The 282,247-nt window shown below is 45.2% G+C and overlaps 1 protein-coding gene and 2 long non-coding RNA genes across 6 annotated transcripts; 2 read left to right on the top strand and 1 right to left on the bottom strand.

The window, feature by feature from the left end:
• The first annotated feature begins 55,618 nt into the window (after positions 1-55,618).
• OLFM2 (olfactomedin 2) lies at positions 55,619-275,155 on the top strand. Of its 4 annotated transcripts, none has more exons than XM_082208546.1 (6): positions 55,619-55,790; positions 197,451-197,600; positions 233,975-234,133; positions 258,381-258,600; positions 263,128-263,234; positions 274,133-275,155. In XM_082208546.1, the coding sequence occupies exons 1-6, from the start codon at positions 55,734-55,736 to the stop codon at positions 274,808-274,810; spliced, it is 1,371 nt and encodes a 456-aa protein (XP_082064672.1). In that variant the 5' UTR covers positions 55,619-55,733; the 3' UTR covers positions 274,811-275,155. The 4 variants fall into 4 exon arrangements, with proteins under 4 accessions (XP_082064672.1, XP_082064670.1, XP_082064671.1 ...); XM_082208544.1 differs by lacking the exon at positions 55,619-55,790 and adding an exon at positions 117,847-118,207; XM_082208545.1 differs by lacking the exon at positions 55,619-55,790 and adding an exon at positions 117,850-118,207 and having other exon boundaries at positions 233,978-234,133.
• Positions 110,039-112,308, top strand: LOC309524544. Its single transcript, XR_014215992.1, has 2 exons — positions 110,039-110,675; positions 112,193-112,308. It is a non-coding gene; the product is annotated as an uncharacterized lncRNA (long non-coding RNA).
• On the bottom strand, positions 171,429-172,164 carry LOC309524543. Its single transcript, XR_014215991.1, has 2 exons — positions 171,911-172,164; positions 171,429-171,593 (listed from the first exon to the last, which is right to left on the bottom strand). It is a non-coding gene; the product is annotated as an uncharacterized lncRNA (long non-coding RNA).
• Positions 275,156-282,247: the final 7,092 nt, after the last annotated feature.

Raw genomic sequence — 282,247 nt, 5'->3', positions numbered from 1 at the left:
AGTTTACTCACGTTCTGTTCACAACATGATCCCAGAAGGTAGACAGGCTTAAAAAGTTACATACACTTAGAATCTATCTTGTTGCAAGATAGACCTTATCTCCTCTCTTGGCTGAGAGCCAAGAGGGCATCTTTAGATGCTTCCTCATCGAAGGAAAATGGCAGAGAGAGAGAGATGGCTGCCTGCCCTGTGCTTTTGTTATTACCTGCACAGGTGAGGTCACACCCACCTCTGGTCACATGCGGAGGAAGTCCGTCCCCAGGAAGTTTACCTGCTTGCTGGACAGACATCCCTCCCCATGTTCTAACATGTACACTCTAGGAATGTTGTCATTGACTGCTCCTGTGTTTACATCCCACACTCACTAGCTCTTCAACTGACTTTATTTGTCCTCAGTGAAGTCGTCCCCTAACTAGATCTGATTATATGTGTCTGTTGCCACATGTTCCCATTCACATGATGGGACCAGGACTCATGCAAGAAGAATAAAGAAGCAGTAAAGAGAAAGCAGGGGATGAATGGTGCCAAGGCAGACCAGATAACAGAAGTGAGAGCAGCATTCAGAATCAGAAAAATGTGAATATGCTTTAAAAATTAAGAAGGTTGGGATGGGGAATATTTCTACCCTGCAGTGCTACTTTTGACCCAAATATCAAAATTCAGTGAATTCCTACATGAGCCGTCCCTTGGCTATAGGTACAACAGAGTAATTAAAGCAGCATTTCCCAAATTCCTGCTAGTTCAGAGACGCAATGGTTGGGGTTTTTTCCTGTATTGAAAGAGACATGCTTCACTCTTAAAGTTGGATTAAATTTTAGGGCATACAATGACAGCCTGTCCCCAGAGGATGCCCCCCACCCCCATGCTTCTGCAACAAGAGCTACTGTTTTGCAGCATTCTTTCTCTTGGGAGACACCTTGTGTGCCCAGGTGCCCCCATCCTACAGACCACCTTAAAACCAATGAATAATATAACATGACAACTAGTATTTGGGTCAAATAAGACAACATTATTGGCTACAGGCATTGGGTAGAACCAACCATTTCTGACCGGCCTGCTGGAAGGATATTTATTTGGGGTCAATCGGAAGTGAGGGAGTTCTTGAGCTACATCAAGGAGTGGCTCCCTCGCTGGATTGCTCCTGGGGTGTGCTGTCATCCTTGCCCCCACCTGGACATCTGGACAGAAGCATCACCCTTGATCCCTTTAATGGGATACCCCATTTTTCAGAGAAGCAGGCAGGAGACTACAACCTGCCCTCCATGCAAGACAATGGCTATCCAGTACCTAAATTGTCAGAGTTCTGATGATTGCTATGATGGCAAAAGCCACAGGGCTGAAGCCAATTTGCCAAGTGGGAAAATTCCAACTCAGTCCTGAATTTGGTGACTGACAGAGTCCATAGCCAGGTCTTATCATGGCAACACATACCAGCCAAGCAGGGAGGGAGGGAGAACTGACAAAGAAGTGGCTTCCTAGGCAAGCCTCAGGCCTCCTTACTTATATACTCAGAGACTGGATCCAGATGAAGCCAGCCACCCTCATTGGACTGAGTGAATGCCTTACATAGGAGTCAACTCCTAGGGGCCAAGGTACTTTCACCCCCCCAATAAAATTTTTGAGCCCCCCCCCAGTTGACAGGCATTACCATTCAAATGGTGTGTGTGCACTGTGTCTTGTGATTGATGATGCAGGGCAGGACTTACCTGGGCCGCCCCACCCCTATTTTATTCAAGTTTGAACCCCTGATGCCTTACAAAGGTGCAACCTTAGATGATACTTAAGCATATGTATAATGTGCCCCGAGGCTATGGTTAGCTCACACAGCCACAAAGAATGCATGTACTGTTTGAGTTAGCTAGCTGCATTTAAAGCACTCTTATACCACTTAACAGGACGTGGGGGGTGCTGTGGTCTAAACCACAGAGCCTTGTCGATCGGAAGGTCAGCAGTTTGAATCCCCGTGACGGGGTGAACTCCCGTTGCTCAGTCCCTGCTCCTGCCAACCTAGCAGTTCGAAAGCATGTCAAAGCACAAGTAGATAAATAAGTACCGCTCCGGCAGGAAGGTAAATGCCGTTTCCGTGCACTGCTCTGGTTCGCCAGAAGCGGCTTAGTCATGCTGGCCACATGACCCGGAAGCTCCCTCGGCCAGTAAATTGAAATGAGCAACACAACCCCAGAGTCAGTCACGACTGGTCCTAATGGTCAGGGGTCTCTTTACCCATACCACTTAACAGCTTCCCACAAAGAATCCTGGGAACTGTAGTTAGTTAAGGGTGCTGAGAATCGTTAGGAGACCCTCTCACAGAACTACAATTCCCAGCAACCATGACAAACTACAGTTCCCATGTTGGTTTGTTTTTTCAGAAGCCATGATTGCAAAAGTGGTGCAATAGTGCTTTAAATGTTAGGTTATAGATGTGCTGTTAGATGCTACCCATATGAACCCATTATTTGGCATTGGGAATTCTGTGCAATTACACAGAGACACCTCTAACTTCCACAAGTGATGCTGTGAACAACAGAAGCTGCCTTAAACCAGGTCAAGTCTTCTATCCCAGGCCTCATTCACACCATTCATTAAGAGCTCTTTGATACTACTTTACACAGCCGTGGCTTCCCCAAAGAATTCTGGGTTTACCATAAGATTTTAAGTTTTTCTTAATACAATAAAATAGGGGCTACAACAAATACAAATATAATAAGTAGAATACTGAGTCCTCTTTTAAAAGTAATTCTGGGAGCTGCAGTTTGTTATGGGTGCTGAGAGATGTTTGGAGGCCCCTATTCTGCTCACAGAGCTACAATTTCCAGAGCTCCTTGGAAGAGGGATTGATGGTTCAGCCACTCTGGGAACTGTAGCTGAGTGAGGGGAATAGGCATCTCCTAACAACTCTCAGCATCCTTAATAAACTACAGTTCCCAGAATTCTTTGAGGGAAGCCATGACTGTTTAAAGTGGTATCATAATGCTTTAAGTGTATGGGGTGAATGTGGCCCCAGTATTTCCTTCTGGAACTTCCAGGTGCTCTCCATGTGCAGAAAGGTCTTCTATCACATCACTTGCTACCAGAGCTTTATTCAGCTGGGATGTGTGTGTTTTTCTAAGCAGGCAGGCACTGAAACCAGGACCTCTTAAATGCCAAAGAGGTGCTCTACCACTATGCTACAGTTCTGGTGGGCCAGTGTGGTGTAGTGGTTAAGAGACTCGTAATCTGGTGAGTTCTTCAAGCCCCTTCGCCACGGCAAGGCAGTGATCCATGTATATTGTCTCCCTGCTTATTTAACTTATATGCAGAATTCATCATGCGAAAGGCTGGGCTGGATGAATCCCAAGCCGGAATTAAGATTGCCGGAAGAAATATCAACAACCTCAGATATGCAGATGACACAACCTTGATGGCAGAAAGTGAAGAGGAATTAAAGAACCTTTTAATGAGGGTGAAAGAGGAGAGCGCAAAATATGGTCTGAAGCTCAACATCAAAAAAACGAAGATCATGGCCACTGGGCCCATCACCTCCTGGCAAATAGATGGGGAAGAAATGGAGGCAGTGAGAGATTTTACTTTTTTGGGCTCCATGATCAGTGCAGATGGTGACAGCAGCCACGAAATTAAAAGACGCCTGCTCCTTGGGAGAAAGGCGATGGCAAACCTAGACAACATCTTAAAAAGCAGAGACATCACCTTGCCAACAAAGGTCCGTATAGTTAAAGCTGTGGTTTTCCCAGTAGTGATGTATGGAAGTGAGAGCTGGACCATAAAGAAGGCTGATCGCCGAAGAATTGATGCTTTTGAATTATGGTGCTGGAGGAGACTCTTGAGAGTCCCATGGACTGCAAGAAGATCAAACCTCTCCATTCTGAAGGAAATCAGCCCTGAGCGCTCACTGGAAGGACAGATCGTGAAGCTGAGGCTCCAATACTTTGGCCACCTCATGAGAAGAGAAGACTCCCTGGAAAAGACCCTGATGTTGGGAAAGATGGAGGGCACAAGGAGAAGGGGACAACAGAGAATGAGATGGTTGGATGGTGTTCTTGAAGCTACTAGCATGAGTTTGATCAAACTGCAGGAGGCAGTGGAGGACAGAAGTGCCTGGCGTGCTCTGGTCCATGGGGTCACGAAGAGTCGGACACGACTAAATGACTAAACAAACAATCTGGTGAACCGGGTTCGCGTCTCCGCTCTTCCACATGCAGCTGCTGGGTGACCTTGGGCTAGTCACACTTCTCTAAAGTTTCTCAGCCCCACTCACCTCACAGAGTGTTTGATGTGGGGGAGGAAGGGAAAGGAGAATGTTAGCCGCTTTGAGACTCCTTCAGGTAGTGATAAAGCGGGATATCAAATCCAAATTCTTCTTCTTCTTCTTCTCCCCACCCCCTCAGATGGGCTGATTCTGAACTCTGACATGACTTTGAAAGACTCTCTGGGCTAGCAAGCAGAGAAGCCACCCAGACACCTGTGTCCCATTCTCAGTCCTGACAGAGAATAGTTCCTGTATTATGGGGGAAGAAAAGATCAAGACTGACCTTCATAAATCTTTCAGCTGCACTGTTCAGGGTGATCCCCCCCCTCCCCACACCCAAAATAGAAGTTGCTTGCTCAACACATTTTCCCAAACCTGTGCAAGTTCACAGGCCAATCACCTTCCCCAAACATTTGCAGTGGAAAGTCTGGCAGGCGTTGAATATTCAAAAACATCCGCTAGCTGCAAGTGTGTGGGGGGTGGGAATGGCTATTAATGTGCAAACCAAAGCCAAGGGCCGAGTGAAATTTGTATTCCTGAGCAGGATGAAGGCAGCAGGTAATATTCTTGCATGCTGATGATTTCTGAGCCTTCTGTCCATGTGGGAACTTAGTACTGCATCACCAGCAGCACACCTGCATCACCTGCATCCCAGCATCCAACCACCAATAATAATAGCTTCTCAGGAGCTCTCTGTTAAGATTCAAGAAGGAGAAGCAGTTCACAAATGACAGGGCACACAAACCACAGGACTCCCATGCCTTCCAATGCGGCTTAAGTGGCAGAAGACCAGAAGGCCCCTGTGGTGTGTGCTCCCTGTCATTTGTGGACTGCTATTTGTTTCAACATGAGGGACGCGGGTGGCGCTGTGGGTAAAAGCCTCAGCGCCTAGGGCTTGCCGATCGAAAGGTCGGCGGTTCGAATCCCCGCGGCGGGGTGCGCTCCCGCTGCTCGGTCCCAGTGCCTGCCAACCTAGCAGTTCGAAAGCACCCCCGGGTGCAAGTAGATAAATAGGTACCGCTTACCAGCGGGAAGGTAAACGGCGTTCCGTGTGCTGCGCTGGCTCGCCAGATGCAGCTTTGTCACGCTGGCCACGTGACCCGGAAGTGTCTCCGGACAGCGCTGGCCCCCGGCCTATAGATGTGAGATGGGCGCACAAACCCCAGAGTCTGTCAAGACTGGCCCGCTCGGGCAGGGGTACCTTTACCTTTTACCTTTATTTGTTTCAACGGGGCCACTTTGCATAGAGCTTTGTTGGATATACCCTTCTGTCTCTCTGAATTAGACTAATCTTCACATGGGGAACACATGGGCTTCTCAGACTGCCCAAGGCTTGGGAAGCCTTGATTGTATGCAGTCAGTGCCCTCTGGAACTCTTTGCACAAAGGTTCTCATGAAACAATACATTTGTCGGCCTGCTTTGGTAGTTCTACACAAACCAAGCTGTGATAAAAAGAAAGTGACACCTGCTGAAACTACCGTCCCTTTCATTAAGTAGGGAAGAAGATTCCACCTAAACATTAGGAAGAACTTCCTGACAGTAAGAGCTGTTTGACAGTGGAATTTGCTGCCACGGAGTGTGCTGGAGTCTCCTTCTTTGCAGGTCTTTAAGCAGAGGCTTGACAACCATATGTCAGGAGTGCTCTGATGGTGTTTCCTGCTTGGCAGGGAGTTGGGCTCGATGGCCCTTGTGGTCTCTTCCAACTCTATGATTCTATGATTCTATGATTCTATGATTCTAAGTATTGCACTACATTTTCTTTCTCCTCCCCTGTAGTAATAAAATATTTCACTTAATAAATATTGCACTCTTTTTTTATGGATGCGACTTTCTGGATTATTTAGCAGCATGCTTAGAAGAGAACCTTTTGCCCGGATCAGCCCAGAGGAAGTCCAAATTCATTCTCCTTTCCCACCAACCCTGCAGCAGCTGATTGTTTCAGACTTCCAGAGTGGCTTGTTTTATGGTTCTGGAGCCCGGATTGCCTATCTTCTTGACATAATAAAGACAGGCCAGCAGTGGCCATAAACAGCAGTATTAGAGAGAGTCTTTTTTCAGCAAGTGAAGATGCTGTATAGGCCCCTGCAGGCGTGAAAGAAGGGGGGGGGCAGTGGGGGCCGGCTGCCCTGGGTGTCAGCACTGAGAGGGGTGACAAAATGCTGGGTGGCACTCACCACAGGGCCTGCAGAGCGCCTGAGCCATGCGTCTATCCTGGGAGTGACACGGTGGTTTGGGCGCCCGCAGGCTCCGCACTGCCCAAACAGTCCGCCCACTGCCTCTCCCCCAGCTGTAGGGCGACTGAATAGGAGGAGGCAGGCGCTTCGTGGAGCATCCTGCCCCGGCTCGCCCCACCCCACTCGCTTGCTCCGCTGCTGGGCCCCTGGACTGAATGCTTTTGCTCTTCTGCAGATGGACCCAGGAGAATACAAGCAATAAAAAGTAGACCAAACCAGATCTTATTGTGGCGATAAAGATATGCTTGAAAGTATATAAGGAATTGGGTGGGGTGTGGCGTACAAGAATGGGCTAAGGATGGGCTTGTGGGGTCTAGTCCCCAATTGTTTTTCTTTTTGAAGTAACTGAAATGCTTCTGGGTGGCTGATGAATGTGAGGAGAAACTAAATTTGTGGGTGATCTGGGTTACTGGGTAGAGTATTAATTTGGGGAAAATAAATTAATTTAAGATTACTTTTATCTAGAGTTGTATAGTGGGTAGTTGAATGGTCATCACTGAAAGAGACTTCAATTCATCTGAAACAGGATCTATTGGAAAATGAAGAGGAAGTGTTGGCAGAGGGTGACTTATGGTGCGATTCAAACTAATGGAAGCATTTATCTGGGCTGATCTGGGTGGGAAATTTGTTAGCTTGCCTTCTGGGACCTTTCAGTTCTACACTTGCATTGGTACTTATAAATTAGCCCGTGCAGATTTTGAAAAGTGCTCTATATAACTTCTGTTGAAGCAGTAAAAGAAGGAGGAGGTTTCTCTGGAGCGCTCTTCTCCTTCCCCTGCTGTGGCTATCAGGTGTCCAGGTGTTCTGCACCTATTCCTTTATGTACATAGTGGATCCCAAAAGCATTTTGTGAAAACTAAATGCCATTTACAGTGCATTATGGTTCCCTTCTCTCCCTCCCTCTCTCACACATGCACAATGCCTAGAATTTGCTCAGCTAAGACTACAAGACACTAACAGGTAGGCAGGTGTGCCTCATAACTAGCCTGCACCTAGGCTTGCAGGTGGTCATTTTCTGTCTGTGTGTTTTCTTACAAATCAAATGCCTAAAATTTGTTTCCCCCCGACCTTAGCCTAAATCTGAAAGACCAGATTTGTTCCCCAAATGGAATTTTGAAGCCTAGTGCAAAGGAGGAAATCTGATGATGATGACCAACAAGCCCTGACCCATGCCCACTGTTGGGGGCCTGATGAATATGCAGCAGGGTCTCTTCCTCTTCTAAGCCTCCTGTGGTCCAATGGCAGGAACAGGCACTAGCTTATTGTCTGGGGATATTAAAGCCTTGAACAAGGAAAGCAAAAAGACCAGACCTTCTTGAATATATCCATTGTTAAGACCCAGAGGCTCCTTTCAGATTAGAGACCCAAAACGCAAAGGGAAGATGAGCAAGTTTCCTGCTTGGCAGGTGTTTCCTGCTTGGCAGGGGGTTGGACTCGATGGCCCTTGTGGTCTATTCCAACTCTAGGATTCTATGATTCTAAGTTCCTAGCAGGAAGAAACATTAAACAATGTCGGTTCTTCACAAGGTAGATGTGGATTTCCTGTCGCTCAGAGTCTAATTTTAGATCGAGTACCCAAGTGGTGTTCTACTCCAACTGGGATGAAATCCACCTGGGGCTTAAATCAGAACTGTGCAGGTTATACTGTATTTTATTCAGTCAGAATGATCATCATAGTTCTTTTGGGTGTCTTTATCCCTGCTGGAGTCCTGGAGATTCAGCCCCACTGGTTATGGGCACAGGAAACGAATCTCTCTGTTCTTGGTCCCAGCCTATGCAGGAAGAACACAGAGAAATCATTGGGGCAATCACAATCTAAAAGGGAAAGGCCACGGTGTGATTCTTTGCAGAATTAAACAAAAAGGGAAGGAAACTGTGTGTGTGTGTGTGTTAAAGACATTCACACACATACCCATTCCACTGCCTCTCTGTACACCTGATGGCAGTGCTTCTGCTACTTAGCAAGGAATTGGAAATGGGCAAAGTGATTCTTTTGCATTGATGAAAAGGCAAGAAGCAGTGTGTGGGGAGGCTGCTTATTCTTCATACAGATCAATGGCTAGATTCTCAAGAAAGGGAAAATATCTCTCTCTCTCTCTCTCTCTCTCTCTCTCTCTCTCTCTCTCTGTGTGTGTGTGTGTGTGTGTGTGTGCCTCTGCCTTTTGCATCACTAGCTTCCTGTATGAAGGCAAAAGACACTTCTGTTGCTCTTCCCACTTTTGGCTGTGGCCCCAGCTGCCACTTGCTTGTTCCCAAACCCTGCAGAGTTTGCCCACAATAGAATGTGGACTTGGGCTGAAAAAGTTTCCCCAGCCCTATATTAAATAAAATAAATCTGGGAGCAAACCCTCCTCACTCAGAAACCAGGTGGAAACATTTGCTAATAAATTTAAAAATCACCCTCTGGAGGAGTAGCTGCCTTAGGCTGCAGGCCTAACCATGTCTACTCTGAAATTAGTCACTGAATTCAGTGGGGCTTACTCCCAGCTGAGTGGGGTTAGGAGTGCAGCCTTAGTCTGTCGCAGCAGAATGAACAGATTTATTATAGCATAAGCTTTTTGTGGACTGGAGCCCACTCAATCTGATGGATTCTAGTCCATGAAAGTTTATGCTATCATAAATCTGTTAGCCTTTAAGGTGCTGTTTTTCATCTCATCAAGGGGTATTTGGTTGCAGTGAATGCAAATCTGGAAGATTTTCAGGGAATTTTCTGGGGGGTTTGGGGTGGGGTCTGTTTCCCCTTAACAATCCAACTATTAGGAAGAACTTCCTGACAGTAAGAGCTGTTGGACAGTGGGATTTGCTGCCAAGGAGTGTGCTGGAGTCTCCTTCTTTGGAGGTCTTTAAGCAGAGGCTTGACAGCCATATGTCAGGAGTGCTCTGATGGTGTTTCCTGCTTGGCAGGGGGTTGGACTCGATGGCCCTTGTGGTCTCTTCCAACTCTATGATTCTATGATTCTATGATTCTATGATTCTATATATATGTAACCATGAATGTCCAAAATGGGTTAATGTTGACATTCATCCAGTCTGAGAAATTTGCTGTAATATGTAGCTCTTCCCTCTATCCTGTATGAACTTCTCTGGAAGCATCTGGAACAAGGGGGTGTTAGTCATGAGTTGTTCTTCCAGACCAGGGATGGGGCACCTGGGGTCCTCGAGATGTTGTTGAGCTCCATTTCCCACTAGCCTTTGGCAGCATAGACAGTGGTCAGGGATGATGAGAGCTGGAGCCCTTCTGCATCTGGAGACCACAAGGTTTGCCACCCCTCCCCTTGACTGCCAGGGAACAGGCTTGCTAGCAAATGGTTAATGTGAGCCAGACTCCGCAGCCACCTCTGGATTTGTGTAAAACAAAATATTAACGCTTCCACACTGATATCTCCTGCTAAAGGGGGATAATCTTACAGCTTCTGCTAAAATCTTTATGAGACTGCACTAATCCTATTCTGTGAGATACACTGAATTTAGTTATTCCCCATGTTTTTTCTCACCCAAGAGGCCTATGGCACACTCTTCTTTTGTGCAAAATGGAGATGAATGACCCTCTCTAGGTTTGGGACAGCCAATCTTCTTGTTGATGGGGCAAAAAAGGTCATTAATTGGCAGTTGGTTATTCCAAAGATATGGGGCGCAAGTTGCATTCCATCCTAGGGAGGCTGGAGCCTGTTGGCTAAAGAAGGGTCTTTGAGTGCAGTTTTGTGGCTTGAGATGGCGCAGAAGATGCTGCTCTTCTACGACTAGTGCAGTCTGTGTTCTTGCTCCTGTGCCCTCATGGCATGAGTGTTGGTGGGTACCAAAATGACTCAGAGTATATTGGTACAAACTTGCATATGAAGATGTATCCATACAGTGGTACTTCGGGTTAAGTACTTAATTCGTCCCGGAGGTCCGTACTTAACCTGAAACTATTCTTAACCTGAAGCACCACTTTAGCTAATGGGGCCTCCTGCTGCCACTGCGCTGCCGGAGCACTGTTTCTGTTCTCATCCTGAAGCAAAGTTCTTAACCTGAGGTAATATTTCTTGGTTTGCGGAGTCTGTAACCTGAAGCATAGGTAACCTGAAGCATATGTAACCCAAGGTACCACTGTATAGGCAGAAATGCAGATCTCTGAATAAATTAAAGTGTCGGGTGTCTGGGATCTTACTGGCACTGCCTTTGGCGATATGCTCTGCAAGCATTTTTTATGTGGTTTTTTTAAAGGTGGGGGTGGAGAAGGGAAGGATATCTGGAGCTCAGGCTCTTCCCATGGGCCATGGTGGTTTCTCCTACTCCACCCCACCCCACCCCAAACCATACATTGTTCTGTTTAATCATTGATTAATTTTACAAAGAAAAACAATCAACAAAAACAATCCAAATTTGATACATATTACCGGGGGGGGGGGGCAGATTCCATTATGACTTCCAATCACCCCAATGTGGTTCCTAAGTTACAGTTTCGACTGCTCACTTTCCATTCTCTCTCCTAAATTGTCTCAATTGTATTGGTTTTGTAAAATTTCCTACCGTCATGCAGGGGTCAATCCAAACCTGCCAAAGAATTTAAATGTTTACAATGTTCTTTTAGGTATACTCTGTAAGTATCCCATTCTCTATTAAATGTTTGTTCTGTAACATCTCTAAGTCTTCCTGCCATTCTTGCTAGCTCTGCGTATTCTAGCATTTTCGTCTGCCAGTCCAACTTAGTAGGAATGGATTCCCCTTTCCATTCTTTTGCTATTAAGATTATTGCTGCAGCTATTGCATACATACAAATTCTCCTTAGGCTTTTTGGAATGTCATTACTCATTATACCCAGCAGAAAGGCTTCAGGCTTTTTTTTTGGGGGGGGGGAGAAAATTTAAACATTTTCTTAAGCTCATTATATATTATATCCCAAAATTATCTTATTTTTTCACAAGTCCACCTACATGTGGATCATAGTGCCTTCCGCCTCTTGGCATCTCCAACAAATGCTTGGCCTAGTCTTATACATTTTGGCCAGTTTTGAAGGTATAAGGTACCAATGGTAAAGCATTTTCATGAAATTCTCTTTCAGATTGTAGTACACAGTGAATTTCAAGTCCTCCCTCCATAATCTTTTCCATGCTTCCAATTGGATATTGTAGCCAAAATCTTTGGCCCATTGGACCATTACCGATTTTACTTCTTCCCAGGCTAGGAGGAGTCTGTACATTTTAGAGAGTAACTTTTCTTTAGTTTGAATTAATTCTTTCCCGAATCTTGATAATTCTGTGGAGAAGCCCTTCTGTTTGTCTTTTTTAAATGTCTGAATTAGCCAGTCTGTTAAGTGGGTTTGAATTTCTTAAATTTTTTTAAAATTTTAGCCTATTTTCCTTCTACTCCAATAAAACTTTGTAAGTTGCCCAATTACCTCTCATGTTTTTCCCCCCTCTTGACTGAGAATGCTTCTATCGGGGATAGCCACCATGGTGTTTTAGGCTCTAACAAGCCCTTATATTTAGCCCACACCATGTATAGCGATTTCCTTACCACATGATTCAAAAAACCTTTGTGGACTTTAACCTGTTCATATGTTATACATTGTTCCAATACCTGTACTGTTACAGAAAAATCCTTGGGCTCACTTGGATTGCCAGACAAAGACACCAGCCAGGAACAGAGGAGCAAAGCAGCAGTCTGTAGGCCTGGTCTGTAGGACTGTTGCAACAGGACTTCCACCCACCACATGGAAGAAGCAGGAAGAAACCCTGCTCCCTCTTTTATAAGTATTCCCTTTCCCCCATAAACACCTCTGGTGAAGCATCATGCATACATCATAGATACATCATACATATGTCACGAACAGGGAGGGGTCTCTGGCAGAAACCGGTTCATCAGGTTTTGCCCCCAACCCTCCCTTGTCCCCCCCCCATACCCATTAAGTGATACAAAAGAATAGTTACAAGTTTCTGTTTCCTTGGTCAAGACAATCACACTCCTTTCTCCTGACTATTGTCTGTGGGATGACTGCCTGTCTGGCTGCCCGGATGCCAGTGATGATCCCTTGTGCAAGAGGCTGCTGAGTATGTGGACTCAGGCTTGAGGGATTATGGCTGCTCACATCCCAGACTCCCCCCTTGGTAGCCATTCGCTTCCTGAACAGAACAAAGTTGGAATGGCACAAATCTATATTGGAGTGTTTTTATATGACTTTCTAAAGTTTTCCCAGTGAGCCAGTACATAGATACATTTATCAGTGAATTGTTGGATTTGGTAATGTGCAGCAGAGGCCCTTTGAACAAACATAGGAAAAAACTGTGATGAAGTGTTTTGCGGGGACATTTGCAGGAGTGATTGTGTTGAGTTTGGTAGTCGGTGTGTGTGTATGATGTCTGCTGGAGGGGCAACCCCCCCCAACCTTTATATAAAGGTTGTAACAGTATACAGATTATTTATAGCTCTTGTGTTCTCTCTTCCAAAAGAAATTAAAAGGCTGCTCAGTATATTCCACTGTTTGGGAGAAGGCATAGAACAACGTTCTTTAGTTAAGTCACTTTTGCCTTCAGAACACAACAAGAATCAGCTTCAGAGTTTCATCTTCAGGCCCCAGAACTTCAGTTTCCCATAAAATATATTCTGGCTGGGCCTCTTCCTTCTTCTGCTCCCCTTAAAGCTAGCTACAGAAGAATATATTTGGTGAGCATGTACAGATTGTTTCCTTCCACCACTAGGAACAACAGAAAAGTAAATGTTATGTTTTTGAGCTATTTTTATGGAACCGACATGGGTTGCCATACGTCCAGATTTTCCCAGACATTTTTGCCGATTTCTGCCAAACACTGCTGCCACCTGCAGTACTCCAGATATGTATGAGAAATTATGGATGCATGCCAACTCTACATTAAATATCTTCAATGCAGAGGCTTCAGCTGGTTCAAAGCACTGTGGTTGGACTGCTGATGGCAGCAGACTATCACCAGCACATAACTCGGGTGCTCAAATGTTTGTGGCAGCTACCCCTGTGCAACTGGGTCATGTCAATATTCTTGTATTGATCAAGGACTGCCTAAGCCCCCATATCCCTGCCTGATCACTGAGGTCTTGGCAGGATTCACTATCAGTGGTCCCCCACGGCTCAGATGCGTGGCTCCTCCACCAGGGGCCATTTAGTATTAAGGGCCCAACTGTATGGAACTCCCTTCCAGCTGAGGTCAGACAGGCCTGCTATATACTGAGCTTCCGTTGTCCCCTGAAGACTTCTTATTATTATTCCAGCAGACATTTTAATTGAAGCTTTATTTTACAGTTTTAACTGATATTTATTTTGTGTATTGTATCCTTGTAAATTGTTTAAATAAAATAAAAATTAGGTTGTGGGAATGGGAGCAATTAAGCATTTGCCATGATTTTGCAAGCAGAGGGGAATGGAGGGGGCACTGCAGCTTGCAAATGAACAGGTCCATACCTATCAGAACATCTGCATCTGACTGATACTAAGTCAGCCCATTAGTCCATCTGACTGGCAGTGACTCTTCTAGGTTTGTCCTGGGGCCTTTGCCAGCTATACTGGGAGATGCCATGAATTGAACCAGGGACCTTTGCATGCAAATCTTGTGCTCCCTACTGCTAAGCTACAGTGCATTCCCTTAAAAAAACACAGAAAAAGTCACAAAGCTTGAAGACAGTTCCAAGCTGCCAGTCACAAGCTGCACGAGAATTGTTAGCCCTGAGGACACACATGGTGATCTCTCTTCAGGATGATTGCAATGGAGAGTGAAGCCCCCCAAATCTGATGCAGTGCTGCATGAAAATATGTCATTCTGGAATAGTCAAAATCCCATTTCTTTTCTTGCTTTTGCACTCTTATCATGGTTGTTTCTTCTTCGGACATCACAGTTTATTCCTTTGACACCCTGGCTAAACCTGCATTTCCGTCAATCCCAGACACAATGATTCAGACCTCTGCCCCAGACAGGAGATCTCCTGTGATTGCCATGACACTTGAGTAATGGGCAGACAGATTGGAAGTGGCAGCAGATATTTCAGCAGCGGGCCAGAGTCCATCAGGCTTCAGTCAGAGCCATGACAACCCATTAAAAGGAAACCTTCCCAACCTAGCAGCGCACAAGGAGGAGAAAAGCAGACCTTTCTCAAGGTCCTTTGACCCAGGGCCACCTTCTTATATTGCTTTACCTGCTTACAAGGTGTCCCCTTTCAAATCCCTGGCATAAAGAGTGGCACCTGCCGAAGTTCTCTCACTCTATAAAATGCTTGAAGGCACCAACCACTAAAGGCACCAGCAGCTCTACTGTTGCAGGGCTGGCTGTTCTTTTAAGTCGGGGGTGGGGAAACTGTGGCCCTCTAGATCAGGGTGGTCCAGCATGTGGCCTGAGGGCCACATATGTCCCTTGAGGCCTTTTTGGTGGCCCTCAGCAACATTTTACACCCTCGTACTGCCTTCCCAAAGGCAGGTAAGTGGGGCACTGGGCTTTTGGAAGAAAGCATGAGGGCTCTGACAGGGTCCTAGAGTCCTGACTCCTTCCCAAAGCCAGGTTAGGGCTTTCCCAGCTTTGGAAGGAGATCGGGAGGACTCTAGAACCCTGCAAGAGCCTCGTGTGTCTTTTCCAAAACCCAGTGCCTCACTTAGTTGGCTTTAGTTACAGATAGGTAGCCATGTTGGTCTGCCATAGTCAAAATAAAAAAATTCCTTCCAGTAGCACCTTAAAGACCAACTAAGTTAGTTCTTGGTATGAGCTTTCGTGTGCATGCACACTTCTTCAGATACACTGAAACAGAAGTTGCCAGATCCTTCTATATAGTGAGAAGGTGGGGAGGGGTATTACTCAGAAGGGTGGTGGGAATGGGAGATTGGCAGATAGCTGAGGTGAGCCTGTTGACGACTCTTAACGACTGCAATAGGTCTTACAGGAAAAGGCAAGGGGTGAGAAGGTGAAAAATGGCTAAGTCATGTATAATGAGATAAGAATCCAATGTCTTTCTTCAAACCAGGTCTCTCCATGGTTTTAAGTTTGGTAATGAGTTGCAATTCAGCAGCTTCTCTTTCCAGTCTATTTCTGAAATTCCTTTGTAGTAAAACAGCTACTTTGAGATCTTGTATAGAATGTCCTGGGAGATTGAAGTGTTCTCCTACTGGTTTCTCTGTTTTGTGATTCTTGATGTCAGATTTATGTCCGTTTATTCTTTGGCGTAAGGTTTGGCCTGTTTGTCCAATATAGAGAGCTGAAGGACACTGTTGGCATTTGATGGCATACACAATGTTAGATGATGAGCAATTAAATAGACCCGAGATGGTATGTGTGATGTTGTTTGGGCCAGTAATGGTGTTGTCCGGGTGTATGTGGCAGCAAAGTTGGCATCTGGGTTTATTGCAGGCTTTACCCTTCTGAGTTGGTCTTTAAGGTGCTACTGGAAGGATTTTTTTTATTTTAGTGTGCTTTGTGAGGGCTGGATGGGTGTCAATTTTTAGCCTCACTCCCTCCACCCACGTGACAAGGCAGTGTGCCACCTGCAGGTTCTGTGTTGAAGTACTCTTGCAGCCCACTTGGTATGAAAAGCTGGGCCACCCTGCTCTAGATCAGTGTTTTTCAACCACTGTTCCGCGGCACACTAGTGTGCCGCGAGACGTTGCCTGGTGGGAGGCGGGCGAGTCAGGCGGCGAGAGGCGGGGCGGCGGCGGCGAGGAGAGGCCGCCCAGCGTGGGGCTCTTGCCGTCTGCCTGCCTGGCTGCCTGCGAGCTCGGCGGGCAGCGCCTCCGTCCGCAGCGCCCGCCTCGCGGCTCTCATTCCCTGCCCCTGCCAAAGCTCACCCAGCCAAGCCGCGCTCTCCTTCCTGCCTCGCTTTGCTGCCTCCTCCCCCCCCCCACCCCCAAAGCTTGGAGGTTCCCCGGCAAGGGGGAGGGGGAAAATTGAAACTTACACTTTCGTGCGTCCCTCCCAGCGTGACGCTGCGCCCTGACGTCACGGGGCTGTAATAGTGGTGTGCCTCGAGATTTTTTTCATCAAACAAGTGTGCCTTTGCCCAAAAAAGGTTGGGAAACACTGCTCTAGATGTTGGACTTCATAGAATCATAGAATCATAGAATCATAGAGTTGGAAGAGACCACAAGGGCCATCGAGTCCAACCCCCTGCCAAGCAGGAAACACCATCAGAGCACTCCTGACATATGGTTGTCAAGCCTCTACTTAAAGACCTCCAAAGAAGGAGACTCCACCACACTCCTTGGCAGCAAATTCCACTGTCGAACAGCTCTTACTGTCAGGAAGTTCTTCCTAATGTTTAGGTGGAATCTTCTTTCTTGTAGTTTGGATCCATTGCTCCGTGTCCGCTTCTCCGGAGCAGCAGAAAACAACCTTTCTCCCTCCTCTATGTGACATCCTTTTATATATTTGAACATGGCTATCATATCACCCCTTAACTTCCTCTTCTCCAGGCTAAACATGCCCAGCTCCCTTAGGCATCGTTTCCAGGCCTTTGACCATTTTGGTTGCCCTCCTCTGGACACGTTCCAGTTTGTCAGTGTCCTTCTTGAATTGTGGTGCCCAGAACTGGACACAGTACTCCAGGTGAGGTCTGACCAGAGCAGAATACAGTGGCACTATTACTTCCCTTGATCTAGATGCTATACTCCTATTGATGCAGCCCAGAATTGCATTGGCTTTTTTAGCTGCCGCGTCACACTGTTGGCTCATGTCAAGTTTGTGGTCAACCAAGACTCCTAGATCCTTTTCACATGTACTGCTCTCAAGCCAGGTGTCACCCATCTTGTATTTGTGCCTCTCATTTTTTTTGCCCAAGTGCAATACTTTACATTTCTCCCTGTTAAAATTCATCTTGTTTATTTTTGCCCAGTTCTCTAATCTGTCAAGGTCGTTTTGAAGTGTGATCCTGTCCTCTGGGGTGTTAGCCACCCCTCCCAGTTTGGTGTCATCTGCAAATTTGATCAGGATGCCCTTGAGTCCATCATCCAAGTCGTTGATAAAGATGTTGAATAAGACCGGGCCCAAGACAGAACCCTGTGGCACCCCACTAGTCACTCTTCTCCAGGATGAAGAGGAACCATTGATGAGCACCCTTTGGGTTCGGTCAGTCAGCCAGTTACAAATCCACTGAGTGGTAGCATAGTCAAGACCGCATTTTACCAGCTTCTTTACAAGAATATCATGGGGCACCTTGTCAAATGCCTTGCTGAAATCAAGGTAGGCTACATCCACTGCGTTCCCTTCATCTACCAGGCTTGTAATTCTGTCAAAAAACGAGATCAGGTTAGTCTGACATGACTTATTTTTCAGAAATCCATGCTGCCTATTGGTGATCACAGCATTCCTTTCTAGGTGCTCACAGACTGTTTGCTTAATGATCTGCTCCAGAATCTTCCCTGCTATTGATGTCAGACTGACTGGGCGGTAATTATTTGGGTCCTCTCTTTTCCCCTTTTTGAAAATAGGGACAACATTTGCCCTCCTCCAGTCTGCCGGGACTTCGCCTGTTCTCCAGGAATTCTCAAAGATGACTGCCAGTGGTTCTGAGATCACATCTGCCAGTTCTTTTAATACTCTTGGATGCAGTTCATCTGGCCCTGGAGACTTGAATACATCTAAACTAGCCAAATATTCTTGTACTATCTCCTTAGTTATTCTGGGCTGTGTTTCCTTTGCTGAATCATTTGCTCCAAATTCTTCAGGTCGGGCATTGTTTTCTTTATCGGAGAAGACTGAGGCAAAGAAGGCATTGAGTAGTTCAGCCCTTTCTGTGTCCCCTGTTTGCATTTCACCATCTTCTCCTCTGAGTGACCCCATTGTTTCTTTGTTCTTCCTTTTGCTACGAACATACCCATAAAAGCCTTTTTTGTTGCTTTTAACCTCTCTAGCAAGCCTGAGTTCATTCTGTGCTTTAGCTTTTCTGACTTTGTGTCTACACGTGCTGGCTATTTGTTTGAATTCCTCTTTGGTGGTTTCCCCCCTTTTCCATTTTTTGTACACATCCTTTTTAAATCTTAATTCAGTTAAAAGTTCTTTAGATAGCCACCCTGGCTTCTTTAGGCACCTTCCATGTTTCCATCTCATTGGTATTGCCTGACGTTGTGCTTTTAGTATCTCCCTCTTAACAAACTCCCAGCCATCATGAACTCCCTTTCCTTTTAGTATTGTTGTCCATGGGATCTCACCCAGCACTTCCCTAAGTTTTATGAAGTCGGCTTTCTTAAAGTCAAGAAATTGAGTCCTAGTATGCTTGGCTGCTCCTTTCCGCTGTATAGTAAACTTCAGAAGAGCATGATCACTCGCGCCTAATGATCCTTCCACTTCTACCCCACTAACCAGGTCATCAACATTGGTTAGGACCAGATCTAAAATGGCTGTTCCTCTTGTTGCTTCTCCCACTTTCTGGACAATGAAGTTGTCTGCAAGGCCAGTGAGGAATCTGTTTGACCTTATGCTCTTGGCTGAGTTTGATGTCCAACAAATATCCGGGTAATTGAAGTCCCCCATTACTACTATCTCCCTTCCTTTTGCATGCTTGGCCATCTGTTCCAGGAAGGCATCATCTATAGCCTCCGTTTGGCTTGGGGATCTATAGTAAACTCCCACAATGAGGTCTCTGTTATTCTTCTCTCCCTTAATTTTGACCCAAATGCTCTCACTTTGGCTTTGAGGATCTAAATCTTGGATCTCTTCACAGGTATACACATCCCTGACATATAACGCCACTCCTCCTCCTTTCTTGTCTGGTCTGTTTCTCTGAAATAGATTGTATCCCCCCTTTATTACATTCCAATCGTGGGAATTATCCCACCAGGTTTCAGTGATGCCTATTATGTCATATTTAGTTTGCTGTACCAAGAGCTCAAGCTCATCTTGTTTATTTCCCATGCTTTGCGCATTAGTGTACAGACATTGAAGTCCATTAATCATTCCCCCGTGTCTCTTATTTAAGGATTTTTTCCTCCCACCACTAGGTCCGCGTGCTGTTTGCTCCATTTGGTCTATGACATTTGGATGATCATCTTCATTAATTGATAGACTCCTACCTTCAGGAGCACTGTCTCCCTCCCCCACATTAGTCAGTTTAAAGCCCTCCTGATGAGGTTTCTGAGATTTTTGGCAAAAACATTCCTCCCAACCGTTGTGAGGTGCAGCCCATCACTTGCCAGAAGTCCATCTTCAAGAAACTGCAGTCCGTGATCTAAGAATCCAAACCGTTCCTGTTTACACCATTTGCGAAGCCAGCTGTTCACTTCCACTATTTTCCCCTCTCTCCCTGGGCCACGTCGTTCAACTGGGAGGACAGATGAGATGACAATTTGTGCATTTAGTTGCTTCAATTTCCTGCCGAGAGCCTCGTAGTCTCTTTTGATCTTCTGGAGGCTATTGCTTGCAGTGTCATTGGTTCCCACATGAACCAAGAGGAAGGGGTATTTGTCAGTGGGTTTTATGATTCCTTGCAGTCGTTCAGTTACATCTTGGATCTTAGCCCTGGGGAGACAGCACACTTCCCGAGACATCTTGTCAGGCCCACAGATCACTGCTTCTGTTCCCCTCAGTAGGGAATCCCCTATCACCACTACACGCCTCCTCTTGGGTTTGGTCGGGGTTCTTCCGTGAGCTGTCCGTTCCAAGGTCGCCTGCACATTCCCTGAGGACTGACTTTGCTGCTCGTCTTCATATACCTGATCGACTGTAATGAGGGAGAGATCCTCAAATGGAGTCTGCTCTTCGTCTTCCATGCTAGGGGAGAGGACCTCAAAGCGATTGTGTATTTCTAAGCAATCAGAGTGAACCCTGGGCCTCCTACTTCTTTGAGTCACGTTTCTCCATATATCTGGCTCCTGTGTTGGTGAACTAGACTCCTTCTCAGGGGAGTCCCCTGTCTCCTCCTTGGTGGAGACGGTGTGCTCTGTTGCTTCCAAGAAGAGCTCCAGCTCTCTAATTCTTTGGAGCGTAGCTACACGTTCCTCCAGTTGCTGGACTTTGTCTTTTAAGAGGACAATCAACATGCAATTGCTGCAGGTAAAGCTGCCTGCAACCTTTGGCAAGATGGCAAACATTGCGCAGGAATCGCAGGCGACTGCAGCTGTTCCCTCCCCTTCCATCTTGAGATCGTGTCGTTGGGGTTGGCTACAGAGGTCCTCCATCATAAAAAGCTTGAAGACAGGACAAATAACTTCCCCCACACAAAAAAACACCTAGATTTCCCCCAACAAACGTTTGAGACTAGCTCCCCTAAATCTAAAAGATGGATCTAACTGCGCACGCCGCTAGGCGCGCGCCGCTGCCCTGCAAACTCTGATAAGCTCCTCCCACAGCTAATCCCCTGCCTCAACAGAAACCCTGCCCCCTCTGACCTTTACACAGGGAAAACAGCTAATCAGCCACAAAGAAACACACACACACAAGAAAACCCTTTTTGCTCCTTCTTCAACTGATGCCCTTCAAACTCTGATAAGCTCCTCCCACAGCTAATCCCCTGCCTCAACAGAAACCCTGCCCCCTCTGACCTTTACACAGGGAAAACAGCTAATCAGCCACAAAGAAACACACACACACAAGAAAACCCTTTTTGCTCCTTCTTCAACTGATGCCCTTCAAACTCTGATAAGCTCCTCCCACAGCTAATCCCCTGTCTCAACAGAAACCCTGCCCCCTCTGACCTTTACACAGGGAAAACAGCTAATCAGCCACAAAGAAACACACACACACAAGAAAACCCTTTTTGCTCCTTCTTCAACTGATGCCCTTCAAACTCTGATAAGCTCCTCCCACAGCTAATCCCCTGCCTCAACAGAAACCCTGCCCCCTCTGACCTTTACACAGGGAAAACAGCTAATCAGCCACAAAGAAACACACACACACACAAGAAAACCCTTTTTGCTCCTTCTTCAACTGATGCCCTGCAAACTTCAACTCCCATCAGCTCCAGCTGGAATGGTCAATAGTCAGGGAAGATGGGAGTTGCAGTGGTAGCATCTAGAGGGCCACAGGCTCCCTATCCCTGTTTTAAGGCAGTCCAATGACCTGGGATAAACTCCTGTGTTTGGGGGACTTGGATAGAAACAAGGGCCGGTTCATGCCTGCACGTTCATCATTCATTGACTTCAAGAAACCATGATGGCTTCCGTGCAGCGGAGAGTCATTTCAAATCCAATCACAACAGATAGAATTTATTTATTTATTATATAAGTATATTTATATGCCACCTTTCCAAATAAATATGCTCAAAGAGGCTCACCCAACAATACAAAAAAGCAAATCAATGCATCATTTCAAAACATAACATGATAACCCAACAAATGGTTCAGTTTGATTATGTAACCACTATAACATTTTAAAGTTATCATAAAACAACCATTCATGTGAAAAGGATCTAGGAGTCTTGGTTGACCACAAACTTGACATGAGCCAACAGTGTGACGAGGCAGCTAAAAAAGCCAATGTAATTCTGGACTGCATCAATAGGAGTATAGCATCTACATCAAGGGAAGTAATAGTGCCACTGTATTCTGCTCTGGTCAGACCTCACCTGGAGTACTGTGTCCAGTTCTGGGCACCACAGTTCAAGAAGGACAATGACAAACTAGAACGTGTCCAGAGGAGGGCAACCAAAATGGTCAAAGGCCTGGAAACGATGCCTAAGGGAGCTGGGCATGTTTAGCCTGGAGAAGAGGAAGTTAAGGGGTGATATGATAGCCATGTTCAAATATATAAAAGGATGTCACATAGAGGAGGGAGAAAGGTTGTTTTCTGCTGCTCCAGAGAAGCGGACACGGAGCAATGGATCCAAACTACAAGAAAGAAGATTCCACCTAAACATTAGGAAGAACTTCTTGACAGTAAGAGCTGTTTGACAGTGGAATTTGCTGCCAAGGAGTGTGGTGGAGTCTCCTACTTTGGAGGTCTTTAAGCAGAGGCTTGACAACCATATGTCAGGAGTGCTCTGATGGTGTTTCCTGCTTGGCAGGGGGTTGGACTCGATGGCCCTTGTGGTCTCTTCCAACTCTATGATTCTATGATTCTATGAAACACTCCAGTGCAATCGCTTGTCAACAATAACCAGACACCACGGCATGCTACAAAAATAATGAAGTGTATACAAATTTTCATGGAGGCTAAAAGTTTAATGCAAACATAAACCAGAGGCCTTTCTCTTGGGCATTGTCGGCCAATTGGTGTCAAAGAAGGATAGAACTTTCTTTATGTATGCTACAACAGCAGCAAGAATGTTGTTGTTGTTTAGTCGTTTAGTCGTGTCCGACTCTTCGTGACCCCATGGACCAGAGCACGCCAGGCACTTCTGTCCTCCACTGCCTCCCGCAGTTTGATCAAACTCATGCTAGTAGCTTCAAGAACACCATCCAACCATCTCATCCTCTGTTGTCCCCTTCTCCTTGTGCCCTCCATGTTTCCCAACATCAGGGTCTTTTCCAGGGAGTCTTCTCTTCTCATGAGGTGGCCAAAGTATTGGAGCCTCAGCTTCACGATCTGTCCTTCCAGTGAGCGCTCAGGGCTGATTTCCTTCAGAATGGAGAGGTTTGATCTTCTTGCAGTCCATGGGACTCTCAAGAGTCTCCTCCAGCACCATAATTCAAAAGCATCAATTCTTCGGCGATCAGCCTTCTTTATGGTCCAGCTCTCACTTCCATACATCACTACTGGGAAAACCATGGCTTTTACTATATGGACCTTTGTTGGCAAGGTGATGTCTCTGCTTTTTAAGATGTTGTCTAGGTTTGCCATCGCCTTTCTCCCAAGGAGCAGGCGTCTTTTAATTTCGTGACTGCTGTCACCATCTGCACTGATCATGGAGCCCAAGAAAGTAAAATCTCTCACTGCCTCCATTTCTTCCCCATCTATTTGCCAGGAGGTGATGGGCCCAGTGGCCATGATCTTCGTTTTTTTGATGTTGAGCTTCAGACCATATTTTGCGCTCTCCTCTTTCACCCTCATTAAAAGGTTCTTTAATTCCTCTTCACTTTCTGCCATCAAGGTTGTGTCATCTGCATATCTGAGGTTGTTGATATTTCTTCCGGCAATCTTAATTCCGGCTTGGGATTCATCCAGCCCAGCCTTTCGCATGATGAATTCTGCATATAAGTTAAATAAGCAGGGAGACAATATACAGCCTTGCCGTACTCCTTTCCCAATTTGGAACCAATCAGTTGTTCCATATCCAGTTCTAACTCTAGCTTCTTGTCCCACATAGAGATTTCGCAGGAGACAGATGAGGTGATCAGGCACTCCCATTTCTTTAAGAACTTGCCATAGTTTGCTGTGGTCAACACAGTCAAAAGCTTTTGCATAGTCAATGAAGCAGAAGTAGATGTCTTTCTGGAACTCTCTAGCTTTCTCCATAATCCAGCGCATGTTTGCAATTTGGTGTCTGGTTCCTCTGCCTCTTCTAAATCCAGCTTGCACTTCTGGGAGTTCTCGGTCCACATACTGCTTGAGCCTTCCTTGTAGAATTTTAAGCATAACCTTGCTAGCATGTGAAATGAGTGAAATTGTGCGGTAGTTGGAGCATTCTTTGGCACTGCCTTTCTTTGGGATTGGGATGTAGACTGATCTTCTCCCATCCTCTGGCCACTGCTGAGTTTTCCAAACTTGCTGGCATATTGAGTGTAGCACCTTAACAGCATCATCTTTTAAAATTTTAAACAGTTCAGCTGGAATACCATCACTTCCACTGGCCTTGTTATTTGCAGTGCTTTCTAAGGCCCATTTGACTTCACTCTCCAGGATGTCTGGCTCAAGGTCAGCAACCACACTACCTGGGGTATACGAGACATCCATATCTTTCTGGTATAATTCCTCTGTGTATTCTTGCCACCTCTTCTTGATGTCTTCTGCTTCAGTTAGATCTTTACCACTTTTGTCCTTTATTATGGTAATCTTTGTACGAAATGTTCCTTTCATATTTCCGATTTTCTTTAACAGATCTCTTGTTCTTCCCATTCTGTTGCTTTCCTCTATTTCTTTGCATTGCTCGTTTAAGAAGGCCTTCTTGTCTCTCCTTGCTATTCTTTGGAAATCTGCATTCAATTTCCTGTATCTTTCACTATCTCCCCCGCATTTTGCTTGCCTTCTCTCCCCGGCTATTTGTAAGGCCTCGTTGGACAGCCACTTTGCTTTCTTGCATTTCTTTTTCATTGGGATGGTTTTAGTTGCTGCCTCCTGTATAATGTTGCGAGCCTCCACCCATAGTTCTTCAGGCACTCTGTCCAGCAAATCTAAATCCTTAAACCTGTTCCTCACTTCCACTGTGTATTCATAAGGGATTTGGTTTAGATTGTATCTTACCTGTCCAGTGGTATTTCCTACTTTCTTCAATTTAAGCTTGAATTTTGCTATAAGGAGCTGATGATCTGAGCCAGTCAGCTCCAGGTCTTGTTTTTGCTGACTGTATAGAGCTTCTCCATCTTTGGCTGCAGAGAATATAATCAATCTGATTTCGATGTTGCCCATCTGGGGATGTCCATGTGTAGAGTCGTCTCTTGTGTTGTTGGAAAAGCGTGTTTGTGATGACCAGCTTGTTCTCTTGACAGAACTCTATTAGCCTTTGCCCTGCTTCATTTTGATCTCCAAGGCCAAACTTGCCAGTTGTTCCTTTTATCTCTTGATTCCCTACTTTAGCATTCCAATCCCCTATAATGAGCAGAACATCCTTCTTTGGTGTCACTTCTATAAGGTCTTGTAAGTCTTCATAGAATTGGTCAATTTCAGTTTCTTCAGCACCAGTAGTTGGTGCATAAACTTGGATTACTGTGATGTTAAAAGGTCTGCCTTGGATTCGTATCGAGATCATTCTATCATTTTTGAGACTGCATCCCAGTACAGCTTTCGCCACTCTTTTGTTGACTATGAGGGCCACTCCATTTCTCTTATGGGTTTTTTGCCCACAGTAGTAGATATGATAGTCATCCGAACTGAATTTGCCCATTCCCGTCCATTTTAGCTCACTGATGCCCAGGATGTCAATATTTATTCTTGCCATCTCATTTTTGACCACATCCAACTTACCCAGGTTCATGGTTCTTACATTCCAGGTTCCTATGCAATATTTTTCTTTACAGCATTGGACTTTCCTTTCGCTTCCATGCATATCCACAACTGAGCGTCCTTTCGGCTTTGGCCCAGCCGCTTCATCAGCTCTGGATCTACTTGTACTTGTCCTCCGCTCTTCCTCAGTAGCATGTTGGACACCTTCCGACCTGAGGGGCTCATCTTCCAGCGTCATAACTTTTATATGCCTGTTGTCTTTGTCCATGGAGTTTTCTTGACAGGGATACTGGAGTGGCTTGCCGGTTCCTACTCCAGGTGGATCACGTTTGGTCAAAACTCTCCACTATGACCTGTTCATCTTGGGTGCCCTGCTCGGCGTAGTTCATAGCTTCTCTGAGTTCTTCAAGCCCCTTCGCCACGACAAGGCAGTGATCCATGAAGGGGGCAGCAAGAATACTCATCGCAAAGTATTGGAAGACACAAGATTTACCCACCCTGGAAGAATGGCAGGTGAAAGTGATGGACTATATGACATTAGCCGAGATGACTGGCAGAATCCGCGATCAGGGAAAGGAGACGGCGGAAGAAGAATGGAAGAAATTTAAAATCTAGCTTAAGGACTATTATAAACTTGCTGAATGTTAGAATGTCGAGGTTTGAGTAAGAAAGGGTTACAGCGATATAAGACTAGATTGAAGGAAAGATTAAGAGGACAGAGGTCTGACAGATTTATTTAGAGTTGCTAAAAACTTTTGGACATTGGGATGCAGAAAGGGGAGGTATGGGGAAGTCTGAGATACACGGTCTATGAAAAAAAGGTTATGAAATTATACGTGTTTGTATGTCTTTTTATATATCTGTATTGTCTTAAATTTTTTTGTAAAACCAATAAAAAATTTATAAAAAAAAAGTTTAATGCAAACATAGTCTCTAGCAGCTTGATCATATATTGTTTAAAAAGGGCAAATAATTATATAAATACATAGCACTTAAAATATAGATAGAAGAAACATTTCTCAATTGCAGTCTGGAGATGTTGCATTTCCATTTAAAAGTAAAAAGGCTGCAGAAGATCCAGCAGCTGCATTCTATCTTCCTTTCATGCCTGATGGAACATGTAGGACTTCACTTCTGTTCCATTCTGAGCCAAAGGTTGGGTGGCCATCTGTCATGGATGCTTTAGTTGAGATTCCTGCATTGCAGGGGGTTGGAATAAATGACCGTTGGGGTCCCCCCAACTGCACAATTCTATTGTTCTATGTCATTCAGTTGGTGGCCTTGAGCCTCTGAAGGACTGGATCGAGAGCATTTGTGTGGAATATTAGGAGAAACTTCATCGTGGAATGTTCCGTTTGACAATGGAGCCACTTACCCAGAGTGTTGCTTCCATCTTCCTTTTAGTGCTTCAAGCCTCTGATAAATCCTTGACTCTTGCAGGGTCAGCTCTGCTATTAGGCAAAGTGGGTTGCAGCCACAGGTAGCTGACTGTCAGCTGTGTTCCTTCTTAGTATTGTGTCAGGGAGAGGTCTTTGTGGTGATTTTCTGTCTCAGATCAGATGGGCTGGCCTTGCTTACTTTGCCCCTTGGAGGTGGGGGTGTCATTTGCCTTTCACCTCAGGCAGCCAAGCGCCCTGGGTCAGCCCTGGAGTCTCATTTTGTCAAGATCTTGAAACAATATTTGATTGCTCGGGGTGTGTATATGTGAGAAGAGAGACTGACTAGAATCCTATTTATCTGACTCCCAGGGTATTTCAGTCAAGACACTGTACTAATTACCTTGGGCTATTCATGATCACAGCATTTCTCTAGAGAACTGTGAACTTCACCCACACCAGACTAATATTTATGACAGTGATGGTTAGCAGATACTCCATGGGCCAAGGAAAGCTTGTGTGTGCAGTTTTAGTATAAGGGAAAATACTCTCACAGCTTTGGAAAAAGGAGACACTCCATGCTTAATCCTATAGCTTTCTGTGATTTGTCCACAAGCCACACATTTAGAGCTCTTGGATATCTCTAGAAACGAACAGTCATGGCTTTCCCCTAATCATGGGTCATATAGTTTGTTAAGGGTTCTGAGAGTTGTTAGAAAACCCCTATTCCACTCAGAGAAATATTTGCACCACAATATTTCACTTGTGATTCCTTCCTCCAGGAGTAAATAAACCAGAATTTGAAGCATGCTCCTGGGTTGTGATCCCAGAGCAGCGGTAGTCAATGTGGTTCCCTCAAGAGGCTGTTGCACTCCAACTCTGATCTGCCCTGGCCAGCATGGAGGGCACCACATTGGCCAGCGCCATCCCGCAGGGGCATTATGGGGGCAGGTGTCAGCTCTAGGCTGAACTAGGATTGTCCAGATGATCCTTCTGAATCAGATCTTACAAATCAGCCCCTCTGGAATAAAGAGAAACCCTGGTCAGTGGGGATGGGAAGGGGATAAGGAAGGAAGGAAGGAAGGAAGGAAGGAAGGAAAGAAAGAAAGAAAGAAAGAAAGAAAGAAAGAAAGAAAGAAAGAAAGAAAGAAAGAGACAAACATCTAATTTGATCTAGGAGGGAGGGGGACAACATCTGCAGCTGTGAGGAAAATGGGTCAAGGAGAGCAGTTACATTTGTAAAAGCTGAAAGGGCTTTTTAAATAATTGGCTTGTTCAGAAGGTGAACTGTCACCGTGACTCTTAAATAAATGGTTAGGGTACAAAGTGGGAGAAATTGGAAAAGCAACAGTGAAAGGAACCACCTTCACTTCCTACTCAAAAAAATGGAAGGAGGGCCTGACAGCTGATAAACTGATATTCTTGTTTATACTCCTATGGATCTTTTGTTATTTTATCCTTATATGTTGTACCCCACCTTGCTATATTTTTTATGCAGGTGCTGATTATAGATTTGTAAATAAATAATACTTGGGAGAAATAATATTTGGCAGGAACTTCTTGGGCACCTGCCGTTTCAATTCTGAGTTTACCTGAGTAATTCCTTCTTAGTTTTCCCATCAGGCGCTTTCCACCACTGCTGTGCTTCTTTAAAACAGGGACAGGGAACCTTTGACCCTCCAGATGTTGCTGGACTTCAGCTCCCACCGCCCCTAACCTTTAGCTGTGCTGGTAGGGGTTTGTTGGGAATTTGGGAATTGGAGTCCAACAACACTGGGAAGACTCAAGGTTGCCATTGTTGCTTTGCATGGTTATTACCTGTGTGTACCTTCCATGTGCTTCAGAAGAAACTGAAGATGGAGATCTGAAGAAGAAAGTAAATAAGAGAGGAAAGCGGAGAAAAGAGAGGAAATGAGGGAAAATGAACTGATGGAAGAACCTAGAATCATAGAATCATAGAGTTGGAAGAGACCACAAGGGCCATCGAGTCCAACCCCCTGCCAAGCAGGAAACACCATCAGAGCACTCCTGACATATGGTTGTCAAGCCTCTGCTTAAAGACCTCCAAAGTAGCAGACTCCACCACACTCCTTGGCAGCAAATTCCACTGTCGAACAGCTCTTACTGTCAGGAAGTTCTTCCTAATGTTTAGGTGGAATTTTCTTTCTTGTAGTTTGGATCCATTGCTCCGTGTCCGCTTCTCCGGAGCAGCAGAAAACAACCTTTCTCCCTCCTCTATGTGACATCCTTTTATATATTTGAACATGGCTATCATATCACCCCTTAACCTCCTCTTCTCCAGGCTAAACATGCCCAGCTCCCTTAGCCGTTCCTCATAAGGCATCGTTTCCAGGCCTTTGACCATTTTGGTTGCCCTCCTCTGGACATGTTCCAGTTTGTCAGTGTCCTTCTTGAACTGTGGTGCCCAGAACTGGACACAGTACTCCAGGTGTGGTCTGACCAGAGCAGAATACAGTGGCACTATTACTTCCCTTGATCTAGATGCTATACTCCTATTGATGCAGCCCAGAATTGCATTGGCTTTTTTAGCTGCCGCGTCACACTGTTGGCTCATGTCAAGTTTGTGGTCAACCAAGACTCCTAGATCCTTTTCACATGTACTGCTCTCAAGCCAGGTGTCACCCATCTTGTATTTGTGCCTCTCATTTTTTTTGCCCAAGTGCAATACTTTACATTTCTCCCTGTTAAAATTCATCTTGTTTATTTTTGCCCAGTTCTCTAATCTGTCAAGGTCGTTTTGAAGTGTGATCCTGTCCTCTGGGGTGTTAGCCACCCCTCCCAGTTTGGTGTCATCTGCAAATTTGATCAGGATGCCCTTGAGTCCATCATCCAAGTCGTTGATAAAGATGTTGAATAAGACCGGGCCCAAGACAGAACCCTGTGGCACCCCACTAGTCACTCTTCTATGTGACAGAAACTGCTACTAACTAACAACAGCTGACTGTCAATATTTATTCATCCATTCAGCAAACTCACTGTTGCCAAGTATTCAAGAGAGCTTTGGGATGGGTTGTGTTTGATTTGTGATAATTGTTCATTAACTAGTTATGTTAATAATTCTAAAGTTAATGGGTTCAACAATTACTGCTGCATCCACTTGACTCCTGCATGCTTGCCAGCCTGCCCCTCCTCCTCCTGATCAGAGAACCTGCAGGCATTACAAAGGCATAGCAGCAAATGGGGGGTGGGGTGCAAGTAAATGCCAGAGCATCCCACTAGCGCAATGAGGTTTTCTGCCCTCTCCTCCCCCCATGTGCACCAGCCTGTGGAATCTTCTCTTGGGGGTTGGGAGGACCCCCAAAATAGCACAGGAGGGGAGGGGAGCAAGCAGAAATGTCTCTGTCACTGGAAGAATTGTCTTGTCACAACATTGAAATCTACCCCTAGTAGGGGTGCCAACTTGAATAATATATTGTGGGGGCCCAGGTGAGCCATGATGCAGTGCACACACATGATTTGAATGGGAATGCCCATAAACTTTGTGGGGGCCCAGCCCCCTGAAATATTTTATTGTGGGAGCCAAAGCCCCCACAGCCCCTAGGAGCTGGCTCCTATAAGCCCTAGTGTCATGTATAGTATGACCCAAAGAGAGATGATGGAATTCTATTTTATTTATGGAGTGATCACTGTGGGTTCTTTCTCTGTCTGAAGCCCCAGGATGGAGGTGGGGTGAGAAAGAAGGAACCTGGGGCAGCTATCTTTACCAGAGTCCCTTGGGAATAAGGAATTGTTGTTAAGTCCTTCTGAAAACTGTATCTCTGACGGGAATAGGAGGCTTCCTACCAGCACCCTTAACAAACTACAGCCCCAAGGTAGTTTGGGGGGAAACCATGACTGTTTAAAGAGGCATGATACTGCTTCTTTAAATGTAAAGTGCAGATGGGAGCCCAGATGCCTATGAGAAGCTCACAAGCAGGACCTGAGTGCACAGCACTTTGCCTTTGCTGCTTCCCAGCAACTGGCATTATTCTGTGGCATTCTGCCTCTGAGCAGGAAGCTGGCATATCACCAGTGTGGCTGCTGCTGCTGATGTACCTGGAAGTGGATTGAGGACAATTCTGCAAGTGTGCTAAGCACACCACCCATGGCAGTTTCTTCTCTGTGCACAGGCAAGACAGAATCCCATGGTGGCCCTATCCTGTGTCAAGTGTTCATATCCTGTTGCTTAAATAAATCAAACAAAAGTTTGACTGTGATGCTGATGTGGTTAAAATGTCCTTGATGTATTTGTATCACCTTATAAAAATGGCAGATGGTCCCTGTAAATAAATAAAGTGCTCTAGTAAAAAGCTTGAAGCATCTTCAGTGTTTTGCTTGCAGACTGCCCCCCCCAAGAAAATCATACAGATTTTTCATTTTTGCCATTCCACACATAGTATTCCTCCATGAAATAAAATGATTGTACTGGTAGCAGCCCAGAGTCCAAATGTTTTGTTACTTATGCAAATGTATGTGGACTATTCATTCCCCAACCCCTAACCTCCAGGGTTTCCCTTTGCACAAAACATTGGGGGGAACAGATGACATGCATCTCTTCCTCCCATCTCTGCAGGGCTTCCCTTCCCCCTGCCTTCAGGCATCAGCAATGTTATAAATTCACTCAGGAGCTTCCCAAAATGACACCACCTGAGTTCCTAACGTGCAGAGAATTTTTAAAACCTTCTATGCTTTGTCCTTCCTTAAGAAATGAAAAGAAACCGGGTTCCTCCATGCAGACATGGGGGGGGGCAGGTGGTTGGCAGGGGAGGGATGTATGCTCCAGTGAGCTTCATGGCTGAATGGGGATTTGAACCCAGGTCTCCCAAGGCCTAGTCCAACACTCTAACCACTACACCACACTGGTACTCCTGATCTGGATACACACTGTACTTTTAAAGCACATTTGAAACACATTCTTTCTGGACACTGTAGTTTATTCCTCACAGTTATGATTCCCAGCAACCCTTAACAAACTACCACAGCCAGACTTATTAGGCGGGGGGAGTGTGTTTCAAATGTGCTTCATTTTCTGCATGCACTCCTGAACCGATTGATGACCCCTGTGGGACTGTGGACAAGACCTGGAGAAATCTCCCCCACTCCTGCCCTACGCCATGCTAGCTGGTTCTAGTCTTGTATGGTGTGGCTGCCTTTGCTAGAAGGACTGGAAATGAAGGACGAAAAACATGGGTTAGGAACAATTGAAATGAAGAAAAAAGATCATGGCCACTGGTCCCATCACCCCCTGGCAATTAGAAGGGGAAGAAATGGAGGCAGTGAGAGATATTACTTTCTTGGGCTCCATGATCACTGCAGATGGTGATAGCCTGCTTCTTGGGAGAAAAGCAATGACAAACCTAGACAGCATCTTAAAAAGCAGAGACATCACCTTGCCAACAAAGGCCCGTATAGTTAAAGCCATGGTTTTCCCAGTAGTGACGTATGGAAGTGAGAGCTGGACCATAAAGAAGGCTGATCGCCGAAGAATGCGTGCTTTTGAATTGTGGTGCTGGAGGAGACTCTTGAGAGTCCTATGGACTGCAAGAAGATCAAACCTATCCATTCTTAAGGAAATCAGCCCTGAGTGCTCACTGGAAGGACAGATCGTGAAGCTGAGGCTCCAATACTTTGGCCACCTCATGAGAAGAGAAGACTCTCTGGAAAAAACCCTGATGTTGGGAAAGATGGAGGGCACAAGGAGAAGGGGATGACAGAGGACGAGATGGTTGGATGGTGTTCTCGAAGCTACCAGCATGAGTCTGACCAAACTGCGGGAGGCAGTGGAAGACAGGAGTGCCTGGCATGCTCTGGTCCAGGGGATCACGAAGAGTCGGACACGATTAAACGACTAAACAACAACAACAACAACTGCATGCATACTTGCCTGGAAACTGCTAGGTGGTTGGTGAAAAGGGGCTGGAAGGAGATGCAATTGGGCAGAAAGGGCAGGTCTCTGTAGCCTGTAGGAAGCATCATATGGACAGCTGAGAGGGGCGCCCTCTAATCCCAACTAATGGGACCAGATCCCCATTGTTCTCAATGCCTTGAAGTTCTACTTTCAGGGAACAGACTAACTTCTGTGAAATAAGCACATACACAGACCACCTTGCTCTGCATTATGTATTCCAGTCACAGAATATGGGTCACCTTGGTGTGGAACTTGTGTTTTATTTGGCACAGGGTGCACATACACTGCTCTGCCTGTAAATCTCAGTCATTGGGAAATGAATGAAAAACGAGGAATGAAAGACCTTTTCCCCACCACGACATCTTTACTGCTTCCATCCAGGGCAGAGCACCACTCTGGGACTGAGGAGCTATCCATGGTACTCGACCCAGCCACCTCTCCTCTGGGAAATCCATAAGTATTCCCCACCTCCTGCCTCAATTTCCCTTTCAAAGGCATGGGAGCAGCTGGGGAGGAATGGGGAGGGGGGAGCAGGGGAGCTGTTCTCTCCAGCTCAAATTATGATCCATACAAATCAACTTGTCAGTTCCCAGCAGCTGCTGCCTCCACCGGCAGAGACAGCTCCATCTTCAGTGCTGGAGAGACTCCCAAGGCCATTACTTCTACAGCAGCGAAGTTAGTAGGATGGAGATTAATCTCCAGGCTGTCACTTTCCCCTTACTGATTGATAAACTGGTCACTGGCTGCAGTGGCGTTTGGGTGAAAAGTGAAAGCCAGAGGAGCTCCTCCTTTACAGTTCTGAATAGCACATCTGGCTAATGGGGCCAGATGTGCTCAAAGAGGGAAAATGAAAAGCCTGGCAACTGTATCATATTTGTTTGCAGGTCTGTGATTTGCACTGCACAAGGAGGAAGCCTGGTGTCAGGTGCAGAACTGAATAGTCTGAGAAAAAGGGAAACCCAAACAGTCCTCAGTGCTACAAATACATGCTTAAAATTTAAGTTTGTTAAAGCCAATGAAGACTAAAACAGTATTTTCTTTGGGCAATGGATTCTGCTTAACTTCTTAAACCTCAACCAGCAAAAGCAATATTTACTGAAGTTCTAGAACTGGGAAGCCCCAGTTAGATGACTATATTAGAAAAATAACTTCCGCTTATAACCATGAGAACTAGAAACTTCCTCCTTCAAAGCAAACCACCCAGCTTTTCTGGGGAGTGAGGAAAGCGACAAACAGTCCAAACCCTATGATCTCAAAAATGCACATGAAGGAGGCAAAGTTTATGTACAATTTTGTTGGCTGAGATTTCAAGAGAGATATCTTCATCCCTGTACTGCTTATCTATTTGCACCCACAATCTGCAAAAATAAAGGCTTTTGGTGTTTGCTTGTTTTTAAACTGAAGGGATGCACTTGAGTTTATCTGTTTGTAGGACCAATTTCTGTTTTTTTAAGGATTCATCAGTGGGAAAGTACAGTATATGTAAACAGCACTAACTTCTTTCACAAGAAGCTGTGTTTGTCCTTGGAGGAAGCCAGCAAACACCTCTGGATTTCTATTGCAGCAGAATCAGGCAACTTGGTCTTAACTGCGGGGAGTGGGAGGAAAGGAAGGGAAGGGAAGGTGTAGCCAGTAAGGGAAGGGCACTAGAAAGTTACCCCCCCCTCCAGCAAACATAGCTGTTATTTCAGATTGTGGACCCCCTATGGATCAGGGGATCTTGGCAACAACTGCCCAACGTAGCCAAGCTGTAGCCCATATTTCTTTTTCACTGCTGTTTGTTTTTCCTCCTCCTCCCCATCAGCAAAACTGGACGTTGGAAAGGGCTAACATATCTCCTCTGAGAAGGGAAAGGAAAGCACTATAGGGAACCAGGGCTGCTGGGTTTGAGGAGGGGAATAAAGCCCAGTGGCTGGAACAAAGGAAGTCCCCAAAGTTTCTTGGATGGGAGCAATGTCTAGTAGATACACCACTGAGTCCTTCTCCATTTCTGGATGGGGAGTAAAATCTAAGTGGCTAAAGGCAGCAGAGAAGGGCAGGAGAAGCTGAAATGACTGGCAGAATCCGAGATCAGGGGAAAGAGACGGCGGAAGAAGATTGGAAGAAATTTAAGATCTATCTTAAGAGACATTGTAAAATTAATGAGTGTTAAACTGTTGCGGCTATAGAAGCAAGCGGATTACAGCTGTAAAGATTAGGTTAAAGGAAAAGAAAGGATTACAATTAGATTAAATTAAGGGTGAGGATTTGCGGAACTAAATATTTGAAATTGGAATGCAGAAAGGGGAGGCATGAGGAGGTCGGTGAAGTAAGTTTTAAGAGAATAAGGATTTGAAATTATATTTGTTTGTCTTTGTGTGTGTTTGTTTGTATTGTGTTTGATTTCATAATTTGTGAAAACTTAATAAATATCTTTTTTAAAAAAAGAGAGAAGGGCAGGAGAAGCCGGGCTTCCATTCCTTGGCTGTGATGGGTGATGCCTTGTGGTTCTCTTGCCATCTGGCATAACGAGGCTTTAATCTGTTATCCTTAGTGGGGTTTGGTTTCCAGGCCCAGCGCTGTCATGCGCTACTGCCTGGAGCCATTTTTAATCCTGTCCAAAGAAAGGCACATTCATTTCACAATTAATATGATGGAGAATTAATTAGGAGCAATTTGATTTTTTTGGCAAAAAGAAGCAGCAGTAGCAGCTTGGGCCAAGCAAATGCCTTAGCCGGTGCCCCAAAAGTCAGGCTATGCTTCTCGATCCAGTAAATCCCACTTCCTTACACATTGGTCCTGGTCCTGTGGCTGAGATCTGGCCTACACAAGCAGCAGAATAAGATGAACAAATCCTTAGGTGGTAGAATGGGCAGGAACACTTTGGATGGCCAATGTCAGGCTATGCCTTTAAGGCTTGCCATGTAAAATAGTAACTCCTCACAAGGGGGAGAGCATTCCCTCCAGAGCTGAGTGAGACCAGCCCCAAGTCCCTGGTGAAACTATGGCTGCACACATACCACAGATGCTTTATAAGATACAGAACTTGGCCTGATTTGCATTGAGTTAGCCAATCTGTCTCCATCTTCAAGGCAAGAGATTCATTTCTTCTTCCTTCAGTACACATTGGCCTTGGATAATTTGAAAGCCCCAGGAAGCTGCCAGGTTGTGACCTGTTGAAATGGCTTCACCACAGGAAGAATCTTCCTGGTTCACTCAGTCCCTGCCTTCTCTGGAGATGAAGATGAGTGATGGTGATTCAGGAAGGCTTGGGACAATCTCCCACCTTCTCAATGGTACTGTCTTGTTTCTTACGGAATTTGCTTTTGCAGAGCAGCTTAACAAGGCCATTCAGTTGTGCTCTTTGGGATTCAGGGGTGAGCACTGGCAGCCCTTGGCCTAATTTCAAAGTCCTCTGTGCATGATCTGATCTCTGGTAAGAATGAGTGATGATGTCTCTCCTGGCAGCTTCCTAGTGGGGAGGAAGATATTACATATATATTATGGGGCAGTCAGAGAGATGGAGGGTGGTAGAAAAAAGGTGACCCTGCCCACTTTGGGCTTTGGCTCCACCCACTGCCAGCTGTGGCCCTCACAGAGTACACCCCCACTAAGAAATGCAGCCCCTGATACAAAAAATGTTGACCACTCCTGATTTAGGTGGTAAGCAAAAGCCATTCCATTTCAGCTACCCATTGCTGCCTAGACCACTTGTGGTGCTTTGTTTTTAAGACTCTGAAATATTTCTGCAATGGATTTTTATTATGCTGCTGTTGCTGTTTAAATACCTTGCATGTTATTAATGTGTGTCTGAGTGAACTGATGTTTTGTAGGCATGTAGCCCTGGGACCTTTTAAAACCCACCTTGATGGGATGTAAATTTTGCAACAATAAACTTGTAATTGTTTAAAGTGAAAGGAGCAATCTCCAGGTTGCAACCTGGCAACCTTTAGCCCTAATACAGTTGCTGTACAGGATTCATGTTAAATGCACCACGATTTTAATAATGTACTTAAGGGAGAACTTGGGACCTCTTGTAAAACAATAAAATAAAATTCAATTTAGGGTGCATGCGAGGTGCTGAGTTCTGCCAGTCCTTGTTACACTGACACTTCTGCCACCTGTATTTTGTCCGCTGATGCTTCACAACGGATTGTACTCCTTTATAGTTTCACCTTTACTGCTCATGCAGGCAAACAGCAAGAAACGATAACCTCCCTCATCAATCTCACTTCCATCTCATCCCCAAGTCTAGCTTTTAATTTGAAGCTATTTCTTTAAGAGCTAATTGAGCTTTCAAAGCTACACACTCTGCTGGGATCTTTCTTTTCTTTTCTTTTTTTAAACAACTGCCACCATAAAAATGGCAGACCAGCATGTGGTGCTTAGTTTACAAAGAGGGAATTGTTTCAGTCTGTGCTTGTTGGCAAGCAACAGCTTCTTCTCCTGGAAGACTTGTTGGAACTGCAGATGTGTTGGGGGGGCTGCTTTGAATGATTTCAGAGTGCTGAGAATGAACTCTGTATTGCTTCATGCCACCCCCAATCTCTGCCAAGTGGTAGCAAGATTCCAGGGCCTTCCAGGGGCTCACCCAGGATTCCATTGGAGTCTGCAGTGTCTTAGAAGTATGGTGTATTCATGCATATTTACCCCTGGAAGCCTTCCATGGGAGGGGCTACAGAACATTGCACTCTCACAGCTGCAGCAAGCCTGGGTCCAAAGCAACAGCCAGTCATGACCCCCCCCCCAGTCTCTCAGTGCTGCCTCCTCCATCCAGCCCCACATGGAGTTCTTCCCCACTTCCTCCTTCTTGTTCCCAGAACACCTTGCCAAAAAAAGCGCCTCTGTGAAACAGCATCCACAACCTGGGAAAGCTTCAACTGGCCACCTAAACCAGGTGAGGGTAGCCCACTGCCAGATATCTCTGGGAGAAGAAAAGGCTAAGGAATAAATGCTACACAAATCTGGAGTGGAGTCCCTAAGGTGGTTGGATGGTGCCTTGCACATTTGAAAGAAATGTGTGTTTATTTTTATTTTTTTAGAAAAATTCTCCCCTGCCTCTAGGTCCCCTGAAGGGTCCCCACAGGGACTTCTGGATTCAAACCATTAAAAGAATAAAATAAAAACCTCAGATGCAATATATCAAATAAATCATTAACACAGCTGTACAAGAGGGGAACAACAAGAAGCAAAAACAAAAGCCAAGTTCATTTTAAAAACTTATTGCCACAACAGAAAAGTGAAATAGATTAAAAGGAATGGTAGGTGAAAAAAGGTCTCTCTCCCCTCCTCCACCTCCCAAAGTGCTCACTTAAAATGTAAAGGGACCCCTGACCATTAGGTCTAGTCATGGCCGACTCTGCGGTTGCGGCGCTCTTCTTGCTTTATTGGCCGAGGGAGCCGGCATACAGCTTCCGGGTCATGGGGCCAGCATGACTAAGCTGCTTCTGGCGAACCAGAGCAGCGCACGGAAACGCCGTTTACAGTACCTATTTATCTACTTGCACTTTGATGTGCTTTTGATGTGTTCACTAAGTGTTAAACTTTGGAAGCAGTGTTTGGATTTCAGAGTGACTTTTGATAAACACAACCTGCTGGGTTGGGTTTTTGTTGTTGTTGTTGCACTCTCTAATGCTTCTTCAACCTGCACACTCATAAACAATAAATAGATTTCTTTAAATAGATAAATAAAATGCCACAGACTTTTGGAGTTTTGTCTTCTAAAGGAAGCAAACTCTCCGAAGGCTACCTTGAGCATCTCTCCCACTGAGGGTGCAAAAAACAATGCGCAAGCCCAGATGTGGATGTGACCTAAAAGGCCTGGCCAGCCGCATTGCATTTCTGCATGATCTCCTACTAATAAAGGTGCAAGGCAGAGGTTTTCAACCTTTTTGATCCCACGGCTCCCTTGACCAACTACATGCTTTCTGTAGCACCCTGTGGCGCTCAGGAGCCCAGTTATGTCACCCCTTACTTGCAGAGCTGGCAGCCTCGAGTCTCCAAGTGTCCCTTTTTTCCAGGGATGTCCCTGATTTAGAGAAGCCATCCTGGTTTCTCATTTGATCCCAGAATGTCCTGCTTTTCTTAGGATGTTCCTATTTTCATTGGATAAATGTTGGAGGGTATGGAGTTATCCAACCCCCGAGCCATCTGAAGGCAATCCTGTATAGGGAAGTTTTTTAAAGTTTAATGGTTTTATTACATATATAATGTTGGAAGCTGCCCAGAGTGGCTGGGGCAGCCCAGTAAGATATGTGAAGTATAAATATTAAAATTATCATTATGGAATGGGACATCCCTATTTTCATTAGAGAAATGTTGGCGAGTATGAGCCTCTCACCCCTTTCCAAACAACCTCCCTTGTGGAGCGTTCCCTCCGCCACCTCTCCTCTCCCCTCTCCCCTCTCCCCTCTCCTTGGGAGACCTCCAGTCAGCCACTGCCACCGACTGTGGTCTCTGAGCCACCCCAAAGAGAGGGGCCTCCTCATGCTGCAAAACCCTGTTTCGCCCCTGCCCTCCCTCACACCATAGTCCTAATCCATTACACACACTCTCTCTCTCTCACGCACGTGTGCGCGCGCTCACAGAACCATTTACTAAAGAAATATATTGCACACCCAGGCTAACTAACACACCGGTGGAACTAGACTGTTGACTGGGAGCAGCTGCCGAGACCAGATAACACCAGTCTTGAAAGACCTACACTGGCTCCCAGTACGTTTCCGAGCACAATTCAAAGTGTTGGTGCTGACCTTGAAAGCCCTAAATAGCCTCGGCCCAGTATATCTCAAGGAGTGTCTCCACCCCCATTGTTCAGCCCAGACACTGATGTGCAGCTCCGAGGGCCTTCTGGCAGTTCCCTCACTGCGAGAAGCCAAGTTACAGGGAACCAGGCAGAGGGCCTTCTTGGTGGAACACCCTCCTATCAGATGTCAAGGAAATAATTATATAACATTTAGGAAACATCTGAAGGCAGCCCTGTATAGGGAAGCCTTTTAAGTTTCAATGTTTTTAAATTTGCTGGAAGCTGCCCAGAGTGGCTGGGGCAACCCAGTCAGATGGGTGGGGTGCAAATAATAAATTATCATTATTATAACTATTTGACAAACAGTTTCTAGCTCAGCATCCTGAACCATTTTTCCACACCCTCCTGCTACATAACAGATTCACCATCCCTATTATCTTTTTTATGTCTGTTTAAGAAATTTTTTTTTTCAAATCACCATTTTAGTGTATATTTTTTTAATCCCAGATGGTATCTATATTAGCTCTGAAATTGTTTTTTTATATATGCAATTGTTTTATGCATGTTTTATTGTCTTGTGAAATCGGTTTCAGATGCTTCATAGGAAAAGATTCATAAACCACCACAACAACTCCCTTTTTATGGAGATTGTGTCCTCCATTAAAGAGGGCACGTGTTGCGGTGAGACCTGGAAACCGATCCCCTGCGTTGTGGGTGGTTAAGATTGGTCAGCCACAACACCTGATTGGTAGGTCCCTCAATGCTGGGTTTAATCTGGCCAATGGGGCACAGTCCAAACGGATCAAGGACCTATATATGCCCGTGCACGTGACCCAGAGCTTCCTCTTTCGGCGTGTGTATTCAGAACACCCACCCACCTCTCCCTACTTTTAGCGCTTTTGCGCTTGACCTTGCTATGCCGTTGTGTCGTCTGTTGTTGGGACAGGGGTATGTGTGATGGCCTGGGAATCCAATTCAGAGGCTGAACCGGAGGAACCCCAGCCTGCACAGGAGTCCCCGCCTCCAGGGCCGGCTGAACTGGGGCAGGGCCTTGGATCTGAAGCACCTGCACCTGTGCCGGATCCTCAGGAGCAGGCACCAGGTGAATCCTCTCTGGCTCCGGAGGTGATTGAAGACACAGTGCCTACAGGTGCGCCTCTCCCAGCCCAGTCAGGGGAAGGTGAGTCTTCCCCTGGGTCCATTAACCCTCCAGCCTCTCCTGAGCTGCAGAGGCTCAGGGCAGAGAGGCAGAGGGAACTGGTTTCTCCCAGGAGGAGTGCTCGCCTTAAGGCCAGGAGAGGCGGGTCTCCTGGGCCTCAGAGAAGATAAAGGTGAGTCAGCCCGGTCCCAGGTTGCGGGAGCAACGTCGTTGAAGAGCTGTTTCAGCCAGCACCCTGTCCTGTTCCTCGAGAGTTCCTATCCTTGCCCTGCTCCTCGCCCTGGACCCCGCTTTGCCCGTGAAGGACTGTCTGCCGACCCTCGACTCAGGTCCTGGACCTCACCCTGGGACCAGCACAGTATGGCAGGAATTTCCCAGACTTGGCTGATTGGCTATTGCCATTTAGGTTTGCCTGCTGCGTAGCAAATCATCACAACTTGTAAGGTTGCGGATAGGCTCTGGTTCAGCTGATAGGGATAGGAGAACACTCTCGCCATCCCTATGTGAAAGGTATTCCGTTAAAGGAATCCAGGGACTCAAATGGTTTGGTCAACCCCTGAGAGGGGGTTGTGCCCATGCCAGAGTTCAGGGGGACATCTGGGTGGCAGATATAGTCCGTTCCCGACTTTTCGCTTATCCAGGTGTTCACCCTTGGCCGACCTATGCTGGAACCCTGGGTCAACGCTACCTGCATGGCAGAGAGCTAGTCGAACCAGAGCCTAGGCAACCACTCACTTTCTGTAATCAATAAAGTTGTGGCCTAAATACTGCCAAAAAACAAAACTAAAATTTGAGTCAAGTGTGAATTTATTTAGGGGGGAGTTTTCTGGGTCTGAACACGCAATTAACAATCTAGAGCAAGGGTAGTCAGTCTGGGGTCTTTGGACATTATTAGGCTACAACTCCCATCATCCCTGATTACTGGCTGGGGCCAATGTCCCAAAAACATCTGGGGGTGCCTCTGAGCGACTAGGAAGTATCCATGTGCAGGATCAACCATGAGGACTCTGAAGAGAAACCCAACGTGAGAAGGGAATATTAATTCCTGATTATAAGGAATGTAATAGCTGGATACCACAAATTGCTTTACTAAGGCAAAAATTGTGTATAGAGAGCATTCTTTTTTATATGAATCAACCTCTTGCTCACTGTTGTTATGTCTACATAAGAACAATGGAAAGAACACAGAACAGAAACTAAAAGCAACAACAACAAAGTCAAAAAATGGTTTACTGTTAACTTTAATGGAGATGTAACTTCACACAAGATCCAGTGTAAGAGCCATAATACTGGCACACAGAGGTAGCTCATTTTCTATGGCCAGCCTACGTTAGACAAATATAATTTGACCAAGCCAGCTCTAGCAATTTGAAATCAATATGTGAATTTTAGCAGCTCTAACTTTACCTCTCTCCCTCCCCTTTTCAACAACTTGGCAATACCTGGGCCAGTGTGAGGTGTTTAAAGGACGCCGTCCTTTCATGATCTGCAATGGATGCTGCCTGAGAGAGACGTGTCAGATGGTGCAATGGTTTGCATAAAGTGGGTAGGAAGATACTTTTCTCCCTCTCTCATAATATTAGATTTGTGGGGCATCCAATGAAACTGAATGTTGTAAGGTTCAGGACAGACTAAAGGAAATATTGGGAATATCTGAATGAAGTTAGAACAGTAAGGCAAGATTTTCCATGGAAAAATGAAATTCCTCGTGTATTTCAAGAAAAGAAAAAGAACATATTGCAATGTACACAAAAGGAGCCTGGTATCCAACTGACAGTGCAGTGCAGGAAGGACCTGTAGCTGCATCTGGGTGGCTCATTTTGTGGTAGCGGCAGAGACCAATTTTCCAGCTGGAGTTATGCTAATCATTTAAAATTATCTGCCTGGCCGGATGGCATCATAAATGCTTACTACGCTCATAAGAATAATGGCTAACAGCTGCAAGGGGACTCGGAGGACAAAGTAAAAGATATGAGCATGGGTTTATTTGGTGGCAGAGATTATGTCTTTCCTAAATATTGACAACAGGGAGTAGAATTTAACCCATCTCCCTCCTTCACTAATGCAAGCCTTGCTCCAATGTGTTTTTGGAGGTGGGGTGGGGGTGATTAAAGCTGGTTCACACATGCATGTACATCACTTGTACATTTCTCAGCCCAGTGACCACATACTTGATGGCTGTGGGCTGAATACCATTAATATTTAATTTATTATTTAGTTTATTATCAATGCACAGCCCTTAACGGAGTTCAGTAGGACAGATCTCTGCCTTGAGGGACAATTTAAAATTCAACACAGGGAAAGAATGTGTGAACTGATGCCATTAAAAATCATAGCTCCTTTGACAATACACAATTTCCATCTGTGATGGCCCATTTACTTAGACATGAGAGGCATTGCTTGCTCCTGCAGTCATCCAGTGATGGACATAAATGGATGAACTAGTTCCTAGTCCTTGGGTACTGGATTTCAGAACCTGCGTTGCCACATGCAGTGCAACTTGCTGGATTTTTAAGCCAGTGAAGTTTCTCATCCTCTATGTGTGAGCCCTTTAACCAAGTTCAGGGATGGGGAAACTGTGACCTTCCCAATGTTGGTGGACCAGCTCCCATCATCTCTGACCATTATTGTTTTGGCTGCAGCCGATGGGAGTTGTACTCCAACAGCATATGGAGGGTCAAGTATTGCCTCTCCCGGGTATAAGCTTCTGTGGGTATAGAGACCAATTCAACATATAAATGAAGTGTTCTTCTCAGTAGGCAACTATACTGCATAGGGCGGGATTGTCCTAACTGGTACCATCAGGGGAAGCCTTGCACAAGGTCTTCTGCTTGTGCAATGGGGCTTCCCCCTTTCCCCTGCAAGCCTCCCCAAAATTGGCTGGTGGGAGTCAAGAGAACCCCCAGAAGAGCACATGAGGGGAGGAGGGATCGCTCCATCTGGCAAGCTGAAAATTTTGCACTGATAGAATGTTCTACATAGTGCAATGTTGAATTCCTCTTGGATTCTTCTTGCATGCAGGCAGTAAAAGATGAGGGGTTCATATGAAAGTGGGAAAGCATTAAGTTTAGAATCCTAAGCACATTTACTAAGGGGTTGTTGTTGTCTTAAGAGACAATGGAGTGTGCTTCTGGGAGGTGAAGTCAAACCACTGTGTTAGCAGCACTGAAGGGACCTCCCTGGGACACAGACCTTGGCAGTGTGTATGGGGGGCCTAGGCTGTCCAGGTGTCAAGATCCCCACCCCCTGGCCTCACTGATGTGAGGAAAGCAGAACCATCTGTTTGTGCACCACCTTGGCTGCAGGACTTGCATTCCAAATTTGTGTAGACTTCACTCCTCAGCCTTTTCTTCTCCTGAAGATATTCCACAAGGTTTAGGATCAGAGTTTTCCTTCTCCTACAAGGACTACCTTCCCAGATTGGCAAGCCCCATCTGCTCCTCATGTCCCCCCTACAGCCGTCTTCTTGACTGTTGGACTCACTCTTGGTCTTGTCTGCTCAATCCGCCGGAGCCTGTGTTCACATGCAGGGAAAGTCCCTAACTCACTGAGAGTTTGAGACCCATCGGCTACCCAAACCTGATTTAGCCAGCCAGTCAAAGCCGTTCCTGGGGTGTGGGTGCTGTTGCATGCTGGTGAGAGCTGAGTGCAGGGTGGGAAACATTTAGGTTCATTAATTTAAATTAATCTACTCTGAGTAAAACATAGTTGAATACAACCCAGAGACCCCTTTAAAATAAAATTTCCAGTGCTGATGTGTGAGAGCTGAGTTCAAGGTGGACAAAGGTGGACATGCCATCCCAGAAGGAGCACAACATGTTCCCCACCCAAGTTACTATCCCTTCCCCAGCACGCCCCACACTAAGAATACATGAAGGGGTAAGCCACCCTAACTGAACTAGGGTGAGTTCTTATTTAATAGGAATTGGGGACGTGTGGCCCTTGGGATGTGTTGGGTTATAGTTCTCATCATCCCTCACCATGGGCTGTGCTGGCTGGGGCTGATGGACACTGGAGTCCATCAATATCTGGAGGGCCATAAGTTCCTCATCCCTCACCAAACCTGTTGACTAATGAGGACTTAAGTGAAGAGGAAGCTGATTATCACCAATGCTCTGCCTTGAAGACAGTGGGAAGATAATCTTCTGGGGCCTTGTGCTTCACTGAGGAACAGCTGTTCACACACCCACTTCTCTGAGGAGCACACCTTCAGCATAGCGGAGGTGGCTCACACAGTACATTTTAACAAGATAATTGCTGGGCTGTCTCCATCAAACTATTGTTCGGGGGAAAGACAAAATCATGTGATTTCCCTTCCCTCAGCAGAACAAAGAACACATTCTCCCCCCCCCTTTCCACCCCTCCTTTTATCTGGAATATGAAAGGTCCTGGTTTGACAAAAGCACAAGCTCAAACATCCTTTCCAGCAGAGACTAGATTCTCAAACGTTGAAAAGACAGTGGCCTTCTGTTGTTGCAGAGATAAAATCCTCCATAACATGCTGTCAGGGCTGGCCCAGTCAAAGGGCAGGGGAGGGCTGTGTCTCAGTGGCAAAGCATTTGCTTTTCACACAGAAGCATCCAGTTTCAAGCCTCACCACCTCCAGGTACAGCTGGGACAGACCCCTGCCTGAAACAGCTGCTTCCAGTCAGTGTGGACAGTATTGAGCTAGATGGGTCAATGGCAGCTTCTTATGTTCTTGGAGTGGGAGATGGGAGTGTGCTTCAATTCAGGATCATCTAAGGGAGCCAGCAAAGTTCTTCCAAGTCAGGCTCAGAAACAAACTTCAAAGTCTCTTAAAAATAAACCTCACAATTCAAATCCAAGCTGGAGAATTTCCAGCTACTCCTCCGCTTCCTATCAGTTGCCCCTAATCCCTAAAAAATTCTCCTTGCCAGTCCCTTACTTCATCTAACACCCTCCTACTCTTTCCTTAAGCAGTCTTTATCAACCTTGGGTCCCCAGATGTTTTTGGCCTACAACTCCCATTATCCCTAGCTAGCAAGGCCAGAGCTCAGGGATGATAGGAGTTGTAGTCCAACAACATCTGGAGACCGAAGGTTGAGAAGCACTGCAAGGCTTAAGGTCATGGGTAGGAAGGAAGTGTCTCCTAAAAGAGTCCTTCCAGACCAGAGGATTCTGCTTTACCAGATTCCAGGGGACTCTCTCCTGGGACATCCCTCCTTGCAATTCCACTCTTTCACCAGAGTCTGAAAACTCATTACCAGCCCTCTAGCCACCAGTTCAAGACCGCTCTGCAGGCTTGATCTCTCATTCAAGATATAATGTGAACTAAACAGATGTTTTAAATTATTTGACACAATAGCACTGTATTGAAAAGCATGCAAATGTCGGGACTTCCGGGTTAGCGCCATCGGCAATGGTGGAATTCCTCTGACCGAGAGGAACCCGCTCCCCAAAAATCGGGTCTTGCCGCCGCGGCGAAGGCGGAGAATCCTCAAAACTCCCAGGTGGAGGAAGCCTGGGAACGTGGGATTCGGCTGACACCAAGAGCGCCTCCCCTACTTGCAGGGAAACCCTTTTTCGGGGATCCGAAGCGAAGTGGGGTGAGTGGCGCAGTGTTTTGAATCGACCGCTACTTTTACGGAGTGAAGCCGCACAGCCGTTGCCGGAGAGCGCTGACTTTTTCCTGTGGACAATTGGACTCTAAACAAGTACCTGTGAGTAGAATGGAAAATTGGACTATGAAACATTTTAATTTGGCACCGAAGCGGGAAGGTTCTAAACAGGAAGTCCGCCTTCCGCTTTTGTAAATAGATTGAAGCAAAAATTTTGCAAGCTAAAGTCTGGAAAGTCGTATATAAAGAACTAAATTTCCTTCAGTTAAAACCACCAAAACCCCTCTTGGAAGCAGGAGAAGGGGGGGGGAATCTTAGTTTTTTTAAGCCTGCAGGAGAGAGAGTAAAGAAAGATAAATTTCCACCATCTCAAACCTGCTTTCAAAAGATGGATACAAATTGAAATTGTCTCCCCTAGAGGGAGCTTGTTAAACTGTTGCTGGAGTCGATCTGGGGAATTTCACAGCTGTGGAGATTAAGGATTGTGAGACCAGACATTTGACCTTGGATAAGAATGTGTTTAGAAGAGGTTTTGGTGCTTGCCCTTTGCAAGACAAGCGCTTTGTTGGAGCAGCTGCATGAGAAGATGGATTTGATGACTGTTGCAGTCAATAATTTTGGACAAACAGTGAATACTCACATAGAAACCATTCAGGAACCAACCCAGGAATCTGTTTTGACAGGGCAAGTGCAAGTGCAAGTAATAAAAATGGAGAGACCTGAGGCCCTACAGGAGCATAAGCTGCTGTTTTTGAAGACTGAACCTGGAGAAAGTCAGATTTGGAGAGAGGGAGCATTGTTTGGCTTGGAGATGGGAAGTTGGTTGGATCCCCCTAGGCAGGGACGTTTTGGCTTTTGGGATTTGGTTTTGGGCCGGGGGGGGGGTCTGGAGTTGTGGGGGCTCTTAACTTTGGAGGGACTTTGAAACATGCTTTTAAATACTTTCTGGATTACAGTGCTGACTGTGGAGAATGGGCTGACCTGTCGAGGGGGGATGGAGATATTGTTGGGTTGGAGTCTCCCCGAGACCTACTCCTCAATGAGAAAGGAAAGAAATTAAGAAAAAGATCAACAAAAGACAAAGTAAAGTGCAGGTATAAACAAGAAGAAGATCTACAGAAGGGACATGGAAAAGACTTAAGAGCCTCGGACACAAGATCACCAGGTTGATGGACTAGATGGAATGGATAGAAAGGACTAACATAACCCGAGACCAGGAAGAAGAGACGTTGGATGAAGATTAGAAGAAAGTTTTTTAAAAATTTATTTTGAGAATTAGTGTAAAATTAATGAGTGTTAGGGAAAATGTTGGAATGAAACTATTTGGCTTTAGTAGAAATGATATCACCTTGCCAACAAAGGTCCGTATGGTAAAAGCCATGGTTTTCCCAGTAGTGATGTATGGAAGTGAGAGCTGGACCATAAAGATGGCTGATCGCCGAAGAATTGATGCTTTTGAATTATGGTGCTGGAGGAGACTCTTGAGAGTCCCATGGACTGCAAGAAGATCAAACCTCTCCATTCTGAAGGAAATCAGCCCTGAGTGCTCACTGGAAGGACAGATCGTGAAGCTGAGGCTCCAATACTTTGGCCACCTCATGAGAAGAGAAGACTCCCTGGAAAAGACCCTGATGTTGGGAAAGATGGAGGGCACAAGGAGAAGGGGACGACAGAGAATGAGATGGTTGGATGGTGTTCTTGAAGCTACTAGCATGAGTTTGATCAAACTGCGGGAGGCAGTGGAGGACAGAAGTCCCTGGCGTGCTCTGGTCCATGGGGTCACGAAGAGTCGGACACGACTAAACGACTAAACAACAACAGAAATGATATAAGGAGTTATGTATAAATAAGTATTAAGTTTTAAGTTTTAAGTTTTAAGGCTTTTTATGGTAAGATAAGGTTAAAATAAATTAAGGTAAATTTAATGACAGAATATAGTGAAAGATGGAAAGGATTTGCTGAGTTAATTAATAGGTTAGACTGTTATACAACAAAAATTGAGAAAGATGGAAAGAATTTGCTGAAACAATTAATTAAACTAGAATACAAAAAGGGACGTGTGAGGAGGTCAATGAAACAAGTACAATTAATTAAACTAGAATACAAAAAGGGACGTGTGAGGAGGTCAATGAAACAAGTAAATGAAAGATAATGATATGGAATATTGGATGTGTGTTTTAATGTTATTGTTCTTTTTTGCTATATTGTTGTGTTTTTTGTTTTTTCTTTTTATATATTGTAATGTATGTCCTGTTAAATTTTTTGTTGTTTTCTTTTCTTCTTTTTTCTGTAATTTTTAAACTTCTAATAAATATCTTTTTTTAAAAAAAAGCATGCAAATGTCTAGAGATTAATGAAAAGTGTGCTACCCATGACTTACAATCACTGAGAGTAATAGGGCAAGACCATCAATTTGCATGCTTGGTAAGAATATAGCAAGAGTCCTGCTGGATCAAAGCAAAGGCCTACCTAGTCCAGATCCTGTTTCCCACACCAAATTGGACAACAGAAACTCACAAACAGGATTTGAGTGCACTAGCACGGTGTTGCTCATAATCCCCAGCAACTATTATTAAGAGGCATGCTAACCATGAGACTAGAGGCAATATAGTAATCCCGACTATTAGCCACTGATAGCCTAATCCTCCACAAATCTAAATTAGTGACCACCATCCCAACCTGTAGCAGCAAATTCTATTTAGTCTGACTAGAACGATGTACAGCATTAAGAAATCCTTGGTTGACTGATTATTTAACTTCTATACTGCTTAATATATAAAGTAGTGTACAGAAAACTGAAGCAGCAACAACTTAAACAAAACATTACAAAAATACAGTTACCTATATAAATGTTACATTAATGCAATATTACATTAATGCAATCAGAATCAATTCATTTCCCCTCCAACACACCCTCCCTTTCAGCCTCTGGGTTCTCACCCAGGATCCAAACAAATTCTCAGCTCACCCCCAAAAATCTCACAAGAAGAAGAGTTCCTGGAAACAGTAGACATCACCCTAGTCTCCCACTCTAGACTTGCTTTTTATGGATAAGCCCAAGGTGGGTAGTACTTCCTCAGCCCTTTCTCCACACCCAGTTCTGGGTACAGCAGGTTTGCTGAGTTTCTCAAGGGGCCCAGGGGATGGGAAAAGGACTCCCCCTTATGGTCACCTTCTGTTCTCTCCTCCCCCAGCTGCTGTCCTTGGTGCTGTCTGTGTCCTCAATCAGCCACCATTCAGCTTCATTGGATGACTCTGGATACTAATATTAAGACAAAGAGAGGTTTTTGTTTAACCTAACAACAACCCTGTATTATTTTACAAACCTCTATCATACCCCCCCCCATTTGCCTTCCCCTCTAAACAAAAAAGCCTCCAGTACTGGAAGCTTCCCTCACAGCTGACTTCTTGTGCCCCTTGATTGTTGTGGTTTCCCTTATCTTATCTGTACTTTCCTAAACTTTTTGAGGTGCAGTGGTCAGAAGCAAGCACAGTATGTATTACTAGTGTGATCACACTCCATGAATTTTCAAGAAAGAGTGAAGAAAGCCTGTTTATTTGAAACTGTGTTCTAATCAGTATTGTAATGTATTCTGTCATTTGTATTATAATGTACATTGCAATGTGTTTGTTGGGGGAAGTCTTTTGTCTGGCCAGGTGGAAGTTGATTTAACTGTCACTGGGTGACCTCAACTGACAGCTGGGGAGTGGAGACAGAGCTCTCAGTATTCAAAAGAAGGATGTCCTGGTTGGTGGCTGCAGGTTCCAAATTTTCCATTAGAGAGTGTGGTTGGCTGGGACTGAGCTAGAGGGATCAGAAGGAGTGAATATATGGCCAGGTGCTAGTCAGTCAGGGCCAGCCCAGGGTGGAGAAGAATCTGTGTTTGTTGGTACTTGGTGTTCATGGTGAACAGCTGGAAGAAGAAGAATACAGCAGATGAAGGAAGGACTGAGAGGAAGGTAGAGTAGCTTGGCATCTGAAATTTGTTGGTTGTCCAGATCACTTGCCTCAGGTTGAAGAGACAATGGGAGGACGTGTCTGGAGGATGTGATGGAGAAGAAGTGAGAGGCAGTTTGGAATCTTGGGCTCTGGTGTTTGGCGGGAGAATCAGAGGAAGATTCCAGGGCAGGGCAGCAAAAACAGACCTGCGCTTCAATACATCAGTAGTAGTTGAAACAGAAGCTCCAGCGAAAGCCCTCCATTATGGTGTTGGTTAGGGTTAACACTCTGGCAACAGAGTTTTAATAAAGTTCTTCACAACTGTCTTAGTTTAGTAAAATAAGCTGTATTTAAGTAAAATGTTCTCATAATGTATATTCATTAAAAGAGACAGTATTATAACCACATAAGCTTGTGTGCTATGTGACTTGCAATACATGAGCATCAATATATTTGTTAAATACAGTAACTATATTTGACTGGTTTGTACCACCAGTCACTATCCCACTATTACCAGGGTTATTGGTGAGTAGGGTGCAAAGAGTATAAGCAATACCAAAGTGTGGCAGTGGAATTGGTTTAGGATGTTGAGTTTTGTTAATAAAATAAGCAAGGAAATGCCCCCTTACCTTCACCACATGGCATTACAAAATTGGTAAGTAAAGGTGGTGGAGCTGTGGTCTAAACCACTGAGCTGCTTGGGCTTGCCAACTGGAAGGTCGGCGGTTCGAATCCGTGTGATGGGATGAGCTCCCATTGCTCTGTCCCAGCTCCTGCCAACCTAGCAGTTCGAAAGCATGCCAGTGCAAGTAGATAAATAGGCACTGCTGCAGCAGGAAGGTAAACGGCGTTTCCATGCAATCTGGTTTCTGTCACTGTGTTCCATTGTGCCAGAAGCGGTTTAGTCATGCCGTCCACATGACCAGGAAAGCTGTCTGTGGAGAAACGATGGCTCCCTCAGCCTGAAAAGCCAGAAGAGGACCACAACCCCATAGTCGCCTTTGACTGGACTTAACCATTCAGTGGTCCTTTACCTTTTTACCTTACAAAATTGGTAGTTTTGTTTTTGAACCTTTTCCTGGTGATTCCTAGCAAGGAATTCATTCTTTTCACAGCAGCTATCCATGATGTCTCAAAGATTTCTTTCCTGGTCATTGATTGCTAGCTCAGGCCTCATCAGTGTATATGTGAATTTCAGAGTTTTGGTCCCAACATGCAGTACTTTACAGTAAACACAACTGCAGAATCTTGTGGCACCTTAAAGACCAACCAAATTATCATGGGATAAACTTTCATGGACTAAAGCTCAATTTAATAGATGCATTATGTGAAATCTTAGTTGGCAGATATAAAAAGGAGAAAATTGTGAGGTGGGAGTTGAATGGCAATGAGATGCAAAAAATACCATTGGTGATAATTGGATCTTAAATATATGCTAAATTGGCACACCTTTAACTTTTTTGCAGTAGCAGATTACTTGCTGAGATGATGGCATCAACCCCTGTTGTGAGGCAGGGAGTCATTCACAAGGAACAGTCATAGACAGCATAGATATCAGAAACACCCACAGGAAGCTGGTCAGACATTTGGTTCATCTAGCTCAGTGTTGTCTGAACTGGTGGGCATTGGCTCTGCTGGGTCTCAGGCAGGGAGCAGTCCCAGCCTTTTCTACATGGAGAGATTGAACCTGGGATCTTCTGCATGCAAAGGAGATGCTTTGCCACACAGTTCTTTCCATCCTGGCGCTGATGAGCTAAATCAGCACATGTAGTGTGGGGAAAAATCATTTGTCTCGATTTAACCAATAAGTGATGGCACTGAACTTGATGACTTGTAATTCATCTGTTTCACACTGTTCTTCCTCTGAAGTTTCAGAATTGCCACCTTAAAGTTAGTTGCAGAGTGTCTTGGAAGGCTGACATGTTCTTGAAATGGTTTAAGGATATTGCCATTTATAGTGAGATTTCATTTCATGCATCTGACAAAGTGGGCTTGAGTCTCATGCTGTAACAAATGTACTTGTCTGATTATTTTTGCTGCATGAGGCTAACACAGATACCCTTGGGGGATACTTTATGCTAACTTACACTGAACTACATTTGTTATGGTTTTGTGTTTTTATATTGTGATCTTATCCTGTGAACTGCCTTGAGACCTGTGGGTATATGGTAGTATACAAATTTAATAAATAAAATAAAAATAATAAAATTTGGAACTTTATTGCCCATTTCCCCAGTCTGGAGAAATTCTTTTAGTGTCTTTCTTTCTTTCTTTCTTTCTTTCTTTCTTTCTTTCTTTCTTTCTTTCTTTCTTTCTTTCATCTTCCCCCTTTTTATGACCCTGTTTGTTATGATCAACAAATATGGTCACCTCACTATTCACAACTTCAATTCACTTATGAACAAGTTAAATTCTTGGGTCCCCTTCCAATACAGATCTTTAGGGCACTTCATCTCTTACACCCTCCTGTTATGCATTTTCTCTTGTGATACGAAATGTGTAGTACAAGCGCTACCAAAAGACAATAAGTAAAAACATGTGGGGAAGAATGTTGAGTTGCCAGGGTTCCAAAGGATGTTTAGACTAGCAAATGTGATGTAGCAACCAGGAACTGAAGTATGAAAATGGGACATCACACATGCATGTGCACACATGTTTTAAAACTGACCTCGTCTGCTAAGTAGAGAAGCTTTTGCTAATTATAAAACAGTTGGTTCCCTCGCTCTCTTTTCTGGCCACTGATCCAAACGTGCATGGGGGAGGGGGCGTATTGTGGCAAGCAGGAACATATCTGTCCTTTCAGAATACATTTTGCATATTTACAGATGTACTAATTTATGCAATAGGGAGTTAGTTAAGAGCTGGACTTTTAACTAATTGGGAAGCTGGAGCCATATTGGTTTGTTTGCTTCCACCAGCACAGACACATTTCCAGAAGCTAACAATAGCATTCAAACTGTGACTTCATTTCAGGGTGGAGTCATCAGGAGTGTGGCAGGTAATGCAAACAGAGGAAGCCCTCTCTCCTTTGATTTGATTATTTTTGATTATTTAATTTCTATGTTGCTTAATGTATGGCCACTGAAAATAGGAGTGCAGGACTCTCCTGCGTTTCTCTTCCCACTTGAATGCACTCTGAATTATCTCCCCAGCCTGACAACCCTCTCCCAGTATCCCTGTGGCTTCCCTTTTTATGTGGCTAACCATTCTGCAGCTTAGAGAGCAGAACAAGCCCATTCCCACTCACCTGCCTGCTCCAGCCACCACTTGGTTCCTCTCCTTTTGGATTCTCATTAGCAACCTGCCATTCTGAGGTTTAGCAGCAGGGAAGGGTGAGATTGTGAGGCTTTTCCCACTCTCCTGCCTAGATTGACTTGCCCCTAACCCCCCCCCATCACCAACCACCAGCCAACTCTGCTGTAGATGGAGAGAGAAAGAGAGTGAGATCAAATCCTCTTTCTTTGGTTTGCTGTGATTTGTATTTTATTTTTTAATTCTTTTTTAAAAGCATTTGTTAACCGCTTATTATCTAAACAAACTTTTAAGCAGTGCAACATAAAAATCGATGTCATTAAAACAAAAACACAGCTATAAAAGCAATAAAGCAGTAGGATAAAAAAAAATACAAAAACAGGATTTCAGGGAAAGCAATCCAGTAAAAACAGGCTCTGAGTTTATGGACCAGGGAATGCCTGGGCCTTTCATATTTCTTTTGTTAGGTCAGTGCTGACTGTTGACAAAAAAGTGAGCTATAAATAAAATTAACCCATAACCAATAAATAACAAGCCACTCAGCTTTGAAAATTCAGGGATTTGGATTCCTTCATACTATTAAAGCTGAGACCCTAGGTACACCTGCCCCCTCCCCAATCCTAAACCAGGGCTACAATCCAGGACAACCAGAAGAGATTACACTGGTTTACTCAGGAGATAGAATCATAGAATCATAGAGTTGGAAGAGACCACAAGGGCCATCGAGTCCAACCCCCTGCCAAGCAGGAAACACCATCAGAGCACTCCTGACATATGGTTGTCAAGCCTCTGCTTAAAGACCTCCAAAGTAGGAGACTCCACCACACTCCTTGGCAGCAAATCCCACTGTCAAACAGCTCTTACTGTCAGGAAGTTCTTCCTAATGTTTAGGTGGAATCTTCTTTCTTGTAGTTTGGATCCATTGCTCCGTGTCCTCTTCTCTGGAGCAGCAGAAAACAACCTTTCTCCCTCCTCTATGTGACATCCTTTTATATATTTGAACATGGCTATCATATCACCCCTTAACCTCCTCTTCTCCAGGCTAAACATGCCCAGCTCCCTTAGCCGTTCCTCATAAGGCATTGTTTCCAGGCCTTGGACCATTTTGGTTGCCCTCCTCTGGTTAATTAATAATGAAATCCTATACCTACTTCCTTGGGGGTACTTTCTGCTGGATTCAGTTTGGTTTACTTTTGAGTTGACAGGTATCGGCTTGTGCTGTAATTTTACTATTTCCTATAGTCCTCAGGAATTCTATCATGTAATCACTACCCTTGATATCATACATAAAAGAATTCAAAAAAACTAACCCAGAGCTAGGCATGAGATCCTTCAAATGTGCCCCAAATTGCCAGCACCAGTTAGAATTTCCACATCTCCCATACATTTTTGGAGAAACTGGTCAAGTGGGAGGAAAATAATCGCCCTGGTGACTCTCTTCCAGGAAGCACCCGGAATGTATATTTCAGTTGCCCGGAAGAGCGTGCTTCCTGCGCGGCGTGGCTGAAGCATGGCAGCAGGATAGAGTCTGCTCGCTGTTTTCCTCTATGTTCACCTGGCTTCGTGATGTAAGTCCAGGGTCCAATAAGGCTGGTTAAGCGAGACATGTATTAAAATAAAACAGACCATTTGCACTTCTGACCCACTCTACTGATCTAGTTAAAAAACAAAACAAAAGACAAGTGGCCATTACGTTAGATTCGCTCTCGAGTCAGAGATGTTTTAAAAGATGGAAAAGAGGGGTCCATTGGGGTAAGGGATCCGCCCTGGGAGTTGAATATCCCCCGCCAACACCCTTAAGCAGAGAATCCCGTCGTGATATCGAGCATAGTGTCTCCCTACCCTATTAGCCTGGGGAAGGGGCTCCCCCGCGCCCCCCTAAGCGCTCGGTATTGGCAGGCGGTCGGCTTGAGAGGACCAATGAGATATGGGCTCGGAGACCCCCCCTTTCTCCCCCTCTTCAAGGTGGGACCCCGCCGTCCTCGCCTCCTTCCCCTCGCCGGTTCGGAGAGGTGGCGCTGGGGCCGTGGGAGCGCACGGGGCGCGCTGCCTGGCTGGCCCAGCGCTAGGCGGAGCCTGCCTGGCTGCCTTTGGCCGGATCTCGCCCCCCCCCCCGTCCCCTGCAGCAACAGCAGCCGCCGCGGCGGGCGGCCACCGCCTTTCCCTCGCCTTCGCCCTGCCCGGGGGAGAAGAAGGGGGCGCCGTCGGTCCACCCATCTATCCACCCGCCCGGGGAGCGCTACCTTTTTGGCGGGGGATGCGGACGAGCCGCTGAGTGAGCGAGCCGGGCGGGGGGAGTCGGCTGGCTGGCACCCACCCGAGGCGAAGCTGGGCTGGGCTGGGCTGGGCGCCTGCACGATGCGCTTCCTCGCAGACCTGCTCTTGCTGTCGATCGCTGTCTCCAGGGCGGCTCAGGTAAATGTCCGTCGTGGCGCCCAAGGGTGCGCGTGTGGGTGCGCGCGCTCTGCTCTCGCGCCTCGGTGCAGGGCGCAAACGGAGCCTGCTGCTCTGGCCAAAAGGGGTTGGTGGAGGGAGGGACGCGAGTTGAGGCAGCAGAGTTGGCGCCTTCTCTCCCAGCGAGGGTCAGGGTGGTGATGCTGAAGTCACCCCCTGCTCCTTAGTCGGAAAGAGTGCCAAACACGGGTCAAGGGGCGGAGTCTTGCTCGTGTGTGTGTGTGTGTGTGTGTGTGTGTGTGATTTGACCGGATCTTCGCAGAAAAATATCCCACACCCAGTTAATTTATTCGCATTTTAAGCCCCGAGACTAGTGCGCAACGCTGTCCATTTTAGTTTTCCCCGCCGCCTCCGTTCCTGAGTCCACACCCACCTTTCCATCTCTCCATGCTATGAGACACTTTCCTGCTTCTGTCCTCTTGCCATCCATGCTGTGAGTTTGTCTATGTATATTCATTTTCTTTTCGATCTGGCTCTCAAAGTTCTGCTCTAGGGTCAGTGTGGTTTTATTCTAAAAGCGACCCTCTTATTTCTTGAAACACACCATTATATGCAAACCAGTCTATCGGATTTACTCCTCTTCTCCCCCCTCCCAACATCAATTTGTACTTAGGATAATAATTTGATGTTGATTTAGGTGGCCTTGAAGTCTTTACTGGTCTCCAACACATTAACGCCAACAGCATGGACAAGTTTCTTCCCAAGTCTTGCCCCAAAAGGGGGAGATACTCCTGAAAGTGGTTGGAATCAGGATGCTGAGAGTGAGTTATTTGGAAGGACACATGTTGAAGATTTCGCAGCTGTGGTTCCACACACTGATTCACAATGGCTGAGAAAGTTGATTTGTTTCTGTCAACGTTTGTGTAAGTTGGTTCTTTGAATGGGACAGTCCTGCTGTGATGAACATATGCGTGCTCCCAGGGGATGCCAGTCCATTAGGGTGGAGGAAGCACTGCCTATCTACTACTTACAACCAGGCAAGGCATGGCTAGTCTAATTATAACCTTCTTCCTCCTTAGAGAAAAGAAGAATCCGTTGGCTCTGGCTGAGCCCACTTTTGGCTTCTCTGCCTTCTGCCCCACCAGTCTCAAGGGGCACCAGCCACCATGAAGGATGCAGCTACATCAGTGAACCAGGGCATCCTGGCATTCTTTAGAAATGAATTGTGATGGGTTCCTCAATTTGAGAATCAGGAATTGCCTGCAACATTAGGCTGCTGAAGGGAAGGAGGCAGAGGGAGAAACCAGAAATTGATTTTTTATGGGAAAAGGCCAGTGGTGTGCAGTCAGTGGACTAGGCTAGTCCCATAAATGTTCCCAGTAAATTAAACGCTTCTGCCTGGCTTAGGGAGGGAGGCTCAATACTCTGATGGGGCCAAAGAGCACACCCACCATCTTCCCAAAGCCTGCCCAGCTTTAGTGCCTCCTTCCCAAAGCCTGGGAAGCTTCTGTCCAGCTTAGGGAGGGAGGCACAATTCTCACACATGTGATGTCAGGACGCTGCAATGTGACATCAGGACAATGTGATGTCTCGCATGTGATGTCAGACCCGCCACCCTCGCAAGCTGGCGCTTCTGGCCCTAACTAATTTCCCCTGTGGGAAATTTCACTGCACGCCACTGGAAAAGACTATGAGCCCTGTTATGACACTGAAAATCCATTCCTGCTCTGAGCATGTGTTCAGAGGTGGTGATGTGATCCTAAAGTCTATGGGTGGAAGGGCTAAATGTGGTATGTGTGCACAGAACAAGGTCCGTTCATGCAGTGGGGCTCCTTGCCCCTGCATGTACACTAAACCTGTGCTACAGCTTCCTGCAACCCTCCAGAGCAGATGTAAGATGCGTGGGAGGCACACTGGGGGAGGTGGAAAGTCCTGTTGCAAGAGTGAACCTTGTTCTATGTATGTCATTGGATAGTTGAATTCCACCCTATATGTAGATCTGATCCTTCCTGATCAGTAGTCCTGTTGATGGGGTTCTAGTAAAAAAAACACACCAAGAAAGTCAATCCTGCATGCCTGAAGTCTGCCCACCCTTCTTCAAGGCCATGCTTTCAGTTCATGTGGCCAACAGGGAGGGCCCAAAAAGCCTGTCCAGTGACACCAATGAACTGGATGTACTTCAAAACATACTGCCCCCTTTTGCAATGTGTCAGTGTTCTCAAGGGTTTTTAGTCAGGTGTGCTTGAGTTTCCTTGGCAAATATGGTGATCCAGGAAGGTAGAAAGATTGAGCAAAACAAGCACTGCTCCAGGAAAAATGTTATCATATTGCTCATGCTCCCACAACAGGGTCCCACACAAAGTGATAAAAGGCTGGCATTCACACTCATTTTAAGCGTGACTGATCTAAAGTAGATGTTGACAGGTATGTCGAACCAGTCACTTGTGATCTACAGGACGATCACGGGGTGCTCCTGGTTGATTGCTGTGTCCTGACCAATCACCTGTGTCCTGACTGATCACCCCCCCCAAAAAAAGCAAAAGAAAAATCCTCCCCCCCAAGCTCACCATGCAGCCCTAGATATAAGAAGGCTGTTTGTGGGTCTTCCATTAGCTCTACACATGCTCAGAAGCATGCCAAGACTTCTTCATAGCCCAAAGTGGAGCAGAGCTATTAGAAATTGATTTTGAGGCAGCCTTGACTAACCCTGGCTCAAATGGGGAAAAAGATTAAACAAACCTAGAGCGTTGTTGAGTATGGCTATGAATACATGATCAGCATGAGATCTACAAGATGCTTTAAGCGTGACTAGACAAAGACTTGGAAAAGGGTTCATCAGGGAATCTATTTTCTCTTGCTTCATTCACTAAAACCAGTCCATCTCTAGCTCCAAATCTGAAAGGTGGGATCAAATAGCTGGTCAACTACTTTTATGAGTCCTGGTTTGCCCTTCTGTGTCCTTTACTTCAGGGATAGAGAACCTGGGGCCCTCCAAATGTTGTTGGACTACAAATCACATCATCCTTGACCACTTGCCATGTTGGCTGGAGATGATGGGAGTCGGGATCCAGGAACATCCAGAGGACCACAGGTTCTTCATCCCTGCATTATTTCTTTGCAGTCTCTTGGTGTTAAATAGGGACCTGGTTAGCACTGACTTTATAAGCAGAGACCATATATTACTTAGTAAGACCATATGTACATAGTGATACAAATAGAAGACTGCTATCAAAATACTCATAAAAGAAATGTAAACAGAAGCCATATGTTCCACTGAGCAGATGCCAAAGAGCTGAGCACATTGGCTCTACCCATTGACTCACTTCCATATGAAATGAGATGTAGTCAAATGGCTCTTTAACCCCTTCTCACCCACCATTGAAACTGTACCTCTAAGCATCCTAGCAACCTATATCAATTTCTCTGTTTCTTGTTCATGGGAGTGAGCAGCTGTGGTACAAAAGGAAATGACTTTGGCAGAGCCCTTTCTGCTGTTAACCCTGGGTGAGAGGAGGTGAAGGAGTCCATTGTCTTTGTGCCAACTTAAGCCATGGAACCTTTGGCCCCTTAGATGCCAGTGGGCTGTGGCTCCTATCAGTCCCAGCCAACATGACCAATGGTCAGGAATGGTGGCAGTTGTCCAGCAGCCTGTGGAGGACCACAGCTTCCTCATCCCTGATAAGGGAAAGTGGCATCCTTGATAAGAGAAAGAGCGTAATTGTCCTATCCACCTTCTTCAGGGAGGAGGGCTGTGTTGGCAGACTTTTTTAAAACACACACACACACACACAGAGAGAGAGAGAGAGAGAGAGAGAGAGAGAGAGAGAGAGAGAAAGTAATGAGTTCTAGAAACTTGCTCTTAAAATAAACTTGTTCTTATAGCAGGAATGTGTTGTATGGGTGGATGAGTGAGTGAGAGAGAAGTGAACCGTATTATAGCAGACATGAAGATCAAGAGAACACTGCCATTTAAAACGCCAACAGGAATGCAGGTTGAATATTGGGTTTTTCTCACTTTTGAATTCTGATCTCAAAATTCTGGTGGCCATTGCAAAATCTACAAACTTAAGTGGTTATGCTTATGAGCAATGAAACCTTGCAAAATTTCAATGTTTTCATTTCCTAAAGCAAACACACCATTGAGTTATTTTTAACCCTTTGGTTTCATTCTTATGCTAATTGCTGAAAGAAAGCCAATGCATCACAATTTTAGAATCTGTGGTGTATTGTGACTTTGTGAGCCAAATTCCATGCAGAAAAGTTTTAGGGGCTCAATTATGCCATGAACAGTATTGGGGCGTAGCTAGCTGTTCCAGCACCCAGAGGGACAGGAGTGGGCAAGCCACCCACAGAGTCCACCAGGTGGGCGTAAGCCTCATGTTGCCGTTTCGGGCAGCGTGGGGCCCCGAGCCACCTTGTCACTCCCAGGAGAGACACGTGGCTCAGGAGTGCTACAGGTTAGGCCCCATGGTATTTGATGCCCCCATAGTGTGCCATTTTGTCACTCCTTCAGGGATTACACCCAGGGCGGACCGCACCCCCTCCCTATGCCCCTGGACAGTATTGAAAGTACAGTGGTGCCTCACAAGACGAAAAGAATCCGTTCTGTGATTCTCTTCGTCTAGCGGTTTTTTCGTCTTGCAAAGCAAGCCCATTGGCGGATTAGCGCTATTAGCAGCTTTTAGCGGCTTATCTGCTGATCGGATCAGCTGATAAGCGGCTTAGCGGCTTAGAAAAAAGGGGGGGAGGAAAAAAACCAGCAGGAGCTCGCAAGACATTGTCGTCTTGCGAAGCAAGCCCATAGGAAATTCGTTTTGCGAAGCACCTCCAAAACGGAAAACTCTTTCGTCTAGCGAGTTTTCCGTCTTGCGAGTCATTCGTCTTGCGGGGCAGCACTGTATGGCAAACTAAATTCATTTTAAAATTGACAGGATTTGAATAGGTGGGTGGATTTGTGTGTGTGTGTATCTTGTTTTGAAATTGAAAATAGAATTGAAACTAAAATTCTACCCATGTGTGCTACATGTACAAAGTAGCAAAGTCAAATTTGTGGGCAACATCCCTGTTCCCTGCCCACTGATAAACAGATTCCTAGTTGCAATGTACTCCAGTGTATTAACAAATTTGTCATCTCTTGCTTTTCTCCCAACATTACAAAATTAGGCAAAAACTACAGTGTTTAAACCTCCATACCAGTGCCCCCCTAAAAAAACAGCAGTAGCTGAATTAAGCCATGATTAAAATGTGGTCATAGACTATCACCTGGCCCCTCTTCACTCTGTAATGAATTTCTGATGTAAACTGCAGGCATGGTAAGGGATTTAACAGAACAGCAAATATCAAGAGCGAATACAATTAAAAGCTTGATAGTTTGTGCAGCATGTATATTAGGGGTTGCCAACCTTTTTAGTCTTGTGGTCACATTTGGATTTTTGAACAAGTGCCATGGGACCCTCAGGTCACTTCTCTGCCCGCCACCCACCACTAAGAGAACGAGAGGGGAAATGCACACATGCACACATTCATTTCCCAAGGCATCTGGTTGAAAGAGGAGGTGGGAAGGAGCACCACTCTTTCAACTGCCTCCTTTGGCTATACACACTTTTCAAGGGAGAGTAACTCAACCACTTGCACCACCTCAAGATCAAGGGGGCAGGAAGCTTGAATGGGGAGGGGTGAACTCAGAGGCACCGGGGAAATTCTAAAGGGCACCATTGCACCTATGGGTGCCATATTGGTGACCCTGATGCAATACCACTTAAATAATAGAATCATAGAATTGTAGAGCTGGAAGGGATCCACAACGTGGGTCTCCATGGAGGGCAAAACTGCCGGCTGAGGAGCTGACAAGCAGCAGCACTGGGATCTCTGAGGTAGCTTCAGGCCAGCCATCATTTTAGTTCACTGTAATGTCCCTGAGGAATAATTGCTCCAGGACATCACGGGAAATTAAAATGCTGGTCTCCAATGAGCAATACTCTGCTGGGTGTATTGTGGGTAATTTAAAATGGGCTCACAGGCCCAGGTGCCGGGGCTGAGCAGTATGCTGGGGCCCCAGCAGTTGCCAGTGTGAGTAGTCCTGGTGCAGCGGGAGGGTGGGAATCAACTGGCCACTGCTGGGAATGCTTCCAGGAAAGGGAGGAAGGTGCAAAAGAAAGCGGTGACTGGCTGCATATGCCAGTTACTATCTGTGGACCTCTGAGGGAGTCCATTCGTATCCAGGCCCTGGGCTCTTAAGATTTGACTGAAAACCATTGGGGGGAGCCTTGTATTTTAATCCTACACAGGTATAAGTGGGATGCAGTTAGTCAGTGGCTAGTATTTTTATGAAACACTTCATGTGCTTAGAGGCACTCTTACGCCTTTTGGTTTTGAATCCTAGCCTGCTAAGCCTCACACCCTCCAACCAGCCCAGCGTGCTTTGGTTTCTCAGAAGAATGAACCCTACTCTATTCAGTGCAGCTGCAAACAGCAGGTGTCAGATAGATTTTGCCCAAGGTAAAAGAGCCTGCAGTGTTTAGAAAGGTCAGACATATGCATGTGTTCCTAACTTTTACTTAAAGAGGTTTTGTTTTTAATAATGGAGGCCAGTTGTGTTGATGGTGTGAAGTGGAGGGAGTTAAGCCCCATCTCTTTTCTGTCTGATTGGCTGTATTTTGGATGGTGGAGAAAATGTGGGGGTCTTCTGTAGACTTAGCACTGGGATTGGGATTGGTGGTAGGATTGTTGGTGTGTTATTTATATTTAGATTTATAGCTTGCCAAATGAGGTTCTGTAGTGCCCACAGCTGGGGTAAAATGCATATTATCTTATTTCATTGTCAAGTTGCATGGTGTTGAGGCCTCTGAAGAATCAAGGTCCAGCTGTCAGGGCAAAAGAGGCAGGCTGCTACACTGCAAAATATTGTCAGGCAGGAGTGAGTAAGCAACCAGTGGTCCTTTTAGATGTTGTCAGATGACAAGCACCATCACCTCTGGCTATTGGCCATGTTGGCTGAGGCTGATGAGAGTTGGAGTCCAACAACATCCACAGCTCTCCCAGCTCTGTGGATGGGTTACTAAGAGGTCCAGTGTTAAACGACAGTGTGGAAGGAAAGAAGAAGAAGTGAAGTAAAGCAATACATGACAAAATGAGGATACGTGACCAGGTATAGGAAGACAACTGGAGAGCTAACCTTAGTGGTGGGGATCTGAAGGCAGAAACAGAAGATGGAGTGTGTTTTGTTCATAGTCACCAGAGTCTTGGCTGAAGAGAACCTCGCCTTGTTTCCAAGGCTTCTGGTTTGAGCTCAGTGAAATTTAATTCTTGAGCTTGGTTCACACTGGCATGAACATCTCTTGATTTCCTTACACTTGACTGTTGGCTGCTGACATGAACTAAGGAGGGTTGTGCTTGTGTGGCATGAAAGATGGGTTCATCCAGGTTTTAGAGAAAGATAGAAACACCCTCACCTCCCGTGCTGATTTTGCCTTTTCCCCTGAAAGCCTGGTACAAAATGAAAGATGAGCCCAGAAGTGAGCTGAGAGAGTGGGAGCAAAGTTTCATATGTATATGTTCTTATCTAGGAAGAGCAAACAGCCCTTTGCGGTGATTTCTGCCCCCCAAGGAGAAACGTTCACTCCTCACAGAGCTACAGTTCCTAGAGTAGTTTACCAGTCAATCCTGCTTCCCAGGAAACTCTTGAAATTGTAGCTATGTGAGGGGAACAGGGGTCTCTGTGAAGACACTCCAGTCCTGAGCAGGAGCAGCCTGCAGTGAGATGGGAATTTGCACCCACACCGAGCCTTGCTTCTGGGGTTGGCTGGCAGCAGTGGCTTCTGGCAAGATCTTGGGGAGCACTCACAAGGTCTTGAGCAAGCTCTGAGCTAGCTCGCAAGAGCTCCGCAAGATCTCACCCAAAGCTGTGAGGTCCCAGCGGCAGGAGCAGCATGCTGCAAAATACACATGTGTGTTAATCTCATGTGAAAACTACAGAGGCTTCCCCCCTATAATAAACTTCTTTCCTAATCAAAACATTTCCATTAGGATAATAATAATAATAATAATAATAATAATAATAATAATAATAATAATAATAAAATTATACCCCGCCCATCTGGCTGGGTTTCCCCAGCCACTCTGGGTGGCTTCCAACAAAATATTAAAATACAGTAGTTTGTTAAACATTAAAAGCTTCCCTAAAGAAGCTTTAAAGAAGCTTTTAATTCTTAACAGAAAATCTGATGTCTGATGTACTTGTTGGTAATATAGAAGCACAATCCTAATGTGACTAAATACATTCATGTGACCTGTCTCTAATGACCTTAGAAAAGTGATTCATTGTAGGGTCTGTACCTTTCGTAATTCGTAAGGTTGTTTTTTTAAAGTGGCTGCTTTTTTGCTGTGCTTGGTTGAGTTCTCCCTTTCTGCACAAGGGATTAGGAAGCAAAGGTCACTTCTGATCACTGAGAATGGTGGTACAAAGTCAACTAACTGAACCCAAAGTCTGCCTCAAGGAAACACAACTTTTGCATTCAGATTTCTAACCTATCATGTTACAAAGACTGAGGATGAGAAAAAACAGAGAGAAAATTAGCATTTTCAAAATGAACATTAAAATCCTGCTTTTGCATTTTGTTTTATTCCGACAGCCAAAATCCAGCCAAAATAATAAATAGGTATTGTAAGTGAATGGGTCTGGGATAACATGGCTCAATTCACACTGTATATAGTTCACTGAAAGCAACATTGCTTTGGTCCCTGTGTTTCAGCTCTAATTAGCACATCAAATACTTTTGAGACAATAGTGGGTTAAATAGCAAAACGCTATAGAGACTGATAGAGTGACTCACAATGCCAGAGTCTCTATTCAATCCATTCAATCCATTGTGTTTTCTTCTTCTTTTTGAGAGAAATCATTAGAGTTCTGAATTGTATTTCCCAAGCCTGGTTTTTGTTTTTTGGAAAGGCATTGTACAGGTTTCCTCTGATTAAAATAATGGCCAGGAGATGAGGTTTGGAGTGGGGCTTTGGGAGAAGATTTCATCTTTTTGTATGTTGCAGGGTGGGGTGAAGTTGTTTGGCTATTCTTAAATCGTTCCCATGAATTCACGTAAAGAAGCTGTTTGGGCACAGGCGAAGCGTCAGGATCTTCCAGGTGTACCACCTATGCTGCTTTCAATGTATATCCTTCAGTGTGTAAATAAAAAGGAAGAGACTGTATCAGATGTGTGCATGCTGATGCATGCATTACATAGGTACAATCACCAAATGTGTGTGATTGGCCGCAGCTCAGTATTGAGCATGCATCTGGTAGTAAAAACCAGGCTCATCTCTGATGTGTGAAATAGCCACAAGCATTTGTAGTAGAGATGGAGAGCTCTCTCAAAAGCACCACCGATTAAATCAGAAAGATAATCCCCACCCCCTGCTGTTCAGAAGACTGGGAAAAACACACTTCAGCTCTCAGTCTCCATTGAATGGGGACAGATTTAAGAGGCTACAGTAGCAAAACACATGGGGAGGGTGGAAATCTCATCATATCCATCCCTTAGTTTTGGGTTCCCTCTTGCTGCTGCAGCCTCTTACTTTCTCCTCTATATGTAATGCAGTCAAGTGATCTCTTACTAAGTTCACCTTGTAGGTGATGAGCTCCCCACCCCCAGAACACCCCACTTTCTCCCATGCAAGCAAGAGGAAAACTGTGGCCCTCCAGTTGTTGCTGAACTAAAGCTATTATCACCCCTGACCATTGCCTATATGGGGTCCTATATGCTCATGGGGTCCGGAGTCCAACAACTTCTGGATGGTCTCAATTCCTTTCAGCATCCTGTTCTCACAGTGACAGTGGCCAACCAGATGTTCATGTGAAGCTCTCAAGCAGGACTTGAGCACAACAGCACTCTCCCCACCTGTGATTCCCAGCAACTGGGATTCCAAGGCATAGCACCTCTGACAGTGAAGGTAGTAGACAGCCATTGTGGCTAGCAGCCATGGATACCCTTATCCTCCATGAATTTGTCTAATCCCCTTTTAAACCTTTCACAGTTGGAGGCCAACACTACATTCCATAGGAGTTTTAACTGTGCAAACATAAATTTGTGGATTCAAAAGAAGTTTCTGAAGAAACTGAAATTGACCAACTCTATGAAGACTTACAAGACCTTATCGAAGTGACACCAAAGAAGGATGTTCTGCTCATTATAGGGGATTGGAAAGCTAAAGTAGGGAATCAAGAGATAAAAGGAACAACTGGCAAGTTTGGCCTTGGAGATCAAAATGAAGCAGGGCAAAGGCTAATAGAGTTCTGTCAAGAGAACAAGCTGGTCATCACAAACACGCTTTTCCAACAACACAAGAGACGACTCTACACATGGACATCACCAGATGGGCAACATCGAAATCAGATTGATTATATTCTCTGCAGCCAAAGATGGAGAAGCTCTATACAGTCAGCAAAAACAAGACCTGGAGCTGACTGTGGCTCAGATCATCAGCTTCTTATAGCAAAATTCAAGCTTAAACTGAAGAAAGTAGGAAAAAACAATGGGCCGGTAAGATACAATCTAAACCAAATCCCTTATGAATACACAGTGGAAGTGAGGAACAGGTTTAAGGATTTAGATTTGCTGGACAGAGTGCCTGAAGAACTATGGGTGGAGGCTCGCAACATTATACAGGAGGCAGCAACTAAAACCATCCCAATGAAAAAGAAATGCAAGAAAGCAAAGTGGCTGTCCAACGAGGCCTTACAAATAGCTGGGGAGAGAAGGCAAGCAAAATGCGAGGGAGATAGTGAAAGATACAGGAAATTGAATGCAGATTTCCAAAGAATAGCAAGGAGAGACAAGAAGGCCTTCTTAAACGAGCAATGCAAAGAAATAGAGGAAAACAACAGAATGGGAAGAACCAGAGATCTGTTCAAGAAAATCGGAAATATGAAAGGAACATTTCGTACAAGTTACAGATAAGTAGCCGTGTTGGTCTGCCATAGTCAAAATAAAAAAATTCCTTCCAGTAGCACCTTAAAGACCAACTAAGTTAGTTCTTGGTATGAGCTTTCGTGTGCATGCACACTTCTTCAGATACACACTGAAGAATATCTGAAGAAGTGTGCATGCACACGAAAGCTCATACCAAGAACTAACTTAGTTGGTCTTTAAGGTGCTACTGGAAGGAATTTTTTTATTTCGTACAAGGATTACCATAATAAAGGACAAAAGTGGTAAGGACCTAACAGAAGCAGAAGACATCAAGAAGAGGTGGCAAGAATACACAGAGGACCTATACCAGAAAGATATGGATGTCTCGTACACCCCAGGTAGTGTGGTTGCTGACCTTGAGCCAGACATCCTGGAGAGTGAAGTCAAATGAGCCTTAGAAAGCACTGCAAATAACAAGGCCAGTGGAAGTGATGGTATTCCAGCTGAACTATTTAAAATTTTAAAAGATGATGCTGTCAAGGTGCTACACTCAATATGCCAGCAAGTTTGGAAAACTCAGCAGTGGCCAGAGGATTGGAGAAGATCAGTCTACATCCCAATCCCAAAGAAAGGCAGTGCCAAAGAATGCTCCAACTACCGCACAATTGCACTCATTTCGCACGCTAGCAAGGTTATGCTTAAAATTCTACAATTAAGGCTCAAGCAGTATGTGGACCGAGAACTCCCAGAAGTGCAAGGTGGATTTAGAAGAGGCAGAGGAACCAGAGACCAAATTGCAAACATGCGCTGGATTATGGAGAAAGCTAGAGAGTTCCAGAAAGGCATCTGCTTCTGCTTCATTGACTATGCAAAAGCCTTTGACTGTGTCGACCACAGCAAACTATGGCAAGTTCTTAAAGAAATGAGAGTGCCTGATGACCTCATCTGTCTCCTGAGAAATCTCTATGTGGGACAAGAAGCTACAGTTAGAACTGGATATGGAACAACTGATTGGTTCAAAATTGGGAAAGGAGTACGGCAAGGCTGTATATTGTCTCCCTGCTTATTTAACTTATATGCAGAATTCATCATGCGAAAGGCTGGGCTGGATGAATCCCAAGCCGGAATTAAGATTGCCGGAAGAAATATCAACAACCTTGATGGCAGAAAGTGAGGAGGAATTAAAGAACCTCAAAAAAACGAAGATCATGGCCACTGGGCCCATCACCTCCTGGCAAATAGAAGGGGAAGAAATGGAGGCAGTGAGAGATTTTACTTTTTTGGGCTCCATGATCACTGCAGATGGTGACAGCAGTCACGAAATTAAAAGGCGCCTGCTTCTTGGGAGAAAGTTGATGGCAAACCTAGACAACATCTTAAAAAGCAGAGACATCACCTTGTCAACAAAGGTCCGTATAGTAAAAGCCATGGTTTTCCCAGTAGTGATGTATGGAAGTGAGAGCTGGACCATAAAGAAGACTGATCGCCGAAGAATGCGTGCTTTTGAATTATGGTGCTGGAGGAGACTCTTGAGAGTCCCATGGACTGCAAGAAGATCAAACCTATCCATTCTTAAGGAAATCAGCCCTGAGTGCTCACTAGAAGGACAGATCGTGAAGTTGAGGCTCCAATATTTTGGCCACCTCATGAGAAGAGAAGACTCCCTGGAAAAGACCCTGATGTTGGGAAAGATGGAGGGCACAAGGAGAAGGGGACAACAGAGGATGAGATGCTTGGATGGTGTTCTTGAAGCTACCAGCATGAGTTTGATCAAACTGCGGGAGGCAGTGGAGGACAGAAGTGCCTGGCGTGCTCTGGTCCATGGGGGTCACGAAGAGTCGGACACGACTAAATGACTAAACAACAAATGTGGATTCCTGTTGAGCATTCTTTCAGTGGTGAGCCTCCTGTTTTGTTGTTGTGTAATGGAACCTTGCCACTTAAAATTGGCCATCTCTGAGTAAGAGCAGACGCCAATGATCAATTGAGCAAAGATTTAGTTGATGGATTGGGATCAGTTAATAATCGTTAAGCCCATAAAAATATGTAGGTTTGCTGCATGTGCTACAGGCTGTGGGTATATCCATGTTGGTTTGTTATCTTCTGTGATGCATCCCTTACTTAACCTGGCTGTCCAGCAAGGAAAAGACTTTGAAGTCCCCCCGCCCCCTTCCATAACTTGGTTTTAACTGTGCTTCTGTTCTTGGAAGCCAACTGAAGGTGGGTGGTACACTTAGTTTCTTTTATTCAGTTTGCCTGGCGTTTTTTTATTAGACAGCTTGGCTTCTTGAATATTCACTGGGGGCTGCAAGTCCTTTCTTCACATTGGCTTTGCCTACTGAATATTCAGGAGGCTGCCAAGAGCTTTGCTGCTCTTGCTGTGGCTGTTTGGAAGCAGTCCATGAGATTTTGGCAAAGGGTTCTTCCTCCTGCCCTTGGACAAGAGAGGCTACTGAAGGAGAGGTTTTTGCTTCTGCCTTGGGCTTCCATTTGCTCAGCAGTTTGAATGATGAAATTTAGGAAAGGAGAAATGCTTGGGGCAAGAGAGGGTTTTGTTCCCTTATTCCAGCCTTCACTAGCCTAGTGACTTCCAGATGTTTTGGACTACAGATCCCATGAGCAATAGCCAGCTCAGCTGAATGTAGCTGGGACTAAGGGGAGAACATATGGAGAGCACCATCTTGCTAAAGGATGCATTATTCTCTGGGGTGGCCTGCATATTCCACAGGTAGGTCATGCACTAGGTTCACACCAACTTCATCACACCACAAGTGCACACAGCACATGGTGAAACTCTGAAATTGGCTCCCACTAGAAGTAGTGGCTTTAGAAGATGATTAGACAAATTACTGTAATGGAGGAAAAGAAGGCTGTCAATGGCTGCCAGTCACAATGGCTGTGTTCTACCTCTGTTGCCAGGAGGCAGCCTGCCTCTGAATCCCAGTTGCTGGTCAGGCTGGATTATTATAATTATTTATTTGGTTTTCCTTCTGGCCTTTTTAAGCTTACTGAAGTTACACAAGGAAAACAAAATGACAAAGATACAAGGGACAGAAAGAACAGACTCACATACACATAACAGACAACACGCATAACAGACACCATGTAACATGTAAACATAGATATTTCCATCCCGAATTGGTTATCATAAGGAGTTGGCTCGCTTCTTGTTTGTTTCATTAAGTGAAGTTAGTAGGAGATCCTATATGAAGTGGTTTTAGGAGCATCCTTGCCTCTTCAAACACCACCAGTTAATCAAACTGGCAGGGCTCACAACGCTTAGTTGCCTGGGTACACTTTTATATATGCGTTGTTTTTTAATTTCTTTTTAAAAAGAGAACTAAAGGGAAAGGACCCCTGGCTCCCTGCCTTCAAAGAATCTACCCTGAGTGCAGCTGAGGGGACACATGCTCCTCCCTTGCTTTTCAGGGCCCGCTTTGGGCAGCTGCCCAGGATAAGGAAAACATAAAGGAAAACCAAATTACAAGGATTCTGAAAACTGAACACAAGTCCCAACCACTCATCTGACACTTTTTCATGGACTGACCTCTCACAGGGTTGGCCCTGAGTCCTGAGCTATCTAGTTTCCTCCCCAGACCTTCAGCCCTCACCCTTATTCCATATTCCATGGGTGCTTCCTTTCCACTCTGCCGTGTCCCCCCAGCTCCTGCTAGGCTATCCCTCCTGGCAACCTCCTACCTAGCATTACAAACTTGAGAAAAGGGACCCTACTGGACACCCATGAAGCGTGGTGCCAGCTCAGGCGCTCCCTGGATAGAAATCTCACATCAGAACACCCCTCTTGCTTTCAGAAGCGAGTTCACGCACGACACGCGTGTTACGACTCGACTGGTGTGGCTGGGGTGAGGACAGAAAGAAGAGACCTTCCAGCCCCTTGCTTTCAAAGAGACGGCACCGCGTGCGTAGAGGTGGGTTTTGAAGCCGGTCCTCTGTGTCTTAATGCAGGCTCTCTTTGGGGTGGTTGGCTGGAGATTAAGAGAAGGTATAGAGCTCAGAACTCCCTTGTTGAGTTGAGTGGTGGTCCACAGGCTCTCTCACCGAGAGAATGTCAAGAAAGAACAATAGGCAAGAGGGCAGAGAATTCGGTTGCCAGGAAATTTCCACCCCACTCCCACCAGTGCACTGGATTTTAACCTATACACACGTGCCTTCCTAGCGATCCCAGGATCAATGAAACAAGCCGGCTGGATCTTGCATTTGCTCCCTGGCTGGGTCCTTTGAGGCCAGCTAGTTACCACCTATGCAGTATGGCCTCAGATCAGGACACTTTCTCTGGGCTAAATTTGCCTGGTGCGCACTGGAAAATCCAAAATTTCCTGCCAAACTACAGAGGAGAACCACTAGCCCCACATGGGGCACCATCCGTTAAGGAAAATTCCGGGTTAAGAGACTACTCAACAGCCCAGCTTGTCGGAGTACAAGTCCCCCACGGGTCCATGCAGTCAGTAAAAGAAGGAAATTTCAGCCAAGCAATTTGGAGCAAAACAGCAGTCAGTAGACTTAGATCCTTTATTCAACAGCAGCGAGTGAACCCAGAACATGGGGCGACGTTGACTTTTAAAACATTCCCACCATATCCCAGAATACAGTTCACACAGCATCATCAATATATCATTGCTACATCACTAACATGTCACAAAAGGGGACAGTTACACAAGATTAGCATAGACAGATATGTCAGGGCAACACCCAAGTACAGTGGTACCTCGGGTTACAGATGCTTCAGGTTACAGACTCTGCTAACCCAGAAATAATACCTCAGGGTAAGAACTTTGCTTCAGGATGAGAACAGAAATCGCGCGGCGGGGCGGCAGCGGAAGGCCCCATTAGCTAAAGTGGTACCTCAGGTTAAGAACAGTTTCAGGTTAAGAACGGACCTTCAGAACGAATTAAGTTCTTAACCCAAGGTACCACTGTATAAGATTAGCATAGGCAAACATGTCTTTAGTACCCACCACCCAAAAGTACAATAGAACTTCCTTTGCATGTCTGGAGCCTGAGACAAGTCTGATGATGAGTTTTGGCTTCCCTTGGAGAACAATGAGCCCAACAATTGTCACATCTGGGCATTTCCTGGGTTAGGAAGTGTGCATACATGTCTTCAAGCTTGGGGAGGTGGCAGGGGAAAGAATACTTTTTACAAGGGCAAAAATGGAATGGAGGAATTTGGCAAAGGGGTTGATTTTATATGATTCATAAAGCTAGGTATCTTCCCTGAGCTGTCAAGTCAAAAGGATACATTCAGGCATAATATTTGTAGCATTGTAGCCAGTCGCAATGGCTGTGCTCCACCTCTGCTTCCAGGAGGCAGCCTGCCTCTGAATCCCAGTGGCTGGTCCTTCCGAGTGGGGAGAGTGCTGTTGTACTCATGTCCTGCATGTGGGCATCAAGGTGCTGGGCTAAATGGGCCATTGGCCTGAACCTATTAAGCTGATCTAGGCAGAATCACCTCCTCTCCAAAGTGCAATCTTACCTTGACATTGCCGTCATTAAACATGGCCAATCAATATTTTGTGAGAAAATACATTCAACAATATGTGTTAAAATATTAAATTTGGGCTAGTACAGATAATATTATGTGATATCTAGAGGATGAGCAAGATGGTATTGCAAAGGTCCATTGAACCTTATTCTGGGTTTTTCTTATGGCTAAACTGTGAATTGGAGGGTGCTTGTCTCTCATAAGCATGAGTGGGTGTGATGGATTGGAAGATAGCATCCTAACATCATTTAAAGTTGTGTAAGCACCAAGAATGCTTTCTGAGCAATCTGATTTGGAAAACTGAATATCCTTGGGGTAAGAAGTACTCACGAGGATGCAGGTGGTGACCTTTTCCCCTATGGTTTTACTGATGTTCTGGGATATGGGGAGGGAGAAGTGAAAGGAGATCCTTTCATTTGTGGGAATTAGCTGGTGTCCCCCTGTTTGCCCACTAACTAGGTATTCCTAGAGGCCTACATCCTCCCAATAATTCTTCCTTCCTTTGTGGTATGCATATACCGTAACTAACTTTTGACCTTCCTATTTTGCTTCTTCTGTTAGTTCCAGATCAATGTCCTATGCTTCTTTTCATCTCCCCAACACATCTCCCCTGGTTTCCATTTCCTTAGTGGCCCAGTCATCCCTGGAAAACCTGCTTCCAGGTTTCTTCCACTGAAACTAGAGGGATCCACAATGAACATTCTCTCTCAGCTGTTGTAGGTCTTGCAATGTCAACCGGGCGCCAGTGGCTCTTGAAGGGTGTGTATATGCTTTGGGACTGGGCATGTCAGAGGCATAGGAGCACTTCCACAGCTCTTTCTATGCATCATGACAGCCCAAGACAAGCCAACTCAAGTTGCTGCCCCACCACCGTCTTTCTCATGAAAAGACCTTGATCATTTTCCTGTAAACTTGCAAAAACAGACTTGCTATGAAAAAGGATTTCCTTTGTGCATACCCATCTTCTACAATCTGCAGGTGACTGCAGGCAGGGTATTACTGGAATGGTTGTCAGATTGTCATCTCACTACTAGCAAACTTTGCCAGTAAGTTTGATTCACAGTCTCTTTGGGTGGATGATGATTTGAAAGGATATAAATGTGCTGCGTTGGTGCTTCTTGTGACCACTGCACATCATACAAATGGCCAGTCCATTTTCTGGAGATTAGGATGGAACCCTTCCCTTCCCTACAGGTATGAAGGTGGTCTGTTGCCCAGAGACCAGGAGCAGGTACAATATCACCATATATTTGAAGAACCAAGCACACATTTATTGAGGAAGGCCTTTGTTAGGAACATAGGAATCTGCCTTGTTCTGAATCAGACCCATTGGTTTTTCTGGCTCAGCATCATCCACATCAAGGTTGGGGGGCCGTTGGCATGCAGCCCTAATCAGGCTCATCACAAGGCCATCTCCCACAAATCATGCCACCTGCCCCACACTTGATTTCAGGTGTGGGGCAGAGACAGATGCAGCTTGAAAGGAACGATTGGGAGTTTAGAGGCAGCTCCCATTTTTTAAATTTGCAAGTGGGATTCCCTGGCAGCGCATATTGGCCAGAGCCAGTTCTCTACCTCTGGTGTGCATTGACTGGCAGAGGCTATCCAGGATTTCAGATACTGGAGATGCCAGGGATTGAACCTGGGACCTTCCGCTTGCAGTGCAGGTGCTCTCCCACTGAGCTATATATGGGCCTTCAAGTGTGCATGCACACACACACACACACACACACACACCTGTTGGGAAGGAGCTGGTTTTTGTGGGTCAAGCTGACAGTCTTCTTGAAAACATTGGAAAACTGGACGAGAACACAGATTAGGCATAGTTAACCTAGTCTAGTCCTGCAAAAACTTTTACTTTCTGTTCCATAAGGAGACAATTTCTTCAGCACTACGAGTAATTTTGTTTCTGACCGCCTCTCCTCCCTTCCCAGTCTTGTCCTGTGACAGACAGCAGTGTCTCTTCCTTAAAATGAGAACTTCCTTAAAATGCAACAACTGTGGTATTTACCGTATTTTTCGCTCTACAACACGCACCTGACCATAACACGCACGTAGTTTTTAGAGGAGGAAAATCCGCAGGCATGCCACCCGTAGGCATTCCCTCCATAACACGCACAGACATTTCCCCTTACTTTTTAGGAGGGAAAAAGTGAGTGATATGGTGCAAAAAGTACGGTAACTCCTTGGAAACTCTCTAAGATGTATAGAAGTGTCCCAAGTAATTACTGGAGGTGTAAAGAAAAGCCAGGCACTCTATTCCACATGTGGTGGCAGTGTAAAGAAATCAAGCTGTTCTGGGAAGATATCTATATAGAACTGGGGAAAAATGCTAAAAATATCCTTTGATAAAAAAAACCCAGAAGCTTTCCTTTTGGGAATTACAGATCTGGAAGTTCCCAAAATGGTAAGAGAGATCTTTCTATATGCTATGGTTGCAGCAAGAGTTCTCACTGCGGCAAATTGGAAGAGTGATAAAGTTCCCTCAAGATTAGAATGGATTCAAAAATTGGCTGAATATGCGGAACTAGATAATTGTCTTATTAAAAAATAAACCAAAACAGGTATTTATCTCAAAATGGGAAAAAATAGCAATTGTCGCTTAAAGTCTGTCGCAGCTTTTGAATAATTTCAGTAGCAGTTTCAAGTATGAAGTATACCGTATTTTTCACTCTATACGACGCACCAGACCACAACACGCATCTAGTTTTTGGAGGAGGAAAACAAGAAAAAAAATATTATGAATCTCAGGAGGCAGAACAGCAAGAGGGATCGCTGTGCAGTGAAAGCAGCAATCCCTCTTGCTGTTCTGGCTTTTGGGATAGCTGCGCAGCCTGCATTCGCTCCATAAGATGCACACACATTTCCCCTTACTTTTTAGGAGAGAAAAAGTGAGTCTTCTAGAGCAAAAAATATGATAACTTAAAATAGATTAATGATGGTTGAACTCTAACAAAACATGTTATGTTATGGCAGTGAACAAATGATGAGAAATTGAAGTACAGTGGTACCTCGGGTTACATACGCTTCAAGTTACAGACTCCACTATCCCAGAAATAGTACCTCGGGTTAAGAACTTTGCTTCAGGGTGAGAACAGAAATCGTGCAGTGGTGGCATGGTGGCAGTGGGAGGCCCCATTAGCTAAAGTGGTACCTCAGGTTAAGAACAGTTTCAGGTTAAGAATGGACCTCCGGAACGAATTAAGTTCTTGATATGAAGTACCACTGTAATGAGTGGACAGGAAGTCGGGTCTATAGAAAAAGACCATTTTTATTTAAAGATTTTGAGATTATGATTTGATGTATCAATTTTCTTTTGTTTATCCATGTTGATGGATATTTGTTTTTTTCTTTTTGGTGTATGTTAAAGTGGGGAAAAATTATACAAAAAAAAAAAGATAGACAGACAGCAGTGTCAGGAGGCCTTCATTGTGAATAAGCAAGCTTTCAGCCACCTTGGCATGGCACATTTTAATTCAAAGATCATTATTATTATTTTCTGAAGCAGAAGGCACCAAGCTGCCTCTTTTGCCTCCAGCAAAGTGAAGGATAATTCCCCCAGGCAGCACCTAGAAGATTTAAAAATTATTATAACCCACCCAGAAGGTTTATAATCCAGTGGCCTGAGTGGCTAGAACCGAAGACCACACTGAAAAGGAGAAAGTTTCTGTGGTGCGCATGTATAACCCGGTGATTCCCACATGGTGTGTTTTGAAGCATGACTGAGATGTGCTTTGAAAAATCAATAAGTGTCAGCCTTCACATGCCTGGCTCAGATATCAGGCCCACTCAGTTCAGGAGCACATACTCCCAGGTAAGCAAGTGTGCATGCAATTGTAACTTCAGCTGTTGTCACTGAGATATCTGATCCACTTTGCCCTTCTGAGCAGTGGGGCTTTGGGCAAGAATGATCTCCCTTTTGTTAATCTATGAGCAAAGAAATGAGAGACAGAAGCTGCAGTTGCAGAACACCAATCCACAGCACTAGAATTTCTCTGGGGGAAATTGAGCATGCCTGAGACAAGTCTTCTAGCATACCCACAATGCTTTGCAGGGAGAGCAGACCCCTGGCTTGTGTGCTTGCCTGACTTTCTTTCCAGCTGGTTAGCATTTTAATGGTAGCACAGAAAACTGTTGAGTTGGGGGCAGAGGAGTACAAAAATCTAGGGCACATTCTGTCAGATGAACAGCCTTGGAGATGATTTGGAGAAGGGGTAACACCAGTCCTAATACACGGGATGAACTTAGAATCATAGAATCATAGAGTTGGAATAGACCACAAGGGCCATCGAGTCCAACCCCCTTCCAAGCAGTTAACACCATCAGAGCACTCCTGACATATGGCTGTCAAGCCTCTGCTTAAAGACCTCCAAAGTAGGAGACTCCACCACACGCCTTGGCAGCAAATTCCACTGTCGAACAGCTCTTACTGTCAGGAAGTTCTTCCTAATGTTTAGGTGGAATCTTCTTTCTTGTAGTTTGGATCCATTGCTCCGTGTCCGCTTCTCTGGAGCAGCAGAAAACAACCTTTCTCCCTCCTCTATGTGACATCCTTTTATATATTTGAACATGGCTATCATATCACCCCTTAACCTCCTCTTCTCCAGACTAAACATGCCCAGCTCCCTTAGCCGTTCCTCATAAGGCATCGTTTCCAGGCCTTTGACCATTTTGGTTGCCCTCCTCTGGACATGTTCCAGTTTGTCAGTGTCCTTCTTGAACTGTGGTGCCCAGAACTGGACACAGTACTCCAGGTGAGGTCTGACCAGAGCAGAATACAGTGGCACTATTACTTCCCTTGATCTAGATGCTATACTCCTATTGATGCAGCCCAGAATTGCATTGGCTTTTTAGCTGCCGCATCACACTGTTGGCTCATGTCAAGTTTGTGGTCAACCAAGACTCCTAGATCCTTTTCACATGTACTGCTCTCAAGTCAGGTGTCACCCATCTTGTATTTGTGCCTCTCATTTTTTTTTTTTTTTGCCCAAGTGCAATACTTTACATTTCTCCCTGTTAAAGTTCATCTTGTTTGTTTTCGCCCAGTTCTCTAATCTGTCAAGGTCGTTTTGAAGTGTGATCCTGTCCTCTGGGGTGTTAGCCACCCCTCCCAGTTTGGTGTCATCTGCAAATTTGATCAGGATGCCCTTGAGTCCATCATCCAAGTCGTTGATAAAGATGTTGAATAAGACCGGGCCCAAGATAGAACCCTGTGGCACCCCACTAGTCACTCTTCTCCAGGATGAAGAGGAACCATTGATGAGCACCCTTTGGGTTCGGTCAGCCAGCCAGTTACAAATCCACTGAGTGGTAGCATAGTCAAGACCGCATTTTACCAGCTTCTTTACAAGAATATCATGGGGCACCTTGTCAAATGCCTTGCTGAAATCAGGGTAGGCTACATCCACTGCATTCCCTTCATCTACCAGGCTTGTAATTCTGTCAAAAAAACGAGATCAGGTTAGTCTGACATGACTTATTTTTCAGAAATCCATGCTGACTGTTGGTGATCACAGCATTCCTTTCTAGGTGCTCACAGACTGTTTGCTTAATGATCTGCTCCAGAATCTTCCCTGGTATTGATGTCAGACTGACTGGGCGGTAATTATTTGGGTCCTCTCTATTCCCCTTTTTGAAAATAGGGACAACATTTGCCCTCCTCCAGTCTGCCGGGACTTCGCCTGTTCTCCAGGAATTCTCAAAGATGACTGCCAGTGGTTCTGAGATCACATCTGCCAGTTCTTTTAATACTCTTGGATGCAGTTCATCTGGCCCTGGAGACTTGAATACATCTAAACTAGCCAAGTATTCTTGTACTATCTCCTTAGTTATTCTGGGCTGTGTTTCCTTTGCTGAATCATTTGCTCCAAATTCTTCAGGTCGGGCATTGTTTTCTTTATCAGAGAAGACTGAGGCAAAGAAGGCATTGAGTTCAGCCCTTTCTGTGTCCCCTGCTTGCATTTCACCATCTTCTCCTCTGAGTGACCCCACTGTTTCTTTGTTCTTCCTTTTGCTACGAACATACCCATAAAAGCCTTTTTTGTTGCTTTTAACCTCTCTAGCAAGCCTGAGTTCATTCTGTGCTTTAGCTTTTCTGACTTTGTGTCTACACGTGCTGGCTATTTGTTTGAATTCCTCTTTGGTGGTTTCCCCCCTTTTCCATTTTTTGTACACATCCTTTTTTAATCTTAACTCAGTTAAAAGTTCTTTAGATAGCCACCCTGGCTTCTTTAGGCACCTTCCATGTTTCCGTCTCATTGGTATTGCCTGAAGTTGTGCTTTTACTATCTCCCTCCCAGCCATCATGAACTCCCTTTCCTTTTAGTATTACTGTCCATGGGATCTCACCCAGCACTTCCCTAAGTTTTATGAAGTCAGCTTTCTTAAAGTCAAGAAATTGAGTCCTAGTATGCTTGGCTGCTCCTTTCCGCTGTATAGTAAACTTCAGAAGAGCATGATCACTCGCGCCTAATGATCCTTCCACTTCTACCCCACTAACCAGGTCATCAACATTGGTTAGGACCAGATCTAAAATGGCTGTTCCTCTTGTTGCTTCTCCCACTTTCTGGAAAATGAAGTTGTCTGCAAGGCCAGTGAAGAATCTGTTTGACCTTATGCTCTTGGCTGAGTTTGACATCCAACAAATATCCGGGTAATTGAAGTCCCCCATTACTACTATCTCCCTTCCTTTTGCATGCTTGGCCATCTGTTCCAGGAAGGCATCATCTATGTCCTCCGTTTGGCTTGGGGATCTATAATAAACTCCCACAATGAGGTCTCTGTTATTCTTCTCTCCCTTAATTTTGACCCAAATGCTCTCACTTTGGCTTTGAGGTTCTAAATCTTGGATCTCATGGACTTCCGGGTTGACGCCTCCGGCAATGACGGAGCTCCTCCGATCGGGAGGAACTTGCTCCATGAAAAGCAGGGTCTGACCGCCACGGCGAAGGCGGAGACCCATAGAAATCACAGGCGGGAGAAGCCTGTGAACCTGGGATTCAGCTGGCACCCTTTGCACCTCCCCTACTCGCGGGGAAACCCTGTTTTGGGGTTCCGGAGCGACGTGGGGTGAGTGGCGCGGTGCTTTGAATCAACCGCTTTTTTCACGGAGTGAAGTCACATTGCTGTTGCCGGAGAGCGCTGACTTTTTCCTGTGGACAATTGGATTTTAAACGACTACCCGTGAGTAGAACGGAGAATTGGATCTTGAAACACTTTAATTTGGTGCCGAAGTGGGAAGGCTCTAAACAGGAAGTCCGCCTCCCGTTTTTGTAAATAGATTGAAGCAAAGACGTTACAAGCTAAAGTCTTTGAAAGTTTTTGATAAAGGATTAAATTCCCACCGGACAAAAATATATAACCCCTCTTAGAAGCAGGAGAAGAGGGGGGAAGTTTTGGATCTAGTGTGCCTGCAGAAGAGAGTGAAAATCAAATTGCCACTGCTCTGAACCTGGAAAAGGGCTGTCAGATGATGTTCGGGGAATGTTTATTGACAGAACAGATTTGACAGTTAGCTAAAATAAGAAAGGCATTGTTTCCATTGTCCTCTTCTGCATTTAAAAATGGAGGAAAAGGTAACCGAAAATTGAAACTATTGTTACTTGCTTGAGTCGTGTTTGAAAGAATTGATACAAACGGAGACTGTTTCCCTCTAGAGGGAGCATGTGAAACTGTTACAGGAGTGCAACAGGGAGATCTGCAGCTGCAAGATAAGATTCTGAAAATTAGAGTCTGACCTTGGACCACTCAAAATGTTGATAGGAGAAGCCATTGTGAATGTATTATACAAGATAAACTACTCGCTGGAACAGCTCCATAAAAAGACAGATGATCTCTAAAATTGACAACTTGGAACAGAACGTGATAAATTTGAATCAAAAAGTGAATGTCAATACAGAAACAACTCAGGATTTGGTACAGGAACATATCTTGGTTGGACAAATGGTGGAGGAAAAGGAATCATAGAATCATAGAATCATAGAATCATAGAGTTGGAAGAGACCACAAGGGCCATCGAGTCCAACCCCCTGCCAAGCAGGAAACACCATCAGAGCACTCCTGACATATGGTTGTCAAGCCTCTGCTTAAAGACCTCCAAAGTAGGAGACTCCACCACACTCCTTGGCAGCAAATTCCACTGTCGAACAGCTCTTACTGTCAGGAAGTTCTTCCTAATGTTTAGGTGGAATCTTCTTTCTTGTAGTTTGGATCCATTGCTCCGTGTCCGCTTCTCTGGAGCAGTAGAAAACAACCTTTCTCCCTCCTCTATGTGACATCCTTTTATATATTTGAACATGGCTATCATATCACCCCTTAACCTCCTCTTCTCCAGGCTAAACATGCCCAGCTCCCTTAGCCGTTCCTCATAAGGCATCGTTTCCAGGCCTTTGACCATTTTGGTTGCCCTCTTCTGGACACGTTCCAGTTTGTCAGTGTCCTTCTTGAATTGTGGTGCCCAGAACTGGACACAGTACTCCAGGTGTGGTCTGACCAGAGCAGAATACAGTGGCACTATTACTTCCCTTGATCTAGATGCTATACTCCTATTGATGCAGCCCAGAATTGCATTGGCTTTTTTAGCTGCCGCGTCACACTGTTGGCTCATGTCAAGTTTGTGGTCAACCAAGACTCCTAGATCCTTTTCACATGTACTGCTCTCAAGCCAGGTGTCCCCCATCTTGTATTTGTGCCTCTCATTTTTTTTGCCCAAGTGCAATACTTTACATTTCTCCCTGTTAAAATTCATCTTGTTTGTTTTTGCCCAGTTCTCTAATCTGTCAAGGTCGTTTTGAAGTGTGATCCTGTCCTCTGGGGTGTTAGCCACCCCTCCCAGTTTGGTGTCATCTGCAAATTTGATCAGGATGCCCTTGAGTCCATCATCCAAGTCGTTGATAAAGATGTTGAATAAGACCGGGCCCAAGACAGAACCCTGTGGCACCCCACTAGTCACTCTTCTCCAGGATGAAGAGGAACCATTGATGAGCACCCTTTGGGTTCGGTCAGTCAGCCAGTTACAAATCCACTGAGTGGTAGCATAGTCAAGACCGCATTTTACCAGCTTCTTTACAAGAATATCATGGGGCACCTTGTCAAATGCTTTGCTGAAATCAAGGTAGGCTACATCCACTGCGTTCCCTTCATCTACCAGGCTTGTAATTCTGTCAAAAAACGAGATCAGGAGAAAGCTGATGATGTGAAAATGGTGGAGAAAAATGAGAAAGCTGATGATGTGAAACCAAAAGTAGTACAAGCGGGATCCTTAATTTCTCAGAAGCAAATTGAGGATTATAAATTGAGGTCTTTCATGACTGAATCTAGCAAAAGTCAAATTTTGAGGCTAGGATCCCGGCTTGGATTGAAGAAGGAAAGTTGGAAAGAACCTTCTATCCAGGGATTGACTGACTTATAGAATCATAGAATCATAGAGTTGGAAGAGACCACAAGGGCCATTGAGTCCAACCCCCTGCCAAGCAGGAAACACCATTAGAGCACTCCTGACATATGGTTGTCAAGCCTCTGCTTATAGAATCATAGAACATGGACATGGACCTGGGCTTGGAGGAGTTTGAAGTTTTGGGGGTCGCTAGAATTGGAGGAATCCTGAAATACATTCTGAAACACTCTATGGGCTTTATTTTTAACCTTGGAAATTTGGCTGAACTGTCCAGAAGGAACAAAAGTATTGCTATGCTGGAGTTTTCCCGAGATTTGCTCCTGAGCATTAAAGAATATGAAGAAGACCTGCAGAAGGGACTTGGAAGAGATTTAAGAGCCTCAGATATAAGGACACCAGGTTGATGGATTATATGGAACTGACGGAAAGGACTGGCAGAATCCAAAGCCAGGGAGAGGAGATAGTGGAAGATTATTGGAAAATTTAAAGTGTTTATTTAGAAATTTTGTTAAAGTAATGACTGTCAGAAAAATGGTGGAATAATATTTTATAGATTTAGCAGGAATGCTATAAGAAGTTGGGTGTATATAAGTAATCTACCTTTAATGGGAAATAAGGTTAAATAATATGTTATTCATAATATGACAGAAAATAGAGAAAGATGGAAAGTCTTGCTTTGTTTATGTGTTTAGTTCAATGGGTTTAGGGTGGGTTTGTATTGTTTATATACTGTATTGTTTGTCTCTTTCTTTTTTCTTTTTTGTTTTTTTCTCTCTTTCTTCTACTTTTTTTGTAACTTTTAAAAGCAATAAATATTATTTTTAAAAATAAATAAATCTTGGATCTCTTCACAGGTATACACATCCCTGACATATAACGCCACTCCTCCTCCTTTCTTGTCTGGTCTGTTTCTCTGAAATAGATTGTATCCCCCCATTATTACATTCCAATCGTGGGACTTATCCCACCAGGTTTCAGTGATGCCTATTATGTCATATTTAGTTTGCTGTACCAAGAGCTCAAGCTCATCTTGTTTATTTCCCATGCTTTGCGCATTAGTGTACAGACATTGAAGTCCATTAATCATTCCCCCGTGTCTCTTATTTAAGGATTTTTTCCTCCCACCACTAGGTCTGCGTGCTGTTTGCTCCATTTGGTCTATGACATTTGGATGATCATCTTCATCAATTGATAGACTCCTACCTTCAGGAGCACTGTCTCCCTCCCCCACATTAGTCAGTTTAAAGCCCTCCTGATGAGGCTTCTGAGATTTTTGGCAAAAACATTCCTCCCAACCGTTGTGAGGTGCAGCCCATCGCTTGCCAGAAGTCCATCTTCAAGAAACTGCAGTCCGTGATCTAAGAATCCAAACCGTTCCTGTTTACACCATTTGCGAAGCCAGCTGTTCACTTCCACTATTTTTTCCTCTCTCCCTGGGCCACGTCGTTCAACTAGGAGGACAGATGAGATGACAATTTGTGCATTTAATTGCTTCAATTTCCTGCCCAGACCCTCGTAATCTCTTTTGATCTTCTGGAGGCTATTGCTTGCAGTGTCATTGGTTCCCACATGAACCAAGAGGAAGGGGTATTTGTTTGTGGGTTTTGTGATTCCTTGCAGTCGTTCAGTTACATCTTGGATCTTAGCCCCGGGGAGACAGCACACCTCCCGAGACATCTTGTCAGGCCCACAGATCACTGCTTCTGTTCCCCTCAGTAGGGAATCCCCTATCACCACTACACGCCTCCTCTTAGGTTTGGTCGGGGTTCTTCCGTGAGCTGTCCGTTCCAAGGTCGCCTGCACATTCCCTGAGGACTGACTTTGCTGATCGTCATATACCTGATCGACTGTAATGAGGGAGAGATCCTCAAATGGAGTCTGTTCTTTGTCTTCCATGCTAGGGGAGAGGACTTCAAAGCGATTGTGTATTTCTAAACAATCAGAGTGAACCCTGGGCCTCCTACTTCTTTGAGTCACGTTTCTCCATATATCTGGCACCTGTGTTGGTGAACTACCCTCCTTCTCAGGGGTGTCCCCTGTCTCCTCCTTGGTGGAGACTGTTGAATAGTGGGTCAACATGGCAGACTACACAGCAATTTCTCCAAAGCAGCTCTTTATTTTGTAAGCTGGAACAGAAACTGAACAGCAAACAGCTCAGCCGGCCTGCTTTTATAGGCAGCCGGCTGTCAACATTGTAGCAACAACAACCCAGGGTTTCCCGCCTAAAATAACTGACGTGGACCTGAGTGAAAACTATCTACAGTATCCCCCTGCTGGCCCAGGGTGAGAACTTCAGTACATAACAGAGACGGTGTTCTCTGTTGCTTCCAAGAAGAGCTCCAGCTCTCTAATTCTTTGGAGCGTAGCTACACGTTCCTCCAGTTGCTGGACTTTGTCTTCTAAGAGGGCAATCAACATACAATTGCTGCAGGTAAAGCTGTCTGCTACCTTTGGCAAGATGGCAAACATTGCGCAGGAACCACAGGCAACTGCAGCTGTTCCCTCACCCTCCATCTTTAAAACGTGTCGTTGGGGGTGGCTACAGTGGTCCTCCATCTTAAAAAGCATGAAGACAGGACAAATAACCCCTCCAAAAAAGCCTAGGTCTCCCCCAACAAACATTTGAGACTAGCTCCCCTAAATCTAAAAGATGGATCAAACTGTGCATGCCGCTGCCCTGCAAGCTCTGATAAGCTCCTCCCACAGCTAATCACCTGACTCAACAGAAACCCTGCCCCCTCTGACCTTTGCACAGGGAGAACAGCTAATCAGCCACAAGAAACACACACACAAGAAAACTCTTTTGCTCCTCCTTCAGCTGCTGCCCTGCAAACTTGTTCTGTTGGGTTTTATATTAGCTTGAACAATTTGCCCACAGGGCTTAGCAAGTACATGTGGAAGAAAGTTAGCTCTGGAGCCTCACAGTTTCATGTAGGGCAGCCATTTCCAACCTGATGCCCATACCCTCCAACATTCTGCATGAAAACAGGGGCATTTTGTTGTCTTATAGGAATTCTGGACTACATTGCCCATCAGCCTCAGCCAGCTGGGGCTGGCAGGCACTGATGGGTGTTGTAGTCCAAAAAATCTGACGAGCATCTGGTTGGTGAAGGCTGATGCAGGTCTTTTGGCTAGAGCTCATATGGACAGATGTTTACATTTTACACAGACAGATGTTTGATGGAAAGGAATCTTTACCCTCATTTTGCAGCTTAGCATTTCAGGAAAAGGAAAGGAAAAAAGCTTCACTGCTTTAGAGCTGAGGTATTCAATTATTGTAATGCCCCTTTTTATAGCTTCCATTTTTAACAGCCTATTGTTTTAAGATTCACCACTGAAAATTAAAGTACACTGTGTCACATTCGCTCCACCTTCTCCACATTGCACTATGCAATTAGTAGCTGTATGTTCCCTTTCCTGGGGAGGAAAAGTTATATGGGTGGGCTAGAATTTTCCATGAGGATTTGATTGTTTTCTGGAACTCAACCTGCCTAAAGGCAAGAAAGCATTTGGGGGTACATTGAATGTTCCCTTTCATTTGACCAGCTCTATTGCTTGGGGGGAGGGGGGTTGAACTGGAATCAATGGGGAAATCTCACCTGTGGCTTTGTTTTGTTGCAAGGAGGGATCTGGATACCCATCTGTGATTTCACTGCAGATCTGTAGCTGATGTGCCATGGTCCTGAACTCTGGAAATACTGGGCTTGGGTGGTAGATTTGTGGAATCAATTGCTTGTGGAATCAGCTGCAGTGCCCTCAGTTTGGGGTTGAAATGATCTGGACTTTCTTGGAGGCATCTAGGCCAGGGGTGGGGAGCTGGCACCCTTCAGAGTTGGACTACAACTCTCATTATATCTGACCATCAGCCATGCTGCCTGGGACTGATGGAAGTTGGAGTTCCAACATCACCTTGGGAGACCACTTCCTCCCCTTCCCTCCTCTAGGCCCTGGTAAACTCTGATTATGTTATCAGGGATCTTCTGGAGCCTAGAGGGACCTGATTTTGCAGCACCTATTTCAGTTCAACAGAGTAGGGCTGTCTATATGTTCTCCTGTACACGCGCTGATGTTTGTGTGAATGATGTACGTACATGCATGCGAGTTGGGATGCTACCCCTGCACTGCCTTCCCAGCTGCAATAGTGTTGCTACTCACTAGAACTGGGCAGGGCAGGGTAGTGGGGCAAGGGTAGGGCAAAGCACCGGTGTGACAGCCATGCCGGATGTGGGTCTGCCTGTGCCTGCTGCCACCACCAACCTTTTGCCACCACTGCCCCACCTCGCTGCAGTCCCAACAAGCATTGTTGCCACTGGGAAGGCTGTGCAGAGGCAATGTCCCCCCTTATAGGTCACCGCTGTGTACATGTGGCCGAATTTAAAACTCAGCCTGTGTACTACATTCCTCAAAAATATGGTGAACACATTGGGCGTATGCATGAGCCGCACCTGCTTTGAATAGAGCTGGGTGAGAGTGCATGCAGCATTCATTGAATTCTCATTTTGAGTGTCAGCTGACCGGCTCCTGTTCCCCACATTGCCTAACTGGACTTAGCGTTACATAGTTTATTCTGCATTTTCAACTGCTTTGTATAATTTATTTTCCTAGGCATAGAGAAGGGTGAGAAGCTCTGTTCCTTGACCTCTTGGCTCAAACTTCTTCTTGGTGAGATTTAATGAGGCTTTGCAAACAATGCATCTTCCAAATCCCAGGGGCTAGGAGCTCTTTTTTGTTTTTGTTATTTTTTAAAAACATAGCTGCATTTGGAATCCATGTCCAGTGCCATATTCTCTTCATGCTCTGCTTGATATATCTCTTTCTCCTCTCTCTTGCTGGCAAGCGCCTGCCTTGTTCCTTTTTAATGGAATGGGACCTCCACCCGTCCACCTCATACCCAGCTGGTGGCAGGGAAATTGTATAGTAGCCCTCCCAGGAGACCTGGCTGTGTGAGTCCCAGTTAGACTGCTGCTCCAGCTACCCTTTGGAGAACCCTTCTTCTTTCTCCCGCTATTGCAGAGAGTTGTTTCCAAATAGGTTTCTCTGATTCTAAATGCTGCCAAAACGTGCCTGAATTAATGAGCAATTTACATGCAGATTCCCTGTAATTATGTTAAAAGGCTGGCCAATAATAAAAAAAGAGGAGACCAGAGGCTCAGGCTGAGATTAGCAACTCAGCCAGTGTCTCTCCAGGGGGTGTGTGGAATGAGAATGGAGAGTTTGGGTTTCTAGTGGCTGTCTTGCAACATCATAGCATGCTACTAGAGAGGAGTGATATTGATCTCTCTCTGCATGCATGAAAATATGATTTGGGTGTGTGTGTGTGAAACATTAGCCCTGTTCAGGTATTCACCTCCACGCATCCCCAAAAGGCATGGAGGGAGAAGCTGGCCCTCACGCCCATGCCCCCCTCCCTGCTGACTGCAGTCTTGACCCTTTGCACATTGAGCAGAATTTCTGAGGGCTGAATGTGCTTAGAATGCCGGGTGTGATCAAGACCCTGTAGGATCAGCGTTTGGCCACATGAAGATTCCCGCTGCAGATCTCCCCTGCCCCCTCAACACAGGAAAGTCTGGAGTGAAGCTACTTTCCTCTCATGTTCTGAGAACACATGGAGGTGAACACCTCAACAGGACTAGTATCTTGTTATGCATCCTAGATCCTGGTTCAACATTTCATTCTACCTGCCTGCTGCTATTCAGTTCAGTAACAGAACCTACTCTCATTGTTATGAAGAGAGAACTGGAAATTTGGGGGATGTACCTGCAAAATGTCCAGGCCCCTCAGTATTAATTTTCAAAACATTTTCACCTTAGCTTTCATGGAAACAGACAGTTATTGTTGCAGACATCCACCATTCACCTGGCATTGCAACAGGTGCACTCATGGGCATTATTTTCTGCTCATGTAGACACACAAGACAGATGAGCATCCTTAGGGACATGAACACTCTCCTGGCAAACAGTGTTTGGTACAGGAAGCCAGTCATTCAAGGGACCCTGGCTACAGACTGGATGACTGGATTTCTTTTGCATGACAGTGTTAATGAAAATGTTTCCTCTCTGGGAAATGCACAGGATTACATTTTTGTAAGGTACTTTTAAAAAACCAATTTAGCCTATTTTGCTAAAGCCTGTCCATTAAATGGAGCCATTTCAGCTATGACATCCTTAGCATCCTTAGTGATAAATGAACATGGTAAGATGACATCAAATCTTAAGCAACATTCAGAGATTGGCAAACATTAGGGGCCCTTGGTCACCTTTGGAATTTTGAGATACTGTCAGGGGGCACTACCACCCTGGCCACTGCCAGGGGGTTGAGTAAAAGTCTGATTCAGTACAATGAACATTGATCCTCTTGAATTTGCATGATTTTGCATGGAGACTCCAAAAAGCCAACAACAAATTAAGGTGTACATTCCTTCCATAGTTCACACCCACACACCAGATATGGTGCTTGCCAGCAGCTCAGAAACATTGATTCAAGATACGCCAGTAAAATTAGATAAAATGTATAGGAAAAAAGAAAGAAAGTGTTGGAAATGCAAAAAGGCAGATGGGGACTATTTCCATATGTGGTGGACCTGTGATAAGGTAAAAAAAATTTGGGAATCAATTTATAATGAACTCAAAAAAATATTTAGATATACTTTCCCCAAAAGACCGGAAGTGTGTCTATTAGGCTTAATGGGAACAGAAATTAAAATAGAAGATCAAAATTTGTTCATGCTGCCGCGAGGACCCTTCTGGCCCAAAGATGGAAAGTACAAGATATACCAACTATTCAGGAGTGGCAGGTGAAGTTGACAGAATATGCAGAACTTGCCAAACTGTCAGGGAGGATCTGGGACCAGGGAGATCAAAGATACCAAAATAACTGGAGTAAATTTATTGAATATTTAAAGAAGAATTGTAAAGAGGTCAAGACACTAGCAGGATTGACATAATACCTCCAATGTATAATAGTACTAATATGAGAATGATGTGTGTGATGGAAAGAGGATAAATATACCAGTTGTGGGGAGGGAGGGGGGTCGTGACTCGGCAGAGTCAAAGGGAATGTATGGTGCTATTACAGTTTGTTGGAAAAGAATATGTAAGGAAAACAATAAAAATTCACTTGGGGGGAAAAAAACAGAAACATTGATTCAAGATACGGATCCTCATGGTTTTTACATAGGGTAACAAAAACAACACTGACCCATCACCAAGAAGCAGAAGACATGGCAAGCCAGGCAGAAGCTTCAGGGCTGCCTCTGAGGTGCTCTAGTAGCTGCACATAAGGCTACTTGGGAGGAGGGGGAAGCATGTGGGAGTGCCAGGAAGAAGCCAGGAAGGTGTGTGGCTTCCAGCTCTCATATAAGCTCCTTGTCTGAGCTGCTTCATTGCTGATGTAACCACTCCCTTATACACACCACATTTCAGTGCTCCTGAACAAGGAATCACTTCACTTTCTCCCCTGATCCTCTTCCCATCTACCCTCTTGGTCATTCTGCTTTCTCTTCAGCTGTTTGGGTGCTAATCTGAGGTTTGAAATGCACATAGAGCTGAAACAGGAAGTGGGAAAGAGCACCACTTTTCCAACTTCCTCCTTTAGCTCTATGAACTTTTCAAGGTGGTAAAAGGGTAAACTCATGTAGGAGCCCTGATGCTTAAAAAACAAAACAAAACAAAAAACAGCTTCAGAAGCAGAGAATTTAGAGTGGAGAAGCAGCAGGGGAGGAAGTGCTTGACCCTTTTTCACCCTCAATTTTTTTTATCCAAAATGATCCTCAACCACTTTCTATGAATCTCCAGGGGCTGCTGTGGGAGGATGATTTGGACAAGGCAAGCTGCTGAAGGGTTAAGCACCCCTAATCTCCACTGCATTTCTGCAACATTCTTTGTGCCATGGCTGCTTTCGTGAAAGAGAAATATAGAACCCTAAACTGAGCGCTCTTACACGTTTTGCACGTGTAATGTACCGATGTTCTTGAAGGCTCACATATCTGAGCTCTGAGAGATGAGTCTCAGGAGCTTGGGATACTCACCTCAGAGACTCCGCAGATTCTTCTCTGACTCTAATTTCAATCAGAGCAATGATTCTCTGCTACTTTCTTAACTGTTGGGCTCAATAGGTAGGGCAGCTTTGGAAGGGGACCCTGAGTTCAAAACATTGGTGAAATAGTGGGCTATAGGGTCTATCAGAACCTGCATTGAGTGTTTCTTCTTCCTGGAGTCAAAATAGATCAAACCTATCCATTCTGAAGGAAATCAGCCCTGAGTGCTCACTGGAAGGACAGATCCTGAAGCTGAGACTCCAATACTTTGGCCACCTCATGAGAAGACTCGACTCCCTGGAAAAGACCCTGATGTTGGGAAAGATGGAGGGCACAAGGAGAAGGGGATGACAGAGGACGAGATGGTGGGACAGTGTTCTCGAAGCTACCAGCATGAGTTTGACCAAACCGCGGGAGGCAGTGGAAGACAGGAGTTCCTGGCATGCTCTGGTCCAGGGGGACACAAAGAGTCGGACACAACTAAACAACAACAACAAAAAACCAAAACCCTTAATTGTACCTTTTTCATCACCTGTCTTATGCTGTCATGGACAATCTCTATATATCTTGCCTAAGCTTTCTCCTTCTCCAAGAGATACAAACTAATCTGGGATTCATTATAAATTAGGTTTTATTTCACCCCAGTCAAACACCCAGCTTGGCACCCTCACGGACATATTTGCATACATACTCACACAGAGGCACCCCTCACCCAGGGCAAAAAAACCCAGCTGGTTGTCCCCCCCCTCCTCTCCGTAGCTATGGCTGTTTGACAACATCACTGAGGACAGCATTTGCTTTCTGGACTAGTCATTGAGTGTGCCCAAACATTTGATTGCTTTCAATGGGTCAATGCGTTCTCCTGGATACATTCCCAAAGCACACTCCCCCTTTAGGCTCAGTTTGACATCTGTTACAGCCATATTTATTTCAAATGTAAAATGAGATGTTGATTGAGTGTGTTAATATCCTTAAAGTGTTTTTTGTGTTCAATATGCTCCTTTGTCTCTCCTGAGCTTACTGTCTGTTAGTTTGAGTGCATGGCTCTGTTTTCCCTAGGATTCCAAAACACATAAAATAAGTTATCTGTTTCATTTCTATTTCATTTCTAACTTGCATACCACCCTCTCTATATGACTATGCAGAGTTTACAAGCTGAAAAAACAACAAAATATACAACAAAGTTCACACACCTTATAACAACCTGATCCAATATAAAAAGTCATAATAAAAACATAACTTTAACATAGACAACTTTTATCAAATAATGTTGAATAATCCATTAGAACATAATGGTACACAATAAAATTAAATAGCAGCAAATAACAATTAAACAGAAATTCACTCTTAATTGCAATAAATCAATAAAAATAACAATGTCACAATGCATAAAATACTACAATACATACTTTGTTGTTGTTTAGTCATTTAGTCATGTCCGACTCTTCGTGACCCCCTGGACCAAAGCACGCCAGGCACTCCTGTCTTCCACTGCCTCCCGCAGTTTGGTCAAAACAATACATACAAAACCATGTAAAAGGATCGAACTGAGAAACAAAGTCACACACCTCATAAAATTATTTTAATAGAGTAGCATCATAGCATGCTGCATGCTGCATGATCTATTACAAATTAAAGAATTCTGCTCCAAATTTGCTTTTTGCACAGTTCACGTTGCCTGAGCTGAGAAAGGCCACAGCTCTCTGGCAGAGTATCTGCCTTCATGCGAAAGGTTACACTGGAGAGTCACTGCCTGTCAGTGTAGACAGTACTGAACTCGATGGGCAATGGTCTGGCTTGCTATGAGGCAGCTTCCCAAGTCCTTGTGAGCTGATGTCTACAGTAAGCTTTTTGCTCTGATCCCAAGAACCCCTGTATAAGACATCTGCCAGAGAGGAGTGGCACTCCAGCCCTCTGCCTGTAGGATTGCTGGGCTTTCAGTTGCAAATGAATGGTTCTGCCTTGCAACAGGAATTTAGACTACAGCCAAAATGAAATGCTGCAGAATTTTAAAACTGGGCAAAATTTTTAGGTGGTGAGTTTTCGACATTTGAAACATTTCAATGTCACTTGTCAAGCTTGAATTTGAAGGATCTTCAAAAAACAACAGCACAACACTTGTGGAATTTAACTGGCTGATCTGTCTTTTCCTTCTCCCTTCCTCCTACGATCTAATCCCAAAGCCCCCCCCGCACTCAAGAATACTGCAGGGGCAGAAATCAGCCTCCAATTAGAAGAATATAACATTCACATTCTTGCAAGCAGTTTAAAGGGACACTCGTTTGCTTGCCATTCCTCTTCCCTCCTAACAAAATGATTCAGCTCTAGTTTTGTGTAGATGGCATTTACGATGTGGATGAAAGCATATTAACAGGCCTCGAGTCCTGCATCAGTCCAAAAAAGTAAGAGAGCCCAGCTTCCTCTTTCCCCACGGCAGCCAGTCTGATGCCTCTGGAAAGCTAGCATGAAAGGTGCAAAGTCCACAACAGCCCTGCCCAGTTGTTTGTCCTGAACATTTGGTAATCAGAGATAAACGGCTTCTGAACATGGAGGCTTCACTGCTGGAGGTTCCAGGGCAAGGTCTGAAGGTGCATGAAGACTGCTACCTTTCTGAGGAGTTATGTCTGTAACATGCCGGAGGGAAGCAGGGCATAACTTGGAATAATACTTCTGCAAAATGCAGCATCATGCTGCCACCTGTCTGTGGTTAGCATGTGCTGGAACCTTACTGCTGGATGCCTAGGAAAGAAAGAGGGGGGAAACATCCCAGTATTTGAAGGGATGGCTGTGTGCACACCACAACTTTCCACCAAAGAATCCTGGGAACTCTAATTTGCTCCCCACAGAGCCACAATTCTCAGCACCCTTACAGACCACAGTTCCCAGAATTCTTTGGGGGAGGTCACGTGTTTTCGATGTGCTTTAAACATACGACATGCACACAGCCAGAAACTCAGTTGCAGGAGCCTGAAGCTGGTGGTCATCGCTGCTTCCTGTGGGAGGGAGTTCCATAGTTTAACTAAGCGCTGCTTGATGAAGGACTTTCTTGTGTCTGTCCTGAAACTTCCAACTTCTGTTTCCTTGAAGGCCCACAATTTCTAGAGCTATAAGACAGTGAGAAAAACTTTCCTCTCTCCGCTTTCTCCATGCCATGCATAATTCTGTAAGTTTCTATAATGTCACCTCTTACTCAATTTTTCCCTAAACAAAAGAATCCCTGATGTTGCAACTTTTTTCTCACAGGGGAATTGCTCCGCCCCTTGATCATTTCAGTTGCCCTTTTCTGGACCTCTTCCAACCCTAGGATATCTGGCAGACATAATTGTACATAGTTTTCCAAATGCAGTCGCAACACAGATTTATATAATGACACTCGTGATATTGGCAGTTTTATTTTCAATTCATTTCCTATTGATTTCTAGCCTGGAGTTTGACTTTTTCACAGCTGCCACCCACTGGCTCAACATCTTCACTGAGGTATCCACTGTGACACCAAGATCTCGTTCCTGGTCAATCACCACCAGTTCAGACCCCAGAAGCAGATATGTGGACTTCAGATGCTTCGCCCTGACATGGATAGCTTTACACTTGTCTACATCAGATTGCATTTGCCCATTTAGCACATGTTTACTCCATTTGGAAAGGTCCTTTTGGAGCTCTTCAAAATCTTTTTTTGTTTTAACAACCTTGAGCAATTTAGTATCATCAGCAAACTTGACCACCTCACTGCTCAGTACTAACTCTAGAGCAGGGGCCAGCAAACTTTTTCAGCAGGGGGCCGGTCCACTGTCCCTCTGACCTTGTGGGGGACTGGACTATATTTTGGGGGGGGGAAATATGAATGAATCCCCATGCCCCACAAATAATCCAGAGATGCATTTTAAATAAAAGCACACATTCTACTCATGTAAAAACACCCTGATTCCTGGACCATCTGCAGGCCGGAGTGTGAAGGCGATTGGGCCGGATTTGACCCCCGGGCCTTAGTTTGCCTACCCGTGCTCCAGAGCAAGTTAAAAAGCACAAGTCCTGATTCTGATCTTCGGGGTGGGGGGACTCCACTGTCTACCTCTCTTCATTTGGAGAACAGTCCATACTCTCTGCTTCAGCATACCTGAAGAAGTGTCTCCACCCCCTCTGTTCAATCCGGACACTGAGGTCCAGCTCCGAGGGTCTTCTGTTGGTTCCTCACTGTGACAAGTGAAGTTACAGAGAACCAGGCAGAGGGCCTTCTCAGTTGTGGCACCCTCCCTGTGGAACACCCTCCCATCAGATGTCAAGGAGATAAAGAACTACACAACTTTTAGAAGACATCTGAAGACAGCCCTGTATAGGGAAGTTTTTGATGTTTGACATTTTTTTAAAAAATATTTTGCTGGAAGCAGCAAAACATTATTATTTCTGCTACTTAACCAGTTCCTGGTCTATCTACAGGAGGAGCTCTCCTCTTTTTCTATGGGCTAAACTTGCAGATTCTCCCTGCAAGAGTCGATTGGGTTCCTGCTGGTTTGTCTTCATTGTGACTGCAGACTAGATAATGTGCTACATTTTGCTTAAACTCTTGAGAATTATGTGAAAAGGCTCCGAAGGGCAGACAATTAAATTGAAAAGACCTACCTCTCACATCTACAGCCACAATGAAGCCACTCCACCAAGGAGTGGTTAAAATGAGAAGAGGTTCTCATTTTTGCCTCTATACTGAAGTGGCTTCTAGTGGGCCACAGAGGTGAGTGGAATCTCTTTTCCAATTTCACCATCTTGTTCTATGTCATCTTTGGGATAATGTGCATAAGCTCCAACTGTGCTCAAAGGCCCCTCATCTCTTTTAGAGGTATGATTGACTGTAAATTCCAAAGTGGATTCAACTCCCTGGTGAGGTAAAGGGAAAGACTTGTCAGTTTTACCTCTCTTGCCTTTGCCTTCTTTTCAAACAATTCTTGCAGGTTCAGCAAGATGCTGTGCATTGTCTACTCCCTGTTTTCAGGAGTATAAAACTGACTTTCCATTTACCTTCAGGGAATCTAGAGGAGCTCTTTTGCCATAGATGCAATATTGACACTTAGTGGTTAATTTTATCCAGTGCTTTTTTTTCTAAAAAAAATGTTTAGGGGTACTCTCATTTTCCTACTTATATTGAAATACTGCCCCCTCAATGAGGCCAAACTTAGATTCACAAAATGTTGAGAGGTATGTGTACCCCTGTGTCCTCCCAGAAAAAAGCACTGATTTTATCTCTGGATGAGAAGAACAGCTTGTCAGTTTCATGCTCTTCTTGCAGATCTCTGCACTTGAGTGAGGGGTTGCACATTCAAGTGCTACTCTTGGACTGTAGTTTGCAAGAGCTGCACCTTCATCCTTGATAATACGTTGTTCTTATGAGAACATGAGAAAGGGCCAAATGTTCCTGAGAAAAGAGGACAATATTATTATTATTATTATTATTATTATTATTATTATTATTATTATTATTATTATATCCCACCCATCTGGCTGGGTTTCCCCAGCCACTCTGGGTGGCTCACAGCATATATAAAAACACAACAAAGCATCAAACATTAAAAAACAGAATATCCTATACAGGCAAGAAACAAACAAACCAATAAATCAATATAGAAAGACGGAAAGAAAATCTTTACTGAGTAAAAAGTACTGCGTTATATAATATAATTATTAAAAGAAAGAGTTTTACTGACAATCCCTGCAAAGAAGTGACAGTGCAGGATCTCAGTAGCGGATGGAGCTGCCATCATTCTTCATGCACAGCCTCAGTGAGACATTACAGAAATAAACAGCCTCAAGGGATGTCAGGATATGCTGAAAGACAGGAAGAGGAACAAACCAAAACAAATTATGATTGACAGGAAAGAAAGGGGAAGCAACGGGACAGCACAACCCACGGGGAAATCAGATCAGAGCAAGATCGTCTAAATACAGAACCACATCAGAAGGATTCACAGAGGGGCTGGTGCAGGGTGCATGAACAACACTTGGCTTGAGAGCAGTACATGTGAAAAGGATCTAGGAGTCTTGGTTGACCACAAACTTGACATGAGCCAACAGTGTGACGCGGCAGCTAAAAAAGCCAATGCAATTCTGGGCTGCATCAATAGGAGTATAGCATCTAGATCAAGGGAAGTAATAGTGCCACTGTATTCTGCTCTGGTCAGACCTCACCTGGAGTACTGTGTCCAGTTCTGGGCACCACAGTTCAAGAAGGACACTGACAAACTGGAACGTGTCCAGAGGAGGGCAACCAAAATGGTCAAAGGCCTGGAAACGATGCCTTATGAGGAACAGCTAAGGGAGCTGGGCATGTTTAGCCTGGAGAAGAGGAGGTTAAGGGGTGATATGATAGCCATGTTCAAATATATAAAAGGATGTCACATAGAGGAGGGAGAAAGGTTGTTTTCTGCTGCTCCGGAGAAGCGGACACGGAGCAATGGATCCAAACTACAAGAAAGAAGATTCCACCTAAACATTAGGAAGAACTTCCTGACAGTAAGAGCTGTTCGACAGTGGGATTTGCTGCCAAGGAGTGTGGTGGAGTCTCCTACTTTGGAGGTCTTTAAGCAGAGGCTTGACAACCATATGTCAGGAGTGCTCTGATGGTGTTTCCTGCTTGGCAGGGGGTTGGACTCGATGGCCCTTGTGGTCTCTTCCAACTCTAGGATTCTATGATTCTAATGCAGGGTATATGTTTTGTGCCTCTAGGACATGCCAGTGGGAAACAATATCAGACGGCTCAAGGGGGGAGAATATGTGGAGCCCGTCTGGTGTAGTGCTTATCTCAGCCTAATCGACCATAGTTGCGAGGCTAAAATGGAGAGCAGGCAAAACATAGACGACACTGAGAGTCCTTTGGAGGAAGCGTGGGCTGTGCAATATATTAAATAAAATAATGATGCAATGCAGTTGATCAGTTGTGAAAAAGGAATGTGATCTGTCAATCAAATACATTAATTTCCATTCTATTATTTATTATTTTACTGTAGCATATTGCAGTCTCCGACCCATTATTTTCCTGCCCAGATTTGCTTTGTGAGCCATCAGGCGCTGCAATGAAGTCAGCACTAATAAGGACCAGAGTCACAGGGTTCCTGCTCTAAGGAATAAGCCTGTGCCCAACCTCTACATGTGCTCTGTAACTATGAAGCCTTTATAGTATTCATTGTCCTAAAGCAGGCTTCCTCAACCTCGGCCCTCCAGATGTTTTTGGCCTACAACTCCCATGATCCCTAGCTAGCAGGACCAGTGGTGAGGGATGATGGGAATTGTAGTCTCAAAACACCTGGAGGGCTGAGGTCGAATCCACCCCAAGTGCCAAGTAATGATATATCAAAACAGGCGAGGTTCCAGTTGTATCCACAGGATGGCAGCATACAACTGTTAATGGATCCTACTTTCATTCAAGATACTCTAGTTTCCCCTTCTACCATTCAGCAGGCAAATATCCAGTTCCATCATATGACCAGGTGGCTGTTTTGGGAGAGCACCTGACTTTTGCAATTATTTCCCCACATCTCTTCTTCCAGGGTTGATGCAACATTTTTCTACAGATTTTGGATCAGAAACTCACTGTTTCAATAAATGAAATGTTGGGTTATACACACAATCTGAAACCTACTATGACACCTGATAGCTGCCCCCGACTTCCGGGGAAGATGGCGCCGGGTCAAGTCTCAGCTGAGTCTCTGCTGAGTGAGTAGGAGCTCTAATGATCAAATTACCCTGATAAAAAGGCTCAACCTTTGAAAATATCTGCCAACTTTTATCAGTAAAGGACTCCGGGAGCTGTCCGGTGGACTTTTAAACCTCCCCTCCCTTTTAAAGCTACTTAAATCAACTTTGAACCACCTCCCTTGAAAAGCCCATAAAGCTGTGGGTTGGATAAAATAGCCCCATTTATTTCTGAGTACGACCTGGATGGTCGCCAGATTCTGTGTGCAAATCTGTAGACGCAGACCATCACCCAACTCAAAATAGTCCGGCATGAAAATCCCCAAACTTGGTTCCATGGGTGACTCTGAGTCAACTCCCTGGGATAGTTTATTGTTGCACATCGTATCTAAATTTATTGTTATACATTGTTTTAATTGTCTGTTTTAACCATATTTGAACATCAGTTTCTAATGTGGCGAGTGTCCTCTATTTCAGAGGCTTCTACTCTGCAGCCTCTTATAGTTGTTTTAACTGTGAGTCTTTTAGTTCTTACGCTCTTACAGTTGTTTTAACTGCATGTTTTTATTTGTTTTAAGTTTTTATCTGTTTTAATTATCAGGTTTTTATCCATCCATTATCAGTGTTTAAGCTTGTATTTTATTCAGATGTTTTATCCTATGCTTATTTCTTTGTCCTTATTTGCTCCAACATTTATCAGTTAAAAAAATCCTAACTGCTATTTTATTTATATGTTTGTTTTTTATCCTGGTCTGTGACCATAATAAAGTTCACCTGATAGCTCTCTGGACACCAGATCAGAAACACTGCACAATAACTAATGGTACTGTCCTGCAGAACTCCAAATGTTTAAGGGTTTTGTTTTTGTTTGTTTTTTTGTCATATTCCATAGGATAACAAAGAAGTACCATCACACAACTGTAAAAACTGACAGCTGAATCTACAGCAGATTGTGAATTAAATGTGGGGTGGGAGTATCATCACACATTGCAATGATTTGTTTGATTATACAGTTTCTAACCTTTTATCATAAGGTTCCATGGTGGGTTACAAGTCACGGCAACGAAATGTACAAGTACATAACATAACATGATTGCATTCTGTAATGGAAGCGCATTCCTATAAATGCAAGTGATTTTGCATTTAGTAATTTGCAGAATGTTTGTGAATCTTAAGAGGCAGATAGATTTTCTAGAGCTACCTTGGACTGTGCCAACGAGAGAAAAGGGTCCTTCATTGCTCCTTACCAATGGTACCAATCTGAATAAAATATTGAGGGCTGCCCCCCCCGTAGGTTGCTGGAAGGAGGGACAGAGGGCGGAACCAAGTGAGCTAGTGCCTTCTCTCCTTACCATCCAGACAGTGCATAACAGAGAGGTGCCAGGGCTGAAACCGGCCTCCCACGGTTGCTTCTGTACTGCTCCTGGCAAAATCTCCCACTTCTACCCATGTAACTGGCAGGTTGCATTATGTTCCATGTGGGATGTAACACTGTGGGAGGTATTCAGTGTAAGTTCTACTCATAATAGTCTGATTGAAATTAATGTTAATTTGGGGCCTTAATTTCAGCGGGTCTACTTTGAGTAAAAGGGACGCGGGTGGCGCTGTGGGTAAAAGCCTCAGCGCCTAGGGCTTGCCGATCGAAAGGTCGGCGGTTCGAATCCCCGCAGCGGGGTGCGCTCCTGCTGCTCGGTCCCAGCGCCTGCCAACCTAGCAGTTCGAAAGCACCCCCGGGTGCAAGTAGATAAATAGGTACCGCTTACCAGCGGGAAGGTAAACGGCGTTCCGTGTGCTGCGCTGGCTCGCCAGATGCAGCTTTGTCACGCTGGCCACGTGACCCGGAAGTGTCTCCGGACAGCGCTGGCCCCCGGCCTATAGATGTGAGATGGGCGCACAAACCCCAGAGTCTGTCAAGACTGGCCCGTTCGGGCAGGGGTACCTTTACCTTTACCTTTATGCTAAGGCAGCCATCTTATGCTCACATACTTGGGAGTAAATTTCAAGGAGCACAGCAAGGTTTACCACCCAAGAAACTTGTGCAGCATTGAGCTGCATGAACACAATACAGCTATCAATTATAGGGATGCAAGTTCAATTCATTCAAGCAGCAAAAGGGTTGCAGACACGATAGAGCAGCCAGAGGAATCCTTTTGGCACACTTCCAATTGCTGCTACTGCTAAATTCCCCTTCTATATCTGAAGCAAAACACTTAAGAATCAAGGAGGCCAAGATACTTTCCATTGGCTTGCTTAGTAAGCCCATGTTTTGACTCCATGTGCTAACACAGTTAAAACTACCCCATTATATGATTCCATTTTGTCCTGGTTCATGATCCAACCCAAAGGTTGCACTTTTAAGTCGTATTTATTTCTGTGGCAGAGTGCTCTGCTCGCTTAGTTGGGACTGAGCCCCACTGAACTTGGCAAGACTTACTTCTTGGTAAACGTACATGGGATAGGAAGTTAGATGTACTTAACTTTAGCTGGATCAGGTCCATGGCTGTTTTATGGCTTTTCTTAGGCTCTGCAGCAGCCGAGCTAATTCATCAGGTGGTTATTTCATGTGAAATACCTGCATTTGCTGATAGAAATCTGAGCTAGACAAATCAGTTGTTTCCAGTGATGTGTGCTGGCTGTGTTGATAGCTATTTCATGATAAATTGAGGGGTGTGGTGTGCTTTTTAAAAAAGAAAAAATGATGAATGGCACTATTTGTTTTTCTGGATTTGAAAAGGAACCCACATTTTGCTGCCTCAGCAGCAGTTTGAGAAGCCAAGATTTGTGGTGACTGTTCAGTTAGGAGTATGACGGGATCAGCAGATCCTAGATCTCGCCACTTTGGTCATTAAATCATTGTTCCATTCCTTTTGCTCACCCACCTGTTGCCACCTCTGTCTCTCACTTCAGTCTTACTGTACCAAGCTCAGTTCACCTGCTCATCAGTGTGGCCACAAAAGAGTCAGGCACAAGATATTTTAGTAACCTCCCCAGAGTAACAACAGAATAAATCCAGCAACTGGCATGTCTCCGGCCTAGGTCTTGCCCCACCACCTATTGTCTGACCCTTTTCATTGAAGGTTCTAGTGAAAAACATTTTTAAAAACCTAAGATCATGGCCACTGGTCCCATCACCTCCTGGCAAATAGAAGGGGAAGAAATGGAGGCAGTGGGAGATTTTACTTTCTTGGGCTGCATGATCACTGCAGGCGGTGACAGCAATCACAAAATTAAAAGACACCTGCTGTCACAGTCTGGTGATCGAAGTCCAGGCTGAGGATGTCAGGACCGGGGGCAGGATGGTGGGGTGGGAGCAGGAACGAGAGTCCAGAAGCCAGGGGTCCAAGGGTCAGGAAGCAGGGAGTCATGAAGTCATTGGTCCGAGGATCAGGAAGCAAGAAGCCAAACACAGCAAGGCAGGAAATGTGTTGCTGTGGCAAAGAGCCAAAGGGAAATGCTGACCTTATATCCCTTCCCAGCTCTAGCCACCAGGCACAGTGAATTACCAATTGGCCTCACCTGTGCGGCCGCGCCTTGCCTCTCCAGAACAAACTTAGGAAGGCCCCAGTCCTGCGAAGCCGGCTCCTGCACGCACTCCTGACACCTGCTTCTTGGGAGAAAAGCAATGACAAACCTAGACAGCATCTTAAAAAGCAGAGACATCAATCACCTTGCCAACAAAGGTCCATATCGTTAACGCTATGGTTTTCCCAGTAGTGATGTATGGAAGTGATCACTGAAGAATGGATGCTTTTGAATTATGGTGCTGGAGGAGACTTTTAAGAGTCCCATGGACTGCAAGAAGATCAAAACTATCCATTCTGAAGGAAATCAGGCATGAGTGCTCACTGGAAGGACAGATCCTGAAGCTGAGGCTCCAAGACTTTGGCCACCTCATGAGAAGGGAAGACTCCCTGGAAAAGACCCTGATGTTGGGAAAGATGGAGGGCACAAGGAGAAGGGGACGACAGAGGACGAGATGGTTGGACAGTGTTCTCGAAGCTACCAGCATGAGTTTGACCAAACTGTGGGAGGCAGTGGAAGACATGAGTGCCTGGCATGCTCTGGTCCAGGGGGTCACAAAGAGTCGGGCACAACTAAACGACTAAACAACAAACAAACAACAAAGTGAATGAAGCAAGGATCCTCTGCATGGAAAGCATGTGCTCTTCCACTGGGCCATGGTCCTTTCCCAGGTAGCCCTGCACTAGTGCCATAGCTACAGGGGGACTAGTTGGGGTTTTTGCCCCAGGTGAAGCCACTGGAGGGGCACCAGTAGGGCTCCCAGCCTATGTGTGTGTGTACACAAATGTGCATGTGCATGGGGGGGGGGAGTGCCCAAATGGGTCTTTGACCAAGTGAAAGAATGTCTAGTTTCATCCCTGCCCTGCACTCTCAAGCCATTTAGCTCAGTTGGGAAAGCATCTTGCTCCTTGCCTGCAGACTCTCAGGGGAAGAGGCTGGGAAGAGTGGTGAGTTGACTGTCAGGCCAGCCCCTGGGAGACCAGGGCTCAAATCTCCACTCAGCCATGAAGCTTGTGGTGTGACCTTGGGCCTATCCTACCTCATAGGGGTGTTGTGAGGATAAAAAGGGGGATAACCATGTACGCCACCTTGAGAAGTGGCACATGGGAAACACAAAGCGGAGAGTTGCATCCGCTGCCAGCCTTACTCAGCATAGGCCCATTGAAATTGGTAAGTGTGACTATTTTATTTTAAAGTTTCCTTCCTCCCCAAAAAGCTCCCCAAGGAGTGACAGACAACAAGTGCTAAAAGCATCTTAAAAACAATTCCAGGATACATGCAGACTGGGAATGATCTCAGCTTAAAGGGCTGGTTAGAAGAGGCAGGTCTTCTGTGGTGCCAAAAAGACAATATTCTATTATTCAAGGGGATGGCATTCCAAAGGGCAGATGCCACAACGCTAAAGACTTCAACTTTGTGTGGAATGTGCTTCCTGATAAGATGTAGGAGGCCCTCACTTGCAGAATGCAGAGATTGACTGAGTCTATACGGGCTGAGATATATCTTTCAGGTCCATTCATGTCAATGGGTCCACTGTGAATAAAACTTAGTTGGATATGACCTCGATGCTCTATTAAACTTTGGGAACTGGGCAAAAACCTCTTTATTTTCCCAGGCCTTAAACTATGCTGTTTTTTTCCATCTGCAGCCCCTTTGATTTTATTATCATTTTTGTTGTGGTATAGTTTTATTCTTTATTCTTTGTGCATTATGAGGCTGGGATTCAGTTAATTAGTCCTGCTAGCAGAAACCTGCACAAAGACTTGTGCTAGTTCAATGGGGCTTTCCCCTCCCCTCTCCGTGTTCCCCTGCACTCCTCAAAATTGGGTCAGGGGTCAGGAGAACCCCCAGAACATCACATGGAGGGAGGAGAGAGGGATTGTTCTACCCAGCAAGCTGAAAGGCTTGTGCTGGTGGCATTATTGCCATAGTGCTACGTTGAATTCCTCTTCCTGCATATGTTTATATTCAAGGGAGGCATAGAACCTTTAATAAAAGCATCCAGAGAGAAGAGTTTTCCACCATGTTAGATACCCCCAAGGTTGCTTTGGTTCCCAAAAACTGGACCTGTAGACAGAATCAAAGGTTTGTTAGAAATCATTAAAGGCCATAAAACAAGCTTTGTTGAACTCAGCCTTTTTTGTAATTAGCTGTCAGATGGAGATGCTAAGGCCAGCTTGTTTCCTGGCATTGTCTAGTGTAGCTCATCCTGACCACATCACACTGAATCACTCTCAGGTAAGCCCCATTGGATGGCCATTGGTTGCAGTCCTATACCCTGCTTGCCCTAAGGATGTGGTGCAAAGTGAATACCTAAGGGTGTGAATGAAAAGCTCCTGGACCTACAAAATCTATCCTCTCTAACAATTGGCCATGCTGCCTAGGGCTGATTGGAGTTGCAGTCCAACAATATCTGAGGTTGCCATGTTGAATATCCTGATGCATATGATTACACCAGTGGTGGGAAGCCTTTGGCCGGAGGGCCCAATTCCACCGGGCCTCCCTATTTTGCCCAGCAGACAATATGGCCAAGCCACGCCCACCTGTCCTACGCCTGATGTCATGTAAAGATGCAGCTGGGTCAAAGGGATTTGCAGGTGGTGCCAATCCGTGGATCATCACTTGCAAAGTTGATTGTCAGGGCTTGCAAAGAGCCACGAGTGGTTTGTATAACTTCCTGCATGGTTCTTCCCAGTCCCCTAAGATCAGCTGATCAGCTGCGACATCAGGGAATGGGCAGATGGGCAGTCCTGTCTACATGCCACACTTGGTTTGCATAGGGAGGGAGACATTAGTATCTGGCCCCCTAGCCATTTGTAGGTCCCACCTCCTGGATTATACTCTCTGCCTGCCCAGCAGAAGTTTTGCTGCAATGAAAATTGTTCCAGCTATTGACAGGAGTCTGGCTCCTTGATAATTGAAACCTATCGACCGATCACCTTTCTTTAAGGAAGGCAATACAAGACCTGCATTCCAATCCTCTGATTTGTTCACTGTGCTGCATTGCTTGGAGGGAATGGTGGTGATGAATTAGGGATTCTGGGTTCAGGGTCCCCCACCCCCCATTGCACTTTGGCTTTGATTGGAGACCATTTTTATCTCAGTTGCTCATATCTAATGTCATTTGCACCTTATATGTGCCTGCCTGACAGGACTTCCCAGATCTGTTTAAATCTCTCTTGACTGTCACTCTGCATGCTGTGTCTGAATTAACTCAGGAGGCTGGATGTTCGACAAGGTTGAGGCATTTTCTCTGTGATCCCAGGTCTCTCCTTTCATTGCATGTCTAGAGGTTATATTTATGCTGTGATTCCACATAAGCTGAGGAGGGAGAAATAAAAAAGATGCTACTGAGTGTTTACCTAACAACGTTAGGCTCCCTTTAAAAAACAAGCAACACCCAAGTTTCTAGCCCTCATCGTTCCAGAAGATTTATGGAGGAATTGCCTAAGGAAATCTCAGAAGCGAGAGACAGAGGCTGTGTATGCACAACATTTTATTCTAGAATCAATGGACACCACATGCTTATTTTTCTTATGTAGTCCACTCAGTTGAGATCTATTGCAGAGTTGTTGGTTTTGTTTTTGCCCTTGAAAAGCACTTCTTAAGAACATTAGAAGAGCCCCGTTGGAACAAGCCAGATGCCAATGTGGAAGCCTGGAAACAGGACCTGAGCACCGCAGCCCCTCTCACTCCCCACTTGTGCTTCCCAGCAACTGGTTCTCAGAGGGAGGACAGAGCTGTCATAGTAAGCAGCCTTATCCTCCATGAAGTTTTATGATGGCTACCCTCCCTTCCACATGCCGACCAAAACTAGAAGAAAAATTAGAAATAGCTAAAATTGCATGAAATCCCATTTAGATTCTGCACTTTGTATAAATGATACAAATTAAGCATCTCTATATCTCTCTATTAATTGGCCATGGTTATCACTGGAAGGTGTCCCACTCTTGTTGCATACACACACCTGAAAAAAGGTTCCATTGAACTTAGAATCATAGAATCATAGAGTTGGAAGAGACCACAAGGGCCATTGAGTCCAACCCCCTGCCAAGCAGGAAACACCATCAGAGCACTCCTGACATATGGTTGTCAAGCCTCTGCTTAAAGACCTCCAAAGTAGGAGACTCCACCACACTCCTTGGCAGCAAATTCCACTGTCAAACAGCTCTTACTGTCAGGAAGTTCTTCCTAATGTTTAGGTGGAATCTTCTTTCTTGTAGTTTGGATCCATTGCTCCGTGTCCGCTTCTCTGGAGCAGCAGAAAACAGCCTTTCTCCCTCCTCTATGTGACATCCTTTTATATATTTGAACATGGCTATCATATCACCCCTTAACCTCCTCTTCTCCAGGCTAAACATGCCCAGCTCCCTTAGCCGTTCCTCATAAGGCATTGTTTCCAGGCCTTTGACCATTTTGGTTGCCCTCCTCTGGACACGTTCCAGTTTGTCAGTGTCCTTCTTGAATTGTGCCCAGAACTGGACACAGTACTCCAGGTGTGGTCTGACCAGAGCAGAATACAGTGGCACTATTACTTCCCTTGATCTAGATGCTATACTCCTATTGATGCAGCCCAGAATTGCATTGGCTTTTTTAGCTGCCGCGTCACACTGTTGGCTCATGTCAAGTTTGTGGTCAACCAAGACTCCTAGATCCTTTTCACATGTACTGCTCTCAAGCCAGGTGTCACCCATCTTGTATTTGTGCCTCTCATGTTTTTTGCCCAAGTGCAATACTTTACATTTCTCCCTGTTAAAATTCATCTTGTTTGTTTTTGCCCAGTTCTCTAATCTGTCAAGGTCGTTTTGAAGTGTGATCCTGTCCTCTGGGGTGTTAGCCACCCCTCCCAGTTTGGTGTCATCTGCAAATTTGATCAGGATGCCCTTGAGTCCATCATCCAAGTCGTTGATAAAGATGTTGAATAAGACCGGGCCCAAGACAGAACCCTGTGGCACCCCACTAGTCACTCTTCTCCAGGATGAAGAGGAACCATTGATGAGCACCCTTTGGGTTTGGTCAGTCAGCCAGTTACAAATCCACTGAGTGGTAGCATAGTCAAGACCGCATTTTACCAGCTTCTTTACAAGAATATCATGGGGCACCTTGTCAAATGCCTTGCTGAAATCAAGGTAGGCTACATCCACTGCATTCCTTTCATCTACCAGGCTTGTAATTCTGTCAAAAAACGAGATCAGGTTAGTCTGACATGACTTATTTTTCAGAAATCCATGCTGACTATTGGTGATCACAGCATTCCTTTCTAGGTGCTCACAGACTGTTTGCTTAATGATCTGCTCCAGAATCTTCCCTGGTATTGATGTCAGACTGACTGGGCGATAATTATTTGGGTCCTCTCTTTCCCCCTTTTTGAAAATAGGGACAACATTTGCCCTCCTCCAGTCTGCCGGGACTTCGCCTGTTCTCCAGGAATTCTCAAAGATGACTGCCAGTGGTTCTGAGATCACATCTGCCAGTTCTTTTAATACTCTTGGATGCAGTTCATCTGGCCCTGGAGACTTGAATACATCTAAACTAGCCAAGTATTCTTGTACTATCTCCTTAGTTATTCTGGGCTGTGTTTCCTTTGCTGAATCATTTGCTCCAAATTCTTCAGGTCGGACATTGTTTTCTTTATCGGAAAAGACTGAGGCAAAGAAGGCATTGAGGAGTTCAGCCCTTTCTGTGTCCCCTGTTTGCATTTCACCATATTCTCCTCTGAGTGACCCCACTGTTTCTTTGTTCTTCCTTTTGCTATGAACATACCCATAAAAGCCTTTTTTTTTGTTGCTTTTAACCTCTCTAGCAAGCCTGAGTTCATTCTGTGCTTTAGCTTTTCTGACTTTGTGTCTACACGTGCTGGCTATTTGTTTGAATTCCTCTTTGGTGGTTTCCCCCCTTTTCCATTTTTTGTACACATCCTTTTTTAATCTTAACTCAGTTAAAAGTTCTTTAGATAGCCACCCTGGCTTCTTTAGGCACCTTCCATGTTTCCGTCTCATTGGTATTGCCTGAAGTTGTGCTTTTACTATCTCCCTCCCAGCCATCATGAACTCCCTTTCCTTTTAGTATTACTGTCCATGGGATCTCACCCAGCACTTCCCTAAGTTTTATGAAGTCGGCTTTCTTAAAGTCAAGAAATTGAGTCCTAGTATGCTTGGCTGCTCCTTTCCGCTGTATAGTAAACTTCAGAAGAGCATGATCACTCATGCCTAATGATCCTTCCACATCTACCCCACTAACCAGGTCATCAACATTGGTTAGGACCAGATCTAAAGTGGCTGTTCCTCTTGTTGCTTCTCCCACTTTCTGGACAATGAAGTTGTCTGCAAGGCCAGTGAGGAATCTGTTTGACCTTATGCTCTTGGCTGAGTTTGACGTCCAACAAATATCCGGGTAATTGAAGTCCCCCATTACTACTATCTCCCTTCCTTTTCCATGCTTGGCTATCTGTTCCAGGAAGGCATCATCTATGTCCTCCGTTTGGCTTGGGGATCTATAGTAAACTCCCACAATGAGGTCTCTGTTATTCTTCTCTCCCTTAATTTTGACCCAAATGCTCTCACTTTGGCTTTGAGGATCTAAATCTTGGATCTCTTCACAGGTATACACATCCCTGACATATAACGCCACTCCTCGTCCTTTCTTGTCTGGTCTGTTTCTCTGAAATAGATTGTATTCCCCCATTATTACATTCCAATCGTGGGACTTATCCCACCAGGTTTCAGTGATGCCTATTATGTCATATTTAGTTTGCTGTACCAAGAGCTCAAGCTCATCTTGTTTATTTCCCATGCTTTGCGCATTAGTGTACAGACATTGAAGTCCATTAATCATTCCCCCGTGTCTCTTATTTAAGGATTTTTTCCTCCCACCACTAGGTCCGCGTGCTGTTTGCTCCATTTGGTCTATGACATTCGGATGATCATCTTCATTAATTGATAGACTCCTACCTTCAGGAGCACTGTCTCCCTCCCCCACATTAGTCAGTTTAAAGCCCTCCTGATGAGGTTTCTGAGATTTTTGGCAAAAACATTTCTCCCAACCTTTGTGAGGTGCAGCCCATCACTTGCCAGAAGTCCATCTTCAAGAAACTGCAGACCGTGATCTAAGAATCCAAACTGTTCCTGTTTACACCATCTGCGAAGCCAGCTGTTCACTTCTACTATTTTCCCCTCTCTCCCTGGGCCACGTCGTTCAACTGGGAGGACAGACGAGATGACAATTTGTGCATTTAGTTGCTTCAATTTCCTGCCGAGAGCCTCGTAGTCTCTTTTGATCTTCTGGAGGCTATTGCTTGCAGTGTCATTGGTTCCCACATGAACCAAGAGGAAGGGGTATTTGTCAGTGGGTTGGGACTTAGGGGACTTAGCCCCGGATATACACGCACAGGAATATCCTTGGCTTCTGAGACTCTTCTAGGTGTTGCTGACATTGCCTCAAGTGTTTGCCTGCATCCAGTTCCAGAGCCCAGATTCTCTGCTTGCTGGCATGGTGTGATCAGGTTGCACAAGACATGCACAGATCTGGCTGCTCGTGACTCCTGACCTTGTCTTACCATGCTCTCAAGCTTTAGTGCCTCAATTGTTGTTGTTGTCATTTAGTCGTGTCTGATTCTTCGTGACCCCCTGGACCAGAGCATGCCAGGCACTCCTGTCTTCCACTGCCTCCCGTAGTTTGGTCAAACTCATATTGGTAGCTTTGAGAACACTGTCCAACCATCTCGTCCTCTGTCGTCCCCTTCTCCTTGTGCCCTCCATCTTTCCCAACATCAGGGTCTTTTCCAGGGAGTCTTCTCTTCTCATGAGGTGGCCAAAGTCTTGGAGCCTCACCTTCAGGATCTGTCTTTCCAGTGAGCACTCAGGGCTGATTTCCTTGCATTTCTCATTATTATCAAAAGCAGAATAAAGCACTGCTAAAAAAGAGAGACATCATGGAATTTTTTGAAAATTGGATCATATTGCCGAAGAATGACTGAACACACACTTCCAGTGCTCTTTTCTCTTCCAGACACTTAAAGGGTGTAAATTTCTTTTTATCCATTGTATTTGACACAATATGGATCCCCTCCCCCTTCACTAGCATTTTTCTAAAATTATTCTATTTGCAATCAATACATTTCCAATCAATTCTCTCTCTAGGAGTTTCATGATATCCCTCTATTGACAGAGCAATATAACAACAGAGTCAAAAGACAGATGTTAATTGGTGGTTTTATTTATAGGTATAGTTTGTTCCTGATGTCTAGTAAAAGCAGTAATGAGTTTATAACATTTCAAATAAACAGCCAGCCAGTGTTAGATGTGGGCAAGCAGGGCAAACGGTGGCATTCTCCCACTTGGCTGGTTGTGGTTGACAGGCCTGCAGGTGGAAAGAGGCAGGAATGAAAATGGAATGGTCACACTGATAGAGGACAGAAAGCCAACAGATGGACACTGATAGCCATTGTAGCCATGGACAGCCTTTGTTCTACCTCCACTTCAGTTGCTGGGACTTAGAATCATAGAATCATAGAATCATAGAGTTGGAAGAGACCACAAGGGCCATCGAGTCCAACCCCCTGCCAAGCAGGAAACACCATCAGAGCACTCCTGACATATGGTTGTCAAGCCTCTGCTTAAAGACCTCCAAAGTAGGAGACTCCACCACACTCCTTGGCAGCAAATTCCACTGTCGAACAGCTCTCACTGTCAGGAAGTTCTTCCTAATGTTTAGGTGGAATCTTCTTTCTTGTAGTTTGGATCCATTGCTCCGTGTCCGCTTCTCCGGAGCAGCAGAAAACAACCTTTCTCCCTCCTCCATGTGACATCCTTTTATATATTTGAACATGGCTATCATATCACCCCTTAACCTCCTCTTCTCCAGGCTAAACATGCCCAGCTCCCTTAGCCGTTCCTCATAAGGCATCGTTTCCAGGCCTTTGACCATTTTGGTTGCCCTCCTCTGGACACGTTCCAGTTTGTCAGTGTCCTTCTTGAATTGTGGTGCCCAGAACTGGACACAGTACTCCAGGTGTGGTCTGACCAGAGCAGAATACAGTGGCACTATTATAGAGGGGGGAGGGCTGTTGCACTCTGGTCATGCTTGCACACTTCCCATAGGCATCTGGTTGGCCACTTTGGAATGGGATGCTAGACTGGACGAGCCCTTGGCCTGATCCAGCATGGCTCTTGTCATGCTCTCATGACAGCAGCCACCACAGTATTTCCAGTTAGACGTGTGGACTTGAGGAGGGAAAATGGGTGGGGGTGGCACGAGTGGGGAAACTGGTGCCCTCTTGATGTTTTGGACTACAACTCCCATCAGCTGCGAGCAGCATAGCCAATGGCCAGGGGTGCTGGAAGTTCTAGTTCAGTGTCATCTGGAAAGTCACAGGTTCCCCATCTCTGAACTATATTCCCCCCCTTCTTGTCCCCAGCAGTGGTGCTTCACCTGTTTTGTGGTTGGTTTGGTTTTCAATGGATGTCCTGCCCTGCTCTGTTTGTGATATATTGTAGGCTGGAGCAAAAGGTGGGTCCTGCATCAGGAGAAAATTGAGAAGTCACTAGCCTTTTGTCCAAAGAAGGAAGCTATTACCGTTTTCTGAATGGAGAGATGAATTAGGATCTTGACAGCCACCACTAGAGGACTCTGCTGCCCTTCCATCTGCATCCCTTAAGGCAGGAGTCCCAGCTGTTTTGAATGGCTGCAGAGCCATAATTTCCTCATTCACCATTATAACATTTTAACTTGCTGTTTTTCATTTGCAGTTTTGTTGCTCACTGCTGTACTGAATCTCCGGTAAAATGTTACAGAATCTAGGGGTTCTTTGAAGGGCCCCATTGACCAGCAGAAGCTGGCACAGCTGGCCAGAGGCATTTACCTGACCTTCTCGCAGGTGAGTTTCTGCAGCTTATCAGGAGGGGAAGGGTGAGGAGTGAGGTGGTAGATAGAGTGATGTGGTGCAAACACACTGACAGGAGTGCTGATGGTATGCTTGCACTCCACCAACCTCACCACCAACTCACCTTGCTCAATAAACAACAGCAACTTAACTGCTGGGAGGTCAGGTAAGCACCTCTGCCACACTAGGACATCCTCTGCTGCTGTTGACTGACTGCCCTAAGCCAGTACAGAAAAATCCACATGTTTAGCTAACAGGACTGCTGGGAAATTCATATCTGACCAGGAAAGGGCCACCATTTTATATGTATATATATATATATATATATGTGTGTGTGTGTGTGTGTGTGTGTGTGTGTGTATTCTTAATCCACTCTAGCAGATGCCAGTCTGGTCTTTCTTCTCTCTCTCTTTGAAAACTTTCAAGGAAAAGGACTCTGCAGCTACCTTAGACAATGTGGTCCATTGCTCAAATACCACTAGCTTTCTGCTAGTTTTTAAATCTAAGCCTGTTTTACTGTGTCCTTGAACTAGGGCTCACTGATTTACACGAACATTTAAATAGTACTGGAAAATGTGCCTCTTTCTCAGTGATTTTCATTGAGAACCCACAACTTCATGTTGTGGAATCATCTCACCTTCTTGTGTTCTGAAATCTAAGAGAATGGCACATACTTTCCCATTCTCTGATGGGTCAAAGCTCAACAGCAATGCACATGCATTTCATGATAAAGTCTAATGTTCATTATCTTGCATCTCCAGGTGAAAGATTACAGCTGGACTGGGAAAGAACTGTGCCTGAGAACCTGAAGAGCTGTAGCCAGCTGGGGAAGGGACATTGCTTCATGGCAGAGCAAACACTTTCCATTTAGAAGGACCCAAATTCAATCCCTCACATCTCCACTTTGGGCTGGGGAAAACTCATGTCCAAAATGATGGAGAGCCACTGTCAGTCAGTGTAGATCAGGGGCAGTCAATATGGCACCTTCCGGAGGTTGTTAGACTTCAACTCCTCCGCAGCCCTGGCCAGCAGGGCTAATGGTTATGGGTTGATGGTAGCTGTAGTCCGATGGTACCTGTAGTTCAACAACATCTGGAATGCCACAGATTCCCCATCCCTGATAAGCCTAGTAGACCAATGCTCTGAATCAGTAAAAGGCAACTTCTAATGCTCCAGCTGTATGTCAGTGGTCTGCCTTGAGTTGGTGCCATCTAACACCATCACTTCCCAATTGCTGTGCATGCACCCTCTCACCAGCATTTCTGCAGAGGATTGTTCTCCTACACCAAGATTATGAGCTTTGTCTAATAGACTGGGGAATGTTCCATTAAGACTTATCAAGGCTCCCTTCCACACTGCTGTGTTCTGACACCCTGTCCCTTACTTTCACACCTAAGTTGGTGGCACTAGGAGAAAAGTTTTGATTGGCCAGATGTGTGTCTTTCCTCCCACCCCGCATTCCAAACCCTTCAACATCTTCCTAAGTTTATTTCACATCACTCTCATTTCAGGTCTAGCCTTGCTCACATGTGCGTAGGCTGGAGTCATAAGGAGTGAGTGTGAGTAAGCAGGATTGTTGAATCAGCCTGCATGCTCAATTGAACTGCAAATATAACCTTTGTCTGTATGATCCATGTTTCCTTATTATGTGGAGACAGCTCTACATGCATATAGTCATACTTGCATAGGCTATGTTCTAACCAGAGGTGCTGTCTTGCACCCAAAATGGTGGTGGTGGGGAGGTGCACGGTGCACACGTGTGATGTCATGTGTGCAATGCATTCACAACATAGCATCGTTGGGAGGAGGTCAAGGGCAGAAGTCAGCATGACGTAGATTCCTCTCTTGCACTCAGGAGGAGCCAGCCACTGAAGCACACCATGCTCAGCTTCCTCCACTCCCTCAACATCATGGGGGCCCAGCCCCCTGCCAGGAGATATTGAGGGGGCCCAAGACATCTCTGCCCCTAGGAGTTGGCCCGCCTAGTTCTAATATTCAGTTGAACACTCATTTTGGTAGGGTGGAGCCTGCCACCATGACCTCGCCCACCCCTCCTTCACACTCTGTTGCCATGATCCTGCCTCTCCTCCACACTCCTTCATCTATCATTTGAAAATCGGTCTGCTCCATTTCCAGTCAGTGTAACTTCCTGCTGAAATCCCATAACTTTCCATACCGCAAATGTTCTGAGGTTGGTTTTTTTTTGTTCCAACCTTTGTTGCACTATAGCACCTCGCATAACAGTGTAGCATCACAGCACTAGTAGAACAGAATCAATCCACCACTAATATACTATTATTGGGTTAAGAACATGTTGCAGACAGTTATCTTTCCACAAGGGCCAAAATTGATGCTGAAATCCAGCATCGCCTGAGCTCTGCGAGTGAGGCTTTCTCCCGATTGAAGTGCAGAGTGTTTGAGGACTGGGACATTCACAGGGAAACCAAAATGCTTGTTTACAAAGCTATTGTACTACCAACCTTACTGTATGCTTGTGAAACGACATCTCCAACTCCTGGAAAGATTTCATCAATGATGTCTCCGAAAATTTTTACACATCACTTTGGAAGATAGGCAAACTAATGCCAGTGTATTGGAGGAAGCAAAGATCACCAGTGTTGAAGCAATGATTCTTCAACATCAACTTTGTTGGACTGGTCATGTGCAGATGCCTGATTATTGTCTTCCAAAGCAACTACTCTATTCTGAACGTAAAAATGGTAAGCGTAATGCTCAACAAAAGAGGTTTAAGGACTGTCTCAAGGCAAATCTAAAAAAAATGTAATATAAACACTGACAACTGGGAAACACTGGCCTGTGAGCGCTCCAGTTGGAGACCAGCCTTTACCAAAGGTGTCATGGGCTTTGAAGACACTCAAACTCAGGACGCAAGGGAGAAACATGCTAAGAGAAAGGCATGCTTGGCAAATCCACACCATGATTAACTCTCGTCCGGAAACCAATGTTCCCACTGTGGACGGACTTGTGGATCCAGAATTGGCCTCCACAGTCACTTAAGGACTCACTTTTAAAACCATGCTTATGGAAGACAATCTTACTCAGCTACGAGTGATCGCCAAAGAAGCAGAAGCAGAATACATCTGCAATAGCTCAGACTCTTAAGGCAGAGGTGGCCAAAGCTGATAGACTCAACCACATTTGAATCAATTTATGTTTTGTTTTTTTGCTTTTTAAAAAGGTGGGAGATCCCTAGCTCCACTTGTTGGAAAAGGTGAGGGAAATGTTTTCAGTCTAGGTATTAGCACTGTATCTCTCCTTGGGCATAGCTGTGCATAATGCTATGGCTATGCTTGGGCACATGTGGTCCATAACTCGTTCTGCTAGATGGCCCCATCTTCATTATCAGTGAAGACATCATTGTGGGTAGTCTATGACCCACTATCAGGAGCAAGCTTCCTGCTGCCCTGTGGATGTTGTTGAACTACAGCTCCCATGTTCCCTGGCCACTGGCCATGTTAACTAGGGAGTTATAGTCCAAAATATCGGGAGGTTTGGGAAGATTGGTTTGTAGAATATAGTATTTCATAAGCATATGGAAGTTGGCCATTTCTACTTTAAATCTGCAAAAAGATTGTGTTATAGCTCAGTGCACCAACATAATACATCTAATCTCTACAGAAATATGGTCTATCTGGCAAATTGGAAAAAATCATAGCATAGGAAGCACAATCAATGCAGATGGATCTTTTTCAATGCTCCTTGCTTGTAGATATTGCTTTTTACACCTGGTTTAGTGCTAAAACACCACATCACTGACAAAGGATGCTTCCAGTTGCCCCTGAATAATTACAAACAGATATGCATTTTTTTCACGAAATGACTGTATGTGTCTTACACAGATTAATAATAATAATAATAATAATAATAATAATAATAATAATAATAATAATAATTTATTATTATTTATACCCCACCCATCCGGCTGGGCTTCCCCAGCCACTCTGGGCAGCTTCCAAAAGAATATTAAAATACTATAATACATCAAACATTAAAAGCTTCCCGAAGCAGGGCAATAATAGCAAATATTGCACCCCCAAATTATAACACAGATTATAACAACTGCTTGTCCAGTTGATTTCAGTGGGGAAGATGTATGGCCTGATTCCGTACATGTTTGCTTTGAAGCAAGCCCTACAATGTTATTTTTTAGGAAGTTGTACAGGATTGCAACATTGAGCATGTTTACTTTTCCCATTGAAGCCAGTGACTTTCAATGCAATCTTATGCATTTCTACTCAGAAGCAAGCCCCACTGAGTAGGTGTAAGATTGCAGTCTTGTAAGGATCTGACTTTGACTGAATTGCATGGCTAGTAAAAGAAAGAATCCTCCAAGACTAAAATCTTTGCCTCCATCAATATCAAATCATGGGGCAGATAAAAGCAACAAAAGCAGAGCACCTGTGCTATATTGATGCAACAGTAAAAACCAAACCAGGCACGCAAACAACTCCCACACCCTAAGGCAGGCATCCCCAAACTTGGCCCTCCAGCTGTTTTGGGACTACAACTCCCATCATCCCTAGCTAACAGGACCAGTGGTCAGGGATGATGGGAATTGTAGTTCCAAAACAACTGGGGGCCGAGTTTGAGGATGCCTGCCCTAAGGGGTAACTAGTGTGGTGTCCTTCAGATGTTGTTGACTTCTTGCTGGACTCAACTCTCATCATTCTTTACAACATCTGGAGAGCATCATTGGCTATCCCTGCCCTAGCCTACTGCTGGATGCCTAACCCAAGCATACAGGTGTTTGTGTGTGTAGAAGATGTGCAACCTTTTGAGCAGTTATTCTGAATTACATCTTTCTGAAACTGAGGACAATGCCTTGTACTAAAACAGACCATTAGTCCGTCTTGCTCAGTGTTGTCAACACTGGCTTGAAGTGGGACTCCAGAATTTCAGATAGGAACCTGTCTGAACCTCAGACCTTGGCCATGCAAATCTCATGCTGTACCACTGAGTAATAGCCCCTCCATGAGAGTAATTTGGACATATGCAGCTGCAGATACTCACAAGCAAGCCCCACTGTGTTCAAAGGGCACAGACCCATTTAACCACTTGGCTACACGGGCTTCTAACTGGGCATAGTATTGCAGTCTGCACCCTATGTACTGAGTCCAATGGGGCTTGCTCTGTAAACATGCATAGCACTGTCAGGGAGATCTCAAGATACAGTAGCAAGGAGAATCAGTTTTTGTGATAGAAGTAGCATTGGCAAAAGTGGAGCCGGGGCATCTCTGGTGTTTGAAATTGACACTATTGGGAAGACAACAAGGAACACATTTATTATGGCATGTGCTTTGGTGGACAAGAGCCCACTTCACTGCATACAGAAAGCATAATCTTGAGCTGGCAAGCATATGTATTATACATATAGTGGTGATAGTGGGAATTGTTGTTGTCTATCTCATGAAAATCATAGAATTGTAGAGTTGGAAGGGACCCAAGGGTCATCTAGTCCAACCCCTTGAAATGCAGGAATCTCAGCTTAATAATAATAATAATAATAATAATAATAATAATAATTTATTATTTATACCCCGCACATCTGGCTGAGCATCCATGGACATAGCTAGGATTTCTGTTAGTGGGGGGCAGGACTTCGTGGGGGGGCAGGACTTTTGTTAGGGCAGAACCAAGATGATTGGTCAGTTAACTATTTCTATTGTTTTACTTGATCTAGGAGGGGGGCAGCTCCCCCCTGCCCCCCCGCTACACCCATGAAAGCATCCATGACAAATGACCATCCAACCTTTGCTTAAGAATCTCCAAGGAAGGAAAGACAACAACCCACTGCTGTCAAACAGCTCCATTGTCAAATGGCTCTTACTATCAGAAAGTTCTTCCTGATGTTTAGTCAGAATCCCCTTTCTTGTAAGACTCATAAGACTTGGTTGTCAGACCATCAATCATCTTGGTTGCCCTCCTCTGCACATGTTCCAGCTTGTCAACTGTGCAGTTACATGCTGTAAGAATGTAGAGGAATAGGTTTCGAAAGGGGTGGGGAAAGTGAAATGAGCAGACAGTGATGATTCCCAGAAAAGAAATTAGTCGCAGTGACCCCACTTAGCAAAGTAGCAATGGTGGTGACAGAAGCTTCCTGGCATTGGTAAGATAATTAACACAACAACAACAGCAACAACAGCTGTAATCTTGATTCAGGCCACAGGTGACACGATTGAATTGCTGGATCAATTGTAATTCAGCAGTTCCCCACTGGAGTTTCCCTTCGAAGTACTGTTAAGTGCCTTTGCTCACGCCCTGGCCTCCTTAAGGTCAGCTGCGGAGTGCTCTGGTAGTTGAAATGATTTCCCTTTCTGCTATCAGACCTGTCCATTTTTTGCAGATACTAACCTGCGTCTGTTCCAGGTAGGCTGCAGAGGGGACTGCTGGCAGACGGCGGCCTAGCATATCACCTTTGAAGATGATGAGCAGGCGGATGAACCCCTGAAGGGGTGGCTGACGCCAGCAAGAGCTCTGGTTGAGCAGATGGGCATGCGGCTAGAGTTCGCGTCGTCTGGGCTCTTCCTTAGGTGGCCTCTTGGGCCACAAGAGTCTTGGCTGTCTTGGCTACCACAGACGGCTACCTTTATGGAAAGTTTAGTTGGAACTTGGAACGCTTATCTGAGTAATATGCAGCGACCGCGGGAGAGGAACGCAGGTTTAATTTAATCCACCCCCAGCCCCCCAGCCCCCCCCCCGCCGCAGCCTGAGAGAAGCTCCATAATTCCTTGCAGGGATGCAGGTGGTGGAGTCTGCAAACTGAGAAGAGGGGGAAACCTTGTCCAGTGAGCAATGAAGTGCGCTAGTTTGGCGCAGGAGTTGGGGTGAGAGCGGATTATCCTGAAATCGGATTACCCGCCCTGCCCTCTTATTATTCTGTGAGCTGTGCGTTTCTTCAGGCACCCCGCTCCTATTGCATGGCTTGCACGGACACAAACCTGCGTGCATTCGGTGGAGGTTTCCTCCGAAGTAAGCGCGCGCAGGAGGGCAGCTCCGCTTGGCTCAGGAGCTGGCTGCAACCCGAAGTGCAAGCCTCAAGCCTAATTACTCCCACGCCGCCCCCAGCCACGCGCACCCACCCTTTAGTTTGCGCTGGGCGCTCCCCCCCCCCACTGAGCCGGCCTGTGGCCAGTGGCGGCGTGACGTCAGAGCGGCTGCTAGAGGCCGGGGCTGTTATAAGGAGGGGCGCGCGAAGCGCCCCGCTTCTCGGCTGCTTCCTCGCCTTCGCCTCGGCAGACGGAGACGCGCGGCCCGGCCAGGAAGGGAGAGCGGGGTGGAGGCCGGCGCGTGCCCGACGGGGCAGATGAGCCGGGAGGCGGGCTGCGCCGCGGGCTTCGCCGGAGGGCGAGGGGCATGAGGCAGGGGGCGACATGACCGTGCCGCTGCTCAAGATCGGCGCCGTGCTCAGCACCATGGCCATGGTCACCAATTGGATGTCCCAGACGCTGCCGTCGCTCGTGGGGCTCAACGGCACCATCTCCCAGGCCGGCACTTCCGAGAGAAGCGTGAGTCCGCCTCTTCTTCGCCTGCCCCGCGGCCGCCCCTTCGAGGCTGCCAACGCGCGTTCCCGGGAGCCCAGCGGGCCGCCCTTCGCGCCTTTGCAGCTCCATAGGGAGGCCGGCTTGGAGGGTCGAGGATCCCAGTTCATCTAGTTGCGCAAAGCGGGCGGGGAGGCGGGGCACGGGCACACTGCCCTTCCGGGACTCTGTCACCCCCACCCCGTCCGACGAGGCTTTCGCGAGGGTCCCTCTCCTCCCTCCCGACGAGCTGCGATAAGCTGCAAAGCTGCCAGCGCCGCGCTTGCCGGTCTGTTTGCTCGGCTAGGAGCTTCTACCCACCGCTAGGAAGGCGCGCCCCGCGGAAGAGCTTTCCAGGCGCCGGGTCCCCGTTTCTCCCCGGCCCTTGCCATCCCGCGTTGGGCGTCTACTAGTTTTTCTAGGCCAGCCATCCCTGCTTCTGAGTGTGCTGACACGCGCGCGCGCGCGCGCGCGCGTGTGTGTGTGTGTAACCCTGGAGAGAGAACTTATTTACCAGCAGATTTTTGAGGGGGTGGTGAGTGCCTGGACGGACGCTGTTCAGTCACACCCACACTCCAGCCTCTCCAACGGGTCTTTCGCCGGGTGACCTAGACCTCCTCCCCGCCCTGGCCTCCAGGATCCCTATCTGGATGCCAGTCACCAATGGGCTCAAGACACCGGACGTTTCCGCGCGGGAGATTTGGCTCGCGTGAGCGGACTGAAGGGCTCGGGCAGACACCCAGATTTCCTTGAACGAACGCGCTTTGCATGATCCTGCCTAGGGCTGCGTGATTTCTGCCTTGCGTGTCTTTGCTGCAGCTTGGGCCGCTAGAGTCTCTTATCCAGTCGAGACCGATCTTCTCCCGCTTTCCGCTCCTCTCAGACCACGGTTGGCTTCCTCTTTCCTCCGCCCCGCAGCTCCTTCAAGTGTTTCTTTATTCCTCCAGATCCACCCCACCCCATCCACAACGCTTCCCACTGACCGTGGGGAGTGGAGGATGGCAAGGCAATTTTTCTCCCCCCTTTCAACAGCCCCTCTCCAGATCCTGGCTAGATGCCACCTTCTGTGGCTCCTTGGTGAGTGGAAAGGGAGAGCCCTCTTCCCAGCCAAACTGGGGCTTCGGCATCGCGGTAGCTGCGACGGATTTCTCCCTCTGTCCCTCCCAGGCTTGTAGCCTGGCCGCTTTCGGGTGTGCACGGACGATCTTCAGCTCGAGATCGTCCCAGGATGCCGCCAGCATCCGCACTTACTCCAAAGGCGCTGTAGCTTCCTTACGTCCACCTTGGGGTTAATTTGGCTTGATTACCGTATTTACGCTAAATCTGGAGAAAGAAGAACTCTTCTCTCTCCCCCCCCCCACTTTTCTTCCCGCCCCCATTCCTTTCACGCTTGTCTGAGTAGATTTCTCTACTACTAGAAAACTTTCCCCCTTTCTTAAAGGAGAAGCGCTTGCTTTGTGTATGAGAAGAGGCAAGAGTTGGTTCAGAAGAGCCCGTGGGTGGTGGACTCTGCAGGCTTTCTTGGGTATGTGCGGGAAGAAAATATTGGTCCTCCTCTCAAGTTCCTGCAGCGAAGGGGAACGTTCTTGCAGCTGGGCTGGGACAATCTTTCCCTTTTCTAATCTAGACAGTCATTTTTAGAAATCGGGGCGGGGGGCGGGGTATAGGTGTCAGCTTAAATAGTGTCTAGCAAATGTGCAGATACAAATTCCTGTATAGAGCAGATGTTAGTACCGCGGGGTGGGGGTGGGGAGTAAATGTTTTATTCTTTGATGCGATCAAGCCTTCCGTTGCCTGGAATTTTCTGACGCATTTGATGGACATTTCTCCAGGGAAATTTGTGTTACAATAAATGTGCTAGTCTACGCTTCCACAAGACTCTGTCTGCATCTGTCTCTGTCTGTCTGCCTCTCCCTCTCTGTGTCTGTGTGCGCGCGTGCATGTGTGAATTTTCCCTAGCTTTGTGTCCCATTTGCAACCGAGCAGAAAAATTCTATGTCCCGAACCTAGAGCTGCCTTTCCCTGGATAAATCAGTGCAGTGCTGGAATGATCTTTAAAACACATCCATACAAAGGGCTTCTTTCATATTCAAAAAGGAGCTGTTGATTGGAGTAACAGGTTTGTTGTCTGGGACTGGGCAGGTTTCTCTGGAGAGATTAGGGAGTTAAAGGACTGACACCGATTAGAATGACTCCCTCACAGCTCAGCTACTAATTCATTGATATAGAATTATTAGTGGAGCTGGATCCTGTGCTGAAGTCCCTCTAGTGATTATTGCTTAATGGCACAGCAGGCAACATTGTCTGTCTGGAAACATTGATCATGGGATTATGTGTGTACATGTGGACACTGCCTGTTTCCAGAGCTCCATTATTTTTTGTTAGATTTTGTTAGATTTTTTGTTAGATTTGTCAGTTTTTAGCAGAGGTGATAAGTGTGTGAATGCAGTTGCCCAGCATGACAAAATAATTACCTGTGAAAAGTAAGTTGTAAAATGTCCACTTAATTAAGGAAAATGTAATCTTAATAAGAATCACAATTCCTGCTCACTTCTGTGAAAGGGATGGGTAGGATTTAGTAGGGCCAGTTGCACATGAGTTTTCCACTCGTCCCAAAATGTAGGGGCTGGGAGAAGGAAGCCCCCCCCCCCCGACATTGAACATGTCAGGTATTAAGACATGTATGCAAGGTTGTAGATGTTGTGAAACAGAAAATACTCTTTATTGAGTGTGTGTGGAATCTGGCAAGTGGCAAATGAATGTTTGGGAGCAAGTGAATGTAGGAATTTCTGCCAAGGAGCTTCTTTGGCAACTGGCACGCCCCCCCCCATGCCACCACAACTGCATTCCATCTCTGTAGGCTGCAGCTAACATACCCACTTAAAATGTCCATCTCCTGATGTTTCCTTCCTGCCTACATGGATCTGACTTCAACTAAGTCAAGACTGAGATATGACATTCATGTCCCCCACTTCCATTGTAAAATGTAGTGGTACCTCAGGTCAAGTACTTAATTCGTTCCGGAGGTCCGTTCTTAACCTGAAACTGTTCTTAACCTGAAGCACCACTTTAGCTAATGGGGCCTCCTGCAGCTGCCGCACTGCCGGAGCACGATTTCTGTTCTCATCCTGAAGCAAAGTTATTAACCTGAAGCAGTATTAGCGGAGGTCTGTAACCTGAAGCGTATGTAAGCTGAAGTGTATGTAACCCGAGGTACCACTGTACACATTTGTCAGTTCAAGTAGTGCTGGTTCTTATTGCTTTGGCACTGCATCTCGAACCTCACTCTGATCAAAATTGTCCTTTGTCTTTCACATGTGTATAATGTGGTTGTAAAACTTCCATGGTCTTCTAGAATGTGACGGATCAAACAAACAAGCAAGCAAACCAACCAACCAACCAACCACTGGTGTGTTCTTCTGCATTTGATGGATCTACCATTCACACGCTCACATAAATAGTGAGCGATTCAAAGGTGTTTTCTGTGTTGCATGTGGAAGTGCTCTGTTTTCATTCTAGAGCAGCTTCTTAGCCTCTTGCTTACTGACTATGGGCAAAATTGGAACTATGCAAGCATGCATTGAAGAAAGAAGGCTCAGTGGTGCTCCTTTGCTATGGATCTTTCTTCTCTTGCTGTGGAGCTTCCCCAAGGAGCTGATCCCAAGGGTATAGAACTGTCCCACCCTCTGCACAATAGGGCTAGGCCACCATAATATATATGGGTGGGTTTTTGGGTGTGCTTCAATGCTCCTTTGCATTCAGAACTCCTTTTCCATGGGAGGAAAAATAGTTCTAGCTTAGACTTCTTCCTCGTACATTTTGAGGAGGATGAGAGCATTCAAACATGAGTTCTCTCGCAGTCTTAGGAGTGAAGTACTGAACCCCATGCTTTTTTATTTTCATGAATTGCTTCTATAGATCTTCTGTAGGCAGCTTCCATATGCCTTCCCCCATGACCATAGTGGTTGGTTAGTTGGAGCCAGGGATAGGGGAAGTGGTAAAAGTGTAATCCTAGGGCATGTGGCAGGGGTGGGGGTGGAGAAGAGGACAGAAATTCTTATTTCTGTTAATGATGTAATATGAAGGCAAGAGAACAGCAGTTATTCTGTATCGATTTAGGATTGAATGGTATCTTTCATCTCCACTATTTGATTTAATATCATTTGGTGGCTGACAGCTGACTGTCTGCACTTATTTAGCTATGCTTGTAGTGATACAAGAGTTCTGTGTTTTGCTAGATCTCTTATGGCCTGTTCATGCATTAAAGCCATCATAATATCATTGTCCTAGTGATGAACTGGTGCATATGTCTCAGCCTGTAATGTTAGGGAGTTGTAGTTGTGAGTGCAATAAGGTTAATTTCCAGCTTTCCTTTCAATCTAACTGATGACATCTATCCCCTGCTATTGATGAAAATATGGTTCTAAAGGTTTGGTCTCTTCCCTTGCTGCTGCACCATTGCATGCTTAGGGATTCAGCACTACCATAATGTGGACAGTTCTGTTAGACAATACAGCTCTGTATGAGTGAAGCTTCCTTTGTTTCTGAGAATGGAAGTGTTGGGATTTGTTCTCTTGCAAGTAGCCAGGATGAAAACTATCTTGTTTGTTTCAATATGGTCAGAGGCAGCTACTGAATCTTTGTCAATACATAAATGTAATCATCTGGCTCTTAATCAAGTAACCAACCGATTTTTAAGCTTAATCAAGTTTTTTTGTGTTGATAAGATTGTGTTCTGAAGTCTACTGTTGATTATACTTTGTTGCTTGAAATTAATCCTCTTGTCCTGTACAATTGTAGCTCCTTCCACATCTAGGCTTGATTTTTTTCAGAGGCACCATCTCAGAGCTACGAGATGGTGAACTGTGGCATTGTCCATTCTCTCTCTCTCTCTCTCTCTCTCTCTCTCTCTCGATGATGATGATGAAAGGATTGTTGTTGTTGTTTAGTCGTTTAGTCGTGTCCGACTCTTCGTGACCCCATGGACCAGAGCACACCAGGCACTTCTGTCCTCCACTGCCTCCCGCAGTTTGATCAAACTCATGCTAGTAGCTTCAAGAACACCATCCAACCATCTCATCCTCTGTCGTCCTCTTCTCCTTGTGCCCTCCATCTTTCCCAACATCAGGGTCTTTTCCAGGGAGTCTTCTCTTCTCATGAGGTGGCCAAAGTATTGGAGCCTCAGCTTCACGATCTGTCCCTCCAGTGAGCACTCAGGGCTGATTTCCTTAAGAATGGAGAGGTTTGATCTTCTTGCAGTCCATGGGACTCTCAAGAGTCTCCTCCAACACCATAATTCTAAAGCATCAATTCTTCGGCGATCAGCCTTCTTTATGGTCCAGCTCTCACTTCCATACATCACTACTGGGAAAGATGAAAGGATAGATGAGCTAAATAAAATTAATGGTCTAGGCAACAGGTCTTATGATAACAAATTAAAATGCTTGTGTCCCAACAAAGCAATCATACATTCAATACCATGTCAAAGCTAAACTGCCAAAATATTATTTTTCAACATCAACAGTTAGCTTTTAAAATAAAATTTAAGCAAGGGGGCATGAATAGTTTTGAAGACAATACAGACCTTGTCACATCTATCTGTTCCAAGCAGCTTTTATTCCTATGGATCCCTTTTAATTTTGATGGAAAAAAGTCCCCAGTAAATGTGCTTGAGAGCACAGCCTTAGAAATGTTTTTGTTTTTGTTTTAATGACAGTTTCATGTCATTTTTGATGAGTATTAAAGCATTACTTACTGGTAGCCATTCACTGATATTTGAAGGGGGGGATTAGTTTGGAATAGCCTGCTTCAGAATGTTCTCTAATGAATTACGAAGTGGGTTTTGAGTGCCTACCCTATTGCAGTGATTCATGACAGTATCTGCCAGGAACTATGTATGTAATAAGGGTGGGAACCTGCCTCCTGCAATGAGGAGCTAGTCATAGCGGCAGGAACTGTAGAGGTTCTGTAACCCACATTTGATGCATCAATATTTTTTTCAATTATTTTAAAATGTTTATAAATGTCCCTTGAGATACTCTGGCAGCAGCTCACTTATTGTATGCTAGGGCAGGTGAGTGTGCTGCATGGAAAAATAAATTTTCTCCTCTGATCCAGCCCAGCAAAGAAGCTACTTGCTACAGCTCTTTGTGAGCCATTGCTCTGGCCTTTGCCTGATATCTGTATCAGGTGAGAATGCTTGATCCATTTGCCAGTGCTGCTGTCAAGGGTCAGAAGCCAGGGCTTCACTCAGCAGCATGTGCAGGAGGCTCTCTAAATGCAGCAGGGTGACTTACCACATTTTGATTGCTGGGACACCACCTATGTGATCTAAGGAGCCCCCCCCCCGCCCCCCATAAGACTCCTGACGCAGAGTCTCAGATGAATTTATTCCCCTTGGAGGAGGAATGCCCCAAGCAGCATAGGTTTCTCTTTGGAGGAGTGGTGCTGTAGCTCTTAGGCTTTAATAATCTTAAAAGCCAACCTTGCTTTTTGTAAGAATGAAATGTGCCTCCAAGAAGTGTGTCCTAGTGATTAGATGTAGGAAGCCATCTTAGACCAAGCCAGCCCAGGGGTTCCATCTGGCTGAGTATTGTCCACACTGACTGGCAGCAGCTCTCCAGGGTCTCTCCCAGTCCAACCTGGTGATGCCTGAGATTGAACCCAGCACCTTCTGCACATGAAGTTTATGCTCTACCTCTGAGCTTCTGCCCTGCAGCTTAGTACTGTTTTATGCAGCAGGTGGGCCAATAGTCAGTAACTGCTTTTAGATGTTTTTAATTAATTACTTTTAGAATGTTTGAACTCGTTTTTTAAAATGTTTCTGCTTTTACATTTTTCAGTTGTTTTTCAATTGTGAATTTGTTTGCTACCCAAGGTTCCTTTGGGAGGAAGTGAAGGATATGAATTCTATAAATTAATTAATACATAAACAGGCTGCAGTTCTGTACACATTTATGTGGGAATAAATCCCACTGGACTAGGATTGTGATATATATAGGTGTTTTTAATTGTAAGCCATGTAAGAGCTAGGCTGGCCTTACCTTTTCCTAATAAACAACAGTAAATATTTTAGAGTGCTAAATGTGCTTCACTTACAAATCTTGTTACAACAACATTCTAAGGGTCTTCTCGTTGGTGACACCACAGCTTGTGGAATTCTCTTCAGAGGGGCACTGGCATGCTTTCTCTCTTTTCATTTTTTAAGATGGTGTTTAAAACATTACTACTACCACTACTACTACAGAAAGTGTTTTATGATTGACTTGGCTGTTTTGTTTCATTTTACTGTGTTCCACTCATTTTTGATCTTGTGTATCTTAAGGATTTTTATTTTATTTTTTTCATTTCTTTTTATTGAGTTTCACTTAAATAACCAAAAGAAAAAACAAATCAACAATTTCAAAAGAGATATCCAAACATAACACAGAAGTAACATCAGGATTAAGGATTTTTAAAGGGTTTTTAATTTTTTTAAAATGCTACATTTGTATATACATCCCACTTGGATATAATTAGTCTGAAAAGCATAGTATGGCTAGCTTATATAATTGAGGCTGCTCATTATGCCCATATTATACCCAGATAAGTGTGCAAAGGACTGGAAACTTAGAGAATTATCAGGAAAAGAGATATTTTCATTTCTCGACTTTTGGCCTACTATACTATACTGGCTTCCATTACCTGAAATATTAACGTGTTCAAGACCACACAGTGAGCTGAGTTCTGAATTCTGGTCTAAATGATGTTTATTCCACTTTGGTTCCTGGACCCATGGTAGCTTTTGGGTTTTTTTAGATAGTTTTCCATTCTTAACCATCAGGTTGGGCAATCCCTGTCTACAGTATGTTCTACCTCTACTGTTGAGGCACTTTGCCTCTGAATACCAGTTATGGGGAACTGTGAGTGGGGAGAGGGTCTTGCACTCTGGTCCTGCCTGTGGGTTCCCCCTATAGGCATTGGGTCGGCCACTGTGAGAACAGGGTGTGAGACTGGATGGGCCATAGGTCTGGTGCAGCTGGGGTCTTCTTATGTCTTAGCCCAGGCTTTGGGGGTGCAGGTACCTAATCGTATTGTATCTGACACTTTAGGGCAGCCTTCACCAGATGTGTTGGATAACAACTTCCATCCTAGGCTGTCTGGGTCTGATGAGAGTTTTAGTCCAAAACATCTGGAGGGCATCAGGTCGGTGAAGACTGCTTCAGAGACTGCCATGATCAGCAGCCAAACATTCTATATTACTGAAGAGCAGCTGAGTGTCAAGGACCATAGAAAACAACTGTTACTACAGGAGCCAACTCTTAGGGGCTGAGATCCCTTCAGTCCCCCAATAAAATATTTTAGGGGGCTGCCCCCGCAAAGTTTATGGGTATTGCCATTCAAATGGTGTGTGTGCTGTGTCATGTGACCAATTATGTGGGGCAGGGCTTCCCTGCCCCCCCAATATTTTGTTCAAGCTGGTACCCCTGATTGTTACACAGCATATCTGCTGCAGGAGCTGAAGCAAAAATCTGTGTTTCAGATTTTAGGACTGGCTCATTCTGATGAACATTCAGATTGAAATGCACTTCCTCTGGGCAGCATCAAATTCAAACAGTGCTGGAACTACTCTGAATCTGAATGAATTTGAATTCAGATGAGTTAACATGGATGCCAATAAACTGCATTAATTCCACAGTGAATTCACTTTAGGCAATTCAGCTTCCATTGATTTTTTTATTTATTAAGAAACACATTTACATTCATTTTAAATTAATGATTATGAAGTGCATAGTGAGCTAGCTGGCTGGAAGGAATGGTCAATACATCGTATTGAAGTCAGCTTGAAAGTTTTGGTTTAGAACAAGGGTCGGGAACCTTTTTTGGGCTGAGGGCTGAATGTTGCTCCCTGCTTCTTGGGCAAGAGTCCTAGAGTCACCTTGCTACACCTCCACCTGTCTGCTTCAAGCCTCTTGCATACTGATACCCTGCAAATGGGCATGGGAAATGGGGACTGCAGAGCTGAAGGGCAGCATGTGTTGGTCTCTTCCATCAGCGCAGAGGACCAAAGACCACTGAGGGCTACTCTGCCCATCTTCCAGGAAGAACATCATGGCACCTGGGAGGCCATTCTGGCCCCTTCCATTGACCAGAAAAGGAGAAACTGTAGGAAGCTTGATTTCCCCCCTTGCCTTGCTAGAAAGAATGCTTTTCTCCAATTGCCCTAGGAGTGCAGGAGTAAGGGGGAAAGGACTCTCTGCCCCACATCCATTGGCCAATGAAACAAGAGCCACCAATTGCTATTGAAGAAAGAACACCAATAAGAAAAGTTCAGCCTGGCCGTTACAGGACATAAATGCCCATTTCTGTCTTAATGCTTCATTCTGGCTGTAAAGATCTATCTCCCTCCCCTACCTATTTCCTTCACTCTTTTCCCATGTATGTCTTGCCCCCACTTTGTCAAAACATTGATGGCAGGGGGTCCTGTCTTTCCCTTAAGAAATAAAAATAAACATAAACTGATGATGTGAGCTGCTTTCAGAGACAATGATTGTGTGGAAAGGGGGATAAAATATGCTATATATGTGGGCAGTGCAGAGCCTAGAGATATTCAAGATTGTGCTATGCTCAACTTCAGTTCATTTCCAAAGCTAACCCAGAAATCAGCAGGCTTTGGACTGGCCCTGAAAATACAAGCTGTGGTTTCAGTCTAGATTCCTGTGACCATAGAGCCCCACCCCTCAGTTCTCTTTGTGGGCATCAATGGTAGACTTTCATTAAAGGAGTAAGTATGAAATGTTTTGTCATGTAGGATGCAGAGGCTAGAAGCCACTGAGCATAATGTTGCTGGAGCAAAAACAAAACACACTCTCTGAGTAAACCAGAAGATTTCCAGTGCTGTTCCTCTGAATGCAGTCTTGTTTCACACTGAACACTTTTTAGCTTATTTTGAACATCCTTTGAAAGCATTCTCAATTATTATTAGTTGTTCCCACATAATGATCTGTTTCTTGAATACACAGCTGTGAATTTTACAAGCAAGAAATTAAGTGCAGAATGTCTTCAATGTATTCACGCTGAAGCTGAATTCACTGTGGAATGAGCTTGCTTCAAAGCTTTTAGAAAAGTAATTTGAACTGAATTAAACTTGCATCCCAATTAATGCTAAACTGAACATCCCAGGAGATGATGGTACCTTAGGGTTATATAAGTGAGGTGGTTGAAAGGCATACCAATATATGGGTGAGCTGTGTTCTTCACCCACATGTGTCCCATGCAAAAATTACAACTTCATTTAATCTAATACAGTACCTTCCCTTGAACTCACTGGGACTATATTTGGGTGCTTTTGTTCCATAGCAGGGATGGATAACCTCTTCTGGCCAGATCTTCACTTTCTTATCCCTCAAGGGCCAAATTTGACAGGTAATGCTGCACTTTGACACCTCAACTGTTGGGACTTCAAAGGGCAGTGAGGGGCTCTTTGAAAGCCCTTTTGCAAAGAACCCCACACTGCACTTTGGCTTTGCATGCTTGTTTCCAGTAGGTGAACAGGTGTATGCAGCCAAACTGAGCTGGATTGAACCTACCACTCACCAGGTGTTGAGCAGAGGGTTTGATCTTGCTTGCTGCTGGAGTCTGCTCACCAGTTCCCTGCAGGGAACGCACTGGCAAAGCAGATCCCAGCAGGAATGAAACTCTCCTTCTGTCCATCAGCTGACAGCACACAGCCTTGGTCAGCAGAACTATTATGACCCATTAAAGAAGGCAAGTGGGAGAATTCACGTAGAGGAACTGCTAGCCTTTCCTCCCCTTTCCCCCATGATGCCATGTTGCACAAAATGAGTCAACCCATTCAACAGTTTGGTGTGGCTTCTGTTTCAATTTGCCTGTGACTGAAGCATACAGTATATACAAATTTCTTTCCTGTCCTCCTGGTGCCCATGCACTACAATCCTTTAATATCATAAAACAACTCATTCAATAAAAATGTGGGGTGGGGGAGAGTGCAACAGAGGCAGGGATCACAGATAAAACATAACCTTGGAAACCTAAGGTACCTTTTGTTCTAGTTACTGTTCCTACCCACTTCATGTGTACAGCTGAAGCAGATGCTTCCAGCTCTTGACTTCTTCTCTTTGTACAATTTTCTGTTTCTTAAAATCAACAGTATTTTAAAAAGAGGGGAAAAGATCAAGTACTTAACAGATGAAGGTCTACTGTAATAAGTGTCCGTCAACCTGTGTAAGATAGCTGGGGAGGGTGGGGCACCTGGTAGTTCATGGGCCAAGTGTTGAGGCAGACCCTGAAAAGGCCCTGTCTCTTGTTGTTGTCACTGACACAGAAGACCTCTTCTCTTGATCTGAGAGTAGACATGGTAGTATGGGAGAGGTAATACCTGAACCCATGCCTATTCTGTTTTGGCTCTGGTGGATCTATTCTGGCATAGTTCTAGTTTGTCAATATATCATTCATATTAGGATGCCGATAGGCCTTGAGATGGGGAAAATTTACTGGTTACTATAGTTTTTTGTTTTGTTTTTTACATTTCTGCCTCACCTTTTCCCCCCAAGGACCTCAGGGCAGCATACATGCCCCATCCCCATTTTATCCTCGCAACAATCAGTAGTGGCTGGTGAGGTGCAGCCCTGGTGCTTACTGAGAAGGAGGGGGAAAGGGCAAGGCACGGGAAGTGTGGCCTGGTGGTGCATGGCAGCAGAGGTGTCAGATTGGACAGCCTGCCATGCTCCTTGCACCTCACTCTTTCCTGCTGGCTCTCAGTAATCACCAGCAGCCCACTGTGTGGAGAGACAGCCTGGAGAGCAACAGTGTCCTACCTATAACGTCTCCCCAGCCACTACTGTTCAGAACCCTGTAAGGTTGATTAGGCTGAGAGATAATGGCCCAAGGTCACTATAGGCACTATAGCTTTATAGGCACAAAGGAAATTAAAACTGGCTATCCCTGATTCTTTTCCAACACAACTGCACCATGCTGACCTTATGCTTATCATTTTTTTAGAGCAGCTTACCTCATTCTGGATACTGAGAAGCTGCTACATTTTCTGGAACTTTGCAAACCTTCCCACTACAAAGGATTCTGCCTCTAAAACAATTAGATCTTTTGTTAAACAAGCATGTGCTGGTGATTTCTTAAGTCATTTTATTGAGACCACCTGCTTTCCATTTTAATAGCACCTTTCACAGCTGCAGAGAGACTGGCTGAGCTCCATACCCTGCGGGAAAGTACTTGACCTGTGCAGAATTACAGGCCTCTTTCCTCCTCACCTTCCTCTACTAGTCTGATGCTGAAGCAGGTTGAAGATCAAGCAGCCATTCTTTCCCCTGACTGCGACATCACTGTTTGAGAAACCCAACTTAGATGTTCAACTTTCATTTTCCCAGGCTACCAGGCATTTTATCAGTTTAGTCAGTCAAACACTAACCCCACCACCACTTGTATTGTGTGGTGGTTCTCTCAGATCGGGGGGGGGGGGAGGCTTTGACTCCTTGTTGAGAAGGGCTTTGTAAAGCTGACCAGACCCTGTCCTTGTTGGGTGAGGAAGACAAACATGTTCTTCATGCAAAGTGGAATTACATGGGTGATGTGGACAGGACAGCAGTTGGACCAGCACAAGTCTTTAGTAGTCAACTATGATTTATGAGACGGAAAAACTGTCTGTGGACAAACACTGGCTCCCTCGGCCAGTAAAGTGAGATGAGCACCGCAACCCCAGAGTTGTTTGCGACTGGACTTAACTGTCAGGGGTCCTTTACCTTTACCTTTTTTATCAATAGGTGATCCAAGAAGCATAGGGCAGAAAAGGCATTTTAAAAACCATTTTTAAGAAAAGAGTGACTGAAAAGGAGGATTTTAAAACAGTCTGCTTAGTGGACATGCTCCCCAAACCATCACACTGTTGGGAAGCCAGTATTGAAGTTTAGGAGCCACCAAAGAGGCACATTGGACAGTGAGCAGCAGCTGAATAGATTGTGGAATTGCCAAGTTATTGAAGTTCAGGAAAGAATATGTGGAAGGAGACATTCTCCCAGATACCCAGAGCCCAGACCAAAGGAAGTTTTAAAGATAAACACCAGCACCTTGAATATAGCCTGGAAACAAAATCAGCAACCGTTAGACACAATAAATAATAGATGTTATATACTCATGGAAGTACTGATACACAGCTCAAGTATGGCTCAAAATGGCTCAAGTAAGTCTCCATGTCATTTAAAGTATATTCTCATCCTCTTATTTGACAATCTGAAGCAACCTCACCTTTAATCTGGCAACTATCAACCCACCATGTTAAGTGGGAGACTATGAGTAGGAGAGGTCCCTCTTCATGTTAAATATGAGAGACCAAGCCCTTTCTTTCATAGTTCTGCTTGTGCCAGAAGATTTGACAGCATGGTGGTCTTATCTCAGTTTGCATCAGGCATTGCTCAAAAGTCAGAAGCAGTGAGAGACTTGGTTAAGCTAACATATTGTGAGGCCCCTGCCACCTCCTGTTTGTTATGTATCTGTGCCTGAGGGAATATTGTAGGTCCATGGCAAATATAAATCATAAAGGTAAAGTGACCCCTGACCATTAGATCCAGTCGTGACTGACTCTGGGGTTGTGGCGCTCATCTCGCTTTATTGGCCGAGGGAGCCGGCATACAGCTTCCGGGTCATGTGGCCAGCATGACTAAGCCACTTCTGGCGAACCAGAGCAGCGCAAGGAAACGCCGTTTAACTTCCCACCGGAGCGATACCAATTTATCTACTTGCACTTTGACATGCTTTCAAACTGCTAGGTTGGCAGCAGCAGGGACCGAGCAATGGGAGCTCACCCCATTGCAAGGATTCGAACCGCCGACCTACCGATTGGCAAGCCCTAGGCTCAGTGGTTTGGACCATAGTGCCACTCACTGTGATTTATTATTGATAATTAAGTTTAAAAATATAACACAAATAAACTAATTCACAAGGGAGAGATTGGCTCTAATTATGGTTGGGGAACTTTACCCCCTGACTGATGTGCAATAACAACTGACCCAAATGCATCTTCGGCAAAGGGTCCCCAATGTGGAAACGTCATTTCTAGGAAGGCAAGGGTTTAGATATCTCCTTTTAGAAACAGTTGAGCTCTTTCAACTTGTCAATGCAAGAAGCATCTCCTGTTGTTTTCTCTTTCCAAGGAGCACCTGGCACCCTGCTGTAGCTCTCTTGCAAGTAAGATAGCCCTTCCTCTTCGGGCAGTCCAGAACTGGCACATGACTCTGGCTGCTACAAAGCATTGTTTTCTTTCTCATTTGGATTTCTCCACCTTCACTTCCATCCATCAGTTCCCCACTGCCCCTCCCCAAGACAGCTTGTTCGCTTTTCCTGCCAAAAGTTTTATTAGTGCATCTGGTTTCAGCCAGCCCATAAATGCCCCCAGCAGCAAAATTTCCCTTCCGCTTTAAGAATTTACACTGCCAACCCATGCCAGCTCTGTGAGAACAGCTGCACATTAAAGCTATAAAAAGCCTCTGTGCCGTCGTCTTCCCTAATGGATCTACCCTCCTAAACATTGAGTTACATGCTGCGTGTTGCACCCAAATTTAAAATAAAGCCACCACACCAGCCACTGGAGCGTGAGATGAAATGTTTTGATAAAGCCAGAAAGGGCTGCTAATGGATCACAGTTGGAGCAGCACCTTGCGCAGCGGCAGTGGGCTTAAGTTTGAGCTGAAGGTCTATGCGATAGCATGGCAGTTAATCAGCTTCAGGTAAATGTTGGTTTTCTGTGTAGAGATCTCATTTCTCTGGAGGTTTTAATAATAATAATAATAATAATAATAATAATAATTAATAACAATAATTAATAACAATAATTTATTTGTACCCTGCTCATCTGACTGGGTTGCTCCAGCAACTCTGGGTGGCCTCCAACACATATAAAAACACAATAAAACATTAAACTTGAACTTAAGGACTGCAGGGTTGTGGTATGCAATGCAGTCTTGCACCCAATCTTTTCTATAGCATTCAAGGGGCAGTAAGATTGTGAGACAACATGACACCTCTGTAGCAACGTTGTGGTTCAAAGTGACTTTTAGTGGGGGGAACTGAGAGTGAGTGATAGAGCAGCACTTTACTTTCTAGTTTTTCCTAGCTCAGCAATCTTATCTCGACTAACATACTTCCCTTGACTGCAGTAGTAGTTTTTAGGGCACAGATGACCTGCATTTGGTGTATGAGTTGCATCAACCCAGATGGGAAATTGCATTGGTTTGGAGAGGGCCAAACTTCTCTCTGCAACATTCTTGCTTTTAAGAAAAGCAAAATGAAATGGCTGGCCAGAAATGTATTCCATGTTCCTTTTGAATAACTATCACATTCAAGAACTCCAGGTGTGGGTTACAGTGTCTTATTTTACTCCTAACCCTATGAGATACTGGGCAGCCAGCCAGAGAGCCTTTGGACTGCCCTGCTCCTCAGTGAGTACCAGACAGCCAAGCCAGTTGCAGCAAGACATTTCATTTATTAGGCTCTTTCTCAATGTTTTTGATTCTGGGGTACTCAGGGGTACTCAGTACCAGAACCCAACATGTTAAAAGTGTGGCACTTACTGTAACAACTTCATGGTGAGGTTCCAAGCATGTGAATTTCAAACTTGGGTGGCCCTTACAGCTAGGTAATGCTGACCTCATAAAGCCTGACTACCCATTGGGAATCTTCAAGTGTCTCAACTATTGTGTGGAAAATAGGATCGCCCCTCAGTGTGCACAAACTGGCTATTCTTCATTCAATTTCTTACAATATGGATGCTGAAAGGAACAGCAAGCTTAGGGAAATGTAGGGCTGGTAATGCAGACTGCAGCTACACAGAGTATAAGTGAGATCATCTGCAGTTCAGAAACAGTATAGATATGTTTCTTTAAAATACATTTGAAAATTTGAAAAGGTCCCTATAAGTTACTGAGATGATGAATAAGGCAATCTATCTTGACTTGTGCATAAAAAGTAGAAATAATTGAATTGAATTAGTTCTGAGTTTCTCAAACATGCTCTTGATTACCTTTTATTAAGGAAAGCATTTTTGGAACTCTTTATCCAGTGCAAACTATTCAAAACATTTTATAGGTCACATTGCATGAGGTTTGATCAGGCAGTACTGATCCCCCACCTGAGCCATTATAATGGATGTACTCACATCAAATGGCAATGCAGCTGATTTTTGCAGTTTTAGTTGGCCATGATGATGTGGGCAATTAGGTGTGGTTTGGGGTTATTGTAAATGAAACACAGCCCTGCAATCTACTATGCACCTACTCACCTAGGGTGAGAAGCTTCATGCCCATTTAAAGAAGAGAGTATTGAATGCCCGAGAAATCCCAGGAATGCAAAAGAGGAAGGGAGGATTGCCCATAGTCCAGTTTTCAAAAATATGCTTTAATTATAGCTTTTGGATTTCTGATGAAGGTCTGGTAACTACTGCATAAGAGCCTGAGAAGAGCTCCGCTGAATTAGATCAAGGGCCCATCTAGTCCACCGCTAGGGTGATATTATTGCAGGGTTCTCTACTTGGGACTGTTCTTAGTTTTTTAGCATCTGGACTAGACAGTGCAGCTAAAATATTTAATGGCATGTTTCATATTATTCAGTGCTATAAGCAAAGGGAAAGAGTTAACCAGATGTATCACCTCTAAACTGCTGGGGAGAGGGGCAGGAAGCACCTACACAGGTTAACATAAATAGGAGATCTTAATATTTTCTCTCTCCCTCTCCCTCTAGCCACATAATTTCCTGGAACTGTCGCCTGCAATCTCTGCAAATGCTTCAGCCAGCATAAAAGAGTAACTAATCAAGCAGCTAATGCACATCCGAGTGCCAATTGTGGGCCGGTGAATGGGAGTGCGTAATCACTCCAATTGGATCAGGCATTATTTGCTGTCAACAAAGACCACACAGGGATTAATCCCCTAGAATTGGTCTGACCACATTTTGGCCTTGTATACATGCAATTCTGAGCTGGAGGCAGTGGTCTGCCCTGGGATCCTCTCCCACGGTTCCTACTTAATCTCAGGCTCACCCTCCCAATAGAATCTTCCGTGAGGCTGGAAAGCTGGAAAGTGAAAGCAGCCAACCAAACCACAACTACTTTTCCTTTTGAATTTTGCATGCGGGAGAGAAATAAGTGTTTCCATGGTTACTTGTTGTGGAGAAGAGGGCCATTCCCTCACATCCTAACAATAGAAAAAGTTCAAACAACTTGAGTGCTAAAGTAGCTGATTTGTCACTGGATCCACAGTGTGTGTGATGGGTGTTAACAGCTACACATCTTCCAGAAAAGCTCTCCATCCTTCAATGTATGGAAACTTTCAGCAAAGCATCCTTAATTAGTAGCTGTTAATAGGGTCTGTTATCCTCTCCTCCGCTGCCCGTGATTACCCAAGACAAATTAATGTGCTCTTAAAGTACTTAGCACTGATGTATTTAATTCTGTTTGTTGTACTTGGTCACAGTTGGTGATGCTCACTTACAATTCACTGTGAGTTTAGCATCTGAAGTGGACATGGATCTCCAAGGAAGGTGTTATGTGTAGAAAGAGGAATTCTGGCGTATGATGGACCTCAGTTATTGAGAGGACTGCTCCATTAATCATACCAAGCAACTCTGGCTCTGAGAGCTGTTCAGAGCATCTGCTGATCAGGACTGGAGACAAGAATGTAAGCCAAGTAGGGCCACAAATCTAGGGAACACAGCAGCTGCCTCTCAGGAAGAGGGAGCCAATGAGAGGGCAGTGTTGGTGAGCAGTGAATGTGTGATAGGGTTGTGGAATCAGAGGACAAGACATCAATTGGAAAAGGCAGCCACCACAGCAGCAGCAGCAGCAGCAGCAGCAGCAGCAGCAGCAGCAGTAGTAGTAGCATGTCATGAACACGACAGCCCAAAACCGAGAAAGGCAGCCTGAGTTAGAAGGCAGGCAGGCAGAAGGAGAACAGGGAGACTTGAGGATTTCTCAGACAGCTGGAACCAGTGGGCTGATGCCTCCTCCCTCTGTAGCTGGCAGGAATGTGGCTTATCAACACAGGAAAAGTGGGCTGGATAGGAGCCAGCTCTCTGAGGAATTACAGTCACTCACGGCACAAGAGAGGGAGAGAATTTCCTCAGTGGGAGGTAGCTGGCCCCGTCAGTCCCAGAACTAGACGAATGGAAAAAGTCTGAGACAGACAACGACCCCAGAAACGTAAGGGTAGAAGGTTCAGGATATTCTGCAATAGCCGGAAGTATTCTTCAGAAGAGTCAACGTGATTGTGATAGATGGTTGCTCAGAGAGAGCGATCGGAGGCTAATTGCTTGTATGCAATAAATCTTCTGTTAATTACCTCTTGCGTCCTGACATACTAGTAGTAGTAGTAGTAGTAGTAATTAAAAATTTTATTATTTGTATGCCACCCATCTGTCTGGGTTGCCCCAGCCACTCTGGGCGGCTCCCAACAAAATATTAAAAACATGATAAAACATCAAGCATTAAAAGCATTAAGTGGACTTTATTTGAAAAATTCCACATTCTACACCAGCCTTTCTGAACCTGATGGGACTACAAATCCCATCACCCACAACCACTGGCAATGCTGGCTGGAGTTGTTGGAAGCTGGAGTCCAACAACATCTCGAGGGTACAATGTTGGGGAAACCTGACTCATGATAACCATTTAATATTATTTGTGTCAAATGGATGCTGAATGACATTATTTGAATATAGTTTCATTGCTGCTCATCAAAGGCAGCAAGAGTATGTAAGTGGGGACCTGTGGCATAAGCGAGGCAGAGCAGCTGGAAGGAGTAGTAGATGCAAAGTAAGAAGGGAGAGTTGCCAATAGTCTCTTGTCCCAGCAATCCACTTCTTATTCCCCACACTGCTTTTTCACAGCAAGGGTATGGGATGAGGGACTGAAACGTAAGGCCTCTATTGGGTGATATGAATGGGTGTCTAGTCCAGTATCGTATTTCCAGCTGTGGCAAATCATATGCTACTGCGAAAATCACAAACAGGGCACAACGGCAAGAGTGTTGGTTATTCAGAGGTATACTGTCCTTGAGCATCTATCTTGGTTAATATCTGTTAAGACAAATTCATGGAAAATGGATCTAAAAAAGGGGGAGCCAAGAAGGAGTCCACCAGACGTGGCTGAACCACACCTTCCAACCTTCCTGACCAATGGCCACAATGGCTGGGGCTAAGGAGAGCTAGTGGCTCTCACTGCACCTTATGGCAGTGAATTTCATTTTTTTAAAAAAATGATATTTATTAAAGTTTCAGAAAAGATTACAAAAATAAGAAAAAGAAAAAAAGGAAAAAAGGAAATACAAAATACAAAAAAATAAAATCAATTAAAAACAAATCAATCTTTCCATGTCTTGTCTTTCATTTACTTGTTTCCCTGACCTCCTCACACCTCCCTTTTTTGTATTCCAGTTCAGTTAGTTAATTCAGCAAATCCTTTCCCTCTTTGTTTTTATCTTAATCCTTTATCTTAATATATTATAACTTTAGATTCTCGCCTGTTAACAATCCATTTTTACATACTCCTTTGTAACATTGCTGCTAAAACCACTTAACTTCATTCCGTCATCATTCTAACATTCATTAATTTTGCAGTATTTCTGTAAATAGTCTTTGAATTTCTTCCAATCTTCTTCCACCGACTCTTCTCCCTGGTCTCGGATTCTTCCAGTCATTTCCGCCAGTTCCATATAGTCCATCACCTTCATCTGCCATTCTTCCAGGGTGGGTAGATCTTGTGTCTTCCAATACTTTGCAATAAGTATTCTTGCTGCTGTTGTAGCATACATAAAGAAAGTTCTATCCTTCTTTAACACCAATTAGCCAACCATGCCCAGGAGAAAGGCCTCTGGTTTCTTCAGAAAGGTATATTTAAATACCTTTTTCATTTCATTATAGATCATCTCCCAGAAAGCTTTAATCCTTGGGCACGTCCACCAAAGGTGAAAGAATGTACCTTCAATTTCTTTACATTTCCAACATTTATTATCGGGCAAATGATAAATTTTTGCAAGCTTGACTGGTGTCATGTACCACCTGTATATAATTTTCATAATATTCTCTCTTAAGGCATTGCATGCCGTAAACTTCATACCTGTGGTCCATAACTCTTCCCAGTCAGCCATCATTATGTTATGTCCAACATCTTGTGCCCATTTAATCATAGCAGATTTCACCGTTTCATCCCGAGTATTCCATTTCAACAGCAAGTTATACATCTTTGACAAAATCTTGGTTTTGGGATCTAACAGTTCTGTTTCCAATTTTGATTTTTCCACCTGGAAGCCAATTTTCTGTGAATTTCAGAGTCAATATCATTGGGTGACACTGACTTCACATATTATGCATGTGTAGAAGATGTGAAAAATGATCTCACAACACAATGCAGTAAATTGTCTGGTATTAGCATAATGCTGAAATTATTAATGTGAGGCATTTTGGTAGGACTATTGGAATGCTGATTCTCCGTTTATATGTTGTTGATGTGTTCTGAATGAGTGGTTAATGCATTGTTATGGGATGTTGCTCTTATATCTAATGTAATATATTTGTTCTGTGAGTTGCATTGGGCATGGTTTACTATGGGAAGGTAGCATGGATGGTGTTGATACATAATTTTATAATCCTCTGCCATGCCCACCCTGCCAATCTTTCCCCTCTTTTAATGAATAACTGCAGGTGCTTTAGGCTTTCCGCAGTTGAAATGTGTCCCAACTGCCACACAAACACACAATCTAGGCAGCAGTGTGACTAACATTTTTGGCTTAGGTGAAACTGACTGCTCTTCAGCTGAATGTGAATCCTCATCTCCAGGTAGGGTTTCCTGGCTCCTGCCGTTCCCCATTAACTGAGCCATCCATTAAATGAGAGTGCTGATGATGATGCCTCTTAGAGCTGCATTAGCAACATGCTCCCCTGTTGTGATTAATGATTTTACAGTGACTAATGATTAGCCAATTATTGTAAAGTGACGCTCGCTTTCCCCTGGGCCATGCTAATTAGCTTTGCAGCCCAAGGATCCAACAAGGGTCTTAAAAAAAAAAAAGCTCTCCTATTGGTGGTACCCCCACCTTTTGGCAAACATGACATTGGCAGCAGGATCCATCCCAGGAACAGATGTCGTGAATTGGTGGCAGAACACAAAAGCAACACATACTCCCTGGCTAGCTTTCTTTCCCTCAGTGGAGATCTTGCACTCAGCAAACTGAGGACCATCTTCTTGCATTCATGGAGACAGGTTCCGTACAGTTTTTGTAGGAATAGCTGGCTGAGGGGGGAAATCAGCTGGCTGGTGAAAGGATGCTCAAAATGGCAAAGAAGTTCTTGTTCAAGCATTTGTTCAGTGGATAAGGACGAAACACAATCCTCCAGTGTGGTATAGTGGTTAAGAGCTGTAGACTCCTCCACATGCAGCTGCTGGGTGACCTTGGGCCAGTCACACTTCTCTGAAGTCTCTCAGCCCCACTCACCTCACAGAGTGTTTGTTGTGGGGGAGGAAGGGAAAGGAGAATGTGAGCCGCTTTGAGACTCCTTCGGGTAGTGATGAAGTGGGATATCAAATCCAAACCTCCTCTTCTTCTTCTCCTGAAATACTGAGGGAGGGAAATAAATTTCTCTGTAATTTTTGGGTGACTGTTGCTGCTTAACTCACTTAGTCTTATGAAGTGGGCAGGTGTGTTCTAGTTTTTCTTACTTTTATAGGAACATATTGAAAGAGCCACGCAAGGCTCTCACCACATCTTTCTACTGGCTACATTTCTTTGACTGCATTGGTAGCAGTACTGCACCATGTTTCAACTTGTTGCTCCCAAGGCATTTCAGCAAGTGTGGCTGGCAAAAATCTACACACGGCTCACTCTGCTGCACAAAGGTGCCTAACCTGTTGTTCTGCCAAGGGCAGGGTTCTTTCCAGATCTGGAGCCAATAAGCACACCAGTGGATGAAGAATAAGTAATGCTTTATTTGTGTAAGGTTAACAGATAGCAGCAGGCATACAAAACACAAATTACAGCATACCTGACAAAAGTCACACACAATCTCTCCTTAAGCTGCCCGGAGCTCCAGTTAGAGCAGTGAGAGAGACCCCAGCCAACAGTCTCTTAGCATCTGGTACCTCGGCCTGTGAAGAAGCTCTCTGAGTCCCTTCAACCTACAGCTCTTATAGTCAACTTTGATTGACTTGATTGACTGCACCTGGTTAGCAAGCATCACTCATGATCAACCCGGGACATGGAGTGTGACTCAACAGGAATGCGGAGCAGCTGAGAGTCTCCAACCCAATTCACTGCAACTGGGTATCCTCCCCAGTAGCCAATTAGCACTTAGAACACAGGAGTCCCAGGGACCTCCTGACACAGGTGTGTGGAAAACAAGTTATACCAGCATGAATCGGCAAACTTAAAACCGGGGATGTAAAGGGAAAGAGACATGTCATCTAACTCCTCAAAATTACAATGGTCTTCCACATTTCCCCTACACCTGTGCCCCTCCAAATGTTGTTGGACTCCAGCTCCCATCAGCCCCAGCCAGATAATGGGAGTTGGAGTCCAGCAACATCTAGAGGGCTATAGCTTAACAACTTCTTCTCTACAGCTTTGAACCACTAAGGTAAGCACAACCACCTAAAAAGAAATGTTGAAGAAATTTCTCCCACCCCAAGAAGGCATAAGGAAATTCACCCCTGTTTTCACACAGGGAGTGGGGTGGGAATTTTGGTCCAGCCTTGGGTGAAGAGTGGTGAATCTCCTCCTTACCTACCAATTTCCCCCTGCCGATGCTTCTACCTTCCCTCAAAAGCATTAGGAGGCTGCCTTGTAAGGTCTGGTCCCTGCCATGAGTGGAGCTTCTATCCTGGTAATTCACAAGATTGCAGACTGGATGTTGGCACTAGCAGTTGGGATACCAGGATGTGAAGCTTCAGGGGGTTGGTGGCTGATCCAAGAGGAAGGTAGAGATGCTAGCCAGCAGCCTGTTGCCCTGTGAACAGCAATCACTGTGTGCATATTTATGCGTATGAGCATACATGTGATGAGCTAAGTAAACAACTCAGGCAAATGTCAGCCCGTGTCTCTTTCCCAAAGCTTCATTTAAATTAGCCACCAACCTGGGCTAGGTTGTTTATTTGAGATTCTCCAGCTGCTGAAATATGTGTAAGGAAGAGACTATTGCTGTGTCTTGCCCATGTATATATTCAGATGTTTGTGGTTTGATATTTTCAAGATCTATGTTCAAGATGTTCAGTGAATGAGCTGTGGCCACAAAAGAATAGTCCAGTGAAGGGGTCAATTCTGAAAACTTGGATAGAACTAAACATTGCAAGATACCTATAGCTGCCACCATAGAAGCCAACTCTTAGAGGCCAAAGTCCCTTCAGACCCCCTGCCCAATGAAATATTTGAGGGGGCTGGGCCCTCCAAAGTTGATGGGCATTACCATTCAAATGGTGTGTGTGCGCAAGGTGTCTTGTGATTGATTATGTGGGGTGGGGCTTACCTGCTCCCTATTTTATTCAAGTTGGCACCCCTGGCTGTCACAAATCTTCTCCCCTCTTTTTGGGCGGGAGTGGGTGACATTAGTGAAACTAACACAGACTCTTCAAGTGTCCCTACTTTCCAGGGGTGTCGCTGATTTAAAGAAGCCATCCCATTTTCTGATTTGATCCCAGAATGCCCCAGTTTTCCTTGGAATGTCCCTGTTTTACTTGGAGAAATGTTGGAAGAGTATGCAGTTATCCAAACCCCGAGCTGTCTGAAGGCATTCCTGTATAGGGAAGGGTTTTTTAATGTTTGATTTTTTTAAAAAAAATGTTTTTGTATATGTTTGAAGCTACCCAGAGTACCTGGGGCAACCCAGTAAGATGTGTGGGGTATAAATAGTAAAATTATCATGATGGAATTGTACGTCCCTATTTTCATCAGAGAAATGTTGGCGGGTATGCTGTCAGTGGTGTGAGGTGGGTTGGGAGTGGGAGTGGGAGACACATAGAAACCTCATATCATTTCATAATACTTGTCCTGAGAATCCTAGATGTTTTACCAGGGAGGGGAGAGAAAGAAACAATAAATGGTGGCAGCTCCACATCTCTCTAACAATAACTGAGACCACCCATAGCTCCTCTGAGGTTTTGAAAGGTTTAGCGGAGAGTATTTAGTACACCTTCCTGAGTCCCTAAATGATGAGTGTTGTACTCACCTCTGAGAGCTCTGGCAGTTCTTGGGCTGGAGTGTTGTTTAGGGGTTTTGTTGCGGTTGGGCTGTTGGTGTTAATTTCTTGTATCTTTATTTTGGATCTTAAGATTTATGTGGAAATTTATTTTGGGTCTTAAGATTTATGTGCATGTTTTTAACTTTAGAAAGGCAGCATACAAATAAAATGATTGATTGATTGGATTGCGCTTACTCCAAAGCAAGAAGGTATGAAGCTGTTTCAGGGGCCAGATCCAGCCCATCAGCCACCTTTTTAGCACCCATGCTGTAGACCCAACTAACCTCATGAAAGATGCCTAGGCTGTAGAGGACACATCAAGGGAAGTAATAGTGCCACTGTATTCTGCTCTGGTCAGACCACACCTGGAGTACTGTGTCCAGTTCTGGGCACCACAATTCAAGAAGGACACTGACAAACTGGAACGTGTCCAGAGGAGGGCAACCAAAATGGTCAAAGGCCTGGAAACGATGCCTTATGAGGAACGGCTAAGGGAGCTGGGCATGTTTAGCCTGGAGAAGAGGAGGTTAAGGGGTGATATGATAGCCATGTTCAAATATATAAAAGGATGTCACATAGAGGAGGGAGAAAGGTTGTTTTCTGCTGCTCCGGAGAAGCGGACACGGAGCAATGGATCCAAACTACAAGAAAGAAGATTCCACCTAAACATTAGGAAGAACTTCCTGACAGTAAGAGCTGTTTGACAGTGGAATTTGCTGCCAAGGAGTGTGGTGGAGTCTCCTACTTTGGAGGTCTTTAAGCAGAGGCTTGACAACCATATGTCAGGAGTGCTCTGATGGTGTTTCCTGCTTGGCAGGGGGTTGGACTCGATGGCCCTTGTGGTCTCTTCCAACTCTATGATTCTATGATTCTATGATTCTATGATTCTATGATTCATATAAAAATCTGTTATTTCAAACTGAATTGTTGGAGGGCAAAGTTAAATTGCTATCAGAGATGTATAATCTGTTGTTGGAATGGTATACAAAAGATGAAGAGACTAAAGAAGTTATGATAAAATGGGCTATTGATTTTGGGTATAATATTGAGTTTGAATCATGGTCAAAATTGTGGAATGAAGGTTTAAAATCTTCAGCTTGCACAGCCTTAAAAGAGAATGTAATGAAAATTATGTATAGGTGGTATTTAACACCAGTGAAGTTGGCCAAAATGCATAGGATGAGGAACAAATTATGTTGGAAATGTAAAGAAAAAGATGGAGATTTTTACCATATGTGGTGGGCTTGTGATAAAGTAAAAGCATTCTGGGAATTGATCTATAATGAGTTTAAAAAGATGTTTAGATATACCTTCCCCCAAAAGCCAGAAGCATTTTTGCTGGGTTTGATGGGGTAGAAAATTGCTAATGTAGATCAAAAGACTATTTATGTACGCCACGATGGCAGCAAGAACTTTATTAGCTCAAAAGTGGAAAGTGGCCCTCTCAGGTATACTGAGCATTAAGTTTAGAAAGTGGACTTGATTGACACCATTTACACTCACTGAGTAACTGAGATGATGTTCTGTCAACCAGTTGTCCACCAATGGACCAGGCAGACACAATCTGCAATGGGATTGTGCAAACTCCCAGACAGAGGTCTCATGAGGAATGAGCCACTGTGTTGCACTAAGTAGAGCGTAATCCAATCTGTGAGCCGCACGTCTCCCTCCTACACCTCCCAAATGGGATTTAAATGGGAGCTTACAAGGGAGCTCTTGGCTAATGAAAGGGGGAATTAACAATTCTTCCTCAATGCTCCACTGATTTCCCCCCACTGTTCAGAGCTAGTATCCTTTATGGAAACGAGTGCTCTATTTCCTTAGAACTGGTAGTGGCAAAAGACAGAGCCACTATTTCTGGTGGCTGGCAGGGGAAGGAGAATCTATGCCTGGGGACATCTGGCTAAACAGCATCAGCAAAGCAAAAGGATCTCTGGGAAAGGGGGGGGGGGTTGAATATATAATCTCCACATGGTAAGCCAGTGGCTGGGAATGTATTGTCCCTACATGCCCTTCCTGCAAAGATTAATAGCTGCCTTCAAAACAGCTGCTGGTATTAGTGATGAAAGATTGGGTTGCTCACTGGTAGAGTTCTGGTGCTCTAACCTGAGATGGGGTAGTGGTGGCTTTCCAAATGTTGTGAGACTGCAAGCTCCCATCATGATTGATGCTTGGTCATGCTGACTAGGACTGATGGGAGTTGGAATCATAGAATTGGAAGGAACCACAAAGGTCAACTAGTCCAACCAGTGGCGGAGCTCCATGCTCTGGCACCAGGGGCGGGGAGTAGGCGGGGGTGTGGCTGGCGTGCATCCTGGGGGTGAGATGTGCCGCCAGTGGGGGCGTGGCACCCAGCGCAGGGCAGGTGCAGCCGCAATGGCACTCCACTGGGATCGTGGTGCCGGGGGCCGTGCACTCCCCCTGCCCCCCTCTTCCTCCACCAGTGAGTCCAACCCCTGCAATGCAGCAATCTTTTGCCCAACGCGTTCTCAAATCCACAACCTCTCATGTTCTACCAACTGAGCTCTGCCAGGATTGGGGTTTGAGTCTAACTGCATATGGAGTGAGGCTTGAACAGGGACCCCATGTTCATTGACATCTGAGTTTCCAGCTTGCTTTTTAAGTGTGAAATCTGCAAGGCTGGCTATATGCAGTAAATCCTTGGTGGTCTCAAAAAAATTAGCATCCTGAAAAACTTTGGGCAGAATGGAGGCAGTATGGAAACTCAGTATGGAAGGATGTGCCAGTGTCCGTTCTCCAAGTTTCTCATTGTTCCAGTCTTTTGGGAACACAGGAAGCTGGCTTATACTGAGCCAGACCATTGCTCCGTCGAGGTCAGCATTGTCTAAATTGGATGGTAGCAGCTCTCTAGGGTTTCAGGCAGGAAGCTCTCCCAACCCTACCTGGAGATGCTGGGGACTGAGCCTGGGACATTCTGTTGGCAAGGCAGGTGCTGTGCCACTGAGCTATGGCCCTTCCCCAAATTCACCTCTCCACAGCTCTGTAGCAATTTGTGATTAAATAATAATAATCATGAAAATTATTCAGTATTTTATCAACACATTTTTGTACACATTTTTGACAAATGTACACATACTTGCAAACAACTGCCCCAAGACCTCCAGGTGTAGGGCGGTATAGAAATTCAATAATAAATAATAAATAAATAAACAACCTCTCCTGATACAATGCATTTTAATGTTATTTTCAGAGGTATATTCCTTTGTTTGCCCATTTCCCTGTAAAATTAATGCATTTTTGTGAACATTGGTTGCAGAACTGCATCCCAGCATTTACATAAGAGATGGCTGGGTTTCTTGTATTGTTTCAGAAAGTGCAGAGTTTATAGATTTAGCTTGGAATGTGAACTGAATCATATTTCTCCCCCATTCCTTATGGAGATACAGGCATTTTGCCAAGAATGGCATCCCTCTGTTGAATTCTCAGTGGGGGTCCCCTGTAATGCGTGTCCTCACTGGACTTCATGTGATAAGAGTGTATGTTTTGCCCCTTTCTGTTCCACTGGGTGGTGAAGATGGGGAAACTCATCCTGCTACACTGCAAAAATGCTCATGCACATGGGGGGGGGGATGCACTGGCCACAGAGGTACAGTTTGCTGGCAGCTGTCCCATGTCGTCTGCAGTGTGTGGTCCCTTCTACTTTCCCCCGGCCCTTTTGGCCACTCAGAGATGACACCAGACTGCAGGCCTCTTGGTCTCCTGTCTTTCTCTGCCCCACTCTGTTTCTGGTGGTGGTAGTAGCAGCTTTCTCTCCATGGGAAATCTGGTAGGGTCAGTTTGCACTGCTGAATTTCTTCCTGCCGTTATGTGCCCTGGTACATGTCGGTGAAGAGAGAGGTTAATGTGTACCAAACTGTGTGTTCAGAGAGCCAGAAGCTATCTCCAGGCTCACTCCCACCCCAGCAGCTGTGCTCAGAGAAATGGCTGCCAGCTCACAGCGGGTGCAGGGAAGTGCATTACTCATTTTTCAATGTGTTAGTTGCCTTGCATCTGGTGAAATTAAGCCACATGAGGCAGCCCCAAGTCCTAATACCCATGCGAGGCTTTTGCTCTTCTCCCACCCCCGTGTATCCTCCACTTGATTTTTTACTCAACATAGTTACAATTTTTTTTAAAAAAACCCACACTCGGTTCTCACACTCACATGTGTTCATTCCTCTATGTGACTGACGTCCCACAAAGCCAGCTGTTCACTACCATTCTAAAGAGTTATTTCAAATGCAATGCCAGGGTGTGACCCTCAAGATGCTGTTAAGCCTCCAACTTCCAACAGCTCTAGCCTTTATAGCCAACAGTTAGGGATGATAGGTGTTGTAGTCCAGCAACCTGAGGAGAGCTACTGATTTCCCATCCCTGCGCTACCCAGAGGGAGATCCATGATTGCTGCACTGTTCATGCGCCACAGCCAGTTGAGGTGTTCCTGATGAGTGGGACCTGTGAAGCCTTTGTCATATTTATATTTTTAGGTATGTGCTTAATGCATTTGCTTCTTTTGTGTGTGCACCAACAGATGTGATGGATGAAGTGGCTCTAACTCAGTCCTGTGTCACATGCACACCTATGGAAAGGACCATTTCCCTTCTACTTGAGTTTTTGGGATTTAGAAAGGTGCATCTTTCCCCAAGCAAGCTACTAAGTCTGGGGAGGGAAAACCTGAGGTGTTCCAGATGTTTGTGGACTCCAACTCTGATCATCCCCACCCAGCTTGGCTAATGTCCAGGGACAGGAATATGTGAAGATGCCTGAGACTGAGTCAGACTGTCTAGCTCTCGGGATATTCCACGCTAACAGAGAGCAGCTCTCCAAGGTTTCAGACAGGGTTCTCTCCTAACCCTCACCGATCAGGGTAGAATTATTGTTCAGTAAAAAAAAAAGAAGAAGAAGAAGAGGCTGGATAGATGGTTTATTGAGACAAGGTGAAACCCTCCAGCTTTTAAATGGTGAGGCACAATGAGCCCAATTTGTAGAGCTGGAGAGAAAATAAAACATGCTAGAATGTGGCAAAAGTGGTCTGAAAACAGCATCCTCTGCTCTCAAAACAATTGCCTGATAATGCAGCGAATTGTCATTCAAACCACTTCCACCATCATTTAGAATGGGGGTGGGTAGCCTGTGGTCCTCCAGCTGTTGTTGGACTTGAACTTCCATCAGATACAGCCAGCATGCCTAGTGGTCAGAGATGAGGGAAGAAGAAACAACACCTAGAAGGCACCACATTGGCTTCCTCTGCTTTAGAATGTCTTCTGGTTTCCACCCAAAGAGAATTTGCTAACACTGTGAAGAGGGTGGAGGAGAAGGCAAATTACCAAAGAGGAGAAGTGGTTGTCATAATTTTAAAAAAGGATAAATACCTTTCAGGGGTCGTTTAAGCTTAATTGACCCTGCTTATAGGGAGAGCTGTTTGGCCTGTGAATTTACTACCCAGCTTTGAAATTCACTTTGTATTAAGTAAATTGGGGCATTCAGATAGTGGTGGTTGTTATTTTTTTCCAAGGGAAAGCTGCTGAGGAAAGCAGACAAACAGTAACAGAGAAGGAGAGGTCTCAGCAGGAGCTTGGGAGGGCGTGGGGGCAGCACTTGATGCCTCAATCCATCACCTGGACTGGCGTCAGCGATTTCCTTTCTTTCTTTCTGTTGCTCCTGAGACTGGAGCTGGCAGCTCCATCTAACAACCAGGTGACAGATAACACAAGACCCTGTGTGGTGTGTACTTCATGTAATAATGGAGCTCACAGCCAAGCAGAGTTAGAGGAGGAGGAGGAAAGCTGCTAGGCTATGCATTTTTGCTGCGACCCACTGCGAAATAATTCCCTCCCTACCCCTTAAGCTTTCAGGCTTTGACATATAGATCTTCAGTGAACTTACAAGACCTTCTCCACACTGCGTGGTTACATAAGAGCCTAAGAAGGGCTCTTATGGATCAGGCCCATGGTCCACCTAGTCCAGCTTCCCATTCTCACACTGGTCAACAAGATGTCCCATAGGGAAACCTGCAAGCAGGATCTGAGGTCAACAGCACTTGTGATTCCCAGCAATTGGTATGCAGAGGCATGCTGTCTCCAACAGAGAGAGAGAAACATAGTGATCTTGGCTAGCAGTTACTTTTAAAGCCATGCATCCAAGCTGGTGGCCATCATTTGGTAGCAACAGGTTTCCTGCTGAGATGTAAACTTTTTAAATCTCCCAAAGTAATGGGAGATAAAGCAGCCATGCTTCTTTTGGGAACAGGTCATAGCTGGGTGGTACACCCCATGCTCTGCATGCCAGATGTCCCATGCCCAGTCTCCAGAATTTCCTGTTAAGAATCTTGAACGGAGTCTCATGTCACACACGTGGCAAAGACAAGAGAGCTCCTGGAGATCAAAGGCTGTACTGGGTTAAATATGTTATTCCATCCTCCCCCTTACATTCCCAGCACCTGCCCCTCTCCCTCAACCTGAGGGTGTGCTTGGAATGTGAGAGGGGCAAGTGGATGATGGGAGAGGGGGTGGCATGTGAAGAAGATTCAGGGTTGATTTGTTACCTGCTGCAGTTGCAGAGGTGTTCAGGTGGTAACACTATAGACAGGGAGCTATAAGAGGGACAGAGGGACCTTGACGCTGCAGTTGTTGCAGTTCCAGATGAAGTACGCAATGCCAGAGTCAGTGATGTGCTGTGGGAATGGTTTCTGTTTATGCAGTTTGCTGATGTGGACAAGGTGCTGGTGGCAATCCTTCTGTCCTGCCTGGCTAATTAAATCTAGCAGAGGGTTGGGTCCAGAGTGTGACCAAAACTTCAGTGTGCAAGGGGGTGGTTCCTGCTACATTGAAATGGGTGTTGGTGTGACCACTTCTAAAGAAATCAGCCCTGGGTTGGAATAACTATTGACCAGTTGCAAATGCCCACTTTTGGAGGAAGCTGGTGGAGAGAGATTTGGTGGGGCAGCTGCAAGCAATCTTAGATGGCATGGATTATTGATATCTATTCCAATCTGGGTTCCCATCAGAGGAGGAGATTGGGAGTATCCAAATCTTTGTTTAAACTAGCCGCAGTTCATTACCTCTGAATTTAAGAGCTGTGGTTACTTTAAATTATGGTTTATTAGAACATGTCAGGATCAGAAAGCATTGTCTCCTTGGGATTTGATTCAATAAACTGTGGCTTAAATGACAGTTTGTCCTTGTTAGATGTAATGGCAAAGCACTGTTAGGTTGAAACCTGGAAGTGGATGCTTCTGACCTCACCCTCTTGACACATTCCAGAGGATTGGGGGGGGGGACTGCTTCACCTCAAGTTTGCTCATATTGCTAAGCTATGTTTCTATCACACTCTGAGGTGAACAAGAAGGGGAGTAGCTGGAGGGGGGTATGGTGCACCCCTTAAAGCAAGAGTGTTATATTAATGTATGGTGGTAATATACAGGAACCTAAGTTGGCTGAATGATTCCCAAGTGCTAATCATAGCTCTTGGAAATATATGTACTATTGCAGCCCTCATCTGTCTCAAGAGTATCTGGCTTTCCTCGAAAACCCCTTGTGTTTCCATGTCGCTGTCAAATCATGTTACAGCCTCCAGTCACATCCCTTGCTGTAAAGAGAGATGGCAGAAAAGAGCCTCATGGGACAGATCACCCTGGAACATGTCATTTGTCATGTGGGTCACGGTCTGTTTGGATTTTGCTTTTTTATCCCCCCCCCTCCATTTCCCCCTTTTGCCAACAACACAGTTAAGTAAAAATGACACTGGGTGTATTATTAGAGCCTTTCTGCTTTGTATTGATCAGGCCTCACTGGCGGTCTAGGGTCATAGTCTGGGCAGCCGTGCTCTGTTAAAGAGGGGGTGGTTGGAAAGGGTCCAAACCAGTGAGGAAAGATGCTTAGATCTAATGCAGAAAGGTTGAAAAGGCTGGTGGGCCTGCCCTGCCCACAGAAGCAAAGGGAATTGCAGGATATGTGAGAGGCATTCCAAATGTGAGTCAGAACTGTGTGTTCCATCCCCTTTGCCCTATTCCATTATTTGGCTGGCATCCCAATCCCATGAGTATGTGTAAGGATCTGCTGCAGTGGCACTATCATGTGCACTAGAACAAGCTGGTTAAGCACCCTTCCTGTCCAGTTGCCATCCACCTGGCTAAGGGCTCTGCAAGCTGGTACTCTCCGGTGATGTCTCATGCTAGTCATACTCAGAACAGACCCACCCATTAATGTCTTTGGGATGAAAGTACTTCGATGCAACAGCAAGGGGAGCATGTCTGCCTCCAGTGGAGGGTGAGGTAGGAAAGATGGCAGAGGTCCTAAAGCTGCCAGAGGGCCCAGTGAAAAGGTCTGTGGAGTAGATTGGACACAAAAGCACCCTTTCACATAAAGACATCACACAATCCAGGTGTGGGGAACGACAGGCCTGGGGGCCAGACGTGTTTTTGCCTGGCTGGAATGTGTCCCTGAATTATGGTCTTGCCTTTTGCTTGTTTGGATGGAGGACGGCGAGGGATGTGCGCAGAAACTAGCTTACTGTACAAAGGTAGAATTTCCATTTGTTGCTCCACCCATTTGGTCAGGGTGGGTGTCTGGGTCAGGTCAGCAATAACTCACAAGATGTCAGTGTGGTTAACTCTTCATTCAAAGAATGAAGTATGAGTATGGGAACTCTTCCCAGTAGCTCTTGCCCCAATGAGGCAGTTGCAAGGAATAAAGGTCCCTGTCTTCCCAGAGTTCCTTAAGTCTTCTCCTCCCCTGGATCCTTCCCCAGCAGCCTGAGGCTCCTTCATCTTGTTTCTCTATGCTCTGCACTCTTCATTCCTCTCTGTGTTCTAGGAGACATGGGGGGGTAACTGGTCATAGAAGGAGGAGGAGATCCCTGGCTTCCTCAGCAGCCTGTCTCATCTCTGCCTCTAGTGGCCCCTCATCTCCAGCCTCTGTTTCTGCCTCTGGACTGCTCTCTGCCACAGCCTCTTTCTGCTCACTAAACCCTGTTGCCTCTTCAGCTTCTTCTTTTTTAAAATCATATTTATTAAATTTTCAAAAGCACAAAAGATATAGAAAAACAAAGAAAAGAAAAAATAAAATACACTTAAAACCTTACTTTCATTACCAACTTTCTGGGACTCCCCCCTCCCCCTCCCAGCTGTATTCCCCTTTCATTAATTTGGTTCTACAAGCTCTCGCTCCCAGTTTAAAACTTAATTTGTTTAACCCATTATCCAATTTAAATTATACAATCTTACCACCATCCCACATCATTAACAGAAAAAGAAAGAAAAGATTTTCCCCCAAGATCCACCCCAGTTTCCTTCCACGAATTCCCTTTTTTGAACACGTCCAATCAAAGTAACATGATATACAAGAGTTATATAAAGATATAGAAAATAAAAGATACATAAAAAAAGTTCAAAAAATAGTTACATAGCCTTTGGATTCCAAATCTCCCCCCCCCTTCCCCGGTTTGAATTCCCCATGTCCATCAGTCTGTATGTTGTCAACCTGGAGGTCTCAAATCCATGGCTAGATTTCTCCTCAATTCCCCCTTGCCGGTTTCCTTTTAATTTATTTATTTTAATGATATTTAACTTCAAACGTCCAATCTAAAAAAGGCCTTTAATTTCCTTGATCTTTACCGCTCCTCCCATTGTTCTTTCCACGTCGTAGTCAGTCCTTTGTTCTTCCCCCCCCCCTCACTTTCTCAGGTTTCTTGTCCTGTTCAGCTGCTAAAACGTTCTAATTCAGAAATCTGGTGCCTCTACAGAGGTTATTGTTGTTCAGGAACAAAAACTTACGTCCAGTCCCTTCCTTTCTTCAATAGAAGATTCTATTGTCTCCTTTATTATAAACACCTCTGTAGACAAAATACTGTTTCAGTTTTGCAGCTTTCCCAGAAGATAACAAGTCCTGTGCGAATCCAAAAGTATTTTTCCACTTACGACCGTTCTTGTAATGTCCCGAAACCCCTCTGGGGGATTGTAGTAACTTTGTTTCCTCTAATCCAAAAGTCAAGTTGTTGTTCCTTATTTTCGACAGTTTATATCCAAATTATAGCAAATTGTAACAAAATTAACCAGCAAAGTCCTCATAACAAAGTCCTCTTTATATTCTCCAACTTTGACAGCTACTTTGACAGCTGTCAAAGTCTCCGTCTCTCTACACCAGGCTCTGCAAATCGCCCCGGTTCCCAGGGGGGGTTACCTTTTCCTTCTCACCCTCCACTCTTCTCCTCCAGCACAGTTCTTATAATTTCCCATCGTGGAATTGATAGTTTTTATAAAAAATATGCTTCTCCTTTCGACCTTGGTTACCCAGTCCTTGTTTTAGAATGTTTACAGTTGGGGGGGGATTGACTTCCTTTTTGGATCACCCCCGCTCATGCCGAATCCGAAAAAAATTCCTTTTTTTCTCCTTTTAAACCCGGTTTCCCAATTACTCACGGGTTGTTGTTGATAGTCCGAATTTTCAATGGAAGAAGTCAGCGCTCTCCGTCGAATGGCATGCGGCTTCGCTCGGCAGGGAAAGCAGAGGACTCACAGCACCACGCCACTCCCCGGCACCCGATCTGAAGCCTTTAAAAAGGCTCCTTCACGAGTCGGGAGGGCGCTAACGGTGCCAGCCGAGTCACCCATGTCCACGGGCTCCGTGCCCGTGGTTTTTAAGGGTCCCCGCGTCGCCGGCGCAGTAGGACCCAGCCCCTGCCGAGCAGACTCCCTCCAGAGCTCGGAGGGAGTCCGCCATTCGGCGATGGCGCCAACCCGGAAGTCGTCTGTTGCCTCTTCAGCTTCTGACACTTCCTCCTCCTCCCAGTCTGCCCCACCTTCTCCCTCTGACCAGGTATCATCTTCCCATCACCAGTCCCCTGGCTCTGAACCTTCTTCCCCGTGGGGTTCCCTTGGGGGTTCCCCAACTGGTACCTCCCACCACTCCTTTGCATCCTATCAGTCCATGTCAAATACCACCTGAATATTAATTTATGAGAAGTCTTTTTAAGTTTATGCAGAACAGACTTTAGCTATGCCACCAGCTGGAAAGGTGGTGTGTTTTCAAAAACATTTTGTTCATGTGACTTGACTTGCTTGTTTGAGCCATCTGATTGTGCTTGCAGCTTGAATAGGCTTCCATTTGTGGGTAAAGGGAGAGCGGCACTGATGATGTCTTGCCAGGCACTCGTCACAAGCCTGAAGGAAATTCTGAAGGAGTGCTTGATAGACTCTTCCAGACAAACAGAGGCACAAACTGAACCTACAGCAACTGTCTTTTATATGTGCTTATCAAATTCACTTCTCACCTTTGACATGCTCTGAATATACACATGAGAGAGTTTCTCTTCCCAACCTTTCCAGCATCTGGAAAGGTATACGAGTGGGGCCCTATGGCAGATCCTTCCCCCCCCCCATCTCACAGATGAGGAACTGAGACCTTACTTTCCCATGGACTCTCCCAAGTTGGATTTGACCCCAGGTAGCCTTGGGGCCTCACTAGAGGCAGACATAGAGGTGACACGTGATTTGTGACTACTGCTGCTGAAAATGGCAGCCAGACATTTGAGTTATTAATTTATTGCTATTATTTTTAATTGCATTTATATCTCACCTTTTCCTACACGGAGCGCAAGGTGACATACATTTAATTCCCACAACAACCCTGTGAAGGACGTTGGGCTGAAAGGCAGTGAGCTTTGTGGCTGAGTGGGGATTTGAACCCTGGTCTTCCAGGTCCTAGCCTGGCACTCTAACCACTACACCACGTCAGCTCTCATGTTCTCCCACCTCCTGCTTTTCTCTTCAGCTGCTTTTCTCTGTGGGGTTGCTCTGTCCTTGCCAAACAATGATGTGGGAATTACAGGTCGGCTGACTTTGCTACCTCTGAACCTAGAAGGGTGCATGCTGGCCATTGAGGTTTGCAGCCCATGGACAGACTTTTTCCTATGCATTTGTCCAATCTGCTCCTTTGAAGCCCTTCTCAGCCCATGGCAATCGCCCCCTATTGTACTAACAGAGGCCTTAAATGAGTGGCTAACACCTAGCATTTTCTTCCAGGCTGAGCAAGGAGTGCTTTCCTCCTGAGGCCATCCAATGGGTTAATGTTGGAGTCTGGGACTTGAACCTGCCTCTGCTCAGGGATCCATATACATTACAGCACAGTGGGGGCAAAGTGATGGTTTTTATTGTTTTCTGAAATCCGATTTCATAACATGGTTAGTTCCACATTACAGAAGCAACCGAGCCTGCAACCCTCTGGTAAATAAGAATAATAGCAATTATATCATGTCCAATCTTCTTCCTTTGCGAGTTTCCCTTTAGGGCTTTTTCAGTCCACCAGGTTCCAGTCGCTTTTCGGTTCTGCAAACATGCGCATTGCAGCCAGAAATCAAATGGGAGAGAGAGAGAGAGAGAGAGAGAGAGAGAGAGAGAGAGAGATATTACTATTTCTCAGCTGCCTTCTGGGGGCCCTGCAGCCCACTGTGCACATACATCAGGAAAATGACCTTTTGGTATTATTTTTTCCTTCATTTCCCTACTGCTGGAGAGGTTGGGGTGGGCAGAGGGGAAGTAATGCGTTCTCTCTCTATGTCTCTTCCTCTCGCTATTTCCAGTTGACTTCACTCAGAGCTGTGGAGCATCTCTGCCTGGGGGAGGAGGGAGGGGGCATAACAACCGAAAGAACCAGACTGATTTCCACCTTCTTTGTTAAACAGAGGAAACATTACTGAGGGAAAGTGGCCTATTTTCAGGGGAAGTGGATTAAATTACCCTATGAAACATGAGATCGGAGGAGGAAGCGGGGGCAGGGAAGGGCCAGGCTTGCAATGTCACTGTGTGTGTGTTGATGTGCACATATTTTTACACACACACACACACACACACACACACATTGTGGCAATGGAGTCTCTGCCTCAGACTGGCTAGCCTGGTGTGATGTCACAGAATGTCCAAAACATTCCAAGGGTTCAGGGGAGGAAGCAGCTGTCCACTGGAAAGGCTGCTGTTCAGCTCTTCAGAGGGAAGATAAGGTTGGTGGCCCCAGGCCTAGGAAGGATTGTATGTGGCAGACTGAGGGTAGCAAAGTGAGTGGGAAGAGCTCCTGAGAGGTCAGTAGAGTGGTGCACAGGAACTTAAGAGGAAGAATAGGTGCAAGAAGAGGAGGACACTGAGCCATGGGGCAGGAAGGGCTCCTTAGAAAGTGTTTGGTGGACAACCTCAGAGGCCTCAAGGTCAGGAGATGCTGTATGATCTTAGGCTGGCCACAACCTGGAGGCCAATTTAGGGGAGCACTGGGCACTGATCCTTGGAGGCATCACGGCGGATGCCGCAACTTCGATTTAGAAATGGAGTGCAGGAGGCAGGGGGTGCCGAATTTTGGCATCAGACAGGGTGAAGCTGTAATTTGAGATGCCATGGCCCGCCATTGCTAGTGGAAGTGTGGCAGAATAGACAGAGTCTGAATATACTGTACTACAGTGATTGGAAAGGGAAGATTCAAGGAGTCTGTTCTGTGTCTCCCAATTTGAACTGTGTGGTAGCACCTTTTCAAATAAACTGATATTCTAGGGACTTCAACTTCTGTATGTTATACCACTATAGGTGTTGTTATACCGAGTCACACTGGTCTGCCTAGCCAGTGGTGGGCAACCTCCAGGCCCTGGCCCAATTGCAGATGCTAGGGGCCCACTCTTGTTCTCTGGGCTACCTTTCTGGGATTGCTGCCTCTTCTTTCTTTCTTTCTTTCTTTCTTTCTCTCTCTCTCTCTCTCTCTCTCTCTCTCTCTCTGTGTGTGTGTGTGTGTGTGAGAGAGAGAGAGAGAGAGAGAGAGATCCTCTACATGTCTCTTATATATTATACATTCATAACAATATCAGGTGGATATACATGGTCCCACTTTCAATACTGTGCGTGTTTTAGTGCCCATGTACTGCTGCATTGCCATTCAGTGCATGCCCTGTAGCTTCCTGCTGAAATCCTGTAACTTTCCATACCATGACCATTCCAGGGTTGTTGTTCTGCTTCTGTTGCACTGTAGCACAGGAGTGCCCATCCAGGAAGCAATAATGTGGTGACATTGGGGAAGCATCACAGAACAACTAATAAGGCGGAATCATATTGAGCAGCCCACTATAAATCCACCACCAATGCAGTCTAACTGCGTCAATGACATAATGCAGCAGGCACCTCCCCCAAACCCAACAATCTAGAGGAACCGGAGAGAATGCAAGAGGGTGCTGTGTGACCCTGCAGTCCTACAAATCCCACCCACTTGTGGCTCTGGCCCCTCCCACTGCTAGCATGCAGCTCCCCAAAAATGGCTTGTTAAGGGAAGGTGACGCTCAGGAGTTCCCCACCCCAATCCAGGCTGATTATGACAACTCTGTCTGGTAGCAGCTTTCCAGTGTTCTGACCCAAGGGCTTCCCAGTTTTGCTGCCTTGATTCCTTATCTGAACCAGCAGCCTTATTCATGCAAAGCATATCCTTTATCCCTGAGCCCTCCCTTCTTGGGATGTTGCCTCAGAACAGCTGACAGTAAGTGGTGCAAAGCAGAGCGTTGACTCCCAGTGGGCCTATGATGCAAATTTAAATGGCAGGGAAGGGTGTGCAGAATGGCTAGTGGCTCACTCAGTCTTCATAATGGGAGAGGAACGTGTCGCTTCTGTTTAGGTCTTGATTTATGCAATTGGATCTGTGTATGGACTCCTGCTCTGCTTCCTCGTGTTCCATATGTCCACTAGAAGTGAATTTATTGAGAAGGAGAACTTTGAAGCTTCTTATGCAATATTCAGGTGGACTGAAATTCTCTCCCAAAGTATTTAGGGTGGGGTTTTGTTTTGTTTTTTGTTTTTTTTGTATTTTCTTTGTTGATTTGTTCTTGATAGCTCATGCAGCAAACATGGGACTTTAGTGAGAATTACAAGGAAAAAATAAGGTAACTCCCTACCCCAATGAGCTTACGGTATGAAATGTTGACAGTCGGGGGGGGGCGGCGGCAAAGGATTAGGCGAGCCTATAACAGAAAGAAGAGGGGAATGGAAGAGGCAAGGGTAACAAGGCATGAATGAAGAAGTATAGATAAGGCCATGTGCCAGTCGGGGGAATCTCTCTGTAGAAACTGTGTGCCAAGAAAATCCAAGTTTTGCAACAAATATATTTGCAGGATGAGAACTTAGGAAGCAGCATCTCATCCCGTAGTGTCTGCTCTGGGTCCCAGGCAGAGAGGGATTTTCTCCACTCCTTGCTCCCTGGTCTATCTGAAGCTTCCATCAGGAGCAGGGTGTACAAGAAGGTGCTCTCCGGATGTTACTGGACTGCAGCTCCTTCATCCCTGGCCACTGGCTGTGCTGTGAGGAGTGGAGTCCAACCACATCTAGAGGGCCACAAGTTTCCACGCCCCCGGAGATGCCAGGGATTGAACCTGGGACCTCCTGCCTGCAGACTATGTGCTTTCCCACTGAGCTGCAGCCTCTTCCATCTGATACAGCTGCGACAAGGAAGCTGGTGCTGATGGCACTGGGGGTTGGAAGTGGTATATCAGTTTTCTAAGGACCATGTAAGTGCTACTGCGGCTGGGGACAGGGAGAGATGGGCAAGTCCTTTCTCCTGGCGAGAGGAGCTCTTTTTCGCCACTTAGCAGCTAAGCAGGGCTTCTTTGCAATTGCCTCTCTATCTCCTGCTCTCACTCACAAGCCGGTAAGGGAGACAGAATGGGCCTTCTGAGCTGGCTACACACAGCCTTATTCAGAAACCACCCACAAGAGTCTAACAGCACCTGACAAGTGACTGTGGGTCATGGATACAGTTTGGCAGAAGCAGCAAGAGTACAGTAGCAACGGCAAAACAAATGGGTGATGTGGTTCTACATTGAAGAAGTGTGTTAAGGCCTCTGCTGGAGCCCCCCTCTGCATCTCTCCAGGTGGCTGCTTTGCAAAAGGGGGGGAAATGAGCTTAGGCAGGAGGAAGTTTAATCTGTAGTAGTTACCGGTAAGTAGATTTGAGTGAGTGAGTGAGGAGATCTGTGGTTCAGATCTCATGTTCACCATAATCTCACTGTGTAGCAATAAATAAAATATCCCTCTCTCCCCTCCATCTACATAGGCAATCTTGACCTAACTTTCAGGGTTGTTGTAAGGATTCCAGATAAATTTGCTTAAGGTGTTTAGAACACTTGAAATGTGCAATATAAGTGCCTGTTCATTTTTTTTAAGAAAACAGTGTATGTATATGTGAACTAACAGCATCCCTGTGTAGATTTAATGCTAAGCTTGTATCTTGGGAAGTACACCTTTTAAAATGGCAGGTGCATCCTACATGCAAGCCTAGAATATCTATTTTGGATGGTACAGACTGCAGGCTTTTGCGTTTACTTGCCTCTGCCTGTAGCACATACCACAGGGCAGAACTACTGCCACGAGTTGAAGGCTAGAGGAATCTGTTATGCACTGCATACACATCCAGCTTCTTCAGAAATGTCTGCAGTCCTGAAACTGGCATGAGTCCAGCTGAGATGCTTAAGCAAACACTTATTGCCTGTGTCGGTATGATCTCCACAGATCAATCAACCCTCAGAATCCTAGGCTGGTTGCATTCTTAGTTAGGACATTCTTAGTTAGGACAGAGTCTATTCTACTTGTTCATTTCAAAGCAGGGGATCTAGTAACCATTTAACAGTTAGTGTGGAAGGAAAGGAGAGTTCTTGTATCTGTGAATGAGGAGCTGTCCTCCCTGGCTGTAGTCTTGGTAGACTAACATTTCTGCTTTGATTGCAGGTTATTGGCTGCTGTTAATTGCCCCTTCCCCATTCTCTTTCATAAGTTATTTTGTTGAATGCGTTAAGCATCCTGGGCAGGGTTGTGCAAGCACATAATTTGGCAATGTGAACTGAATTCAGCATCTCTAGAATCATTGTTTTTATATTGTAAAAAAACACAGACACAAGTTTTTAGCTCTCTAAATGTTGGAAATACATGTAAACAATTTTTGATGGGATTGCTCAAGCTAGAGAGGAGGCTGGGTGAGATTTCCAATGGTCAGAAGGCAGCACTGCTGCCCCATGCTTAAATCCTTGCTTTTCCCAGTGACTAAATAGGAAAGCACATTCAAATATGTGAGAGTTGCATAGCATATGCAGGTAATAGAAACAACTGGTGCTGATTTCCGTTACACTCAGTGCTGACTGCTTTATGCAACACGCACACATACATTGATGCTCTTTCCCCTCATCGTCATCTGCTACCTGTTGCACTGAGAACAACGCTGAGCCAAGGGAGCCGATTCTGCTGGACAGTGAACTGCAATGGCATTGTTTGGCAAGCCTGCTTAATCTCCACTGTGGGATCCTCCAGCTCATCAATCAAAGTGGAATTGGTGTAATACATTAGTAGATAATAGAAAGGACAGTGCAGTGTTCTTTAAAAACCTAGGAGTGACAGACAGTAAGCTGTCATTCCTGACATATGTATTTGATGACTGTGCATGATATTAATTTTATCTGTCATAGCAATAAATGAATGATACTGCTCAGTGCATCAGATCTGTATTTCTTAAGTGATCATTATTATGAGATATTGTTTTTCCAGGTAGATAAGCTATCTTTAGAGTTAAGGATGTCTGGTGCATAGATTTATGCATGTTGGCTCTGATACATCTATGCGCGGGCAGGCAGGCAGGCAGGCAAGCAGATACACATCGATACCAATAAAAACAATTCTCATTTGACAGGGGTCATCATAACTGCATCAAGAGGAGAAAGGAAAGAAAAGGAGAAAGGAACTTGGCAAGGCTGCTTTGTCTGTGTGTTGGCAGGAAATTGCTTGCAAAGGGAATTCATTGACTTGAGCAATATTAAGATCAGAATGGCCCATCAAGAGCACCCAGTGTGACAATTCAGCTGGAAAGGGCATTGAATTCTGACCAAGTCTTACTGAGGAACCTTCTAAGAACTTTAAAATAGTGGTAAAGGCCTTGGGGGAGGGGGAATGTTCCAGGAGACTTTCCCCCCATGGTGTCCCAGATTATACCTCCGGACCCCCAACCAGCTCAGATCTGTTTGTTTGTTTGTTTGTTTGTTTGTTTGTTTTTACTGTGGATCTCCAACAAGTGCCCCACAAGACACTTATTATATTCCTTTCAGCAGCTGTTAAACTGGAAATATCCACCATTAGAGCCATATATTCTTTTTCCTCCAGACCTTGAGCTACCATTTTGGTCTTACCATCTCCATAAGCATTGATTTTTAATAATGGGAGACTTCCTGGTGTTTTGTCGGTATCAGCACCCTTCCCATTTATTATACTAGACAATTTGTGTACATGGGTGTCTCAAGTGCCACCCACCACTTTGCCTTACATAGGGTTATTTATCCCTAGTGTGCTTTTATACCTGTGTGTTTTTTATACCTGTGTGTTTTTATACTCCTTTTGAAATGAAATAAAAATAGTTTTCAAAAAAATAATATTGCATGGTATTGACTTCTCTTAGTGACTGGTTCTCAGAGTGGGAGGTGGGCCATGAACGCTGGAGTGTTGATTGGCAGAAAGAAAATTAACCCATTTGAAATTGGTACAAACAATGAAATAGGCATAATGCAATGTGTGCCTACTTTTGGGGGGAGGATGTCCCTAGAGCAGTATATCCTTCACTAAAAATAAATTCTGCACTGAGAGAGGCAGTATTATATAGCCTGCATAACTTGTGCAAATTAACAGTGAAATTCTGTGGATGTGTACTTTGAAAAAGTGACTCCTTCTGTATTCCCAAGAAAGTGAGCATAGGATTGCAGGCTCAGATGATCTTCCTTTCCTCTTCATGGGGAGAGGGGCAAGCTGCAATGAAGGACACCCGAGCCTCACCATCTGACTGCTGGCACTCCTATGTGACTCCCAATCTGCCTTCTGTAGTTTCATAAGGTCTATTTCACATGCTTTCATAGAGACCTACCAGGTCAAACTTTTTATCTCACCTAGCCTAATAGGTCCTTAGTGTCTTTGGTAGGTCTTTCCCACCACCTGTTACCCGAACTTTCTGGATGGATATGCTGGCGATTGGACCTGGGGTGCATTTCTTTGATCATGGGATTGTTGCCCCTTGTGTCCAATTCTGGGCACCACAATTTAATAAGGATGTTGAGAAGCTGGAACATGGGCAGAGGAGGGTAACCAAGATGACCAAGGGTCTGCGACCCAAGACTTATGAGGAGCGCTTGACGGAGCTGGGTATGTTTAACTTAGAAAAGCCTTATGAGGAACAGTTGAAGGAGCTCGGTATGTTTACCCTGGACAGGAGGACACTGACAGGAGATATGATAGCCATCTTCAAATATCTCAAGGGCTGTCATATGGAAGGAGGAATAAGCTTGTTTTCTCATGCTCTGGAGCATGAGAAACAATGGCTTCAAGTTACAAGAAAGAAGACTCCTACTAAACATCAGAAAGTAAGAGCTGTTTGACAGTGGAACAGTCTCCCTTGGTAGGTTTTAGACTCTCATTCCTTGGAGGTTTTTAAGCAGAGGTTGGGTGGCCATCTGTCATGGATGCTTTAGCTGAGATTCCTGCTTTGCAGAGGGTCAGATTAGATAACCCTTGGGGTCCCTTCCAATTCTACAATTCTATGATAACTCCCAATATCCCTTGGCTGGGGCTGATGGGAGTTATATTCATGTGGAAAATGAACTTTATATTTTTTTTCAAAAATAAATTATTCGTTTTATAACACAAATAAAAAACACAGACAGAAAAGACAATACAAACAAATTCTTGTCATATCCTTATTTTTCTAAACATTGTTAGTTGGCTTCCCCAAGTCCCCCCTATCTGATTTTCATTTTACTTCATCTTTAGCAGTTTACATATATCATTACTTCTAACCTTTTTTTTTTTAATCATACTTAAAATAACTTCACATTTTATCACTTACAAATAAAACTATTTTAAAATACCCTATCTACCACTTCTAACCCTACTTCTAACCAGTCTTCTTCCACCGTCTCTTTTCTCTGGTCTCGGAGTCTCCCGGTCAGTTCAGCAAGTTCTATATAGTCCATCATCTTCATTTGCCATTCTTTGATCTTGTTCTGCCATTCTTCATTCATCTGCCATTCTTCGATCTTGTTTCTTTCAAGTCTTCGCTAACAATATTCTTGCAACTGTTGTGGCATACAGAAAAAAAGTAACATCCTTTTAGGGGATTTCTTTTTTTAAAAATAATAATATTTATTCCTTTTACAACAATTTAAACACTTGCAGAAAAAACAAAAAAAACAGTACATTACAATACAAAAACACTACATAAAAATTAACAAAACAAAACAAAAACAATTTAAAAACACATCAAAAGAGAGAAGGGGAAAAAAGAAACTTCCAATATCTTATCTTTCTTTCACATATTTCCACGGCCTCCTCACACCTCCCTTTCTGTATGCCACTTTTATTAATTATTTCAGCAATTCCTTTCCATCTTCCCCTGTTTTTATCCTATAATTATCCTAACACATTTTAACCTTATTTTCCTTTAATACTCTATTAATCTATTTATACTTAATTCCTTATAACATTTCTACTGAAACCATATAACTTCATTCCAACATTCTTCTAACATTCATTAATTTTACAATATTTCTATAAATAATCTTTAAACTTTTCCCAGTCTTCTTCCACTGATTCTTCTCCCTGGTCTCGGATCTTGCCAGTCTTTTCCGCCAATTCCATCTAGTCCATCAACTTCATCTGCCATTGTCCAACACTTCAGTGCTTCCAAGAGACAACCATTCTCTCAGCCAGCAAAAAGCAGATGGTTCACAACAAAATTTTAGGGGTCTGGCAGGGCAGGTCCACCTCCTTCTTTAGCATCCGTCAATATCTTAAATTTTACTCGAGGCTTCCTGCCCTGCCAAACAAATCCAGAAACATCCCTCTGCCACCTCCTGAAACAATCCATCCCCTCCAAAACTTGCACTATTTGGAACAAAAGCAACATCCCCGGCAACACAGCAACCCTCATCCCCACCACAGCAACTCGGCCCAACAATAACAACTTCAGATTTGTCCATAATTCCCAATCCCCCTTCTCTTCAATCCAACGTCCTTCACTGTTACCCTTAAATAAATTCACATTTTTGGCAGTCATACTGACCCCCAAAAGCCTCTCTTTCTCAACCGATGTTAGTCCTGTCTCCTCCTGAAGCTCTGTCAAGCTTTCCTTTCCCAATTCAGGTAGGGCTCCGGTCCTCAAATTCATCTGTTCTTCTTTAAGTTCCATCATAACAGATGCCACATTGAGTTGCCTTTGAATGGATGGGGCTCTCTCACACTCCAGTTGTATTGTTTTACATTCAGCAGCAAGGGTTTTCTCCCTGACTTCATCCGCAGTTTGCCGTGTCAAGGTAAATTCCTGTATCAATCTCTGGATGGTTTCTGTGTTGGTGTTCACCTTTTGTCCCAGATTGTCTATTTCCCTGTGAAGCTGTTCCAGCGAGTCGTTTATTTTCACTAATGCGACCACTAAGGCCTCTTCTGTCGACATTTCATCTGTTTTTTCCTTTCCATTTGCCATAACACTTGAGAGATTCAAGGTCAATCTCAGAGTCTCACAATGCCTTATGAGGAACGGCTAAGGGAGCTGGGCATGTTTAGCCTGGAGAAGAGGAGGTTAAGGGGTGATATGATAGCCATGTTCAAATATATAAAAGGATGTCACATAGAGGAGGGAGAAAGGTTGTTTTCTGCTGCTCCAGAGAAGCGGACACAGAGCAATGGATCCAAACTACAAGAAAGAAGATTCCACCTAAACATTAGGAAGAACTTCCTGACAGTAAGAGCTGTTCGACAGTGGAATTTGCTGCCAAGGAGTGTGGTGGAGTCTCCTACTTTGGAGGTCTTTAAGCAGAGGCTTGACAACCATATGTCAGGAGTGCTCTGATGGTGTTTCCTGCTTGGCAGGGGGTTGGACTCGATGGCCCTTGTGGTCTCTTCCAACTCTATGATTCTATGATTCTATGATTCTATAATTTTTATCTTGCAGCTGGAAATCCCCCTAGCCCAGCTCTTATAAAGTAACCAATTTCAGAGACTTCCACTAGGGGGAAACAGTGTCTATTTATAATAGTCAACAATGTCCCCTTTAAACGCAGCTCATACAATCCAAAGTTAGTTTCAGATTTCAGTTACTTTTTACTCCTTTTTAGAAGCAGCCGGAGACAATAGAAACAATGGATTTCTCTTCCTTTGCTAGCTGTCAAGGAACGTTCTAAGTGCTGTCAATGAACATTCCAAAACGTCAGTCCTACTGGCAGCCCGTTTCCAGGGTCAGAGCGGCGGTATTTTAACTCCCTTCACTCTCTCCTGCAGGCATACTCAGTCCACAACTTCCCCCCATCTTCTCCTGCCTCCAAGGGGGGTTTTATGCTCTTTACCGAGGGAAATTTAGACTTTTACAAAAGGCTTTCCAAGGCTTTCCATGTTCAAATATATAAAAGGATGTCACATGGAGGAGGGAGAAAGGTTGTTTTCTGCTGCTCCGGAGAAGCGGACACGGAGCAATGGATCCAAACTACAAGAAAGAAGATTCCACCTAAACATTAGGAAGAACTTCCTGACAGTGAGAGCTGTTCGACAGTGGAATTTGCTGCCAAGGAGTGTGGTGGAGTCTCCTACTTTGGAGGTCTTTAAGCAGAGGCTTGACAACCATATGTCAGGAGTGCTCTGATGGTGTTTCCTGCTTGGCAGGGGGTTGGACTCGATGGCCCTTGTGGTCTCTTCCAACTCTATGATTCTATGATTCTATGATTCTATGACTTCAGCCTACAGCCTCCTTGCCTCAGTCTATTTACAAATAGGGAAGGCAGACTTCCTGTTTTGAACCTCCCCGTTTCGATGCCAAATTAAACGTTTAAAATCCGATTCTCCTGTCTCAGCTCTACTCATGGGTAATTACTTTAGAGTCAAATTGTCCACAGGAAAAAGTCAATGCTCTCCTGCAATAGCTATGCAGCTTCGCTCCGTGGAAGAAGCAGACGATTCGAAGCACCGTGCCGCTCACCCCACATCGCTCGCTCCGGATCCCCGAAACCGGGTTTCCCCGTGAGTAGGGGAGGCGCAAAAGGTGCCCGCCGAATCCCACGTTCACAGGCTTCTCCCGCCTGTGATTTTTACGGGTCTCCGCCTTCACCGTGGTGGCCAAACCCAAATTTCCACGGAGCAGATTCCTCCTGGTCAGAGGAAATCCGCCATTGCCGGAGGCACCAACCTGGAAGTCCCCCCTTTTAGGGGATTTCATCCCCCACTATACCAAGTAAAAAGGCTTCTGGTTTTTTTACTAAATGTGTTTTTCAACACTTTTTTTCAATTCATTATAAATCCTTTCTCAGAAGTCTTTTAGCTTGGGGCACATCCACCACTTGTGGTAAAAGGTTCCTTCTTTTTCTCTACATTTCCAGCATTTATTATCATGAGTATGATACATTTTTGCTGACTTCACTGGTGTTAAATACAATGCTGTGAAGGGATGATGAGCTGCTTGTGCGTAAAATCGTAGTCCCTCAGAGTTTGTTCAAGTCCACAAACCTCTGTCTGTGACGGAGCCCCTCAGACATGGCTCCTCTAGTCACTGGCAGATTCCAACAGTGGTTGCTTTCGGAATCGCTTCCAACATAAAAGCTCCTTAACGGAAACACGTCTTCTGGACTCGCGGCGTGACAGTTTCCGGCGAGGAGTGGGTCTCCCTATGGGAGGTCCAGAAACCTCCCCACTGTTCTCGCTGGACGTTTCCCTGAGCCCTCCCTCTTGCTCGCTTTCCCTCAGAGACCCACCTCTCCCCCTGCTGGTTCCTGCTTCAGCTGCTGGGTCTCTCCCAACCTCCGTGAGCCCTTCCACCACCTGTCCCTCCGATGGCAGTTCCCTGACACATCTGTACATCATTTTCATCAATTTTTCTCTTAATACATTACAAGCTGTAAATTTGATTCCCTTTTTCCACAATTTCTGGAATGAACATAATATTTTATGGGTAAAAGTCCTGGAATGAACATAATATTTTAGCTGCAGTTCATTCATTTTCAGCTTTGTATTCTTGTTATAAAAATGTGCACCTAGACATTCTGTTGTTGCACCCATAACTGAGGTGCCATTTAGCGCCTAGCTTTCATATCTCAGTTTTTAACACTGGTGCTGAGGATGGGTATTCCATCCTCTAGTAGCCAGCTAGGTTTCTATACTGGGCAGGGAGGAATGATAGAGTACTCTAGCCCACTCACTCACCTGCATGCAAATCCTTATTGCACATGGCGGCTACCAGGCAAATGCTTAAATATCACACTGTGTCTTGTGGTTTGCAAAGCTGAGTACATAGGCATGTTCGAAGTGCTTGGCGCATAGGTTTCCCCATTCTGCTTTTAGGGGTTGACAGCTGTTAACAGCTGTTGAGTGAAAAGGTCCTGAAATGTGGTTCTGTAATTATTCAACTTGCCCAGAATCTCCTGATAAATCTGTTCCTGGGTTTAACCCAACAGGTATAGGTTTATAATCTTCCAGTGTTAACGATGCAAATACATCACTCAGTCAGTGATCTGATACTGATGTGCAAAATTCTATAATCAACAACCCAGGCCTGGCCACATTTTTTTTAAAGGTATTTTATTCCTAATTAGATTCTCACCACCACCACTCTCCTTGTTCCTGCTGCAGGATTAAAAGACTTAATTCTATAATGCTCACTGGCACCCAAGCCCTCTGTTAATGTGCAGTTGAAATGACTTGGCACACTCTGTACCCATTCAGAATGTAAAGTGATCTAGCATGAACTGGAGGGAATTCCCTCACCTAATGATTTTCAGCAGTGTAGATGGAATGACTTCATTCATATAAGGCACCCAACCTTAATATCTCTGCATTCTTAATATGACTTTAATGTGCAGTGGTAACAGGTTTAATAACATCCTTAATTGGGCTTATAGAGTAATCATGTCTGTTTCTGCAGGGCTGAGAATCCATTTAAAGTACAGGTGAGCCCAGTGTTCTTTAAAATAAGATTTCCATCCTGAATTAGGGAGTTGGGTGCCCTGAACAAGCACAGCTGCCCAACTAATACATTGGTTTGTTATGCAGACACTTCTAAATTAAATCATAGATGTCCACCTTCAAAAGCAAAATTTAAGTGGAACTGACTATTGGCTACCTCTACAGCAGTTTGAAAACACTTTTAATTTTCTTATGTAATTCAAACTCATATTTGCCATATAAGGAAAGCAATCTATTATTCCCATTTTATAGATGGGAAGTCAAGGCTGAAGGAGAGCAATTTACTTCATTTTTCTTCCTTTCTGTTGCTCGGTCTCTGCCTTGTCTTTTTCAGTTCTCGTTTTCTCTGCCTCTGGCTTCTCTCCCCATTTTGATTCTGTCACTATTGCAGAGCGCAACCCAGATGGAAGTGCTGAACACCCAGTGCAGCTCTGGCTGAGCTGAGATCTGAAGGAGCATTGAAATGGAATTGTGGCAGAATATAAAGTTTTACAGATTTCCTACAAATGCAAGTGCCAAATCTGTTTGGGGTCTTTATAAGCTATTGAATCTTGTAACATCTCAGATTGGTGGGCAAAATCCAGCAGAATTCAAAACCTTTAAGATGTGAATTCCTCCTCCACAAAAAACTAGGGGCTGCTGCATTGCCTGCCAAACTGCCTACACCCCACCAAACCCACTTTCCAGCCCCATGCTGACCCCCGTTCCCTCACATTCCTTAAACCCCTCATCCTTGTGTACCTGTCACCCCCACCTTGTTGCCAAATTGCCAGTCCCCAGGAGCTCAGGACACGACCCAAACCAGCACATCTTGCCCTGGTTCTGGGGGCTGCGTGGATACGAGGGATGGGGGCTGTGCTGCTGACAGGGGTGATACCAAAGGACATGATCTCTTTGGGTTGGGTCTTTGGGGTGTGATAGGACAAGGGCTCAACAGAGAGGTGTGAGGGAGGTGGGGAGGCGTTACTCTGTGAAGCACCTCCCCTCCTTTAAGAAAGAGTGGGGAGAGAGGTGAGCTGCAGGGGGAGAGGGAGGGGTGATCTGAAAGGGGCTAAGAGAGTGGGGGAGGTCAGCTGTGGTTTCAGGGCAGTTGACAAAGGGTTCCATGGGTAGGTGGAGTTAGTGAGTGGGGTGACTCACTAGGGCAGCCCCTAGTAATAATGATTAAAAATATTGTGGAACCACATCCAAGGGCCTGTAAATGAACAGTTATTAGCCACTTGATTTCAGGATTGACACTGGCTATTTGAGTGGAGATTTGCTTTGTCCTGTCCTGATTTAATTCTGTTTTGAGTGTGGTTTGAATCTGTTTCATCATTCTTTCCTTGTAGTGCTGCTGCTTTGTTTTGGAATAGTAACCATTTGCATTTGGGAATAGATGGCAGCCCAGGCTATTACCATATGTAAGCTGTTGTGTGTTCTTCTGGAAGAAGAACTGGATACAAGTGTACCCACTAAATAATAAATTGTGATTTTCAGAAGAGCAATTTTGCTATAGGGCACTCTGCTCTGCCATAATACATGTTGTGTCGCCTTGTACTCAGGCCCACCTCGCTTTCCACTCCCCATTTAATTTAAGATTCATTGTGCAGCTGCATTCAGACTGTATTATCCAGCAGTGGGTCCAATAAATCCCCTTTTCCCTCCAAAGCGAAACATGAAGTTAAAGCCAGTCTCTGCAAAAACAACATATCGCCCTGGCCTTATAAGTAGAGATCAGGTCGTTTATCTTTGCCTGGCTGTATGCAGCGGATGACTCTGCTCTTGATTTTCATAATTAATAATTATGAATTACCCATGGAAATGCTAAGCACTTCGGTGGAGAAGCACCAGCATATGGGGTGAATAAATCAGTGGGTGAATGTCAAAAAGGTGGAATAGCTCTCTCTCACACACATCCCTCTCAATTTTCCATGCTGAAGGAAACCAACCAAAAGGCAATGCAGCCCAATGGGACTCAGTGGGAACATAATTGGCCCATTCCTGGCTATGAATTTTGCATGGGAAACACAGTAGACATTGTCGGGCTAAATCAGACATGTGCTCCATCTAGCTAGACTTTCTCACAACAGAGGGTTCTCTGGGAAGGGATATGACAGACCCAGGGATCCCGCCTAACTCTACAGCAAAATAAAATCCATGACCTGGATCCAGCTCTGGTCATGCTTCGCTGCAGGAGGTGAGCTGCAGCCACAGTTCAGAGGGAGACTAAAAGAGTCTTGTGTTCCTCATCGACACTTGGATATGCCTGTAGGGGTCCCTTGCTTGACCAGGGCAAAAAGCTCTATTGATGGATAGGTGGAAGTTCCCCCTCTTCCCCTGTTGAACTTGGAAGTGCTTAATTAAAAAACAAAATAAGTGTTTATAGGACAAGCGCTGGTGATCCAAATTAATTGGGTCCCAATCAGTGACACATTTAAAGACTCAGGGCTCCTCCTGAAGACATAACTGCAGCCTCTGTCCCTCCCAACTTGGGAGGGTCCCTCCCAACCACCATCTCCAGTGCAGGAAGGGGGAGGCATTCTGGTCAGCTTGGGGGTGCGGGTGCAGGGAAGCATCTGTCTCATAGCGCTCTGAATGGTTGCATCAGGAATGCAATGGCACCCTAGAGACCTTAATGTTACCATGCGTCAACCAGCACAGATCCGGCTTTAGCCTGTCTCCCTTCTACCTCTGCATAACTGGGTAGGGTATGGCAAGGTCTGACACCCCTGACTTCTTTCAGAGTATGAAACCTTCACATGGTCTCAGAAATGGGGCTGAAAACAAACAAAGGAACTTCCACATATCCAATAAGATCCATGTTGGGCGAAGACACACTTGTTAGAATCTTAATCAGCAGACTCTCTTATCTATGAGATGATCTGAAAAATGTAAGTCTGCTTTCAAAGGCCTGACTGCTATCTCTCCCCATATTCTGCTGCTGATTGAGATGCTCTGATGTTTCAGAAGCGCTCCATTTGTCCAGGGAGTGGCATCAGTAACAGGATGCCTTAAAACACTGCTGATTCTTGTATGGGAAGGGAGATGTTAATTTGAATGGGTTCAAATAGCCACTTTCAGAAAAACAGCAGAGCTGTGCCACTGGGCCCACACCAAGCCACTGAGCCTGCTGCCTCCCCATAGTCTATCCACATCCAGCTGAACATTCACATGTGCTCCATGTAGTCTGGAGAGCTGCATGGCAAGATCCCAATCACATGGAGCTGAATGCAAGTCAGCGCTCCTGCAAACATCCTGCTCAACATTCATGCTTTGAGGTGGGCAGGGTCTGTGATGCACAAGGTGTCAGTAGTGGGTCCAGTGGCAGGACCCCGCTCCCTGTCCCCCATACGTATTTTGTACATACGGATTACTTTCATAAGTAATCATAAGCTAACTTTACCCAGGCTCCAGAGACAGGATGTATCCAGATCAGGTCAGGGCACCAGTTGTGGGGAGACAGGTGGCTGGAAAGAGCACCTTGGAAGCTGGGGGAGCGAAAGAACAGAGAAGCATAGAGTCAGGCTGACTGGGAGGCGGGAGGCTGTGAGCAAGTGCAGAATCTGGAAAATCAATGCTTTCACTTCAAGCAATCAGCATCCGCCAATGCATATTCCCCAGGCTTTGGCCGGAAGGCATAAGTGACTACCACCGTACTGAAGCTAAGGCGGTTTAGGTCTGATCCGTTTCTAGATGGGTGACTGCACAGGAAGCACATGAATGACACTTTACCTTCCAGGATGGAGGAGAGGTTGCATAGATATGTAAGGAAAAACAACAACCATCTTGGAAATGTGTGAGCAGAATTAAAATGCTTGTAAACTAAAGAAGTGGTCAGTGGATAGCACAGCCCCACCGTGCATTCCTCTATTTCTCCCCCTCTCTCCTGTGATTATAAGCTCTCATGGACTACAGTCCACTTTGTGCAGGCTGAAGTATGATGTCTAGCAATTCTGATGAGACAACCCAAAGGGGGGTTTCATGTGAGTTCCTTGACTGTTGTTGGGAATGAAGAGAACAGGACTCTGGTTGCATTGAACTTGTGATCTCACTCTTCATAGGTTTTGATGAGGTACAAAGAAAGAATCGTTGGATGATCTGAGCCAGTTCTTCTTGCTTTGGGGAAAGCGAAGTTCTGCTACACAGTGGGAGGGAAAGTTCAATCAGTGCCTTTTGCTCTCCTTTAACATAGCCCTGCATTGGAAAAGAGAAGGGATTGACAACAAAATCTTGCAACATTGAGTGCTCCTGTTCAGAATCCCAGGCACTCCATTCCATTTCCCACCCACTAGTTTCAAATTCCCCTTCCCACTGGGCATGCTCAGTGCTCATTGGTCCATTTTGGGGTTTGCCTATTAGATTCCCATCAAAGAATTTATGTACTCCTGCAAAGCTAAAGGCCCATCCAGCCTGCTGATACGTCCCTTATAGCAGTGGCCCATCTAGTACTATTCTCACAGTTGCCACCCCAATGCTATTATTTTTATTTTTTTATTACATTACTATCCTACCAATGAACTCAAGGCGGTGTCCATAGTTCTCCCGCTGCCCATTCCTATACTCACAACGATCCTGTGAGGCAGGTTAGGCTGAGAGATGGTGACTGGCCCAAGATTACACAGTGCGCTTCATGGCCAAGTGGAGATTTGAACTCAGGTACCCCAGGTTCTCGCCCAACACACTAACCACTACATCGCATGTATTGACTGGCAGTGGCTGTCCTGTGCTCCTAGCGGAAGGGGGCCTTTCCATTATGCTTTTTACCTGGAGACCGGAGACACACACACACACACACACATATATATATGCATATATATATATATAAATATGAACCTTTTGCATATATATATGACCGGACACAGGTTAGAGCTCAACGTTGAGCCTACCAAGTGGCGATAGCGACGGCGAAGAAGACAGGGCCGGGGCGGGAGAGTGCCAGAGCTCTGTCTGATCAAGTTGCATGGAATCAATTTCAATCCGTTACCCCCGAGGATGTGGACAGGCTGCTTGGACGCATGAAACCAACCACCTGTCTCCTTGATCCTTGCCCATCCTGGCTAATAAAAGCAAGCCGGGAAGGGCTGGGCGATGGGCTCTGCAGGGTGGTGAATGCTTCCCTCTGTGAGGGAAGATTCCCAGATCCGCTGAAAGAGGCTTCTTAAAAAACCATCTTTAGACTCGGCCAGTATGGCCAACTATCGCCCAGGCTCAAATCTTCCATTCTTGGGCAAGGTGATTGAGCGTGTGGTTGCTGAACAACTCCAGGCACGCCTGGAGGATGCGGACCATTTGGATCCCTTCCAATCAGGGTTCAGGCCTCACCATGGGACTGAAACTGTCTTGGTCGCACTGGTTGATGATCTCCGGCGAGCTAGGGACAAAGGTGAGAGTTGTTTCCTAGTTCTGCTGGATCTCTCAGCGGTCTTTGATACAATCGACCATAACATCCTTCTGGACCATCTAGAGGGGTTGGGAGCTGGGGGCAATGTTATATGGTGGTTCCGCTCCTTTCTCCTGGGCCGTGTTCAGAAAGTGGTGTGGGGGATGAGTGTTCAGACCCCTGGGCTCTCACTTGTGGGGTGCCTCAGGGTTCCGTCCTCTCCCCCATGCTTTTTAACATATGAAGCTGCTGTGAGAGATCATCAGGGGGTTTGGACTGGGTGTCCATCAATATGCAGATGATACCCAGCTCTACCTCACTTTCAAATCAGAACCAGTGAAGGCAGTGAAGGTCCTGTGTGAGTGCCTGGAGGCGGTTGGAGGATGGATGGCGGCTAATGGATTGAAGTTGAATCCTGACAAGACAGAAGTACTGTTTTTGGGGGACAGGGGGCAGGCTGGTGTGGAGGACTCCCTGGTCCTGAATAGGGTAACGGTGCCCCTGAAGGACCAGATGCGTAGCCTGCGAGTCATTTTGGACTCACAGCTGTCCATGGAGGCGCAGGTCAATTCTGTATCCAGGGCAGCTGTCTACCAACTCCACCTGGTACGCAGGCTGAGACCCTACCTGCCTGCGGACTGTCTCGCCAGAGTGGTGCATGCTCTAGTTATCTCCCGCTTGGACTACTGCAATGCGCTCTACGTGGGGCCACCTTTGAAGGTGACCTGGAAACTACAACTAATCCAGAACGCGGCAGCTAGACTGGTGACTGGGGGCGGCCGCCGAGACCACATAACACCGGTCTTGAAAGACCTACATTGGCTCCCAGTACGTTTCCGAGCACAATTCAAAGTGCTGGTGTTGACCTTTAAAGCCCTAAATGGCCTTGGCCCAGTATACCTGAAGGAGCATCTCCACCCCCATCGTTCTGCCCGGACGCTGAGGTCCAGTGCCGAGGGCCTTCTGGTGGTTCCCTCATTGCGAGAAGCAAAGGTACAGGGAACCAGGCAGAGGGCCTTTTCGGTAGTGGTGCCCGTCCTGTGGAACGCCCTCCCATCAGATGTTATAGAATCATAGAATCATAGAGTTGGAAGAGACCACAAGGGCCATTGAGTCCAACCCCCTGCCAAGCAGGAAACACCATCAGAGCACTCCTGACATATGGTTGTCAAGCCTCTGCTTAAAGACCTCCAAAGTAGGAGACTCCACCACACTCCTTGGCAGCAAATTCCACTGTCAAACAGCTCTTACTGTCAGGAAGTTCTTCCTAATGTTTAGGTGGAATCTTCTTTCTTGTAGTTTGGATCCATTGCTCTGTGTCCGCTTCTCTGGAGCAGCAGAAAACAACCTTTCTCCCTCCTCTATGTGACATCCTTTTATATATTTGAACATGGCTATCATATCACCCCTTAACCTCCTCTTCTCCAGGCTAAACATGCCCAGCTCCCTTAGCCGTTCCTCATAAGGCATCGTTTCCAGGCCTTTGACCATTTTGGTTGCCCTCCTCTGGACATGTTCTAGTTTGTCAGTGTCCTTCTTGAACTGTGGTGCCCAGAACTGGACACAGTACTCCAGGTGAGGTCTGACCAGAGCAGAATACAGTGGCACTATTACTTCCCTTGATCTAGATGCTACACTCCTATTGATGCAGCCCAGAATTGCATTGGCTTTTTTAGCTGCCACGTCACACTTTTGGTTCATGTCAAGTTTGTGGTCAACCAAGACTCCTAGATCCTTTTCACATGTACTGCTCTCAAGCCAGGTGTCACCCATATTGTATTTGTGCCTCTCGTGTTTTTTGCCCAAGTGCAATACTTTACATTTCTCCCTGTTAAAGTTCATCTTGTTTGTTTTGGCCCAGTTCTCTAATCTGTCAAGGTCGTTTTGAAGTGTGATCCTGTCCTCTGGGGTGTTAGCCACCCCTCCCAGTTTGGTGTCATCTGCAAATTTGATCAGGATTCCCTTGAGTCCATCATCCAAGTCGTTGATAAAGATGTTGAATAAGACCGGGCCCAAGACAGAACCCTGTGGCACCCCACTAGTCACTCTTCTCCAGGATGAAGAGGTACCATTGATGAGCACCCTTTGGGTTCAGTCAGTCAGCCAGTTACAAATCCACTGAGTGGTAGCATAGTCAAGACCGCATTTTACCAACTTCTTTACAAGAATATCATGGGGCACCTTGTCAAATGCCTTGCTGAAATCAAGGTAGGCTACATCCACTGCGTTCCCTTCATCTACCAGGCTTGTAATTCTGTCAAAAAACGAGATCAGGTTAGTCTGACATGACTTATTTTTCAGAAATCCATGCTGACTATTGGTGATCACAGCATTCCTTTCTAGGTGCTCACAGACTGTTTGCTTAATGATCTGCTCCAGAATCTTCCCTGGTATTGATGTCAGACTGACTGGGCGGTAATTATTTGGGTCCTCTCTTTCCCCCTTTTTGAAAATAGGGACAACATTTGCCCTCCTCCAGTCTGCCGGGACTTCGCCTGTTCTCCAGGAATTCTCAAAGATGACTGCCAGTGGTTCTGAGATCACATCTGCCAGTTCTTTTAATACTCTTGGATGCAGTTCATCTGACCCTGGAGACTTGAATACATCTAAACTAGCCAAATATTCTTGTACTATCTCCTTAGTTATTCTGGGCTGTGTTTCCTTTGCTGAATCATTTGCTCCAAATTCTTCAGGTTGGGCATTGTTTTCTTTAGCGGAGAAGACTGAGGCAAAGAAGGCATTGAGGAGTTCAGCATTTCACCATCTTCTCCTCTGAGTGACCCCACTGTTTCTTTGTTCTTCCTTTTGCTATGAACATACCCATAAAAGCCTTTTTTGTTGCTTTTAACCTCTCTAGCCAGCCTGAGTTCATTCTGTGCTTTAGCTTTTCTGACTTTGTGTCTACACGTGCTGGCTATTTGTTTGAATTCCTCTTTGGTGGTTTCCCCCCTTTTCCATTTTTTGTACACATCCTTTTTTAATCTCAACTCAGTTAAAAGTTCTTTAGATAGCCACCCTGGCTTCTTTAGGCACCTTCCATGTTTCCGTCTCATTGGTATTGCCTGACGTTGTGCTTTTACTCTTAACAAACTCCCAGCCATCATGAACTCCCTTTCCTTTTAGTATTGCTGTCCATGGGATCTCACCCAGCACTTCCCTAAGTTTTATGAAGTCGGCTTTCTTAAAGTCAAGAAATTGAGTCCTAGTATGCTTGGCTGCTCAAAACGATAAACAACTACCTGACATTCAGAAGACATCTTAAGGCAGCCCTGTTCAGGGAAGTTTTTAATGTATGATATTTTAGTGTTTTTTGGTTTCTATGGAAGCCGCCCAGAGTGGCTGGGGAAACCCAGCCAGATGGGCGGGGTACAAATAATAAATTATTATTATATGTATGCTGTGCTTTTCTACTACTGAGCTGTGCTTTCCTCAAGGGTGAAAGAGTGTTGATACTAGAAATTCAGAAGTATTGAGTGGACCTGTCAGGGTGGGGAAATTCTCTTGTCATGGTTAGATCCTGCCCAGGGCCTTTGTATGGAGAAGCCACTGCACCACATCTCATGGGGCAGAGTTGTGCCTCAGCAAGCCCCACCCATCCTCAGCATGTGCCACCTTCATGACACACTAGCATGACATCACAGTATATGTGGGTGGAGCTAGAGCTGGTTTGCCATGGCGTAGCCTCCACTTTGAATGGCTGCTGCCCAGCCTTCCTCATAGGCTGCATTCCTTCTGAATGTGGAGGCTGAAGATTGGACCAGTCTTTCACAATGCTCTTCTTGCCATACCACCGATTCTGAAATGCACACACTGTTTCCATGACACTGTTGACATGAGGAGTGTGGATTTATGGCTGACACAGTAATGTAAGCAGCTGGTAGCCTATAAAAGTATCCTATTCCCCACTACTCCATCCCTCATAGATTCCTTTTGGAATTTGAAATTGTTCCAGAGAAGCATATGGTGATGGAAATTAGGATAAACACAGCTCCTTGATCTCCTGCCTTTCTCTCTCCAGTTGCCAATCTCATGCCAGCACTTTTCTTGTTATAACTTAGCTGGCTTTTGACAGGCCATGCCAACTCCAAGGTTTCTCTATCTACTGGCTACATCTTCCATGTCAAGGCTGAGGGAAATGGCACAAATTGCTGGTTTGTGGATTGCGGAAGGGGGTCCCGAAAGGAGCAACCTATGCTGGGTGTATCGCTGCTGCAGCTTACCTTGCCTCAGAGTTGTCTGTGATACTGAAATTGATGGGAGCTCCACAAGATAGCTAACCATGGATGATTGTATCCTTGGACTGATTGATTGGTGATGGCAAAGTTTAAACAGCATGGCTGCAAGTTAAAGACACGCTGTGGCGCCGGCTGTGACTGTTTTGGTTCTGGTGTATTACTTACCCGACTTTATTTATTTGATGGTGGTGATATTGGTGGTGACTAGTTTGGTTCAGGGCACAGGGCACAATTGTTGTTAAGGCTCTTTTGGTTTTGATGTTTTTATTAAAACTACACACTTTTTAGATAAACATTTCCATTTCAATGTGTATCACTGGCCTAATAATTGGAACATATGTCTTGGAATAAACAGCACTGATACATGCGCTGGAATCTAATGGTTTTGATGCGTTACTGAATAAGGCACAATTTATCATGTTTGTTAAGGCTGTTTTGCTTCTGGTGAGTTACTGCAATAAAGGGATACCTTGGGTTAGATATGCTTCAGGATACAGATTCAGGATACAGGTTCTGCTAACCCAGCAGCAGGAGCCCCCGTTAGCTAAAGTGGTGCTTCAGATTAAGAACAGTTTTAGGTTAAGAACGGACCTCCAGAATGATTAAGTACGTAACCAGAGGTACCACTTTAGAGAAAAACTTCTTTCTTTCTTAAATTAGCTTACTAGTAATGAGTGGTTAACTTTTGATAATTCAGCAGCTAACTAATCTTGTAGTTCCTCCTAGGACCTGAATAAGCAGCTTATGCTGATATTGTGCAGTTTTAAATTTTTAAGATAATTGATCAACCAAAGTAGCTTATCACTTGACAGCCACAACTGCATGTGAACTTCAGCGCAGAACTTCCTCATTCTGGCATAAATGTAGTGTGGAGGAGGCATCAGTCAGTGGGGCAGTGGGGTGGGGTGGGCTCTTATTCCACTCTGTACCCTAAAATTTCCCCTTGTTGAATGCCCTTCTTGTCTGTTTCCCACCCCAATTCCTTGTTTCAGGGGTCCTATTTCTAGTCTTGTGAACCTAACAGAGAATTTTTTGGGGGGTGAGGGGTAGCTTGTAGGAAAGTATGGGAAGAGTAAATCACTCCTCCCGGCTGCCAGTCTTCCCTGCAGCTGCCCCCCCACCCCTTGTTAGCCCTGAAAACCTGGGCATGCCTGCTTCATATGAAGTTCTGTCCTGAATCATTTGTAGTTGACGCTTCTGAGAATGTGATTTGTGTAGCTTATCAATATTATTAATGTAAAACAGTGGAGAGAAAGTGTGGGGGGGGGGAGAAGCGATTGGGAGTTTGATTCAAAATTTTTCTTTGCTCATAACCGGTTGCCCTCAGGCCATTTGTGGTTTATGTGCCAGAAAAGATTTGAGTGTATGAAACTGCTACCTTCTCCTACAAAAGCATAAAAAAATGCCACAAGGGAAATTTGAGGGCTTGCACCTTTTGAAAGCAACTAATATTTTACTAGCAAAGGAATTTGCCTTCCAAGAGATTTTTGCCCTTATACTTCAGAGCCAAGCTGGAATCATCAGAGGCCCCCCCCCCTCCCTCTGTGTGTGTGTTAGAAGCGATGATTATAGATAAGCCAGTGTTTGTTCTTTGCGACTTTCGCATGTACAGGATTCTACACACACAGAGAGAAATCTGATTTGGGAATTTGCCAGTTTGCAGGGGTGGAAAGAAAATGTTTTCAATTCTTCCACACCAGCAGGAAATTCTGATGAGTCAGCAAGTGCCTATGTACTTGGGTGCCCACAATCAAATATATAACATTAATTCCAGTAACTGTTACAACAGAAGAAAGTGGCCATTTGGAACTCTTTCCTTGTACAGATTAGATGCCTCACTTTGATTATACATCACTCGATCACTCAGTATTTGGGCCTGGTCGCCACATGTAGCAGAATGAGTTCTACCTTGGGAGGTAAGCAACAGCTGAATGTGTGAACTGGCTCCACTGTGCATGCTGTTAAGAGCTAGGATGGCCAATTCACATCAAATGAGGGTGATGTATGGCTAGAGGTTTGTCAGCAGCATCCTGGAGAGAGAGCGGCAGCTAATCACCTCGATTTACACTGATCTTTGTTGCAAATTTACTGAATCAGGTTGATTTCCCCAGAGCTTTTATCCTGGAGGGGTAAAGAATGTGTTAGTCATAATCCAGCTTGTCCAGCTTTGGATGCTGCATTCTCTTCTGGGCAACCTTCCAAGGGTCACATGACAGTGGTGGGTGGGGTCAGAGGCAAAAGGGGGTGGAGCAGTGGATGTAAATGACCTTTGTACAGGAGGCTAGTTTCTGGACACACTCACACAAATCTCACACAAATCTCTCTCTCACCCATACAGGCAATGAGGAACCGCCCAAGGACACATTGCAGCCAGGGCAAAAACTCGCAGGGTGTGACGCATGGCCAGGGTGGGTTTTGGCCTGGGAATAGTTCCAAGGACCAGGGAGAGGAACTTGGAGGGTTGGGGTTCCTCAACAACGATTTAATGCAGTGAAGGTGCTTCTAGATTGGCTTCGCCATTCAGCACATGTGAACATTGACCTTCTCTGGCCGGAGTAAAAAACCAAAAAGATTATTCTTTCCCCATCAGCACCCTTCCTTCCTGTCCCATGTTACTGTCATAAGGGCATGGGTCTATCTTGTCCAGCATCCTGTTCTCACAGGGGCCAACCAGAGGAACCACAGAATCAAAGAATTTTAGACTTGGAAGGGACCCCAGGGGTCATCTAGACCGACCCCCTGCGATGCAGGAATCTCAGCTAAAGCATCCATGACAGGTGCCCATCCAACCTCTGCTTACAAACCTCCAAAGGAGAGTCTACAACTTCCCGTGGGAGACTGTGTCACTGTCTAACAGCTCTTACTGTCAGGAAGTTATTCCTGATGTTTAGTCAGAATCTCCTTTTTTGTAACTTGAAGCCATTGGTTTCAATCCTACCCTCCAGAGCAAGAAAAAATTAAGCTTATTCACTCTTCCATTGGACAGCCTTTGAGATATTGGATGATGGCTATCACAACTCCTCTCAGCCTCCTCCTGTCCAGGATAAACATACCCAGCTCTTTCAACTCTTCCTTATCAGGCTTGCTTTCCATACCTTTGAACATCTTGGTTCCCCTCTTCTGTACATGTTCCAGCTTGTCAACATGATCCGTCTAAAATTGTGGTGCCCAGAATTGGATGCAATACCCCAGGTGTGATCTGATCAAGGCAGAATACAACAGGACTACTACTTGATGCAGCCTAGAATAGCATTGACATTTTGGAGGATGAAATTAATGGACTATGCAGAACTAGATAAACTAACAGGAAGGATTCAAAATCTGAGGGACCAGAAATTCACAGAAGACTGGTGTAAATTTACAGACAATTTGAAAAGCAAATGTGATGATCAGACTACGTTTGTAGGTTTGCAAGAAGTTTTGTGAGGGGGATTATTGGAACTATTGCAAAAATGGATAAAGGGGAGAATGGTTAGTTATGATAATTAAAGGCAATATGAATTTAAGAAATGCACAAGAAGTAGTTAAAATGGAGGCTCATCAGAGGTACTGATGGAAGTCCAAAAAAAGATTGTATAAGTGGTGAAGTTTTGTGGTATGTATTATAATTTATATGTTAAAATTAATAAAAATTATTATAAAAAAGAATAGCATTGACATTTTTTGCTGCTGTATCACACTGTTGACACATTTTAAGCTTTTGGTTCACCAAGACCCCTAGATACTTTTCACATGTACTGCTAGTAAGCCAGGTGTCCCCCGCCTTATAAAACAAACAAGATGAACTTTAACAGGGAGAAATGTAAAGTATTGCACTTGGGCAAAAAAAATGAGAGGCACAAATACAAGATGGGTGACACCTGGCTTGAGAGCAGTACATGTGAAAAGGATCTAGGAGTCTTGGTTGACCACAAACTTGACATGAGCCAACAGTGTGACGCGGCAGCTAAAAAAACCAATGCAATTCTGGGCTGCATCAATAGGAGTATAGCATCTAGATCAAGGGAAGTAATAGTGCCACTGTATTCTGCTCTGGTCAGACCTCACCTGGAGTACTGTGTCCAGTTCTGGGCACCACAGTTCAAGAAGAACACTGACAAACTGGAACGTGTCCAGAGGAGGGCAACCAAAATGGTCAAAGGCCTGGAAACGATGCCTTATGAGGAACGGCTAAGGGAGCTGGGCATGTTTAGCCTGGAGAAGAGGAGGTTAAGGGGTGATATGATAGCCATGTTCAAATATATAAAAGGATGTCATATAGAGGAAGGAGAAAGGTTGTTTTCTGCTGCTCCAGAGAAGCGGACACGGAGCAATGGATCCAAACTACAAGAAAGAAGATTCCACCTAAACATTAGGAAGAACTTCCTGACAGTAAGAGCTGTTTGACAGTGGAATTTGCTGCCAAGGAGTGTGGTGAAGTCTCCTACTTTGGAGGTCTTTAAGCAGAGGCTTGACAGCCTTATTTCAGGAGTGCTCTGATGGTGTTTCCTGCTTGGCAGGGGGTTGGACTCGATGGCCCTTGTGGTCTATTCCAACTCTATGATTCTATGATTCTATTCTATGATTCTATGATTTGTGCATCTGGTTCTTCCTCCCTAAGTGCAGAACCTTACATTTGTCCCCCTGTAATTTGTTTCAGCTGGTGTTCAGAGTCATGATGCCTCTCAGCAGAGATGGTACAAGGCCACTGTGTCACTGAGTTGCGCTGGTACCCGGGGTCTGTATCTATGCTGCCCTGCACAGGGCACAGACCAGATCCTGCCCTCAATCTTGCATATATTTACATTTCATGAATTCCCCAAGCAGTGTGATATTCTGCATGCTAAGTTTCATGTAATGTGTGTCATGTTCTCAACACAGTCGAAAGGATTTTTAAGAAATGAACTGCTGCCTGTATTTCAGCTATCCCACAAATAGTTCCACTGAAAGAGACTAGGGTGTCCCCTTCCATTGCAGACTGTGCTCTCTCATGTAGTTATGTCGTTGCAGGTCTCCTCTATTCTGTGACCAGTGAGATGTTCCTGGGGTGCAGCACTCACCCAGATTTTGTTTCCATTTGGAAACAGAGCCCTGGATATTTCTTGGCAGTTGTTTTTCCTTTTTATACTTGGGTTTGCTTACAGTTATACAGGCTGAGCTTAGGCAAAGGTGCAGCCTCCAGATGTTGCTGGACTACAACTCACAAATCACCTGTGACCATTGGCTGTGCTGGCTGGGGCTGTCTAGGCCCCGTTGTTCATAGAATCACTGGATGAGAAGGTCCCCTGCAGGTCATCCAGTCCACCCCACAACTTTTAGCTCACCAAGGATGTCAAAGTAGCGCATATGGAGGTGTAGCTCCCAATCCTCATATCAAATCTGGCTGGGCTGAGAAGTGGTGACTGGTGTGCCCGGGGGCAACAAAATAAGCTTCCTGGGCAAATTGGGATTTGAACCTGATTCTAGAGCCCTGGTAAAAGTAATACTCCAGTTATGACACCATCCCAGATTCCCAGACCTTGCTGTTTCCTTTCCAAGGAATGTGGGCATTTTTGCCGCATCCTCCATAATTGATAAGCTCCAAGCTCTGAAAAGCAAGGGATGGAATCTGCACATCTTGTGGTGTCAAAAGAGAGTCTGGCCAGGGAGGGGGAGCGGGCAGGGGAGAGCTTTCACAACAAAAGCAATATTTCCTCCCTCCGCTGAGGTGCCTGGAAGAGCAGCGAGAACACACTGCCAGCTTTTGACAAACGTCCCTTCTGCCGAGTGTCCGTGCTCCTGCAGCAAAATCAACATTTGGCATTAGCATATGTGAAAATAAATGGACTGGAGGTTTTTTAAAAAAAGAAAAAAAAGTATGGTCTTGTTTGCAGCATTTTTTTTCATAGAGAAAAGGGCTGCAATGGTTTTGGCTGTCGTAGAATTCCAAAAATTAATATTTTCTCGCAATGCATTTTGCCAGCATGGAGTAGAGGTTGGACAACCATTGGTTGCCAAATACCAGCGGTGGATGGGGCTAGCCAGCCTAACCCCCTCCACTATGACTTTAAAATGTGAGGGGTGGGTGGGTGTGAACCCCTTGTGCCTAGGGGTAGGGCTGTGCTCAGCCCCCCTGATCTAGGGGCTGATATGGCAACCATAAGCCAGCTTGGATCATTATGGGGCCGATCCATATCTGGCCCCAAACAGAACTGCCCCATGTTTAATGAGGGCTTTAAACCCCAATTAAACATGCAGTGAGGAGAGGAGGGAGGAGGATAGGATAGAGAGGTCTCTGTGAGTGTGTGTAGAGACGAGTCTACTGGACAAAGGGTACATTTGCATTCCCTGGTCTGCCCACTTTTGCCTCTGGCCCCACAAAGCAGTGGCATGTGGCCCTTGGGCTGAACAAGATTCCCCCACATCAGGCATCAGCAGTCCTGAGCCGGAGGGACCAGGGACTCCACAGAAGGCAGCTTTCTATGTTCCCTATTTCCTGTATCACAGTTGTTTTACGGTGAAGATGGTTCAGACAATGATGGATTGGATGTTGTCCCTGCATGCCTGAACCAGTCCAAGGGAGACAATGCTGTCTGTGCTCAGGAGATTTATGTGATCCAATTGAATTTCTGGGAGTAATTTCTGTCTTCTTAAGGCAGTCTTGAGAAGTGAGGATTCAGATCTGGTGTGTGTGTGACTCCTCCAAACCCACCTTCTCTGCAACTACAACAAGAATGTTACTTTGGGAAAGTCTGCCATGGATTGCCTGTGTGACAACTACTTAGGGACAAAGGTAGAGCTAGACAGGCCACAATAGAAAAGTTTGGGGTAAAGAGAAAATGAGGAGTGACAGAAAGCATAGCCAGGACAGGACAGACCATCAGAGTGGCATGGAGGCCAACAGTAGGTGGAGCCACCACCCAGAGGCATACCTAGGCTCCCTTGCGCCCTTGTCAAAGAACTGTTTCAGCAAACACACACACACGTCCAACAGGCAGATGTTGGCCACCCAGAGCAGCAGATGTTGGCCACACACCCAGGGAGTGTGCAGATGGGTGGACAGGCTCCTAGCCACTCCAAGCCATAGTGGAGAGGTGCGATCTTTGCACCCTTTTGGGCCTGCACCCTTGGCAGTGTAGCAAAAATCAACCTTTGAGGCTGAAGGAAATCTCCACATGGGTGTTTATTATTAAGGGGTCAGTGGGATCACTCTCCAAAAGCTGAGCAAAGCCCCAGAAGAGTGGGGCCTTCCTAGTATACATAGCTGCTATCTATTAAAGCAATACACATGCATAAACTTCATCCAATCTAAAGTTACAAACCAATACTAATTATACCGTGTATGGTCTTTCCTTCATTACCTATTCATTGAGCAAGCGAACAAAGAACTCTCTCTAAGCCTCCCCCCACGCTGCACATGATCTCTTTGCATTCCTTTCTACCTGAGGGGTTAGGACATTTGAAGGTACATCTCAGAACAGCAAGGCATGTCTCCTTCCATATGCAGACGCTTAGGAATGTGTTTACAACCTTGGGAGTAAAGCTGCTCCTAGCACAAGATAAGGCACAAGGCCTCTAGCCTGGCTAGTTAGCTGAGCTTATAGGTCTCTATGTGCCTCAGCAGGGGCCAACCTGCCCAACCCTTAGGTACCTCCAGTGCTTTTTTCTGGGGGGGATGCAGGAGGACGCACACCCCTAAACATTTTGCAAATCTAAGTTTGGCCTCATTGAGGGGCAATATTTCAATATGAATAGGAAAAGGAGAGTACCCCTAAACTTTTTTAGGGGAAAAGCACTGGGTACATTCCTGCACCCACTTCCTTGGTGAGTTCTGCGACCTGAGGAAGACAATGCTGACAGGCTGGCTGGAGGGCAGCCTGAGGGTCGGTGGTGGGACAGTGTTGTATTTGTCCTAATGGACCAGCCTCCACTGCCCTAATGGCCCCCTTCCCTGCTGCCAAGGGGCCTGGGAGGACTGGGGGGGGGATGGTCAGTGGGCGATTAACCATTTCCTTGCCAGTCATTTGCCCCTGAAACAGCCTCCTTGTGGGGCTCTGAACTGTATTTGCAACTACGGCTGCCAACATGAAAACCTTCAGATATCGTTTAACTGCAAGCCCCATAATCCCTGCTCATGGGCCATTTCTAGCAGGGTTGTGGGGAGCTGGAGTTTGGTGATATCATGAGGGCACATGGGCATCTGCAAGAACCTTTCTGGAGTGCAGTGGTGGAAAAGTATAATACAGTCCTGAAATGGATGAGAGCTGATTTTTCACATGAAAAACAAAGAATAGTGCCTGTATGTGTTTAGGGCCTACAAATGCTGGAAAATTACTCTTTTTAAAAATGGAAACTGGGAATTTGGAGAATGTGGTTCATGAGCAGGGCCACTGTCCCCAATGCCTGTACAAGAAGACATTCCATCTGGAATGCAGGAGGCAGTAAAACCAGATTCATAGGGTGCTTCAGTGGGAAAGCAACTGGCAGGAAAAGGGTTAAATGCCCCCACCCTCTGGCCACAGATTAGTGGTAGAGCATCTGCTTTGCATGCAGGTCCCAGGCTCAATCCCCGTCATCTGCAGGTTGGACTGAGAATTCCCCCTACCTGAAAAGCTGCAGAGCGCTGCCACTCCGTGTAGACAGCGTTGAGCTCGATGGACGGATGACGTGACTTGGCGCAAGGCAAGGGAGAAGAGCAGAGCCAGCCCAAGATCTTTGGGCACCTGAGGCAAACCACAAAATGGTGTGTGTGTGTGTGTGTGTGTGTGTGTGTGTGTGTCCCCCCACACACACACCTAGGGAAGGAGGAGTGAGTGAATATCTGCATCAGGAACCAGGTGGGAACTACACTGGAAATAAGAACGGGGAGTCAAATCAAACTTCCCTGATAGTTGAAGTGGGAATCAAAGGTTGTCATGGAGGTGGGGGCCCTGAAAAGCCCAGGAGACAGCCCCCATTTTCTCCCTAGTGGTGGGAGGAGATGACAGTCGCCTTTTGACTGTAGAGGTGGTATTTGGGGGGGGGGTGCTGAGGACGAGGCAGGTTCAGCCTCGAAGGACTGTGCTCTAGCCTTTGCTGCCATTGCGCCAGCAGCCCACAATGCATTCCATAGAGGCTGGATCTGCCTCAAGCAGTCAGGGAAGGATCACCAGACACCTACAGGCACCCTTTGGGACAATGGCCACCTTCATGTATCCCCCCTCCCCTGTAATAATGGGGGTTTGCACAGGGAAATGAAAGAGCATGCAGCAAAAGCAAGAAAAACACACGTGTCTTGGGATAATCCTGCAGGCAGCATGACTGAGTCCGTAGGAAGGTTTTGGTGGGAATGAAGATGCAGAAGACCCTCAACCGTTATAAGCTGCTTTGCTGTGTGGGTGGGGGCAATTTAAAGGGTGTAACGTATTCTCAATTCAGTGCTTTTGATTTTACTTTTATCTTCACAAATACAGAAGCACAGGTGAAAGGAGAAAGAAAAACCTGCCTTTGCAAAAACAACCACAACTACTTAAAACCTATTATTCACCCAACCCACAACAATACCCCTACAGCAAACAATACATTAACAGCCACTCTCAAGTTTGTTTGCTTTCCCCCCCAGTAAACAATTTATTTTCTATGCCCAAACCAAAAGAATAAAAAAAGAAGTATGCCTTTCTAAGGCTCAAAGTGGAATTTCTTATTTTCACACTTATGAAATATTTATTAAAGCAAGAAAAAACTTTCACTGTAATCTTAAGTTCCAGGCTGTTATTTAAAGTTCTAAGTTTTTAAAATATAGCTCTACAAACATAGACCCACAAATGGGCGGGGGGCAATTGGAGCATCTACTCATTTTGTTTTGTTACAATTCTACCTCCTTTAAAAAGGAAACCCTATAAAGGAAACCCATCCATCTCTAAACATAAAAAGGTAATTTATAGATCATCCAGTGAAGCTGAATACTGGAAGATTCAAGACAGATAAAAGAAAGTCCTTCATGTCGTGCCAAGTTAAACTACAGAACTTGCTCCCCCAGGAGGCAGTGATGGCCACCAACTAGATGGCTTGAAAAGAGGATCATTGTTGGCATCCTCTGTCTCGGAGACAGCAGAAGAGTGTGCCTTTGGGGGTGAAGTCAAACGGTTGGAGGGTTAAGGCACCCGCTGTGTCTTTAGAGACTGATACGGGAGAGACATGTTTTGTTGCAGCTGGGGCGGATGAAGGTGTCCAGCTGTGCTGATGCACCAGGGCGTTTCTTCTCTCTGTGCTCCTCCCAGAAGTCCTATCTCTTCTGGTCACTGCTCCGGGTGCAGGAGCTGACTGTTTCCAGGCACTGCTGTCGTCTTGCAAGGGATTCCTAATGGCAGGGTTGATGTTGCCAGCCTTCACATCACGTTTTGCAGACATCCAGCTTGGGGACAGGTGTACACATCAACACCAAAACTGAATGGAGCAGTATGTAGGTATGCAAGGAAGAAGAGGGGTCAGAGGGTGTGCCTCATCCCACAACCAGACCTCACATTTGGACCAGGTTTTGGGGAGACTGGTTGAGGTGCAGCAACTGGAAAATATCACAGACCTTTACCCACCCACTGACTAAGTTCGTACACAAAGTACATATAGAGTTTTAATTCTTTGCTAACTATTACACAATATCTTAGAAGATTTACCTGCCTATATTCTAGAAAGCAATTCAGGGCAAGTTTAATATTTTCAGGCAATCATGGTCCTGGCTTCAGGTTAGTATGAGGTGTTTTGTTTGGGGTTTAAAAATTAAATAAATCTGCTGCTCATCCTCTCTACACTTTTCTTGTACAGCTCTACCATCTCTGCCCACATATTTTGGAGTGCTGTTTCTGCTATCATGCAGTGGTCCAGTTACAGTAGGTGATTTTAGATCTGGACTTAATGGTCTTATGCTTCACCCGCTTCCGCTTTTGATCGTACTGTGTGATTATTTCGCTTACTTCAAGCCTTGCAGCATTTGGGGGCCCTCCTGCTCATTCCGCTAAGCAGGGTCCTGGATTCCTGCCTCAGAGTCCTGCCCTGAGGACCCCACTACACCCAGGAGGACTAGCTACTTGCTTTAGGTGGGGGCAGGGGAGGCACAAACTCTTCAGCTGGCATTTTGGTATCACTCAAATTTGGTTGATCTACTGAGAAGTCATAGGAAGACTTGGCATGGTATCACTCGCTGATGATCTCTAATGTGCTGAATGTAAATTATGGGCGGGTTGCCGTGCCACATCCAGAAGGAGAGAGCATGAGGCTGGCTAACACGGGTCTGACCTACTTTGCATTCTCTGTCCACCCTCCACTCTGTTAAGGGCTGCTTCTTCTGCTCTGTTTCCCAAGAGGCTTTCTCAATTTTTTTGCATGATGTGGTTGGTGGAAAGGAGGGACTGATGGACTCTGAAAGAGTATAGACTATCTGGCTGTGGCTTGTTTGCCTGGGAATGGTGCTCTGTGGGGCTTCCTTTCTCTCTTGCAGCCTTTCCCTCCAATTTCTTAGCAGGCGCCTCTTTAAGAAACTGAAATGGGATGGGGCGGGGGAAGAGAGAAGACAGCCAAATGGGTGATGAAGCTTCGTGACATAACAGGAAAGGACAGAATAGGTCACGCCACAACTCATTACGTGCGTTCGGCATGTCCCAGGGCAAGTGGGGACTAAAAATAGCATTTGCCGCTCCATATTTAGTTGGGGAAAGAAAAGAATCAAGTGAATTTTAGAAACACATTGCGTTTGTGTGGGTTGGGAAGAGGGAGGTGGCATCGTGGGAAAGAGGGAAAGAGGGCAGGCAGTGCAGACTTGGGATGGAGTCAGTGTGACAGGTCTGCTCTTGTGGCCTATAACCCCAGGGTTATGGTCCCAGAGCCCTAAGGCATTTGGACACAGAGACAGCACTTTAATGGTCAAGAGGCACTGGGCCAGAGAGTTTTTCCTCCTTGTCTTAGTCAAACAAGCAGACAGTAACCTATGTTTCCAGGATCTAGCTACATACAAGAGTTCCCAATGTTCTGTCACACTCCCATGTGACCAAGAAACGAAAAGCAGGGAAGAAGGGGGCAGATAAGAAATAATGCTTGATTCTGATCAGCTGATTTCAGCAGTGGCTGGAAAACTGGGATTGTATCTCAACCCCAGCAGGGCATCTCTTCACTCACCCAGCTTCCATGCCACAGCAAGCCACAGGGAAGACTTTACCATGAGCAGAGATGGTTTTAGGGTAGCACAACTGGTGTGGCTGCACTGGGCACACACTGCAGGGGGTGTTAAAGCAATGCTATAGCAATGGAGCATGGGAGGTGGGGGATGTAAAATTTTAGCATTGCACAGGGCGCTGCTGATTTTTTTTTTTAATATAAATATTTATTGAGATTTTCAAAAAATTACAAAAAAGGGGAAAAAAGAAAGATACAAAATAAAAATAGTTAAAAACAATTCAGTCTTTCCGTCACATATTTTCAATTGCTTATTTCCCGGACCTCCTCACGCCTCCCTTTTCTGTATTCCAATTCAATTTTTTAATTCAGCAAATACCTCCCCTCTTCAATCATCTTAATCTTCAATTTTAAAATATTATAACATTACGTTTTTACCTATTAATAACCATCTTCTCATATTCTCTTATAGCATTACTGCTAAAGACCACTTAGTTTCTATCCAACGTCATTCTAACATTCATTAATTTTACAATATTTCTGAAGATAGTCTTTAAATTTCTTCCAATCTTCTTCCACCGACTCTTCTCCCTGGTCTCGGATTCTGCCAGTCATTTCCGCCAGTTCCATATAGTCCATCACCTTCATCTGCCATTCTTCCAGAGTGGGTAGGTCTTGTGTCTTCCAGTACTTTGCAATAAGTATTCTTGCTGCTGTTGTGGCATACATAAAAAAGTTCTATCTTTCTTTGGCACCAATTGGCCGACTATGCCCATGAGAAAGGCCTCTGGTTTCTTCAAGAAGGTATATTTAAATACCTTTTTCAATTCATTATATATCATCTCCCAGAAAGCCTTAATCCTTGGGCACGTCCACCAAAGGTGAAAGAATGTACCTTCAGTTTCTTTACATTTCCAACATTTATTATCGGGCAGATGATAGATTTTTGCAAGCTTGACTGGTGTCATGTACCACCTGTGTATATCCTTTAGTGGTTGTATTATCCAGTCCTTCAAGGATCTATAATATTTTGAGGTTATATTTTGAGGTTATATTTTGAGGTAATATTTTGAGGTTATATTTTGAAGTCCATTTATTTTAAAAAATTGGTCTAAATCAAACTCTTTCTGTGGCCCTTGTGAATATAACTGTTTAGAATACCTCTGGAAGCATTTTCTAATTTCCACTGGATTCTGGATGTTCTTTCCTTCCACTTCCAAGTTGGTGATGGTGTTGAGTTTTTGTCTTTTTTTCATTTGCCAAGCTAACAGTTTTCCACATTTATTGGCCGATTCAAATGACCTTTGTCTCATCTGTTTAATTTTCCATTCTATTTCCTGATTCATCATCTTCATATATTGAACTTGGTATAATTTTATTTCTCTCAGAATCTCTTGTGACTTTGGTTTCACTCTCAGTTTCTTCTCAGCCTCTTTTATTTTTTCCAAAATTTTATCTTTTTTCTCATTTTGAGTTCTCTTCTTTATTGCATTCTGTTGAATTTACTTGCATCCCAGATTACTCTTTTTTCAATGGTAGTGTTCATATTTATCTCAAAATAGTCTCTCAAGGTTTTTTGGGCCTTCTTGGTAACTTCTGGATCTCTAAACAAGGTGTCATTCATCCTCCATCTGAAGGAACCGGCAGGTGTTAGTTTCATCTCCATTTTCACAGCGTTATGGTCGGAGCAGGTTTTAGGGCAAATTTCCACTTTTCGAGTCTTAGGTGCCAGTCCTCTAGTTATCCAGATTTGGTCAATTCTTGTCCATGTCAATTTGGCTTCAGAGAAGAAAGTCCCCTCTCTACCCAAGGGGTTCTTTATTCTTCATATGTCAATCAAGTCCTTATTGTCAGTCATCTCAAAAAAGGTTTTTGGTAGTCTGCCATCTTTAGTAACTAGCTGTCTCTGCGACTTGTCCATATTTGTAGATACCACTCCATTCATATCTCCCATCATGATAATGTTGTAATCCATATAGTCTAACAATGTCTCATGCAACTTCTTAAAAAATTCAGATTTCCCCTCATTTGGTGCATATACTCCTACTATCAAAAATTTTTCTCCTTGTGTTTGGATTTCAATTGCCACATATCTTCCTTGGTCATCTTTGAAGATAAATTTCAGTGATAGGCTTTCTTTGGCATAAATTACTACTCCTCTCTTTTTAACCTTGTCCGATGAAATAAATTCTTGACCCAATCTTTTATTAATCAATACTTTCCTATGAAGCCTTATCACATGTGTTTCCTGCAAACAAATCAAGTCCAATTGTTCCTTTTTCAATAAATGAAAGACTTTTTTCCTTTTCTCTGGGAAATCCATGATTATTCCAACTTAACTGTTGCAGGGACATGATGTATTTATTTTACTTTCCTCCAACTGCACCAAGTAGTTGTTCTTGTTCTGTCGGTGGTATCGCCTTCTCTAACTTGTCCAATCCCAAAGGTAGTGGTACTATGTCTCGTATTCCTGGTTTTAAGGCTCTTAGCTCTTCTTCGGCTTCTTTTTGCAGGTCTTCTTGGTGTTCTTTCAGAAATTTTTCTTTATCTTCCACTGATCTTATTTTGAACTTTTTCCCTTTAAAGGTAAAAGATAGGCCTTGAGGGAATTCCCACCTAAAGATGGTTCTGTTTCCTCTTAGCAGGGCCACTAGGTCTCTGTAGTTAGACCTAAGATCCAAAAGATGTTTGGGGATGTCCTTAAATATCTCCACTCTTGCTTCACATATTTCCAATGTCTTCTGAAAGTGCAGGCTCAATATTCTGTCTCTCTCCTCTCTTGATCGGAGGGTAATCAAACAGTCTCTCACCCTGTTCTTTCTCCCCCCCCCTCTTCCAAGTCTGAAAGCACTTACTATCTTGAAATCCAACTTGTCTGAATCTAAATTCCAAAAGTCTGCAAATTCTTGTGTAAGAAAGTCAATCAAACTGTCCTTCTCAAGTTCAGGTACAGCCCTAATCCTTAAATTTGTTTGTTTTTCTTTCAATTCAATCATAGACAGCAAAGACTTGTGGTCCTCAAGCTGCCTGCAAATCGGTGGTATCTTTTCCTCTACAGCCAATGCTTTTTCCTTGGCTTCTTCAGCTGTTTTTCGGTTCAAAGTAGATTCCTGCAGCAGTTTCTCAATAGATTCTGTATTTGAGTTCACCTTCTGCCCCAAGTTATTGATGCTTGATGTGTTTTGATCAATTTTAGTTGTTGCTTCAGCAACCTGTTTGCTTAATTTTTCCAAAGTCTCAAAAATTTTGTCTAGTGCTGAAGCTAGGCCCCCTTCAGAAGCCATTCCTTTAGGCGTCACCTGGGCTGGATCTTCCCCTGATGGGGCAGGAAGGCCAGTTGCTGACGGCCTACGCTGTTGCAGTCTAATTTTACCCAATCTTGTTGTTTTTTCCTGAGTCAAGTCTGCCATAACACTTTATCAACAGATCAAGGTCAATCCCACAGTTGCTTGTTTTGTAATGGAAAATTCCCCTTAGCCTGTTTAGGATGGAAAATTCCCTGGCCAGTTGTAACAATTTCAAAGTTCCTCTAGCGGGACACAGTAGCAGTCCATACTTGTAACAATAAAATAACTTTTCCAACTTTCAAAGATCCCCCCTTTAGCCAAACCAGCAACAGTTTCAAGTCCGGAAAGACCCTTCAAAACAAGTATCTCTCTTGCAGAGTTAGCTGTCAAATAGTTGCATTATCCTTTAACAGTGCGATTCACAATGCGGCATCCATTATCCCTTGACAGTCCGTTCCCAGGCGTTAAGTGGTGGTCTTTATCCCCTTTCTCTCTTCTTTTTTTTTGCGGGCAAAGATGCTTCCCCTTCTCCCTCCCCTCTCCCGCACCTTAGGGAGGGAGTTCTCTTTAATTGATGTTGAAATTTAAGTCTTTATTCAAACAATTTTCAGGGTCTTAGCTTAGACAGTCTTTGCTTTCATCTATTTACAGAAAGCGGAAGAAGGACTTCCTGTTTACGCCTTCCTGCTTCAGTGCCAAATTTGTCCTTTTTTTCTTTAAATATCCCAGTCTTCGAGTTTAACCTACTCATGGGTAGTTGTTTATTAGCCAAATTGTCACAGGAAAAAGGTCGGCGCTCTCCGGCAACAGCTGCACGGCTTCACTCCACAGAAGAAGCAGTTGGCTCTCAGCACCGCGCCAGAATCCTCGTTTTGCTCCGGAGCTCTTTACAGAGTTCCCTCGCAAATTGGGGGGCGCTAAGGGTGCCCGCTGAGTCCCACGATCACAGGCTTCACCCGCCTGTGAGTTTCGAAGGGGTCCCCACTTCGCCGTAGTGGCAAGACCCAATTTCTGCGGAGCTACTCCCTCAAGACTAGAGGGAATCCGCCATTGCCGATGGCGCCATCTCCGGAAGTGGGCACTGCTGAAATTTGAGAGCTCAACGTCTGCACACCTGTCAGGGCACCGTGAGCACACCTGTCAGGGCTGTTTTGCTCAAACCAGCATTGCATCTGAACCCAGGATCATGGTTCATTTCACTCTAACCATGAAACTGGAACGTGCCAGAGGAGGGCAACCAAAATGGTCAAAGGCCTGGAAACGATGCCTTATGAGGAACGGCTAAGGGAGCTGGGCATGTTTAGCCTGGAGAAGAGGAGGTTAAGGGGTGATATGATAGCCATGTTCAAATATATAAAAGGATGTCACATAGAGGAGGGAGAAAGGTTGTTTTCTGCTGCTCCAGAGAAGCGGACACGGAGCAATGGATCCAAACTACAAGAAAGAAGATTCCACCTAAACATTAGGAAGAACTTCCTGACAGTAAGAGCTGTTCGACAGTGGGATTTGCTGCCAAGGAGTGTGGTGGAGTCTCCTTCTTTGGAGGTCTTTAAGCAGAGGCTTGACAACCATATGTCAGGAGGGCTCTGATGGTGTTTCCTGCTTGGCAGGGGGTTGGACTCGATGGCCCTTGTCGTCTCTTCCAACTCTATGATTCTATGATTCTATGATTCTATGATCAGTAAGCCAAGAAGAAACTTTGGCTACAGATAGTGGCTGGTTGGGAGCAAAACAAATGACAATCCTTGGCTGTGAGACATAATGTGAAGTCAGCAATCATGTTGCCTCTGTGTGTCATTTTAGACCATTCCCTGGGAGGAGAATGGTGTCCACCAGTGAGAGCTGCCATTTTTTAGCGGCAAGTGCCACTTTCTTTGCCAGAATGCCCCAGAGCAACAGAAAAGTGTGGAGAAACTGGATAGTCTCTCTCTCTCTCTCTCTCTCATATCTCTCTCTGCTAAGAGCCATCCAATGAGGCTGACTGTTGGAAGACCCAGGAGAGATAGAGGGAAGTAGTTTGCCCCACAATGCCTAGTCAACTATGGAAATTACTCATGCAATCATACCTATCCAAAACTTGGATAACTTCAAAAACGGGTTGGACAAATTCATGGTCAATAAGTCTGTCAGTGACCACTAGCTATGCTGGCTGTATCCCACCTCCCTGGTCTGAGGCCATCTGCCTCTGAATGCCAGTTGCTGAAGAATCACAAGTGGGGAGACTGCTCTTGCGCTCCATTGTGGGCTTCCCACAAGCACCTGGCTGGCCACTGTGAGGACTAGATGGGCCTGATCCAGCAGGGCTCTTTTTATGTTCTTAATATCTGTGGCATTCTGGGAAAAGAAGACAGTGGCTTATGGGAGGGAGGGAGCCACCAAAATACAGTGGTACCTCGGGTTACATACGCTTCAGGTTACAGACTCTGCTAACCCAGAAACAGTACCTCGGGTTAAGAACTTTGCTTCAGGATGAGAACAGAAATCGTGCTCCGGCAGCGCAACGGCAGCAGGAGGCCCCATTAGCTAAAGTGGTGCCTCAGGTTAAGAACAGTTTCCGGTTAAGAACGGACCTCCAGAATGAATTAAGTACTTAACTTGAGGTACCACTGTAAGCATTACTGCTGCCGCCACATAAAACAGTAACAACAAAGAAAGGGGGAAATGGAACTGAACATGAACAAATAAATGCTGAAACAAATATGCTTTTAATGGCTGAATAATGAAATGAGTGAAGTTTTTAATAATGGAAACAAATGGACTTACAAAATAGAGGGGGAAACTGCACACCCCTAAGAATCATGATGTATTCTTGTTTAACTGTAAGCAGCACATTAGCATAATTTGATAACTGTCTGTTTTTTATTTTGTATTAAAGATCTCCTAGACTTGCCTGCATCTCACAGTTTTGCAAGTTTTGTGGGGAAGTGTGTCTGTGCATGCACACAATGACAACAGCCAATGCTAACTCTTAAAAAAGCCAGCAAATATTTACAGAGATGCCGTGTGGGCGGGAGTCAGGCTGGGGAAGATGAGGAGAGACAAAGCAGCAAATCTTTTCCACAGGCTGTTGTATTGGCAGATCTTGGCATCTCCAGTCTCTCTGGTGGCTTCTTTTTCATGGGAACTCCAAGGAAGCAGGATAAGCCCTGACTCTGTTTCTCAGGCTGTTTTCTAGAGCTTTCTCTCTTAAGATGCCTTCAGCCCCATGGCCTCCATGGCCAAATTTTCAGGGGTGGAGGGAGTCCCAGCAACATCTGTAGGACACTAAGTTGGGGGAGGCTGGTTTCAAACTTGGGATGGAGGCTGTGTGTCGTGTATTTCTTTACATTTCCTAATCAATAGATAAAACCTTTCTTATTCTCAGCTGGGTCCCTCCAGGTTGTTTGTAAGCAAATTAACACAATTCCTGATGGTTACACCTAGTGAATTATACTACTATATATTATTAAGTTACTACACTATTCAGGAATGATTAATAATTATTGTATATTGTTGTCTAATTAATTAATTGCATTCATATCCTGAATTACCTTCAAAGAGATCAAGGTAGCATTCATGGAAATATAAAGTTTTCATCCTCAGAACGACCCCTGTGAAATGGTTTGGAAAATGGTGATTGGCTTCTTCATAGAATCATAGAATCATAGAGTTAGAAGAGACCACAAGGGCCATCGAGTCCAACCCCCTGCCAAGCAGGAAACACCATCAGAGCACTCCTGACATATGGTTGTCAAGCCTCTGCTTAAAGACCTCCAAAGTAGGAGACTCCACCACACTCCTTGGCAGCAAATTCCACTGTCAAACAGCTCTTACTGTCAGGAAGTTCTTCCTAATGTTTAGGTGGAATCTTCTTTCTTGTAGTTTGGATCCATTGCTCCGTGTCCGCTTCTCTGGAGCAGCAGAAAACAACCTTTCTCCCTCCTCTATGTGACATCCTTTTATATATTTGAACATGGCTATCATATCACCCCTTAACCTCCTCTTCTCCAGGCTAAACATGCCCAGCTCCCTTAGCCATTCCTCATAAGGCATTGTTTCCAGGCCTTTGACCATTTTGGTTGCCCTCCTCTGGACACGTTCCAGTTTGTCAGTGTCCTTCTTGAACTGTGGTGCCCAGAACTGGACACAGTACTCCAGGTGAGGTCTGACCAGAGCAGAATACAGTGGCACTATTACTTCCCTTGATCTAGATGCTATACTCCTATTGATGCAGCCCAGAATTGCATTGGCTCTTTTAGCTGCCGCGTCACACTGTTGGCTCATGTCAATGGATGAGCAGTGTGTGTGTTTGTGTGTGTGTGCAGAGGACTGCTCCAAGTCTCCCTTTCTTCCATTGTGTTCCCTATGTGACAGCCCAATCTGAGATGGTGACAAGGGCTTACTGTGGGGTTTCCTATGTAAGACCCTTTCAACACTGTGGAGCGAGATACACACCTGGAGCAGGATGGGATGGTGGAATGAACGGTACCACTTCACGAAAAGGCACATTTTTTAATCTTCCTCATTCTTTGCAAAGAGAGCAAGCGAGAGAGAAACAAATCTCTCAGCCCCACATTATTCTGCTGCATATATAGACATGACCCAAGTCAAAGAGTGTACATGTAGTAAACTAGAATACCATCTCAACTTCGGGCAAGAGAACTTACCTAGGCACATGACATCTTGCCTTTCTTTCTCTGCCTCATTTGCACTAAACTCCTATGCCTGCTGAAAAGCCTATTTGTTTATTTATTAGATTTGTGTTCCCTGCCCACAAATGAAACTCAAAGCAATTTCCAGGATTTTGAGCCTTTGTTCTCCCATGAAGATCTTCAGCACAAATACAACACCTCTTTAAAACCCCTTTCAGTTGGGTTTGACTGTCTGCCTGCCCCTGCAAGAGAATCCAGTAGTGCTTGCTGTGAGGACTTCCTGTAATTCTGAAACTGGTTTCAATGTGTAGTGCAAATATACTGGTGTCTCCTCCATCTGCAGGTATTGGGATTAGGAGCAAGGCCAGAAGCCCTGACCATGTTGCTGAGTGCTCTATGCTTCTTTCTCTTTGCAGACTCTCTTCCAGAGCCCCGATGAAGGCTGGCAGGTCTACACTTCAGCTCAGGCCCCCGACGGCAAATGTCTGTGCACGGCTGTCATCCCTGTCCAGGGCACATGCTCCAGGGACCTGCGCAGCCGACAACTACGGCAGCTGATGGAAAAAGTAAGTGATGTATTTTTAATTTGGGGTGCTGGTGGGGACTGCTCTAGACCTATTGCAGATACTGATTGGGATGGAGGAATAGATCCAACTGTTTCTGCAGCATGTCACTTTTGCAGGTGTTCATTCATCAGTCTTTTCTGTCCCATTCCCTTAATTTTTTGGTAAAGTTTTTTTTAAAATTCATTCTATAATGTATTTAATACAAATATTTAAACAGAATTTAAAACAAAAATTTTTAACAACAGGTGAAAATTAAAAGATGGAAAAACAAAACTGCAAAATAGGCACATAGAATTAATACAGTTGCACTTGGGTTAAAAAAAAACCCAAAGTCCAAGTAATGACTATCAACATCACCAGATAATCAAGTCTAGTTCCAGATTTGCCAAGCTTGTGACATGGGTCCATCTTGAAAATGATGGTTCTGCTATATATTTCATAAAAGAATGCCAAATCATATAAAAAGCATCTTCAGGTTCTAGTCCTTATCACAAATTATGTGTTATTTTCTCCATTATAGCTATATTCCAGAGACAGTTGGAACCAAGCGCACTGTGTAAGATTTTGGGATGCTTCCTATTGAGTTGCAATTCCTATTCATGCTGCCAATATCATATATAAGACCAAGTCTTTTGGTTATATATCTACATTAATCTATGCTTTAAAAAAATAATAATGAACAAAGAAGAAAATCCACATTTACATAAGAGGTTTTGAAAGCGTATTTCAAACCCCCCCCCCACTTATTTCTCAATGTATTTTATTTCAAAGGTGCAAGTTGAGCTGAGAACTGTATCACAGAATTTGGAGAAGTGTTACGGTAACTTTGAAGGATAACTAACGTATTTTTCGCTCTATAACATGCACAGTTTTTAGAGGAGGAAAATCCATAGGCATTCCCTCCATAACACGCACAGACATTTCCCCTTACTTTTTAGGAGGAAAAAAGTGAGTGTTATGGTGCAAAAAATACGGTATCTTCCAAATTCCAGCCTCCACAGTAGTCCAGGAGGTGCAGCAGTTTGTATAGGGGTTCACAAATATCAAATTCCTCAAGCAGTGCCAACAGATGCTGCAGGAATTGTGCCCATTTTGGATGAGAAAGGAGCGAACACAGAACACTTCTCTTTTCCCAGGACAATCACCACGAAGCTACCTACTGCTCCAACAGCGGAGGGAGACTAACACAGCCACCATGGCTGTCAGCCACTAATAGCCTGTTCTTCCTTCCTCTAATCCTCATTTAAAGCCATCCCAATTCATGGTCATCATGATATCTTGCCAGAGCAAATTCTATAGTTTACCTACCCGCTGCGACAAGAAGTGCTTTGTTTTGTCTTTGTTTTGTCTCCCAACAGTCAGCATCATTGGATACATTGTATTAAGCAAGAGGGAGTTGAGAAAGGGGGAGTCTCCTTGTCCCCTTCCTCCACACCAATCATACATTTGGGTCCTCAGCCAAACCTTTGAGTCTGGCTGGAGTTCATTTCCATTCTATTGTAGGATTCATTCTGTTATGTACTGAGTTGAATAGGATCCAAACTGCAGCAGTCTGATTGGTCCTAGAACAATAGGATCCAAATTGCAGCAGTCTGATTGGTCCTAGAACAATAGGATTCAGAATGCAGCAGTCTGATTGGTCCAAGAACAATGCAGCAGTATGATTGGTTGGCAGGAACCACCCAATCATGCTCCAGATATAAGTGAATCCACAACCTGATTGGCTTACAGTAGAATTCCAGAATTAACCAATCATGTGCAGCCCATTGTGTAAATAATGTATATAAAGCAGATACTTTGAGGGGACATTCATTCATTCCTCCTCACCACTATGAGCTGAATAAAGAGCATGAAATCACTTTGCGACTCTGAGTATATTTCACATTCCAAAACAGAGCTTGAGGGGTCACAGCGTTGCCCTTTGTGCATCAGAACGCATAGACTGCTGTCCCATTGCTAAAACAAGGAAGAAAGGGGTAAATCTCAGGTTTGGGCTCTCATTTAGGTACAAGGCCTGTTTCCTACCCCCCTCAAAACAACTTTTAATTACTGCATTTCCCCCACAGCCCTTTGCTCTTGCAACATTTAATTGGAAGCTGGAGACTTTGATCCTTCTGTTAGCTGTGCTTTCTTCTCCAAGACAGCTCCGCTTCTTAGGATTCCAGGGAGGACTCATGGAGGCTTCCTCTGTCTCACCTTCTTCTGCTTAATGAGATGCAAATGGTGCCTTTATTGCTCCACATGGAGCCTCCACATGGCAGGATGAGCAGTAAATCCCCCTCCTCCAGATTAATTGTGTTAAAATCTTATTACAAAGAGAAGACGGCTTCTTATTGACTTCGCACGTGCAAATAAAGTATTTATTAGCCAAATAAGAATCACATCAATTTACAATTGCAATTACTAGAAGCCCCCCACAAAGGAGTTGCAGGCAAAAAGAGTCTGCCAAGCTCAGCTTTCACATGGCTTTTGAAAGCTTCAAAATGGGGGCAGGGATGGGAAACAAGGGACCCACTTGGCACATTTACATGCTAGCTGTTGATAAGAAACCTGAGAATGCTTGTGTGTGTTTTATAACATAGGTTTCAGTTTTTGGAAGAGGACTTTGGGACAGTAGGGTGGGATTTAATAGACCTGCCCACATTTGACACTGAGGAGAACGTAGAAGAAATGAAGCATGAACTTAAGGATTCAAGTTTAGAAGAGAGGTTGGTGGAACAGGTGTGGGGAGGAACAGAGGGAAGATTGCAAGGACTGTTAAGTCCATATCCCTTGCTAAGTATATATGGAATGCAGTGCAAGCAGCATTTGTGGTTGTGAGGCCCATTGTAAATTTGTCAAGAAATCAAATGAGGAATGCATACTATATGCATTTATTTTGTTTTATTTTTGGTTGGAGAACTTCCTGCCAAAATTCAGGGAAGTGCAAATTTCAAAGGATAGCTATGTTTTGACTTGTATCTTGATTTGGGTAGTGCACATTTGGTAGATTTTCATGAAAACATCAACCAGACAGTTCCCCTCCCCTCCCTAAATACAGCTCCCAGAATCCCTGATCATTGCCCATCTTAGCTGGTGACGACAGACCTGGAGTGGAGTCGAACAACATCTGGATGGAACTGACGTGATTGTGGTGGTGATTTTGATTTATTACCTGCCCTTCTCCCTAAAGTTCCAGGGCAGGTTACAACTGTTCAAAATGCAACTTAATAAACAGTTTTTAAAACTTGCCGTTCCCCCCTCCAAAAATCTCCACAATTACAAAAAATAGGGAGGGTTCTGGTATAAAAGACACTGTAAGACAGCTCATAAGTTTGGACTGGGTCTAAACTAGGGGTGGTCTACATGCCCCCACCCAAAAAATACATGGCCATATTTGGAAGTTTTTGGAATGCACCAAAATTCACCCCTTACCATTTAGGAATGTGTTCAGCTCTTTCACATTTTATGTTTAATTTGAAGTTTATTGCTTTTGTAGACAATGGCAAACACTTCAAAATAGTTCTGTTTCCAGATGCATGACCATGATACAGCATCATTTTGGGATGTGGGATGTGGGGGTGGGGAGAATGCATAGTGGCTGCAACAAAAGTAGGCAAATAAACATGCTGCAAAATAATCCCTGGTAGGTCCATTAACTCCAGAGTCTATAATTATTTAGCTGCATCACAGGTATGTGGTTTAGTCCTGCTGGCCTCATGACACGGAAAGCTGTCTGTGGGCAAACACTGGCCCCCTCGGCCTGAAGCAAGACGAGCCCCACACTCCATAGTCACCTTTGGCTGGACTTAACTGTCCAGGGGTCCTTCACCTTTTCCTACCTTTTATCCTTTCGTAAACCACTTAGAAGGTTTCCTTTTACAATCAAGTGGTATATAAATGCTATGAAATAAAGTTTTTCCTGCTTGCATCCCCCCCCCCGCATTTCCCCTTGTTTGCAAGAGCTGCCTCTTGTTGCACAGATCTAGCTACTACTTACTCAAAATGAGCACCACTGATTCCTTTCAGCAGCACATACCCTCCAACATTTCTCACTCCCCTGCAACTGACCCTCCTTGACCCATCATTTTCATCCTTTCCACACAAACACACACCAGCCACTGCAGAGCATTTCTTTCAGAAGAAGGGAGAGTAGTGCCACCACCACTTCACCAATGGGACACAGCACACATGCCATCCACCATCCTGAGAAAATCCATTCATCCCTATTCTGTTCTGTTCTGTTCTGTTCTGTTCTGTTCTGTTCTGTTCTCTGGCAGATTTACAAAAGGGAAAACACACACCAATATATAGAAAGGGGCAAGTAGATCTTTGATTTTTAAAAATCAGGACTCCTTGTGCTCCACTCTGCTCGCCCTTTCTTCCCGCCCAGGGTGGCCCTGCCCTCTGCCTATAGCTCAAAGCCAGCGCATCAAGCAGGGCTGGGCCTCAGCAGCCTCTCCTCCTCCTTGCCTGCTCCCCACCAGCAGCTATGAGCTGCCCAAGGGAGGAGGCCAGTGGGAGGGGCCCAGGAGAGGCAATGAGGTGCTCCCCTGCAGCTGCAGCTGCTCAGGACAAGTGCCGGCTCCTCCTCATCCCCAAACTTGGTGGTGGTGGCCCTGGTGGGGGAAATAGGGACATTCCAGGATCAAATCAGAAGCCAGGGTAGCTTTTGCAACTCTGGGACTGTTGCCGGACAATAGGGGCACTTGGAGGGTATGGCAGCATTTGCTACTTGCTTCTTCTATGGTCCAGTCGAGATGGCAAAGTGGCATGGCAAGAGCCTGGCTAGGCAACCCCAGCATATGGGTCTTGCCTTGCAGCTCAGAATGTGTTAACATGACTGAAAGCACAGAAGAGGCAACAGCTGGTCAGTGGAGTCTCCAATTTTGTTTGCTCTCTCTGAGCTCCACAAGAGACACTTAAGCGGCCATCGGTTGGCAGTGTTGCTTGGGGATGCTCTGGGTCCCCTCCCTATTAATGGAGCTGAGATTGGAAAGGAGCTCCATTTCTCAGCAGAGGTTTGGCTTTATGGTCTGCATTTGCAGGTCAGGATATGAGACAAATCACACTGATCTATTGGGTGCTAAGGGCACTATTACTCTTGAGTCCTATCGATCATTTGCACTGAAAATTGCAACAGCCAAGATGGTACAGTAATATTGTCACCCAATGGCTGGGAATTTTATGCAGGAAAACAAAATGAAGTGCCTATTTTTCGTAGATCTGCACCATATAAACCTAAGTCTGCTTTATACTTATACCTGTTTTGCTGTCTCTGACTCCGCCAAGACTGTATTTTGGTGAGGGTGCTGCAAATTAGACTGGTTTCCTTGCAGCACTACAGGTCTCTGTTGAAGCATCTTGTGGTGTAGATCTGCCTTTAGTGACAGTAGCCCACAAATCAGGCTGCTGCAGTCACAGAATCAACCGCTACAAGATGTGGAGATGGTTACTAATCTCTGTGCGGTATGATGTGCCTGCTGTCTATGCTCTGTGAGTTTTCACTTCTTTCTGCAGGGGGTAGAGAAGTCAAGTATCAGGCTTTGGTTCCAAGACTCCTGTCTGCAAACCCTCCAACATTTCTCTGATGAAAATAGGGAAGTCCCTTTCTATAATGATAATTTTACTATTTATACCTCATGCATCTTACTGGGTTGCCCCAGCCACTCTGGGCAGCTTCCAACCTATATAAAAACATAATAAAACATTAAACATTAAAAAACTTTCCGATACAGGATTGCCTTCAGACGGCTCAGGTGTCGGATAACTCCAACGTTTCTCCAAGGAAAATAGGGATATCCTAAGAAAAAGTGGGACATTCCAGGATCAAATCAGAAACTGGGATGGCTCCTCTAAATCAGGGACGTCCCTGGAATATAGGGACACTTGGAGGGTCTGTGTTTGGCACTTCAGGATGGTAAGTTATATTAGGGCTATCTGTTGGTCTGGCACACCTACAGACTTGATGGTTTTCCCTGAGTGTGCAGCTGTGCTAGCATAGCTGAGCTGACCCTTCCTCCCCATGGCAGCAACTGAAGGCACAACTAGGACACGGCTGGCAGTGAATGGCCCTGGTCCAGAAGTTAGCAGCAGAGAAGTAAGTAGAGCACTGAAAAGTGCTTTTAAAAAATTTCACTAATCGCTCAAAATATATTTTTAATATATAAAGTATATATATTTTTAAAACCCACCATCATCTCTTCCCTGGTTCCATACCCCTGGACCTTCATATCTCTGGCCTGCTGAAAGCTTTTCTATTCTTTCATCTTCTGGTTTAATTGTTAACTGTCTCTCGCTCTCCATGAGGTGTATCAAGATTTCTTCTTTCTTTCTCTCTCTTCCCTTTCTTAAGTGGCTGTTTTTCTGAATTAAAAACCCCCTCATAACTGCTTTACTTGCGTCCCAGACTATTTCTATGGGTGTTCCTTTATTCAAATTATATTTAAAGTATTCCTCAATTGTCTCTTTCGCCCTGTTTATTATCTTCTGATCATTGAACAAGTTCTCATTCATTCTCCATCTGATGGTTGCGGGGTCTTTTCCTCTTAACTCCATATAGACCGGGTTGTGATCAGATAATGTTTGTGGAAGAATTTCCGCTTTCTTAGCTCTCATAATTAATTCTTTCGAGATCCAAATGTGATCTTTTCTTCCCCAACTTTAATTTGGGTTTGAGAAAAAGGTGAACTGTTTTGTTGTAGGATTTTTGAATCTCCATATGTCAATTAGTCCCATATTATCCACCAATTCAAAAAACAACCATATGTCAGGAGTGCTCTGATGGTGTTTCCTGCTTGGCAGGGGGTTGGACTTGATGGCCCTTGTGGTCTCTTCCAACTCTATGATTCTTTGATTCTATGATTCTACCACTCTTCTTTTTTTGTTCTTATCTGAGGCAACGAAATCCATTCCTAATCTTTTATTACTTAGAACTCTTTTATGTTTTCTTGCAACATGTGTTTCTTGCAAACATGTTATGTCAAGATTTTTTTTAACACCTGTGCAATTTGATTTCTCTTATTTTTATTGTTACGTCCATTCACATTCCATGACAGTATTCTCAAAGCCATTGTTAATTAGTTGTCAGGTCTAAATTAACTTTAAAACTCTTTGTTGCTAGACTCTTCTTCTTCGTCTGCTTCCTTTTCTTCCTCCTCTTCTCCTCCTCTTGCCTCCGTCTCCTCCCATCTGTCCCCCCCTAACTCCCCCCCTCTGTCCTTCCCAATTCTTTGTCATACCTTCTGGCAAATTTCTCCAGTTCCTGAGGACTAGATAGTTTGAATCTCTTGTCTTTATAATAGAATGATACCCCTTCTGGGAATTCCCATCTGTACTGGATTCCATTTTTCTTTAGCTGGTTTACTAGCTGCTTATAAATGTCTCTCCTTCGAAGAAACCTCGATGGAATCTCTTTGAATACGATAATTGCTCTCCCACCTATACACAGCTTTTTGTTGTAGTTTAACCTCAATATTTCGTTCCTCATATCCAAAGAGTTAAACATCATAACACATCCCCTGGGAGCTTTTTCCCCTCTAGCTTTGGTGGATTTTACTTTTATTCGAAAGACATTTGCTATAGTAAATCCTATATCCTCCTCCCTCACATCCATCCAATTCGCTAGTTCCTTAATCAGTTTAATTCTTATGTTCTCATTTGCCTCTTCAGGGATCCCCCTAAATATCAAATTGGCCTGTTTCATTTTCATTTCCATCATCCCCATACTATCCAGTATCTCTTCCTGAGATTTATTTATCTCCTTTACCTCTACTCTAATCCTATCCGTTTCCCTCTTAGTCTCCTTCAATTCTTTCTGCACTTTCTTCATTGAGTCCTCAAGAGCTTTAGATTTTACTGTTAGATCTTTTACTTTCCCTGTCAGCTCTCCTACCACCCCCTCCAATTTCTTGTCCAAAGTATCCTGTACTTCCATTATTTTTTTCTCAATATACTCTTTGTTGTGTTTAAATTCCTTCCTTATTTCAGCCATTAATGTATCATAGTCCTTAATCTCCTTCCCCTCCTTTCCATTTTCCTGTCTGGATGGCCTTCTCTCCGCCGGTGTTCCCACTCCTTTCTTCATTTTGGTATTTTTACTTGAATCAATTTAACAGATAATGCAATTTAGCTTTCCACCCCTAGAGGATGCAGAATTGAAAAATTAACAACAGCTGATGTAATGCCACTTTCCGCCCCTAGAGTTCACAAAGTTAGTAATAGAAGTTTATAGTTTGTTCCAGTATATTTCCCCTCTCACCCCCTCTTCCCCCCTCCCCAATAAACTAACAAAATAAACAATCAGTATTCTTAAAGAGATAGGTAATCTAACTAACAAACACACCAAAAACAAAAGTAAAGAAGAAGAAAAAGAAGAAAAAGAAAGAGGAAATTAAATATATATATATATTAAAAGGTAAGGGAGTGGAGGGGCAGGGGAGTAAAGAAAGAAGGGGAGGAAGGCACCACACCAGGCGGAAAGTAAGGGTGGGCACTGTATGCGGGGATGGGGAGATAAGAGACAATAGTGTAAATCCGCCAAGATTCACAAATAAAACAAGCAAAAACCAGTGAGTAGAACAGAGAGAGAATGGGAAGAAGTAAATCCAAAATGTTGTATCCTTATGTTGCTTTTTCTTTCTTCCGTTGACTCTCCCCGTGAGGTCAGCAATCCAAGTAATCTAAGGCGCAGCATCCATTTTCTCTTAGTCCATATGAGAAGCCAAGGATGTAGAGGGAGGCAAAATAGAGGACGTAAGTTCCACTAGATTCAGCCAATGCTTCTGAAGCAGTCCGAAGAAAAGTTCAAAGAGCACCTCTTAAACAGTTCTAATTCTCCCCCAAAACTCTCAGCAGAGCCACACTAATTAGTACTTCCACTTCTTTCAATATCAGTCCATGTTCTTTTTATTTAAACACGTCCAAAATAAAGTCCGAAGAGTCTCATTTGTAAATATAACCAAGCAGGCAAAAGGAATGATGAAAAGAGGAACGGCTCCTTCCCGTCGCTGGCACAAAGCACTCCGACCTGGGATGTTGCAACAAGGTTTCAAATCAGTTTTTGCTTTATCTTATCTTCCAAGCAATGTTTTGCCTCGAAACAAAATTACTTTGTATCTGAGGACTTTCCGCTACACCCACTTGGCAGCTACTTTATTGCTCATTTTCCTCTCCCAGCCTTTCGTTATACGCCATTTCTCCCCTTCATTTATACTCGAACAGGCAGGTAATAAGGGATAGAAAAAGAGAGGGTAGAAAGCCCCTTCCTGTCGCTGGCAGAAAGCACTCCGACCGGGACGATACAAAGAGGTTTCTATTTTACTTTTATACTTGTCTTTATCTTCCAAACAACACTTTGCCTCAGAACAGTTTTACTTTGTATCCAAGGACTCTCAGCAATACCCACTTGGTGGCTACTTTCTTACTTTTTCTCCTCTCTCAGCCTTCCTTTATACGTTGTTTCCCCTTACCGCCGGAATGGATTCCTTTTCCTCCTCACAGCACACAAATTCTGGAGATTTATTGCTGGACTCCTTTAGCTGCATTCCTTTAGTGATAACAGCTTTACTTGGAATCTTAATTCGTTATTTAACCTTAATTCGTTATGAAACAATAAAACAAAACATAAAGATGCTACAGGCCCAATTTTCCATGGTGGTGAATCAAGAAGTAGAATGGAGAATTAAAATGATGAGGGGGAAAAATTTCGAATCAGCTAACAAAATTGGGAAGTATTTGGCTTGGCAATTAAAGGAAAGGAAAAAACAAAATATAATAGGTAGAATAAGGGATGGAGAAAAGATAGTGGAAGACCCCAAAGAGATAAGAAAGATGTTTCAGAAATATTATAAAGAATTATATAGAAAAGAGAAAGAGACAGATAATAGAATAGAAGAATATTTGGAAAAATACCAATTGCAACAGATTACGGAAGAGGAAAGAGAACAATTAAATCAGACAATTACACAACAAGAAATTTGGAAAACAATAAAAAAATGAAAATGGGAAAGGCTCCGGGGCCAGATGGCATTTCATCTAAATATTATAAAACATTATGTGACCAAATAGTCCCAGTGTTATGCGAGGTCATGAATAACATCTTAAAAGAAGGGAAAATCCCAACCACGTGGAAGGAAGCTTACATTACCTTGATCCCCCAAAAAGATGCAGATGGCTTAGAAGTTAAAAACTACAGACCCATCTCCTTGTTAAATAACGACTACAAAATATTTGCTGATGTATTGGCGGAAAGATTAAAAAGACTTTTAAATGGGAAAATTCACAAAGATCAAGCAGGCTTTCTTCCGGGAAGACAACTGAAAGATAATGTAAGAAATGTCATAGACATTATTGAATATTTAGAGAATAGGATAGACAAGCAAGCGGCATTGGTATTTATCGATGCCAAAAAAAGCATTTGATAACATCTCCTGGAGATTTATGAAAGAAAATCTAAAAGCAATGGGAGTTGGAGAAGGGTTTGGAAAAGGAATTGAAGCCATATATCAAGATCAAAAAGCCAAACTCATAATAAATAGCAATATATTGGAACCTTTTGATATCGCTAAAGGGGCTAGACAGGGTTTCCCCCTGTCTCCACTGTTATTCATAACAGTATTAGAGGTTTTTAACAAGAGGCTAAGAGAAGCATCAGAAGTGAAAGGGATCAAGGTAGGAAGTAAAGAGTACAAAATTAAAGCATTCGCGGATGATCTAGTGTTAACATTAGAAGAGCCAAAGAAGAGTTTGCAAGAAGCCTTACAGAGACTAGAAGAATTCGGCAAGGTGGCAGGACTCAAACTTAACAAGAATAAGACCAAAATGCTGACAAAGAACATGACCAAGGAAGAGATAGAGGAACTACAACAAAGATCTGGAATTACAGCAGTTAAGAAAGTTAAATACTTAGGAGTATGGATTACAGCAAAAAATATAAACTTATACAAAGACAATTATGAGGCAGCATGGAGGGGTATTAAAAAGGACCTAGAAATATGGGATAGATTAAAGTTGTCATTCTTGGGGAGAATATCCGTGATTAAAATGAATGTTTTGCCCAGAATGTTATTTCTATTCCAAACTATTCCAGTAATTAAAGGGCTAAAACAACTTAAAGAATGGCAAAAAATATTAGTAAGATTCGTCTGGCAGGGGGGAAAAAACGAGAATAAAAATGAAAATCTTGGTGGATAAAAAAGAAAGAGGAAGTTTTTCCCTGCCAGAACTGAGTCTATACTACGAAGCAGCTTGTTTAACATGGGTGAAAGACTGGATAAAATTAGAAAACACCGATCTCTTAGACTTAGAAGGTTTTGATAATAGGTACGGGTGGCACTCGTACCTATGGTATGAGAAGGTGAAAGTTCACAAGGGTTTTCTAAACCATATAATCAGAGGATCAATATTTCAAGTTTGGGAAAGAAACAAAGACCTATTGGAAAGGAAAACCCCTTGGTGGATTTCACCGATAGAAGTTTTAACTATCAAAAAAGTTAATATGGAAGGGGAAAAAGCTACTTATGAAGAACTAATCAAAAAGACAGATCAAGATATAAAACTCAAACCGTATAAAGAGGTAGAGAATTTATATACAGGGTGCTTACAGTATCACCAAGTTAATGATCTACTAAAAGAAGATAAAAGTAAAAAGGGATTCGAGGATAAGAAATCTAAATTTAATACTGATATTCTAGAAGGTAAAAATAAATTATTATCAAAAACATATGATTTATTATTGGATTGGTATACGAAAGACGAAGAGATAAAGGAAGCTATGGTTAAATGGGCTATTGATTTCGGCCATAATATCGATTTTGATGCGTGGCAAGAACTATGGAATGTAAACATGAAATTTACGGCTTGTACTGCTTTAAAAGAGAATTTGTGGAAAATGATCTACAGATGGCATCTAACGCCGGTAAAGCTAGCAAGGATGTATAGAACAAAAAATAAGAAATGTTGGAAGTGTGGAGAGGTAGAGGGTGACCTCTACCATATGTGGTGGACCTGTAGTAAAGTGAAGGGCTTTGGGGAACTAATCTATAACGAACTTTAAAAAATCTTTAAATATACTTTCCCAAAAAGACCTGAAGCTTTTCTACTAGGATTGATTGGAAAGGAAATTGAAAAAAAGATAAAAACCTCTTTTTATATGCCACGACAGCAGCCAGAAATATGTTAGCTCAGAATTGGAAAACAGACATAATACCGAATATAATGGACTGGCAGGTTAAAATGATGGACTACGCAGAACTGACCAGACTATCAGGAAAATTAAGAGATCAGGACGAGCAGAAGTTTCAAGAAAATTGGAGTAAATATTTGATGTATATAAGAAACAATTGTAAATCTTTGAAGACACTGGTAGGGTTGGAATAACTCTTACAGCGTGTAGTTGATAATAAGATATATAGAGTACGTGATATTAGAACTTTATTTGATACTTACCAAAGAAATGGAGGGAAGTCAGAGGCATGATAGAGCCTAAGTTAAATATGTAACCTATATATGTGTAATTTATGAATGTATGTATGTGTACTGAAAATCAATAAAAAATTAATTTGCAAAAAAAAGGAAGCTTTTCTATTCTATCAGTATTACAGAGGCAATTAAGAATACATCTTTCATAATAGCTAGCTGATCCCTGATTTTAACATGTTTATGTGGTTTTAATGGTATGGTTTTATGTAAACTGCTCTGATGTTTTTTAAATGAATGGTATATAACTATTTTTATAAATAAATATATAGCTGTACTGAGACAGACTCTCAAGTTCAACCCTCTTGTCAGGTTTCAGACTTCCAAATGTTGGCAGCCCTGTGGCATCATGGGAAACTCTGCCTTGTGACATCACTCAGCCTTTGTTTGAGTCTGCATGTACACGCACACATATGATATACGTAAAATATTCTTGAGAAGGGGAGGGAAGCAGGGAGAATGAGGCACCCCTGCCCAGCTGTCCCATCCCCCCCCACCTCTTTACCTCCCCCAAAGTTCTGAACTGCAAGCAAGTGGCAAAGAGTGCATTGCAAAAATGCACTTTTGAAACAATGACCTTTAGATGCTCTTAAGTGGAAAGCTCTTGCACTTGATATTTATTTCTTTTATCTCAGCCTTTTGTTGCAAAGGGTTATGCATTGCTGTTTCCATTTCCACCTGGGAAGCCAAGGACATCCTGCCTGGATTGGGCAGCAAGGCCAGTGTGAGTCACAAACAAATGTATAAATGATCCTTTCTCCCCAACCCCCTCACGCCGCAAATGTATTCTTTGCTCCTGCCATTTAGAAACATTTGATATTTAATTAACTACTCCGGTGGGGAGGTTGTAGTTGAGGCAGGAAAAAGAGCTGTGGGCAGCCATGAATGCTGGAGGGACACTGAGGGATCAGGAAAGAAGAGTAATGGCAGCCTGGAGATTATCGTCTCCTGGTGGGTTGAAAAATTGGACTTCCTGCCCACATACCACCTTACTTGCTGCTGCTGTTTCCTTGGCTGTAAATTATCAGAGTGGGCAAATAGATTTGGAGCCATTTGAGAGCAAGGCCTACAGAGTTTTCAGAAAACAACACATTCAGCATCCTCAGTTCCAGCAAGTGACACTTCTAATGAGGTTTGGTCTGACCTGCAGGTTTCCCTTTCCTTTTTAATTGGACAGAGTGAAGAAAAGGCTTCAAAGGTCAAGGGCGGAAGGGCTCCTAGGGATGGCAAAGTCAGATGCAAACAGAAACTGGACAAGAGGAATAACTTGACTCCAACTCCCATCAGCCCTAGCCAGCATGGTCAACTCTCAGGAATGATGGGGGTTGCAGTCCAGCTGCACCTGGCAGCTGATAGGTTGCCCAGACCTCCTCTGTTTCTTTCTGCAATGTCTCGAGGGAGAAATGAAATACTTCCCACCATCCTTTTGGGCATGACTGTTGGCAAGCACAGTTTATATTGCACACACCTCTTTCAAATGTGCCTAGAGAGGCCCTGCTGAGAGTCCCAGCTACAGCCATGGCTTCAGTGACTTGTTGTAGGGCAGGGGTCAGCAAGGCTTACCGGGCATGGGCCGGATCAGTCCCACGGAGATCCTCCGTGGGCCGGACTGGCGCAGCGCAACACCGGAAATCATGTCTGTACATGTCTGCGGTGCGGGAAATCGCTTCTGCGCATGGCCAAATGCCAGAAATCGCGCCTGCACTGAAGCAATTTTCTGTATCTAGACATGCGCAGAAGCGATTTCTGGAGCCCCCACACCATGCCGGTTTAGCACAGTGGGCGGGCCGGTTAAACGTTGTAGGGCCTTCTCCGGGGTTTTGCAAAAAAAGCTCAACAACTTTTCTGTACAGATTTTTCAGTGTTTGAAGTATGGCAGTCGTAACCAAAGGTACACTTGTCCCCCCTGCTGATGACTCTTCAACTTCTGCTGAGGGCAAACTTGTTCTGTCTGGCCTTTACGGATTGATGCAATTGCTGGCCTGTTTTTTGTTTTGTTTTTTTGCTAGTGAATCAAGGTCTGTGAGTTTGAGAATTTTGTGGTTTTAATGCTGCTTTTTATATTGCATTTATTGTGATCCTTGTACACTGTAATCTGGGTATTTGGTATCCAGTTAGCTAACTATTTAGGAAAATACATTCTGGGAGTGGTTTTTCTTTTCTTTTCAGGATTGTGTTGTTAGAATTAATTTTCATCCTTAACAGGGAAGGGTGTTAGTTCTTATCCCCACAAGCACCTCTAGCTATTTTGATTCCATTTTCATATGTTTTTATTGATCCAGAAAGAATTGAGTTTAGAGTGGAGGCATAGAAAGCAAGGAGACATGGTGACTTCCAAATAGCCAATTCTTTGAGCTATTTCGTGCCAACCCTCTCCCTCCCTCCCTGTTTTATGAGAAACATAGGATTTGTCTTAAATATACCTATCCCCCCCCTACTAAATTGCCTTTTAAAACCTTTTATGGCTCACAAAGCCCTGGATACGGCACATTGGCTTTATCCTGGCTTTTATTGATAGTTTTTAATGCTGGTTGTAATCTCAGCCTGATTCCTAATGTTTTAAACCAGACTCACATCACAGTGTATTGGAAGGCAGAAGGAGGGACAGCTGCAACTCCAAAGGACAGCTCTTCAGAATTCTTGTGTGCATGACAACTGCAGGGGACGGGCCTAACTCAGGGATAGTTGTATGAAGTGTCCAATTGGAGCTTGTTTGGCCAGCTCATGAGTCTAAGGCAAGGGTGGGCAACCTGTGTTCCTCCAGGTGTTGCTGTACACCTGCTCCCATCAGCGTCCAGCAAGCATGTCCAACAGTTAAGGATCATGGGCACAGCCTGCAGGATCTCCCTCACACCTTGATCTGAGGAAGGACCCTGTGTTTGTAGAGTTCTTTGCCAGACTGAGGCACTGGAGCAACTGGGGTGAATGGCCTCAGAAATCTCTGTGAGCGGGTCATTGACCACTTTGCTATAGTGACAGATATTTAAACAGTGCATGCCACAGTAGTGGGCCAGTGGCATGGAGATTCTCCAGGGCCACCTCGCCTTACAATGCCTTGATCTAAGAAAGGATCCTTCCCTGGAGGGAGACATTGGGGTAGCAGAGAGCAGCCAGCACATGGATTGTCAGTGGAGGACCAAACAGCAGCAGTGGTTAGTCCTGTAGTGAGGTTGGGTAGGGAGCACCAGTCACCACGTGTCCTGATTCATTGCCTGGAATGAATGTCTCAGCTTGCCCTAATTGGGGGGGGGGGGTGGAGGGGTCTGTAGGGTAGATCTTGCAGCCTAAGCCCTTGGCTCTCCTGTGTGTCTATTGAGCTTTCTTGGGACTGTGGTCATAGCAAGCAAATGCAGCGGTTGCAGATTAATGCAGAAGCCTTTCATGGACCTCTGAATGTGGTTGGTCTTAAGGAAGGAAATTGTAGTGATCTTCAAAGAGCAAGGATTGTGATCTTCCAGGCAGCAAAGCTGAAGACTCCCCGTACCCCAGTGACAACCCAGTTCAGTCCCGTCCAGCTGGGGAAACCAAGCCGGATGGGCAGGGTATGTATGAATAAACAAACAAACAAACATTTATTATCACGAGCCTGCAATGCCCCCACCACAGATTATCAGTACCGGAGAGATCTGTTTTTCTCAAAGATTTTTCTGCCCTCTCCTCCCCCCCCGCCCCCACTACCCCAAGATAACATATTAGGTCCCTCTGGTATTGCCTTTTCTTTTCCCCATTTTTGTATTTCATCATTTGTTTTAAACTTTTAGCACTTACCATAGTTAGTTTATAACTCTAAGAGATCTCAGTTGATTCATTGATGAGTTTTAATGGCCTCCATCTGCATTCATTTGCCTATGAATAAAGCCATTGTTCTAAAGGGGGGAGAGAGACAAGCTTTGTGCTTTAGATTATGTGCATATATGTCCAGAAGGCACCATCTCAGAAAAGTCACTGCCTCCTGAGAGAGAGAAAGGATTGTCCGTAGCTTAGTGGAACAGCCTATGCTTTGTCTGAAGAAGGTCCATGTTCAGCACCAACATCTCCAGGTAAGGGCTGGAAAAGAGCCTGTCTGAAACCTTGGAGGTCTACCAGCACCGAGGGCCTTCTGGCAGTTCCCTCACTGCGAGAAGCCAAGTTACAGGGAACCAGGCAGAGGGCCTTCTCGGTAGTGGCACCTTCCCTGTGGAACACCCTCCCACCAGATGTCAAAGAGAACAACAACTACCAGGCTTTTAGAAGACGGGAAGTTTCGGGAAGTTTTTAATGTTTGATGTATTATAGTATTTTAATATTCTTTTGGAAGCCGCCCAGAGTGGCTGGGGAAGCCCAGCCAGATGGGCGGGGTATAAATAATAAATTATTATTATTATTATATTACTGGCAGTCAGTGGAAAGTAGGCTTGGGGAGCCTTCCTGAAGTTATTGAACTACAACTCCCATCATCCCAGGTCATTGGCCATAACTGCAGGGGCTGGTGGGAGTTGTTATCCAGGTACATCTATCTAGAGGGTCAAAGTCCGTCATCGTCCGTCCCCCCCCCACACTGGTGTAGAGAATACTAGACTAGATGAGCTAGTGGTCAGACCTTGTAAAAGGCAACTTCTTCCCTTGTTCCTAAGAAGGAGAAATGCTTCTTCTAAGAATGTACATTCTAAGAAGGTACTAAATACTTAAATTAAAGGTGGCAGTGTTTTTAAAAACCTGCTACCTGATTAACTGAAGCATCTTTTTAATTAGTCAAAAGACGAATTATACTAAGTGGTGTCTAGTCTTTAAGGTGCCACATGGATTTCTTGTTGCTGCAGCAAATGAAACAGCACAATTCTCTGCAGGTCAAGTACTCAGAAGTAAGTAACCATATATCTTAGGGTTGTGGGTCCAAGCCCCATATTGGGCAAAAGATTCCTGCATTGCAGAGGCTTGGACTAGACAGCCCTCATGGTCCCTTCCAATGCTACAATTCTATGATTCCATTGAGTTCAGCGGGACCTTGCGAGGTAAGTGTGTACAGCAAGGGCGAGGAACCTGTTGCTGGACTCCAACTGCCATAATCACTGACCATTAATTATGCTAGCTGAGATTAATAAAGAAATAAGCAAATCATGCAAATGCAAAACTGTAGAACAGCTTCCTGGAGTTATTGTTCCCCCTTCTCTTCTTTTCAGAGATGTGCTAAATTAGAATTGCTTTCATTTGGTGTCTAAAAGGAAAGGGACTAGATGGGCTTTTCTGGAGAGAATATTCCTGACCCTAAGCATCACTCACATTATGTCTCCTGCTTCTGCCACCTTTTTCTACCCATCTAACAGAGGAGCTTCTATTCATTGCATTCACATCTCACCTTCACGGAGCTCAAGGTGGAGTGCACAACAACCTGCTAGATTGGTTAGGCTGAGAGGCTGTGACTGGCCCAAGGTCACCCAGGGATCTTCATGCTGAGTGGGGATTTGAACCCTGGTCTCCCTGCTCCTAGTATAACACTCTAACCACTACACCGCACTGGCTTGTAAGAGGAAGAGACGCTTTCACAATGATCTCAGCATATAGGAGTAGTCAGTACTTTAGTTATCCGGGACCCAGACCATTAAAGGCCTAACATTTTAATTGTGCCTGGTGTACCTAGGTGCAGTGTCTCATAGAGTAGCAAGTCCTGCTACACAATCTCACTGCTGTGTTTGGGAGGGACCAGCTATATTCCTACTATACTCCCGCCAAATGCTTCTCACAAACAGCCCTGGCATTTGCAGGAGTCTAGTTTGGAAGTGAGGGAGACAGTCTGGAAGACTGTGGCAAGTTTTCCCCTTCCCTAGGAGAGGGTGCAGCTTGCACACCAGCCAAATTATTCCTTTTATTATTATAATGTGTGTGTGTGTACTCAAATACATACATACATACATACATACATACATACATACATACATACATACAATCATACATACATATTCACCCCACCCCACAACAATAAATCATAATTTGGTGAAATGTCCCACTCTCACACATCAGGCCTTATTTCACATAATAGCCAGAAGTGTCCTATCTGAAGGAGCCTTCTGGCTGTAGCTAAGATATCAGGGAATAACAAAAGTGATTCTATTTTCCCATTAATGCACACCTTGTTTCTCTTCCTCCCTTTCAATTTGTACGTGTTAGCTTCATCATAAAAAGAGCTGTGCCGTGTTCTCTGCAGCCACTTCCTCCGCTTTCCACACACTCTCTGTGCTGAATGTCAATACATCCAATACTTTGTTCTCTCCCTGTAACATATTTTCTTTTTATTTTCTTCTAATTTGTTTGTTCCTGACCTATACAATAGCATACAACCTTTTTCTTTCCTGCCCCTGCCACTCCTATTTCCCTCAGTGAAATCATGACAAAATATTCATTTTAATTATTGTGGATGCAAATGCTTTGGTTTAAAGCAAGTTATCTTCAGGAAAAGAGAAGTAACAGAGAAGACATTTCATATAGAGCAGGGCAAGAGGAGGAGATCCTTTTGGAATACTTTATTTAGATTAGTAGGAACTGGGAGAGGCTGTTATGGACTTTCACAGGCTGCCTGATTTTACCCAAGGGTTGTAAGTGTTCTCTCCTCACTATTTACTATCAGGAGATAAAAAAGCAGCTATATGTTTTATTTTCTTTTGACAGAAGTGGATGACGTTTGCAGGCATATTTGCTCTTGCCATATTACAGGCAAATAGGCCCAGGGGCATTTTTGCTGGTCACCTTTGCATTTTTATAAAAGTGAAGTTCTGTAACATTTAGGGTAGAATTGAATGAAATTTTCAGGTGAGGCCACCCTTTCTGAAGACACAAATCTTGCCAGATTTCAGAGGTGGAGAACCTGCAGCCCTCCAGATGTTGCAGGACTGCAGCTCCAATCACGTCTGGCCATTGGCCTTGCTGGCTGAGATTGGAGTTCAGCAGCAGCTGGAGAGTCACAGGTTATCTATTTGCTTGAAGGCACCAGGTACGGACCCTTCCTTTGTCGTCTGCTGCATTTTAGTACTGAGGAGAGAAATACTCTCTAATAACTCCTCCTCTCAGGTGTGAGTAGTGGTTGTGGTAGAAGATCAAGCCTGAGCAAAAGGCAGCAGTGTGCAGTTGGCTCTTGTCTAGCCCAAGAGAAATCATTTGAGATGACATGCACAGCCCTCCTTGGAGAAAGTCAGAGAGGCATTTCTTCATAGCAGGGAGTAGTGAGAAAAACGTGCCTCCTGATGATGCAGCATAACATAGCTATAAATCTTCCCTTGAGCACCAGCAGGGCTCAGGTGACAGTGAGGTCACTGCTTGACCTTGGCGAGGATTGAAATACCTGGAAGGGAAGAGGGATGGGTCAGAAGCTGCCTTCTTCATAGATCTGCACAGCAGAGAGCTCAGCTTGAGCTGCTACCAATTCAGAGGAATAGTGCAGATGGGTCACCCTGGCTTGTTTATACCATCAGGATGCCATAAATGCCGATGATGATTCAAGGTTGATGTCCTCAATCCCCTCAGTCCTCACCTCTTGTTTACACAGAGAAGTCCCCACGGCTGGCCCAGGCCGTTTGGGTGCAAGAGGCAGAAAACACAAGTGATGTCTCTTCCTCGACAACTCAGCCTTACGAAAACAGACACCTCCCTCCTTTTTTAAAAAGCCATTTATTTCCATCACACTCTGTGCCTCTTTAAACATCACTTTTACAACACAAAATCGTTACATTTTATGTAGCAGAATGAGTGGCATGTGCAGGTGATTAGAGTTAAATTAAATTTAATCACAGCTTGCTGCCCTGTAGCAGCACCCAAAATCAGTTGCTTGAGGCCGAGCCTCATGACAGGGACCATAGAATCATAGAATCATAGAATCATAGAATCATAGAGTTGGAAGAGACCACAAGGGCCATCGAGTCCAACCCCCTGCCAAGCAGGAAACACCATCAGAGCACTCCTGACATATGGTTGTCAAGCCTCTGCTTAAAGACCTCCAAAGTAGGAGACTCCACCACACTCCTTGGCAGCAAATTCCACTGTCAAACAGCTCTTACTGTCAGGAAGTTCTTCCTAATGTTTAGGTGGAATCTTCTTTCTTGTAGTTTGGATCCATTGCTCCGTGTCCGCTTCTCTGGAGCAGCAGAAAACAACCTTTCTCCCTCCTCTATGTGACATCCTTTTATATATTTGAACATGGCTATCATATCACCCCTTAACCTCCTCTTCTCCAGGCTAAACATGCCCAGCTCCCATAGCCGTTCCTCATAAGGCATCGTTTCCAGGCCTTTGACCATTTTGGTTGCCCTCCTCTGGACATGTTCCAGTTTGTCAGTGTCCTTCTTGAATTGTGGTGCCCAGAACTGGACACAGTACTCCAGGTGTGGTCTGACCAGAGCAGAATACAGTGGCACTATTACTTCCCTTGATCTAGATGCTATACTCCTATTGATGCAGCCCAGAATTGCATTGGCTTTTTTAGCTGCCGCGTCACACTGTTGGCTCATGTCAAGTTTGTGGTCAACCAAGACTCCTAGATCCTTTTCACATGTACTGCTCTCAAGCCAGGTGTCGCCCATCTTGTATTTGTGCCTCTCATTTTTTTTGCCCAAGTGCAATACTTTACATTTCTCCCTGTTAAAATTCATCTTGTTTATTTTTGCCCAGTTCTCTAATCTGTCAAGGTCGTTTTGAAGTGTGATCCTGTCCTCTGGGGTGTTAGCCACCCCTCCCAGTTTGGTGTCATCTGCAAATTTGATCAGGATGCCCTTGAGTCCATCATCCAAGTCGTTGATAAAGATGTTGAATAAGACCGGGCCCAAGACAGAACCCTGTGGCACCCCACTAGTCACTCTTCTCCAGGATGAAGAGGAGAAGAGCTGGACGAGCTAATTTTAATTTTAGTTTTTGGTCTGAAGACTGCATTCGCCCTTGGCCAATCTTCTGGGGGCTGCATGATAGCAGTGGGTGTGACAGCCCCACTTTCCTGCACACACAATCTCACGTATACACATGGGACACACACAGCAACAACACCCTTGGCTGATCTATGCAAATCATCTGAGGAGGATTTTTGCCATCTCCCCACTCATTAAAATGATTGGTCTGATGTGCAGAAGGCCTCCCTCTGACCTCTTCTGAATCAGGCTGGCCTATGGGCTGCACATAGACAGTGTTGGGCTGCCCAAGTCTGCGGACAAGAAAGGGAAGTTGTTATGTACTAAGCTTGGATCCTAGACCAATAGGCAGGCAGGATCCTAGAATGCAAAAACCTGATTGGCCTGCAGGAAGCAGAATCATCCAATCAAACAGGGCGCATTGTGTAAATAATGTATGTAAAGCTTGAGGTTTGGGGGGAAATCCATTCACTGTTTTACGATCTGCAATAAAGAGCATGAAATCACTATGCGACTCCAAGTATATTTCACTGGCAACAAAGGTGGGATCCCGCTGAGCTGTCCGCACACCACACCACAGCCACCACTGGCAACACCGCTGCATTGCACCACGCATCCAGGCTACTGGGACCCAAGGACCCAGAATGGCAACAGACAGCAGCTTCACGTCGTTCAGCCCAGCCTCAGGATACTGGGAAGGATACTCCACCCATTTCCAGTTCCTCCTGAAGGCAAAGGACGTCACTGATGTAGCCAAGAAGTGGGCGACATTATTCAGCATCTGTGGAGAAGAAATGTTTGAGATTGTCTGAGTTCTCCTTGCACCCGCAAATATTGTGACCATTCCCTACAACATGATAATGGAACAGCTGAAGGGGCACTTCTCGCCACAGCCCTCAGTGGTAGCATGTTGCAACGCCTTCTAAGCAAAGCAGCAGACCCCCGGAGAATAACCGGGTATGTGACCTCCCTCCACCAGGCTGCCCGGCTCTGCAACTTCACAGAGCTGGAGAACATGCTCCGCGACTGCCTCATCAGTGGCCTGAGGGACAAGACGCTGCAGTGGCACCTTTGTGCCAAGAAGGACCTGATGTTCCAGGTCACCCAAAGGAGGCCCTGGCAACTGAAGCTGCCGAGAGGTCAGTGCAAGGATTCTTGCCGAACTCGTCGTCCCAACCAAGGGTCCACCACAAGGACCTCACCGACGACTCAGAATCCAACAGGGAGGACGTACACTGAGTGCAGCGGCACACACAAGCTGCACATCCACCACAACAGCCTCGGACGGAAGAGGAGAACTGCACAAGCTGCGATGAGAGCCATTAGTGGAGGACTTGCTGTTTCCGCAACACAAAATTCCGACAATGCAGTAAAGCGGGACACATCGCCCGGGTGTGTTGTGCCCGGCCTGGTCAATGCCTCACATCAGATGGCCGACCCAAGGTCCCAAGCCCCACGGTCCAACACACCAAGGCAACTCGATGGAGATCACAGACTGTCAGGTATACTAGTTGCCTCATTCCAATGCAAAAAAAAAATACATTGAGGTACAGATAGAGGGAGCCCCATGCCGCATAGAGCTTGATACAGGCTCAACCCTGTCCATAATCTTGCACAGAGATTAAGGAAATTGTGTCTCAGCAGTGGCCCCAAGCTTAGGCTGGCCCCATTCACCCTCTGGTACTTCCAAAAATGCAAAGTCCCCACAATGGGGGTGGGAACCTTCAATGTACAATATCAAGGGCAGAAGCAGCAGTTAGACTTGATTATGGTCAAGGGGCCCTACGTTAGCTTACTGGGGTTGGCGTGGTTTGGGCCACTGGGGCTAGCCATCACTGGGGTGAACTGCACCAGCTCCCACATGGACACGGATTGGGTCAGGGACCAATCACAGGAGGCAGGAATGCAAGAGGGGAGGCAATGACCTCCTAAAGCTGCTAGGGCCCAGGGTGATGGTATTTTGAAACTAACTGTAATAATGTCTGGTATTCCACTACTTTCGGACCACTTTTTGGTATTTTTCCAAAGTGATACAGTGACTCCCAAGGAACAAGAATCAAAACCAGCTCTTAGAAGCTCCACCTGGGGCTGATGGCCTTAAGACAGGGTGCCAGCTGGAAAAGACGACAAGAGTTTCTTTTCTTTTCTTTTCAATTTTTTTATTCATTTTATAACACAAATAAAGAACACAAACAGAAAAACAAATAATACAAACAAATTCTTGTCATATACTTATTTTTCTAAACATTGTTAAGTGGGCTTCCCCAAGTCCCTCCTATCTGATTTTCATTTTGTTTCATCTTTAGCAGTTTACATATATCATAATTTCTAACCCTCTTTTTTTTTAATCACACTTAAAATAACTTCACATTTTATCACTTACAAATAATACTATTTTAAAATACCCTATCTTCTACTTCTAACCCTACAGCCTATATCCACTTCCAAAGCTATTTTAAGATTTAAATATTAACATATTTTTGCAAATATTTCTTAAACTTCTTCCAAATATTTCTTAAACTTCTTCAACAAACAAGATGAATTTTAACAGGGAGAAATGTAAAGTATTGCACTTGGGCAAAAAAAAAAAAAATGAGAGGCACAAATACAAGATGGGTGACACCTGGCTTGAGAGCAGTACATGTGAAAAGGATCTAGGAGTCTTGGTTGACCACAAACTTGACATGAGCCAACAGTGTGACACGGCAGCTAAAAAAGCCAATGCAATTCTGGGCTGCATCAATAGGAGTGTAGCATCTAGATCAAGGGAAGTAATAGTGCCACTGTATTCTGCTCTGGTCAGACCTCACCTGGAGTACTGTGTCAGGAGTGCTCTGATGGTGTTTCCTGCTTGGCAGGGGGTTGGACTCGATGGCCCTTGTGGTCTCTTCCAACTCTATGATTCTATGATTCTATGATTCTATTCCAGTCTTCTTCCACCATCTCTTTTCTCTGGTCTCAGAGTCTTCATCTGCCATTCTTCGACAGTTGGTAAATCTTGTTTCTTCCAATTCTTCGCTAACAATATTCTCACAGCTGTTGTGGCATACAGAAAAAAAAGTAATATCCTTTTTGGGGATTTCATCCCCCACTATACCAAGTAAAAAGGCTTCTGGTTTTTTAATGTGTTTTTCAACACTTTTTTCAATTCATTATAAATCCTTTCCCAGAAGCCTTTTACCTTAGAGCATGTCCACCACATGTGGTAAAAGGTGCCTTCTTTTTCTCTCTATTTCCAGCATTTATTATCATGAGTATGATACATTTTTGCTAGCTTCACGGGTGTTAAATACCTCCTGTACATCATTTTCATCAATTTTTCTCTTAATACATTACAAGCTGTAAATTTGATTCCCTTTTCCCACAAATTCTCCAATCCACCATCATGATATTGTGCCCCACATCCCTGGCCCATTCAATCATTACAGATTTCACTTGTTCATCTTTCATATGCCATTCCAGAAATAAGTTATACATCTTAGATAGGTTTTTTGATCTAATAATTCCGTTTCCAGTTTGGATTTCTCTGTTTGAAAACCAATTTTCTTATCCATTTTAAACACTTCATTTATCTGGATGTACTGGAACCAATCATCTAATTTATTTTTCAACTGATCATAAGATTTTAATCTAAATTGGTCCCCTACTTCCATCAGAATATCATTATACTTCAACTATGTTTCTTTCATATTCAAACTTTTATGGGTCTTAGCTTCCAATGGTGATATCCACCTGGGTGTTTTCCTTTCTAACAAAACCTTGTATCTTATCCAAACATTGTTCAAAGATTTTCTAATGATATGATTTTTAAATCCTTTGTGAGCTTTTATCTTGTCATACCATAAATATGCATGCCAACCAAATATATTATCAAAACCTTCCAAATGTAAACCATCTGTATCTTCCAATAAACACCATTCTTTCAACCAGCAAAAGGCTGCAGCTTTAAAATAAATCCTTAAATCTGGCAGGGAGAAGCCCCCTCTCTCTTTCACATCTGTTAATAATTTAAACTTAATTTTGGGTTTTTTTACCTTTTGCCATTCCTTAAAACAATTCAACTTATCAATGATAGGAAGTACTTAGAACAAAAGTAACAACTTAGGCAATACATTCATCTTTATTGCAGAAATTCGGCCCAACAAAGATAGCTTCAACCTTGTCCAGATATCCAAATCTCTTTTAAGATCTTTCCATAGCTTTTCATAGTTATCGTTGTACAAATTCATTTTTTTGCGGTAATATTTACACCCAGATATTTCACCTTTTTCGCAAACTTCAGCCCTGTGGTTTCAAGAGGACAAGAGTTTCTTGCAGCTTGAATTGTTCTGTGAAAGAGGGACTCTATCTGCAGATGCAGCACTTACTGGGGACAGGTGCTCTGTCTACACATGTGGTTTTCTTACTTTCTGGGTGGCACCTTGGCAATCAAATAGCCTCGGGTGCTTGGGGGGGGGGAGTGTGGAGTCCCAGCTGAAATAAAGCCTGTTTTAGCATCTCCCAAAAGGCTTGAACACAAAACAAGCAAGCCAGCCTATCCTCTGCCACCAATATGGATTTCAAGGTCACTTTCAAGTTGTTGTTACTTTAGACATTTGTTTGTGTGTTTTAATGACTGCTTGTTTCCTGTCTGTATCAAAGAAGGAATCCTTGGGCAAGCTGTGTTTCCTCTCTTTCTCTCTTGGCTTTTTGTACACAAGTGTGCATGGAAAGAAAGAAAGAAAGAAAGAAAGAAAGAAAGAAAGAAAGAAAGAAAGAAAGAAAGAAAGAAAGAAAGAAAAGGGAGGCTGGAAGCTGATTAAACTTTTATTGCAACATGCTGCAAAATGCCTCTTAAATAGCTCCCTTCAGAGGCCCCAGCCATAGCCATAAAGTACCAGCAGGGGCTATGTTAATAAATAAATAACCATTGAAAGAACACTACTTGCAATCTAGTCTCTTTAAAGCCCCCAAAATAAAATTACTTTACTGTTTATGCTGGGTGAAATTGAAAAAGCTGGGAAAGGGGAGGAAAGTGCCTGGTTTGGGTATAGGAAGGTGCACTTGAGTGATTTAGGGTGTTTGTGGTGGAATAAAGCAAATAATCGCTGGAAGTAAGTTGAGAGAACATGCCGTTTTTGAATGCTGAATGTGCTAAGGGAGGCCTGTTCCTGGCAATATTTACATAATTTCCCTAAATATGCTTTGCAACCCCAGCAGAGGGTGAGAGGGCTGGTATCTGAGTGTAATGGAATAAATGATGCTTAAGGTTGCAAGGCTTGCAAAGTAGCCAAAATCCACTCCAAATAGTAAGCCAAGAAATGAAGAGTTGACTCAGAAACAAGAGAGTCAGAGGAGAGAAGGAAAGGAGGTGGTGAGGGTCAAAGGGATGTAGGGAGGCCCATTTAGGCATCTGTGGACACTTTCCCAAGTGGTACTAAGAAGCTCCTTTCCTTTCCTTCTTACATTTATTTCCTGTGCTTCTCCCATCATGGACCTCAAGTGGCATGGATGGGCAGTCTCCTGTCTGGGCACTGACCAGACTTAGAGCTGCTTAGCTTCAGCTCTAAGGCCACTGTGATCCACTTTGCACTGAATACTAAGACAACCTATGCCTTGGTTTCACCCTCAGGGTGGTGTTTTTTGTTTTTTACATTAACTCAGTGTTGTTGACTTATGCATGGATGGAATTCAACATCACACAAATTTGATAGTTCCAACAATGCGAGCATTTCTGCTTGCCAGTCAGAATGATCTCCTCTCCTCCTGAGCAGTGTTCTGGGGGTTCTCCCACCCCACCCCAAGCCAATTTCGGGTGGGTTGGAGGGATGAGAGGAGATGAGAGGGGGAAATGCCCCATTGCATTAATGGGACTTGTGCTGGTTCCTGCTAGTGCAACTTTTTAGCTGAATCTAACCCTGAACAACTATGACTTAAATGGGAACTAAGTTGCAATATCAGGCAGATAAAAGAGCTTTTGCAAGCATAAGTACCTAAGGACTGCTGTTGGAATACTTCCCTGAACTTGCAACTGTTTTGACAATGTTCTACATAAATCTGGGCTCCAGACCTACAGTAGGTGTGTCTTCTGCCAGGAATTTCATCTGTGCCCACACTGCTGCAACTAACTCTGCTAGCTGTTTGTTCAGCTGGAACTGGTGCAGTTGGCTGACGCACCAGCCGAGACACCACACACAGCCATTGAGCAAGCAAATTGCATTTGCAAAATATCTCCACGCAACGACTCTTAACCTGGGGCTATGGACATTGTGCTGCCGCGTGTGACGAGATGAGAAAGGAACTGATGCTTGGGAGGAATACACTCCTGGGTTATTTGGGGATCAGAGGGGTTTGGGTTTCCTCCTTCACCTATGCCAGGAGGAGGTGAGAGAACCAAGACATTCAAACATTTGAGTTGGTTTTGAAGTTGCAGAAGTGCATGCAGCAGATCACACCCCAAAATCTGCCAACCTATCAGAGGAGCTGGTTTCCTTTGATGTTTTGGGCCAAGTCCCACAGATGAGATTATTTTCTGGTAATAGAAGCCAAACCCCTCCAAAAGCATGCACAACTTGGCGGGAGTCAGATATGGAGGTGTCTGATCTGACTTGCCATTTTGATGCCTCTTGTCCTTTGGCAGAACAGTGAGCACCTTTGGCAAATTCTCTAATGAAAGCAGCTGTGGAGTCTGGACATATTGTGGAATGGCAAGAGGGACTCCATCAATTGTTGTTTGGGGAAGTGAATGGAGTAGTATTGATTTAGTACTTCATAGACCAGAAGGTCACAATGGAGCATGGAGATTACTTTGTTGTTTGTCAGAATTTAAAATGCCAAACCTATTCAAGCTGGCATCTCCAAGCTCACTTGATTTCCTAGCCCCCATCTAGAGAAGATTAGTCATAGTTCAGTCCCATTCGAAAGCAATGAGACTTAGGTCAGTCACATAACTAATTTCCCCACTGATTACACTGAATGTGAACATGTCTTTCTTTAGATCAGGGAAGCTACTGAAATCATACTGCTAGGAGAGCTCAGGCTGAGGATTGTGGAGATTCTTGCTAAACTGTGCTCTTTACAAAACAATATTTTGGGAGTTTGGGATCTGTATCTTCAGAGATAAGCTTGCTAAGATGGTGGGCAACACTGGATGCCAATGCGTAGGGTGCATAGGTGCAAACAGGACTGAGGGTCAGGGCCTTAGGGGTCTGCATCTCTCCTAGATCCAGAGGCATAAAACAGTGTAAATTCTTATATGCAGATACACAAAATTGATTCTGATCACAGTTTGATCACATAAAATCCACATTGCTTACTTGTGGCTGCCCTCCCTGATAGTGGATCACAAAGTGATGGCCAGTTTCTTCTAAATGAATTTTTTTGCCTACTTTCAGTCTTGAGTGTTCTTCCTTGCATTGCCTCCCTCTGCTGGATTAATGAAGGCTTTTTAACACACACACACACACACACACACACACACACACACACACCACACCACACCACACCACACCACACCACAAACCCCTAATGACTTTCATCATGACAGGATCTTTTCCCCCTGTCACTAAGTAACCACTCAACCTTCTTTAGAGGAAGCTATAAAAGGCAATTGAGGTTTGCAATCCTATACTCACATTACCCCAGTGGGGAAGATGCAGCACCTCCACACTGGTGGAATGCTGCCACTCTGCCGTGAGTTTGTGGGGAGGACCGCTCCCCCTGCAAGCCCATTCTCCACCTTGGGCCTGGGGGCGGGCCCCATACTCCACCTCAGCATATAAGGCTCCAAGGAGGCCTCGGGACATTGCTGCTGCCGCTCTGCCGTGAGTTTGTGGGGAGGACCGCTCCCCCTGCAAGCCCATTCTCCACCTTGGGCCTGGGGGTGGGCCCCATACTCACCTCCGCAGCTTATGGGGCTCCAGGGAGGCCTCGGGTGTGTGGGGTGGGGTGGGTGTTTAGTTGGGTGTGGGAATTTGTTTAATTTAATTATGTTGTGTTTGTAACTTTGTTTTTATAGTTTTATTGTTCTGTTAGTTTGTTTTTTGTATAGGCTTTAATTTGATTTTAAGGGGAGGGGTCAGGGCTGCCTGGGAGTGGGTCCCAGCAAACAAAATGGCTGGGGCAGGTTCCACAGGGGGGGATGCACTGGGACAACCGATCTCAGTGATCACGGGTAGGAGGAGGAGTTACGCTAAGACCAGACCATGTCATTACCGAGGAAGCAGGCTTAGTCGTTGTCTGAGGACTATCCCTGCCTCCCGGTCTGGTCCTGACCGGAAGGATACTGGAATCAACAAGAGAAACCCACATGACCTGAAAGTGTTGCTGTGCAATGCCAGGTCAATGATGAATAAAACCACTGCCATCCACGACCTGATTGTGGATGGAGGATTTGACCTGGCATGTGTGACAGAGACCTGGTTGGATGAAGCAGATGGGCCTGTCCTTGCCGCTGCATGTCCACCAGGTTTCTCTTACGCACAGCAACCCAGGTCATGTGGGCGGGGAGGGGGGGTTGCAGTGATTTTTAGGAAGTCATTAGTTTGCACCAGGCGCCCTATTGGGAAGACCCAGTTCTCTGAGTGCATGTTCTGGAAGTTGGGCAATAGGGGCAGTACAGGATTCCTATTGGTGCACCGACCTCCCTGCTGCACCAAGGATTCCCTGCCCGAGCTGCTTCAGGTCATGGCAGATGTCCTCCTGGAGACATCTAGTTTGGTTGTCCTAGGGGATTTTAACATCCATGCCGACACGACCTTACAAGGGGCCGCTCGGGACTTCGTGGAAAGCATGGCTTCCATGGGGCTGTCCCTGAATAAGTTGGGCCCAACTCATAGTCACGGGCATGCCTTAGACCTGGTGTTCACCTCTACGGATGTTGGTGATCTGACACTAAGTAAAAGCGAAACCAAAGAAGTGCCATGGTCAGATCACTTCCTGGTACAACTGGACTTCTCCGCGACCCTTCCCCTCTGCAGGGAGGCGGGACCGATTCAGATGGTCCGCCCCCGCCACTTAATGGATCCAAATGGTTTCCAGAGAGTGGTAGGGGATGTTTTATCCCATGTTGATGGCCTTTCAGCTGATTCCCTGGTGGCCCGCTGGAATGTGGAGTTAACTAGGGCTATTTACTGTTTGGCTCCAAAGCGCCCTCTCCGATTGCATGGAGCCCGGACAGCCCCGTGGTTTTCCACGGATCTGAGGGCAATGAAACAATCATTGAGACAGCTAGAGAGCCGGTGGCGGATAACCCACTCTGAATCTGACCGGACACGGGTTAGAGCTCAATGTCGAGCCTACCAAGTGGCGATAGCGACGGCGAAGAAGACTTTCTTCACCGCCTCTATTGCATCTGCGGAAAACAGCAGCAGGAGACTCTTTCAGGTGGTTCACAATTTAGCAGAACCACCTGCGACATCAGGGCCCAGTACAGGCCACATGATCTCCTGCAATGACTTTGCAAAGTTTTTTGCAGATAAAGTCGCTCAGATTCGAGAAGAGGTAGACTCTACCATGGGAGCAGGGCCGGGGCGGGAGAGTGCTAGAGTCCTGTCTAGTCAAGTTGTGTGGGATCAATTCCAATCTGTTACCCCCGAGGATGTGGACAGGCTGCTTGGACAAGTGAAACCAACCACTTGTCTCCTTGATCCTTGCCCATCCTGGCTTATAAAAGCTAGCCGGGAAGGACTGGGCGATGGGCTTCGTGGGGTGGTGAATGCTTCCCTCCGTGAGGGAGCCTTCCCATACCCGCTGAAAGAGGCGGTTATTAAACCGCTTCTTAAAAAACCATCTTTAGATGCGGCCACGATAGCCAACTATCGCCCAGTCTCAAATCTTCCATTCTTGGGCAAGGTGATTGAGCGAGTGGTTGCTGAACAACTCCAGGCACGCCTGGAAGAAGCGGACCATTTGGATCCCTTCCAGTCGGGATTCAGGCCTCATCATGGGACTGAAACTGCCTTGGTTGCACTGGTTGCTAGGGACAAAAGGTGAGAGCTGTTTCCTAGTTCTGCTGGATCTCTCAGCGGCGTTTGATACCATCAACCATAACATCCCTCTGGACCGTCTTGAGGGGCTGGGAGCTGGGGGCACTGTTATACAGTGGTTTCGCTCCTTCCTCCTGGGCCATGTTCAGAAAGTGGTGGTGGGGGATGAGTGTTCAGACCCCTGGGCCCTCACTTGTGGGGTGCCTCAAGGTTCTGTCCTCTCCCCCATGCTTTAAAACTTCTACATGAAGCCGCTGGGAGAGATCATCAGGGGATTTGGGCTGGGTGTTCATCAGTATGCGGATGATACCCAGCTCTACCTCTCTTTCAAATCAGAACCAGTGAAGGCAGTGAAGGTCCTGTGTGAGTGCCTGGAGGCGGTTGGAGGTTGGATGGCAGCTAACAGATTGAGGTTGAATCCTGACAAGACAGAAGTACTGTTTTGGGGGGACAGGAGGCGGGCAGGTGTGGAGGATTCCCTGGTCCTGAATGGGGTAACTGTGCCCCTGAAGGACCAGGTGCGCAGCCTGGGAGTCATTTTGGACTCACAGCTGTCCATGGAGGCACAGGTCAAATCTGTGTCCAGGGCAGCTGTTTACCAGCTCCATCTGGTACGCAGGATGAGACCCTATCTGCCTGCGGACTGCCTTGCCAGAGTGGTGCATGCTCTGGTTATCTCCCGCTTGGATTACTGCAATGCGATCTACGTGGGGCTACCTTTGAAGGTGACCCGGAAACTACAATTAATCCAGAACGTGGCAGCTAGACTGGTGACTGGGAGTGGCTGCAGAGACCACATAACACCGGTCTTGAAAGACCTACATTGGCTCCCAGTACGTTTCCGAGCACAATTCAAAGTGTTGGTGCTGACCTTTAAAGCCCTAAACGGCCTTGGTCCAGTATATCTGAAGGAGCGTCTCCACCCCCATCATTCTACCCGGACACTGAGGTCCAGCACCGAGGGCCTTCTGGCGGTTCCCTCACTGCGAGAAGCCAAGTTACAGGGAACCAGGCAGAGGGCCTTCTCGGTAGTGGCGCCTTCCCTGTGGAACACCCTCCCACCAGATGTCAAAGAGAACAACAACTACCAGGCTTTTAGAAGACATCTGAAGGCAGCCCTGTTTTGGGAAGCTTTTAATGTTTGATGTATTATAGTATTTTAATATTCTTTTGGAAGCCGCCCAGAGTGGCTAGGGAGGCCCAGCCAGATGGGCGGGGTATAAATAATAAATTATTATTATTATTATTATGGCTCCTGCACCCTGTACATGCTCAGCCTGAGATAGGATGGGAAAGCACAGAGGAAAATCCCCAATCAGCAGAGATAGCCACAGAAACGTAGTCAAAGCCCACCAATTGGGGTTTTTGCATGTGACAACACAGACATGAGATTGGAGCCAGTGGGCACATGACCATAAGGACCCCCCCCAGCACACCTGAATTGCACAACCCACATTCCAATGCCTAAGTGCCCCTACTGCAGCCCCAGTGGCAAAGAAAGCTATGGCCCCATTCCTGAAAGAGTCCCTTTATGACACTCACAACCACCATTGTGTAGCAAAATACATGTAGGCAGTGCTTTTTTTCTTTAAAAAAATGTTTAGGGGTACTCTCATTTTGACTCAAGAAAATTACCATTTTGTAGTTCAAATCTGGAAAAATAAATACAGTAAATGGACCAAAGTACAAAGATTCACAAAATGTTTAGGGGTATGCGTCCCCCTGTGTCCCCCCCCCCCGAAAAAGCACTACATGTAGGGAAATGAGAAGCCAAACAATGCAGACCTGCTGCATAGATTCTTTGGGCAGGAGACATACAGAAAGTACAAACAGACCAAGGAAAAACCATCTTTTGACAAGGGAGCAGGTCAGGCAACAAGGCAAAGCACAGTCACACACTGACCACAGCAGCTCCCTGCATAGGATGTGGGGTTGGGAAGCAGCAGGCATGAATTTGAGCTCCACTAAGAGGAAGGAGAAGCATGACTCCACTTGCCTTTTGTATGACTAGTCATCTCGGAGGAAAAAGAGGGAGCTCCCAGGACTCGGACACACCACTAGCAGCATAGGGCTATTCTCTAACCACTCAGCCACAGTAACAGGCGGGAATCATACCCACCATGGGGCCTTTGCCTCTCCCCACCTGCAACTCACACACACGCCATGCTGTGATGTTCTGAGTTTCCACACCATCTGCCATCAGCAGCCAATGATGGAGATCAGGGGAGGGGAGCATGTGGCCCACCAGATGCTGCTGGATTCCAACTCCCAGGATGGCCAGTGGTCAGGGATGGTGGAAGCTGATATCCAGCTGGGATAACAAGTGATGTGATTGCTAATTTTATAGATTGCTGAAATCTCCAAAAAAGCACAAGAGAAAAATCTCCTTCTTGAGAGAGTGCAGACCCCATTGCTGCACACATCTGCCTTCCTAAGGGGGTTTTGTTCAAGTTTGCTTCCCCTCAACTAGGCAGACTCCATCTATCATCATCATCATCATCATCAATATCATTATTAATTACATTTATTACCAGCCCTTCACCAGCAGATCCCAGAGCAGGTTGCAAGAAAAGCTGGAAACAGTTGTGAATAGAGGTAGCACCTGGTAAAGAGAGGTGTATTCATCTAGGGAGGAAGGAGGTTGCTCGGTTCACGTTTTACCTCTGGGATGGGGAACCTGTGGTCCTCCAGAAGTTGGTAGGCTCCTCCAACTCCCATCAGCCCTAGCCAGGTTGGCCAATGGCCAGAGATGTTGGGAGTTGTGGTCCAACCACAGCTGGAGGGCTTCAGGCTCCCCACCACTAATGTAGGGCACACTGATCTGGGTGGAACCCAGAACATGATATCAGGACAAAAGATGAACTAATGCACAGCTCCTGGTTTAGTGGTAGCCTCACACTTCAGGTGGTGGCTTGCTTGCTTTTGAGACCAGTGTGTTCCCCTTCCTCATCAGCAGACTCCAGAGGGACTGGTGCATGATACAGCTCTATCAGATGTGAGTGTGTTGCCCCTCTCCTAAAGGCTACATACAGGATGGGATGAGGCTACATACAGAGAGGGCTCCCCCCCCCATATCGAGGGTAGCCTTACTCAGCCACCTCACTTTAAAAGACCAGCTTTGATAGCTTATTTCTCTTTCCTCTCTACCCCGCCCTAACTCTAATAAGTATTCAACTCAGCCTGGTTACATTATCATTCATATTTCATGGGTGCAAAGCAGGGGAAAGGAGCTTGAATTCCAGCTGGTGCACCAGACTGCCGGTTCCAGCTCAAGTCCCAGAAGAGAAGACTCCACTGTATGTCTGCCGAACCAAGACTGTAAATCAGTTGCTGTCTGTAATGTGACAGAGGTGCTCAGGAATACTTGGATAGAGGGACCTGGCTTGTCTTTGCTTTTCATATTCACACATTCTGTCTGTTGATTGATGCTGGGGGATGGGGGCCTGTGGCCCTCCAAATGTTGCTGGACTCCAGCTCCAATCATCCTTGGCCACTGGCTATTCTGGCTGGGGCTGATGGGAATTGGAGTCCAACAGGATTTGGAGGTCCCCTCATCCCTCATCTATATGCCATATTGTTGACCTCATGGCTGGAAACGGCAAGTTCCAGCAGAGGCACCTGAACATTTGCACCCCAAATTGGGATGATTTCTTTTTAAGACCACAGGATTGTGGCTATAATATTTTAAAGTATGGAATTGAGGGAGAGACACAAGATTGGATATGATTGTAGTTATCTTCATTACAGCAGTTAATAAATAAGGACCAATTTTCTAAACACTTATTTTCTTGCTCATTTTGCTTAGATTTTAAAAAGTGTGCACACACAAAAACCTCATTAGTTTTGCATCCAAAGCAATTTCCCTAATTTTTGTCAGCCATTCTGACCTCTTTAGAGGCTCAGCTGAGGGAACACCTCTTAAATAAAACACAGAACCAAGAGAATTATAGCAGATCCAGTTAGGGACCCGGTTTATTAACTATTGCAATAGGTCAGCCTTGCCAACCAGTTGCTCAACAGAACCAGTTAGAAAAGACTGCCCAGAGGCAAATCAGAAGAAAGCTTATGTTTAGCCTGGAGAAGAGGAGGTTAAGGGGTGATATGATAGCCATGTTCAAATATATAAAAGGATGTCACATGGAGGAGGGAGAAAGGTTGTTTTCTGCTGCTCCAGAGAAGCGGACACGGAGCAATGGATCCAAACTACAAGAAAGAAGACTCCACCTAAACATTAGGAAGAACTTCCTGACAGTAAGAGCTGTTCGACAGTGGAATTTGCTGCCAAGGAGTGTGGTGGAGTCTCCTACTTTGGAGGTCTTTAAGCAGAGGCTTGACAACCATATGTCAGGAGTGCTCTGATGGTGTTTCCTGCTTGGCAGGGGGTTGGACTCGATGGCCCTTGTGGTCTCTTCCAACTCTATGATTCTATGATTCTATGATTCTATGTTGTAGTTCAAAACACAGCAAACAAAGAGTCCTAAAACCTCAAACATTATTCTACACACATCAAGAAAAGTTACAGGTCATGGGATGATAAACATGTATGGCTCCATACTGCTATCTGCTCCCCCACAATTACCTTGGGGTGCCCCAGGTGCCCAGGCATTTGGGTCTCAAATGTCCTACTTTATCAGTGTTTCCTTAGCAACCAGACCTTTGACGGGGTTGTTGACATTTCTGTCTCTCACTTCTCCTATTCCCTGAGCTATCTCAGGAAGCTTCAAGGAGATGTTTGGATTTACACCCTGATACTAACTAGAACATCTTTAATGACCATTTGTGCCACTTTCAGGGTTAGATGGGGTTTCTTCTTTATAGCCTAGAGAGCACAGGGGTTTTAAAATGTCAGTGATGAATTCTATCTTTCTAAAGGTTAAGTACCATTAATATTTGAAACATCATGGAATCAAAATATCTACCCCGGGTTTCTGATTCTTATGTCAGGGATACCTTCAAGAAGAAGACCCACTCCCTGGTTGCCTCCACCACCACAAGCTCCTCCATCTATCTATTCCCATGCATAATACTCTGCAATCTGAACATCCTTTAGGTGGTGTGTCTTAAGTTTCTTTTCCTTTTTTTCATTGAGCAGGTGCAAAACATCTCCCAGTCCATGGAGGTGCTGGACCTTCGGACCTACCGGGACCTGCAGTATGTGCGCAATACTGAGTCGCTAATAAAGGGGCTGGACTCCAGGCTGAAAGTGGCCACAGAGAGTCAGAAAAATCTGAATGCCAAAAGTTTCCAGGTAACTCTTCTGCTTGGCCAAGTCCTTCCTGATCTACATAGTCACTATCTCTGGAGGGACGTTGTTTGTGGACTGGTTTTCTGATGCTGGTGGGTTCCTAGAGTATTATTTTAATTGCTAATGTTGCTGTTTGAAAGCCAGTTGAGAATGAGAAGGTGTTGGATGGTGTTTATCACATATGCCTGATGGAAGCAGGTGTGGCCCTTCCGAAGTTGTTGGACTACAGCTCCCATCATCCCTTACCATTGGCCATGCTGGATGAGGCTGATGGGGGTTGGAGTCAAAGAACATTCAGAGGGGTGCAATTTTCCCATTGGGGAAGAATAAAATAACAGAGAGGAATAAATTCAGCTTGCAGCCTTCAACTTCCAGCCTTTCCTTTTTAGTTAGACTGGTAAAGGTAAAGGGAACCCTGACCATTAGGTCCAGCCGTGGGCGACTCTGGGGTTGCGGTGGTCATCTCACTCTATAGGTCGAGGGAGCTGGCATACAGCTTCCAGGTCATGTAGCCAGCATGACTAAGCCGCTTCTGGTGAAACCAGAGCACTGCAAGGAAACGCTATTTACCTTCCCACCGGAGCAGTACCTATTTATCTACTTGCACTTTAACGTGCTTTCGAACTGCTAGGTGGGCAGGAGCAGGGACCGAGCAATGGGAGCTCACCCTGTCATGGGGATTCGAACCGCCAACCTTCCGATCGGCAAGCCCTAGGCTCTGTGGTTTAGACCACAGCACCGCCCACATCCCAGTTAGATTGGTACTAAGTAGCAAAACAAAACAAAAACAAAAATGCACATTATGTATTCCCCTCTCCATTGTAGCTTAGGAGGGGAATGATTTTGAGTAGGAAATCAGGTGGAAGAAGGATTAAACACACCTTTTAATAATAATAATAATAATAATAATAATAATAATAATTAATAATAATTTATTTATACCCCGCCCATCTGGCTGGGTTTCCCCAGCCACTCTGGGCAGCTTCCAACAAAGATTAAAAATACATTAAAATGTCACACATTAAAAACTTCCCTGAACAGGGCTGCCTTCAGATGTCTTCTAAATGTCAGTCTCACAGCCACCTGAGGCTACTCCATTGCATGCATTGCATGCATTGAAATTTGCACTTCTCCAAATATTTGCCATGCAATTCTCTGGACATAAATGCATATCTATGCATACCAGTGCATATAATAGTGAAAATAGCACAAAATATGCTTTATATTACAGTGTAGCCAAAGGAAAGAGGCAGGAGCTGTGCGGCCTTGAGCCTGACAGCTGCAGTAGCCAAGGCATTGATTAAATATCAGAGCAGCAGCCAACAGCTTGGTTAGTTTTAGTCACAGTGTGTAGGCAGTGGGGTCCCAGGGGCTGCTGGTAACCCAGCCAATGGATCAGGAGTACAGCCCAGGCACCCCTGTTGGAAAATCGGGACAGTGAGAAGAAATATGGCAAAAGAGGGAGGGACAAACTGGGCATGGTTCCTACTCAGCAGCTGCTGGAGAGTGAGGTGGCAGTTTGGGGGAATGACCAAGTGCTACACAAATTGGTCATAATAAAGTGATTGATTAAAAGAGAATGAAGAGGGCAGAAATGGAGTGGTGATTTCTATCAAAGCACTGATGGAAAATAGCCTGGCCCCAGTGGCGTAGCGTGGGTTGTCAGCACCCGGGGCAAGGCAAGTAATTTGCGCCCCCTAACCCGTGGATTTGCGCCCCCTAACCCGTGGATTTGCGCCCCCTAACCCTACCCCCCAGATGTTGCGGCCGGTGCGGCCGGCCTCCCCTGCACCCCCCACGCTACGCCACTGCCTGGCCCCATCTCTTTTGGGAAGAAGCAGAAGTAGAGTGACTTATCCAAAATGGAAAAGAAAAACACCTCTCAATGCATAAATAGATAGAAATAAAAAATGAAGCTCCGCCCCTGGATGGCCAGTGGCTCTTCCGGGGTCCCATTGCCACATGCATACACTTAGTCAAGGAATACAAGCTCAGGAAACACCGTGTCAAAGTATTTTATCAAAAGTATTCCAGGATTTGAGTTTTCCTTGATGTTCAAAATAAAAGAAATGCAAGAGATGCAATGAATGAGCCAGCCACAAACAAACCACCCTGTCTTTAGAACATCCTCAGCAGAGATGGGTACGGACCATGTTTTGAAAGTTGCTGTGAAGGGAAGGCTATCTGGGACTTTTGGGAAATGGTAAAAATCACCATTACAATGTGGAGAATAGTATCTGTGCATTTTGACTCATCTTGTGTCTTACAAATGTTAGAAACTTATTGTTTAAGTAAAGGTTGAGGATCATGGTTCATGCCTAAGAACCACACTTTTGGTTAATCTAGTCTAGCATGACAGATTATGACTCTCAACTGCTCTCTTTGGTCTCAGGCAAGAGCCTTTCCCACCTGACAGCAAGGATTGAAAATGGGGCCTTCTGATGCAAAAGCATGTGCTCTGCTGGACCACAGCTCTCATCACCCCTGTCCATTGGCCATGTGGACTGGAGTTGATGGGAGCTGGAGTCCAACAACATTGGAAGGGCAACAGGTTGGGGAAAGCGGCCATAGGCTATCCCTCTAAGACTCCAGACTGCCTGTGCCAGTTTCCTTGGTAAGGTTTGTATTGTGGCTCGTAAAGTTCATATTGAACTGTCAAGTGTGACATCATCAGATAAACCTTACATAACATAAATATTTAAAAGAAACTTGTGCTTTACATAGAGGCAGCTGGGAAGTTAATATGTTCAGATGTATATGTTCCATAACACCTCTTTCTTTGGGCTGATGATGAGGCTGTACCTCCAGCCACAACCTGAGAAGGGTAATAGCCATGCTGGCCACAGTTATTTGAGCACTTCAGCACCATGGACAGCAGAACTCTGGGAAAGCTGACTGTAAAAAGTTGTCCAGTAAGGCCAAGCTATAAAGGCAGCTGTCTCAGCAAATGAAACTGATCTGTAGAAAATGTAACTTGAAAAAAGAGACTTTGCACATACTTTTGTAAACCAATAAATCTTTAATAAAAAAGACATTAAAAATAAATAATAAAACGGAAGTTGAGGCAAGGTATGCCAGTACAGCAAATCAGCCAACCAATTTTCATTTTCTTCCCCATGGATGCTCAATGTCAGTGGCAAAGAAAAATACCACTTTACAATGCAATTCTTTGCACATCTACTAAGAAGCAAATCCCATTGAGCTGAATGGGACTCACTCCCAAAAGAATTTCCTATGCAGTCTTATGGCAGCCTTATTGAACAAGTCTGTGTCTATCGTGTCTCATGGCTGATGCTTAGCAAGCCATAGGACTACTCTGTGTATTATACAGAGAAAAACCCACATTCACCACTGATCACATGCTCGAGGGGGAATGGTAGCCAGTCACTGTTCTCCGATTAGCATACCTTGATTGTTTGCAGACATGCATTTGCCATGTTTGCACATTTTACATTTAATTAGTCACACTTCTTTGAAGTCTCTCAGCCCCACTCACCTCACAGAGTGTTTGCTGTGGGGGAGGAAGGGAAAGGAGAATGTTAGCCGCTTTGAGACTCCTTTGGGTAGTGATAAAGCAGGATATCAAATCCAAACTCCTCCTCCTCCTCCTCCTCCTCCTCCTCCTCCTCCTCTTCTTCTTCTTCAAATGCCCACCTGAAATATATGAAGTGGTTGAATAACACCAGAAGTGGTTACTGACTGTTTCTGGGTCTTTTAGAAGCAACTAGCATTTTTCCTTGGCGGCAGCAATTTCACGTTGGCCTTTCCCCAGAGTCAGGGCATTTGCTGCAGAAGGTGAGCCAGGGAACTGATTGCTTTGCCTTGGAGCTGGTTGCTCTTGGTACTCTCTGTTCACAGATGTAACTCATGAATCAGCCAGAGGAGTATCACATTTGCAATTAAAAAACCAAGCGAATCAACAAGCCTCCTTTGCCTCCCTCCAGGCACCTGTGAGGAGGAATTGGTGCTCCTGATAAATGAGCTCAGGCCATCCATATTCTGGGCCCTTTGCCATTCAATTACCTTTCCTGGTAATTTTTCAACCCCAGCCAGAGTGATTAGAGACATTTTGCTGAGAATAATGGGCCTCTGGTGTGTGTGCATGTTTGAGAGTGCAGCAGTGAGCCAGAGAATGCCATGCCATCCCAGAGACAGCTGGGATGGGGGTGGCCCCTTGGATGGTCTCTTGATTAGACAGCTGGCCTGCTGGGGTCTATGATTCCCTTCTAGATCCATGTGCCAACATTTGATAGGTCCAGGCGCATGCTGGGTTATGATCAGTTCAGGGCTAGCCCTTGATGAAGCTGAGCTCCGTGGGGGGAAGTGTACCGGTTTCTTGGGTCCCAGAGCTTGGAGCCCATTATCTTTATAAAGATAGTGGCTTTGGTTCTCTGAACAAAGTCACCTCAAGAGTGGAGACCTGGTCAGCAAGAGTGTCTTCTGACCTTTCTCCAGTTCCTCAACTGGTTTTTTCAGTGCCTGATTGATGCCCAGCTCAGCCTTTTGGGTGGTCTCTAAACCTATATAAACTCCTTTTGCCAGCTCAGCCTGCACTGAAGTTCTAGCTTCTGCTGCTTCAGTGACTTATTATCTTTTACTTCAGGGTCATCCTTTCTACCTAGACATCATTAACCTACTCCCTCTGCTGCTTTCACTTTCTATCTTCCTATCCTCAGGAACATAGGGAGCTACCTTATACTGAGCCATGTCATTCATTCATTTAGTTCAGTGTTGGCTACACTGGCTAGTAGTGGCTCTCCGGGATTTCTGGTAAGGTTCTCTCCCAACTCTCTCCCAGGATGCTGGGGATTGAACCTGAGACCTTCTACGTGCAGAGCAGGTGCTATACCCATTGAGCTACAGGCTTTCCCCTTGAGCCTGAGTGCTACTTCACCAAGTGTGGGCTCCAGTTTTGGTGGGGGAACTGGTCAAGATGCCCTTGGTCCAGGCACCTCCCTGGGCCCACCTCCTTACCATTGCTCACCACTGCCCATTGTTTGTCCTTTCCCCCTAGGTCTGATTTGCACTTCCACCTATATAGAAGGAGAGGGCAAGGCTGCTGCTCTCTCTCCTTGGTCTTGGCACAGCTCACATGCTGATAGATAGGTAGCAAAAGCAAGGAGGAGGAGGAGGAGGAGGAGGAGGAGGAGGGCAAAGGATCCCTAGGCAGAAGGTTGTGTGTCTCAGCAGGTGCCCAACTATGCTGACCCAGCCCAAGGTCTAGTCCCATGAAACTGTTGTTCAGGTGGATTCTACTGACCCATCCATGTTGACATCAGTGGAACCACATTCCGTTCCCCATGGCTACATGGTAGCCAGACTCCTGACACTGGGTGTGATGGTCTTTGGCTTAAAAAAAAGAAAAAGAGGATCAGTCTGTTGAAGGCCAACATTCATGATAGCCTATTGGACCCATCATGCTCCAAGGCAAGATGTCTGCAAACAGGGGATGAACAAGAAGGAAAGGCCATAACTGCTTTGGAGCCCCCCAACCTTTTGGTTAGTCATAGTTGGGAACTGGATCCTAGATGAGTAGACCTTTGGAAAGGCTATAGCTCAGTGGTACAACATCTGCTTTGCATGCAGAAGGTCCTGGGTACAATTCGGCTGCTCCAGGTAGAGCTGGGAGAGATCCCTGTCTGAAATTTGAGAGCTGTTGCTGGTCATTGTACACAGTACTAGGCTCGATGGAACAATAGTCTGACACTGTCTAAGCTGGCAGCTCCCTGTGCTTCTCAGCAGTGCAGGGCTTACGTTCTTGATGATACTAGGTACTCTCATTATCTTTGCCTCTTCTTTCTTTCCCAGGTGCCTGGGAAAACATATTCCACTTGGATAGCCAGATATGGAGCCTGGCCTTTCAAAATAAGACTCTATTCCCACCTACCACACACACACACACACACACACACACACACACACACACACAGAGTGAAAAGCACTGTATATTTTTGCATGACTTTTTCACCCCAAGGTCATTTCTCATCACTATGCCCTGAGGCACAGCTAATGCTCCAGTTTTGTTGGCACATGCAACACATCCCTCTCCCCAACCCCCGCCACTCCATTAACATCTCAGTTCTCTGAACTCAGAAGGTTTTTTTAATTGTTTTGTGATATATTTACCTAAGAATCATATTTACTCAGTGCTCAAAGTGGAGTGGGGCAGTGGACCTAGTGCCCACCCCACAACTGGATTATTATCTTTTAATGCAACAAATAACTTATAGCCATGGCTTGAGGTAGATAATTCATATCTGCTTAGCAAAAGAGGAAGCAATAACCAAAATGTGAGGTTGCCCACACCTTTGCTCTTGCAATCCATCCACTTGCATGCCATATTTTCATACCCCATTCTGTTCACACACCTAAAGGTATAAATATTGTTCTTAGCTCAAACATTTCCATTTCCCCCTATCTCTTAGGGACACAAGAACTGCCTTACACCAAGTTAGGCAATTGGTTCACCTAGTTCAATACAGTTGACACTGACTACCAGCAGCTCTCCATCTTTGAAAGCAAGAGTCCTTCACAACCCTACTTGGATACACCAGGGATTGAACCTGACACTATTTGCATTTGGAGGATGGCCCTTTTCACCTCTGACAATTTCCACATGCTTTGCCTTTCTCTTTGTAGAATTTGCTTTACTTTTAATTTAGCTTTCTTGCTTCAGAGAACTGGATTTCTCCCCGTTTTTTGTTCACCCCAATTTATTTGCTCTTTAACTCCCATTATTGTCTTTGTTTAGTGTTGATCTTTTTGTTCCACAATTCTTCTTGGAAACTGAGGCCAGCTATCCCTTCCCTAGGCATTGCCAGTAAGCACTGACTTCCTTCCACTGGATGTGCCCAAACTCAGCCTCCGCCCCTTGCCCCCTGCATAGCAGTGCTGGCCTGGCATTGCCAGTCTAATTACGGTAGAATGGATGGAGCCTTTCTGACCTGCCAACACACTGGGTCATGGCTGCCATTTGCCACTGAGATCGCAGGAATGACCTCTGACCCAAGCTGACTGTAAGTGGAGCAGTTTCTGGCAGGTTGAGGTGGAGATGCAGCCATTGGGCAGATGTTCCACAGCAGTGTTTTTCAACCACTGTTCCGCGGCACACTAGTGTGCCGCGAGATGTTGCCTGGTGTGCCGTGGGAAAAATTGAAAAATTCAAAAGATTTTTTTAAAAAAAAGAAAGTCAATTTTTTGCCCACTAGGCGGGCACCGGACTGTGTCCACCCTATTTTCCATCCGTCCTGGGTGGGGATCAGATCGGATGGGATCATATGAGAGCGGACAGGGGGTCCGCGCTCATCCGATTCCCCATAGAGAGCAGCGGAGCTCTGACATCTCCCTCTCCGCACACAGTGGTGGTGTGCCTCGTGATTTTTTTCATGAAACAAGTGCGCCTTTGCCCAAAAAAGGTTGAAAAACACTGTTCCACAGTATCAAGCTGTTAGGATCCTAATTAGCTCTCATGTACAAACAAGCATTTAACAGGACACTTTAAGTCAAGGGGGCCTCTGATGTTGAGATAACAACCTACACAATGATACTATTCAAAGAGGTTTTATAACCCCGACAGTAAGAGCTGTTTGACAGTGGAACAGACTCGCTTGGGAGGTTATAGACTTTCCTTCATTGGAGGTTTTTAGCAGAGGTTGGAGAGCCGTCTGTCATCGGTGCTTCAGTTGAGATTCCTGCATTGCAGGGGGTTGGACGAGAGAACCCTCAGGGTCCCTTCCAACTCTTCCATGGAATGATTCTATGCTTCTATCCAGCCCATGTCACTCTTCCACATTGGCATAAGCATAAAGCAGTGGAAGATGTTTCCATTTTCAGTATTAAAAGCAGATTCATTCCACGTAAACATGGAAGTGGAAGCATCATGCCAAATGGTTCACCTTAAAGTATAGTGAGTACTTTAAAGATATCCACACATAATTTTTATCATCCCCCCCCCAAGTTCTGCCTTTTTGAATTGGAAAAATATTTATTAGGGAGCATAATAAGGTATGATACATGTTAGATCATAACATAAACCTAACTTAGAATCATAGAATCATAGAGTTGGAAGAGACCACAAGGGCCATTGAGTCCAACCCCCTGCCAAGCAGGAAACACCATCAGAGCACTCCTGACATATGATTGTCAAGCCTCTGCTTAAAGACCTCCAAAGTAGGAGACTCCACCACACTCCTTGGCAGCAAATTCCACTGTCGAACAGCTCTTACTGTCAGGAAGTTCTTCCTAATGTTTAGGTGGAATCTTCTTTCTTGTAGTTTGGATCCATTGCTCCATGTCCGCTTCTCTGGAGCAGCAGAAAACAACCTTTCTCCCTCCTCTATATGACATCCTTTTATGTATTTGAACATGGCTATCATATCACCCCTTAACCTCCTCTTCTCCAGGCTTGGGGTTAGGATTGGGGTTAGGGTTAGGGTTACGTTTAAAGTTAGAGTTAGGGTGTGTGTACAAACAACCTCCTCTTCTCCAGGCTAAACATGCCCAGCTCCCTTAGCCGTTCCTCATAAGGCATCGTTTCCAGGCCTTTGACCATTTTGGTTGCCCTCCTCTGGAAACATTCCAGTTTGTCAGTGCCCTTCTTGAACTGTGGTGCCCAGAACTGGACACAGTACTCCAGGTGAGGTCTGACCAGAGCAGAATACAGTGGCACTATTACTTCCCTTGATCTAGATGCTATACTCCTATTGATGCAGCCCAGAATTGCATTGGCTTTTTTAGCTGCCGTGTCACATTGTTGGCTCATGTCAAGTTTGTGGTCAACCAAGACTCCTAGATCCTTTTCACATGTACACTTCCAGTGAGGGAGATTTGGTTAACTCTCTCTCCTTCTGTTCTGCTTCTTTTGTTTGCCTCCCAATTCTGCCCAACTCCCATCCTCCGAATTGTGTCTCTCAGCAAACCATTGTTCCAGGTCAATACTACTCTCCTGCTTCTGTGGAGCCCCAGGATCCTGGTTCTGAGCAGGGGGAGAGGAGGGTTCCCACCACTCATCAGAGTAGTACCCCCCAACCTGATCCCTGACACACCATGGTGTTCTCCGCTCCAATAGATTTTTGTATCTATCCCATACCTCATAGATTGTTTTTCTTACCAGGCGGTTCAATAATCCGTTATGCACTCTTGTTTTTTCATACCATAAATATGCGTGCCACCCAAACCTATTATCTTGTCCTTCCAGATCCAACAGATCTGTTTCTTTTAACAAAATCCAATCCCAAAGCCAGCAAAGGCAGGATGCTTCATAATATAACTTCAGATCTGGCAAGGACTCTCCCACACTTTTTCTGTGATCTGATGTAACAATTATTTTCATTGTACTGTCATATTTTTAACCAACATTATGGCTTTGTCTTATTAAGTTTAAAACCAGCAACTTGTCCAAACTCCTGAATCCTTTCTAGTGCCTTTGGTACACTAGTCAAAGGTTCTCCAAATGTTATTACAAGATCATCCACAAAGACTTTCAATTTATATTCTCTGTTCCCCAACAAAATTCCTTTCACTCCTTCTTCTGCTCTTAAAGTTCTTGTAAGGACTTCTAGGACTAAAATAAACAATAATGGTGACAGGGGACAACCCTGTCTACTTCTTTTAGTAATATCACATTTTTCAGTCAGTACATTATTAACAATCAGCATGGCTTTCTGCTCAGAGTATATAGCGCCTATTCCTTTAAGAAATGATCCTCCAAATTCCATCCTTTCCATAGTCTTTTTCATAAATGTCCATGAGATATTGTCAAAGGCCTTCTCCGTATCAATAAACATCAAAGCTGCTTGCTTGTCATTCCTGGCCCCCAGGTATTCTATTATGTCTATTATATTCCTTATGTTGTCTTTCATATGTTGGTCAGGAAGAAAGCCTGCTTGATCTTGGTGGATTATGTCATTTAATACAATTTTTAGTCTTTGCTAAGATATTAGCATAAAGTTTTTAATCACTATTTAAGAGTGAGATCGGCTTATAGTTTTTGACTTAAAGTAAACTACAGCAATTCTTTGGCAGTTGGTATATTCATTTGTCTCCAGTATTTGGTGTCTGTGACTCCTGCAGCAGTAGCCATCTTAGAATTCCATTACTTATCTTTAAATAGATAGTCTTTCATCAACATATGCCAAAAGAAATGAACATTGCAGTGTATCACTCCCTTTAATAGCAAACACAGGCGCTGGGTGCCAGCAGAATTGGAGCCAAAATGAAGCAACTAAGAAGCAAGAAGGAAGTATTAGAGTTTTCTGCCTCCACCGTCTGAATACCAGTGGCTAGGAATTAACTGGTGGGGAGAGCATGGTTGCCCTGGGTCCTCCTATGGGGGGGCTTCCCATGGGGACACCTGGTCAGCCACTGTGAGAACAGGATGCTGGACGAGGTGGGCCATGGGCCTGATCCAGCTGGGCTCTTTGGGTGTTCTTATGAGTGCTTGGGGGAATCCATCTGAAAGTGTTTAGACAACCCTCCTCCAGCAAACAAACAAACCCCACAACAGCAAGCCATCCCAGTCTCAATATGGTGCTTGTCAGATAGAAACCAAAGGCTAAAAAAAGGAGGGTGGGGGGAAAGAAGTATTGTGAACAAGGGCATGGCTGCCTGGACCCCTGAATAAAGAACGCCACCTATTGAGAAGTCAGCAGGATACGCTGCAGCACTGGGCTGCTGGTCCTGCCTTTTTCTGATTATGACTTATTTTTTGTACATTTATTCAAGCGTTCATATCTCTTCTAAAATCCACTAAACCTAATACACTTAATATCCTTATTTCTTTAATTCTGTTTTCTTTATACTATAACTTAGTTTTCTTTTTAACATGTATAAAAAATAAATCATTCCCAAACAATTCTAAACCATACAGCTTTCATTGCTTGCTTACATTGCAGGCAGTTTCATTTCTCCAGTGTCTTTTTCGTGTATGGCCAGAAATGTGGGCAGACATGCTCCAGTTTTTTTTCATTGTTATGCTCTCTGTTTGCCCTGGGCAAGGGGGAATCACTAAATTGTTTAGAAAATAGACTACTGTTTCTGGGGTTGGCAGAGTGAATGGGTCAGCTTATCCCTTTGCCCTCCAGCATTGTGTGGTATCTGAGAGGAAAGAAAGTTGACTGAAATTTCTACTCAGTTTACTCCATTTCTCATCATTTTATGTTGTCAGCTATTGTGCCATCCATTCCTTTTGAGAGCACACGTGTATAGCCAGAGAGTCTTTTTTTTCCTACCCAATAATAGGTCTTCCTTTTAAAGCAATTAGTAATTATAATTATATTTTCCTGCATTCTCTCCCCCCCCAAAAAAAACCTATCCTGTTGTTCACTCTTGTCCTCTTCCTGAGCTCATTTTTAGGGCCCAGCACTTCCACAGGTTACACACCATTTTCACTAGGAATCATAGAACTGTAGAGTTGGAAGGGACCCCAAGGGTCATCTAGTCCAACCCGCTGCAGCGCAGGAATCTCAGCCAAAGCACCCATGACAGATGGCCATCGAGCCTCTGCTTAAAAGCCTCCAAGGAAGGAGAACCCACCACCTCCCAAGGGAGACTGTTCCACTGTAGGAATGTGGGAATTTAGGAAGCAGGGTTATACACAGTCAGACCAGTTGACCCATCTAGCTCAATATTGTCTACAGTATGCTGACAGGCAGTGGTTCTTCACGGTGGACAGGAGCCTTTTCCACAGCCCTACCTGGAGATGCCAGGGATTGAACCAGGGACCTTCTGCTAGTAAAGCTTGCGTTCCACGCACAAGCGATGTCCTTGCTGGCTACTAATAGTCAAAGTGATGCAGAACAAACACTTCAAATATGCCATTATGAATGCTAGCCTTGGATCCTTTAGCCCATTATCTGTCTCTGTCCTATATCAAGTGGCAGACTGGAGCACTTATGCCCAGGTCGATACACTGACTGGTAGATGGGTCAGCCTGCTTCTTGGAAAAATAGGCTTGAGTGCTTCTTCACAAGTACACCCATCCTGGGCTAGGCGTGGCAGCTGCTTGCTGAATGTTGAACCTCTCCCAGAGCAAACCAGCAACTAACTACATGTCCTTGTGCACAAGGAGCAAAGATCTTCACTTTGAGTGCAGGCTCCCAAATATCACAAGGAAGCTGCTGTATACCAGGTCATCCTCTTATATCCACCTGGTTCAGTATTGTCTATTCTGGCTGGCGGCAGCTGCCCAGGGGCACAGGAAGTGGTTTTTCACATTACCTGCTTTTGGATCTTTTTCTTAAAGAGGATATGCCAATGGGTTAGACATGGGACCATCATATGGAATGTGTCCAGAGGAGGGCAACCAAATGGTCAAAGGCCTGGAAACGATGCCTTATGAGAAACGGCTAAGGGAGCTGGGCATGTTTAGCCTGGAGAAGAGGAGGTTAAGGGGTGATATGATAGCCATGTTCAAATATATAAAAGGATGTCACATAGAGGAGGGAGAAAGGTTGTTTTCTGCTGCTCCAGAGAAGCGGACACGGAGCAATGGATCCAAACTACAAGGAAAAAGATTCCTTTAGGAATAACTTCCTGACAGTAAGAGCTGTTCGACAGTGGAATTTGCTGCCAAGGAGTGTGGTGGAGTCTCCTACTTTGGAGGTCTTTAAGCAGAGGCTTGACAACCATATGTCAGGAGTGCTCTGATGGTGTTTCCTGCTTGGCAGGGGGTCGGACTCGATGGCCCTTGTGGTCTCTTCCGACTCTATGATTCTATGATATGCTCTGCTGAGCTATAGTAAGTGTCAGAGCCTGGCTTCTCATATCTTGAATCAGATCTGGACTGAGTATTCAGCTCCAGGGGATCTGGAATGCAGCCAGCAGAAGATACTGAATGAATACACTTCTGGATAATAGGCTAGGCTAGGCTGCTGCCGGAGACCATGAAGCTCCTGGTTCAAGACCCATCTGCCTTTATTGTATTTTTGGTTTGGTATTACCTTCCTGAGAACAAAAACAGATATGGAAGAGTGGCATTAATTGGGGACGTGACATGGGAAGGGAGAACCAGGTAATGTTGGTATGTTATGGGACGCATTTGGGGGTGGGGTAATGCTAGTCTGGACACCCACTTGCCATAAACAGAAGCACCCTGAGATCAGGTAGAGTAGAGCCTACTTTGCCAATGTTAGCATTTGATGTGGGGGTCACTAATAGAAAAACAGGATACTGTTCTGCTCTTTAAAGGGTTCCCACCTTACTTTTTGCAGCTTCTCAGTAAGAACAAAATTAAAATCAGTTAATAAAGGTGCAATTTATACATTCAAAAGAGTCAAGTGTTAAAGCTTTTCCTGGACTGCACCATGTTAGGCTGCAACTGGGGGCGAGTCACAAATTTTAAGTTTCCTCGAACAAAAGCCTGGCCGGGGGGTGGGGGGCTTGCTGTCCCTTGGCAAAGAGTTACCAGACTCTGCTGCCATATGCTGCATACCAAGGCCAGCAGGACAGGAGGAAGCACCCAGCATAGCCTTCTTGCTTGCATATTGGTGTGTGTGTGTGTTCTGGATCAGGGCTGACCTATAAGCAGCTATCATATGGGAGCTGGAGAATGCAGTAAAGCCAGGGAGACCTTGTTGCTCAGGCCCAAATGGGAGGCATTTGATAGCCCTTCCTGCCTAGGAGCACCCCATTAGCCAGGGTGGGGCCAGACGAAAGCTTGAGAGTTCGTACTCCAACCACCCCCCAAAAGTTGTTCCAAGCTGCAGTTCCAGAAGCTCACCACGTGGGGATGCTGCAAACAGAACCAAAGTCCCCCAGTTCTAGCCCCAGTAGTCCCTGACACAAAACACAGAGATGCATTCAAAATACTGCACACAGTTTCCTCCATCCTCAACTGCAGATTTAAGTAACTGCAGGGAAAGCTTCACCACTTGAACCAGCTGGAATTTTAGAGAGAGAAAAGCTCTAAGAGTGATGTAAGGAGAGCCCACACAAGGCTTGCTCTATCTGTTTTTATTTCAAGCAATGGTTCCATCTTTAGTGATCCTTGCCAGGGCTCAGTAGCTGTCAAAGGGCCTGTTATCCCAAGGAGGTCAGGGGCCTTTTGAGAGAATTATGTTTGCTCCACCAACCTGCTCCAGATTAAGACGCTCCATGGAGAGTGTCTCAGTCTACGGAACTAACAAAACCCTGGAGCCAGCACTGTTCAGTAAGTGTAGCAGTTGATATCCGGTTGTTTGTACACACACACACACACACACACACACACACACACCATATTTTGTGTCAACAATAATAATAATAATAATAATAATAATTTTTTATTTATACCCTGCCCTCCCCAGCCAAGGCCGGGCTCAGAGCGGCTTACAAGCAATAATAAAAACAAGATGAGTGATTACAACTTAAAAACAAAAATAAAATACAACATTAAAATAATGGAACATTAAAATATTAAAATGAAGCCTCATTGCAGGAGAAGGAAAAGAAAAAAGAAAAAAAGGGGGGGGAATCAAATTGGCTCCAATCCAAAGGCCAGGCGGAACAACTCTGTCTTACAGGCCCTGCGGAAAGAAATCAGATCCTGCAGGGCCCTGGTCTCATGAGACAGAGCGTTCCACCAAGTTGGGGCCAGTGCTGAAAAGGCCCTAGCTCTGGTTGAAGCCAATCTAACTTCCTTAGGGCCTGGGACCACTAGGGTGTTGTTATTTATGGACCTTGAGGCTCTCCGTGGGGCATACCAGGCGAGGCGGTCCCGTAGGTACGAGGGTCCTAGGCCGTGAAGGGCTTTAAAGGTCAAAAGCAGCACCTTAAATCTGACCCTGTACTCCACCGGGAGCCAGTGCAATAACCCAAGATTTCCCAGCTAATTTGCATGTTCTCTTTCTTATGCTTTCCTCTGCAACTTCCAACACATTCTGGGCTTCCTGCTTCACTGCACTGCATGCACCCCACCATATTTATTGCCCTCATTCTTTTCAGCATTTCAACCCTCCCTCACCATTTTTTCATTTGGAGCCCTCTTCTCCTTGCTTTATGTGCAAATGTCAGCAAGCTCAGCCATTCCCCCCCCCCCCGCCTTCTCCACATCCCCTACACTTTCTCTTCCAAGGGTTCTACCTTCCTTGCTTCTGTTTGTTCATGACCCCTCCCCCCTCCCCCTCTCTCTCTCACAAACACACTTTCACTCTCAGCCAGGGTCATAAAAAATGCAGCAGCAATTTCGCTCCCACCTTTAAGTCTCTCAGCTTGCCATCGGCTGCACACAGCTGGCCCTCCCCAGCAAGTAAGATCTGGCCTTTAAAGTTCAGAGAGCCCAGAAGATGACGCAAGGATTGCCAAAGGCCAGCAGCACTGGCACCTGCATTGTGTCTCACCTTTGGATGTCGACCTGCTTGAACTGTGAAGGCAACCACCAGCATGAGGCTTTCTGTGCAGTGTCTTAATATGCTGCAGGTGGGCGGGCTTGTGAGGCAGGAAGCCTGGCTCCATTTCCACCTGGTCCTTCCACCAAGGTGACCCTTCTCATATTCAACAGTTATAAGAAAGAGAGAGATTAAGAGAGAGAGCTGCTTCTCTACATTGCCCACTCTGTTGAGGAAGGACTGTGGCCCAGAAGCAGAACATCTGCCTTGCACACAGACGATCCCAGGTTCAATCCCCGATGGCATCTCCAGGTAGGGCTGGGAATGCCTGAAGCCCTGCAGAAGCCTGCTGCCAGTCAGTGTAGACAATGCTGAGTTAGATGGACAAGGCTTTGGCTCAGCGTAAGGAAGATTCCTATGTTCCTATTCATATTTTCACAGGCCTCTTTTAATTCCCAATGCAAACGCTTCTCTAGCTATTATGTTCTGCTACTACTGGCAGCCTGTGCCAGGCAATGATTTCTTGAGCTGGTGAAAGTTCACTTCTCCAGCCCATCGTACCTTTTGTTCCATTAAAAGTGGGCAGGGAAAGTGGTAACATTTGTGGGCTGAGGAAAAATATGGGGTGTCATCCTGGATTTCAGGTTTATATACTCAGGGTGGGGTTGAGGATTGGAAACCGTCAGTAAATCATGTAATTAGCACTAATTAAGTAAGAGCCATAGCTCAGCTGCAGAACCCCTGCTTGGCATCTGCAGGTGGGACTGGGAAGGACCACCCTCTAAAATCCTGGAGAGCCACTGCCAGAGTAGGCAGTGCTATACTAGATGGAGCAACTGTTTAATTCAATACAAGACCAACTTTCTATGTTCTTGCCTTCCTTCCTAAGAAAGTCATTTGACTTTCAGGAGGGTTCCTAGCAAACCTACATTGGCAGTCCAAGGGCTTTTGAAACAATATTTCAAAGAATCCCAAAGGATTCTCTGATGTGCAGTTATTGCTATCATGCTCATGCCCTGCTTCTGGGCTTCCCATAGGCCTCTGGTTAGCTGCTGTGAGAACAGCATGCTGGGTTAGATAAACCTTTCCTTATGTTCCTGTGGCTCCTGCCACACATTCTCAAAATGGGTCTGTAAGAATGTCCTTGTACATGTCTCTTCCTAGCCTCTCACTGGGACTTTTATCACCCAATGGTCACCCACCTTCAAGAGGGGCTCCTGCCTGTACTCTTTGGAATCATGGAGCATTCCACTGGCAGAATTTTGGGATCTGCCCTGCAAGTTCTCGCTTCGCCACAAGGACATGAAGATGATCATCCAAATGTCATAGACCAAATGGAGCAAACAGCACGCGGACCTAGTGGTGGGAGGAAAAAATCCTTAAATAAGAGACACGGGGGAATGATTAATGGACTTCAATGTCTGTACACTAATGCGCAAAGCATGGGAAATAAACAAGATGAGCTTGAGCTCTTGGTACAGCAAACTAAATATGACATAATAGGCATCACTGAAACCTGGTGGGATAAGTCCCACGATTGGAATGTAATAATGGGGGGATACAATCTATTTCAGAGAAACAGACCAGACAAGAAAGGAGGAGGAGTGGCGTTATATGTCAGGGATGTGTATACCTGTGAAGAGATCCAAGATTTAGATCCTCAAAGCCAAAGTGAGAGCATTTGGGTCAAAATTAAGGGAGAGAAGAATAACAGAGACCTCATTGTGGGAGTTTACTATAGATCCCCAAGCCAAACGGAGGGCATAGATGATGCCTTCCTGGAACAGATGGCCAAGCATGCAAAAGGAAGGGAGATAGTAGTAATGGGGGACTTCAATTACCCGGATATTTGTTGGACGTCAAACTCAGCCAAGAGCATAAGGTCAAACAGATTCCTCACTGGCCTTGCAGACAACTTCATTGTCCAGAAAGTGGGAGAAGCAACAAGAGGAACAGCCATTTTAGATCTGGTCCTAACCAATGTTGATGACCTGGTTAGTGGGGTAGAAGTGGAAGGATCATTAGGCGCGAGTGATCATGCTCTTCTGAAGTTTACTATACAGCGGAAAGGAGCAGCCAAGCATACTAGGACTCAATTTCTTGACTTTAAGAAAGCCGACTTCATAAAACTTAGGGAAGTGCTGGGTGAGATCCCATGGACAACAATACTAAAAGGAAAGGGAGTTCATGATGGCTGGGAGTTTGTTAAGAGGGAGATACTAAAAGCACAACGTCAGGCAATACCAATGAGACGGAAACATGGAAGGTGCCTAAAGAAGCCAGGGTGGCTATCTAAAGAACTTTTAACTGAATTAAGATTAAAAAAGGATGTGTACAAAAAAATGGAAAAGGGAGGAAACCACCAGAGAGGAATTCAAACAAATAGCCAGCACGTGTAGACACAAAGTCAGAAAAGCTAAAGCACAGAAGGAACTCAGGCTTGCTAGAGAGGTTAAAAGCAACAAAAAAGGCTTTTATGGGTATGTTCGTAGCAAAAGGAAGAACAAAGAAACAATGGGGTCACTCAGAGGAGAAGATGGTGAAATGCAAACAGGGGACACAGAAAGGGCTGAACTACTCAATGCCTTCTTTGCCTCAGTCTTCTCCGATAAAGAAAACAATGCCCGACCTGAAGAATTTGGAGCAAATGATTCAGCAAAGGAAACACAGCCCAGAATAACTAAGGAGATAGTACAAGAATATTTGGCTAGTTTAGATGTATTCAAGTCTCCAGGGCCAGATGAACTGCATCCAAGAGTATTAAAAGAACTGGCAGGTGTGATCTCAGAACCACTGGCAGTCATCTTTGAGAATTCCTGGAGAACAGGCGAAGTCCCGGCAGACTGGAGGAGGGCAAATGTTGTCCCTATTTTCAAAAAGGGGAAAAGAGAGGACCCAAATAATTACCGCCCAGTCAGTCTGACATCAATACCAGGGAAGATTCTGGAGCAGATCATTAAGCAAACAGTCTGTGAGCACCTAGAAAGGAATGCTGTGATCACCAATAGTCAGCATGGATTTCTGAAAAATAAGTCATGTCAGACTAACCTGATCTCGTTTTTTGACAGAATTACAAGCCTGGTAGATGAAGGGAACGCAGTGGATGTAGCCTACCTTGATTTCAGCAAGGCATTTGACAAGGTGCCCCATGATATTCTTGTAAAGAAGTTGGTAAAATGCGGTCTTGACTATGCTACCACTCAGTGGATTTGTAACTGGCTGACTGACCGAACCCAAAGGGTGCTCATCAATGGTTCCTCTTCATCCTGGAGAAGAGTGACTAGTGGGGTGCCACAGGGTTCTGTCATGGGCCCGGTCTTATTCAACATCTTTATCAACGACTTGGATGATGGACTCAAGGGCATCCTGATCAAATTTGCAGATGACACCAAACTGGGAGGGGTGGCTAACACCCCAGAGGACAGGATCACACTTCAGAACGACCTTGACAGATTAGAGAACTGGGCAAAAATAAACAAGATGAATTTTAACAGGGAGAAATGTAAAGTATTGCACTTGGGCAAAAAAAATGAGAGGCACAAATACAAGATGGGTGACACCTGGCTTGAGAGCAGTACATGTGAAAAGGATCTAGGAGTCTTGGTTGACCACAAACTTGACATGAGCCAACAGTGTGACGCGGCAGCTAAAAAAGCCAATGCAATTCTGGGCTGCATCAATAGGAGTATAGCATCTAGATCAAGGGAAGTAATAGTGCCACTGTATTCTGCTCTGGTCAGACCACACCTGGAGTACTGTGTCCAGTTCTGGGCACCACAATTCAAGAAGGACACTGACAAACTGGAACGTGTCCAGAGGAGGGCAACCAAAATGGTCAAAGGCCTGGAAACGATGCCTTATGAGGAACGGCTAAGGGAGCTGGGCATGTTTAGCCTGGAGAAGAGGAGGTTAAGGGGTGATATGATAGCCATGTTCAAATATATAAAAGGATGTCACATAGAGGAGGGAGAAAGGTTGTTTTCTGCTGCTCCGGAGAAGCGGACACGGAGCAATGGATCCAAACTACAAGAAAGAAGATTCCACCTAAACATTAGGAAGAACTTCCTGACAGTAAGAGCTGTTCAACAGTGGAATTTGCTGCCAAGGAGTGTGGTGGAGTCTCCTACTTTGGAGGTCTTTAAGCAGAGGCTTGACAACCATATGTCAGGAGTGCTCTGATGGTGTTTCCTGCTTGGCAGGGGGTTGGACTCGATGGCCCTTGTGGTCTCTTCCAACTCTATGATTCTATGATTCTATGACATCTGACTGAAGAAGGAAAGTGCTGGGAGACTCACACTGCAGGCCAGAGTCCTCTTACTCTTGGCAAGCATGTGATTCCAGAGAGCCAATTCCATGGTGCTGCCTGTTTATACAACTCTAAGATCTGCTGCACTCTCTTAGAACCAAAGTGGATATGTCACACTGCACTTCTGATTTTCTATGGGTTTTTGTTCTGTTCCTGCACCCTCCTTTCTTTCTTTCTCTCTCTCTCTCTCTCTCTCTCTCTTTTTTTTTTTTTTTACTAGTTTGTAGCCCCTTGTGGTTGCTTTGAAAGTTGGGGATGCTCTGGGAAACAGTGTTTCTCCCTTTGCCCTTTTCCTAATGTAAATATTCCTTCCTCTTTCTAAAGCGGCTGCTGTCGGCTACATACAGCAAGAAGGAAGAAAGGCAGGTATGGCACCTGAGAGGGCAATGAAGGAAAGTGTGAAAAGTCCCCCATAAGCTACATCTAGAGTGGTTCTCAGCCTGGCCACCACATTCTTGTGAGAAGCCTCTTGGCTGTGTATGCCTCCAGTCATCTGACCCCTCTGCTCCAGATACTTGCCACCTCTCATCCTGGCAGGGGTGGGGAACTGAGCCTTATCTAGAACCAGCTTGTTTACTACCCATGTTAGCTATGTCCTACTTCCAGCGTCAGAGGGAGTATTGCTGAGAATGGCGAGAAGAGTACCATTGCATTCAGATTCTGCTTCTGGGCTTCCCATGGGATACTGGACTTGGTGAGCTTCCGACCTGTCCAGCAGGGCTATTCTGTTATGTTTAGAGTGTGTATGATGTAGCTCTTGATGGCTTGGAGGATCTGTCCACAGGAGGAAGCTTGCTCTCTCTTGGTAAACATCTACAAGATTCCCACACCAAACCTTTGTAATGGGCTGGGTTCCCCCCTCCTTCAAACTGTGGGCGCAGCTTTCCCTGCTTAGGTCTTGCTCACTATCCCAAATGATGAGGGGTGTTATTTGGGGCTATAGTGAGGAATTAGGTAGTGTTTCTAAAGTGCTTGGAATGAACCAGAGTTAGCATAAGCATTATTATTGATTTTGAATCTGGAAGGCAAAATATGCCTTGTGCATATTTATGACTCCCTAACCATATTCCAGGAGTTCTGTCATCATTAACAGGCCTGTGGTAAACAAGATAGGAAGCCTTTGATCTTCATTAGGGGAAGGTGAAAGAGAGCAATGCAGTGTTTCTGTGCTTGAATGGAAAGAGAAACTAGCTGATGATATACTACTGTTTTGTAGCACACAAATTTAGGGATGTTGTCAGTGCCTGGCATCTCCAGGCAGTTGCTGAAGCCCCAGAAAGGTCCACTGCTGACATATTCCTAGGCTTCCAGGCACCATTTCTGTTTTCAACTGTGTCTTGGAAGATGACTCATCTTCTTGGCTATTTTGAGGTGAAATGGCCATTGCCACAAAAAAAGGGGCACTCATTTCCTACTCCCGCACAATGGCCCAGATGTTGTGCCAACTTCCTCTCACACACCCCCTGCGACCCAATATAGCAAGGAAGACTCAGAGGAGAGCAAGGTACAGGCTGGTTCACCCAAGGAAGATCTATTAGTACCTTCTCCCATGGCCTCCCTGCCAGAAGAAGGATCCCTTTCTTTCATCTCAGGAGTCATCAACAGCACTTCCTCAGCCTTGCAGAAGCCAGAGGATACAAAATCAAGCAAGAGCCTTTTCAAAAACAGAGCCAGCTCCTACAAGAAGGTGAGATCTTTTCAGGTTAGACAAGGCTTCTGCTCTTTGCTGAGATGACATCATACAGCAGATGCTATAGGTGGCAATAGGGCCACTATGAGCTGCCCATGGTTCTGACTTCCCTGACCCTTGCTTGAAGAGATGTGGCCTGACTCTATCCCAGAGGTTGGCAACATAAGGCCCATGGGCCAGAAGCGGCCAGTGAGGGTCGCTTAGCTGGCCCATGACCTGCCCCCAAACCCACTTGGCAAGTCCCTGCGTGCTGCGCTAAACCAGTGCGGCCCAGGGACTCTCTTCCGCTGCTCTGGAAATGGATTCTGCGCATGCCCAGTTGCCGGAAATCATGTCTGCACATGTCTGCGGTACCAGAAATCGCTTCTGCGCAGGCACGATTTCCAGCATCTGGGCAGGCGCAGACGCGATTTCTGGCGTTGTGCTGTGCCGGTCCAGCCCATGGATATCTCCGCAGGAGTGATCCGGCCCATGCCCAGTAAGCTTTGCCAACCCCTGACTCTATCCCTTTCTTCTGAGAGCCTACAGAACAGGATGAGGGGAGGAATGGCTACTGCTACCTAAATACTTTATAGTGGTGACAGTTACTCACCTCAAGCAGTGTCCTTATAGGAGGCAGGGTGCTGGCTGGAGCTGCAAGCACCAACAAATAACTCCTTCCCCCATGAATCCCAGGGTTGGGGTCTACCATTGTAGGTAAGGAAGCCCATTGAACAGCACTTTGCTGAGAACCTTCTCAGTCAGTAGAGCATGAGATTCTTAATCTCAGGGTTGTGGGTTCGAGCCCCACATTGGGCAAGGTGTTGGGTTAGATGGTCCTCATGGTCCCTTCCAACTCTACACTTCTGTGATTCTGTGATTATCATATGCATAACTATTCCACAGGTGAGTTTTGCCTAGATCCAGGGATTCCCATTTGTAGTCCACACTTCGCCTGAAGAACTCAGGATTATCTTATTATAGACTCACAGAATCCCATGAAGATGGTTAGGTTGAAAGACCCAGTGATTGTCACTGCTGAGCACAGAGAAGAGAAGCCAAGCCTCCATTCTTCACTTAAGACTGCCTATCCATTGTGAGGTAGGCCTCCATATACAGGCAAGGACTTTTTGTATCTGATTGCCTTTTTCAGCAGTCCTGCTTTATGGCACTGCATTTCCTCAATTACAGCAGTTTGCTACAGTTTTATTTTGTATTCTATGTATACACTTCTTTTAGGCAGGAATTAGCTGCTGAATCATAATTCAATCAATGAATATGAACAAGGATTAATCTGAGATGCGCTGACAAAAGTTAGTATTCTGCAGGGCTTTTTTTCCCCCCAGCCAAAACTCAGTTCTGGCACCTCTCAGGTGAGTGTCACTGCCATTCTAAGAGAACAAGTTCTGGCACCTCTTTTTCTGGATTTTTGTGTTTCATCAAACATGATGTTTTACCTTGGATCTTTCTCTAGTTTAAACTAGAAAATAACATGTCTGAGAGATTTCATGGATCACATTGCAAAATAGGATGCATAATGGAGATCAACTTTTCTGCAGTGGTGTCTAGTAAGTGGAAGGTCCTGGGAGGTCAGATTGTCTCCCTCATTTTTTGTATTCTGCCATTTATTGAAAATTTTCTTGCTTTACCCAGCTGTCTGATCACTGCTGCTTACATTTCCTTGGGAATACTTGTAGAATTCTAATACTCTCTGTTGGTTGTTATTTTGTCAATGTTTTAATCTGCTCTTTTGATATTTTCCTGTTGTTGTTCTGATTGGAGAATTGATACTAAATAAACTTGGCGTTAAACCTTCAAAGAATTGTGTCATAAACAATCAAAACAAGTCTCTGTGCCTTTGAGTGCTCAAGGGAAATATCACATGATGAAGAACAGTGTCCTGAAAATGCCCACAAGCTCTCATTCCAACATCATTCCTCTTCCCTCCCCCTCCCCATTTCCTTTTCTGCCATGTCTTCTAGATTGTAAGCCTGAAAGCAGGAGCTGCATTATTATTTACTGATTTGTAGGCCATTCTGGAAGCCTTCCATCTGTAAAGTCAGCAATAAATGATTTAAATAAAAATCAATAAATTCTTTAATCTTCAAGCTAGATATGACAGTAGTTCATGTGCTTGCTTTTTTCAATAAATGTTCTTTCCTTGAGCACAGAATTGCTTCCTGGAAATTCATACCAGATTTCATTCATGATATCTCAATGTTATGAACTAATGCTACACAAGCAAGTGGGTGAATTAAACCAAAAGGTCTCACTTATCTCAGCCAGTTAGTTTCTGGGTAATTGCAGGAATTTATCAGATGCTTTGCTGCTCTCAGGGACGTGGGTGGCGCTGAGGGTTAAACCACAGAGCCTAGGACTTGCCGATCAGAAGGTTGGCGGTTTGAATCCCCACGACGGGGTGAGCTCCCGTTGCTTGGTCCCTGTTCCTGCCAATCTAGCAGTTCGAAAGCACGTCAAAGTGCAAGTAGATAAATAGGTAACACTCCTGCGGAAAGGTAAACGGCATTTCTGTGCGCTGCTCTGGTTTGCCAGAAGCGGCTTAGTCATGCTGGCCACATGACCCGGAAGCTGTACGCCGGCTCCCTCAGCCAATAAAGCGAGATGAGCGCCGCAACCCCAGAGTCAGTCACGATTGGACCTAATGGTCAGGGGTCCCTTTACCTTTGCTTCTCTCACATGGCATGGTGTGAAAAGAGGGGTGGTCCTAAGGTCCTGCAGCCCTTGCATGGTAGCAGAATGCCAATGACTGGTTTGCTAGGGTAGGAAAGGGAAACCTGCTGCTCTCCAGCTGCTGTATTCCAACTCCCACCAGCCCCAGCCAGCATGGCCAATTGCCAGAGATGGTCATTATGGGATGTTGTATACCAGCATCACCTGGAGGGCCACAGGTTCCAAAGCCCTTTGCTAGTGTCCTTTTATTTCCCCTCTGATTTGTCATTTTCCCACCGGCAGGAACTAAAGGACAAAATGGCAGAACTGATGCCACTTATCCCTGTGCTGGACCAGTACAAGTCAGACACCCGCACCATCATGCAGCTGAAAGAAGAAGTGAGGAACCTTTCGGGCAGCTTGCTGCAGATCCAGGAAGAGATGGGAGCCTATGATTACGAGGAGCTCCAACAGCGTGTGCTGGTCCTGGAAGCTCGCTTGCATGCTTGCATGCAGAAGCTAGGTGGGTACTTTTGTGGGTCCTCTTCTCTCTTCCTCTGTGGACTGATTCACAAGCCACCCTCTAAGTGAGGTAGTAGATGTATTCAATCCTATTTTTGCCTGTTATTTCAGAGTTTGGGAACTTGGGCTCCTGCAGACATTGTTGGACTAAAACTGACCATTGCCTAAGTTGGCTGGGGTGATGGTGGGTGAAAGCCAACAACCTCTGAAGACCAACAGGGTCTTCATCCTTGCTCAGGAGCAGTGCTTTCAACCTCAAGGATGGGGATGATGGATGAGGATGAGGATGGGGATAATGGGAGTTTTAGTTCAACAACGTCCAGGGAGTTCAGGCTGAGGAACAATGTCCTAATGCCTTTGCCACTCTGGGAAAGCTGCCCGCAACCCTACCATAGAATTGCTCTTGTTTGTAAGACAAAGGATAGTTGTTGCTCATGCTTCCTATTGTGGCTAAGAAAGAAATGGCAGCTTAGATTGTCTCAGCAAGAGAGTAGTGGCCATTTTAATATTTCCCATGCCAATATGTCTGAAGAACTTCCCCTGCTAGTTTAGGCAAAATGTCTGCCTGGTCCAGCACCCTCTTTCTATCAGTAGCCAATCAGGTGCTTCTGTAAAACTTTCAAACAAGGGATGAGGACAATAGCCCCCTGCTTTCCTTTGTATTCAGCATCTAGTTCTCAGAGGCATACTATTCCTGAAAATGGAGGCTCCATTGTCTGTTGATAGAACTTTCCCATACCATCTTGCCAATGAGGAGCCACTGTCCAAGTCAAAGACTGAAGGGTGAAAGTACTTCTCCCCTGCCATATCTGCATTGCAGTCTGCAATGTAAAAGTCCCTCACAGAACTGAGTGTGGAAGGTAGATTTCCTTAGGGAATGTTATTAACTTTCCCTGGCTTTAGAGTTGGAACATCCAAAAAACAGAGCTGAGAGAGGTAAAGCACCACATCCTGAGATACTGACATTTTATCAACCTCAGATTCTGGCAAGACATACAGATTGCCCCACAGGAACTGGCAATTAGATCTGTTCAGGCACATTCAAGGTATTTGCCTGATTTTCCCTGGAGGGAAAATTCAGTCGGAGGAGAGCATAGCTTTGAACTGGGATCCTGGAATCTGGAGAAAATGAAGGCACTTTGACAGCACTTTGCACACAGATTTGTTTGTGAGCTGATTATCTGGTTTACAGATTAAGCAGACTGAGAGCTCACCAGCTCTGAGCTGCATGTGGCTGACCGCTTCCTCTCTCCGCCTTGCAGCAGAGTTGAGGTAGGAAAACTCAGGCTCTGTTATTATAGATGTTGTTACAGCAGTCATTGTGCAATGACACTTTACAAGACTGAATAAAGTAATGCCCTATTGTAAGCTTGGAAAACTTTAACACTAGGAGAATGATAACACATACATCTGTAACAATATAAAGAGCAAAGGGGAGAGAAAAGACACCTGGCTGAAAACGGAAGCATCAGCCAAGTGCATTTTCTCCTAAGCCTGAATTTCACAGCCTGCAATCAAGCCAAATAACAGACAACAGGAGTGCACCCCAGCGATCGAGAGGACGGCAAATGCATTTAATAAAGATGAACTAAGCACAGCATGTATCAATCCACTTCCCTACCAGCCAGAGCAATGGAGGTATTTTCTGTGCCTCCTCCACCTCCTCTCCCCTCCTCACTTGTTGTCAGCATCGGATACCACTTGGCAAACCTTTTTGGAGCCATTTTTTGTGTCTGCAGAGTTGCCTGTTCCTTGCACTGCTTTTGGCTAAATGTTGGAGGAAAACTGGTCCTCCCTTTGCACCTGAGCAACCAAGACCTGAAGTGGAAGGCTACACCCAGATGAGCAAAAGCCTGTCATTGGATGGGAGGGCATCCAGGCTCTCACTACCAGACATAGAACTCAAACTCCCAGCTCGGTTTCTGCCAGAGACTTTAATGCTTAAATCAGTGCAGGTACATGAGCAAGGCATGGTTACAAGGTATACCAGGTGCGCAAGAGGATTAGGTACTTGGCTAGGTGTATGCTGAGTTGTTGATCCAACAGGCAGTGGTGTAGCATGTGTTGGCAGCACCCAGGGTAGGGCAAGGATTGCGGCTCCTAACCCCCTTGCAGGCATTGTTTGGGAGGCAACGTGCAGACTTGGCTGCTGCTCATGGAGATTGCCTGCCAGTGGCCACGTTTGCCCTCTCAGCTCAGTGAGCTCCCAGCAGGAGTAGCAGCTGGTGCTCCTTGGTGGGCTTAGCAGCTGCAGCAGGTCTAAGAGGAGGGACACAGAGAGCAGGCTGAGGCACCAAGTGCAGCTCTTCCCTGGCCACCTTTCCTGGCCATGTAGTGTGTGGGCTGGTGCTGGTGGGTCCTGGGCAAGCAGACAGCTCTCCTCTCTGTGCTCCCTCTGTGAGGTGTGCACTTCACTGGGACGGAGACCCTGGGGAAGAACTGGTGCAGGCCAGGAAAAGTCAGTGCTCCAGCCAGCAGGAGTTCCACCCACCTGGGGTGGAACATCCCTTTGCCTGTTAGGAGAAGGGGATGCCACCACAGCCCCAAAGGCCTGGCCCAGCACAGCTCACCTACCCGCAGCTCTGGAAGGTGGCAGTCATGTGGCCTTGGCAAAGGGAGCCTGTCGTGGGGGTGCCAGGTTGTGCCTCCTCAGAATTCTGCACCCAGGACCACAGCCTCCCTCAGCCCCATGCTACGCCCCTGCCAACAAGCAATATGCTGGCTGCACCTCCTATTTGAAGGAGAGGAAGACATGGCACTTAGCATGGCAACAACCTGTGCCCCAAGGCTGGGTAGGGAAGCAGGTACGTCTCTGAGTGGGCTGAGCTTGTAAGGTCTATTCATGAGGTGGAACAGCTCAGCATCTGATTTGCTCTCAATAGGCTCCTTCTCTGACGGGGGCTCATCCCTGACAGGGGGAGGCACTGGGGGCAGTTCTATGTCAGGAGGGATCAGACTAGGGGTGTCCAGTTGCACCAGAGCAGAACAATCCTCTGCTACCCCAACTGGCTGGATCAAGCTCATCGTATTACACACTGCTGCCAATCCATTTCCTGGATTTCTTTGGGTCTTGCCAACACTTCCTCCATTCCAGTAGGACTCCACCTCTCTGATCTCCACCCATTATTCCTCAGGATCAGACTACCTCCTTCATGACACTTTCATATGGGGCTCATGACAGAGAGTACCCCAGCCTCAGAAGCTCACTTATGGCAGAAAATGAGGAAATCATACATCTGAATGTTCCCCCGCAGGTATAAATTTCCCACTCGTGAAGAGATGCCAGAGAGAAATCTAGGTTAAAACCTTCTCTCTCCCTGGGCAGGAAGTTCTTCCCGTGAAGGAACTCCTCCAGCTGTACCACATACTGATGCTGCATGTTTGAGCCAGATGTAATGTGGGTAATGTTGATAGAACCTTTATAAAGGGCAAAGCCAGTTCTGTGTGCTGAAATCTAAATGCAACCCATGGGGGTATCTGGAGCAAACTCTTGCCTCTATTAGCTGCTACACCATATGTTTTTCTTTTCCAGGCAGCAGCTGCCGTGAGCTCTCTTGGGCTCGTGAGCTCAGACTGTTTTGCTGCACTGCTGATACCTTGCGAATAATAATCTGCGTGTCATGTGGGCCTTACTGCTGTGCTGAACAGAAAATAAAAGATGCAGAGATGTCAGAATATCACTAGGGTGCACTTATCAGAGGGGCAATTCAGATGAGTCGCCACACATCCAGCTTGCAATGCATCTCACGTTTACTGCATTACTGCAAAGTGCTGGGAAAATGGGTGGAAGAGAATCCGCAGGGCAAACGTGCATCTTCATTTGCGGCCTGTGGGTTCTGCTGCTGATTCAGTGGTATGGTTGCTTAACCGAGAGCTGAATTATCACAGAGTATACAGTGCACAGTCTGGACATATTGAACTCATTCAAATATGGCACTGAAGAATTCCGAATGCTTTTGGAATTCAACTTTGAGAGGCTGTGGTTTTCTAAATTGGAAAAAAAAATGTTTTGTTCAAGTTAAGCCAACAGTGTTGATCATGCAGTAATATCAGTGCTGAAGTAAGGCTCAGGGGATTTTTTGAGCAGGAACTCAGGGGAACTGAGTTCCCTTAACCTTTTAAAATTAAATATCCCCCCCCCCCGTGGGGGCCGGAATGGATATACACCCAATGCCTGAGCCAAAAATCCATCTATATTTGTAATCAATAAAGTTGTGGCCTTTTCTAATCCAGGCGATTGCCTGCTTGAGTTTATTAATCATTCACAGTTAGCCACTGCACGGGGGGTTGGGGGTGGCACTGCAATTGGGCCCAAACAAACAAACTTTTGTCCCCTCACAAAAGAACAGTGATTTGTCCAGGGCTGCCCAGGGATCCCATAGCCAAAGAGGAATCTCAACTCGGGTCTCAAGACAAAAATCTTCCTGGTGGGCCACATTGTTTTTCCTTGGCCAATGAGACCTGCTTCCAGCTTTTCCCTTCTCACATGTCCTCTAAGCCTCTCATCCCTCTCTGTTTTGTACTTCAGGGTGTGGAAAGCTTACAGGGGTAAGCAACCCCATCACCATCCGGGCATCAGGCTCCAGATTTGGCTCTTGGATGACGGACACCATGGCCCCAAGTTCTGACAGCCGGGTGAGTGCATGAGAGACAAAATTTCCCCTAGGCTCACTTATTTAGAATCAAGGATGGATTGCTCTCAGGAGACTCTGGAGAGGCTCGTAAGTGAGGTTGCTGGCTTGTACGTCAACAGCCCACAACCCAGAAGGTTAGTGTTTTGTTTAAACCTAGCACAAATATAAATTAGACTAAACTCACAGAATTTCCCCAGGTTATTTGATTTTAATGAGTGAAACCTGACTAAAGGAGCACAAAACCTGTACCAAACACATGGCATAAAGTCATCTGTCGGGATTGTAGGATAGAAGATTAGCAAAAGGCAGAGGGGAGAAAATGGTGCTACTGAACAGGGGAAGGGGTGTGGCTCAAGGGGAGAGCATCAGCTTTGCGTGTCCAAGATTGGAGGTTTGAGCCTCAGCAACTCCAGGAAAGGCTGAGAGAGATTCCCAGCCTGAAATCCTGAATGCTGCTGCCAGTCAGTGTGGACTATACTGAGCTAAATGGACCAATGGTTTGACTCTGCATAAAGCAGCTTCCTATCCTCCTAACATCTTAGGAGAGAGAAGGGGAACTCTTGCCACTGTTGTAAACAAAATCTGCCCTTTTCCCCTTATGGGGGACACAAGAGCCCTTATAGAGTCCTTACATAGGTTCCCTATTGGTAGGAGAAAATAACAGAGACCAACCAGAGAATATTGAGAAGCAAAGCAGCTCGTAAGCCTGGTCTTTATTGATCTGTTGCAACAGGATGCTCCCCTCATGCGCAGGAAAGGAGGAGGACCCCGAAGCAAGGTGTGCCTGCCCTTATATAGACATTTTAAATTCCCTGTCCTGGAGCTCAAGACCACCCCCCAGAAACATCATACATACATCACAGAAAAGGCGGTCTACAGCAGAAATTTGAATGTTGTTGTTTTTCCTGTCTGCCAGGTTATCTGATAATGCCTTATCTGATTGCCTTTCGTGGTAGTCTGCCCATTCCTTTGAAATGGTGATTACCCAATTCCTGTAACAAGGAAGGTTTTTTCACCTCCTCCCTCCTTGCAGAGAAACATTTGGTCAGCTTGGGAGTCAAAATGGTTTCAGGACTGTCTTCCTGTGCTGCTTCAGACATGTGGTTTATATATTTATGTACGTGTTTGCTTGGTACATTTATGAACATTTATTATATATCTAAGACCTTTAAATTCTTATACCACCACTTGACATTGGACTTGGACTTAGAGGTGGGGTATGGGAGTATTATGCTCTATTACTTCTGACAGTAATCTCAACTGGCCCAGAACCCCTTTCCTTTTCTGTTCCTCAGATTATTCTGGTGGTGGGTTGGAGTCACAGCCGCACCGTATACGTAAAGCACTTTTATGCCACTTGTACAGGCCTGGTTCCCCCTGTGGTGTAGTGGTTAAGAGCGGTAGTCTCGTAATCTGGGGAACCGGGTTCGCGTCTCCGCTCCTCCACATGCAGCTGCTGGGTGACCTTGGGCTAGTCACACTTCTTTGAAGTCTCTCAGCCCCACTCACCTCACAGGGTGTTTGTTGTGGGGGAGGAAGGGAAAGGAGATTGTTAGCCACTTTGAGACTCCTTTGGGTAGTGAGAAAGCGGGATATCAAATCCAAAGTCGTCGTCGTCGTCCTCCTCCTCCTCCTCCTCCTCCTCTTCTTCTTCCCTGCCCAAAAATCCTGGGACCTGTAGTTTGGGACCTGTAGTTTAAGGGTGCTGTGAATCATAGCTCTGTGAGGTATAAACTACAGCATCCAGGATTTAAATTACTAACACCCTTGGTTCCCCACCCCCCATCCTGGAACTTGTGGTCTGATAAGTTTGATGCAAATTATAACTCAATGAAGAAGAAGAGTTTGGATTTGATATCCCGCTTTATCACTACCCTAAGGAGTCTCAAAGCAGCTAACAATCTCCTTTTCCCTTCCTCCCTCACAACAAACACTCTGTGAGAATTTTTTGTTGGGGAGCTATGGTATAAATGTGCTTTAAATGTATGGTGCGGACATAAATTGAGAGGGGGAAATGGCCTAGTGGCAGCAGTGGAGGTATTGGGCTGGATTGAGATCTTATCTCAACTGAAAAGGTGAAAGATTTATACAATCTGTTGAGTAGTCAGAGGATTATCTCTTATCTTTCCACCTTCCCAATGCATCCCCAATTATCAACCTTTTTGTAAAAGAGGGTTTGGGAGTGGCCTGGAAAACAGAGCTTCCTCCTGTCTAAAAGATAAAGGTAAAGGGACCCCTAGCTCTTTTTCCTGGTCACACCAAAAGCTGACAGAGAAGCTGGCTGTTTAAACAAACACACACAGTTTTCCAACAAAAGTATGGGATGACTAAGTCAGCATCTTTTATAACTTAATTTACATTGGTTTTGCAGTTCAGCTTAATTGATGCTCTGTGAGAAATGTACGGGTTTGAAAGTGGCCAATGTGGTCCCTAGGAAATTCAGAATCCCTATTGTAGGCAAAAAATGAAAAATGGGATAGCAGAAATGTTAACGGTTGGAAATTAGTCTGGTAATAAGAAGCCTAAGCATAGATTAAGTGATGTTGTGTGGCTGTCCCTGTGCTCCTCTAGGAGATAGGGCAGGACCACAATCTTAGTGTCATCATTTATCATGAGATTTATAGTAAATTGAGTATAATGAAAATTATGAGTAAAAGATTTTCCGCTGAATTTGAAATTTAATTTATCTGCTGAAACTTAATTTGTCTCTCCAGTTTCAACGTGAGATTTATAGCACTGGATTTGCAGAATTAAAAATATACCATCCCTTGCAGCATTTAAACTGGAAACTTATTGCAATGGCTTGGGTCTCTCCCACACACGCGAGACGACTCCGGCAGTTAATTATTCCAGATTTCTTAGTCAAATCAAAAGGTCCCATTTGGAGCTCCGCTAATCTCCGTCATCCTCAGAAAGCACAGTTGCCCCCTTTTCCCCCGACAGGAAACCCCCCACCTTCTCTTCCTGCCCTGTTTGCGCCTCTCGGACACTCTTGTGAGTCTACGAGATTTTGGAGGGGGCCGGATCTGGCCCAATAACTGCCTAAATCCGGCCCTTGGATGGTCCAGGAATCAGCGTGTTTTTACATGAGTAGAATGTGTCCTTTTATTTAAAATGTACAGTATCTCTGGGTTATTTATGGGGCATATAAATTCATTCATTCCCCCCCCCAAAAAAAAATATAGTCCAGCCACCCCACAAGGTCTGAGGGACAGAGGGACCGGTCCCCTGCTGAAAAAGTTTGCTGACCCCTGCTCTAGCTGCTACAATCACTTGGAGACTTCTCTTTCCACCTAAACATTAGGAAGAACTTCCTGACAGTAAGAGCTGTTCGACAGTGGAATTTGCTGCCAAGGAGTGTGGTGGAGTCTCCTACTTTGGAGGTCTTTAAGCAGAGGCTTGACAACCATATGTCAGGAGTGCTCTGATGGTGTTTCCTGCATGGCAGGGGGTTGGACTCGATGGCCCTTGTGGTCTCTTCCAACTCTATGATTCTATGATTCTTTCATGGGCTCCTATGTTAACCGAGGCTTGATGTCAATTTCAGTCAATATAAGCCCTTATAAACTTTTGCAGGATCACATATTCCCAGTTTTCAAGGACTTGGCAAAGTCCTGTGGCTCCATAGAAAAATGATTTATTGAGAAGAAATCTAAACAGGCTCCCCTCCCTTCCACCCCAGCTCTGCAGAAGAGACCAAGGAGGCGAACTTCGTCTGATCATCCTCCAAGTGTGAAATCAATCTTGCCCACCTCTTGCTATCACAATGCTTCTTCAGTTATTAAAAACTACTCGAGCGTTTGATCAGCAGAAAAAGAGTGAAAATGTGTTTTAACTCTGTAAATTAAAGGAGAGAAAACATTTAATAATACAAGCATAAATCATCCATAAAGGTTGGGATATGTTTACTCAGTCTTTGCAGTTGAGCTTTTTGGCATGATAAAGCAGAGGGAAACAAGTGGGAGACAAAATTTGGATGGCAGAAAGCCCATGATGAATGAGTTACTTGGCCAGAGTTTACAAGCAGCATTCACAGACTCGGTATCTTCAGTTAATAGAACATAGGTAACAGAATGGGCTTGATAGCCCAATCATCTGATTCAATACAAGCAGTGGGGCTGGGGGAACGTATGTATGCATTGGTGGCTGGTGCCCATTGTTATTGGTTGGGCAGAACCAACAGTAGGCAAAACCAGTAATGGGCAGAGCCAACTAATTCTAGTTTGTCTCCATCCTCCTCCCAGCTGAGACAAAGGAAGTAGAAGCTGACAGTCAGTGCCACCTCCAGGATTGGCTGCAAACTGGTGGAGCAGCATCCCATTTGGCCCAATGGGACCTTGAGCCCCCAAGCCACACATTGCCCTCATGGCTATGAGGTGGTCAGCTTGGTTACCATTTTTCTCTTGAGAAGTACATAGAGCTGAAGGTGAAAGTTGGAAGAGTGACAACCTTCCCCACTTCCAGTTTCAGCTCTATGTGCTTTTTCAAGACTCAGATTAATTCTTCTGGATATGACTTTTCCCCAGATCCATTGGAAAAGTGATGTGTTTGTGCACACTTTCTCTCTTTTGTGATCTGGGGATGGGAATTAAAAGTGACCAGAGTGAGTAGTAGCCATGGCACTTGCTCAAAAATAAAATGTACCCATGGGAGGATGAAGGAATCCAGACTAGCTTTCTCCAAGAGATGCTGGTTCTCTGTATTCTAGAATGGCATGCTCCAAAAAGGGTTGTATCACATGATTTTATAGATATATAGATTATCACCAAGAACATTGCAGGTATTCTGCACAAGGACAGGCTAACTATATAGCTGACTGGGCAGTCTACCCATAGACTGGTTGGTAGGGGACTTATGTCCTGGACCAATGCATGTTGGAATTCATGAAGACAGATCTCCCATGGCTGCAATGGCTGAGTTGTGGCCAGTAGCCCAGATCACTTTAGACATGGACATAGGCTAGGGATCACATGGAATCTAGGCTTCATGTCCAACTTCCACTGCCATCTCAAATTCATGTCTGTCTTAGCAGTGTAGATACCCTAGGATGAAGGGGACACCTTGTAAATACTAGCTACTGGAAACCACAGGAGAAGAGAATGCTGATGTGCTCAAATTCTGCTTGTGGGTTTCCCACTGGTATCTGGTTGGCCACTGTGAGAACAGGATGCTGGATTAGGTGGGTTAATGGCCTGATCCAGCAGGACTCTTTGTATGTTCTTATCTCCCAGATGAGTCACAAATGAGGCCCCAGAACTGGAATGTCAAGATAGTCTAAACTAAGAGGATACACCAGTCCTTGGAAGGAGAAGGCAAGATAGAAATGTGATCAGTAACTGGGAAGTTACATGAGAGACTGGATTCCTGGTTGAACTGGAATTTGAAAAGGGTTTCCCCTTAGGCAGAGCTGGCCACATTGTCTACTATCCTACATAGCCTCTTTGGATTTAACCAGCTCTCTCTTGAGATATTTCCACCAGGAACACTATTCTAAAACCTGACATATGTAACAGTTAAACAATAACTCCAGGTTTCAGGGGACTCTCAGCAAGTGCTCCTGTTGGACCCCCTCCAACATCGGTGGGCCCCTTGCCACTATCAACTGCAGTAGGTGTCTCTGAGACACCAGTGTGGTGTAGTGGTTAAGAGCGGTAGTCTCGTAATCTGGGGAACCGGGTTCGCGTCTCCGCTCCTCCACATGCAGCTGCTGGGTGACCTTGGGCCAGTCACACTTCTTTGAAGTCTCTCAGCCCCACTCACCTCACAGGGTGTTTGTTGTGGGGGAGGAAGGGAAAGGAGATTGTTACCACTTTGAGACTCCTTTGGGTAGTGAGAAAGCGGAATATCAAATCCAAAGTCGTCGTCGTCGTCGTCCTCCTCCTCCTCCTCCTCTTCTTCTTCCCTGCCCAAAAATCCTGGGACCTGTAGTTTGGGACCTGTAGCTTAAGGGTGCTGTGAATCATAGCTCTGTGAGGTATAAACTACAGCATCCAGGATTTAAATTATGTTAAGAATGTTAGCCGCTTTGAGACTCCTGAAGGGGAGTGAAAGGCGGGATATCAAGTCCAAACTCTTCTTCTTCTTCTTCATTTAAAATTTCCCACAGTGCCCCTGAAGCAAGTGGTGCTCCAGAGCAGTCTTTTCCAACCTCATGCCTTCCAGCTGTTGTTGGACTGCAACTCCCAGCATTCATGGCCATTGAGCAGGGCGGCTAGGACTGATAGGAGCAGCTGGAGGGCAGCAGGTTGGGAAAGGTTGCTCCAGGGCATTATGGGGAATTTAAAATGGTGGTTCATTGACCTAGCATTAGGATCACAGGGGAGGAATTAACACTGGTGGATCCCCAGCAGTTATCTGAGGGAGGTGGGAGCTGAGGAGGCTAATTTTAATGATCAAGTCAAATGATCAAGCTGCAAACCATAGTTTTTGCACTCTCAGTCTTCAGTCCCATCCGATTAACTTCTGGTGATAATGCAAACTTTCTCAGTGTCTTCTTTCTAGTTGACAGTTGGCTCCAGGGGACTTGGAAAGCATGCGTGTTATATGTCTGGCTGTATCTCTCCCTCTCCCACTATGCCTTTCCTTTTGAGTGAATTATATTTTAAATTTCAAAAGGTAGCCCTGAGCTTTGGAGAGAAAGAGAGGAGGGGAGGGGGAGGGATCCAGTTTAGGCACCAAACACAGCTAATCCGATGCAGGGAGATGTCAGCTGCTCCATCAAATGGGTTTAATTGTTTAAAGAAGAATGAAAGGGGAAGAGAAAGGCACAGATCCCTGGGGCTGCTCTGCTGAGCCCCCGTGTTAGGCAGAGAGCAAAGAAGCCTCCGGCAAAGTTTATACACTCAAGGCTTCCTGTCTCCTTTGCCAATGTTTGAAGCAAACAGTGGAGCTCTCCAATCTGGCATCTGGTCAGGGCCTGTGAGAGCTGATGATGAGCATGTTAATGGTCTGGACCAATTGTGCAGCTGACAATGAGCTGAGATTGGGAGGATGTACTGCTTGGGCTTCAAAAGTGCATGCCAAGTTGCTGTGATGCAGAAGGCAAAGGGCATTTGCAGGGGACTGCCATTGGGTCCCACTAGCTAACTGCCCCTTGCAACCCTTGCTACCAGGTTATTTTTCACCATCTCCCACCACAAGCTTATTCTCCGAAGGGAAAACACAGAGAGAGCTATGAAGGCAAGCTACAGTGAAAGACTCGGCAAGCAAGGAGAGGGTTAAGCAGAACCTGTTCTCTCCTGCACATTCCCCATCCTGCATTGTGACTATGAGCTCCATCCCAGGATGTCAGAGATCTACACTGGGGTGACTCGGCTTGTGATCAGCGCTTGTGCTGACTGCCCAGAGGTCACATTTCAGAGATGGTTGCCATCTTGCATGTGGCACCATAGTTGAGTATCCTATCTGGAAGGAGGAGCTTGCTCCACAGGTGCACCAGTGTCCTGTGCTGGAGCAATCTCATGCACCCTCTGGGGATCAGAGGGAGAGAAAGAAGGCCTTGATCTGGGTCTGCACAATGCCCAGGGCCTTTTCAAGTGAAATGGTCTGCACACAGGGTGCAACAAAATCTTAGAGCAGATACCAGTAGTACATGTGGAAAGGATCTAGGGGTCTTGGTGGACCACAAGCTTAACATGAGTCAGCAGTGTGATGCAGCAGCAAAAAAAGAGCTAACACTATTCTAGGCTGCATCAACAGAAGTCTAGTGTCCAGATCAAGGGAAGTCATAGCCCCACTCTCTTCTGCCACCTGTCATGGTCAGACCACACTTGGAATACTCTGTCCAATTCTGGGCACCACAATTTTAGAGGAATGTTGACAAGCTGGAAGGTGTGCAGAGGAGAGCAAACAAAATGATTAAGGCTTATGAGGAACAGTTGAGGGAGCTGGATATGTTTAGCCTGGATAAGAGGAGACTGAGAGGAGATATGAGAGCCATCTTCCAATATCTCACGGGCTGTTATATGGAGCAAGCTTGTTTGCTCCTTCTCTGGAAGGTAGGACTTGAATCAATGGCTTCAAGTTACAAAAAAGGAGATTCTGACAAAACTTCAGGAAGAACTTTCTGACACTAAGAACTGCTCAAGGTACCCCTGTGGAAGCAGTGCAGAGAAAGATACAACCAGAGGGTGGAGTGTGAAGAAGGAACCAGGGGAATGATTGCAGATACTAGAAGTGTGCAACAACCACAGGATTGCAAAGCATTGAGCAGCAATGCTCTGCCTTCCAGGCTTCTTACTAATCTGGTTCCCCAAGGGGTGGAGCTGAAGTTTTAACTGTTTGTGTGCTGTCTGCAGCTTTGCTTCCCATTTGCTATTGTTGCAAAACACTTCTGATCCTTCAACTGGCCCAAGTGTGGCAGTTCTAGCAGTTTTTCTCAACCTTTCATGAAAAGCTGCATGTATCGAAATTCTTTCTTCTACACAGCTGCTGTACAGAAGTACAGAAGTGCAATGAAGGGTTTCCTCCTTTGTGCCTGGGGGCACCTTCTGTGCAGCTCCCCATGCAAAGGCCGTGCTCCCAGCCCAGCCGCTTCCCTCACCTGCTGCATTCAGGGAATACATTGCTTTAGGAACAGGCACCTCTGGCCATTTGGGTCTCTCAACTACTGCATTCTTCAGTTATGTTCTTCACATTTAAAAAGTACTCATGAAAATTCATGAGCCTTTTAGTGCTTTTAGAGCCTTTTCTAATATACACATTTTAGCATGCAACTTTTGTGTAATAAACAGTACCCATCTTTGCTAGCAGTCTAATGCATTTGATGTATTCTTTTTGCTAATCCATAAGCATTTTTATGCACACTTTCTGCTAAATGATGCATTTTTGTACATATTTGGCTGGAGACTGCACTGCAAAATTTAAGGATGGGGGGGATGTAGGCCATAGGAGCCAACTCTTCAGCCCCCCCCCCATAAAATATTTGAGGCAGCCAAGCCATCTAAAATTGATGGGCATTGCCATTCAAATGGTGTGCATGCACCACATCATGTGATCGATTATGCAGGGTGAGGCTTACCTGCCCCCCCCCCAATATTTTATTCACTTTCTTCCTCTTCTCTAAGATGATAATACTAACAATAATACTAGAAAATGATGGGTGCTGCTGCCAGTGGCCATACCAGAAAAATGAGGGGCTCAGAAGGGCAAATTTTATTTACAGGTAGACAAGTTGTGGCGCTGTGGTTTAAACCACAGAGCCTAGGACTTGCCAATCAGAAGGTTGGCAGTTCAAATCCCCACGATGGGGTGAGCTCCCATTGCTCGGTCCCAGCTCCTACCCACCTAGCAGTTCGAAAGCACGTCAAAGTGCAAGTAGACAAATAGGTACCGCTCCGCCGGGAAGGTAAACGGCGTTTCCGTGCGCTGCTCTGGTTTGCCAAGAAGCGGCTTAGTCCTGCTGGCCACATGACCCGGAAGCTGTACGCTGGCTCCTTCGGCCAGTAAAGCGAGATGAGTGCCACAACCCCAGAGTCAGTCACGACTGGACCTAATGGTCAGGGGTCCCTTTACATTTATCTTTAAGTTGTGTCCCGAATGTTATGATTTTGCAAAGAAAAAATAATAGTATGCATTAAGGACAGGAGTCTAGCAATTGAGGAGGCAATTGGGGAAGGGCTGTATCCTTGGGGCTGGGGCAATTTCCTCCCTCTGGCACTGCCATGGCTCTTGCTGGTGTGCTTGAAGTGTGCCCTAAGTCTGGCTCTCAAAACACCCACCAGCTGAAGAAAAGTGGACTACATCCAGGTAGGCAGTCACCAATGACCACATAAGCACAGCCACATGTTGTTATGTGAAATGTGAATTTTTGGATGACATGGTGTTTACAAGTGTTTCTGATGAAACCAATTAATAAAGAGCTTTTCAAGAGCCTATTAACACTTAGTACCCTGGAAGGAGATCAACACCATCCTTCAAGTCTTTTAACAGCGGCATGGATGGCATTTTTGCCTGCCCCTTTGGGTGGCTTTCGCTTTCGAACCTTAGCTTCTAATTTCCAATTGATTACTTAATTGTGGACGGCATGTGAAAAGCGCCCATTTTTCAAGTAACCACTACCGCAGGGTGGGGAGACTTGTCCTTGCCCCCACTCATACCTGCGCCTCCAACCACCCCAGTCCAGTGAACAGCTGGATTAAGGGGACTTTGTTATCTTTCTGCATGAAAGGCCAACCCAAAAAGGGTGTTGATGGGGCAAAATCCTGATTTCAGAAATGCAACTCCTCCTAAATTCTACCTGCTCTGCTTTTGGTTCAGAACATCCAAACGAGCCTGCTCGGGATGGTGCAAGACATCTTCCGCACCCCATCTTTGATGCTGAAGTGGGCAGAGCAGGGCAGGGCACCTCTTGCGAGCCGCCCCTTTGGGGTCTGAGGAATTAGGGAAGGGGAGGCAGAAGCCCTTGCAGGACGCCCTTCCTCTGACTCCCCCACCCCCACCCCACCTAATGAGCTGCTGAAAGGGAGAAGGTTCCAGTGCACGTGGCTAGCGGGACTCTCCAATTGGCCAGCTGCACCTCAAGACCCCCATTCATTAATAAATTAGGAGTCAAATTAAATAGAGAGATTACAGTGCCCTCTGGTCATTTAAAGCAACACATGCATTAACTAGAAGCTTAAGAAAAGGAAATGTGCCTGCTTTCTTCCAACAAGGGCCACCACTAGAAAGGCCTCTTCTTGCGCATCTCCCTTGGGTGGGACACACAGAGAAGGGCTTCTGGTGAAGATCTTAGGGTCTGGGCTGGAAATTTAAGTGGGGTAGATGATGCTCTCTTTTTTCCATTTAGATTTTCAGGTTTGGACCTCAAAATACCTGTTCTTCCTATAGCTACACTGAAGTGACCTGGTACAGAGTAATCTCATCAGGGCCCATTCTAATGCCCCTTGTTCTCTTCCTTAGGTCTGGTACATGGATGGCTACTACAAAGGCCGTCGTGTCCTGGAATACCGTACACTCAATGACTTCATCACAGGCCAAAACTTTGTCCAGCACCTGCTGCCTCATCCCTGGGCTGGCACCGGCCACGTGGTCTTCAATGGGTCCCTCTACTACAACAAGTACCAGAGCAACATAGTGGTGAAGTACCATTTCCGTTCGCGGAGCGTGGTCGTGCAGCGCAGCCTCAACACCGCTGGCTACAACAACACCTTCCCCTACTCCTGGGGTGGCTTCTCAGACATCGACTTCATGGTGGATGAGAATGGGCTCTGGGCAGTCTACACCACCAACCAGAATGCTGGCAACATCGTAGTAAGCAGGATGGACCCTGTCACGCTGGAGATTCTCCGTAGCTGGGACACCGGCTACCCCAAGCGGAGTGCAGGTGAATCCTTCATCATCTGCGGGACCCTCTATGTGACCAATTCACACCTGGCTGGGGCTAAGATCTATTTTGCCTACTACACAAACACTTCTAGCTATGAGTACACAGATATTCCCTTCCACAATCAGTATTCCCACATATCCATGTTGGACTACAACCCCCGGGAGAGGGTCCTCTATACCTGGAACAATGGCCACCAGGTCATCTACAACGTGACTCTTTTCCATGTCATCAAGACTTCAGGAGAGTTATAATCCCATAAGCAAAGAGGCCTCAACTCTCTCTCAGTTGTCATTTTTGTTCATTTTCTCTCTTCTCCTTGTGGGTTTGGGAGGTGGGGGAGCACTGCGGCCTGCAAACTCAGTGGCCTGGGAAAACACTCCGTGATGCCATTATTTCTACATAATAAAGCAAACAGATTTCTTCTTTCTCTTTCTCTCTCTTTCTCTCTTTTCTCTCTTTCCTGTGGTTGATGACGCATGGATCTGGTTTGGGGCTTCTTTGGCGGCGGGGGGGGGGTGGCGGCTATTTTTTATTTTTTTATTGATTTTATTTTATTTATTTACCGGTGGCAAATAAAGACAATCTCGTTGAGGTTAGATGGAGTTTGGGCCCTTCTTGGTTCAATGAATGACTTGGATGCTTGGAGATATTCAGGGTTCCAACTGGGGATATGGGCATTGGCTTTCAAAACAAAGATCCAGCCTTTCCCTTTGAAAGCTCCAAGGAAACGCAAGAGGAAAATCATCCTTGGGAGGCTGTGAGCTCCAGTTCAACCCTCTCTAAAGCTATGATTTGGACTACAGCCCCAACCAGCGTGTGCTAACTGGGGATGATAGTTATTGTAGTCCAAAACCTTTGGATGTCTTCAGGTTGGCAAAGGCTGTGCTAAGGGCTTCTTCTGTGGGAGTTTGCCTCCCATCAGCTAGGCTGGCTCCATCTCCCTAGGGAAGACAGCTTGGTTCACTTTTAATGGGAACCAATGTAATTCAAATTCCCTGAATCAATACGCAACCCGAAATTCAGGTATCTCTCAGGTCCTCCTTGCAGGCTTCCCCCTGCGGTCATCTGGCTGGCCACGGTGAGAACAGGATGCTGGACTTGGATGGGCCACTAGCCTCATCCAGCCCCAGGCTCTTCTTAGGTTTTTAAGTTGACACTTATCTGAATTTTGCACTGCAGTTCTTCAAGCAAAAACATGCACACACACACACACAGCTTCTATTGGGAAATAGCATACAACAATTCATTCTGTTAGGGGAACAGCTTACAAAAATGTGTTTATTAGTCAAAATCCCATGCAAAAATGAACATATTAGGAAAGATGTGTATGAAACTTCCCAGACTAATGTGTGGGCTAGAACTTACGTCTCCACTGCCTTGCATACCAAAATACATTTTTTAAAAAAATGTGTATTTTTTGACTGAAAGAAATTGAAAAATTGAAAATGCTTTTAAAAATGGGTCCTTAAATGTGAATGTCATGCAAGTAGTTGATTTTTTAAAAGGCAAATTAATGCGGAAATGGGACAGAATAGACTTGGATCTGAAAAAGGCTGACCGGCCCAGCCCTACATCCGCCCATAAAACTCCCAGTTTGCAGCCTGGAGAGTTGTTTTGCTGCTCTTAAGCTGAAAATACGGTGGGAGATGTCGTTGCCAGTGGTAGCTCTGCAGTCTACCATTCATAGACAGGGAAGGAAAGAACAGGAAAAAATGACATGTGATTAACAACATTGTCTCCTGTGTAATGGGAGGGACAGTAGCTTAGTGGTAGTGCACAGGCATGGCTCGAGTGCTGCAGAGGAAGGAACAACAAGCAGGGCAGGAACTGGGCAGAAAAGCCACAGAGAAGCCCTCTGAATTGGTAGAATGATCTGCTGTGGAAGAATCATCCCTCCTGAGTTTCTTCATGAATCACCATCTCCTGACGGGGTCATTTAGCAGGTGATGGGAAATACCTCTTTTTGCCTGAGAGTGTGGAGAGGCACTGCAGAAGAATCAACAGGATTGGGCAAGATGGACAGAGAGTCTGATCTGGTGTAACACTTCCCGTGCAGGAGGCAGGCTCAGAGGCAGAGACACCACAAGCACCTTCCTCTGAGGAGAGGTCCTTCTCCTCAACCTTAATGTTAGGAGCAATCAAGTAATCCAAATCGATGCAAACATGGGCAGAATATGTTCTTCTTGGCAGAGGCTGTTTGTATGAAGGGACAGCCAGAGAAACAACAGGCAGAGACACAACGGGATAGAGACCGTGGGTTCCCAGGAGATTTGATTGTGCCAAGCATACTCCCCATTCTCCCACTCCACCCTAATTTGTGCAAGGAAATAGCTGCTGTAGCCCAGCAGGATGGAGCATCAGCCAATGGTTTCTGGCCCTTCCTGACAAGTTGCCCAACAAAGCACCTAGCAAATTGCTATTCAGAGTGAATCATGTTGTGAACTTTCCTTGAAACTGAAAATAATATTTTAGCTGCAAGAACAGTCCTATTATGCCCTGGGCAAAACAGCTGTCTCCCTTCCTGGCAGAATTTTACAGGTTGAAGAAACGTGAGTTTAAAGATTTTGTTTTAAATATCTTGGGGGTTTTGGAAAACACACAAGGTCATTCAGGAGGAAGGCAAGTCCACACCACCACCAATTAAGGCAGAACCAGGTCACCTCCCAGGATACTTTCAGGCCTCCCACAAGCCAGCTTTAAGAATCCCTCAATAGCTATTATGCTTGCAGCTCTGAACGGCGCTGAATTAGCCAGGTGACTATGTTTGGTACAGTGCAATGTCCAAGGTTGACTGGAGTCCTTCCAGTTGTGAAGTGAGCTGAAAAGGTGCCCATGTGAGGTACGTAAAATTAGAAGTTAAGCGAGGCTACTGTTGCAGGAGGCTGTGATCACTGTGGCCTGTTAATGCTGACGCAAAAGAAAACAGAGTTCACAAATCACAAGAGGTGTGAGAACCTCTTGCTTCTAGAATCCTGTTTGCTGATCTTGGAACGTAGGTCTCAGTTCCACAGTATCAGTCCTGCTGCTTATCGAGTCCATTCACCTGACACATCAAGACACCTCTTCCCTGTTCCCCTAATTCCTCCTTGTCCCCTCAGTTAAAAGACTTCAGAAGGTGCCGAACATTCAATAGGGAGGAGCCTTCTCTGATCTCAACCAGAAGAGAGTTCCTTAAAATTGGGACTTGGGAGCCAATTGTGGCTTTTGAGGCCTCTCAACCTGGGTCTGGGGATTTTCCCAAAGCCACACTCCTCATCAGCTCTACACTTCACGCACCCTTTTTGGGTGCTTTCACTAGTCTGGAATTTGTCCTTGAATGACTCTTGTTGGCCTGAATGGAGAATCGAGAGATGGGGTGAAAGAGGTGCAAGTGCTGGTTTTTCCATTGCTGTAATGCATTCTGCTGCTAAAGTAAGAGTCACATCCATTGCTCTTCCCTATTTTTTCTTCTGGTCCCACCCACTTTTGGCTCCACCTCTTCCCATCAGTGGCATGCAGTCCCTGGAGGGCTGCTCAGGCAGGAACGTGGCCCTCAGATTGGAAAACTTTCCTTGCCTCAATCTGAATTTCAAAGTGTGGCCAGGGCCAGCCCACTCATGAGGTAAGGTTATGCTACTGCCTTGGGCAGCAGGATACACAGAGGCAGCAGATTTGGCCTACAAGGAATCCATTGCCCACTGCTGCTGCCATGATAGCAGTGATGGCTGCAGCCCACCCTCTTCATCAGCCCACCCCACCCCACCCCACAATGCTGCTTCTACAGTGGCCTCTTGGCAAATAGGAAGCACTGCTGGTCTCCCCTCCCCCCCCCCGCCCAGGAGGAAATGGCAGGAGCTGCCCTTTGGGGTCTCCTGGGCTCTACACCAGCTCAGCATGATTCAGAGCAGGGAGCCCTAGATGGCCTTTGATTCCCACTTCAGTCATCAAGTAAGGTTGTTTTGCTATCCCCTGCCTGATTCCTGATGTAGATCTTCGCTCGCCCCTTCTTACCTGGTTGGGAGGGAGCCATTTTGTAGTTTGCCTCAGGTGCCAAAATGTCTTGGGGTGCATGGGTGTAGTCAGGGGGGGGGAGCTGCCGCCCGTAAACCAAGTAAATCAATAACAATTTTTAACTAACTGAGGTTCTCCCCCCCCCCAACACAAAGCCTGTTCCCCTAACATAAATCGTGGCTACCCCAGGGTGGGGTGCTAGACAGAATGGCCTCAACTGTTGAGTTTTGTGAACAAAATTCAGATCTGTGTTACAGACATCAACAAAATGGAAGCACAGAAGGTGGGCCATTTGGAGTGCCTTTTTCTCTTTGAAATGCAGGGAGGAATGCCAACTGTAGGGGGGAGCGTGAGAGAGCACTTACTTTGCAGGGTGAATATCTTGTGCTTTGTCGGCTAGTGATAATTCTTTGAGATCTACAGCAGGACTCACCTAGGCGCTTGCTATCCGCCTTCGTGTGTCGCAGATAAGGCTCTTGACATAGCCAAGTGGACATTTGTTTAAGCAGCGGAGATCCTATCGCTCGTCTCAGTGGCTGATACCAAACTGACTCAAAGAAGTGATCAAAGGCAGGCACCGTCTATCTTGCAATGGAGCTTAGGTCTGAGATATTCTCTGCCTGGGAGGATACAACAAACTCATTTATACTGTGCAAGGGGAGAGGATTCATGTGCCTTCACATCTCCCAGGGGTTATGAGAGATAATAGGTTTTACTCTAGCAGCACCATGTGGTCCAGTGTTTCTCAAAATTGGGCCCCCAGCTGCTGTTGGACTACAACTTCCATCATCCCTGTTCTACTAGCTAAGGAAGGTGGAAGTTATAGTCAAACAACAGGGAGGCTGTTTCAGGACAGGAGACTGGATTGAAACCACTGTGCTGTTTGACACATTTCAATATCACTATTTCAGACCTATTCTAAGGATGTAGCAGACTTTTATAGCAGGCATTTTCAGGGCATCTTTGATTACAGTTACAACTGAATTGATCCCACAGCATAATGTGGAGATTCCTCCTTGAACAAAACATCCTAGGAAAAGAATGGGGGAGGAGTGTTAGTTAGCTTGTCATAAACCCCAGTTTTCTAATTTTTAAATGCCAAAAGCATTCCAACCATTTAATTTGAGGGAAATGCCATAGCTCTGTGGTAGAGCATCTTTTGTGCATACCAAAGGTCTGAGGTTTGATCCCCAGCATCTCCAGGTAAGGTTCTCTGAAATCCTGGAGATCTGCCAGCAGACAGTGCAGTCAATACTGAACTACATGGACCAATGATCTGGCTCAGCTTAAGGCGCTTTCTATGTTCCAAGTTCTGGCAACAGTTTCTCAGCATGGGTCATCCCCTCATTCCTGCTGTTGTGTCCCACCACACCCGCTGGTGGTATATCAATCCACAGTTCCATAACATTACAGGCAATGCAGTGTAAAAGCACCAACTAAGAAAAGTACACAATAATACCCATGTCCCAACACATCCCAAGGTTGCGATCTTAACCTCATTTACCTGGAAGTAAGCTCTCTTTAATTCAGTGGGGCACATTTTTGCATAGGAATGTCTAGGATTGTGCTGGAAATTACTTTCTAGTGAATGGTGTTTTATAAGTAAACAGCAGGTATGTGGGGCAGGGGTGGGGGCAATATGGCTCATGACCCTAGCCTACATTGACCCTATTAACACAGTTTAGAAAAGCAAACGTTATAAACTGCAACAGTACACCAGTGATGCATCCTAATGCAGACCCTTCAAGTGTCTCTATTTACAGGGACATCCCTGATTTAGATAAGCCATCCCAGTTTTTGATTTGATCCCGGAATGTCCCACTTTTCCTTAGGATATCCCTATTTTCATTGGATAAATGTTGGAGGGTATGGAGTTATCCAACCACCGAGCCACCTGAAGGCAATCCTGTATAGCAAAGGTTTTTTTTAATGTTTTATTATGTTTTTATATATGTTGGAAGCTTCCCAGAGTGGCTGGGACAACCCAGTAAGATGTGTGGGGTATAAATAGTAAAATTGTTGTGCTGGAAAGGGACATCCCTATTTTCATCAGAGAAATGTTGGAGGCTATGCTAATGTGCACTTTTCCAATCCCCATTTATAGCAATTCTCCCTCTGCAATCCTAGGCACTTAAAAAGTATTTAAATTTGGATCAATTCTGCCCATAGAAATTAATTTACCCCACATCTGCTTAAGAAGGAAACGGATAAATAAGCTGCTTCAAGTGAGTGCAAGCAAGGAAACCATCTAATGTTTTGCAGTGTTGGGGGTGTTGGCATCAAAAGTGTTGACATCAAAAGAAGGAACAGAACCTCTTCCACTCTCTAAATAATCATTTCTTAAATAATTGAGACCATGGGCCACCAACATGTTGCTCACAAGGGCCAGCAAGCACACCAGGACCTTCTATGCTGCTTGTGAAAGGTCTCTGGAAATATCAACATGTATGTTTGCTCTCCCTGCACAATTCCTGTTTGCACTGGCTCAACTTCTCCCAACACTGAACACCCTGAAACATGCCCACATTTCATAAGATTCCAAGTCTAAATGCTCATCCTCCAATCAGTCAGCTCATGTATCCACAGCAGTGACCAGAGGAGGAATGACCGCTGGGAGGATCACAGAAAACAGAAATGCCATGATACACCTGCATCAGCACAAATGGACACCTTCATCTGCCCAACCTGTGGCAAAACATGTCTCTCCCCTATCAGTCTCTACAGCCACAGCAGGTGTTGTAACTCTCCAACAGTTTGATTTTACAGTGTCTCCTGAGACAGATGGATGCCAACCAACCATGTAAGTTGCAGCTGAGGGGAAGCCTGACCTGCCTTGAGACCATGCAAGCTGGACTGGGAGAGCTTAACCCTTTCTCTTCTTGACACAGTCTTGAGAAAAACTCTTCTCTGAAGGTGCTCTTTGCATTTCAAGGGACTCTCACCCTCTCCCATCATGTCTAGCATGGCCATTGGTCTCTGTCCCCTCAAACTGCGCCTTTTGTCCCTATGCACACAGGCACACACACACACACCCTTACATCTGATATCAACCCCTTTCCCATAGCAGGAGACTTGGGACATTTCATTTTTTCAGTGTTCTAACCCTCCTTCGCTCTTCCTATAGGTCAAGGGGAGCAGCAGGCAGCAATTGCAGGAGAGCCAGGGGGGCCTCTTGCAGGGGCTTCTTGCTGAGGCGTGGACCTCAGCGGGTGTCTGACACTGCCGACCCCCAGATATTGCCCCAGATTGTTTTTAACATCAGGATCAGCTCTGGATTGTGCCAAGTTTATAACGAAGATTGAAGTGCCTCTGAGCATGCTGAGGGACCTCCTCAGCACAAGCACAGCTACTTTGTAGCACATATAAAACTGAGATGAGATCAGGGTTTTCAGGTCAGAATAATTTCTCTTGCTTCCCCCCTCCTGCCCACCCAGGACTCCCTCTCTCTCTCAAATGGCTCACAGCTGGAGACTGCAATGTGCTTTGAAAAGCCTGGGTTTAGACAGCAGGACCTCTAGGTCAGGGACTCATCTTCATGGACCTTGGACCATGTGTGCCCATCAGCTACTCACAGTTTGCAGCCTGATTCCTTGAGCTTTTTATTATCCCGCCTCCATGATTACAGTCCTTGAGACAGCAATTTGTGCTCTGTGGTGCACAACAGAGCATCCTCCCCCATCCTTGGCCAGACCTTGCCG

The sequence above is a fragment of the Podarcis vaucheri genome (genome assembly GCF_965113315.1).
Source record: "Podarcis vaucheri genome assembly, chromosome: 2".
Taxonomy (NCBI): domain Eukaryota; kingdom Metazoa; phylum Chordata; class Lepidosauria; order Squamata; family Lacertidae; genus Podarcis; species Podarcis vaucheri.
This window is presented reverse-complemented; position numbering and strand designations above follow the sequence as displayed.

Bases quoted from the DNA above. Each gene is read 5' to 3' on its own strand.
- OLFM2 (XM_082208544.1), top strand. From the start codon at position 118,073: ATGACCGTGCCGCTGCTCAAGATCGGCGCCGTGCTCAGCACCATGGCC. The intron at 258,601-263,127 runs GTGGGTACTTTT...TTTGTACTTCAG, and splicing joins TGCTTGCATGCAGAAGCTAG to GGTGTGGAAAGCTTACAGGG. The intron at 263,235-274,132 runs GTGAGTGCATGA...TCTCTTCCTTAG, and splicing joins CCCCAAGTTCTGACAGCCGG to GTCTGGTACATGGATGGCTA.